We start from the raw sequence: 288358 nt of genomic DNA on the forward strand, positions 1-288358 counted from the left end.
AAGATGGACGTTCTTGTTCTATGCTTGAGCCATAAAGCTAAGACCTCACACTTTGCTAACCTGACATATGGGCTGTTTTCTGGTACACATACCTTGGAACATTATTGATAACTCCTTTTCTTCATATCTTTGGCCTGGAAGCTCACAGGCCAACGATATTGGCATTATTTTTTCCCCTGCAATTTTACCATTATTTAGAGTACAAACACGATATGTTTGTGATTTGTTGATGGGCAGAAATTCATTTCCCAGGTTTCTGATGGCCCTAAATGCTGATAAACGCTGCCATGTGTAACTCCAAGTGCCCAGATCCTGGAAATCTAATTTTCATGCTTCTGGGATTAATGTGTCTTATTGAATTTGATTTTGAGTATTTTGTTTATAAGACAAAGCGATCTTTTGGGGTGAAAACACGTTCAGTAGGCCATAAAACTCACATTCCACACTGACCATTTGCCTGAAGGAAGGGGGGTGGAAATTCACAGAGAGGGAGACGGGCTGCAGAAAGGATTTGGTACTACAGAAACCAATGATGGGAGGAATAGTAGACCAGCTCTGGTTGTATCCCCCGAACAATGGAAAATAATTCATATCTTCCTGACAAATATATAATGTTTTTTTTGTCCAACGTTGTGTGTGAATCCACCCTTCTGGAAATTTGTGAATTTGGAATAACTTGTGAATAACTTCTTAGTAGGGGATAGATTTACTGCGACCTGTTAATTTATATTAAAGTGGTTTTCCAGGAAAAATATTTTGCAACCTATTGTCCGGCGCATAGTTAAAATGAAAAAAAAAAAAGTGGTGTGAAGTGTTACTTACCTTCACTGGGTCCCACTCTGTCTCTCCGTCACAGATCCAGTGATTGTTTACAGTTTGCAGTAATCACGTCATTGCTGCAGCTAATCACTAAGCTCTGCTGCTTGTGCCATCAACAGAGCTATTTATGAGGTTATAGATAATTTATTTTGGTTTGCATTTGCCTCATTGCCCCGATAAAGCCCTTAAGGATGAAACAAATTTTGGGAAGTGCTTTTTCTATTTTAATAGTGCCTTCTTCCCCTTGTCTATAGAGATTACAAAATAGGACACAATCCCTGATGATTAGATAATGGACGTTAGTCCTTTTGCTTTACACTAGTTATATAATTTGAGGCTATTGGAGGTGTGTACCCATATATACAGCACCAAAAGCTTATTGGGTACTTTTAAACAATAAGGAACAGAGTGTAATTTTATTGTACACTTTAGCATATTATTTGCACTTATATTTTAATTTAAAAATTAAAAATTAAGTTTTATTTTGGGCTAGCTGAAGAGCCCGGCGTTGCCTGGGCATAGTAAATATCTGTGGTTAGTTATAGCACCTCATGTCTCTTATTTTCCCATCATGCCTCTCATTTTCTCCCTTACACCTCTCATTTTCTCCCTTACACCTCTCATTTTCCCCCTCATTCCTCTTATTTTCCCCCTCACTCCTCTCATTCCCCCCTAACACTTGTCATTTCGACCTCACATCTGTCATTTTCCGATCACTCCACTATTTTCCTTCACTCCTCTCATTTTGCACTTACACCTTTTCATTTTCACCTCAGTATATACATGTTTGTCATCTCCCTTATATATAGTATACACTTGTATGTCTTCTCTTGTATATAGTATTTACCTGTATGTCATCTCCCCTGTAAATAGTATATACCTGCTGTATGTCATCTCCTCCTGTATATTGTATATACCCATGTGTCATCTCCTCTGTTATATACCTGTATGTCATCTCTTCTGTATATACTATATACCTGTATGTCATCTCCTACTATATATAGTATATACCTGTATGTCATCTCCTGTATATAGTATATACCTGTATGTCATCTCCCCTGTATATAGTATATACCTGCTGTATGTCATCTCCTCTATATACCTATGTCATCTCCTCTTTTATATAGTATATACCTGTATGTCATCTCCTCCTGTATATAGTATGTACCTGTATGTCATCTCCTGTATATAGTATATACCTGTATGTCATCTCCCCTGTATATAGTATATACCTGCTGTATGTCATCTCCTCTATATACCTATGTCATCTCCTCTTTTATATAGTATATACCTGTATGTCATCTCCTCCTGTATATAGTATGTACCTGTAAGTCATCTCCTCCTGTATATAGTATATACCTGTGTATCATCTGCTCCTGTATATAGTATATACCTGTGTGTCATCTCCTCCAGTATATAGTATATACCTGTATGTCATCTCCTCCTGTATATAGTATATACCTGTGTGTCATCTCCACTGTATATAGTATATACCTGTGTGTCATCACCCCTGTATATAGTATGTACCTGTATGTCATCTCCTCCTGTATATAGTATATACATGTGTGTCATGTCCTCCTGTATATAGTATATACCTGTACGTCATCTCCTCCTGTATATAGTATATACCTGTGTGTCATGTCCCCTGTATATAGTATATGTGTGCGTCATCTCCTCCTGTATATAGTATATACCTGTGTGTCATCTCCTCCTGTATATAGTATATACCTGTATGTCATCTCCTCCTGTATATAGTATATACCTGTGTGTCATCTGCTCCTGTATATAGTATATACCTGTGTGTCATCTGCTCCTGTATATAGTATATACCTGTGTGTCATCTCCTCCTGTATATAATATATACTTGTGTGTCATCTCCTCCTGTATATAGTATATACCTGTGTGTCATCTCTCCTGTATATAGTATATACCTGTGTGTAATCTCCTGTACAGTGGGGCAAAAAAGTATTTAGTCAGTCAGCAATAGTGCAAGTTCCACCACTTAAAAAGATGAGAGGCGTCTGTAATTTACATCATAGGTAGACCTCAACTATGGGAGACAAACTGAGAAAAAAAAATCCAGAAAATCACATTGTCTGTTTTTTTAACATTTTATTTGCATATTATGGTGGAAAATAAGTATTTGGTCAGAAACAAAATTTCATCTCAATACTTTGTAATATATCCTTTGTTGGCAATGACAGAGGTCAAACGTTTTCTGTAAGTCTTCACAAGGTTGCCACACACTGTTGTTGGTATGTTGGCCCATTCCTCCATGCAGATCTCCTCTAGAGCAGTGATGTTTTTGGCTTTTCGCTTGGCAACACGGACTTTCAACTCCCTCCAAAGGTTTTCTATAGGGTTGAGATCTGGAGACTGGCTAGGCCACTCCAGGACCTTGAAATGCTTCTTACGAAGCCACTCCTTCGTTGCCCTGGCGGTGTGCTTGGGATCATTGTCATGTTGAAAGACCCAGCCACGTTTCATCTTCAATGCCCTTGCTGATGGAAGGAGGTTTGCACTCAAAATCTCACGATACATGGCCCCATTCATTCTTTCATGTACCCGGATCAGTCGTCCTGGCCCCTTTGCAGAGAAACAGCCCCAAAGCATGATGTTTCCACCACCATGCTTTACAGTAGGTATGGTGTTTGATGGATGCAACTCAGTATTCTTTTTCCTCCAAACACGACAAGTTGTGTTTCTACCAAACAGTTCCAGTTTGGTTTCATCAGACCATAGGACATTCTCCCAAAACTCCTCTGGATCATCCAAATGCTCTCTAGCAAACTTCAGACGGGCCCGGACATGTACTGGCTTAAGCAGTGGGACACATCTGGCACTGCAGGATCTGAGTCCATGGTGGCGTAGTGTGTTACTTATGGTAGGCCTTGTTACATTGGTCCCAGCTCTCTGCAGTTCATTCACTAGGTCCTCCAGCATGATTCTGGGATTTTTGCTCACCGTTCTTGTGATCATTCTGACCCCACGGGGTGGGATTTTGCGTGGAGCCCCAGATCGAGGGAGATTATCAGTGGTCTTGTATGTCTTCCATTTTCTAATTATTGCTCCCACTGTTGATTTCTTCACTTCAAGCTGGTTGGCTATTGCAGATTCAGTCTTCCCAGCCTGGTGCAGGGCTACAATTTTGTTTCTGGTGTCCTTTGACAGCTCTTTGGTCTTCACCATAGTGGAGTTTGGAGTCAGACTGTTTGAGGGTGTGCACAGGTATCTTTTTATACTGATAACAAGTTTAAACAGGTGCCATTACTACAGGTAATGAGTGGAGGAAAGAGGAGACTCTTAAAGAAGAAGTTACAGGTCTGTGAGAGCCAGAAATCTTGATTGTTTGTTTCTGACCAAATACTTATTTTCCACCATAATATGCAAATAAAATGTTAAAAAAACAGACAATGTGATTTTCTGGATTTTTTTTTCTCAGTTTGTCTCCCATAGTTGAGGTCTACCTATGATGTAAATTACAGACGCCTCTCATCTTTTTAAGTGGTGGAACTTGCACTATTGCTGACTGACTAAATACTTTTTTGCCCCACTGTATATAGTATATATCTGTGTGTCATTTCCTCCTGTATTAGACCGCATTCACACATTATTTGGTCAGTATTTTTACCTCAGTATTTGTAAGCTAAATTGGCAGTCAGATAAATCCCCAGCCAACAGGAAGCCCTCCCCCTGGCAGTATATATTAGCTCACACATACACATAATAGACAGGTCATGTGACTGACAGCTGCCGTATTTCCTATATGGTACATTTGTTGCTCTTGTAGTTTGTCTGCTTATTAATCAGATTTTTATTTTTAAAGGATAATACCAGACTTGTGTGTCTTTTAGGGCGAGTTTCATGTGTCAAGTTGTGTGTGTTGAGTTGCATGTGGTGACATGCATGTAGCAACTTTTGTGAGATGAGTTTTGTGTGGCAACATGTGTGTAGCAACTTTTTGTGTGTCGAGTTGCCTGTCACAGGTTAGTGTAGCAAGTTGTGTGCAGCAAGTTTTGCGGATGGCGAGTTTAGCGCGTGGCGAGTTTTATGTGTGGTGCGTTTTGAGTATGTGCAAGTTTTGTGTGAGGCAACTTTTGCATGTGTTGCAACTTTTGTGCATGTGGCAATTTTTCAGCGTGTGCAAGTTTTGCGTGTGGCAAGTTTTCCATGAGGTGAGTTTTGCACGTGTGGCGAGTTTTGCATGAGCCTAGTTTTGCATGTGGCGAGTTTTGCGCGTGGCGAGTTTTGAGCGGCGACTTTTGTGTTTCGACTTTTATGTGGCGAGGTTGGTGTATGTGTGGTGAAATGTGTGCTGAGGGTGGTATATGTGTTCAAGCACGTTGTTTTTTGGGGCGCCTTTTGTGTGTGTGTTCATATCCCCGTGTGTGGTTGGTGAGTATCCCATGTCGGGGCCCCACCTTAGCAACTGTACGGTATATACTCTTTGGCGCCATCGCTCCCACTCTTTAAGTCCCCCTTGTTCACATCTGGCAGCTGTCAATTTGCCTCCAACACTTTTCCTTTCACTTTTTCCCCATTATGTAGATAGGGGCAAAATTGTTTGATGAATTGGAAAGCGCGGGGTTAAAATTTCACCTCACAACATAGCCTATGACGCTCTCGGGGTCCAGACGTGTGACTGTGCAAAATTTTGTTGCTGTAGCTGCGACGCCTCCAACACTTTTCCTTTCACTTTTTCCCCATTATGTAGATAGGGGCAAAATTGTTTGGTGAATTGGAACGCGCAGGGTTAAAATTTCGCCTCACAGCATAGCATATGACGCTCTCAGGGTCCAGACGTGTGACTGCGCAAAATTTTGTGGCTGTAGCTGCGACGGTGCAGATGCCAATCCCGGACATACACACATACATACATACATACACACATACACACATTCAGCTTTATATATTAGATTGGTTAAAATGTGATTTTTTGGCTATTGGATTTAAAAATCGACAAATCCGCTGAGCTTAAAGTTTGGGCGCAGCGATGGTGTGCACTGCAGCCTCTAAACAATCTCTGGAGCAGTGGCAGAAAGGCAGAGCTGGACCTGGGAAGGGTGAGTAAAACTTTTTTTATGTGTGTACTTAACAAAGCGTTGGTTGATAGAGTACAAATCTCTATTACTGATCACAGTAAATCTGCTCCCTACTAAGAAGTTCTTTTATAATGCATATTTTACAATGCATATGCATATTTCCACATGTGTGCATGCATAATTTCTGCAGCATTTGCACAGATGTCCCAATTCTCTCTTTTTAATATTTTAACCAAGCGCTAGCTCATAGGGTGAAAAACGCTATTCCCAGAAAACCCCTTGTCTCTAAACCTAAACTATGCAGTAACCTATTGTATAATATGATCAATTAATAACTTCTCTACAAATAGCATTCATCTTTTTCATATAATATTACAATTATTTGCATTTAAATACATGAAGAAATAAACTGTGTGAAAATTGCACCACAAAATAATGAAAAGAAGTATAAAAAATTCAGTGAGCAGAGATGTAATGAGAGAAGCAGGCATCATCACCCTGGGCCACATATCACACCTGTCTCCCCAGCAGGTCACATTGAGCTATGTATAGGCAGGCAGTGTCTACACTGTGCAGGACTGGATGAGTTGCAGCTTTGGGGGGAGAGCTTGTAGCAGAGAGTGAGGGAGTCTGCTGCTAATCTGATCAGTTGAAGTCCTGATCTCTGGCAGGATGCAGTCAGCTTCTGCTCCTACAGCTGTATTTGATGCCACAGGTAAGCTTCATTTTACCAGTCTTGTAAATTCCCATTATTATGGTGCCAAATCAGCAATCTTCTGCAAAAATGAGTTGGTTGAACAATGTGTTTGAAGATTAGACAGGTGCAGATGTGACTTTTTAGTTTCCAATTCATGTTCAGGTTATCAAGGTTTTTTTTTATATAAGTGAAATGAATGTCCATGTCTATCTATTTTCTGAATTTGTAAAGTATGAAAATATTACACATTCATAACAGCTTAGACAAACAAAAGTCTATAAGATAAATCCAGTCTTCAATACTTGGAAACTATTATTTTGTGTAAATAGAAAAGTTTGTTAATGTTGAAGTGTTAAATATTTTAGGAGGTTTCTGCATTTTATTTGTTATTAAATTAAATATAATGTATGTCTATTGTTAACAATACAAATAAATCTATTGTCTTTATTCATTTTTTGTGTGGTGGCACCATTAGCCTGCCATTTTTCTCTTTGCCTTTTATTCACTCCTTTATCACTGTTGTTTCTCTGAAACTTTCAGCGACCACCCCGAATCAATTTATGTCTGCATACGTTTCCATATAGCACCAATTTATTTTGTAGTATGCCTAACTGGGTTTTATAATGCTACCGGCTTAAGAAATATATAAGATTGTTGTCCGATTGTTTTTCTTTAACCCTGCTGTTCTGTTGGTCAAAAATGACCGACTTTGAACTTCAATATTCTTTAAAATATTCAAGATGCGGCTCTGAAACCCGTGGCCGACCGACCCATCCTCATTTAAGTCAATCAACCACAAGTTTCAGAACCGCATCTTGAACACCCCAAAAAATACTAAAGTTCAAAATAGGTCTCCCCAGACCGAACAGAACAGCAGGGTGTTAACAAAGTAATTCTGACAAACTGATCACTTTCATGTAGAGCAGATATGGAATGTTACAGTTTCAGTAAGCTAATAGGTGCCTTTTGGTATTCTTTATGCTTAAAGAGTAACCATCATTTTCTTTTTTTATCCTTTAAATTAATAATTCACATGAAAATAAACAACTTTATAATATGTCTTATCACAGAAATGTGCTTTCTCCTCCTGGATTGAAATTTCACTCTCAGTTCATAGGTAAAATCTGAACTCAGTGAAGAGAATATTATCATTATTGAGATAGGACATGAGAGATGGTGCTTTTAAAATTCCTTGGAGAGGTGGAAGAGCAGTCATAGACATTCTGCTGCAAGTTCTCCTGAAATGACAGTTACATTTCTCCATAGAACTTCTGAATTCACTGAAGACAGATTTTACCCATATATTGAGAATATTGGGAATGAATGATAAGTCCAGAAGGAGAAAAAAAGCAGATTTCTGCCACGCACGTGGATTGTGGACCCACTGCGCCCTGTCTGGGCTTACCCTTGGAGGGGTGTGGCTAAGCGGCCATCTGGTCTTCGCTAGAGTTCCTGATGGTGGAGTTAAGCTTGAACTGCAGGTGGCTGCCAGATTCCACTCCAAGAGCAGTCCCTGGTAATGTGGCAGCTAACCTCAGGATTGCAGATATAGACTTGGAGTCCAAGGCATTTCTGGATACTGATGCAGTTTCAGGCAATACAGATCCTGGAACACTAGACAGGATGAACACTGGTGCAGGTTCAGACAGTGAGCATCCTGGAGCACTTGACAGGTTGCACACTGGTACTGGTTCAGGTTCCACTGGAGCAGCTGCAGGTTCAGGTACCAAAGGATCGGATGCAGCTACAGCCACAGCGGTTTCAGGTTCAGGTATCGCCAGAGCGGCTTCAGGTTGAGGTAATGCCAGAGCGACTTCAAGCTCCAGTAATGCTGGAGTGGCTTCAGGTACCGTCGGAGTGGCTTCAGGCTCAGGTACCACTGGAGCAGTTTCTGGCTCAGGTAACATGGATAACAGGTACAGGTTGGGTTCAGACTATGCAGGTTTAGCAACAGGTTCAGGTACTCACAAAATAGGTTCAGGGATCGGTGCAGGAATAGGTTCATGGGAACTGACAACTAACTAAAGAGGGGAGCATGCCTTAAATACTAGATATCTCCCAGCTATTGACTGGGAGCAGTGAGTATGTCGACGGTTATTTTTTAAGTTCACATTCATTTTGATTGATTGATCAGGAAGAGTGATGTCCCGAGATTACCACAACAGAGAGGAGTAAGAAGACTGCAGTGTCTGATTTCTTCTATTTCCGCACTGATTAGAAGCATTTCACCTTCATATTATATTGTGCAGGTTTCTTTTAGCAGTGCAGGGGTTAATCTGCTCAGCTGAACTCTCTTAGAAGCTTTCCTGTATTAAGGCTCTCAGCTGTTCACTGTTAGCCCCTCCCATCTCCTATATAATCTGGACCATGGCAAGCACTCATTGCCAGAGCTAGCTTATGCTGCATGGTTGGAGATGGTGGTTGGTGATTGTTGATTGATAAGGCTTTTGGGGATTTATCTGAGGCTGTTGCAAGGTGTTGGATGTGTGCTAACTCACTTCTTCTCCTACTTTGGCTTTATCCCCATCCTCCACTTAGTGGTGTTTACCTCTGTTTTTTTGTGTGAGTATGTTTGTATGATTGGTATTTTCCTTTATCCCTGTTTTTATTACCTTGTTAGTCTGGTTGGTGTATTACGGTACAATACTACTCCCCTCTTCCCTGGGTGGGGAAGCGGTGCAGACATAGGGTGGATTCAGGCAAAAAGGCAAGGTACGTGGCCCCGGCGTCTTCACCATCAGAAGTAATGCAGGGAACAGGGCAAGCTTGGGCGCCCCTAGTGTTAGGGACAGGGAAGGAGTCAATGGTCATAGGATTCATTGCAACAGAGTTGTGACACGTGATTTGACAATTTTAATGGTTTCTCATTGACTTATAATTAAACTAAGGCTACATTCATGTAATTTTTTACATCCGTGAGAAATGGACTTTTTTTTCCAAGTGTCATCTGTAGACCCTCTGTTTTGCATCCCTTTCTTTCTCATCCATTTTTAAAAAGTTAAGAAGGTAACCTGTTTGAACTTTTATTTATTAACTTAAATAATGGATCAGGGAAAAATGGATGAATCATGAATGCAACACTGAAGTACAAAGTATGTTGTACGTCTTTCATCTGTTTTATACTTTAAAGAGAACCTATCATTAGATTCATGCTGCCTGAACCATGGGTAGCATGGATGAAAGCCTGACTGCACGATTGGAGCAAGGTGTGTTTTACCCTGAAACTCTGTGGCGTTTCAGAGAAAATATATTTAAGAAAGCCTGATGTTTTTTCCCCACATTGCTCAAGTCAATTTAAAGGTCTCTCTCAAGTGTGTACTTAGGACTCGGAGGAGATTTGTCAATAAACTGGAGTGGTGCAGGGAGAACCCAACCGGTTGGTCATGCCAGACTAGTCAGGTCTCTCATTATAGTCCCTGGCTTTCTAAATTATGTTATATCTGAAATGCCACAGAATTTCACATTAAGACATACCTGGTGGCTATTGCCAGCTAGGCTCTTATTCATGCTGCCCATGGTTCAGGCAGCATGAATCTAGTGATTGGTCCCCTTTAATGGCTGAATCTGATCTTCAAAATGGATGACAATAGGACATGATCTGAGTCTCAAGGACCAGAAACAAAAATCTGTTTTAAAACCGATATGTGTGTGGATTAATAAACTCTGTGTGTTGCCCAAGAAAAACAGGCAGCATGCGGATGTGTCACATGGATGTGTTATTGTAGCCTTAGGGCAAAAGTGTGGCTCAGTGGTCAAGCATCATTGTAGTACTGGAGGTGTAATATTGAATCTGACCAAAAGGCAATATGTAGAGCCAATTTTTTTTTTATATAATTTTATATTCTTGTTTGGATAGTCTAGTTGGCACTCACACTTGAAAAACATAACGTGTATGGGGGAGGTGATTATATTGTACATTTAAAATCTATTACTATAAAAATGTAAATAACTTTAAATTAAATTTTTATACTCCTGTATAGTGGGGGAAATACTACTTGCTTTTACAGACACAGCCATCTGAACACAGTGATCAGATAGTTTGTAAATTATTTAATGGTCACACAGTGGTGACATTAACACCTCTACTATAATGTTACCTCAACATATCACTTACGCCATGCCTGCAGTTAATGTAGGAGCTGCAAATGGTGATTACTAAAGGTAGGTAATACTGCAATAAAAAAAGGTGGGAAGAAAATAAATCATATTAACCATATTACATTAAAAGTGTATATGAACCCATGAGAATTTTACATATTTCTGAAAATAATTTACCTAAAACAACATAAGATGTTCACACGAGTCATACAAGTAGATATAGAGAACCAAATCAAACAAAAAAGCCAGCAATATTAGACTTTGTCACTTTTTTATTGAGGAAAATGATCCAGTTATCATATGTCTGTGAGTTGCAAAAGTATCTAAACCTTTGCTTTCATTATTTGCATGCAGCAATAAGTGCATCTAAATGTTTCCGTTAATTGTTGATTAGTCCTGCTCATTGACTTAGAGGAATTTTAGCCAATCCCTTCTTACAAAACAGTTTCAACTCTGTTACATTACTGTTTTCTCTAGTCACCTTCCACGACAGCCACTTCCACTTCGGAGGTTGTCTTCCCCGCCCTAATAGGGGACAGGAACACAAGAGATTAACCCCTTCAAGACCCAGCCTATTTTGACCTTAAAGACCTTGCCGTTTTTTGCAATTCTGACCAGTGGCCCTTTATGAGGTAATAACTCAGGAACGCTTCAACGGATCCTAGCGGTTCTGAGATTGTTTTTTCGTGACATATTGGGCTTCATGTTAGTGGTAAATTTAGGTCAATAAATTCTGCATTTATTTGTGATAAACACGGAAATTTGGCGAAAATTTTGAAAATTTCGCAATTTTCACATTTTGAATTTTTATTCTGTTAAACCAGAGAGATATGTGACACAAAATAGTTAATAAATAACATTTCCCACATGTCTACTTTACATCAGCACAATTTTGGAAACAAAATTTTTTTTTGTTAGGAAGTTATAAGGGTTAAAATTCGACCAGCGATTTGTCATTTTTACAACGAAATTTACAAAACCATTTTTTTTAGGGACCACCTCACATTTGAAGTCAGTTTGAGGGGTCTATATGGCTGAAAATACCCAAAAGTGACACCATTCTAAAAACTGCACCCCTCAAGGTACTCAAAACCACATTCAAGAAGTTTATTAACCCTTCAGGTGCTTCACAGAAGCAGAAGCAACATGGAAGGAAAAAATGAACATTTAACTTTTTAGTCACAAAAATTATCTTTTAGCAACAATTTTTTTATTTTCCCAATGGTAAAAGGAGAAACTGAACCACGAAAGTTGTTGTCCAATTTGTCCTGAGTACGCTGATACCTCATATGTGGGGGTAAACCACTGTTTTGGCGCACGGCAGGGCTTGGAAGGGAAGGAGCGCCATTTGACTTTTTGAATCAAAAATTGGCTCCACTCTTTAGCGGACACCATGTCACGTTTGGAGAGCCCCCGTGTGCCTAAAAATTGGAGCTCCCCCACAAGTGACCCCATTTTGGAAACTAGACGCCCCAAGGAACTTATCTAGATGCATAGTGAGCACTTTGAACCCCCAGGTGCTTCACAAATTGATCCGTAAAAATGAAAAAGTACTTTTTTTTCGCAAAAAAATTCTTTTAGCCTCAATTTTTTCATTTTCACATGGGCAACAGGATAAAATGGATCCTAAAATGTGTTGGGCAATTTCTCCTGAGTACACCAATACCTCACATGTGGAGGTAAACCACTGTTTGGGCACATGGTAAGGCTCGGAAGGGAAGGAGCGCCATTTGACTTTTTGAATGAAAAATTATTTCCATCGTTAGCGGACACCATGTCGCGTTTGGATAGCTCCTGTGTGCCTAAACATTGGCGCTCCCCCACAAGTGACCCCATTTTGGAAACTAGACCCCCCAAGGAACTAATTTAGATGCCTAGTGAGCACTTTAAACCCTCAGGTGCTTCACAAATTGATCTGTAAAAATGAAAAAGTAATTTTTTTTCACAAAAAAATTCTTTTCGCCTCAATTTTTTCATTTTCACATGGGCAGTAGGATAAAATGGATCATAAAATTTGTTTGGCAATTTCTCCCGAGTACGCCGATACCTCATATGTGGGGGTAAACCACTGTTTGGGCACTCGGCAGGGCTCGGAAGAGAAGGCGCGCCATTTGACTTTTTGAATGGAAAATTAGCTCCTATTGTTAGCGGACACCATGTCGCGTTTGGAGAGCCCCTGTGTGCCTAAACATTGGAGCTCCCCCACAAGTGACCCCATTTTGGAAACTAGACCCCCCAAGGAACTTATCTAGATGCATATTGAGCACTTTAAACCCCCAGGTGCTTCACAGAAGTTTATAACGCAGAGCCATGAAAATAAAAAATAATTTTTCTTTCCTCAAAAATGATTTTTTAGCCTGGAATTTCCTATTTTGCCAAGGATAATAGGAGAAATTGGACCCCAAATATTGTTGTCCAGTTTGTCCTGAGTACGCTGATACCCCATATGTGGGGGTAAACCACTGTTTGGGCGCACGGCAGGGCTCGGAAGGGATGGCACGCCATTTGGCTTTTTAAATGGAAAATTAGCTCCAATCATTAGCGGACACCATGTCACGTTTGGAGAGCCCCTGTGTGCCTAAACATTGGAGATCCCCCAGAAATGACACCATTTTAGAAACTAGACCCCCAAAGGAACTAATCTAGATGTGTGGTGAGGACTTTGAACCCCCAAGTGCTTCACAGAAGTTTATAACGCAGAGCCATGAAAATAAAAAAAAAAATTATTTTCTCAAAAATGATCTTTTAGCCTGCAATTTTTTATTTTCCCAAGGGTAACAGGAGAAATTTGACCCCAAAAGTTGTTGTCCAGTTTCTCCTGAGTACGCTGATACCCCATATGTGGGGGTAAATCACTGTTTGGGCACATGCCGGGGCTCGGAAGTGAAGTAGTGACGTTTTGAAATGCAGACTTTGATGGAATGCTCTGTGGGCGTCACGTTGCATTTGCAGAGCCCCTGATGTGGCTTAACAGTAGAAACCCCCCACAAGTGACCCCATTTTGGAAACTAGACCCCCAAAGGAACTTATCTAGATGTGTGGTGAGCACTTTGAACCCCCAAGTGCTTCATAGAAGTTTATAATGCAGAGCCGTGAAAATAATAAATACGTTTTCTTTCCTCAAAAATAATTATTTAGCCCAGAATTTTTTAATTTTCCCAAGGGTAACAGGAGAAATTTGACCCCAATATTTGTTGTCCAGTTTCTCCTGAGTACGGTGATACCCCATATGTGGGGGTAAACTACTGTTTGGGCACATGCCGGGGCTTGGAATTGAAGTAGTGACGTTTTGAAATGCAGACTTTGATGGAATGCTCTGCGGGCGTCACGTTGCGTTTGCAGAGCCCCTGATGTGCCTAAACAGTAGAAACCCCCCACAAGTGACCCCATTTTGGAAACTAGACCCTGAAAGGAACTTATCTAGATGTGTGGTGAGCACTTTGAACCCCCAAGTGCTTCATAGAAGTTTATAATGCAGAGCCGTGAAAATAATAAATACGTTTTCTTTCCTCAAAATTAATTATTTAGCCCAGAATTTTTTATTTTCCCAAGGGTTACAGGAGAAATTGGACCCCAAAAGTTGTTGTCCAGTTTCTCCTGAGTACGCCGATACCCCATATGTGGGGGTAAACCACTGTTTGGGCACACGTCGGGGCTCAGAAGGGAAGTAGTGACTTTTGAAATGCAGACTTTGATGGAATGGTCTGCGGGTGTCACGTTGCGTTTGCAGAGCCCCTGGTGTGCCTAAACAGTAGAAACCCCCCACAAGTGACCCCATTTTAGAAACTAGACCCCCCAAGGAACTTATCTAGATATGTGGTGAGCACTTTGAACCCCCAAGTGCTTCACAGACGTTTACAACGCAGAGCCGTGAAAATAAAAAATCATTTTTCTTTCCTCAAAAATTATGTTTTAGCAAGCATTTTTTTAGATTCACAAGGGTAACAGGAGAAATTGGACCCCAGTAATTGTTGCGCAGTTTGTCCTGAGTATGCTGGTACCCCATATGTGGGGGTAAACCACTGTTTGGGCACACGTCAGGGCTCGGAAGTGAGGGAGCACCATTTGACTTTTTGAATACGAGATTGGCTGGAATCAATGGTGGCGCCATGTTGCGTTTGGAGACCCCTGATGTGCCTAAACAGTGGAAACCCCTCAATTCTAACTCCAACACTAACCCCAACACACCCCTAACCCTAATCCCAACTGTAGCCATAATCCTAATCACAACCCTAACCCCAACACACCCGTAACCCCAACACACCCCTAACCCTAACCACAACCCTAATTCCAACCCTAACCCTAAGGCTATGTGCCCACGTTGCGGATTCGTGTGAGATATTTCCGCACCATTTTTGAAAAATCTGCGGGTAAAAGGCACTGTGTTTTACCTGCGGATTTTCCGCGGATTTCCAGTGTTTTTTGTGCGGATTTCACCTGCGGATTCCTATTGAGGAACAGGTGTAAAACGCTGCGGAATCCGCACAAAGAATTGACATGCTGCGGAAAATACAACGCAGCGTTTCCGCGCGGTATTTTCCGCACCATGGGCACAGCGGATTTGGTTTTTCATATGTTTACATGGTACTGTAAACCTGATGGAACTCTGCTGCGAATCCGCAGCCAAATCCGCACCGTGTGCACATAGCCTAATTCTAAAGGTATGTGCACACGCTGCGGAAAACGCTGCGGATCCGCAGCAGTTTCCCATGAGTGTACAGTTCAATGTAAACCTATGGGAAACAAAAATCGCTGTACACATGCTGCGGAAAAACTGCACGGAAACGCAGCGGTTTACATTCCGCAGCATGTCACTTCTTTGTGCGGATTCCGCAGCGGTTTTACAACTGCTCCAATAGAAAATCGCAATTGTAAAACCGCAGTGAAATGCGCAGAAAAAAACGCGGTAAATCCGCCATAAATCCGCAGCGGTTTAGCACTGCGGATTTACCAAATCCGCAGCGGAAAAATCCGCAGAGGACCAGAATACGTGTGCACATTCCTAACCCTAACCCTAGCCCTAACCCTAGCCCTAACCCTACCCCTACCCCTAACCCTAACCCTAACCCTAGCCCTACCCCTAACCCTAACCCTACCCCTAACCCTACCCCTACCCCTACCCCTACCCCTAGCCCTAACCTTAACCCTAACCCTACCCCTAACCCTACCCCTAACCCTACCCCTATTCTAACATTAGTGGAAAAAAAAAAATTTCTTTATTTTTTTATTGTCCCTACCTATGGGGGTGACAAAGGGGGGGGGGGGTCATTTATTATTTTTTTTATTTTGATCACTGAGATAGATTATATCTCAGTGATCAAAATGCACTTTGGAACGAATCTGCCGGCCGGCAGATTCGGCGGGCGCACTGCGCATGCGCCCGCCATTTTGGAAGATGGCGGCGCCCGGGAGAAGACGGACGGGACCACGGCTGGATCGGTAAGTATGATAGGGTGGGGGGGGACCACAGGGGGGGGATCGGAGCACGGGGGGGGAATCGGAGCGCGGGAGGGGTGGAACGGAGCGCGGGGGGCGTGGAACGGAGCACGGGGGGGCTGGAATGGAGCACGGGGGGGTGGAACGGAGCACGGGGGGGTGGATCGGAGTGCAGGGGGGGGTGATTGGAGCACGGGGGGAGCGGACACGAGCACGGGGGGGAGCGGAGCACAGGGCGGAGGGGAGCCGGAGCAGTGTACCGGCCAGATCGGGGGGGTGGGGGGGCGATCGGAGGGGTGGGGTGGGGGCACACTAGTATTTCCAGCCATGGCCGATGATATTTCAGCATCGGCCATGGCTGGATTGTAATATTTCACCCGTTATATTGGGTGAAATATTACAAATCGCTCTGATTGGCAGTTTCACTTTCAACAGCCAATCAGAGCGATCGTAGCCACGAGGGGGTGAAGCCACCCCCCCTGGGCTAAACTACCACTCCCCCTGTCCCTGCAGATCGGGTGAAATGGGAGTTAACCCTTTCACCCGATCTGCAGGGACGCGATCTTTCCATGACGCCGCATAGGCGTCATGGGTCGGAATGGCACCGACTTTCATGACGCCTACGTGGCGTCATGGGTCGGGAAGGGGTTAAATACCCCTCCCCTTCCTGCACCGCCAGTGTTTTCCTGTCCCCTATGGGGCATGAAGAGTTTCTGAAGGGGCTGCCGTGGCCGGCGACGGAGCTCCACTTACCCAGAAGCCGGGCGGCATGAAGGTCGGGTTTCCCTCCTTGATAATGCCGCTCCCGTCTCCTCTCTTCGGAGTGACTCGGGACCTTCCCGCCCCTCCGGCGCTCCCTTTGGGGCCAATGCGGGGCGGTGATGTGCTTGCCGGGGGCCTCCTGCAGCCCCCCGGTTCCCTCCTCCACAGCTGCAGCGCTGGAGGTGGCGCGTCCCGGGCTGGGGCCGGAGAGCCTGATGACTTCCGGGTTAAAGCGCGCCACTTCCGGTTCAACCAGGAAGCGTGCCATGGAGCGCATGCCGGCCGGCAATGGCGTCCAGCAGCAGAATCACGCCATACAAACAGCGGCGGGGGCGTTCTAGGACCTACCCCAATTGGGCCACACGTGGGGGGAGGAGCACTGCACGCTGGACCACCGATCCTTATAAAAAGATCCGGGTAGCAAGGTAAGCTGTCTGACTGTTAGCAACCTGACGGACATGGACAGTGACAGACCCCCTTGCTCTGCATCTGCAGATGCCAGCGTTCCCCCTCCTACCAAAGTAAGTAGCAGGTGTTGGGCCCAGCTATCCCCTATATACATATGTGCTTTTATGTATATATGTATATATAGATATATTCCTCTAAGTGGCTTAGCAAACCCTCTCTCTCTCTCTCTTAGGGAGAAAAGGTTTCCGACCCTAAAAAGTCAAGCCGCAAATGCAAAGTGTGTACGGCCAGACTCCCATCAACATACGGGAAAAAGCTCTGCCAATCCTGTACGGATGAGGTCCTGCGCGCCGAACAACCCTCGCTGTTGGATAGCATTAGATCCCTCATTAAAGATGAGGTCCATTCTTCTATGGCTACCTTCTCTCAGATGTCGGTGCCTCAGCCACCCCCTCCAAAAAAGAGGAAAAAAGCCCCAGTAGAATCCGACCCGGACTCGGGAGAAATCCAGTCCTCAGGTTCAGAGGATAACTGGGAAAACGAAGGCTCCACTTCTACCCCCACCTGTAGATCAGAAAACAAAAAATATTATTTTAGTTCTGAGGACATGAGTGAACTAATCGGTTTAGTAAGAAGCACCATGGGGGTAGAGGATGAAGAAGTTACACTCACAGTACATGATGAGATGTTTGAGGGTCTGAAACCCAAAGACCAAAAAGGGTTCCTGGTGCATAAGAACTTACGAGATCTAATTCTGCATGAATGGGACCTCCCTGAAAAAGGTCTGACTATACCATCGGAACTAAAAAACCGGTACCCATTAGATGGGGATAACTCCTTATGGGAGACCCCGAAAGTAGATGTTCAGGTGTCTAGGGTAACTAAAAAAACTGCCCTCCCCTTTGAGGACTCTTCGCAACTCAAGGATCCGATGGATCGTAAAATAGAGAGTTTATTAAAAAAGTCCTGGGACACCTCCACAAATCTGCTAAAATCTAATATAGCCTCTACTTGCGTAGCCAGATCTCTATTTATCTGGTTACGCAAACTTGAGGATCACTTGACTCAAGGCACCCCAAGAGAGGAGATTTTAGACTCCCTACCCTTACTACAGAAAGCTACAGGGTTCCTAGCCGATGCATCTGCTGAATCGGTTCGAGTAGCCGCGAAAGCTGCCGTTCTCTCTAACTCGTCCAGGAGAGCACTCTGGATAAAATCCTGGGGAGGCGATTTTGTCTCCAAGTCCAAATTATGTAGCATACCCTTTCAGGGTCATAATGTATTTGGACCCGTCCTGGACGATATTTTGGATAAGGCGGCAGATAAAAAGAAATCTCTCCCTGAGCAAAAGACCCCCAAAAAACGCTTTTTTCGTCCCTCCCGTGATCAAACCTCACAGAGAGGAAAAGGCAAAACGGGAAGATGGAGTTATCCTAAGGGAGGCAGGGGAAAAAATATCCTGGCCCCTCAGGCCCAGCAAACCCCAGATAAACAATGACTGTACTCCGGTCGGGGGTCGACTCTCACGATTTTTCACCGAGTGGCAAAACATCTCCACAAATCAGTGGGTCCTTCGTACCATTCAAGAAGGATTAAAAATAGAATTCGTGAGACCACCCCCACATTGCGTAAAGATAACCTCCCTCCAAAACCCAGATCTCCAAAACTCCTTGTTACAAGATCTACAAAAATTAATACAATCAAATGTGATTTCTCAGGTGCCGAAGTTAGAGGAAGGACGTGGTCATTATTCACGCCTTTTTCTAATAACCAAGCCGTCTGGGAAGAACAGAATTATCATAAATTTGAAACCCTTAAACGATTCTGTCCGATACAGGAGATTCAAAATGGAGACAGTCAAATCCGTAATTCCCCTCATCGGTCAGGGTTGGATGATGGCGACTGTGGACCTGAGGGATGCGTATTACCATGTGCCAATCCATCCAGAGCACAGGAAATTCCTCAGGTTCGCAGTCTCCAAGGGTCACCAAATCAAACATTTTCAGTTCAATGTTCTCCCCTTCGGCATCTCTTCGGCCCCTCGGGTTTTCACAAAGATTATGGCGGAAGCGATAATCTTCATCCGTCAGCAGGGAATATGCATAGTCCCGTATCTAGACGACCTGCTTATCATGGCTCCATCTGCTTCCCGTCTGGAAACAGACGTATCAAAGTCCCTAGAGATATTACAAACCCTGGGTTGGATCCCAAATCTGGAGAAATCGGAGGTCCATCCCTCCACAAGAAGAAAATTCCTGGGGGTGCTACTGGACTCGGATGTAAGAACATCTTTTCTACCCAAAGATCATCAAATCAACCTTGTCCGCAAGGTAACCAAATTCAGAGGCCAGCGTGCACCGACCCTCAGAGAATCGATGTCTGTACTAGGGTCCCTGACCGCATGTATACAGTCGGTTTCCTGGGCCCAGGCTCACACACGAACTCTCCAGACTTATGTTCTCCTACATTCCAGGAGACGACAGACTCCATTGAATCAGAAGATTCTTCTCCCTGGCCATGTGAAATCGGCGCTAAAATGGTGGCTAGATTATCAAAATCTCCAGAGAGGGGTCAGCTGGGACCACCTTCCCCTAAAAACACTCCGCTCAGATGCCAGCAAAAGAGGCTGGGGTGCGGTGGTAGAGGGTTTCCACTTTCAGGGACAATGGACATCGAACATCAGCAGCAGCTCCTCGAATCTAAGAGAATTGAAAGCTGTGGAGGAGGCCCTAAAGGCATCATCTGCACTGATCAAAAATCATCACGTTCGTATTTACTCGGACAATATGACCACAGTGGCCTATCTACGACACCAGGGGGGGACAAAGTATGCCTCTCTAAAAGAAGTGGCCGCAAGAATATTTTTCTGGGCAGAGAGGAACCTTCTATCGGTCACAGCAGTACATCTGAGGGGATTGGACAACACTCAGGCGGATTTCCTCAGCAGGAAAGACGTTCATCCGGGAGAGTGGTCCCTAAACCAAGCAGTATTTCAGTCCCTAGCCGAAAAATGGGGTACTCCAGAGGTGGATTTATTCGCCAACAGGCAAAATGCGAAGGTGGAAACATTTTTCTCCCTTCATCACAAAGACAAGGCACAGGGAATAGATGCCTTTTCACACCAGTGGAAATTCAACCTTGCATATGCCTTTCCTCCCATTCCCATGCTGGCGAAAACCCTGCAAAAAATCAGGACAGACGAAGTGACCTCAATCTTGGTTGCCCCATTGTGGCCCGGGAGGAGTTGGTACGGCGCCCTATTAGATATGGCCCTGGAAGGTCCCTGCCTTCTACCTCAAAAGACCGATCTCCTACACCAGGGTCCTCTACTACATCCGGACCTAAACAGACTGAACTTGGCTGCATGGCTACTGAAGCCACAATCTTAAAAGCTAAAGGACTCTCAGATAACGTAATCCAGACCCTTCAAAAAAGCAGAAAGGCAGTAACCAATGCCATCTACACTAAGGTCTGGAAAAAATTTACGTCCTGGTGCTTCCCAGAAGTTCCAGACCCCTTCAATCCTGATATAGCAAGGATCTTACAATTTTTACAGAAGGGCTTGGATATAGGCCTTACCCCTAGCACACTCAAAGTACAAGTATCGGCCCTTAGTAGCTTTTTTGACTCAAATTTAGCCAATCACCGCTGGATCAAGCGATTTATGACAGCCGCATCCAGAATTCGTCCTACACTCCGTACTAGGGTACCCTCCTGGGACCTCAATACTGTACTTAACGCACTAACCCAGGATCCATTCGAACCACTGGATGCCATATCCATAAAAAACTTAACTTTGAAAACAATCTTTCTAGTCGCAATCACTACGGCTAGACGTGTTGGTGAATTACAGGCCCTGTCAATACAGGAACCCTATTTAACGGTCACTGCGGATAGCATTGTACTAAAACTAGACCGGTCCTTTTTACCCAAGGTGGTCTCAAATTTCCACAGAGATCAGGACATTCTACTTCCTTCTTTTTGCCCAAACCCCTCCAACCCTAAAGAACAGGCCTTCCACACCTTGGATGCTCGCAGGGTGGTTCTATTTTACTTACAACAAACTGAAGCCTGGCGAATTGATCAAAATTTATTCATTCAGTTCTCCGGACGAAATAAGGGAAAGAAGGCGGCAAAAAACACCATCGCAAACTGGATCAAACAGTCTATTTGCTTGGCTTATTCATCGCAGGGACTGGATCCACCTGCCTCTCTGAAAGCACACTCTACCCGAGCAATGGCAACATCGTGGGCAGAGAGGGGGAATGCCTCAGCAGAGCAGATATGCAGAGCCGCCACCTGGTCGTCCATCCATACGTTCACCAGACATTACCGGCTAAATTTTAATAGGGATTTAACGTTTGGCAGACGTGTTCTGCAGGCTGTAGTCCCTCCCTAGAGAAATTAGCTGTTGGTACTACTCCGAAGTGGCTGTCGTGGAAGGTGACTAGAGAAAATAGAATTATTCTTACCGTTAATTCGGTTTCTAGGAACCTTCCACGACAGCACTAATTTCCCTCCCTACCTCATATTCTTATTGGATGATTCCTGCACTTTTGTGGTAACTATACATGCTACTGTGTCCAGGAAAACACTGGCGGTGCAGGAAGGGGAGGGGTATTTAACCTCTTGTGTTCCTGTCCCCTATTAGGGCGGGGAAGACAACCTCCGAAGTGGCTGTCGTGGAAGGTTCCTAGAAACCGAATTAACGGTAAGAATAATTCTATTTTTTTTCCATGAATGGCCCACTTCAGGTTCTTCCACAAGATTTCTATAAAATTAAGGGCTTGCTCACACTGGCATGTAATACGGAGGCGTGCAATGCGAGAAAACATAACATTGTACTCTGATCAATGTTATTAAATGAGTCAGTGCTCATCTGCAAGTTTTTTCTCAGCTCGCCTCGCCAATGCAAGTCTATGGGTGCGAAAAAAAAAGTTGCACGACACACGGATCAAGGAAAGGCCGTACTGGGCCCCTGGCCCTCAAGGGAGGCCAGCATGACCAGGTAACGAGGGAATGCAGAGACAATTCGGGGCTAAATATTTGTGGAGTAGGTATTTTTTGAATTTGGAAAGGGAGGCGGGGTCAGGAGGAGACAGGGAGGAGCAAGCGAGGTGGAGCATAGAGAGGGGCATCGCAGAAAATGCCAATTTACCCCATTAACTGCCGCACTCACCTCGCTGGTCCTAGCAGTTACAGAAGCTCCCACCCCCCGTCCCCTTCTTTTTTGATCTTTTGTTTAATCTCACTTGTAGTTAGGGTTTTATGTTTTTTTGGTTTTGGGGGAAGGAATAATTTTGTCATAGCAGTAAAGCGGGGGAGGGAGGTCCTCGAAGTTGGTGGAAAGAGGGGAATGGCGGATTGTAGGGGGGGATCTCTAGTGGTCTTGGACTCCCCCGGAGTGGATTGCGAGTGGATGTGGTAGATCAGCCCGTGGAGGGGCTGATTAAAGATTGCCTTGTGCAGGCATGTACTACGGAGGACAGAGAATGAACTTCAATCCAATATTGCAGCCAGCATGCAGCCAGCGGGTAAGGAAAGGATGAATCAAAAACCCCCAAACCCCGCCTCCATGGCTGAAGATTGTTCCCTCCAAATTCAGGTGACAGTGTCCCTTTAAAATGAACTATAAATTTTGTTGGAAATGTGAGTCAATTATGTATTTGGGGGTTAATTTAACCCCTTCCCGACCCATGACGCCACGTAGGCATCATGAAAGTCGGTGCCAACCCCCCCGTGGCTACGATCGCTCTGATTGGCTGTTGAAAGTGAAACTGCCAATCAGAGCGATTTGTAATATTTCACCTATTAAGACTGGTGAAATATTACAATCCAGCCATGGCCGATGCTGCAATATCATCGGCCATGGCTGGAAACACTGGTCTGCACCCCCCCGCCACCGATCTCCCCCCCCAGTCCTCCGTTCTGTCCTGTACACAGCTCCGCTCCCCTCCATCCTCCAATCCCACCCCCGTGCTCCAATCCACCCCCCCTGCACTCCGATCCACCCCCCCGTGCTCTGATCCACCCCCCCGTGCTCCGATCACCCCTTGCGCTCCTATCCACCCTCCATGCTCCGTTCCACCCCCCCGTGCTCCCCCCACCCCATCATACTTACCGAGCCTCCCGGGGTCCGTCCGTCTTCTCCATGGGCGCCGCCATCTTCCAAAAAGGCGGGCGCATGCGCAGTGCGCCCGCCGAATCTGCCGGCCTGCAGATTCCTTTCAAGTGCATTTTGATCACTGTGATAGGTTTTATCACAGTGATCAAAATACAAAAATACTAAATGACCCCCCCCCCCTTTGTCACCCCCATAGGTAGGGACAATAATAAAAGAAATAATTTTTTTTTTCTTCCACTAAGGTTGGGGTAAGAACTAGGGTTAGGGTTAGGGTTAGGGTTTCGGTATGTGCACACGTATTCTGGTCCTCTGTGGATTTTTCCGCAGCGGTTTAGAACTGCGGATTTACCGTGGTTTTTCTGCGCATTTTGCTGCGGTTTTACAACTGCAGTTTACTATTGGAGCAGTTGTAAAACGGCTGCGGAATCCGCAGAAAGAAGTGACATGCTGCGGAATGTAAACCCCTGCGTTTCCGTGAAGTTTTTCCGCAGCATGTGTACAGCGATTTTTGTTTCCCATAGGTTTACATTGAACTGTAAACTCATGGGAAACTGCTGCGGATCCGCAGCGTTTTCCGCAGTGTGTGCACATACCTTTAGAATTAGGTTATGTGCACACTGTGCGGATTTGGCTACGGATCCGCAGCGGATTGGCCGCTGCGGATTCGCAGCAGTGTTCCATCAGGTTTACAGTACCAAGTAAACCTATGGAAAACCAAATCCACTGTGCCCATGGTGCGGAAAATACCGTGCGGAAAAGCTGCGTTGTATTTTTTGCAGCATGTCAATTCTTTGTGCGGATTCCGCAGTGTTTTACACCTGTTCCTCAATAGGAATCCACAGGTGAAATCCACACATAAAACACTGGAAATCCGCGGTAAATCCGCAGGTAAAACGCAGTGCCTTTTACCCACGGATTTTTCAAAAACGGTACTGAAAAATCTCACACGAATCCACAACGTGGGCACATAGCCTTAGGGTTAGGGTTGGAATTAGGGTTGGGGTTAGGGTTGTGGTTAGGGGTGTGTTGGGGATAGGGTTGTGATTAGGGTTATGGCTACAGTTGGGATTTGGGTTAGGGGTGTGTTGGGGTTAGTGTTGGAGGTAGAATTGAGGGGTTTCCACTGTTTAGGCACATCAGGGGTCTCCAAACGCAACATGGTGCCACCATTGATTCCAGCCAATCTTGTATTCAAAAAGTCAAATGGTGCTCCCTCACTTCCGAGCCCCGACGTGTGTCCAAACAGTGGTCTACCCCCACATATGGGGTACCAGCATACTCAGGACAAACTGCGCAACAATTATTGGGGTCCAATTTCTCCAGTTACCCTTGTGAAAATAAAAAATTGCTTGCTAAAACATCATTTTTGAGGAAAGAAAAATGATTTTTTATTTTCACGGCTCTGCGTTGTAAACGTCTGTGAAGCACTTGGGGGTTCAAAGTGCTCACCACATATCTAGATAAGTTCCTTGGGGGGTCTAGTTTCCAAAATGGGGTCACTTGTGGGGGGTTTCTACTGTTTAGGCACACCAGGGGCTCTGCAAACGCAACATGACGCCCGCAGACCATTCCATCAAAGTCTGCATTTCAAAAGTCACTACTTCCCTTCTGAGCCCCGACGTGTGCCCAAACAGTGGTTTACCCCCACACATGGGGTATCGGCGTACTCAGGAGAAACTGTATAACAAGTTTTGGAGTCCAATTTCTCTTATAACCCTTGGGAAAATAAAAAATTCTGGGCTAAAAAATCATTTTTGAGAAAAGAAATTTGTTTTTTATTTTCATGGCTCTGCGTTATAAACTTCTGTGAAGCACTTGGGGGTTCAAAGTGCTCACCACATATCTAGATTAGTTCCTTTGGGGGTCTAGTTTCCAAAATGGGGTCATTTGTGGGGGATCTGCAATGTTTAGGCACACAGGGGCTCTCCAAACGCGACATGGTGTCCGCTAATGATTGGAGCTAATTTTCCATTTAAAAAGCCAAATGGCGTGCCTTCCTTTCCGAGTCCTGCCGTGCGCCCAAACAATGGTTTACCCCACATATAGGGTATCAGCTTACTCAGGACAAACTGGTCAACAATATTTGGGGTCCAATTTCTCCTATTACCCTTGGCAAAATAGGAAATTCCAGGCTAAAAAATAATTTTTGAGGAAAGAAAAATTATTTTTTATTTTCATGGCTCTGCGTTATAAACTTCTGTGAAGCACCTGGTGGTTAAAAGTGCTCAATATGCATCTAAATAAGTTCTTTGGGGGTCTAGTTTCCAAAATGGGGTCACTTGTGGGGGAGCTCCAATGTTTAGGCACAGAGGGGCTCTCCAAACGTGACATGGTGTCCGCTAACAATTGGAGCTAATTTTCCATTCAAAAAGACAAATGGCGCGCCTTCCCTTCCGAGCCCTGCCGTGTGCCCAAACAGTGGTTTACCCCCACATATGAGGTATCGGCGTACTCGGGAGAAATTGCCCAACAAATTTTATGATCCATTTTATCCTATTGCTCATGTGAAAATGAAAAAAATTGAGGCGAAAAGAAATTTTTTGTGAAAAAACTTTACTTTTTCATTTTTACGGATCAATTTGTGAAGCACCTGGGGGTTTAAAGTGCTCGCTATGCATCTAGATAAGTTCCTTGGGGCGTCTAGTTTGCAAAATGGGGTCACTTGTGGGGGAGCTCCAATTTTTAGGTACACGGGGCTCTCCAAATGCGACATGGTGTCTGCTAAAGAGTGGAGCCAATTTTTCATTCAAAAAGTCAAATGGCGCTCCTTCCCTTCCAAGCCCTGCCATGCGCCCAAACAGTGGTTTACCCCCACATATGAGGTATCAGCGTACTCAGGACAAATTGAACAACAACTTTCGTGGTTCAGTTTCTCCTTTTACCATTAGGAAAATAAAAAAATTATTGCTGAAAGATCATTTTTGTGACTAAAAAGTTAAATGTTCATTTTTTCCTTCCATGTTGCTTCTGCTGCTGTGAAGCACATGAAGGGTTAATAAACTTCTTGAATGTGGTTTTGTGCACCTTGAGGTGTGCAGTTTTTAGAATGGTGTCACTTTTGGGTATTTTCAGCCATATAGACCCCTCAAACTGACTTCAAATGTGAGGTGGTCCCTAAAAAAAATGGTTTTGTAAATTTCGTTGTAAAAATGAGAAATCGCTGGTCAAATTTTAACCCTTATAACTTCCTAGCAAAAAAAAATTTTGTTTCCAAAATTGTGCTAAAGTAGACATGTGGGAAATGTTATTTATTAACTATTTTGTGTCACATAACTCTCTGGTTTAACGGAACAAAAATTCAAAATGTGAAAATTGCGAAATTTTCAAAATTTTCGCCAAATTTCCATTTTTAGCACAAATAAATGCAGAATTTATTGACCTAAATTTACCACTAACATGAAGCCCAATATGTCACGAAAAAACAGTCTCAGAACCGCTAGGATCCGTTGAAGCGTTCCTGAGTTATTACCTCATAAAGGGACACTGGTCAGAATTGCAAAAAACGGCAAGGTCTTTAACCCCTCTGTGACCTTAGACGTACTATCCCGTCGAGGTGCCCTGGGCTTATCTGACCCTGGACGGGATAGTACGTCATAGCCGATCGGCCGCGCTCACGGGGGGAGCGCGGCCGATCACGGCCGGGTGTCAGCTGCTTATCGCAGCTGACTTCCGGCACTATGTGCCAGGAGCGGTCACGGACCGCCCCCGGCACATTAACCCCTGGCACACCGCGATCAAAGATGATCGCGATGTGCCGGCGGTGCAGGGAAGCACCGCGCAGGGAGGGGGCTCCCTGCGCGCTTCCCTGAGACCCCCGGAGCAACGCGATGTGATCGCGTTGCTGCGAGGGTCTCACCTCCCTCCCTGCTCCCTCCAGCCCCGGATCCAAGATGGCCGCGGATCCGGGTCCTGCAGGGAGGGAGGTGGCTTCACAGAGCCTGCTCAGAGCAGGCACTGTGAAGGCTGCAGCGCTGCATGTCAGATCAGTGATCTGACAGAGTGCTGTGCAAACTGTCAGATCACTGATCTGTGATGTCCCCCCCTGGGACAAAGTAAAAAAGTAAAAAAAAAATTTTCCAAATGTGTAAAAAAAATAAAAAAAAATATTCCAAAATAATGAAAAAAAAAAAAAAATATTATTCCCATAAATACATTTCTTCATCTAAATAAAAAAAAAAAAACAATAAAAGTACACATATTTAGTATCGCCGCGTCCGTAACGACCCGACCTATAAAACTGTCCCACTAGTTAACCCCTTCAGTAAACACCGTAAGAAAAAAAAAAAAAAAAACGAGGCAAAAAACAACGCTTTATTATCATACCGCCGAACAAAAAGTGGAATAACACGCGATCAAAAAGACAGATATAAATACCCATGGTACCGCTGAAAGCGTCATATTGTCCCGCAAAAAAAGAGCTGCCATACAGCATCATCAGCAAAAAAATAAAAAAGTTATAGTCCTGAGAATAAAGCGATGCAAAAATAATTATTTTTTCTGTAAAATAGTTTTTATCGTATAAAAGCGCCAAACCATAAAAAAATGATATAAATGAGGTATCGCTGTAATCGCACTGACCCGAAGAATAAAACTGATTTATCAATTTAACCAAACGCGGAACGGTATAAACGCCTCCCCCAATAGAAATTCACGAATAGCTGGCTTTTGGTCATTCTTCCTCACAAAAATCGGAATAAAAAGCGATCAAAAAATGTCACATGCCCAAAAATGTTTTCAATAAAAACGTCAACTCGTCCCGCAAAAAACAAGACCTCACATGACTCTGTGGACCAAAATATGGAAAAATTATAGCTCTCAAAATGTGGTATTGCAAAAAATATTTTTTGCAATAAAAAGGGTCTTTCAGTGTGTGACGGCTGCCAATCATAAAAATCCGCTAAAAAACTCGCTATAAAAGTAAATCAAACCCCCCTTCATCACCCCCTTAGTTAGGGAAAAAAAAAAAAAAATGTATTTATTTCCATTTTCCCATTAGGGCTAGGGTTAGGGCTAGGGTTAGGGCTAGGGCTAGGGTTAGGGCTAGGGTTAGGGCTAGGGTTAGGGCTAGGGTTAGGGTTAGGGCTAGGCTTAGGGCAAGGGTTAGGGCTAGGGCTAGGGTTAGGGCTAGGGTTAGGGCTAGGGTTAGGGTTAGGGTTAGGGCTAGGGTTAGGGCTAGGGTTAGGGCTAGGGTTAGGGCTAGGGTTAGGGTTAGGGTTAGGGTTAGGGTTAGGGCTAGGGTTAGGGCTAGGGTTAGGGCTAGGGTTAGGGTTAGGGTTGGAGCTACAGTTAGGGTTGGGGCTAAAGTTAGGGTTAGGGTTTAGATTACATTTACAGTTGGGAATAGGGTTGGGATTAGGGTTAGGGGTGTGTCAGGGTTAGAGGTGTGGTTAGGGTTACCGTTGGAATTAGGGTTAGGGGTGTGTTTAGATTAGGGTTTCAGTTATAATTGGGGGGTTTCCACTGTTTCGGCACATCAGGGGCTCTCCAAACACGACATGGCGTCCGATCTCAATTCCAGCCAATTCTGCGTTGAAAAAGTAAAACAGTGCTCCTTCCCTTCCGAGCTCTCCTGTGTGCCCAAACAGGAGTTTACCCCAACATATGGGGTATCAGCGTACTCAGGACAAATTGGACAACAACTTTTGTAGACCAATTTCTCCTGTTACCCTTGGGAAAATACAAAACTGGGGGCTAAAAAATAATTTTTGTGGGAAAACAAAAAGATTTTTTATTTTCACGGCTCTGCGTTATAAACTGTAGTGAAACACTTGGGGGTTCAAAGTTCTCACAACACATCTAGATAAGTTCATTGAGGGGTCTAGTTTCCAATATGGGGTCACTTGTGGGGGGTTTCTACTGTTTAGGTACATTAGGGGCTCTGCAAACGCAATGTGACGCCTGCAGACCAATCCATCTAAGTCTGCATTCCAAATGATGCTCCTTCCCTTCCGAGCCCTCCCATGCGCCCAAACGGTGGTTCCCCCCCACATATCGGGTATCAGCGTACTCAGGACAAATTGGACAACAACATTTAGGGTCCAATTTCTCCTGCTAACCTTGGAAAAATACAAAACTGGGGGCTAAAATATAATTTTTGTGGAAAAAAAAATATTTTTTATTTGCATGGCTCTGCGTTATAAACTGTAGTGAAATACTTGGGGGTTCAAAGCTCTCACAACACATCAAGATGAGTTCCTTAGGGGGTCTACTTTCCAAAATGGTGTCACTTGTGGGGGGTTTCTACTGTTTAGGTACATTAGGGGCTCTGCAAACGCAATGTGACGCCTGCAGACCATTCCATCTAAGTCTGCATTCCAAATGGCGCTCCTTCCCTTCCGAGCCCTCCCATGCGCCCAAACGGTGGTTCCCCCCCACATATGGGGTATCAGCGTACTCAGGACAAATTGGACAACAACTTTTGGGGTCCAATTTCTCCTGTTACCCTAGGGAAAATACAAAACTGGGGGCTAAAAAATAATTTTTGTGGGAAAAAAATTTTGTTTTATTTTTATGGCTCTGCATTATAAACTTCTGTGAAGCCCTTGGTGGGTCAAAGTGCTCACCACACATCCAGATAAGTTCCTTAGGGGGTCTACTTTCCAAAATGGTGTCACTTGTGGGGGGTTTCAATGTTTAGGCACATCAGTGGCTCTCCAAACGCAACATGGCGTCCCATCTCAATTCCTGTCAATTTTGCATTGAAAAGTCAAACGGCGCTCCTTCCCTTCCGAGCTCTCCCATGCGCCCAAACAGTGGTTTACTGCCACATATGGGGTATCAGCGTACTCAGGACAAATTGTACAACAACTTTTGAGGTCCAATTTCTTCTCTTACCCTTGGAAAAATAAAAAATTGGGGGCAAAAATATAATTTTTGTGAAAAAATATGATTTTTTATTTTTACGGTTCTGCATTATAAACTTCTGTGAAGCACTTGGTGGGTCAAAGTGCTCACCACACCTCTAGATAAGTTCCTTAGGGGGTCTACTTTCCAAAATGGTGTCACTTGTGGGGGGTTTCAATGTTTAGGCACATCAGTGGCTCTCCAAACGCAACATGGCGTCCCATCTCAATTTCTGTCAATTTTGCATTGAAAAGTCAAACTGCGCTCCTTCCCTTCCGAGCTCTCCCATGCGCCCAAACAGTGGTTTACTGCCACATATGGGGTATCAGCGTACTCAGGACAAATTGGACAACAACTTTCTGGGTCCAATTTCTCCTGTTACCCTTGGTAAAATAAAACAAATTGGAGCTGAAGTAAATTTTTTGTGTAAAAAAGTTAAATGTTCATTTTTATTTAAACATTCCAAAAATTCCTATTAAACACCTGAAGGGTTAATAAACTTCTTGAATGTGGTTTTGAGCACCTTGAGGGGTGCAGTTTTTAGAATGGTGTCACACTTGGGCATTTTCTATCATATAGACCCCTCAAAATGACTTCAAATGAGACGTGGTCCCTAAAAAAAAATGGTGTTGTAAAAATGAGAAATTGCTGGTCAACTTTTAACCCTTATAACTCCCTAACAAAAAAAAAAATTGGTTCCAAAATTATGCTGATGTAAAGGAGACATGTGGGAAATGTTACTTATTAAGTATTTTGTGTGACATATCTCTGTGATTTAATTGCATAAAAATTCAAAGTTTGAAAATTGCGAAATTTTCAAAATTTTCGCCAAATTTCCGTTTTTTTCACAAATAAACGCAGGTACTATCAAATAAATTTTACCACTATCATGAAGTACAATATGTCACGAGAAAACAATGTCAGAATCACCAGGATCCGTTGAAGCGTTTCGGAGTTATAACCTCATAAAGGGACAGTGGTCAGAATTGTAAAAATTGGCCTGGTCATTGACGTGCAAACCACCCTTGGGGGTAAAGGGGTTAAGGTCAAAATAGGCTGGGTCATGAAGGAGTTAACTTCCTCGTACAATATTTTATACTTTGGTAACTGCCCTTCACTGTTCAAAGATCTGAAAACCACTCTATCTCTTGATTGGGGTGAGTGGCAGCGGTGAAGATGTCCCTGCTACCTTGATTGATATACTATTTTGAAACTTTTCCTGTAAAAGTTCCCTTGAGAGAACTTAAAGGGAACCTGTCAGCAGGATTGTGCACAGTAAAGTGTCAGGTCAGCGCTGTTATACTGAATAAAATGATACCTTTGTTAATGAAATCCGTGATATGGTTGTTGTTTAATCTTTATTTGCTGTTTTCTGTTAATTCTGTGCTCCATTGCGGCCTGTGGGGAGGACTTTAAGTGGTGCTCTGCTTACATATTCATCTGTATGGCTTATGACAGGTCGCTGATACCCCTATTTTAAATGCTGTATATCTTATTGTTTGGAGAGAAAAAAATCGGATTGCCAGTAGATGCTACTGCAATGGCACAGCCAGAGTAATATTACATTTTTTTTTCCTCTAGCAAAATAGCGCCGGAGGTTGCGCCTGCACAGTAGCATCTATCGCGTTCTGAATTATGCTACTTCATAGGCGCGGCCATCACTATTTTGAGGGGGAATTTTTTTTTTCACTCAAGCAATTTATGTCACTAAATAAATTGAATGCATGGATATTATAGATCTGATTATGCTACATTGCAGGCGCCACCACCGACGCCGGCATGATGAATGTAATTTTTTTTCTCCAAATAATAAGATATAGATTATGTAATACATGGGGCAGGTCAATCTCAGATATCCGTAAAATAGAATATATGACAGCCTCATTGAATGCTAAAATGGAGCTTTTTGAGACCATATGGGCTCCTTGGGACTACTTTTGGACCCAATATAATGGTTGATTTGTTCAGAACATTCAGGGTATGTGCAGACATTCCGGAATTGGCAGCTGTGACATGTGCGCTGTGTCCAAAGCGCTGCCGACTATTGGACACAGGTAATTACGCATGTGTTCACATTGTACGGTGAAATTTATCTTGCGGAGGCTCTCATCTCTGCAAGATTAATAGACATGCTGCAGTCTGGAAAGACGTGGCACATGTTGGTCTCCGCGGGTGAGCCGCGGGTGTATGTGCACGCATAGTGGGCATGGGATTTCTAGAAATTCCATCCACTATGCTGAAACAGCTGCACGCTGCAAGTACACAACGTCCAAACCACAGCGTTTACTGATTGTGTGCACATACCCCCACAATTCATATTTCAGACCCCCTATGTGTCTTTGTCCTTTGTGTTTAGCTAGCCCTTGTTTCTTGACCCAGATGATATGGTGGCAACTTACTACTAAAGATACCGTCACATTTAGCGATGCTGCAGCAATCTAGACAATGATGCCGATCGCTGCAGCGTTGCTGTGTGGTCGCTGGAGAGCTGTCACACAGACAGCTCTCCAGCGACCAACTATGCGAAGTCCCCTAGTAACCTGGGTAAACATCGGGTTACTAAGCGCAAGGCCGCGCTTAGTAACCTGATTTTTACCCAGGTTACCAGTGTAAATGTAAAAAAAACAAACACTACATACTTACATTCCGGTGTCTGTCCCCCGGCGCTATGCTTTCCTGCACTGACTGTGAGTGCCGGCCGTAAAGCATAGCGGTGACATCACCGCTGTAATCTGCTTTACGGCTGGCTGGCGCTGACAGTGCAGGGAGCAGAACGCCGAGGGACGCGACAGACACCGGATGATATGGTGGCAACTTACTACTAAAGATACCGTCACATTTAGCGATGCTGCAGCAATCTAGACAATGATGTCGATCGCTGCAGCGTCGCTGTGTGGTCGCTGGAGAGCTGTCACACAGACAGCTCTCCAGCGACCAACTATGCGAAGTCCCCTAGTAACCTGGGTAAACATCGGGTTACTAAGCGCAAGGCCGCGCTTAGTAACCCGATGTTTACCCAGGTTACCAGTGTAAATGTAAAAAAAACAAACACTACATACTTACATTCTGGTGTCTGTCCCCCGGCGCTATGCTTTCCTGCACTGACTGTGAGTGCCGGCCGTAAAGCATAGCGGTGACATCACCGCTGTAATCTGCTTTACGGCTGGCCAGCGCTGACAGTGCAGGGAGCAGAACGCCGAGGGACGCGACAGACACCGGAATGTAAGTATGTAGTGTTTAGGTTTTTTTACATTTACACTGGTAACCAGGGTAAACATCAGGTTACTAAGCGCGGCCCTGCGCTTAGTAACCCGATGTTTACCCTGGCTACCAGTGAAGACATCGCTGAATCGGCGTCACACACGCCGATTCAGCGGTGTCTGCGGGAGATCCAGCAACAAAATAAAGTTCTGGACTTTCTGCTCCGACCAACGATGTCACAGAAGGATCCTGATCACTGCTGCCTGTCAAACACAACGATATCGCTATCCAGGATGCTGCAACGTCACGGATCGCTAGCGATATCGTTGTGAAGTTGGTCAGTGTGAAGGTACCTTTATGGTATTATTGGAGTCTCCGCACTGTTCCTATTGATATGATGGATAATGGGCCTATAACACTACATATAATTGAAATGTTTGTATGTTTGTACTCCTTTTAAAAGTGTGAAAGGAGCTACTAGATATAGTTAAGCTCCTTTTATTGTTATGAGGAGGGGATCTGCCATGTCATTTATATAAGAATGTTTTGAAAGCTTATTGTTAGAGTTGAGCGAATTTCTTCCGTTCTCCGCTTATTCGGCAAGCTATAGCGCTTACCGAATAAGCAGCTCTACTTATTGTTTATTACTTACTAAGAATTTTCAATAAAAATTAAAGTAAAAAAAAAAAGACGTGGTTTTCTGTTGTGAATTCTGCTCTTGGGCTCCCTCCGGTGGTTATAAGTGGTAGTGCTGCGGTAGTTGGATTGCAGCATTTATCAGGTGTATCCATTTTTTGTAATTTGGGCGGGGCTATTTAAGTCCTGCTTTATCCTTTAGTCAGTGCCAGTTGTCCATTGTTTTTGGAGGATTCTCATCCATACCTGGTCTCTCCTGTTCTGCTGTTTATTTCAACAAAGATAAGTTCTGGCTTTGTTTTTGCTGTCCACCTGCTGTGGACCTTATAGTTCTGTGTATTTTCATGTTTTGTCTTGTCCAGCTTTGTCTGTGAAGGAATTTTTGCAGCCAAGCTATGTCTCTGGAGATGCAGATATACCCTCCATGTCTTTAGTCAGATGTGGTGATTTGTATTTTCTGTGGTGGATATTTTCTAGTGTTTTAATACTGACCGAATAGTTCTCTGTCCTATTCTTTCTTTTTAGCTAGTATGGCCTCCTATGCTAAATCCTGATTTCATGTCTGCGTATGTTATTTCCCTCTCCTCTCACAGTCAATATTTGTGGGGGGCTGTCTATCCTTTGGGGATTTTCTCTGAGGCAAGATAGTTTTCCCGTTTCTGTCTTTAGGGGAAGTTAGTTCTTAGGCTGTCGAGGGGTCTAGGGAGTGTTAGGTACCCCCCACGGCTACTTCTAGTTGCGCTGCTAAGTTCAGGGTTTGCGGTCAGTACAGGTACCACCTTCTCCAGAGTACGTCTGCTCCTAGGCCACCAGATCATAACAGTTTTCTGGCTGTCTTCATGGTTGACAATAATACAGCACATTTTAATCTCAAACTATTTGTTTCTCTGTTTACACCTTGTTTTGTGCTGTAAACACAGTGCCTGCAATGAGATTGTTCGAATTACAATGATATGTTTTTATCCTGCCTTTCCAGCTCTGTATTTTAACCTACTGCACAGTTCAGTTTCCGGGATCTCAGAACATATGTATTTCATCATGACATTTTAAATCTCACAGAATAATCTAATAATATAATATCAGTCTTCATATTGTATTATTGACTATTTAACATAATTTTCTATGTGTAATATGGAATACTGGAAACAGTATCTGGCATCTGGAATGAAATAAGGAATTGATAATATTGGGCTTACATCTGGATTTCATTGAGTATGGCTGCCCTTTATATTCAGAATTACTGTATATGAATATAGCTGTACTCTGAAGTACTAAAAATAATATCTATTTTTTAATATGTACAAAAACCCAAATATTTTGGAATAATGAGGTTTTCCTTTATTATTTTTGTATTCCTTGTTTAAAAATTATTTTTTTGATATAGAAATTTCTTAACAGTCAAATCTTTTATACTAGTTCCTGTCGTAACTGCAGTCTGTAATGAGCTGCTGCATTTCTGGCTCTGGCGAAAATAACTATTATCTGACTGCAAACTGATGATGATGACTAAATGGTGTACATTGCTAGAAACCCGAATATATAACACATCCCAGAATGTTCTCCTGCAGAAAGTCGACAAATTATAATTGTCTGTACAATTAAATTGTAGGCCATTTTACTAAACGGAAGAGGTCTGCTCTGTGGTTCACCATCTCCCTGCTACTGGTGTCTCTTTTTATATTGACCATTGGCTTGGCTGCAACCACAAGAACAGAAAATATAACTGTTGGCGGTTATTACCCAGGGATAATTGTAAGTATGCTTTTATTCTGTTTGCACTGGCTTAATATGCAATATTGTATTTCATATTTTTTTCTTTATAAAAACTTGTAACAAAATAATATTTTTTTAAATGATTTAAGTACAAGTTTCTATATATCTAAAAGAACCATAAGTAATGATTATATAAATGTATGAAGATCTTGAAAATTGTCAGACTTAAATTTTAATTGGTGAACTGACAGCTGTGTACAAGGGGTAATGCTGCATGGTCAAGTGGGGAAATCTGGCATAGTTGCCACTGCATTCTGTCAGGGCACTGCTGTGATCCTTTTGTTTTTTTCCCTGTGTACATTTTTAAACCCTTGCTCAGGTCTTTCCATGGATTAAAACTTACAACCCGTAGCATGGCAGTCACAAATTTTAGCAGTGAGCTAAAGACTAAAGTCTAATTTTTCTTTCCAGGCATATTGTACTGGTACATAGATATACAACTCTATGTACTAATAAAAGTCAGATCTTTTTTTCCTGCAAAATTACTAAAAATATTAAAATGACAATAATCACTAGTGATCAGCGTATATTCGTTACTCGAGATTTCACAAGCATGCTCGGGTGTCCTCCGAGTATTTTTTAGTGCTTGGAAATTTAGTTTTTAATGCCGCAGCTGAATGATTTACATCTGTTAGCCAGCATAAGTACATGTGGGGGTTGCCTGGTTGCTAGGGATGTAAATAATTCAGCTGCGGTGCTGAAAACTAAGCCACCGAGTACTTACAAATACTCGGAGGACACCCGAGCGTGCTCGGGAAATCTCGAGTAACGAGTATATTCGCTCATCACTATTAGGCCAGTCTCACACGTCCAGATAATTCCGGTACCGAAAAAATTGGTACCAGAGTTATCCGTGTCCGTGAGCTCACGTAGGCCATCCGTGTGGCACACGTGCGGCACACGTGTGCCACCCGTGTGCCGACTGGGTACCACACGGAGCGTGCAGGAGACAGCACTAGAGATAAGCGCTATCCCCTGCATCTGGTGCTGAAGCCGCCATTCATATCTTCTCTCCAGCAGCGTTCGCTGGAAAGAAGATATGAAAAATCCTTTTTTTTGTTTTTTCTTGTTTTAAATAAAGATCCATGTCCCCATCCCCCTCCCACCCCCTGTACGCCCGCCCGCTGGTAATAAAATACTCACCCGGCTCCCTCGCAGCGTCTTGTCCTCGCCGCACCTTCTCCTGTATGAGCGGTCACGTGGTGCCGTCCATTACAGTCATGAATATGCGGCTCCACCCCTATGGGAGGTGGAGCCGCATATTCATGACTGTAATCGGCGGCACCACGTGACCGCTCATACAGGAGAAGCTGGCGCTGAGAGGATGCTGCGAGGGAGCTGGGTGAGTATTTTATTACCAGCGGGCGGGCGCACAGGGGGTGGGAGGGGGATGGGGACATGGATCTTTATTTAAAACAAGAAAAAACAAAAAAAAAGGATTTTTCATATCTTCTTTCCAGCGAACGCTGCTGGAGAGAAGATATGAATGGCGGCTTCAGCACCACGCTGGGGGGACAGCGCTTACTGGAGCGCTGTCTCCTGCACGGCACACGGACTGCAAACGGACAGCATTGACTTTAATGGGTCCGTGTAATCCGTGTGCTCCCACGAACACTGACATGTCTCCGTATTTTGCACACGGACACACGGTCCGTGAAAACACGCTGACATGTGCAGAGACACATTGATTTCAATGTGTCTACGTGAGTCAGTGTCTCCGGTACGTGAGGAAACTGTCACCTCACGTACCGGAGCCACTGATGTGTGAAACCGGCCTTAATCACAATTTTTAAATACATTTTTTAACCTCTTTCTAGCCAAGTGATTATCTGTTTTTGCTTATTTGTCTTTTCATCTACTTCTTCCAAGAGCCATAACTCTTTTACTTTTCTGTCCACATAGCTTTATAAATGCTTTCTTTGTGGCGCGAGTTGTAGCTTTGAATGACACTGTTCATTTTACCGTTCAATCTACTGGAAAATGTGAAAAATATTCCTAGTTTGGTGAAATTGCAAAAAAACCGCAATTCTACAATTGTTTTTTGTGTTTTGTTTTTATGATGTGTTGCAAATAAGATTCTTCAAGTGCATTTATTTTGACGATACCAAACTTTTATAGTTTTCTTTCTATTTAAGTGGTGGAAGCAAATTTGGTAATTTCTATTAAAAAACACTGTAACTTGTGTCACCTCACCATTTTCCAAAACCTATAAGGTTTTAATTTTTACATCAGTGGAGCTGTGTGAGGGCTTGCTGAATTTTTTGCGTATCAGGCTGATGCTTGATATCATTTTGATGTAAATACGACAATTTGTTTGCCCCTTTTTACATCATTTAATGTTGCAACAACTGAAAAACTACTGTTCTGGCATTTTGATTTTTTTTCTCTTTGTGACATTTACTGATAGGGTTAATTGATTTTACACTTTGGTAGATTGGATGTTTACGGATACTTCATGTTTATTTTTAATGGTTTTTATTCCTTTATTTTTAATGGGGAATAGGTTGGTGTTTCATACTTTCATATATTGTTTTCATATTTTTAACTTTTGTTTTTACGTTATTTTTTAGTCCTCTTATGAGATTGAACTTGCTGTCATTCGGTGCCTTATACCATGTATTCATAAGAGAACGTATTATTCAGTATTTCATTGTGTATTTGCATGTTTTATGTGTATTTGATACAATTCCCAAAAAAGTTGGGACACGGTAAAATGTAACTAAAACAAAAATGCAATCATTTTGAAATCTTTTTTTATAGTGATATGTTAATTACAACACAATATAGAACACATATCAGATGTTGAAAGTTTTGACTTTTCCATTCCATCTGAAAAAAAAATTGTTGGTATCTCATTTAGAAATTGATGGGAGAAACATATCTGAAAGATTTTTTGACAGGATTAATAAAATGCTGGAAAAAAAAAGTGGTACTAATGAAAACGTGTTGCTCCCATCAATTTCTAAATGAGGTATTTTTTTTTCAGATGTTAAAGCTCTTTCATGCAAAGAAGAAGTCATATATTAGCACAATCAAGAAATGTTACCGTCTTCTCTGGGCCAAAGCTCATTTATAACGGACTCAGTGAAGATGGAAAACTGTTCTGTGGTCAGATGAATAAAAATGTGAAATTCTTTATGGAAACAACTGACACATTATCTTGCGGCCTCAAGAGGAAGAGATTTCTACTATTGATATAATGTATTAATGTGTTGTGGTAGATCGGCTCACTTGGCTGCACATAGAGGTAGACACAGGAACGCTGTCTCTTTAAATCTTCCCCTGGTTTATTAAAAGTACTGAATAAACCAGTGCAGTGTTAGCAAAACAAACATGGCCTTTCTGACCTAACGGGAAAACAAAAGCTTAACATATGGCACAGTCTGTGTTGCTGCAGGGATCTGCCTTAGGAACAAACAACAAAAGTTCAGCTTTCCTTATGATGGAAACACAGTTCTGCAGTTTGCACCTCTGTCCAGACACTCCCAACACTGAATGAACCAGAAGGTACTTATCCTCTCTGGACTGGAGTTCACCCACTCTACCTAACCCTAAACATACATCACTAAAGCTAACAACTGCAATGATACATATCTCCCCACCAGTACTTTGGCAATGACTTTGTCACTGTGTATATAATGCATTTTCATGTGCTTATTTTACAACTGTATACCAAATGGGAATATGCATGTAAACATATGTTTGTATATGAGGCCTGATGGAAGAATGCCTAATGAGTCTTCACTGTCAGTGTCCATTCTATACAGGAGTGGACATATTATTGGTGCATTCTGTGCAAGTAAGTACTCTTACAGTACTTGACTATGTATAAAATGTATAATCTTTGTTTTCTTTGCATCCTAAAACAGCTTGGCTTTGGATCTTTCTTAGGCGTAATTGGAATTCATCTTGTGGAGAACAGAAAACAAATGGTATGTATAATCTGTTTTCATTATTTATATGGTTAAACCCATTGTGCCTCAAAAGATGAACTCATGTTATCCCAAAATACAATAATTTGCTGTGAAAGTGTTTGATGTATGTATATGTATATATATATATATATATATATATATGTATATATATATATATATATATATATATATATATATATATATATATATATATAATCTAATATACAAAGCTGAATGTGTGTGTGTGTGTATGTATGTCCGGGATTAGCATCTGCACCGTCGCAGCTACAGCCACAAAATTTTGCACAGTCACACATCTGGACCCTGAGAGCGTCATAGGCTATGTTGTGAGGTGAAATTTTAACCCCGTGCTTTCCAATTCACCAAACCATTTTGCCCCTATCTACATAATGGGAAAAAATGAAAGGAAAAGTGTAGGAGGCAAATTGACAGCTGCCAGATGTGAACAAGGGCGATGGCGCCAAAGAGTATATACCGTACAGTTGCTAAGGTGGGGCCTCGACATGGGATACTCACCACACACGGGGATATGAACACACACACAAAATGCGCCACACACTACCACGTGCTTGAACACATATTACCCTCAGCACACATTTCACCACAAATACACCAACCTCGCCACATAAAATTCGAAACACAAAAGTCGCCGTTCAAAACTCGCCATGCGCAGAACTCGCCACATGCAAAAACTAGGCTCTTGCAAAACTCGCCACAAGTGCAAAACTCACCTCATGGAAAACTCGCCACATGCAAAACTTGCACACGCGGAAAAATTGTCACATGCACAAAAGTTGCAACACATGCAAAAGTTGCCTCACACAAAACTTGCACATACTCAAAAGGCACCACGCATTAAACTCGCCACGCGCAAAACTCGCCATGCGCAAAACTTGCTGCACACAACTTGCTACACTAACCTGTCACATGCAACTCGACACACAAAAAGTTGCTACACGCATGTTGCCACACAAAACTCATCTCACAAAAGTCGCTACATGCATGTCGCCACACGCAACTCAACATACACAACTTGACAAACGAAACTCGCCCTAAAACACACACAAGCCTGGTATTATCCTTCAAAAATAAAAATCTGATTAATAAGCAGACAAACTACAACAAATGTACCATATAGGAAATATGGCAGCTGTCAGTCACATGACCTGTCTATTATGTGTATGTGTGAGCTAATATATACTGCCAGGGGGGGGCTTCCTGTTGGCTGGGGATTTATCAGGCTGACAATTTAGCTTACAAATACTGAGGTAAAAATACTGAGCAAATAACGTGTGAACGAGGTCTAATACAGTAGGAGATGACACAGGTATATACTATATACAGGGGAGATGACACACATATATACAGTGGGGCAAAAAAGTATTTAGTCAGTCAGCAATACTGCAAGTTCCACCACTTAAAAAGATGAGAGGCGTCTGTAATTTACATCATAGGTAGACCTCAACTATGGGAGACAAACTGAGAAAAAAAAATCCAGAAAATCACATTGTCTGTTTTTTTAACATTTTATTTGCATATTATGGTGGAAAATAAGTATTTGGTCAGAAACAAAATTTCATCTCAATACTTTGTAATATATCCTTTGTTGGCAATGACAGAGGTCAAACGATTTCTGTAAGTCTTCACAAGGTTGCCACACACTGTTGTTGGTATGTTGGCCCATTCCTCCATGCAGATCTCCTCTAGAGCAGTGATGTTTTTGGCTTTTCGCTTGGCAACACGGACTTTCAACTCCCTCCAAAGGTTTTCTATAGGGTTGAGATCTGGAGACTGGCTAGGCCACTCCAGGACCTTGAAATGCTTCTTACGAAGCCACTCCTTCGTTGCCCTGGCGGTGTGCTTTGGATCATTGTCATGTTGAAAGACCCAGCCACGTTTCATCTTCAATGCCCTTGCTGATGGAAGGAGGTTTGCACTCAAAATCTCACGATACATGGCCCCATTCATTCTTTCATGTACCCGGATCAGTCGTCCTGGCCCCTTTGCAGAGAAACAGCCCCAAAGCATGATGTTTCCACCACCATGCTTTACAGTAGGTATGGTGTTTGATGGATGCAACTCAGTATTCTTTTACCTCCAAACACGACAAGTTGTGTTTCTACCAAACAGTTCCAGTTTGGTTTCATCAGACCATAGGACATTCTCCCAAAACTCCTCTGGATCATCCAAATGCTCTCTAGCAAACTTCAGACGGGCCCGGACATGTACTGGCTTAAGCAGTGGGACACGTCTGGCACTGCAGGATCTGAGTCCATGGTGGCGTAGTGTGTTACTTATGGTAGGCCTTGTTACATTGGTCCCAGCTCTCTGCAGTTCATTCACTAGGTCCCCCCGCGTGGTTCTGGGATTTTTGCTCACCGTTCTTGTGATCATTCTGACCCCACGGGGTGGGATTTTGCGTGGAGCCCCAGATCGAGGGAGATTATCAGTGGTCTTGTATGTCTTCCATTTTCTAATTATTGCTCCCACTGTTGATTTCTTCACTCCAAGCTGATTGGCTATTGCAGATTCAGTCTTCCCAGCCTGGTGCAGGGCTACAATTTTGTTTCTGGTGTCCTTTGACAGCTCTTTGGTCTTCACCATAGTGGAGTTTGGAGTCAGACTGTTTGAGGGTGTGCACAGGTGTCTTTTTATACTGATAACAAGTTTAAACAGGTGCCATTACTACAGGTAATGAGTGGAGGAAAGAGGAGACTCTTAAAGAAGAAGTTACAGGTCTGTGAGAGCCAGAAATCTTGATTGTTTGTTTCTGACCAAATACTTATTTTCCACCATAATATGCAAATAAAATGTTAAAAAAACAGACAATGTGATTTTCTGGAATTTTTTTTCTCAGTTTGTCTCCCATAGTTGAGGTCTACCTATGATGTAAATTACAGACGCCTCTCATCTTTTTAAGTGGTGGAACTTGCACTATTGCTGACTGACTAAATACTTTTTTGCCCCACTGTATACTATATACAGGAGAGATGACACACAGGTATATACTATACAGAGGAGGAGATGACATACAGGTACATATATATACAGGAGGAGATGACATAAAGGTATATACTATATACAGGAGGAGATGACACACAGGTATATACTATATACAGGAGCAGATGACTTACAGGTATATACTATATACAGGAGGAGATAACATACAGGTATATGCTATATATAGAAGATGACATGCAGGTATATACTATATACAGGAGGAGATGACACACAGATATATACTATATACAGGGGAGATGACACACAGGTATATACTATATACAGGAGGAGATGACATACAGGTATATACTATATATAGAAGGAGATGACATTCAGGTATATACTATATATAGGGAAGATGACACACAGCAGGTATATACTATATACAGGGGAGATGACATACAGGTATATACTATATACAGGAGATGACATACAGATGTATACTATATATAAGGGAGATGACAAACATGTATATACTGAGGTGATGAGGTGAAAATGAGAGGTCTGAGGTGAAAATGAAAAGGTGTGAGTGCAAAATGAGAGGAGTGAGGAAAAATAGTGGAGTGATCAGAAAATGACAGATGTGAGGTTGAAATGACAAGTGTTTGGGGGGAATGAGAGGAGTGAGGGAGAAAATGAGAGGTGTGAGGGAGAAAATGAGAGATGTGAGGGGGAAAATGAAACATGTGATTGGGAAAATGAGAGGCGTGATGGGAAAATAAGAGAAGTGAGGTGCTATAACTAACCACAGATATTTACTATGCCCAGGCAACGCCAGGCTCTTCAGCTAGTCTAATATATAATTGCCTAGATTACTACTTCCTGCAATTTGTGCCAACTTCCGTGGCTTTGTCCGGAGCTAATGTCCGGAGCTAATGTCCGGAGCTAATGTCCGGAGATTAATTGCCTAGAATACTACTTCCTGCAATTTGTGCCAATGTCCGGAGCTAATGTCCGGAGCTAATGTCCGGAGCTAATGTCCGGAGCTAATGTCCGGAGATAAGTGACGTCAACAGTGTCCAGTGTCTGATTGTTTGCCGCCTGCTGCGAGCGACCAATCAGAAACGTGCCGTAATGTGACACACACCGCCCGCCATTTTGGTGTGATTTTTGAATTTTTACCTCACAGCAAGTTTCTACTGCGTGGAGGCGGGCCCAGTGACGTTGCTCTTCAAGCTCCTGCCGAATTTCAAGTATATATGGATTCTAGACTCCCGATTCTTTAGAATCGGGCTGCCATCTAGTAATATATAAAGCTGAATGTGTGTGTTTGTACAGTATGTGTGTGTGTATGTATGTCCAGGATTGGCATCTGCACCGTCGCAGCTACAGCCACAAAATTTTGCACAGTCACACGTGTGGACCCCGAGAGCGTCATAGGCTATGTTGTGAGGTAAAATTTTAACCCCGTGCGTTCCAATTCACCAAACAATTTTGCCCCTATCTACATAATGGGGAAAAAAGTGAAAGGAAAAGTGTTGGACGCGTCGCAGCTACAGCCATAAAATTTCGCACAGTCACACGTCTGGACCCTGAGAGCGTCATAGGCTATGTTGTGAGGTGAAATTTTAACCCCGTGCTTTCCAATTCACCAAACCATTTTGCCCCTATCTACATAATGGGAGAAAATGAAAGGAAAAGTGTAGGAGGCAAATTGACAGCTGCCAGATGTGAACAAGGGGGACTTAAAGAATGAGAGCGATGGCGCCAAAGAGTATATACCATACAGTTGATAAGGTGGGGCCCCGACATGGGATACTCACCACACACGGGGATATGAACACACACACAAAATGCGCCACACACTACCACGTGTTTGAACACATATTACCCTCAGCACACATTTCACCACAAATACACCAACCTCGCCACATAAAAGTTGAAACACAAAAGTCGCCGTTCAAAACTCGCCATGCGCAGAACTCGCCACATACAAAAACTAGGCTCTTGCAAAACTCGCCACAAGTGCAAAACTCACCTCATGGAAAACTCGCCACACGCAAAACTTGCACACGCGGAAAAATTGCCACATGCACAAAAGTTGCAACACATGCAAAAGTTGCCTCACACAAAACTTGCACATACTCAAAAGGCACCACGCATAAAACTCGCCACGCGCAAAACTCGCCATGCGCAAAACTTGCTGCACACAACTTGCTACACTAACCTGTCACATGCAACTCGACACACAAAAAGTCGCTACATGCATGTCGCCACACGCAACTCAACACACACAACTTGACAAACGAAACTCGCCCTAAAACACACACAAGTCTGGTATTATCCTTCAAAAATAAAAATCTGATTAATAAGCAGACAAACTACAACAAATGTACCATATAGGAAATACGGCAGCTGTCAGTCACATGACCTGTCTATTATGTGTATGTGTGAGCTAATATATACTGCCAGGGGGGGGCTTCCTGTTGGCTGGGGATTTATCAGGCTGCCAATTTAGCTTACAAATACTGAGGTAAAAATACTGAGCAAATAACGTGTGAACGAGGTCTAATACAGGAGGAGATGACACAGGTATATACTATATACAGGGGAGATGACACACAGATATATACTATATACAGGAGAGATAACACACAGGTATATACTATATAGAGGAGGAGATGACATACAGGTACATATATATACAGGAGGAGATGACATACAGGTATATACTATATACAGGAGGAGATATACTATATACAGGAGCAGATGACCTACAGGTATATACTATATACAGGAGGAGATAACATACAGGTACATGCTATATATAGAAGATGACATGCAGGTATATACTATATACAGGAGGAGATGACACACAAATATGTACTATATACAGGGGAGATGACACACAGGTATATACTATATACAGGAGGAGATGACATACAGGTATATACTATATATAGAAGGAGATGACTCAGGTATATACTATATATAGGGAAGATGACACACAGCAGGTATATACTATATACAGGGGAGATGACATACAGGTATATACTATATACAGGAGATGACATACAGATGTATACTATATATAAGGGAGATGACAAACATGTATATACTGAGGTGATGAGGTGAAAATGAGAGGTCTGAGGTGAAAATGAAAAGGTGTGAGTGCAAAATGAGAGGAGTGAGGAAAAATAGTGGAGTGATCAGAAAATGACAGATGTGAGGTTGAAATGACAAGTGTTAGGGGGGAATGAGAGGAGTGAGGGAGAAAATGAGAGGTGTGAGGGAGAAAATGAAAGATGTGAGGGGGAAAATGAAACATGTGATTGGGAAAATGAGAGGCATGATGGGAAAATAGGAGAAGTGAGGTGCTATAACTAACCCCAGATATTTACTATGCCCAGGCAATGCCGGGCTCTTCAGCTAGTAATATATAAAGCTGAATGTCTGTGTATGTACAGTATGTGTGTGTATGTCTGGGATTGGCATCTGCACCGTCGAAGCTACAGCCACAAAATTTTGCACAGTCACACGTGTGGACCCCGAGAGCGTCATAGGCTATGTTATGAGGCGAAATTTTAACCCCACGCATTCCAATTCACCAAACAATTTTGCCCCTATCTACATAATGGGGAAAAAGTGAAAGGAAAAGTGTAGGAGGCAAATTGACAGCTGCCAGATGTGAACAAGGGGGACTTAAAGAATGAGAGCGATGGCGCCAAAGAGTATATACCATACAGTTGCTAAGGTGGGGCCCTGACATGTGATACTCACCACACACGGGGATATAAACACACACACACAATGCGCCACACACTACCACGTGCTTGAACACATATTACCCTCAGCACACATTTCACCACAAATACACCAACCTCGCCACATAAAAGTCGAAACACAAAAGTCGCCGTTCAAAACTCGCCATGCGCAGAACTCGCCACATGCAAAAACTAGGCTCTTGCAAAACTCGCCACAAGTGCAAAACTCACCTCATGGAAAACTCGCCACACACAAAACTTGCATACGCGGAAAAATTGCCACATGCACAAAAGTTGCAACACATGCAAAAGTTGCCTCACACAAAACTTGCACATACTCAAAAGGAACCACACATAAAACTCGCCATGCGCAAAACTTGCTGCACACAACTTGCTACACTAACCTGTCACATGCAACTCGACACACAAAAAGTTGCTACACGCATGTTGCCACACAAAACTCATCTCACAAAAGTCGCTACATGCATGTCGCCACACGCAACTCAACACACACAACTTGACAAACGAAACTCGCCCTAAAACACACACAAGTCTGGTATTATCCTTCAAAAATAAAAATCTGATTAATAAGCAGACAAACTACAACAAATGTACCATATAGGAAATACGGCAGCTGTCAGTCACATGACCTGTCTATTATGTGTATGTGTGAGCTAATATATACTGCCAGGGGGGGGCTTCCTGTTGGCTGGGGATTTATCAGGCTGCCAATTTAGCTTACAAATACTGAGGTAAAAATACTGAGCAAATAACGTGTGAACGAGGTCTAATACAGGAGGAGATGACACAGGTATATACTATATACAGGGGAGATGACACACAGATATGTACTATATACAGGAGAGATGACACACAGGTATACTGTTAGGGCCAGAAATATTTGGACAGTGACACAAGTTTTGTTATTTTAGCTGTTTACAAAAACATGTTCAGAAATACAATTATATATATAATATGGGCTGAAAGTGCACACTCCCAGCTGCAATATGATAGTTTCCACATCCAAATCGGAGAAAGGGTTTAAGAATCATAGCTCTGTAATGCATAGCGTCCTCTTTTTCAAGGGACCAAAAGTAATTGGACAATGGACTCTAAGGGCTGCAATTAACTCTGAAGGCGTCTCCCTCGTTAACCTGTAATCAATGAAGTAGTTAAAAGGTCAGGGGTGGATTCCAGGTGTGTGGTTTTGCATTTGGAAGCTGTTGCTGTGAGCAGACAACATGCGGTCAAAGGAACTCTCAATTGAGGTGAAGCAGAACATCCTGAGGCTGAAAAAAAGAAAAAATCCATCAGAGAGATAGCAGACATGCTTGGAGTAGCAAAATCAACAGTTGGGTACATTCTGAGAAAAAAGGAATTGACTGGTGAGCTTGGGAACTCAAAAAGGCCTGGGCGTCCACGGATGACAACAGTGGTGGATGATCGCCGCATACTTAATTTGGTGAAGAAGAACCCGTTCACAACATCAACTGAAGTCCAGAACACTCTCAGTGAAGTAGGTGTATCTGTCTCTAAGTCAACAGTAAAGAGAAGACTCCATGACAGTAAATACAAAGGGTTCACATCTAGATGCAAACCATTCATCAATACCAAAAATAGACAGGCCAGAGTTAAATTTGCAGAAAAACACCTCAAGAAGCCAGCTCAGTTCTGGAAAAGTATTCTATGGACAGATGAGACAAAGATCAACCTGTACCAGAATGATGGGAAGAAAAAAGTTTGGAGAAGAAAGGGAACGGCACATGATCCAAGGCACACCACATCCTCTGTAAAACATGGTGGAGGCAACGTGATGGCATGGGCATGCATGGCTTTCAATGGCACTGGGTCACTTGTGTTTATTGATGACATAAGAGCAGACAAGAGTAGCCGGATGAATTCTGAAGTGTACCGGGATATACTTTCAGCCCAGATTCAGCCAAATGCTGCAAAGTTGATTGGACGGCGCTTCATAGTACAGATGGACAATGACCCCAAGCATACAGCCAAAGCTACCCAGGAGTTCATGAGTGCCAAAAAGTGGAACATTCTGCAATGGCCAAGTCAATCTCCAGATCTAAACCCAATTGAGCATGCATTTCACTTGCTCAAATCCAGACTTAAGACGGAAAGACCCACAAACAAGCAAGACCTGAAGGCTGCGGCTGTAAAGGCCTGGCAAAGCATTAAGAAGGAGGAAACCCAGCGTTTGGTGATGTCCATGGGTTCCAGACTTAAGGCAGTGATTGCCTCCAAAGGATTTGCACCAAAATATTGAAAATAAAAAGATTTTGTTTGGGTTATGTTTATTTGTCCAATTACTTTTGACCTCCTAAAATGTGGAGTGTTTGTAAAGAAATGTGTACAATTCCTACATTTTCTATCAGATATTTTTGTTCAACCCTTCAAATTAAACGTTACAATCTGCATTTGAATTCTGTTGTAGAGGTTTCATTTCAAATCCAATGTGGTGGCATGCAGAGCCCAAATCGCGAAAATTGTGTCACTGTACAAATATTTCTGGCCCTAACTGTATACTATATAGAGGAGGAGATGACATACAGGTACATATATATACAGGAGGAGATGACCTACAGGTATATACTATATACAGGAGGAGATGACACACAGGTATATACTATATACAGGAGCAGATGACCTACAGGTATATACTATATACAGGAGGAGATGACATACAGGTATATGCTATATATAGAAGATGACATGCAGGTATATACTATATACAGGAGGAGATGACACACAGATATATACTATATACAGGGGAGATGACACACAGGTATAGACTATATACAGGAGGAGATGACATACAGGTATATACTATATATAGAAGGAGATGACATTCAGGTATATACTACATATAGGGAAGATGACACACAGCAGGTACATACAGGAAATGACATACAGATGTATACTATATATAAGGGAGATGACAAACATGTATATACTGGGGTGATGAGGTGAAAATGAGAGGTGTGAGGTGAAAATGAAAAGGTGTGAGTGCAAAATGAGAGGAGTGAGGAAAAATAGTGGAGTGATCAGAAAATGACAGATGTGAGGTTGAAATGACAAGTGTTAGGGGGGAATGAGAGGAGTGAGGGAGAAAATGAGAGGTGTGAGGGAGAAAATGAGAGATGTGAGGGGGAAAATGAAACATGTGATTGGGAAAATGAGAGGCGTGATGGGAAAATAAGAGAAGTGAGGTGCTATAACTAACCACAGATATTTACTATGCCCAGGCAATGCCGGGCTCTTCAGCTAGTCTACTATATAAAGCTGAATGTGTGTGTGTGTGTGTGTGTATGTGTGTATGTCCGAGATTGGCATCTGCACCGTCGCAGCTACAGCCACAAAATTTTGCACAGTCACACGTCTGGACCCCGAGAGCGTCATAGGCTATGTTGTGAGGCGAAATTTTAACCCCGCGCGTTCCAATTCACCAAACAATTTTGCACCTATCTACATAATGGGGAAAAAAGTGAAAGGAAAAGTGTTGGAAGCGTCGCAGCTACAGCAACAAAATTTTGCACAGTCACACGTCTGGACCCTGAGAGCGTCATAGGCTATGTTGTGAGGTGAAATATTAACCCCGCGCTTTCCAATTCACCAAACAATTTTGCCCCTATCTAAATAATGGGGAAAAAAGTGAAAGGAAAAGTGTTGGAGGCGTCGCAGCTACAGAAACAAAATTTTGCACAGTCACACGTCTGGACCCTGAGAGCGTCATAGGCTACATTGTGAGGTGAAATTTTAACCCCGCGCGTTCCAATTCACCAAACAATTTTGCCCCTATCTACATAATGGGGAAAAAGTGAAAGGAAAAGTGTTGGCAGCGTCGCAGCTACAGCAACAAAATTTTGCACAGTCACACGTCTGGACCCCGAGAGCGTCATAGGCTACGTTGTGAGGTGAAATTTTAACCCCGCGCTTTCCAATTCACCAAACAATTTTGCCCCTATCTACATAATGGTAAAAAAATGAAAGGAAAAGTGTAGGAGGCAAATTGACAGCTGCCAGATGTGAACAAGGGGGACTTAAAGAATGAGAGCGATGGCGCCAAAGAGTATATACCGTACAGTTGCTAAGGTGGGGCCTCGACATGGGATACTCACCACACACGGGGATATGAACACACACAAAATGCGCCACACACTACGTGCTAGAACACATATTACCCTCAGCACACATTTCACCACAAATACACCAACCTCGCCACATAAAAGTCAAAACACAAAAGTCGCCACTCAAAACTCGCCACGCGCAGAACTCGCCACATGCAAAAACTAGGCTCTTGCAAAACTCGCCACAAGTGCAAAATTCTCCTCATGAAAAACTCGCCACACGCAAAACTTGCACACGCGGAAAAATTGCCACATGCACAAAAGTTGCAACACATGCAAAAGTTGCCTCACACAAAACTTGCACATACTCAAAAGGCACCACACATAATACTCGCAACGCGCAAAACTCGCCATGCGCAAAACTTGCTGCACACAACTTGCTACACTAACCTGTCACATGTAACTCGACACACAAAAAGTTGCTACACGCATGTTGCTACACAAAACTCATCCCACAAAAGTCGCTACATGCATGTCGCCACACGCAACTCAACACACACAACTTGACAAACGAAACTCGCCCTAAAACACACACAAGTCTGGTATTATCCTTCAAAAATAAAAATCTGATTAATAAGCAGACAAACTACAACAATTGCACCATATAGGAAATATGGCAGCTGTCAGTCACATGACCTGTCTATTATGTGTATGTGTGAGCTAATATATACTGCCAGGGGGAGGGCTTCCTGTTGGCTGGGGATTTATCAGGCTGCCAATTTAGCTTACAAATACTGAGGTAAAAATACTGAGCAAATAACGTGTGAACGAGGTCTAATACAGGAGGAGATGACACACAGGTATATACTATATACAGGGGAGATGACACACAGATATATACTATATACAGGAGAGATGACACACAGGTATATACTATATAGAGGAGGAGATGACATATAGGTACATATATATACAGGAGGAGATGACATACAGGTATATACTATATACAGGAGGAGATGACATACAGGTATATGCTATATATAGAAGATGACATGCAGGTATATACTATATGCAGGAGGAGATGACACTCAGATATATACTGTATACAGGGGAGATGACACACAGGTATATACTATATACAGGAGGAGATGACATACAGGTATATGCTATATATAGAAGATGACATGCAGGTATATACTATATGCAGGAGGAGATGACACTCAGATATATACTATATACAGGGGAGATGACACACAGGTATATACTATATACAGGAGGAGATGACATACAGGTATATACTATATATAGAAGGAGATGACATTCAGGTATATACTATATATAGGGGAGATGACACACAGCAGGTATATACTATATACAGGGGAGATGACATACAGGTATATACTATATACAGGAGATGACATACAGATGTATACTATATATAAGGGAGATGACAAACATGTATATACTGAGGTGATGAGGTGAAAATGAGAGGTGTGAGGTGAAAATGAAAAGGTGTGAGTGCAAAATGAGAGAAGTGAGGAAAAATAGTGGAGTGATCAGAAAATGACAGATGTGAGGTTGAAATGACAAGTGTTAGGGGGGAATGAGAGGAGTGAGGGAGAAAATGAGAGGTGTGAGGGAGAAAATGAGAGATGTGAGGGGGAAAATGAAAGATGTGATTGGGAAAATGAGAGGCGTGATGGGAAAATAAGAGAAGTGAGGTGCTACAACTAACCACAGATATTTACTATGCCCAGGCAACGCCGGGCTCTTCAGCTAGTAATATATAAAGCTAAATGTGTGTGTATGTACAGTATGTGTGTGTGTGTGTATGTCCGGGATTGGCATCTGCACCGTCGCAGCTACAGCCACAAAATTTTGCACAGTCACACGTGTGGACCCCGAGAGCGTCATAGGCTATGTTGTGAGGCGAAATTTTAACCCCACGCGTTCCAATTCACCAAACAATTTTGCCCCTATCTACATAATGGGGAAAAAGTGAAAGGAAAAGTGTTGGAGGCAAATTGACAGCTGCCAGATGTGAACAAGGGGGACTTAAAGAGTGCGAGCGACCGTACAGTTGCTAAGGTGGAGCCCCGACATGGGATACTCACCACACACGGGGATATGAACACACACACAAAATGCGCCACACACTACCACGTGCTTGAACACATATACCACCCTCAGCACACATTTCACCACACATACACCAACCTCGCCACATAAAAGTCGAAACACAAAAGTCGCCACTCAAAACTCGCCTCGCGTAAAACACGCCACGTGCAAAACTAGGCTCACGCAAAACTCGCCACACGTGCAAAACACACCTCATGGAAAACTCGCCACACGCGGAAAAATTGCCACACGCACAAAAGTTGCAACACATGCAAAAGTTGCCTCACACAAAACTTGCACATACTCAAAAGGCACCACACATAAAACTCGCCAGGCGCAAAACTCGCCATGCGCAAAACTTGCTGCACACAACTTGCTACATTAACCTGTCACATGCAACTTGACACAAAAAGTTGCTACACGCATGTCGCCACACAAAACTCAACACACACAACTTGACACATCAAACTCGCCCTAAAACACACACAAGTCTGGTATTATCCTTCAAAAATAAAAATCTGATTAATAAGCAGGCACAAGAGCAACAACTGTACCATATAGGAAATAGGGCAGCTGTCAGTCACATGACTGTCTATTATGTGTATGTGTGAACTAATATATACTGCCAGGGGGGAGGGCTTCCTGTTGGCTGGGGATTTATCAGGCTGCCAATTTAGCTTACAAATACTGAGGTAAAAATACTGAGCAAATAACGTGTGAACGAGGTCTAATACAGGAGGAGATGACACACAGATATATACTATATACAGGAGGAGATGACACACGGGTATATACTATATAGAGGGGAGATGACACACACATATATACTATATATAGAGGGGATGACACACGTATATACTATATACAGGAGGAGATGACATACAGGTATATACTATATAAAAGAGATGACACATAGGTATATAGAGGAGATGACATACAGCAGGTATATACTATATACAGGGGAGATGACATACAGGTATATACTATATACAGGAGATGACATACAGGTATATACTATATATAGGAGGAGATGACATACAGGTATATAGTATATACAGAAGAGATGACATACAGGTATATACTATATACAGGAGGCGATGACACATAGGTATATACAATATACAGGAGGAGATGACATACAGCAGGTATATACTAATTACAGGGGAGATGACATACAGGTATATACTATATATAGGAGATGACATACAGGTGTATACTATATATAAGCGAGATGACAATCATGTATATACTGAGGGGAAAATGAGAGGTGTGAGGTGAAAATGAGGGGTGTGAGGTGAAAATGAAAAGGTGTGAGTGCAAAATGAGAGGAGTGAGGGAAAATAGTGGAGTGATCGGAAAATGACAGATGTGAGGTCGAAATGACAAGTGTTAGGGGGGAATGAGAGGAGTGAGGGGGAAAATGAGTTGAGTGAGGGGGAAAGTGAGAGGTGTAAAGGAGAAAATGAGAGGCGTGATGGGAAAATAAGAGAAGTGAGGTGCTATAATTAACCACAGATATTTACTATGCCCAGGCAACGCCGGGCTCTTCAGCTAGTATATATATATTTATATATATATATATATATATATATATACATACAGTACATATATATATATATATATGTGTATATATATATATATATGTGTATATATATATATATATATATATATATATATATATATATATAGTGCCTTGCGAAAGTATTAGGCCCTCTGGAACTTTTCAACCTTTTCCCCATTATCATGCTTCAAACATAAAGATACCAAATGTTAATTTTTAGTGAAGAATCAACAACAAGTGGAACACAATTGTGAAGATGAATGAAATGTATTGGTTATTTAAAATTTTTATGGAAATTCAAAAACTGAAAAGTGGGGCGATCCAATATTGTCCTAAATGCCTAATGATGATAAATATAATGTGTAATCAAGTCTCCATATTAATGCACCTGCTCTGTGATAGTCTCAGGGTTCTTTTTGAAGCACAGAGCGCATCATGAAGACCAAGAAACACAACAGACAGGTCCGTGATACTTTTGTGGTGAAGTTTAAAGCCGGATTTGGATACAAAATGATTTCCAAAACTTTAAACATCCCAAGGAGCACTGTGCAAGTGATCATATTGAAATGGAAGGAGTATCATACCACTGAAAATCTACCACGACCCGACCGTCCCTCTAAACTTTCATCTCAAACAAGGAGAAGACTGATCAGAGATGCAGCCAAGAGGCCCATGATCACTCTGGATGAACTGCAGAGATCTTCAGCTGAGGTGGGACAGTCTGTCCATAGGATAACAATCAGTCATACATTGCACAAATCTTGCCTTTATGGAAGAGTGGCAAAAAGAAAGCCATTTCTCAAAGATGAGGAAACAATCTAGTCAGTTTAGTTAGTAGTGTAAGAATGTTTTGTTTTTTTTAAAAAAAAACAAACAGTGAGTGGTGCCAAAATTGAATCCGTAGAGGAGACTTTTGGTCAGCCCAGTGTTTTCAAGAGTGATTTATGTATTTTTTAAGAAAACAATAACCGGTGTGATAGCATGAGGGTTGTTTAGAAACTCATCAGTTTTTTGTCAATGACATTCTGCACTAGATATATTTTTAAGATGGCTTGCATCTTAAGTCTGATGGAGGATGTTGGATCCATCCTAATTTTGATATATGTAGTTGTGTCCATTAGTTGGCGATACACTTAGTCTCTGTTGTCCTTGATGTCTATGACCACAATGGCTCCACCTTTGTCAGCTGGTTTAATGGTTGTGTCAATACAGTATTTGAGTTCCTGTAAAGCTCAAGAGTTCATCCTTTGGAAGATTCATTGCCGTTCCGAATTTAAAAAGGCGATGTTGTATTGAGTAATTGGTTAATTTCTTGGTTAATAAGGTAAATCATCATCTTAGTCGCATGGTAAGTTTTGGGAGGTATAAAATTGTTGGAATGCCTCAGACCCAATTGGTGATAGAGAGTTAAGTAGCAACTAAAGCAGAGACAGATTTATTAACAGAACTAGAAACAGTATTCGGGATAAGGCCAAAATGGATCACCTCTCCCTGTGGTGCTTGCGTCCGGCCTGGCCCATCCACCTGGGCGTTTGCCTAAAAAAGTATAAAAAGGCCCACATGTTTATGAGGCATCAATGCATGAGCTGATAGAGCTATAATGATAGTGCTGGGTTCTGAAGAAATTCCTGAAATTGTAACGGGAAGACGTATCTTGCCAGCGATATACACTATTGTTGATGTAGTCTTCGGTATCTCATTTCCTCCTTTCTGTATTTTTCTTGAACTTTGAAAGGGAGTACATATTTAGCATATGATTAGTCACGCCAAATCTTGTCATGTCACTGCATTGTTACTGTTCATAGTACATAGTTATTAAGGTTGAAGGAAGACTTTAAGTCCATCTAGTTCAACCCATAGCCTAACCTAACATGCCCTAACATGTTGATCCATAGGAAGGCAAAAAAAACCCATGTGGCAAAGAGTAAGCTCCACTTTGGGGAAAAAAATTCCTTCCCGACTCCACATACAGCAATCAGATTAGTTCCCTGGATCAACGCCCTATCAAGGAATCTAGTATATATACCCTGTAACATTATACTTTTCCAGAAAGGTATCCAATCCCCTCTTAAATTTAAGTAATGAATCACTCATTACAACATCATATGGCAGAGAGTTCCATAGTCTCACTGCTCTTACAGTAAAGAACCCGCATCTGTAATTATGCCTAAACCTTCTTTCCTCCAGACGTAGAGGATGCCCCCTTGTACCTGTCTCAGGTCTATGATTAAAAAGGTCATCAGAAAGGTCTTTGTACTGTCCCCTCATATGTTTATACATTAAAATAAGATCACCCCTTAGTCTTCGTTTTTCTAAACTAAGTAGCCCCAAGTGTAATAACCTATCTTGGTATTGCAGACCCCCCAGTCCTTTAATAACCTTGGTCACTCTTCTCTGCACCCGCTCTAGTTCAGCTATGTCTTTCTTGTACACCGGAGACCAGAACTGTGCACAGTATTCTAAGTGTGGTCGAATTAGTGACTTGTATAGAGGTAAAATTATGTTCTCCTCATGTGCATCTATGCCTCTTTTAATGCATCCCATTATTTTATTTGCCTTTGTAGCAGCTGCCTGACACTGGCCACTGAACATGAGTTTGTCATGCACCCATACACACAGGTCTTTTTCATTGACGGTTTTGCCCAGAGTTTTAGAATTAAGCACATAGTTATACATCTTATTACTTCTACCCAAGTGCATGACCTTACATTTATCCCCATTAAAGCTCATTTGCCATTTATCAGCCCAAGCTTCTAGTTTACATAAATCATCCTGTAATATAAAATTGTCCTCCTCTGTATTGATTACCCTGCAGAGTTTAGTGTCATCTGCAAATATTGAAATTCTGCTCTGAATTCCCCCTACAAGGTCATTAATAAATATGTTAAAAAGAAGAGGGCCAAATACTGACCCCTGTGGTACCCCACTGCTAACCGCGACCCAGTCCGAGTCTGTTCCATTAATAACCACCCTTTGTTTCCTATCCCTGAGCCAGCTCTTAACCCACTTACACATATTTTCCCCTATCCCCATTATTCTCATTTTATGTATCAACATTTTGTGTGGCACCGTATCAAAAGCTTTTGAAAAGTCCATATACACTACATCCATTGGGTTCCCTTGGTCCAGTCCGGAACTTACCTCTTCATAGAAGCTGATCAGATTAGTCTGACATGAACGGTCCCTAGTAAACCCGTGCTGATACTGGGTCATGAGGTTATTCCTCTTCAGATACTCCAGTATAGCATCCCTTAGAATGCCCTCCAGGATTTTACCCACAGTAGAGGTTAAGCTTACTGGCCTATAATGTACGAGTTCAGTTTTTGTCCCCTTTTTGAATATTGGCACCACATTTGCTATACGCCAGTCCTGTGGTACAGACCCTGTTATTATGGAGTCTTTAAAGATTAAAAATAATGGTCTATCAATGACTGTACTTAATTCCTGCAGTACTCAGGGGTGTATCCCATCCGGGCCCGGAGATTTGTCAATTTTAGTGATTTTTAGACGCCGACGTACTTCCTGCTGGGTTAAGCAGGTGACATTTCATGGGGAATTTTTATCACTAGTCATTTTGTCTGCCATGGGATTTTCTTGTGTAAATACTGATGAAAAAAAGTCATTTAGCATATTGGCTTTTTCCTCATCCTCATCCACCATTTCACCCAGACTATTTTTAAGGGGGCCAACACTATGATTTTTTAGTTTCTTACTATTTACGTAGTTAAAGAATATTTTGGGATTATTTTTACTCTCTCTGGCAATGAGTCTCTCTGTCTCAATCTTTGCTGCCTTGATTTGCTTTTTACAGAATTTATTTAATTTTCTGTATTTATTTAATGCCTCATCACTACCTACTTCCTTTAATTCACTAAATGCTTTCTTTTTGTCACTTATTGCTCCCCTTACATCTCTATTTAACCATATTGGTTTCCTCCTATTTCTAGTATGTTTATTCTCATACGGTATATACTGTGCACAGGTCCTATCCAGGATGCTAATAAACGTCTCCCATTTTCTTTGTGTATTTTTATGTCTCAGGATATCGTCCCAGTTAATTGCACCAAGATCCTCTCTCATCCGTTGGAAATTTGCCCTCCTGAAGTTTAGTGTCCTTGTAACCCCTCTACTATACATCTTATTAAAGGATACATGAAAACTTATTATTTTGTGATCACTATTCCCCAAGTGACCACCAACCCTTATATTTGATATGCGGTCTGGCCTGATGGTTAATATTAGATCCAGCAGTGCCCCCCTTCTTGTTGGGTCCTGAACCAGTTGTGAAAGGTAATTGTCTCTTATAGTTGTCAAAAACCGATTACCTTTGCTGGAACTGCAGGTTTCTGTTCCCTAATCTATTTCAGGGTAGTTGAAGTCCCCCATAATAATGACTTCTCCTTGAGTCGCAGCTTCATCTATTTGCTTTACGAGGATATTCTCCATTGCTTCCATTATTTTTGGAGATTTATAACAAACCCCTATCAGTAATTTTATTATGTTTTCCCCCTCCCCTTATCTCCACCCACAGGGATTCTACATTTTCATTAGATTCACCTATAATATCACGCAGGATGGGTTTTAAGGATGATTTTACATATAGACACACCCCTTCCCCTCGCCTATCCATTCGGTCATTTCTGAACAGGCTATAGCCCTGCAAGTTAACAGCCCAGTCATGGCTCTCATCCAGCCACGTTTCAGTTATCCCCACCATGTCATAATTATGCTCCAACAACATTAATTCTAATTCGTCTATTTTGTTGGCGAGGCTTCTGGCATTAGTATACATGCACTTGATGTTCCTCTCTGTACCTCTATTCTTTCTTAAATTATTAACTGTTCTAACCCCACCCCCAATGCCACCGTCACCTCCATCTTCCTTATTTGTGCCCAGGTCTCTATCTGCACTATCTTCCCCTCCTATAAAATGAATACCCTCCCCCCCCAATCCCTAATTTAAACACTCCCCCAACCTTCTAGCCATTTTCTCCCCCAACACAGCTGCACCCTCCCCATTGAGGGTAAATTTAAATTTGCATTATTTTTTCTTGTACTATACATGCATCTTCGTCTTTCAACATTAACTGTTTCCTTCAGGACATGCTCTTGATCCGATTCAAGAATTTCTCAACCAAAATCTTATCTCAGGTCTCTTTTACACGTTCCCAAAGTTGGTGCATATTGGTCAACTCACTTGGGCATGTATACAGTTTTTTCTTCAACTCTACCCAAAAGTGTTCAATTGGGTTGAAGTCTAGGGACTGTGGAGGTAAATCCGATGCTAGAGATGGGCGAACTCGAACAGTAAAGTTCGGCATCCGTACCGAACACCTACTGTTTGGGCATGGACACCGAACACCAGGAAGTCCGTGTTACTGTTTGGGTTTGGCCCTCCGACACCGGGTGTTTGTTGCGTTGTCATGTACATGACAGAGCGGCAAACGCTGCTTCTGAACAGCAGTAAAACCATTACTGCCGGTCAGACAGCCGCGGTTCCCACGCTGTCAAATGACAGCTTGAGCCCGCAGCTGTGATCGAAGGTAAAAAGTTTACCTCCAGTCACAGGCGTTGGCTGATGGGACTACAGCTCCCATCAGCCTACGCTTGCTGCCGCTAATAACAGCGAGAGAGGCAGCGGCTGATGGGAGTATTCATCAGGCTGCACTGTAAATAAATAATAGGTGTGGGCTCCCAGTCCCCAGCATTTTTGATAATCAGCCAGGTAAAACTAACAACTGGGGGCTGCAACCCTCAAGGCTGGTTATCAAGAATAGAGGGGTCACCACTACGATTTATTAAAATTAGTTAAATGAATAATTTAATAAGATGGCGTGAGTTCCTCCACCACTTTTGACAACCAGCCAAGCTAATGCAGACAGCTAGGGACTGGTATTCTCAGGCTGGTAAGGGCGAAGGACATTGCCCTCTCAGCTTAAAAGTTACAGCACACAGCCACCCAGAAAAGGTGCATCTATTTTATTATTGTTGTCATCTTTTTTTGCAGGTGACATCAAGCCCACAGATTAGTATTGTAAATAAACAAACAGCCAGATTAAAGTCTTTTATTTGAAATAGACAAAACACACTTTTTTATTTAAAAATAACAAACATGGTTATACTTACCTAATGCCCATTACATTGAATCCCTCATGTCCTGTAATAAAACAAAAATAAAAATCAACAATATCCCTCACCTGTCCATCATTCAGTCCCATGCCGTAATCCATGTCTGGTATAAATAATTTTCAACCTGAATGGTGCCAAGATGCGACCGTCCAGCCTGAGAACCACTGAGAAATCAGCTGCTGTGAGTGCAGAGTCAGTGACTAGCAGTGACATTATCGAGGTTGCCACCGGTCACTGAGGCTGATTTCCCAGTATAGCCCCTGAACTGTGGTGACCGCTCACACAGTGAGAAAAAGCCTCCCGGTAAACTCACTGCTGCACCGTGAGACTTTCTCATTGTGCTAGCCAGCCTTGTTGAAGCTGACAGCTGAGGCGTGCAGCCCCCAACTGTGAGTTTTGCCTGGCTGGTTATCTAAAATACAGGGGAACCCACGTCATTTTTTATAATAATTTATTTATTTTAAGTCTCATGGTGCAGCGCTAAGCTCAGAGAGTTCACCGCAATTCACTGTGAGAAATTTATCACAGTGAACTGCAATGAACTCTGTGAGCTCAGCGCTGCACTGTGAGACTTTCTCACTGTGCTAGCAGGGATCTCACCGAGCTGAGTATAACTGTGTTTGTTATTTTTAAATAAAAAAGTAAAAGTGTGTTTTATTTTATTTCAAATAAAAGACATTATACTTGCTCTGTGTTTATTTACAATATAACTATAGGATTAGTAATAGATAGGCGTCTTATATTACTATCCCATTGGCTTGATGTTACCAAACAATACCAAAGTAACATCAACCCCCAGATATGAACCCCACTTGCCACCACTACAGGGCAAGTGGGAAGAGCCAGGCAAAGCACCTGATTTTGCGCATCTAATAGATGCACATTTTCCAGGCTGCTATTTTTAGGCTAGGGGTGTCAATGTCCATGGCTCCTTACCAGACTGAGAATACCAGCTCCTAGTTGTTTGGCTTTAGCCTTTCTGGTTGTTGAAAGTGTGGAAGACCCCACACCTTTTTTAAATAATTTATTTAAATAATTGAAAAAATTGGAATGGTGACCCCTCTATTCTTGTTAACCAACCTTGCTGAAGATGACAGCTGAGGGCTGTAGGTATTTTTTAATCATTTATGTACAGCTCAGGCGCCAGCTGTTGGCGAAGCAGGCGTAGGCTGATGAGAGCAGTTGCTCCTTCAGCTGACACAAGTGGCCAAGGGTAAATTTTTTATCCGATCACAGCTGCGGGCTCACGCTGTCGTTTGACAACATGGGAACTGCGGCTATCTGACCGGCAGTAATGATTTTACCGCCTATCAGGAGCAGTGTTTGGCATGCTGCCATGCTGTGAATGGGGCTTCGGGTACTATTCTGGTATCTGAACTTTTTTTAACAGTTTGGCTGAACCTGCTGGACCCGAACATCCAGTGGTCCTCTGTTATGAACTGGTGATTCAGAAACACAATGGACCTGGTGGTTAAGAGCACACAAGTGACCTGATAGTTACTAATAACATAGGACAAGCTCTGAGACGTGGGAACTCTGCTGCCCGCAATCCCTAATCCTATCACACCACACTAGAGGTAGCCGTGGAGTGCTCCTGACCAGACCTAGGCGCCTCGGGCACAGCCTGAGAAACTAGCTAGCCCTGAAGATAGAAAAATAAGCCTACCTTGCCTCAGAGAAATTCCCCAAAGGAAAAGGCAGCCCCCCACATATAATGACTGTGAGTAAAGATGAAAATACAAACACAGAGATGAAATAGGTTTTAGCAAAGTGAGGCCCGACTTACTGAATAGACCGAGGATAGGAAAGATAGCTTTGCGGTCAGCACAAAAACCTACAAACAACCACGCAGAGTGCGCAAAAAGACCCTCCGCACCGACTAACAGTACGGAGATGCTTCCTCTGCGTCCCAGAGCTTCCAGCAAGCAAGACAAACCAATATAGCAAGCTGGACAGAAAAAATAGCAAACAAAAGTAACACAAGCAGAACTTAGCTTATGCAGGACAGACAGGCCACAAGAGCGATCCAGGAGAGAGCAAGACCAATACTGGAACATTGACTGGAGGCCAGGAACAAAGAACTAGGTGGAGTTAAATAGAGCAGCATCTAACGACTTAACCTCGTCACCTAAGGAAGGAAACTCAGAAGCCGCAGCCCCACTCACATCCACCAAAGGAAGCTCAAGGACAGAACCAGCCAAAGTACCACTCATGACCACAGGAGGGAGCTTGACCACAGAATTCACAACAGTACCCCCCCCTTGAGGAGGGGTCACCGAACCCTCACCAGAGCCCCCAGGCCGACCAGGATGAGCCAAATGAAAGGCACGAACCAGATCGGCAGCATGAACATCAGAGGCAAAGACCCAGGAATTATCTTCCTGACCATAACCCTTCCACTTAACCAGGTACTGGAGTTTCCGTCTCGAAATACGAGAATCCAAAATCTTCTCCACTATATACTCCAACTCCCCCTCAACCAAAACCGGGGCAGGAGGATCAACGGATGGAACCACAGGTGCCACGTATCTCCGCAACAATGACCTAAGGAATACATTATGGATGGAAAAAGAAGCTGGAAGGGTCAAACGAAAAGACACAGGATTAAGAACCTCAGAAATCCTATACGGACCAATGAAACGAGGCTTAAACTTAGGAGAGGAAACTTTCATAGGAATATAACGAGACGACAACCAAACCAAATCCCCAACACGAAGTCGGGGACCCACACAGCGCCTGCGGTTAGCGAAACGTTGAGCCTTCTCCTGGGACAATGTCAAATTGTCCACTACATGAGTCCAAATCTGCTGCAACCTATCCACCACAGTATCCACACCAGGACAGTCCGAAGACTCAACCTGCCCTGAAGAGAAACGAGGATGGAAACCAGAATTGCAGAAAAACGGCGAAACCAAAGTAGCCGAGCTGGCCCGATTATTAAGGGCGAACTCAGCCAAAGGCAAAAAGGACACCCAATCATCCTGATCAGCAGAAACAAAACATCTCAGATATGTCTCCAAGGTCTGATTGGTTCGTTCAGTTTGGCCATTTGTCTGAGGATGGAAAGCCGAGGAAAAAGACAAATCAATGCCCATCCTAGCACAAAAGGCTCGCCAAAACCTCGAAACAAACTGGGAACCTCTGTCAGAAACGATGTTCTCCGGAATGCCATGTAAACGAACCACATGCTGGAAAAACAATGGCACCAAATCAGAGGAGGAGGGCAATTTAGACAAGGGTACCAAATGGACCATCTTAGAGAAGCGATCACAAACCACCCAAATGACCGACATCTTTTGAGAGATGGGGAGATCCGAAATAAAATCCATAGAGATATGTGTCCAAGGCCTCTTCGGGACCAGCAAGGGCAAAAGCAACCCACTGGCACGAGAACAGCAGGGCTTAGCCCGAGCACAAATCCCACAGGACTGCACAAACGAACGCACATCCCGCGACAGAGACGGCCACCAAAAGGATCTAGCCACCAAATCTCTGGTACCAAAGATTCCAGGATGACCAGCCAACACCGAACAATGAACCTCAGAGATAACTCTACTCGTCCATTTATCAGGGACAAACAGTTTCTCCGTTGGGCAACGGTCAGGTCTATTAGCCTGAAATTTTTGCAGCACCCGCCGCAAATCAGGGGAGATGGCAAACAAAATCACCCCCTCCTTGAGAATACCCGCCGGCTCAGGCAAACCCGGAGAGTCAGGCACAAAACTCCTAGACAGGGCATCCGCCTTCACATTTTTAGAGCCCGGAAGGTACGAAACCACAAAGTCAAAACGGGAGTAAAACAGCGACCAACGAGCCTGTGTAGGATTCAACCGTTTGGCAGACTCGAGATAAGTCAAGTTCTTGTGATCAGTCAAGACCACCACGCGATGCTTGGCTCCTTCAAGCCAATGACGCCACTCCTCGAATGCCCACTTCATGGCCAGCAACTCTCGATTGCCAACATCATAATTACGCTCAGCAGGTGAAAACTTCCTGGAAAAGAAGGCACATGGCTTCATCACCGAGCCATCAGAACTTCTTTGCGACAAAACAGCCCCTGCTCCAATCTCAGAAGCATCAACCTCGACCTGGAATGGGAGCGAAACATCTGGCTGGCACAACACAGGGGCAGAAGAAAAATGACGCTTCAACTCCTGAAAAGCTTCCACAGCAGCAGAAGACCAATTGACCACATCAGCACCCTTCCTAATTAAATCAGTCAACGGTTTAGCAATACTAGAAAAATTATTGATGAAGCGACGATAAAAATTAGCAAAGCCCAGGAACTTTTGCAGACTCTTCAGAGATGTCGGCTGAGTCCAATCATAAATGGCCTGAACTTTGACAGGGTCCATCTCGATAGTAGAAGGGGAAAAAATGAAACCCAAAAATTAAACCTTCTGAACACCAAAGAGACACTTTGACCCCTTCACAAACAAAGAATTCACACGCAGGACCTGGAACACCATTCTAACCTGTTTCACATGCGACTCCCAATCATCCGAGAAGATCAAAATATCATCCAACTATACAATCAGGAATTTATCCAGGTACTCTCGGAAGATGTCATGCATAAAGGACTGAAATACTGATGGAGCATTGGAAAGCCCGAATGGCATAACCAGGTACTCAAAATGGCCCTCGGGCATATTAAATGCTGTTTTCCATTCATCGCCCTGTTTAATACGCACAAGATTATACGCACCACGAAGATCTATCTTGGTGAACCAACTAGCTCCCTTAATCCGAGCAAACAAATCAGACAGCAGCGGCAAGGGGTACTGAAATTTGACTGTGATTTTATTTAGAAGGCGGTAATCAATACAAGGTCTCAACGAACCATCCTTCTTGGCCACAAAAAAGAACCCTGCCCCCAATGGCGACGACGACGACGGGCGAATATGACCCTTCTCCAAGGATTCCTTTACGTAACTCCGCATAGCGGCGTCCTCAGGTACAGACAAATTAAACAGTCAACCTTTAGGAAACTTACTACCAGGAATCAAATCGATAGCACAATCGCAATCCCTATGCGGAGGTAGGGCATTGGACTTGGGCTCATCAAATACATCCCGGTAATCTGACAAGAACTCTGGGACCTCAGAAGGGGTGGATGATGAAATAGACAGAAATGGAACATCACCATGTACCCCCTGACAACCCCAGCTGGACACAGACATAGATTTCCAATTCAATACTGGGTTATGGACTTGTAGCCATGGCAACCCCAACACTACCACATCATGCAGATTCTGCAACACCAAAAAGCGAATATCCTCCTGATGCGCAGGAGCCATGCACATGGTCAGTTGGGTCCAATACTGAGGCTTATTCTTGGCCAAAGGCGTAGCATCAATTCCTCTCAATGGAATAGGATGCTGCAAGGGCTCCAAGAAAAACCCACAGCGCCTAGCAATCTCCAAGTCCATCAAATTCAGGGCAGTGCCTGAATCCACAAATGCCATGACAGAATAGGATGACAAAGAGCAGATCAAAGTAACGGACAAAAGAAATTTCGACTGTACCGTACCAATGGTGGCAGACCTAGTGAAACTCTTAGTGCGCTTAGGACAATCGGAGACAGCATGAGTGGAATCACCACAGTAAAAACACAGCCCATTCCGACGTCTGTGTTCTTGCCGTTCAGCTCTGGTCAAAGTCCTATCACATTGCATAGGCTCAGGTTTATGCTCAGATAATACCGCCAAATGGTGCACAGTTTTACGCTCACGTAAGCGTCGATCGATCTGAATGGCCAAAGACATAGACTCATTCAGACCAGCAGGCATAGGAAATCCCACCATGACATCCTTAAGGGCTTCAGAGAGACCCTTTCTGAAAATTGCCAGCGCACATTCATTCCATTGAGTGAGCACAGACCACTTCCAAAACTTCTGACAATATATCTCTACCTCATCCTGACCCTGACACAGAGCCAGCAAATTTTTCTCTGCCTGATCCACTGAATTAGGTTCATCATAAAGCAATCCGAGCGCCAGAAAAAACGCATCAATATTACATAATGCAGGGTCTCCTGGCGTAAGGGAAAATGCCCAGTCTTGAGGGTCGCCACGTAATAAAGAAATAATGATCTTAACTTGTTGTACTGGGTCACCAGAGGAGCGGGGTTTCAAAGCCAGAAACAGTTTGCAATTATTTTTGAAATTCAGAAACTTGGCTCTATCTCCAGAAAATAACTCAGGAATAGGAATTCTAGGTTCTAACATAGATGTCTGAACCATAATGTCTTGAATTTTTTGCATTCTTGCAGTGAGATGATCCACACAAGAAGACAGACCTTTAATGTCCATCACTACACCTGTGTCCTGAACCACCCAAATGTCTAGGGGAAAAGAAAGACAAAACACAGTGCAGAGAAAAAAAATGGTCTCAGAACTTCTCTTTTCCCTCTATTGAGAAGCATTAGTACTTTGGGCCTCCAGTACTGTTATGAACTGGTGATTCAGAAACACAATGGACCTGGTGGTTAAGAGCACACAAGTGACCTGATAATTACTAATAACATAGGACAAGCTCTGAGACGTGGGAACTCTGCTGACCGCAATCCCTAATCCTATCACACCACACCAGAGGTAGCCGTGGAGCGCTCCTGACCAGACCTAGGCGCCTCGGGCACAGCCTGAGAAACTAGCTAGCCCTGAAGATAGAAAAATAAGCCTACCTTGCCTCAGAGAAATTCCCCAAAGGAAAAGGCAGCCCCCCACATATAATGACTGTGAGTAAAGATGAAAATACAAACACAGAGATGAAATAGGTTTTAGCAAAGTGAGGCCCGACTTACTGAATAGACCGAGGATAGGAAAGATAGCTTTGCGGTCAGCACAAAAACCTACAAACAACCACGCAGAGTGCGCAAAAAGACCCTCCGCACCGACTAACGGTACGGAGGTGCTTCCTCTGCGTCCCAGAGCTTCCAGCAAGCAAGACAAACCAATATAGCAAGCTGGACAGAAAAAATAGCAAACAAAAGTAACACAAGCAGAACTTAGCTTATGCAGGACAGACAGGCCACAAGAGCGATCCAGGAGAGAGCAAGACCAATACTGGAACATTGACTGGAGGCCAGGAACAAAGAACTAGGTGGAGTTAAATAGAGCAGCACCTAACGACTTAACCTCTTCACCTGAGGAAGGAAACTCAGAAGCCGCAGCCCCACTCACATCCACCAAAGGAAGCTCAAGGACAGAACCAGCCGAAGTACCACTCATGACCACAGGAGGGAGCTTGACCACAGAATTCACAACAGTCCTCCCACCTCTACTTCATTTTCATTGAACCATTTCTTCACCAATCTTGACACAATGTTTGGGTTGTTGTCCTGCTGGAACACTATTTCGTCCTTTTCATGCCCATAGTACTTGAGTGTATGAACTAACTTGTCTTGTAAGCATGGCCGGACTGGCTATCTGTCAATTCTGGCAAATGCCAGAAGGGCCTGTCTGGTCGTGGGCCACCTTGTCTGCTACGTTGTTAACACAATTGGTGTTCTCAAGACACTTGTACTGTTAAGAGTTGTGACAGAGCCCAAGGTCGCTGACTCCGTCACTTACCCCAGCAGGCCACGGGTATCATTAGAAATATTGGTCTTGTAATAAATCTTGCTTTCCTCCATCCAGGGTAATATTAGTGATATATTCCCATCTGGTTCATGGGGACGGGGACAACATGGGCCTGTGCGATTTCAAATGCCAGGACTGAATTTCAGCCTCAGTCCGTACTTGCTTTTTGGGTACTCACATATAGCTCAGCATTGAGACCACCATCGATCCTGGTCAAGTATCCAACACCTCTGGCTGTGAAACAACTCCATATCATCAGGCTTCCTCCACCGAACTTAACAGTTCTTTCAATTTCTTGATCCGTTAGCCCCCTTTTTCTTTTGTTTCTTCCAGACCCATTTGTACCCATCAGAGCCTAGTCTATTGACTTTTGTCTCATTTGTCCTATTGACTTTTGTCTCATCTGTCCAAATCACCCGTTTCTAATCTTCTACTGTCCACTTTTTATACTTTCTTGCAAACTCAAGCCCATGCTTCTTATAACACTATTGAGGACGAGGCTTCTTCACCTTTTTTTTGGGCCACAATTCCAAACTTGTGTAACATGCATCACACAGTACTTGCATAGATGTCTGTGGTCTCACTATTAGGAAGCATACCAACCACCTCCACTTGTGTGTGTCACACCAGAACTGAGAGACCTTGTGATGAACTGACTTGTTGACTCCAATATTTTGCCTAGACATCCACCTCTTGGCTTTTGAGTGGATGGATAACTTCATTTTGTATTCTTCCAATTATCATGGCACTCATATGATGCAGTTTGGCAAATTTCTTGGCTGAAAGACCGCTATCGATGACCCGGATGATGCAGTTTGTCTATTCTTGGGATATCTTATTCATGGCTACTCCTCAATTCGAACCAGTGACCTTTCCCTTGAGAATCTACCTAATAACACACTGAGCTATTAAGGAATGTGAGAACAGGTTGTAAAAAGAAGAAAAAGATTTTTCCACCACCAGGAGCAAAGCAGTAGCAATGCATTGACAAGTATCTCCATAATTAATCGTATGCTAAATAGTTAACTTGCAAGTCAATTTTTGTATGAGATAGCCAAGATGATTGTCTATAAAATTATGGTAGTCTTACGATAGAACAATAGTAGATGGTGTGATATGGAGCCTGTGAAAGGCAAAAGTCAGTATCATGCTTACCCTTTTGCTCTTCAGTGTGTGTATACACTGTATATACTCATACTCAGTACCAGTTAAAAGTTTGGGAACACTTGTTCATGCAATGTTTTTTGTTGTTCTTATTGGAATGTGCACAATTTAGATTAAATCTGTAAAAAACAACAGAATACATATGGAAACATAAAGTGAAAAAACGTGCAAAAAAATCAGAATGTGTTAAATCTTAGATTCGTAATCTTTATTTTTATATAGCGCTAACATATTCCGCAGCGCTTTACAGTTTTGCACACGTTATCATCACTATCCCTGATGGGGCTCACAATCTAAATTCCCTATCAGTGTCTTTGGAATGTGAGAGGAAACCGGAGTACCCGGAGGAAACCCACGCAAACATGGGGAGAAGATACAAACTCCTTGCAGATGTTGTCCAAGGTGTGATTAGAACCCAGGACTCCAGCACTGCAAAGCTGCAGTGCTATCCACTGAGCCACCGTGCTGCAGATTCCTGAAATTATCAACCTTTTAGGTTACTTTCACACTAGCGTCGTACAACGCACGATGCAATGCGTCGTGGCGACGTACCGACGCCCACTGTGAAAGCGCAGCACAACGGGGGCAGCGGATGCAGTTTTACAACGCATCCGCTGCCCCATTGTGAGCTCCGGGGAGGAGGGGGCGGAGTTCCGGCCACGCATGCGCGGTCGAAAATGGCGCACACAACGCACCAAAAAACGTTACATGCAATGTTTTTTGGTGCCCACGGTCCGCCACAACACGATGCACGATGGTTGCGACATGTGGCAATGCGTCGCTAATACAAGCCTATGGAGAAAAAACGCATCCTGCAGACAACTTTGCAGGATGCGTTTTTTCTGCAAAACGATGCATTGCGACGTGCGTCGTACGACACTAGTGTGAAAGTAGCCTTATTCTGATGACAGCTGTACAACCCTTCATCGGGTAATCACCTGTAATGACTTTCCAACTGTCTTGAAGGCATTTGCATAGGTTCTGAACATTTTTTGGCTGCTTTGCCTTTAATGTTCAACTCATCCCAAGCTATCACAACTGTGCTGAGCTGATGTGATATGGAGGCCATGTCATTGAAGCAGTACACCATCCATCTCATTCTTGGTCACATATCCCTTACATATTGTATCTTGGAACTGTGTTTTGAGTTATTGTCCTTTTGCAGCACAAATGATTGTCCCGCTAAGTGAAAACCAGATGGGTTGGAATGGCATGTCATTGCAGAATACTGTGGTAGCCATGCTGGGTAAGTGTGCTGTCAACGTTGAATAAATTATCTACCCATGGAGAGAGCATCTACTCACATTTTCTGGGCCTCATAAAAGCAATGTAGTTACAGTGGGTATGGAAAGTATTCAGACAACTTTACATTTTTCACTCTTTGTTTCATTGCAAAAAACACATGAAAGTCTCCCAGACTATGGGAAATAAGATTCTCTGGTCTGATGAGATGAAGATAAACCTTTTTGAAGATAATTCTAAGCAGTATGTGTGGAGAAAACCAGGCACTGCTCATCGCACAATACAATTCCAAAAGTGAAACATGGTGGTGGCAGCATCATGCTATGGGCCTGTTTTTCAGCTGCAGGGACAGGACGACTGGTTGTAATTGAAGGAAACATGAATGCGGCCAAGTACAGCGATATCCTGGATGAAAACCTCTTCCAGAGTGCTCTGGACCTCAGACTTTGTTGAAGGTTCACCTTCCAACAAGACAATGACCCTAAACACATAGCTAAAATAACAAAGGAGTGGATTCAGAACAACTCTGTGACCATTCTTGACTGGCCCAGCCAGAGCCCTGACCTAAACCCAATTGAGTATCTATGGTGAGACCTGAAAATGGCTGTCCACCAATGTTCATCATCCAACCTGACGGAACTGGAGAGGATCTGCAAGGAAGAATGGCAGAGGATCCCCAAATCCAGGTGTGAAAAACTTGTTGCATGATTCTCAAGAAGACTCATGGCTGTACTAGCTCAAAAGGGTGCTTCTACTCAATATCGAGCAAAGGGTCTGAAGACTTATGACCATGTGTTATTTCACTTGTTCTTTTTTATTACATTTGCATAAAATTTTATATTTCTACTTTATTCAGTCAAGATGGGGTGCAGAGTGTACATTAATGTGAAAAAAATGAACTTTTTTGAATTTATCAAATGGTTGCAATGAAACAGAGTGAAAAATTTATTTAAAGGGGTCTGAATACTTTCCATACCCGCTGTATGTATGTACGTGTATATATATATATATATATATATATATATATTATATATATATATATATATACATATATATATATATATATATATATACACACAGTCAATTAACTCACTTCACCTATGTGACGTCACTCACATCACATTATCACATTATCTTACGTCAGCGCGTGCGCCGTGGGAAAATTTTATCTCCCGCTGATGTCAAATAGGTAAAGTGAGCTCATTGGCTGTGAACTCCCAGGACCTGTCTGATGGCACCGCGAGCAGGAGAACTTTCTCACGCTCGCGGTGCTGTTAGACAGGGAATAGGAGTTCACAAGGAGACACAGAGCACACACTTCTCAGTGTCTCTGCTGGATGCAGCAACCATGCAGCATGCCATCTAGATAACTTGCAAAAAGGTGGAACGCAGCAACACTCTGTAGATACCAATATATATGTGAATACAAGACCTATCATAATTGCTGAGTAAACTGTGATAAAAAAAATTACTTACAAAAGTGAAGGTTCTTAGCACATAGATTGGCAAATTCATGTGAGCCCATCAACCGCAACGAGGTGACACTACTTTGATGGGTCCTATCATCTAAAACATGCCTCTCTTGTGCTATAAGTCTACAGTCTGAATGGAAAAATATGCCTCTCCTGCACATGTAGCAGAGCTAGACACATCGTGGGACAAATGGATTATCATCTTCTCTGCGGAAAAGTTAGCATATTGTTGTTTGTCATTTTAACTCTTTTATGGGTGACAATGGCAGCTCTGGAATGGGTGTATGGTTTAATTAAAATTTATTAAAGGGTTCTGTGTCATTCTTTCATTTCAATAACTTTATTCTGGGTGTCTGTGTTTTTCGGTGCCAATTGCAGCCTGCTGTGATTTTACACGCACTTTGAATAGACCTGAGAAAAAAACCCGCTGATGTGAGCTGTCCCATAGATTAATACTGGGCCGGGTGCTATGCAATGTTTTCTCACATAGCACTCAGCCATATTCTACGGTAATGTGATAATATGACTCTGGCCTTAAGGTTCCGTCACATTAAGCGATGCTGCAGCGATATAGACAATGAGCCGATCGCTGCAGCGTCGCTGTTTAGTTCGCTAGGAAACGTCAAACACCGGCAACAGCTGAACGATGCAGGAGCGATCCAGTGACGTACTTATCGTTCTCACTGGTTGTTAGCTCCATGAAAAACCATTGCAGGCATCGTTGCTTTTGCTGTCAAACATGACGAATCACGCCGACCTGACGACCAAATAAAGTTCTGGACTTCTAGCTCCGACCAGCGATGTCACAGCGGGATCCTGATCGCTGCTGCGTGTCAAACACAACGAGATCGCTATCCAGGACGCTGCAACGTCATGGATCGCTGTCGTTCTCGTTGGAAAGTTGCTCAGTGTGAAGGTACCTTTAGAGTCAAAATAATCTGCATATGTTTTTTCAACTTAAAAAAAATCACAGACGCCTTACATTTTTTGTACAGACAGAGCAAGAAACTGCCCTATTTTTATGGACTATCCTGGACTTTCTGGATGGTTGGCAACCCTGATCAACACAAATTTTCCTTGGGATGCTCATGTGGGGATTACCGTATATGTGACAAAACGAGGATTGTTGCTGTTATTCGCCCCTGTTTTTAGTCCACAAGGCTGTTTCTCGGGATTAGGGTAACCAACTTGACTTATGTTTTCTGGACAGTTTATAAAAAAAAAAATCACAGACAGACAATATTTTTTACGGACATATTGGAAAACAATAATAAATCATTATTATCATAAGTGATACATGTCCACAGCCCATAATTCTGATATGGAGACATCAGCTGCATTCACTATAAACTGAAAAATGATGATAATTGCAGTCAAAATGATCTCTATTATGGTAGTTTTTTCAACTTCAAAAAAATCATGCACACCTTACTTTTTTTTTTTTTGAAGGATAGGGCTAAGAAGTGACTGTCATGGAATCTCTGGACAGCTGTAAACCTTGTTTGGGATCCGTGTGGCTCTTTTGATCTATTATCAGTGGATTCTTTCCTTGTAGGAATGTATTCCTCAGTAATAAAATATAGATCTGCTATTGTCACTTTCTGAAAAGATCCGAATGTACCTTAAAGATTGACTGTAGATGATGAATTTTGTGTTTTTTTGGATGAAAGATGTTCTATCTAAGATATGACTGATGTCCTTTATGTTTATGGTAAATTGATGTTTGTATGGTATGTAGTGTATGGTATATGTAGCTTACACAAATAGTTTCTGTCAATGCATGTTTCTTTTAAGACAGGATCTATGAGCTCTATTCTCAGTCAGCACTGAAGTCCAACAAACACTATGTATAAACCCATTTAAATATTAATATAATAGAATAAATATTAATTTAATTAATCTGCTAGATTGTGAATGTTAAAACTCAGTATGCCCAACCTTTGATTCTTCCATGGTAGTATGGCTGCCCATATTCTTTAGATTTTTGTTATATCCCTATGCAATCAACATTTATGTTATATATCGAGGAAGCTTTAATTGCAAGCATATAATAGATAAAAAAATCTATACAATCTATATTATTGTTTCCAGACATGTTTTGTACAGCTAAACATTTGTTCTCAGTTACAAATACAACAATCGTGAATTCAGAGAGCATACAATTTAATAATGCATTGGCAAATAAACAATAATTTCCAGAAATAATACACTAATGTTCTGGGAACAATGGTAAATGAAAGCCATTATAGGTCATATTTCTCTGACATTGTAATTTAGGAAGCAGTGTCTGCAATTGTAATGGATGTTATGGGCTGAAATAGATTATCTTTGTTTTTCCCATTTCACTTAGTTTAAGTTAGATTCCATAAATGAAAAGTGTAATACAATAGATGTAAAAATAAGTATAAGCTGAAAACTAAATTCAGACAGATCATAGGTGGCTGTTGGCTTTAGATGTATGGGAATATACACATATTACTGTGCTAACTGCTAAATTAAAGTAATCATAGACAATACTCTGAAACCATAGACAATACTCTGAAATAGACATTTGGTATCTCAACAAGATGTAAAGTCTTTGTAGACAATGTCAGAGTAGTCAGGGTATACATGAGTCATGCTCAATCATGAGACATTCTCCATCTAGCTCGGACCATGGACTGTCTGGATTCTTCCTTTGGCCTTTTGCAATAAGCATTTAAATTCATCCCAAGTAAAGTTGTTTTTCCAAATTTCAGCAACACATTGCAAAAGAAAAAAAGGGCGTTTCGAATGCTAAGCGTATTTTCTGGCGTATAAGATGACTTTTTAACCCCTAAAAATCTTCTCAAAAGTCGGGGGTCATCTTATACGCTGGACATAGCGTGCCAGCGCATGCGCAGTAATGCTTTTCGGCTTTGCCCGCAGTCGGGCAAATCGTACTGCGTGTGCGCGAGGCAAAATTGCATTGCACACGCGCGAACTATGGAGGACACCTACTCTAATTCACAAAAATATTGCGGACAGCGGGGAAGGATGGGGTGGAGAAAAGAAGACGAAACACTGCCCATCCGACTGGACACAGGGCATTTACATAACCCACCAATTTGAGGTGACAGATTCCCTTTAAAGGAAGAACGCTCTTTGTGCAAAGTTCATACCAGCATGTCTGGCATCAGCAATCAGTAGGGGGCCCTGGTCAGAGCAAATTAGATCACATTCTCTGCCATTTAGACGACAACACACACAATAACTGAAACGGATTGCTACAGTGTGCTCGCTATGGGGACTGATGTATACATAGCAGTTGACATCAATCACTTGCTGACAGAGCAGTTGTGTCATGGTCATGACGGTAATGCAGTAAAAACAGCATCCACTTGAATGCATGTAATTTTTGCATAAAAATACATAGCTTAACAATACGTTTTTGATTACACGTTGTTTAGCAGGATCATTAGCACAGATATTCTGCATCAATTAAATTGATCTTAGTAAAGTTGGGCAAAAACGCACTAAGTGCCTAACCATGTTTCTTTATGTAAAACTGTTGTGTGGTTTTCTGGCCACAAAAAGTGCGTCACAACAACGCTTTCTCACCTTTGGTGCTTTGACATTGCGTTCTGTGTCCCCGTTAGGGCATACTTCCGAAATCCCCCATAAAAAGGGGTCAGGACATGCCCTGACAAAGCCAATAGACTGCAATGGTGACGGCAGAGCAAAAGTGAGGTCTGTCGTGCACTTTTTCGGGAGTGTACACCTCCAGGAGGTGGACACTCAGACCCAGTCTTCTACATCTGAATGTTTGCCTCCTGTAGGCATACTACACTTCTGAAAAAATGCATGAGAGAACTCACTGTTGGCGCATGAGTCCGGACTGTGTTTTGCGGGAGTTTGCAGGCGCATGCCCCGACGAGGACACAGAACTCAATGTGAAACAACCCTTACCCTCAGTCTTCAGTTTTCCAGAGGTGTACTTGAAAATACATTTGAAGAAATATGCCATTTGGATAGATACATAGAATGCGTGTATGTTGGGAATCGCCTTTAATATAGAATCCATTAATCATGTGATGTATTAATCATTTTTTCTTACAAGGTGATACAATGATGTCATTTTCCTTTCTCTGTAGCAATGTGTTCCTCAGCAGCACACACAGGGCTACTATAGTTTAGATTTAGCACAAGTCTATTTATTTCTATGTCTTTTTTTTTGCCATGAAAGCATTATAACTCCTTCTAAATATGTTTTTTGCCCTCCAGCTAGTAGCCTCCATTGTGTTCATCAGTTTCGGAGTGGTGGCAGCATTCTGTTGTGCAATAGTTGACGGGGTTTTTGCCGCTCGACATATTGTAAGTATTTGCACATGTTCCTACTTGAGTTGTTACCTAAAATTACATGTAATATCTATTGTCAATATGAGAGATCTACAGCTTGTCAAAAAGTGATATTGTAGCAACATTGGAAGCACTGTCAGCAAAATGGTGGTTGTTCACACTTAGGCTTCATTCACATGTCTGATTATTACATACGAGTGCTATCCATGGTTTTCACAGATACCATCACAGACAAGAGTGCTCAATAGGGCCATTCACATGCCCATGTTTTTTCACGGACCGAGCGGTCCACGGAAAATTGTGAATCAAAGTCTAATTAAAATAATTGGTTTCTTTTTCTGTAACATAAGAAAATTGGACATGTGAATGAGACCTCATTCAGATGTCCGCGTTTTTTTTTACGTGCAAGACAAACGGACCGAGCCTCATAAGTGATCTCTCATCTCATCAGAGTTTCATTAGATTTTCATCAGTGATTTCCATCAGATTTCCATCAGAGTTTGGTCAGATTTTCATCAGTTTTATTCACATCTGAGGAAAAAAAAGTTTCTCCACCTTCCCCTAACAGTCAGTGAAAAACGGACACCCAAAAAATAACGGGCATGAAAACAGCCTCATAGACTGTCGTAGGTATGGGTGCTATCCCTGAAAAAAAGGCATTGGGCTACAATCAGATGTCTGTTTTTCTCATGTACGAGAAAAATGGACCAATTTTGATCAAAGTGTCATTAGTGTGGTTCGAATGTCATCTGATTTTCTCATAGGTGGAGAAAAGTTACTCCACATCCTCATATGTAACTGGAAATTGGATGTCACTTTTTCATAGACCCATAGATGTGCATTGTTGATTTTGATCTGAGGGTCAGATCAAAATCGGACATATCTCTGCGATTTTCCCCCTTTCGCTTGGTCCATGAAACATCACGGACATGTAAATAGCTCCATAGACTACCACAGGTGAAAACCACGGATAGCATATGTATGCAATAATCAGACGTCTGACTAAGCCCTCATTCTGACTTCCATTTTTTTCACCGCGATTTATCAGTGTTTTCCATAAGAGTTTCACCAGATGTTCATCATCAGTGTCATTAGATTTTCATCAGAGTTTGGTCAGTTTATTCAATTTTTTTCACTGATGAGAAAAAAAAAAGTTTCTACAGCTTTTCCTATCAGTCACTGAAAAATGAACAGGAAGGACATCGGATTACTGTCTGATTTTTTTTCACTGACCCATAGATTTTGATTGTGGCGTTTGATCCGGCACTCAGCTCAATATCGGACATGTCTCTGTAATTTTGCACGAACTACTCGGTCCGCAAAAAATGTCAATGGACATGTGAACAGCTGCATAGACTCCAATTAATTTACACTCTGCACCCCATCTTGACTGGAAAAAAACCCGAAATGTAGTAATTTTTGCAAATTTATTAAAAAAGAAAAACTGAAATATCACATGGTCATAAGTATTCAGACCCTTTGCTCAGACGCTCATGGTAATCTGTCCTGATCAATGTTCGGATCACACAGACACTCGGTTTATCTCTCTGATAACTGTATTGTATTATCACATGTCAAGGACAGATTTTATTTACTCAGAGTAAAGGTTTCTATTGAGTAGATATAAGTAGTGGTCTTGAAAAGCATAGCACAAAGTGCAGAGAGCGTCCATAAGTAAATAGACACTCTGATCTTCAGACATTGTCTTCTAGTTCACAGTATCTGCTTGATACAAATATTATCACATAGCTGTCACAACCCTTAAGGCCCCGTCACACATAGCGACGCTTGAGCGATTCCGACAACGATACAACCTGTCAGGGATCGCTCAAGCGTCGCTATGTGGTCGCTGGTGAGATGTCAAACAGTGAGATCTCACCAACGACGCAGCAGCGATGCGGCGACCTGTAGCGACCTGTAGAACGATGCTATTTCATGATGATTCAATGGGACATCCTGTCAGCGAGGTCGTTGGTAAGGTGTCAAACACAGCGATGTGTGCTACCCAGCGGGACCTCAACGATCAAAAAATGGCCCAGGCCATTCCGACACGACCAGCGATCTCACAGCAGGGGCCTGATCGCTGCTACGTGTCACACATACCGAGATCGTTACTGAGATCGCTGTTGCGTCACAAAACTTGTGACTCAGCAGCGATCTCGCTAGCGATCTCGCTGTGTGTGACGGGGACTTTACTTTCTTCAAAGCCTCCCAGAGAATCATTGAGTTCTGCAACTTGACCTGCGAACGTGTCTCTGTAAATTAAAGGAATTATAAATTTTCATTATGAATAAGCTTCAAATCCAATGTATACTCATCCATTCTATATAATGTATAGGCTGTTTCTTAGATTTTCTTTTCTGTTTATTGAGTTCTGGTAAGAAAACATGCATTCATAGTCACCATTATTATTCATCAGCCATTTAATTGTAGGATTTTCTTAGATCAAAATGTTCTAACAATCAATGTTACGTCAATTTTAATAGAAAATTCAAAAATCAACTTTAAATAGCGGGTTTTCTGGGGTCAGAAGAAAATGAACTGAATGGAGGAAATGGTATAAAAATGAATTAGCCTATATTCACATAATAAACCCGCTGCTGTAATGATGACTCATTTACCCACTGTACCACTGCAGTCAATCACTGGCATGAACACTCTGGCACTATACACCGCTGAGGCCAGTGATTTTGCCAATGTCCATGAAAATTTATATACTATAGTTTAATAGTTTATTCCAGCATTAAAAAAACTAAAAAAAAAACAATATGTTTTTATTACTTTTTCTTCTGTTAGGTAGGATCTTGAATCCCCCAACATAACAGTTTTTATTAGAATATTCACAAATGCAATAATTTCTACACAATTAGATTAGTGACAGATAAATACTTTCTCGTCTTCTTCCAAAAGCCATCACTGTTTTTACTTTTTCCATTGAAATAGCTGCATGAGGGCTTGTTTTTTTTGCAGAACAAATTCTAGTTTTGAATGACATCATTCATTTTAAAGTGATTATAATTTACTGAAAAACAAAAAAAAATCAATTTTTGATGAATTTTGCTTAAAAAACACAACTGCCATTTTTTTTTTAGTTCGTTTTTTGTTATGGAGTTCATTATGCAGTAAAAAATGACCTTCCATTATGGTTCTGCAAATCAGTACAATTATGGTGATACCAAACATATAGAGTTTTTTAAAATTTAGATTATAAAATATAAATTCAGAAATTAAAAAAAAAAACATTGTCGCAATTTTCTAAACCTTGTAAATTATAATTTTTACATAAATCGAGCCATAAATTGTTTTTTTGTGTGGTAAGCTGATGGTTTTATAGATACTATACTTGGTCAGATGCAACGTTTTATTCATTTCTTGATGCATACTTTGGTGGATTTGTGGCAACCAAGTAAACCCAATTATTGTGCTTTAATTTTTATTTATTTTTACGGATTGTACTATACAGGTTAATTAGTTTCATATTTTGATATATTGGACTTTTACAAACCCAGTAAAATCAAATATATTTCATTTTATTTGCTTATTTTTAGTGGTAAACAAGGGGATGATTTAAAGTTTTATATTTTTAAAAAAACATTTTTTGTAGCTTTATCTTTTAGTACTCTTAGGCAACTTGAATCTGCGATCATCTGATTGTTTGTTTTATATACTATTGCAATACCATACTATTTCAGTATATAAATCGCACTGCAATGCATGGACTGGCTGGCGGCTCTCCTGTCCAGAGCGTGACACATTCATATATTTCTATGTAGCGGTCATGCTTTGTTTGGAACAGCTGCGGTCAGTCTGAGCACTGCGGTGCAATCTCAGTCCGATTTATACAGTGGTCAGACTGCGCCCTTGCCGTGATATCTTGGGCTGGCTGGACCCTCAGCCTTTAAAAAAGCCCCCATTCATGTAGGTGAGATACAGACTGAATAAAAAGCACCCACCCCTTTCCCTTTACCTCAGCCGATGTGAAAGAGAAAAGGAGTGCAGATAGGTGCTGACCGGCTGCAGGAACAGTAGGGAGATCTATAAGGTTTGATTCTCCTCAGTCTCTGTGTAGGACAAGGTTTTGTGGTTATTACTCCAGTAAATAAAATCATTGCTTAGAAAAAAAAAATTAGAAACTCATTAATCACCCTCTCCCTTTTTCCCCTTTTGATTTTTACTATTGTAAAAAAAACAACAACAAAGATCTATACATACTGTATTTGGCATTGCTGATTTTAGAACAACTCGAACTATAACTAGTTTGCCATGAGCACTGTAAAAAAAAAAGTCAGAATTTATATTTTTTTGCTCGCTTTGTCAAAAAAAAAAGGGAAAGCAAGCCATAAAAAAGTCATGAGATCCAAAATTTTATAATTCTTAAACTTAAGATAACCCCTTCACAACTGGGTGATTTTCTGTTTTTGCACTTTTCTTTTTTCTCCTCCCCTTCTTCCAAGAGACATAACTGTTTTTTTTCCCATCAAAGTAGCCATGTAAATGCTTGTTTTTTGTGGAACGAGTTGTACTTTTAAATGACCCAGTTCATTTTATCATATGATGTACTTGAAAGAGGGGAAAAAAAGTGCAGAAAATCAGTGAAAAAAAGCACAATTCTGCAATATTCTTTTTTATTTTAAATTTACAGCGTTCTCAGGTGTACAGTCATGACAGACACAGGGGTCTTCAGTAGATCCCAGGCTATAAGGGCAACCCATAAGCGCCCTGCGATCATATCGCAGGTGAAACAATGGACAGTTAGAATGGTGCACCCCTTGCTGGTGTGCTGTAAATGCCGCTGTCAGAAATTGGCAGCAGAATTTAAGAGGTCAACAGCCATGGGAAGAGATTCGCTCCATGCTCAGCTGTTAGAGTCAGAAAATGGCTGAACATCAAAACCATCATCTGCCGGCAGAGATGCGGGCTCAGTTTCTGAGCCCTTATCAAGGCGAGGAAGCCGGCATAGGACGTATGACGTACCAGTAAGGGTTTAAAGTTTGTTCTAGAAAAAAACAAAACAAAATTGATTCTTGTTGATCATTTCTCCTTGAAAAAAATAATAATATGTGATAAAGTCTCTTGTACAAAAAATTAGACCAATAAAAACTACAGTTTTTCAAGCAAACAATAAGTCCCCATAACACTCAACTGACGAAAAAAGAAACAAGTTACAGCTTACAGTATGCAAATTGCCTCTTCAGAGAGGAAGAGGACTTGAACTCTACTGCCACCTATTGGAAGTAGCAATCCTAGCAGTCAATGTCGACCCTTTATCAAGCCTTGTCACATGACTTAGGATAAAAGCCAAACCAGAATCTCAATTTGCAGACCTCATCAGTGCAAAGTCAAAGCCAAACCAGATCTCCACTTTGCACTGACGAGGAGCAGTACTCCGAAACACAGTGTCTGCAAATTGAAATTCTGGTTTGGCTCCATCTCTCTCCTCCTTCCCTCCGGCAGCAGGGGAAGATCCGCCTGTCTAAAGCTTCCCCTCCGGCAGCCCTTTCAGTTCCGACCCGGGATGCAGGTACCCGCGGTCCTGTCTATCTCCTTACATTGACACTCCAGGATCGATGGATGCAGAGAAATGTGATATTGCCAAAGTGAGTGCACAGCAGCCTTATATCCAGTCCCTATGAGACAAGTCTCATGATGCTGAGTGTGTAAAGGAGTGGAGAAGCTGGTCTGCATCGCCCTGAAGATCTTGACTTGTGTTGTGTGTTTCATCTATTTTGTGGCCTACAGCACTCAGACGGCAGATGGGGTTATCTATTAGACCAGCCCATGGTGGGAGGGGTTAAATGAGTCTAGGACTATAGTTCCTAGTTGTTAATTAGTTATTGGAAAGTAATGGAATGAGAAGAAGGTATTGTTGGCAGACCAGCATTGCTGGTGTTGTATGTGAGAAAGAGAGAAGACTTTACTCAGGAAGCAAATTGTGAAGTAACCAAAAGCAAGTTGCAGCAGAAGATATAGCAGGCACGTGGGGTACCTACAGAAAACACTATTTGTGTTAAAGAAAATTAAAGAAAAAAATTATATTTACAAACTTGATTGAAACAATATTTTATTATCTGATGGCACATCCCCTTTAAGTGATTATGCCGCATATAGAAACGAAAAATAAGTATTCACATTTTTGTATGTACATCGCGAGACCGCTAAGTCTTCTGGGTAATTTTGCAATGCATCGCTGGGAAAGGAAGCTGGTGGCAGCCGCGCGCGCGTGCATCGGCGGACGACGGAAGGTGAGTATAGCAGGTTTTTTGTTTTTTTATTATTCTTAACATTAGTTTTTATTTTACTATTGATGCTGCATAGGCAGCATCAATAGTAAAAAGTTGGTCACACAGGGTTAATAGCAGTTTTAACGCAGTGCGTTACCCGCGGCATAACGCGGTCCATTAACGCTGTCATTAACCCTGTGTGAGCGCTGACTGGAGGGGAGTATGGAGCGGGCGCCAGGCACTGACTGAACGGAAGTAGGGAAGGACTAATTCTCGACCGGACTGTGCCCATCGCCTGGCGGCCGCGACCAATCAGCGAGGCGGGATTTCCGTTATGGAAGTTGCAAACAGACAGACAGACGGAAGTGTCCCTTAGACAATTATAAATTTATATATATAGATTATCCTCAAGTCCTCAGTATTGTGAAAATGACAGAAACAAACTGCAGTACTCCATTCTCCACTAGATGGCGAACACCTGTTAAAACTACAGTATATTAGTCTGTAAATGTATTATTACCTTTTGTATATGGATGTAGCAGGGACTGATAATGCCATTTCTTGTGTACTCAATAGTAATTTATTGAATTAGCTAGAGACTGTAAATCCTATATACCTGAACGTTTTAAAATATATTACTATTAAAACTAGCTTTTTAATTTTATGATGTACAGCAGATGATTCTGAAAGAAAAAAGTGCACATTATTATCAGTTCCATCAGATCTTGTTTTCACCAGCCATCAAAGGTATATGCTGGGAGTATTCCCCTATGTAGTCTTCAGAGGAAATAGAAATTTCTCTATCCCCATGATGGCACCACAGAGAGAGGGGTCCGCCCCCAGGGACAGGAAACCTACAGGTGAAAAAGGGCGTACCTCTCTCCCACATCAGTTGGTTTCCTGTCCCTGACGGGGAACCTACAGCACGTACCTGAAGGTTTTTACTTCGTGGGATTCCAGGGGGCTGGTCCGGCCGGTTCCTGACAGGGGGTGCCCTGTCACGGCTGGATCTAGCAGGTTTTCTCCCCCCCTTTTCTCCGGCCCTGAAGCACCACCGCTGGGGTCGGTGGGCCCTATGGGTGAGTGTGAGGGGGGAGGCAGTGAAGAAGGATTGAGCCTGCCTTCCCCACGATACGAAAAAAAAAAAAAAAGGGGGAGGAAGGAGGCAGGTGACGGCGGTCACCGATATAGCCTCCGTACCGCTGACGGTACATGGAGGTAGCGGCGGCTACTCTACCATAAGGTCCCAGGCGCAGAAGCGGCATCTGGAGCGCACATGGGACCGCTGAAATGCCGGTCGCCTAAACCGGGGGTATGGTGCGGGCAGGAGCCGGCAGGTGGAACGATGGAGCGCGCGCGCGGGCGTCCCAGGTTATATCTTCCTCTATGGGGCGCCCATGGTCTGGACCGGAAGTAGTGCGTATGCATGCGCAGATTACCACTTCCGACTGCGGCAATTTTAAAAAGGAGCACTTCCAGGGGGAATGTGTGGATTTAAACCTCCTCTTCACTAAACGCAGTGTGGAGGCCTCTATGAGTGACAAGGAGCAGCAAGATGCACAGGAGAGTGTACAATTGTCTCCTGAGCAACTGCAGGTACAGCAGCACCAGCGTTCACAGCATCAGCACAAGGGAAACACTTCCTCTCAGCAGTGCAGCAGCAGTGGACGCTCAGGGTCACAACGCAGTCGGGTCTCTGAAAAAACTACTCGACCGGTGACGAATCCAGTGGATATAGTCCCCAGGCCAGAGACGTATCTCTTATTCACAGGGGGTGAGTGATTTACGTGAAAGTACTGATGTAATACGGGGTTACTCTTTCTCCTAGGGAAGAAAATGTACAGGCAAATCGAAGCACAAAGTGTGTGCTATATGTTTAGAAGAGCTACCTTCCTCCTGGGAGAAAAAGCTATGTGGCTCTTGCATAGAGAAAACGATTCAGGAGGAATCCCCGGCGTTTGCCTCAGACCTAAAATCAGTAATAAAAAGTCAGGTGGAGAGTGCCCTCAAAGGCATTAAAACTTCAAAGAAAAAACGCAGATCAAGTCATAAGTCCCCTGAATCTAGTGTAGATGAGTCAGAAAGTGAAGCATCTGATTCTAGCGATTCATCAGCTTCCAAGACCTCTTCGCTATCCTCGGAAGGGGGACGCAGTTGCTTCCCTATCGAAGAGACAGACGCGCTGGTAAAAGCCATCAGAACGACTATGGGTCTGGTAGATGAACGCCCTAAAAGAACGGCACAGGATATAATGTTCAGTGGATTGGAACAAAAGAAAAGAAGAGTATTCCCGATAAACGAAAAAATTCACTCTTTGATCAAAAAAGAATGGAAAAAACAGACAAAAAAGTTCTCTTGACTCCCAAGAGAAAATACCCGTTCGATGACCCAGCCTGCTCATCCTGGAGCAAGGCACCAAAATTGGATGTGGCCATAGCAAAGGCCTCTAAGAAATTCGCCCTGCCCTTCGAGGACATGGGTGTTGTGAATTCTGTTGTCGAACTCCCTCCTGTGGTCGTGAATGGTACTTCGGCGAGTTCTGTCCATGGACTCCCTCTGGTGGCTGTGAGTGGAGCTGCTGCTTCTGAGGTTCCTTACACAGGTGACGTGGTTTATCCTTTGGTTGGCTGCTCTATTTAACTCCACTCAGATCGTTACTCTATGCCAGCTGTCAATGTTCCTGCATTGGTTCAGTTCGCTCTTGGATCTTTCTGGTGACCTGTCTACTCCAGCAGAAGCTAAGTTCCTGCTTGTTATTATTTGTTCATTGTTTCCTTGTCCAGTTGGCTATCATGATTTTGTCTTGCTAGCTGGAAGCTCTGGGATGCAGAGTGGCATCTCCGCACCGTTAGTCGGTGCGGAGGTCTTTTTGCACACTCTGCGTGGTCTTTTGTAGTTTTTTGTGCTGACCGCAAAGATACCTTTCCTATCCTCTGTCTGTTTAGTAAGTCTGGCCTCCCTTTGCTGAAACCTGTTTCATTTCTGCGTTTGTGACTTTCATCATTACTCACAGTCAATATATGTGGGGGTCTGCCTTTTCCTTTGGGGAATTTCTCTGAGGCAAGGTAGGCTTTATTTTCTATCTCTAGGGCTAGCTAGCTCTTAGGCTGTGAAGAGGCGTCTAGGGAGAGTCAGGAACGCTCCACGGCTATTTCTAGTTGTTGTGATAGGATTAGGGGTTGCGGTCAGCAGAGCTCCCACATCCCAGAGCTTGTCCTGTTGAGTTTAACTATCAGGTCGTGCCGGGTGCTCTTAACCACCAGGTCCATAACACATGGGTACCCTAAAGGACCCGATGGACAAAAAAGCTGACACTTTCTTAAAAAATTCCTGGGAAGCAGCAGGAGGTGGTCTAAAACCAGCCATCGCGGCCACTTGTATGGCCCACGCCGTAATGGTATGGCTCGAGCACTTGGATTCCCAATTAAAGGAAAAAGTCTCAAGAGAGACGATCCAAAAGTCAGTGTCCGTAATGAAAGGTGCGGCAGCCTTCTTGGCCGACGCATTGGTAGATTCGGCTAGATTAGCAGCCAGGTCGGCCTCCTTCTCAAACGCCGCGAGACGTGCCCTGTGGCTAAAGTGCTGGCCAGGGGACTTGCAAACGAAGACCAAACTATGCTCAATACCTTGCGAAGGCGAATTTCTGTTTGGGTCAACATTGGACGACACCCTTGACAAAGCAGGGGATAAGAAGAAATCTTTTCCTGGGTTCCCCAACCAGTCCTATAGGCGTTCCTTTCAGAACAGATAGTTCATGCGGAGAAGACCCCAAAAGGGAATAAAGATGGATGGGAAGACAGAAGGAACAAAAACAGAGGCTTCTTGTTCAACAAACCCCCCTTTCCTGATACTAAAAAATCACAATGAAGGTACTCCCCGGGTCGGAGGGAGACTAGCCGGGTTTCTTCTAGCCTGGGAAAAAATTTCAAACAGTCTCTGGATATTAGGTATAATACGAGAAGGTCTCAAACTCAAATTCCGTATCCCTCCCGGCAATTCCTTCATGGTAACACCTCAGAAACAGTCGCACGAACAGTCAGCTCTCCAGGAGGAAATTTTGAACTTAATCCAGAAAGGAGTGTTGCAAGAAGTCCCATACCAGGAAAGAGGCACGGGCTTCTACTCTCCCCTCTTCCTCCGCAGGAAACCGGACGGATCGTACAGAGCGATCATAAATCTCAAAAGATTAAACAGTTTCCTTGAGATTCAACATTTCAAAATGGAGACAATAAAATCTTGCGTGAAAATACTCTTTCCCTTGTGTTTCATGACTGTTCTAGACTTACGAGACGCATATTACCATGTGCCCATCCACAGAGATCATCAAAAATATCTCAGACTGGCAGTGAATATCCAGGGGGAAGTAAAACACTACCAATTCCCGGCTCTCCCTTTCGGGATAGCCATCGCACCTCGGGTATTCACGAAAATAATGTCAGAAGTGATGGCCCACATACGGGAACAGAATGTCCTAATAGTTCCCTATCTGGACGATCTCCTCGTGGTAGGGACCTCATTCCAACATTGCAAACAACAGTTGGATTTGGTCATGGCTTCTCTGTCGAGTCTAGGTTGGCTGCTTAACATACCCAAATCCAAAATAGTGCCATCCCAGGTACAGGAGTACTTAGGGATAGTCCTAGACTCGATCACGCAGAAGTGCTACGTTCCTCAGGGGAAGATTCAAAAAATGACACAGGCAGTGTTACAGTTGACGGTATCCCCAGTCACTACTCTGAGAAAAGCAATGTACCTGCTGGGCTCTATGACTGCCTGTATCCCGGCCGTGCAGTGGGCACAATGTCATTCCCGAGACCTACAATGGGAGACTTTAGATTCAAGCATATCTCTGCACGGAAATTTAGACGGGCAATTAAGTATCTCATCAAGCACGATACACTCCCTAGTATGGTGGGCAGACCCAGTGAATTTAACCAAGGGGGTTCCTTGGGCACTACCGAAGGAAAAAATCCTAACGACGGATGCAAGCCCCTGGGGGTGGGAAGCACATATAGACGATCAAGTGGCACAGGGGAATTGGAGCAAAAGTCAAGAGCTAGCTTCTTCAAACATGAAAGAACTGTTAGCGGTAAAATTAGCCCTAACGCACTTTCTAAATCTCCTTCACTCCCATCACGTAAAAGTCTTTTCGGACAACCAAGTAGTGGTTGCATATCTTAACCACCAAGGGGGCACCAGGTGTCGAGCATTGATGGAGGTAACCCAATCCATCTTCCACATAGCAGAACACAGTCTAAAGTCCTTGACAGCTCTCCACTTGAAAGGCTCAGAAAACCAAACTGCAGACTTCTTGAGCAGGACATGCTTAAAGCAGGGGGAGTGGGAGCTAAATCAGTCGGTATTCAGCCAAAAATCGTAAAACTTTGGGGACTGCCAGAAATAGACCTATTCGCGAACAGTCAAAACCACAAAGTAAAAACATTCTGCTCAATCGAGCCCCGGGGGGCCCAGTAGCTCTAGACGCCTTTACAATTCCCTGGAACTATCGCCTCGCCTACGCGTTCCCTCCAATATCTCTCATCCCCTTAGTGCTGAGGAAAATTCAGGAGGAGGGAGCAACAGTGATAGTAACAGCTCCATTCTGGCCCCGCAGAATATGGTTTTCTTGGCTAAGAAAAATGTCCATATCAAGCCCTTGGGTTCTACCAGACACTCCGAAACTTTTATCCCAGGGTCCAGTATTTCACCCCAATGTAAAGAATCTACACATGACAGCCTGGCTTTTGAAAGGAAGCTTCTAAGTGATAAAGGGTTCTCACCCAATCTAGTGTCCACTCTATTACAGAGTAGAAAACTCGTAACCACCAAAATATATGGAAAAGTGTGGAAAAAATTTATGTCGGTATCTGGCGCAGACCCATCCGGGGAGATCCCAATAGAGAAAATTCTTCAGTTCCTACAGAAGGGATTGGAAAAAGGTTTGGCTACAAGTACTCTAAAGGTTCAGGTAGCAGCCTTGGGAGCTTTGTATAATTATGATTTGGCCAGAAATCGCTGGGTCATGAGATTTATTAAAGCCTCAAGTAGGTCCAGGCCTATTCCCCTCCACAATTCTCCTCCATGGGATCTAAACCTTGTTTTAAATGCTCTAACCAAACCTCCCTTTGAGCCCCTGGCAGAAGTTCCCTTAAAGATCTTATCTCTAAAAACCACACTCCTAGTGGCCCTAACCTCGGCTCGTCGTGTCAGCGATATACAAGGGTTATCTGCATGCCCACCCTATACTCGACGACAGAGTCATTCTTAAAACTGACCCGGCTTACCTCCCTAAAATAGTGTCACAATTTCATAGAACGCAAGAGATCTCTTTGCCCTCCTTTTGTCCCAGCCCTAAAAATGAGGGGGAAAAAATACTGCATACCCTAGACGTAAAAAGATGTCTGGTCCAATATCTATCAGCCACTAGGGAGTGCAGGAAGGATAGAGCTCTGTTTGTCTGCTTCCAGGGTCCACGGAAGGGACAAAAAGCATCGAAATCCACGTTAGCGAGATGGATAAGAGACGCCATCGCCCTATCCTACTCATCCTGCGGGACAGCCATCCCGGAAAATATAAAGGCTCATTTGACCAGAGCAGTGGCATTATCCTGGGTGGAAAGATCTGGCGCTTCAATACAAGAGATATGTAGAGCGGCCACTTGGTCTTCCCAGTCTACATTTTTCAAACATTACCGTTTAGACTTGACCTCCTCTGATCCTACCTTTGGGGGAAGGGTTCTAGAGGCAGTGGTCCCTCCCTAAGAGTTACTATCTATGCAAATCTCTCCGTGGTGCCATCACGGGGATAGAGAAAATGGTAGTTACTTACCGATAACGGTATTTCTCTGATCCCATGATGGCACCCGTATATTCCCTCCCTTTTCACACAGGTGTGCACATTGTAATGTATTAGTAATTAGCTTTAGTCACGGTGCCTCTGTTAAGTTAAATTGGTTAAGTTTAATTTGTGCAAATATTGAGTTGCAGCTGAAGTTCTGTATAAGGCTCTGTAATCCAACTGATGTGGGAGAGAGGTACGCCCTTTTTCACCTGTAGGTTTCCTGTCCCTGGGGGCGGACCCCTCTCTCCGTGGTGCCATCATGGGATCAGAGAAATACCGTTATCGGTAAGTAACTACCATTATCTTTGCTATTCTTTACAGTTTATACATATCATGCTGCCGGATGGTTTCCTGGAAAATATGTGAAACATGTTCATAGTATAATATCAGAAAATAGCCTTAGAAATACATAATTTTGCATAAACGTCACTTCATAAACCATTTATATGCAAAGAAAACTGGATAAAAAAACAACAAAAAAAAAGAATTGATTGAAAGCTAGGAGGATCAGCAAGTGAACCATAACTTGGATCTGGAATCAGAACCATAGATCCTTGTGATGATCAATTATCTCCTACTTAAAGGGGTTGTCTGGTCTTAAACCACAAGTCTGCAATCACTCTATGCAGTGAGTGTGCTGTGAGGATTCTCCGGTTCTGACACCAGGAATGGTGATCATGTGATCGTAAGTATATGATATGCATACTCCCAGCCATATTCTGGCTAGACTGTTTCTAGCCTCACTCAATACACTTGCATTGTGCCAAGCGTGTGCATATCACATACTTGTGGTCACATGACTGCTGGTCCCGGCATCGGAGAATCCTCCCAGCATGCAGTGTGGCGACGAGAGGGTTCACAAGTCTGCAATCAGTCTATTTAAGTTAAGACTGATCAACCCCTTCAAGAGGAAACTGGACAGTCTGTTCCACAATTTCTGAGAAATCAGTGTTTGAATTAATACACAAATGAGACTGTGGAACTATTTGTAGATCTGAAGACTCTGTCACTCCAGCTCTATTCACTTCCCTGCTTCGCCCTCTCTTGCTTCACTGATAAGTCTTTTGTATGAAAAGGCGTTCCTCTAATAGATGCACATCAACAAGGGAGATTTACTCTATACTTAGGCCTAGAAAAAACAGCCCCATATATTATAATCAAAAATTTTATTATTAAAAATGCTATATAGATACTATAGATAAATGACAAATGCATAAAAGCAGGATGCTGCTAAGAAGTTTGGGGACAATAATGAAAAATCTAAGAGCAAATTATCAAGTCTAATATGGGCCACACTGAATATCTAGTGGGCATACATACCCTGGGAGGGGAGAAAATCCTTCCCCATGTGTAAACTTGGCTGTCTGACCCTACTATATAGATCAAAAGAACATATGTACTAACTAAGTGGACATATGCAATCTAATAGTATAAGGGTATAAGGACCATCTCCATAATAACACAAATTGTTTGACCAGTTAACAAAATAACATGTATAGAATAGAGCTGGAGTGACGGGAGCTTCAGATCTACAGCCTTATTTGCATATCAATTGAAACAATGATTTTGCGTATATTTGTATCCATTGAACTGTAAAGAGCTAAGGAATATTTTGTTTTTTTTAAGTAAAAGTCATTATATGGTTTTAATTAGTAAAATAAAATCAAGATGAGTCATTCCCTTTAAAATAAAAGCCTGTGTGCTGTTTCCAGAAAGAAGGCGATGTGTTCTCATAGGCTAGCCATTTTTCGGCTCTTAGTCCAACCGAATACTTAGTTTCCTTGGCCAAGGAGAAGGTCACAGTGCTTTGTGTGATAAATGGCTAGTGTTAATCTTGCTGTCTGCGTTCCTGCTGGTCTGTGCTTTTGTTCTGATTGCTTGGTTGGATTATAAAGATTGATATGGTTCTCTGTACATTACAAAATAGCGAAAAGTAATAAGATCAGTGTTAAATTGCTTCACAGTCTCCGCTGGAAGAGATGCCGCTAACACTATAAAACTCATTTTTATTTTCATTGAAAATATAACAAGTATTAGGAATAAGCATCTAATAAATGAATTGCTATGTTAGCTTATAATGAGTGAAATAAAGGCTCGGCACTGGACTCAATGTACTTTTCCATTATAGCATGTGCTGATGTAATGGAGCTTCAAGAAAACTACAGTGTACCTTTTGGTCTGCAGAAATTATAAATGGTTACCTGTAGATTTGGATTTTTGGCTGGGAATTTCCATTTGTATTTGTTGCTTTTGACAGTTTTATTTCTTTTTGGATGAATCTAGATTTATTAAGTAAGACCTACTGAAGAGATTCTGACTTTATGTTGTCTTGGAGGACTTAAATAGCTCCAAATCAGCCTCTGAACTAATACCTAGAGAATGATTTGCTGAAATATTATAGAATCAAAATTTGGGTTATTTGCAATAGAAATCAGAAGTGGATATGGCACATTAGAATGTAGGGTTGAGCGAAACGGATCGGACAAATTCAAAAGTCGCCGACTTTCGGGAAAGAGCGCGTTTCGTGAAACCCGACCCGATCCTAGTGTGGGATCGGCTATGAGGTCGGCGATCTTCGCGCCAAAGTTGCGTTTCGTATGATGCTTTCAGCGCCATTTTTCAGCCAATGAAGGAGGACGCAGAGTGTGGGCAGCGGTATGACATAGGTCTCGGTCCCCACCATCTTAGAGAAGGGCATTACAGTGATTGGCTTGCTTTCTGCGGCATCACAGGGGCTATAAAGGGGCGTACACGCCGACCGCCATCTTACTTCTGCCGATCTTAGCATAGGGAGAGGTTGCTGCAGCTTCATCAGAAGAAGGGATATAGTTAGGGAGGGAAGATTAACCCTGAAACTGCTTTTGCTGTAGCGATTTCCACTGTCCAACACCACCTTTTCTTTGCAGGGACAGTGGAGTTTATATTTTTGTGCATCAGCTCTGTAGCTTATTAGGCTGCCTTATAAGCCTCCCTGATAGCTGCATTGCTGTTTGTACGCCGCTGTGCAAACCAACTGCTTTTTTAAAAGCAAAAATCCTGTTGCTCCTTTCTGCACAGTTATCTTGTTTCTTTGTCCACACTCTTTTGTGTGCAGCAGTCCTTTTTATTGCTGCCATACTTGTCCTGAGATCATTGTAGGGAGATTGAAATTGTATTGTACTACAGCCCTTGAATTTTTTTATATATCTTCCAGCCACATTCTGCCACTTACATTGTGTAGTGTAATACAGTGGGCCTGAGTTTTGTTGCAGTATCCCCCCCTAAAAAAGGGAGATTTAAATTGGCACTAAGTGGATCTACGTCACAGTTCTGTTAGTTTGTCGTACATCTTCCAGCCACGTTCTGCCACTTACATTGTGTAGTGTAATACACTGGGCCTGAGTTTTGTTGCAGTCTCCTCCAAATAAAAGGGAGATTTAAATTGGCACTAAGTGGATCTACGTCACAGTTCTGTAAGTTTGTCGTACATCTTCTAGCCACGTTCTGCCACTTACATTGTGTAGTGTAATACCACTGGGCCTGAGTTTTGTTGCAGTCTTCCCCCCCCAAAAAAAGGGAGATTTAAATTGGCACTAAGTGGATCTACGTCACAGTTCTGTAAGTTTGTCGTACATCTTCCAGCCACGTTCTGCCACTTACATTGTGTAGTGTAATACACTACGCCTGAGTTTTGTTGCAGTCTCCCCCCCACCCCCCAAAAAAAGGGGAGATTTAAATTCTCCACAAGTTTATATACACCTTCTACCTTGTTTCACAGTACCATATAACGGTTGTTATTTTGGTTAGATTATTCCAAAAATGAGGAAGTCTTGTGGAAGAGGCCGTGGGCGGGCGTTGCCAGCTGGTTCTGATGGTGGTGGTGGTATTGGAGCATCTGGTGGTAGTGGGAAAAGCAAAATAGCACCAAAGGCTCGAGGTGTTGAGCCAGTGTCATCGCCTGGCTGCACAAGGCCTCGAAGGCTCCCTTATCTGGGAGTAGGAAAACAGGTTTTAAAGCCGGAGCAGCAGGAAAAAGTTTTGGCTTTCCTTGCTGACTCAGCCTCTAGCTCTTTCGCCTCCTTTGAAATCTAAAAGCAGCGAGTCATCAGTAGATGCTCCCGATCAGGAACAAGTCGCTTCCTTGTGTCCTTCACCCAAACCAAAAGTGAAGGATGCGGCAGGCGAAACTACAGTTTACTCCATGGAGCTCTTTACACATACCGTGCCTGGGTTAGAGAGGGAAATTGTTACAAGTAGGGTTGAGCGACCTTGACCTTTTTAGAGTCGAGCCGTTTTTCGCGAAACCCGACTATCTTAAAAGTCGAGTCGAGTGGAATCGGCCGATTATCGCGAAAAGTCGGGGATCGACCGAAACACGAAACCCAATGCAAGTCAATGGGGGAGCATAGTCGGCAGTGAGTGGAGGCCAGGAAAACACCTACACTGCCCATTTTAATGGCAAAAACATCCATTCTTGTTACAGAAGCTTGTCAATCGTAATTTAGCTTATAATAATTGGAAGGCATTTGAAATTGGGGGTCATTTGGCTAAAGTTGTGGGGGGTAGGGCTGATTCAAGTAATTAGTGGGCCCAGTAAATCTGGACCACGTCACGGCAGTGGAGCAGGGAGAAGTAAGTATTTCAACTTTGCAAGTGCTGTGATCCTGAGCAAGCAGGGGGGGCCCACTTGTTGGCATTGGCACTGGCACAGGGCCCCTCAAAGTACAGCGGTGTGTTTGCACGGCGGGGGCGCCTCCCACCGGCAGCAACACTTTTGCGTACTATGAGAGGCCCTGTGCCAGTGACGTCGCCAACTAGTATTCCTCCCCCCACCTGATGAAGGAACCTGCACTTTCATCTGCACCTTCCTCTTTGTCCCCGTGTAAGGTGGTATGGTATGCGTGAAGAGGAACCTGACTTTCAGCAGGGTCACAATCTTGCTGTGTAGCGTGCACGGGGAATGTTGCGTTATGGGTCAATGTACCAGCAGACTCATCTATCACTGGCTGGGCAATGGGCAGGATGAGGAGGAAACACAGATATAGGCCCAAAGAATAAAGTGGGCTAAATGCAGTTTAAAATTGGTAACACAGGACTAACCAGGGGGCATTGCAGTGGAGGACAACTGGAATGAGAGGCTGACACAGAGAGTAGGCCCAAATCAGTAAGTAGTCGAAATGCAGTTCAAAATTGGCAACAGTAGTAAACAGGCGGCACAGCTTTGTTCAGTGGAGGAGAACAGCAAGGAGTGGCAGACACCGATAGTAGGCCCCAACCCAACTAGTAGGCCAAATGCAGTCTAACATTAACAACTACTTAACGAGAGCCTGAAAATGGAATTTCAGGACAGGAAACCAGGAGAACAGCAAGGAGCGGCAGACACTGTTAGTAGGCCCCAAACCAACTAGTACGCCAAATGCAGTAGTTCCATTTAACAACTATTTAACAAGAGCCTGAAGATAGAAGCTCAGGAAAGGCAACCTGGAGAACACCTTGGAGCGGAGGACACCGTCTCTACAACCCAGACCCAACTTGTAGGCCTAATGCAGTGTAGTTTTCAACAACTACTAAGCGAGAGTAGGAAGATCGAAGCAATGTGGATGAAACCTGGGGAACACCTTGGAGTGGGACACACCGTCTCTACACCCCATACCCAATTTGTAGGCCTAATGCAGTGTAGTTTGCAACAACTAGTAAACGAGAGTAGGAAGATCGAAGCAATGTGGACGAAACCTGGGGAACACCTTGGAGTGTAACACACCGTCTCTCTACACCCCATCCCCAATTTGTAGGCCTAATGCAGTTTAGTTTGCAACAACTACTAAACAAGAGTCGGAAGACCGAAGCAATGGCGAGGAAACCTGGGGAACACCTTGGAGTGGGACACACCGTCTCTACACCCCATACCCAATTTGTAGGCCTAATGCAGTGTAGTTTGCAACAACTACTAAACGAGAGTAGGAAGACCAAAGCAATGGAGCGGAAACCTGGGGCACACCTTGGGGCGGCAGACACCGTTAGTAGGCCCTACCAAAGTAGTAGCCGCAATGCAGTTTTAAAATTCCTAGAGGCTGAAAACAAGACTATTGACGCTCTGCTTTTTTCAAAGGAGGACAGCTGTATTGAGTGGCGCAGACAGACACAGGTAGTAGGCCTTAAACCAAAAATGTGGCTCACTGCAGTTTAAAAAAAGTTACAGGGGTACACAGGCAGCATTGCTCTGGGGAGTGGAGGACAATTTCAATAGTGGACCGCAGACAGACTTTGTACGCCTACTATTAAAAAAAAGGATGCTCTATGCAATTAAAAATAGGTTCCAGGGGTCCACGGGCAGCAGTGGTGTGGTCAGTGGACGAGTATTGGAAGGAGGGACCGCAGACCGGCGTAGTAGGCCTAACATAACAAAATTAGGTTGTAGGCACTTTAAAATTGGTTCCAGGGGTACACGTGCAGCAGTGGTGTGGTCAGCGGAGGACAATTTGAATTAGGGACTGCAGACAGACTTTGTAGGCTGTCCCCTGTGGACCATGCATTCAACACATTAACCCAGTGCGCCGTAATGGACACGTAACTTTTTGTGGACATGCCTACTGGTCCATGCATCTCTTGTCAGGTGCACCTTTCTACTGTTTGATTGCCTGAGTGCTATGACAATGCAGACTTTTTCATGCCGGTGGAGGGCTGGGATGGCTTTTCTCGCAAAAGAAATGTCGACTGGGTAGCTTGAACCGTGGTACAGCGTTGTTCATCTGGGCTTTCTAAATATAAAACAAAGAAAAAAAGGAGGCTCCATGCACTTTCAGCTGGGTTCCAGGGGTACACGGCCAGCATTGGTCTGGTCAGTGGAGAACTATTGGAAGGAAGGACCGCAGACAGGCTTCGAAGGCCTAACATAATAAAATTGGGCTGTAGGCACTTTAACATTGGTTCCAGGGGTACACCGGCAGCAGTGGTCTGGTCAGTGGAGGAGTAGTAGAAAGAACGGACCTCAGACAGGCTTCGAAGGCCTAACATAATAAAATATGGCTGTGGGCACTTTAACATTGGTTCCAGTGGTACACGGGCAGCAGTAGACTGGTAAGTGGAGGCCTAGTGGAAGGAGGGACCGCAGACAGGCTTTGAAGGCCTAACATAAAAAAATTGGGCTGTAGGCACTTTAGAATTGGTTCCAGGGGTGCACGGGCAGCAGTAGACTGGTAAGTGGAGGCCTAGTGGAAGGAGGGACCGCAGACGGGCTTCGAAGGCCTAACATAAAAAAATTGGGCTGTAGGCACTTTTAAATAGCTTCCAGGGGTACACGGGCAGCAGTGGTCTGGTCAGTGGAGGAGTAGTAGAAAGAAGGGACCGCAGACAGGCTTCGAAGGCCTAACATAAACAAATTGGGCTGTAGGCACTTTTAAATAGGTTCCAGGGGTACACGGGCAGCAGTGGTCTGGTCAGTGGAGGAGTAGTAGAAAGAACGGACCGCAGACAGGCTTCGAAGGCCTAACATAATAAAATATGGCTGTAGGCACTTTAGAATTGGTTCCAGGAGTGCACGGGCAGCAGTAGACTGGTCAGTGGAGGCCTAGTGGAAGGAGGGACCGCAGACAGGCTTCGAAGGCCTAACAAAAAAATTGGGCTGTAGACACTTTTAAATAGGTTCCAGGGGTACACGGGCAGCAGTGGTCTGGTCAGTGGAGGAGTAGTAGAAAGAACGGACTGCAGACAGGCTTCGAAGGCCTAACATAATAAAATATGGCTGTAGGCACTTTAGAATTGGTTCCAGGAGTGCACGGGCAGCAGTAGACTGGTCAGTGGAGGCCTAGTGGAAGGAGGGACCGCAGACAGGCTTCGAAGGCCTAACATAAAAAAATTGGGCTGTAGGCACTTTTAAATAGGTTCCAGGGGTACACGGGCAGCAGTGGTCTGGTCAGTGGAGGAGTAGTAGAAAGAACGGACCACAGACAGGCTTCGAAGGCCTAACATAATAAAATATGGCTGTAGGCACTTTAGAATTGGTTCCAGGGGTACACGGGCAGCAGTAGACAGGTCAGTGGAGGCCTAGTGGAAGGAAGGACTGCAGACAGGCTTCGAAGGCCTAACATAATAAAATTGGGCTGTAGGCACTTTGAATTCTCTTGCAGGGGTACACAGGCAGTGGGCACCATTGGTGTTGTCAGCGGCGGCCGATTGTAATGAGTGTCTGCCAGTTAGTAGTCCCAAAAAATCAATACATGCATTACAACAAAAAGAAAAACCAAAAGGGTGCAATCATTAGGTACAGGGTTGGGCTCCTCTGCGTAGTTTCAGACCTAGTAATTTTGCACAAAGTATTTACTTGGGTAAATATAGGACACTGCCCCTGACTATGTTAAGTACCATCATACATGTCAACACAATGGTATTGTCAGTGGCAGTAATTTACGGATGTCAGCGCATAGACTAAACATAGGTGTAACTGTGAGAGATAATTGTGCAAGTGGTAGAGCAATGTTTGAGCTGGGGGTGGGTGAACTCTCTTGTGGCCGGCGGTACATGCCCAGGGCCCCTCATGTTACAACAGTGTGTCTGACGTTGGGTGCGCACCACCACCGCCAGAGACACTTTATTGTACTATGAGGGACCCAGTGGCAGTGCCGTAGACCAAAAGCGGGCACACCCACCTCTTCAGACAAACACCACTCTCACGGGTGCTTGCGCCAAGTGACGATACCACGGCCCCGTGTGGGGAGTTTGGCCATTTAGGGAGGTGTAAACATGTCGTATGCTGGACAATCAGCTGCTGCAAATTACGAGATTGGTTAAGTCATTCAGAGTAGTCCACAGGCAATACCTTTTCATAGAAAAGCTAGGTGTCGGCCGGGCAAGGTGGGGCAAAAGAATTCGAAATCCAGTTGTGGTTCATTTTAATGAAGGTTAGATCATCAACATTTTGGGTGGCCAGACGAGTCCTTTTTTCGGTTAATATTGAACCTGCAGCACTGAATACTCTTTCTGATAGGACACTAGCTGCCGGGCAAGCAAGCTCCTGCAATGCATATTCTGCCAATTCTGGCCAGGTGTCTAATTTGGATGCCCAGTAATCAAATGGGAATGACGGTTGAGGTAGAACATCGATAAGTGAAGAAAAATAGTTAGTAACCATACTGGACAAATGTTGTCTCCTGTCACTTTGAATTGATGCAGCAGTACCTGTCCTGTCTGCGGTCATAGCAAAATCACTCCACAACCTGGTCAGAAAACCCCTCTGTCCAACGCCACTTCGGATTTCTGCACCTCTAACACTTCTGTTCTGCTGCCCCCTGCTGCTCGTGTGAGAACGATCACGGGCGCTGTGTGCTGGGAATGCCTGAAGCAAACGGTCAACAAGAGTTGATTGTTTGGTTGCTAATATTAGTTCCAAGTTCTCATGTGGCATAATATTTTGCAATTTGCCTTTATAGCGAGGATCAAGGAGGCAGGCCAACCAGTAATCATCATCGTTCATCATTTTAGTAATGCGTGTGTCCCTTTTGAGGATACGTAAGGCATAATCCGCCATGTGGGCCAAAGTTCCAGTTGTCAAATCTGCGGTTGGGCTGGGTTGAGGGGCAGTTTCAGGCAAATCTACGTCACTTGTGTCCCTCAGAAAACCAGAACCCGGCCTTGCCACGCCACCAATTTCCAGTGGCCCCGGAAAAGCTTCCTCATTAAAAATATACTCATCCCCATCATCCTCCTCGTCCTCCTCCTCTTCGCCCGCTACCTCGTCCTGTACACTGCCCTGACCAGACAATGGCTGACTGTCATCAAGGCTTTCCTGTTCCTCTGCTGCAGACGCCTGATTTTTTATGTGCGTCAAACTTTGCATCAGCAGACGCATTAGGGGGATGCTCATGCTTATTATGGCATTGTCTGCACTAACCAGCCGTGTGCATTCCTCAAAACACTGAAGGACTTGACACATGTCTTGTATCTTCGACCACTGCACACCTGACAACTCCATGTCTGCCATCCTACTGCCTGCCCGTGTATGTGTATCCTCCCACAAAAACATAACAGCCCGCCTCTGTTCACACAGTCTCTGAAGCATGTGCAGTGTTGAGTTCCACCTTGTTGCAACGTCTATGATTAGGCGATGCTGGGGAAGGTTCAAAGACCGCTGATAGGTCTGCATACGGCTGGAGTGTACGGGCGAACGGCGGATATGTGAGCAAAGTCCGCGCACTTTGAGGAGCAGGTCGGATAACCCCGGATAAGTTTTCAGGAAGCACTGCACCACCAGGTTTAAGGTGTGAGCCAGGCAAGGAATGTGTTTCAGTTGGGAAAGGGAGATGGCAGCCATGAAATTCCTTCCGTTATCACTCACTACCTTGCCTGCCTCAAGATCTACTGTGCCCAGCCACGACTGCGTTTCTTTCTGCAAGAACTCGGACAGAACTTCCGCGGTGTGTCTGTTGTCGCCCAAACACTTCATAGCCAATACAGCCTGCTGACGCTTGCCAGTAGCTGCCCCATAATGGGACAACTGGTGTGCAACAGTGGCAGCTGCAGATGGAGTGATTGGGCGACTGCGATCTGTGGACGAGCTCTCGCTTCTGCAGGAGGACGAGGAGGAGGGGGTGCGAACACCTACAGCCAACTGTTTCCTAGACCGTGGGCTAGGCAGAACTGTCCCGAAATTGCTGTCCCCTGTGGACCCTGCATCCACCACATTCACCCAGTGTGCAGTGATGGACACGTAACGTCCCTGGCCATGCCTACTGGTCCATGCATCTGTTGTCAGGTGCACCTTTGTACTCACAGATTGCCTGAGTGCATGGACGATGCGCTCTTTAACATGCTGGTGGAGGGCTGGGATGGCTTTTCTCGAAAAGAAGTGTCGACTGGGTAGCTCGTAGCGTGGTACAGCGTAGTCCATCAGGGCTTTGAAAGCTTCACTTTCAACTAACCGGTAGGGCATCATCTCTAACGAGATTAGTCTAGCTATGTGGGCGTTCAAACCCTGTGTACGCAGATGCGAGGATAAGTACTTCCTTTTTCTAACCAGAGTCTCATGTAGGGTGAGCTGGACTGGAGAGCTGGAGATTGTGGAACTAGCGGGTGTGCCGGTGGACATGGCAGACTGAGAGACGGTTGGAGACGGTATTGTTTCCGCCTGTGCCCTAGATGCAGTATTTCCTACTACGAAACTGGTGATTCCCTGACCCTGACTGCTTTGGCCTGGCAAAGAAACCTGCACAGATACTGCAGGTGGTGCGGAAAATGGTGGCCTTACAGTGACGGCAGGGATGTAGCGTTGGTGACTAGCTTCATTGGCCGAGGGTGCTACAACCTTAAGGGACGTTTGGTAGTTAGTCCAGGCTTGCAAATGCATGGTGGTTAAATGTCTATGCATGCAACTTGTATTCAGACTTTACAGATTCTGACCTCTGCTTAAGGTAGTTGAACATTTTTGACAGATGACTTTGTGCGGATCAATTGGATGTTGTTTAAAAAAATGCCAGACTGCACTCTTTCGAGCCTCGGATCCCTTTTCAGGCATTGCAGACTGAGCTTTAACCGGATGGACACGCTGTCCTCCAAAAGTTTTTGGCTTTGCCACGCGTTTTGTCCCATCTACGGGCCCGGCAGATGGAACCTGTTGCGATGTTGATGCCTGCTGCGGCCCCTCCTCCTCCGCTTCAGAACTACTGCCGCCTGCACCCTGTTCCCCCAATGGCTGCCAATCGGGGTCAACAACTGGGTCATCTATAACCTCCTCTTCTAGCTTGTGCGCAACTTCGTCTGTGTCACCGTGTAAGTCAGTGGTAGAGCGTTCGTGACGGGGCAACATAGTCTCATCAGGGTCTGATTCTGGATCTGTACCCTGCGAGGGCAATGTTGTGGTCTGAGTCAAAGGAATAGCATAGTAGTCTGGCTGTGGCTGTGCATCAGTGCACTCCATGTCAGATTCAACTTGTAATGGGCATGGCATGTTAACTGCTTCACTTTCTAAGCCAGGGACGGTATGTGTAAAGAGCTCCATGGAGTAACCCGTTGTGTCGCCTGCTGCATCCTTCTCTGTTGTTGTTTTTGCTGAAGAGGACAATGAAGCGACTTGTCCCTGACCGTGAACATCCACTAACGACGCGCTGCTTTTACATTTACCAGTTTCAAAAGAGGAGGCAAAAGAGCTAGAGGCTGAGTCAGCAAGGTAAGCCAAAACTTGCTCTTGCTGCTCCGGCTTTAAAAGCGGTTTTCCTACTCCCAGAAAAGGGAGCGTTCGAGGCCTTCTGTAGCCAGACGATGAACCTGGCTCCACAGCTCCAGGCTTAGGTGCAATATTTTTTTCCCACGACCACCTGATGCTCCACTACCACTACCATCATTACCAGCTGACAATGAACGCCCACGGCCACGACCTCTTCCACCAGACTTCCTCATTGTTTTAAAAACGTAACCAAAGTAACGGTATTTGTTGCTGTCAAACAACTTACACGGTGAGCTATAACTTCAGTATGATTTAGATATCCCTTTACAGGTGGGTGAGACCGCAAGGAAAATCAGGCACAATGTTACACACTCTGTTTTCGGTGGCACCAAATGAGAGAGATGCCACACACGCAGGACTGTCACTCAAGCACAAATGTCAATATTGATCTCCCACTGATTTCTTTTTGATTTTTTCAGGGAGAATTTAGAAACACAATAATAAAAAAAAAAAGAGGCTTTCTATGGCCCACTATTTGAGAGAGAGAGATGGCACACCCAGGAGTCAAGACTGGCACACAAGCAGAAAGGGCAATATTAATCTCCCACTGATTTCTTTTTGATTTTTTTCAGGGAGAATTTAGAAACACAATAAAACAAAAAAAAATAGGCTTTCTATGGCCCACTATTTGAGAGAGAGAGATGGCACACCCAGGAGTCAAGACTGACACACAAGCAGAAAGGGCAATATTAATCTCCCACTGATTTTTTTTTTTTTTTTTTTTTTTTCAGGGAGACTTTAGAAACAAAATATAATAAAATGATTTTTTCAGGAAGAATTTAGAAACCAAATAAAATAAAATGATTTTTTAAGGGAGAATTTAGAAACCAAATTAAAAAAAAATAGCCTTTCTATGGCCCAGTGCCCACTATTTGAAAGAGAGAGATGGCACACCCAGGAGTCAAGACTGGCACACAAGCAGAAAGGGCAATATTAATCTCCCACTGATTTTTTTTTTTTTCAGGGAGACTTTAGAAACAAAATAAAACAAAAAAAAAAAATAGGCTTTCTATGGCCCACTATTTGAGAGAGAGAGATGGCACACCCAGGAGTCAAGACTGGCACACAAGCAGAAAGGGCAATATTAATCTCCCACTGATTTTTTTTTTTTTTTTTTTTTTTCAGGGAGACTTTAGAAATGAAATAAAATGATTTTTTCAGGAAGAATTTAGAAACCAAATAAAATAAAATGATTTTTTAAGGGAGAATTTAGAAACCAAATAAAAAAAAAAAATAGGCTTTCTATGGCCCAGTGCCCACTATTTGAAAGAGAGAGATGGCACACCCAGGAGTCAAGACTGGCACACAAGCAGAAAGGGCAATATTAATCTCCCACTGATTTTTTTTTTTTTCAGGGAGACTTTAGAAACAAAATAAAACAAAAAAAAAAAATAGGCTTTCTATGGCCCACTATTTGAGAGAGAGAGATGGCACACCCAGGAGTCAAGACTGGCACACAAGCAGAAAGGGCAATATTAATCTCCCACTGATTTTTTTTTTTTTTTTTTTTTTTTCAGGGAGACTTTAGAAATGAAATAAAATGATTTTTTCAGGAAGAATTTAGAAACCAAATAAAAAAAAAAATAGGCTTTCTATGGCCCAGTGCCCACTATTTGAAAGAGAGAGATGGCACACCCAGGAGTCAGGAGTGGCACACAAGCAGAAAGGGCAATATTAATCTCCCACTGATTTCTTTTTGATTTTTTCAGGGAGAATTTAGAAACACAATAAAAAAAGAAAAAATAGGCTTTCTATGGCCCAGTGCCCACTATTTGAAAGACAGAGCTGGCACACCCAGGAGTCAGGAGTGGCACACAAGCAGAAAGGGCAATATTCATCTCCCACTGATTTCTTTTTGATTTTTTCAGGGAGAATTTAGAAACACAATAAAAAAAAAAATAGGCTTTCTATGGCCCAGTGCCCACTATTTGAAAGACAGAGATGGCACACCCAGGAGTCAGGAGTGGCACACAAGCAGAAAGGGCAATATTAATCTCCCACTGATTTCTTTTTGATTTTTTCAGGGAGAATTTAGAAACACAATAAAAAAAATAGGCTTTCTATGGCCCAGTGCCCACTATTTGAAAGACAGAGATGGCACACCCAGGAGTCAAGAGTGGCACACAAGCAGAAAGGGCAATATTAATCTCCCACTGATTTTTTGTTATTTTTTCTGGGAGTATTTAGAAACCCAATAAAAAAAAAAATTAATAGGCTTTCTATGGCCCACTATTTGAGAGAGAGATGGCACACTCAGGACTGGCACAGAAGCCCAAAGGCCAATATTAATCTCCCACTGTATTTTTTTTATCAGGGAGAACTTATAAACCCCACAAAAAAAACAGAAAAATGAAAAGGCTTTCTATGGCCCACTATGTGAGAGAGATGGCACACACAGGGATGGCACTCTAGCAGAAATGCCAATCTTAATCTCCCACAAAAAAAAAAAAAAAACAGGGACTGTCCTACAATTACTATCTCCCTGCAGTAATCTCAGCCAGGTATGGCAGGCAGCAATAAGGAGTGGACTGATGCACAAATGAAATAAAAAGTGTGGACAAACAAACAAGATAGCTGTGCAGAAAGGAAAGAACAACAGGATTTGTGCTTTGAAAAAAGCAGTTGGTTTGCACAGTGGCGTACACACAGCAGTGCAGCTATCAGGGAGCCTTCTAGGGCAGCCCAATGAGCTACAGCGCTGAGGAAAAAAAATGTAGCTTCCACTGTCCCTACAAACAAAAGGTGGTGTTGGACAGTGGAAATCGCTTCAGCACAAGCGGTTTGGTGGTTAATGGACCCTGCCTAACGCTATCCCTGCTTCTGACGAAGCGGCAGCAACCTCTCCCTAGGCTCAGATTAGCAGCAGTAAGATGGCGGTCAGCGGGAACGCCCCTTTATAGCCCCTGTGACGCCGCAGACAGCAATCCAATCACTGCAATGCCCTTCTCTAAGATGGTGGGGACCAGGACCTATGTCATCACGCTGCCCACACTCTGCGTCCACCTTCATTGGCTGAGAAATGGCGCTTTTCGCGTCATTGAAACACGACTTTGGCGCGAAAGTCGCGTACCACATGGCCGACCCCACACAGGGGTCGGATCGGGTTTCATGAAACCCGACTTTGCCAAAAGTCGGCGACTTTTAAAAATGAACGATCCGTTTCGCTCAACCCTAGTTACAAGCCCATTACAAGATGAATCGGACATGGAGTGCACTGATGCACAGCCACAGCTAGATTATTATGTTGTTCCATTGACTCAGATCACTACATTGCCCTTGCAGTGTACTGAGCCAGAATCTGACCCTGATGAGACTATGGTGCCCCGTCACGAACGCAATAGCACCTTACACGGTGACACAGAGGAAGGTGCACATGAAATTGAAGAGGAGGTGATAGATGACCCAGTTGTTGATCCGCAACAGCCATCTACATCGCAACAGCTTTCATCTGGCAGGCCCGTATCTGGCCAAAAATGTTTGTCAAAACCAAAAACAGTTTTAGGACAGCGTGGCCATCCGGTGAAAGTAGCACAGCGTGCAATGCCTGAAAAGGTAATCCATAGTAGGAAGAGTGCAGTGTGGGCATTTTTTAAAAAGATCCGAATGATCAGTGCAAAGTTATCTGTAAGAAGTGCTCAAAGACCTTTAGCAGAGGGAAAAATCTCCTAAATTTAAATACAACAAGCCTGGACTAACTACCAAACGTCCAGTACCGTTGGTGCACCTGCTCAGAATGAAGGTAGTCAGCAATGCTACATTGCTTCCCTCACAGTAAGCTCACCGGTTAGGACACCACCAGCAGCAAATGTGGAGGTATCGTCGCAAGGCGAAAGCAGTCAGGGAATCACAAGGTTCTTGGTAGGAAACACTGTAGGTAGGCCAACATCAAGAATACCATCACCAACCCTCTCTCAATCTGCCATGTCCACCACCACCCCCACTAGTTCCACCATATGCAGCTCTCCAGTCCAGCTCACCCTACAAGAGACTCTCGTTAGGAAAAGAAAGTGCTCATCCCAGAGGCGTAGCTAGAGCTTTTGCCGCCCGGGGCTGTTCCCGAGTTTGGCGCCCCCCCGGCTCAATACACACAAAGGTTACCAAAAATAGTCAGGCCAACACGCACAGAAACAAAACTCCTTATTGTTTAACTGGCGACATGCACGCTGTTTAACTGGCGAAGCCGGCGACATGCACGCTGGGACTGACGTCAGCTGCCAGCCTCAGATTGGCTGGCGGCTGTTAACTATTGACGTGCCGACGCGGGCCCGCACGTCAATAGCGTTAAAGGGAACCGGTCACCCCATTTTTTCAAGATGAGATAAAAATAGCGTTAAATAGGGGCAGAGCTGTGCTTTACATTAGTGTATTTTTTGTGCCTTTATTCCCCACCTATGCTGTCGAAATACCTTTGTAGAGTCGCCGTTTTGGGCTGTCACTCATGCTGGTCTGGTCATATGGGGGTGCTGACATTGCTGTTTCTCCCCCAGATCTTGCTCATCTTTCCGTTGGTGGCGTAGTGGTTTGCGCATGCCCAACAGCCGAATCCACTGCGCAGCTGAAGAAAAAGAGCGCGATCTGCGCTATACAACGGATTATCGCTGGCGGCGGCCATCTTCTGGAGGCTGCACGTGCGCAGATTGTAGTGCTCGGCTTCCCAGGGCTTCAGGAAAATGGCCTTGGGATGCCGCGCGTGCGCAGATGGAGATCGCGGCGGCCATTTTCCTGAAGCCGAGATGAGAACTCACTGACTCATCCTGTCATCTGCGTACACAGGGTTTGAACACCCACATTGCTAGACTAATCTCGTTAGAGATGATGCCCTACTGGTTGGTTGAAAGCGAAGCTTTCAAAGCCCTGATGACCTACGCAGTACCACGCTATGACCTACCCAGTTGACACTTCTTTGCGAGAAAAGCCATCCAGCCCAGCCCTCCACCAGCATGTCAAAGACCGCATTGTCCATGGAAAGAAAGGTGCACCTCACAACAGATGCATGGACCAGTAGGCATGGCCAGGGACGTTACGTGTCCATCATGGCGCACTGGGTTAATGTGGTGGATGCAGGGTCCACAGGGGACGGCCATACTGGGACAGTTCTGCCTAGCCCACGATCTAGGAAACAGTTGGCTGTAGGCGTTCGCCACCCCTCTTCCTCCTCCTCCAGAAGTGAAAGCTCGTCCACAGAGCGCAGTCACACAACCACTCCATCCGCAGCTGCCAGTGTTGCACACGAGGTGTCCCATTATGGAACAGCTAGTGGTAAGCGTCAGCAGGCTGTGCTACAAATGAAGTGCTTGGGCGACATGCAGCCTCAATAGTAAAAAGATCTAATGTTAAAAATAATAAGAAAAAAAAAATCGTTATATACTCACCGTCTGTCGACACTCCGGTGACCGGTCCATGCATTGCGGTCTCGCGAAATGATGACGTGGCGGTCTCGCGAGACCACTATGTCATCATCTCGCAAGATCTCAATACACCGTGCGACCAATCAGCGACATTGCCGCGGGATTTAAATCCCGCTTCGCTGATTGATAGCACCCAGCCGGCGCGCACGACCAATCAGCGACATTGGCGTGGGATTTAAATCCCGCTTCGCTGATTGGTCTCGCCTAGCCGACCTTGGCGTGGGATTTAAATTCTGCTTCGCTGATTGGTAGCGTCCAGCCGGCGCGCGCGACCAATCAGCGACATTGGCGCGGGATTTAAATCCTGCTTCGCTGATTGGTCTCGCCTAGCCGGCGCGACCAATCAGCGACATTGGCACAGGATTTAAATCTCGCTTTGCTGATTGCTCGCTCCCAGCCGGCGTGACCAATCAGCGACATTGGCGCGGGATGTAAATCCCACTTTGCTGATTGGTTGCGCCCAGCCGACATTGGCGTGGGATTTAAATCCCGCTTCGCTGATTCGTAGCGCCCAGCTGGCACGACCAATCAGCGACATTGCCGCGGGATTTAAATCCCACTTCGCTGATTGGTAGCGCCCAGCTGACATTGGCATGGGATTTAAATCCCGCTTCGCTGATTCGTAGCGCCCAGCTGGCGTGACCAATCAGCGACATTGCCGCGGTGTTTAAATCCCACTTTGCTGATTGCTCGCTCCCAGCCGGCGCGACCAATCAGCGACATTGCCGCGGGATTTAAATTCCGCTTTGCTGATTGGTCTCACCCAGCCGACATTGGCGTGGGATTAAAATCCCGCTTCACTGATTCATAGCGCACAGCTGGCGCGACCAATCAGCGACATTGCCGCGGGGTTTAAATCCCCCTTCGCTGATTGCTCGCTCCCAGCCGGCGTGACCAATCAGCGACATTGGTGCGGGATTTAAATCCCACTTCGCTGATTGGTAGTGCCTAGCCGACCTTGGCATGGGATTTAAATCCCACTTCGCTGATTGATAGCGCCCAGCCGACATTAGCGTGGGATTTAAATCCCGCTTCGCTGATTCGTAGCACCCAGCTGGCGCGACCAATCAGCAACATTGCCGCGGGGTTTAAATCCCACTTTGCTGATTGCTCGCTCCCAGCTGGCGCGACCAATCAGCGACATTGGTACGGGATTTAAATCCCGCTTCGCTGATTGCTTGCTCCCAGCTGGCGCGACCAATCAGCGACATTGGCGCGGGATTTAAATCCCACTTCGCTGATTAGTAGCGCCCAGCTGACATTAGCATGGGATTTAAATCCCGCTTCGCTGATTCGTAGCGCCCAGCTGGCGCGACCAATCAGCGACATTGCCGTGGGGTTTAAATCCCGCTCTGCTGATTGCTCGCTCCCAGCCGGCGCGACCAATCAGCGCCATTGCCGCGGGATTTAAATCCCGCTTCGCTGATTGCTCGCTCCCAGCCAGCGTGACCAATCAGCGACATTGGCGCGGGATTTAAATCCCGCTTTGCGCATTGGTCTCACCCAGCCGACATTGGCGTGGGATTTAAATCCCGCTTCGCTGATTGCTCGCTCCCAGCCAGCGCAACCAATCAGTGACATTGGCGCGGGATTTAAATCCCGCTTCCCTGATTGGTCACACCGGCTGGGCACGACCAATCAGCGACATTGGCACGGGATTTAAATCCCGCTTTGCTGATTGGTCTCGCCCAGCCGACATTGGCGTGGGATTTAAATCCCGCTTCGCTGATTCGTAGCGCCCAGCCGGCACGACCAATCAGCGACATTGGCGCAGGATTTAAATCCCACTTCGCTGATTGGTAGCGCCCAGCCGACATTAGCGTGGGATTTAAATCCCGCTTCGCTGATTCGTAGCACCCAGCTGGCGCTACCAATCAGCAACATTGGTACAGGATTTAAATCCCACTTCGCTGATTGCTCGCTCCCAGCTAGCGCGACCAATCAGCGACATTGGCGTGGGATTTAAATCCCACTTCGCTGATTAGTAGCACCCAGCTGACATTGGCATGGGATTTAAATCCCGCTTCGCTGATTCGTAGCGCTCAGCTGGCGCAACCAATCAGCGACATTGCCGTGGGGTTTAAATCCCGCTTTGCCGATTGCTCGCTCCCAGCCGGCGCGACCAATCAGCGCCATTGCCGCGGGATTTAAATCCCGCTTCCCTGATTGGTCGTGCCCAGCCGGCGCGACCAATCAGCGACATTGGCACGGGATTTAAATCCCACTTTGCTGATTGGTCTCGCCCAGCCGACATTGGCGTGGGATTTAAATCCCGCTTCGCTGATTCGTAGCGCCCAGCTGGCGCGACCAATCAGCGACATTGCATCAGCGACATTGCCACAGGGTTTAAATCCCGCTTCTCTGATTGGTCTCGCCCAGCCGACATTGGATGGGATTTAAATCCTGCTTCGCTGATTCGTAGCGCCCAGCTGGCGCGACCAATCAGCGACATTGCCGCGGGGTTTAAATCCCGCTTTGCTGATTGCTCGCTTCCAGCCAGCGCAACCAATCAGCGACATTGGCACAGGATTTAAATCCTGCTTCGCTGATTGCTTGCACCCAGACGGCGCGCCCAATCAGCGACATTGGCGTGGGATTTAAATCCCGCTTCGCAGATTGGTCGCCCCCAGCCGGCGCGCGTGACCAATCAGCGACATTGCCGCGGGATTTAAATCCCACTTCGCTGATTGGTAGCGCCCAGTTGGTGCACGTGACCAATCGGCGACATTGGTGCAGGATTTAAATCCCGCTTCGCTGATAGGTCGCGCCTAGCCGACATTGGCGTGGGATTTAAATCCTGCTTCGCTGATTGGTAGTGCCCAGCCGGCGCGACCAATTAGCGACATTGGCGTGGGATTTAAATCCTGCTTTGTTGATTGGTCTCGCCCAGCCAACATTGGCGTGGGATTTAAATCCCGCTTTGCTGATTGGTAGCGCCCAGCCGGCGCGACCAATCAGCGACATTGCAGCAGGGTTTAAATCCCGCTTCACTGATTGCTCGCTCCCAGCCGGCGTGACCAATCAGCGACATTGGTGCGGGATTTAAATCCCGCTTCCCTGATTGGTTGCGCCAGCTGGGCACGACCAATCAGCGACATTGCCGCGGGATTTAAATCCCGCTTCACTGATTGGTCGTGCGCACCGGCTGGGCGTGACCAATCAGCGACATTGCCGCGGGATTTAAATCCCGCTTCGCTGATTGGTAGCGCCCAGCCGGCGCACGTGACCAATCAGCGACATTGCTGCGGGACTTTTTACTATTGAGGCTGCCTATGCAGCCTCAATAGTAAACAGATGCAATGTTTAAAATAATAAAAAAACAAAAAACCTGCTATTCTCACCTTCCGTAGTCCGACGATGCGCTCGCACCAGCCGCCATCTGCCGTTCCCAGAGATGTATTGCGACATTACCCAGAAGACTTAGCGGTCTCGCGAGACTGCTAAGTCATCTGGGTAATTTCGTAATGCACCCTGGGAACGGAAGATGGCGGCAGCCACGCTTCTCGGCACAGCTTCACTGGATCTCAGGGGGTGAGTATACAACTATTTGTTATTTTAATTTGTTTTTTTTAACAGGGATATGGTGCCCACACTGCTAAATACTGCGTTATACACCGCGTGGCTGCTAAATACTACATGGGCAGTGTTATATACTCCATGGGCTGTGTGATATACTGCGTGGGCTGTGCTATATACTACGTGCCCTGTGTTATATACTGCGTGGCCTGTGGTATATACTATGTCGCCTGTGTTATATACTGCGTGGGCGGTGTTATATACTGCGTGGGTTGTGTTATATAGTACGTGGGCTGTGTTATATAGTACGTGGGCTGTTATATACTGCGTGGGCTGTGCTATATACTATGTGGGCTGTGATACAGTAAATACTCCGTGGGCTGTGTGATATACTGCGTGGGCTGTGTTATATACTACGTGGCCTGTGTTATATACTGCGTTGCTGCTATATACTGTGTGGGCTGTTATATAGTATGTGGGCTGTGTTATATACTGTGTGGGCTGTTATATAGTATGTGGGCTGTGTTATATACTCCGTGGGCTGTGTGATATACTGCGTGGCCTGTGTTATATACTGTGTGGCTGCTATATACTGCGTGGGCTGTGTTATATAGTACATGGCCTGTGTTATATAATGTTTGGGCTGTGTTATATACTGCGTGGCCTGTACTGTGTGGCCTGTATTAACGCATCGGGTATCCTACAATATGTATGTATGTATGTATATAGCAGCCACATAGTATATAGCACAGGCCACGTAATATTTGCTATATACTACGTGGCTTGTGCTATATACTATGTGGCTGCTATATACATACATACATATTCTAGAATACCCGATGCGTTAGAATCGGGCCACCATCTAGTGATTATATAAACTAGGTGCTATGACTATAATACTCAACACATTTTTATTTTTTCAAGATCCTCTTTTGTATTATCAGAAGTCTATTGCATCTATTGATAGAAGTGTTCTTTCAAAATGATCATAATGTGGGAAAAAAAGAAACCGTGATAGTTGACAACATTGATGGTTTCTTTGAAGGAAATTGAAAACTTGAGAGTCCAGTGGTAGGCTAACATTCTCAAAGTTTATTGAAATAGTGAATAAAAGTAACGTGTGTAAGCTATCTGAGAACATCACTTTACTGTCAATGCTTCCATTCACTGTTTGTTGATTCGAATAGTTATATTTCACAATTCTGGGTCCAGATCCCTTCTGATTCATTACTACCAGTTAAAAAAATTGTTATAAAATCTAGAACATTCAAGATGTTTGATCTAGGTATTTGATTGGCTTTTTTTTTTTAAAGGAACCAAGACCTTTGTACTCTGGAAGATGCAAATTCTATGCAAGTGGATCAGGACTTGCTTATGATGCGCAACAGACAGAAGTAAGATCATATTTAAAACTGTTATAATAAACTTGCATTCCTAGTAATATCTCTAGTTTTCTTGAATTGCTTATGGTGGTGAAGTGGAACACTAAGGGGATTATGGGTTAATACTAAATATCAAAGGTTACAATCCTAGTGATTTAGGTTAGTAAAGGCAAGGAGAACAAACTGCAGGTGAAGACAGGCCACTGCCTAGAGCCTCATGTATCTATAAGGCTATGTGCCCACGTTGCGGATTCGTGTACAGATTTTTCCACGCAGATTTTGAAAAATCCACAGGTAAAATGCACTGTGTTTTACCTGTGGATTTCCAACGGTTTTTGTGCTGATTTCACCTGCATTTTTACACCTGCGGATTCCTATTGAGGAGCAGGTGTAAAACGCTGCAGAATCGGCACAAAGAATGGATATGCTGCAGAAAATAAACCACAGCTTTTCCGCACTGTATTTTCCGCATCATGTGCAGTGCGGATTTTGTTTTCCATGGGTTTACATACTACTGTAAACCGGATGGAAAACTGCTGCGAATCTGCAGCGTCCAATCCGCTGCGGATCCACAGGCAAATCCGCAACGTGTGCCCATAGCCTAAAGGTGAAGGGGAACAAAAAAGAATTTCACCTTTTCTTTCATGCCTTCTAAGCACTATAAAAGCAGTTATTTCAGATGTGCGTCTGTACTGGCGCTTCCTCTGCAATAAAGAACAGAGCCCATCACTTTACATAGCTTTATCCAGGTTATTAGGTGCTTTCCCAGAGTGACATGGGAAGGGTCCAGCCTATGACCAGTGAAGAGCATGGTTGTAGGCTGTGGACCATGTGGGCAGATCTTTATTTGGTGCTTTGTTGTCATATTCATACTTATGGGTGTAAATGACAGGTCACTGAACCTACGGTGACCTGCTTGCTATTTTAAATACTGCACTTGCGCAGTTCATATGGTAACCTTTGTAAAAAAAAAAAAAAATTAACTAAAACAAAATGACATTGGTGGCCGCACATGTGCAGTAGCTTCTATTGCTTGCCGATGACGGCGCTTGCGCAGTAGCATCTATCGGGAAGTGATAGATGCTACTGTGCATGCGCCGCCAGTGCCATTTTGCTGTACTTTTTTTTTTTTAACCAAAGACCACAATATGAACTGTGGAAGCGCAATATTCAAAATAGAAGGCAAGTCAGTGAAGGTTCAGTGACCTGTCATTTAAGGATGAATATGAGAACAGAGCACCAAATAAATGCTTTTTTAAATAGTCCATAATTCTGGGCTAATAACATATTCACTTCTATCATTGTGTGGCTGATTCTCACAAGTAGCAATGTTCATGCAATTGAATGGGCACCCTAAACATCTGTGCTACAAACCAGCTACTCTGATTGTCAAAGCTCATGCTTGTGTAGTGTAGCACGGGGTGGTAGCCGCGGACGAGGCACTCGTCTTCTCCTGTTATGCTTTGGCATGCTACATGAGTGGGTCCTGGCTGGGTGTTCATGCTGTGAGGGCCTTGCGCCCGTGCAGACTGCCGGTATTCCATCGTGTTGGCCAACCAGGACAATAGGTTTCCGTGTTCAATAAAGGAGCCTTCCGTTTTAAAACCGTCTTTACTGAACGGTAACTTTGTAAGGGTCATCTACAAGGGGTAGCGGGTACAAAGTCTTATAGACATTTCTTTACAGGAAAGATATATATCTTGGCACCGTGTTAGCCAGTAGATAGAAAAATATTTAGAATTGAGAGTCCTCAGTGGTTGATACCTTTTCATGGATAACTGAAAAGATGGTAACAAATTGCAAGCTTTCGAGACTACATACATCTCTTCATCAGGCAAAGACTAAAACAAATTCTGAAGAATCACATATTTATGCACAACATAGTATAGAAAAATAAAAAAGAGGGGAAAGAAAAAACCATGGATAAGCCAGGTGACATGAAGCAGAATTACCATGGCTGATAAACAGTTAAGGTACCTTCACACATAACGATATCGTTAAGGATATCGTTGCAACGTCACGCTTTTTGTGACGTAGCAATGATCCCGCTAATGATGTCATTATGTGTGACAGCGACCAACGATCATGCCCCTGCTGGGAGATCGTTGGTCGTGGGGAATGATCAGGACCTTTTTTTGGTCGCTGATCACCCGCTGTCATCACTGGATCGGCATGTGTGACGCCGATCCAGCGATGTGTTCACTTGTAACCAGAGTAAATATCGAGTTACTAAGCGCAGGGCCGTGCTTAGTAACCCGATATTTACCCTGGTTACCATTGTAAAAGTAAAAACCGCTGTGCTCTGCTTTACGGCCGGCACTGACAGTCAGTGGAGGGAAGCTCTCGGCAGCAGCACGTGCATTAGCAGCGCTCCTGCCGAAAGCAGTTTTAACCCTGTGGACGCCGGGGGACGTGACAGACATCAGAATGTGAGTATGTATTGTTTTTTTTTTTTACTTTTACAATGGTAACCAGGGTAAATATCGGGTTACTAAGCGCGGCCCTGCACTTAGTAACCCAATGTTTACCCTGGTTACCCGGCAGACAAGATACCAACTTGTTTAGTTCCTTGTAATAGTCCTGTGTAGGATCCGACTCCAATTTTTTGTAGTAGCGTGTGTCCATAAGTTGTCTGATTGCTTCCCTCATATAGTCTGATGTGTTCATCATCATGACTATTGCACCTCCCTTGTCAGCAGGTTTGATGATGATTTCTTTGTTGGTTTTCTGAGACTGTATGGCCTTTCTCTCCTGGGCACTGATGTTGGATGCATGTCTCTTGTTAGTATCTATGATGGTAGATTTTATCAAATGTCTGAAGGAGTCTATATAGATATCCAAATGAGGGTTGCATCCAGGTGGAGGTGTCCAGTCTGACCTCTTCTTTGTTGTTAGGATCCCTTTTCCTTCAGTCCAGGTGGGTTCTGAATCTTCTGTATCATTGAAATATTCCCTCAGACGCAGTCTCCTGAAAAAATGTTCCATATCACTGCAGAGTTCAGTTTTATCCAGGGCCTTAGTAGGACAAAATGAGAGTCCTCTGGAAAGCACAGCCAGTTCCACTTTGTTGGGTTTATAGTCTGAGAGATTAATGACAGTTATTTGTGCCTGGAATGGAGTGGTTGTCCAAGTTGTCAGGTTTTGGCTTTGTTTTGTATCTGTTTGCATAGAGTCCTGAATTGAGGCGCAATCTGTGCAGTTTCTTTTCCTTGTTATGAATTAGATGGGTCCGTAGTTTGTTATAATATTGTTGTAATTTTTGCTCTGTGTCTTCTGTTAGTGATTTCCTAAGGGTTTCAAATTGCCCTTGGACTTTACTCTTTATGCTGTAGAAGACATGCAAAAGATGATTCCTTAATCTCTCAGAAGTCATGTGACACAGGTTCTGTGCATAATGGGTATTGTAGTTATGAAGAATTGGGTTTGTAATCCAGAGTCCTTTGGGAATTAGATTCTCCTTTTTGCTTTTAGATAGGAAAAAAATGTCGCTGTCCATTTGTGCACGTTTCTTCAGAAGTGGTTTTAGTTCCATAAAGAAGCGGTACATTCTGGTATCCTCCATTTTGATACAGGAAATAAATATATCTTGGTACCGTGTTAGCCAGTAGATAGAAAAATATTTAGAATTGAGAGTCCTCGGTGGTTGATACCTAAACAGTTACGTCCATAAATATTGGGCCAGCTCTTAGATAAGGATTGTTTTATTGTCCTGTGATTAGGGTCCCTGTTGTGATGACCCCTCATAGTCTGGGGGTCTGTATGTGGGGAAGACAGGGCAGAAACTGAGAACAAGGATGAACTCTCACCGCCATACAGTAAGAGAAAAAAGAATGGATATACCTGTGGCAATACATTTCTGTCTCCCAAATCATAACATTATGGACATGAAATTACTTGTGCTTAAAGGTAACTTCAAATCGCAGAAAGACAGAAGAGTTTGGGAATATAAACTGATGATGACCTTTGACACTCTCACTGACGGAATGAATGTGTCGCATGGATTTATGTCTTTTTACATCAACTAAGGAACTTGCCCCTCAGACTATGAGGGGTCATCACAACAGAGACCCTAATCACAGGACAATAAAACAATCCTTATCTAAGAGCTGGCCCAATATTTATGGACGTAACTGTTTATCACCCATGGTAATTCTGCTTCATGTCACCTGGCTTATCCATGGTTTTTTCTTTCCCCTCTTTTTTATTTTTCTATACTATGTTGTGCATAAATATGTGATTCTTCAGAATTTGTTTTAGTCTTTGCCTGATGAAGAGACGTATGTAGTTTCGAAAGCTTGCAATTTGTTACCATCTTTTCAGTTAGCCATTAAAAGGTATCAACCACTGAGGACTCTCAATTCTAGACATTTCTTTCACATTGTAAATAATTTTCACATACACCTTATCCTTCCACTGTAGTCTACCTCCAGGGCCAGTAAAGCACACTGTTTTGCCCTACTTCATCATAGTCTAACTTGTCACCATTTTCCTGTTCAGCAAGGCTATCTACCTGTTAAGCGGTCCTGCGCTCCATTTCTTCCACTACTGGCACCCTGATCTACCGCTTGAGACCCTCACTAATTCCACAAACTCAGTCCTGTTTAGGTCCGTTGCTTTAACATAGTAACATAGTTAGCAAGGCCAAAAAAAGACATTTGTCCATCCAGTTCAGCCTATATTCTGTCAGGATAAATCCCCAGATCTATGTCCTTCTAAAGAACCTAATAACTAGTGTTGAGCGATACTGTCCGATACTTGAAAGTATCGGTATCGGATAGTATCGGCCGATACCCGAAAAATATCGGATATCGCCGATACCGATATCCGATACCAATACAAGTCAATGGGACATCAAGTATCGGAAGGTATTCTCATGGTTCCCAGGGTCTGAAGGAGAGGAAACTCTCCTTCAGGCCCTGGGATCCATAGGGATGTGTAAAATAAAGAATTAAAATAAAAAATATTGATATATTTACCTCTCCGGCGGCCCCTGAACTCAGCGCGGGTAACCGGCAGGCTTCTTTGTTCAAAATCAGCACTTTTAGGACCTGAGAATCACGTCCCGGCTTCTGATTGGTCGCGGGCCGCCCATGTGACCGCCACGCGACCAATCACAAGCCGCGACGTCACCGCAAGCTATTAGCGCGCTCATTTTTGAAAAATGAGCGCGTTAATGACTTTCAAAGACGTAGCGGCTTGTGATTGGTCGCGTGGCCGCGACCAATCACAAGCCGCGACGTCACCGCAAGCTATTAACGCGCTCATTTTTAAAAATGAGCGCGTTAATGGCTTTCAAAGACGTAGCGGCTTGTGATTGGTCGCGTGGCCGCCGGAGAGGTAAATATATCAATATTTTTTATTTTAATTCTTTATTTTACACATCTCTATGTATCCGATACCGATACCCGATACCACAAAAGTATCGGATCTCGGTATCGGAATTCCGATACCGCAAGTATCGGCCGATACCCGATACTTGCGGTATCGGAATGCTCAACACTACTAATAACTGTAAGATACAATATTGCTAAGCTCCAGGAAGACATCCAGGCCTCTCTTGAACCCCTCGACTGAGTTCGCCATCACCACCTCCTCACGCAAGGAATGCCAGATTCTCACTGCCCTAACAGTAAAGAATCCTCTTCTATGTTGGTGGAGAAACATTCTCCCCACCAGACACTGAGAATGCCCCCTTGTGACCGTCACCTTCATTGGTATAAACAGATCCTCTGAGAGATATTTGAATTGTCCCCTTATATACTTATACATGGCTATTAGATCGCCCCTTAGTCAACTTTTTCTAGACTAAATAATCCTAATTTTGCTAATCTCTCTGGATATTGTAGTTCCCCCATCCCCTTTATTAATTTTGTTGCCCTCCTTTGTACTCGCTCTAGTTCCATTATATCCTTCCTGAGCATCGGTGCCCAAAACTGTACACTGTACTCCATGTGCGGTCTAACCAGAGATTTGTACAGAGGCAGTATAATGCTCTCATCATGTATATCCAGACCTCTTTTAATGCACCTCATGATCCTGTTGGCACTGGCTGCTCCAGGTAAGTTTATCATTAACTAGGATCCCCAAGTCCTTCTCCATGTCAGATTTACCCAGTGGTTTCCCGTTCAGTGTGTAATGGTGATATTGATTCCTTCTTCCCATATGTATAACCTTACATTTATCATTGTTAAACCGCATCTGCCACCTTTCGGCCCAAGTTTTCATCTTATCCAGATCCATCTGTAGCAGAATACTATCTTCTCTTGTATTGACTGCTTTGCATAGTTTTATATCATCTGCAAATATAAATATTTTACTGTGTAAAACCTTCTACCAGATTGTTAATAAATATGTTGAAGAGAATAGGTCCCAACACCGATCCCTGCGGTACCCCACCAGTCACAGCGACCTAGTTAGAGAATATACCATTTATAACCACCCTCTGCTTTCTATCACTAAGCCAGTTACTTACCCATTTACACACATTTTCCCCTTGACCAGCATTCTCATTTTGTGTACCAACCTCTTGTGTGGCACGGTATAAAACGCTTTGGAAAAATCAAGATATACCACATCCAATGACTCACCTTGGTCCAGTGTATAGCTTACCTCTCCATAAAAACTGATTAGATTGGTTTGACAGGAGCGATCTCATAAACCCATGCTGATATGGAGTTAAACAGTTATTCTCATCGAGATAATCCAGAATAACATCCCTCAGAAACCCGTCAAATATTTTACCAACAATAGAGGTTAGACTTCCTGGCCTATAATTTCCAGGTTCACTTTTAGAGCACTTTTGAATATTGGTACTACATTTGCTATGCTCCAGACCTGTGGAACAGACCCCGTCGATATAGAATCCCTAAATATAAGTAAGGTGGAAGTTCTCCCTATCTCTTCTGTCACTCTAATGTCATGATACTCCCTTGTCCCTTAGTCTCCTCTGCTGTACTTCACCCACAACGGCTGCACTGCTCACAAACACTTCCTACTTGAACTCGAACTTGTCCCTATCTGCCTAATTACATGAAGTGGTGTGTTCCCCTAATGCTAAGCACCTCCGACTATGGGCTAGTCCCGAACATTATAATAATAATAATAATAATAATAATTTTATTTATATAGCGCCAACATATTCCGCAGCGCTTTACAAATTATAGAGGGGACTTGTACAGACAATAGACATTACAGCATAACAGAAATACAGTTCAAAACAGATACCAGGAGGAGTGAGGGCCCTGCTCGCAAGCTTACAAACTATGGGGAAAAGGGGAGACACGAGAGGTGGATGGTAACAATTGCTTTAGTTATTCGGACCAGCTATAGTGTAAGGCTCAGGTGTTCATGTAAAGCTGCATGAACCAGTTACCTGCCTAAGTATGTAGCAGTACAGACACAGAGGGCTAATACTGCATAAAGTGTATGAGAACATGATGCGAGGAACCTTTTTTTTTTTTTTTTTTTTTATTATAAATAGGCCACACAGGGATCGTTAGGTTAATGCATTGAGGCGGTAGGCCAGTCTGAACAAATGAGTTTTTAGGGCACGCTTAAAACTGTGGGGATTGGGGATTAATCGTATTAACCTAGGTAGTGCATTCCAAAGAATCGGCGCAGCACGTGTAAAGTCTTGGAGACGGGAGTGGGAGGTTCTGATTATTGAGGATGCTAACCTGAGGTCATTAGCGGAGCGGAGGGCACGGGTAGGGTGGTAGACTGATACCAGGGAGGAGATGTAGGGTGGTGCTGAGCCATGGAGTGCTTTGTGGATGAGGGTAGTAGTTTTGTACTGGATTCTGGAGTGGATGGGTAGCCAGTGTAATGACTGGCACAGGGTAGAGGCATCGGTGTAACGGTTGGTGAGGAATATGATCCTGGCTGCAGCATTCAGGACAGATTGGAGCGGGGAGAGTTTTGCAAGAGGAAGACCGATTAGTAGAGAGTTACAATAGTCCAGACGAGAATGAATAAGTGAAACAGTCAGAGTTTTTGCAGAGTCGAAATTAAGAAAAGGGCGAATTCTAGAAATGTTTTTGAGATGCAGGTAAGATTAACTCTACCCTAATGTCATCATTACCTAACTACAGTCACCTATCCTACCTAGCTTGCAAAGTGAAAGTAAAGTGATGGTGCTCCAGTTACACACACAGTGAACAGAAACTTTTTTTTTTATAATTTTTTAAACAGTGCATTTTTGGCAATATAACACTATGGCTAGAGACTGGAACCCATGTACTATTAAAAAGTAGAAAATTGTAGTTGTTGCAATATATACAATAATAAGCATCATTCCAACAGCCGGAGATGGGATTAATTCCGGCTCTGCTCCAGCCATCTCCTACAAGTGATTCACAGGTCTCTCCTTTATGCTGTCTGCAGTTTGAGTAGCACGAATCACCTGAAAGGTTTCCTTTGAGGTAATTGTATAGTTGTAGGGTCTTCGTATGTTGCTATTTTGTTGAGAATAGTCATCTAACTATAGTTTTAATTTCTGTCCATTACAGGTCACCTGCTCTACTGGAAGTAGCCGATGTCAACTAAGAATTCGGACTCACACATGCTATTGCTGTGACCTCTATGACTGTGACAAGTATGAAATCTTTTTTTTTTGGCTAAAAATAACAAGGTTATGCTGAAAAGTAAATTTTGAGAGATGATCCATAAAATGCCTTACATGGTTATTCAAAGGAAATCTGCATTAGTTTTCATATTGACATGAGTGTGAAAGTCACAGTAATAAGAACAATAAACTAGAGATGATCAGCTTATTGTCAGGTGCTGCTCATGGACATTGCGTCAAACCTCAGGAATGTGCAAATCCTTTGCCGAAACGTGTTGTTTTACAACCCTTTTATTAATAAATTCCATAATTATATTCACCTCCACTTTTTTGTCAAAAGCAGCGCCCAACATTAGGCTGATTATCCTTAGCTTATTGATCCTATTTCACAGAGACAAGCGTTCTTAGCCATATGGAGCAGAAGCCCACATCCACTGGGAGGTGTTTGATATCCCAGCCATGCTCATCATAGAGTTTTGCCTATTTAATGCACAACTGTTGAAGGTTAGTAAGCTTATTGTTTTGTATTTTAATATAAACTGAAAATAGTGCCCCAGGGAGCGCCCCTCTCTTCTTTTTGCCTTCAGCCACAGTAATAAGTGACTGTCAATTATACAGTTTCTGTGCAAGAACCTCAGTTGGTAAGTAAATCTGCATGCTGACCCATGGCAGTTCAAACTCCAAATTAGTGGCAAAACCCCAAAGGTCAGCCTCCAATTTCTTTCATGGATTTAACTGCTAGCACAATTTTTTCCACTGTGTGAATGTCCTCTAACAATAGGTTTTCAGGAGCAGGTGTGTTAACTATTGAGCAAGCCAGGATACTTTCACCTCAAATTAATGTTATCCAGAAACAAGATTTAAATTATAGTATTGCAGGAATAGAATGAAGAAATCTGTTTTCCCCTCTATCAATTTTTGAAACCTTTTAAGCCTTTTTTCCTATATGTACATATTTTGGACCTTTCCTAGAAGTCCTATTGCAGGTCACGATGGGATATCTTCTTTATCTGTCTTAGAATAAAAAAAAGTAATAATCAATCATTAATTATGCAAAACAACATTATAACAGCTGATGCTCACAACATTGTACAAGGTGCAAGGAGAGAGAGAATTTCATTGCAGTGAATTTGAACTGTGGTGAACTTGTCTCTGCACCATAAGTCTTTTTCACACTGTGCTAGCGGGGATCTCACAGAGGTCACTGCAGTATGGTTCTGCTGGGAATACAGCCTCAATGACCAGCAGTAAAGTCAATGATGTCACCGCTAGTCACTGCAGCTCATTCCTCAGTGGTTCTCAGCCTGGACGGTCGCATCTTGGCACCGTCCAAGTTGAATACTATTTGTCCCCCAGACATGGGATTCAGTGGAATTAGGCGTTAGATTAGGCATTAGAGGAGTTAACTGTTTTTGTTATTTTTAAATTAAAAAAGTAAAAAACTTAGTTTTGTTTTATTTCAAATAAAAGACTTTATTCTGGCTGTGTCTCTGTTTACCATATAACTGTAGGATTGGTAAAGGATAGGTGTCTTATAGATGCCTCCCCATTAGTAATCCGTGGGCTTGAAGTCACATGACAATACAAAGGTGACATCAACCCCACAAATATGAACCTCACTTGCCACCGCTACAGGGCAAGTAGCAACAGCAGGCAAAGCGCCAGAATTGGCGCATCTAATAGATGTGCCTTTCCTGGGTGGCTGTGGGCTGCTATTTTTAGGCTGGGGGCATTATTCATGGCCCCTTACCAGCCTGAGAATACCAGCCCCAAGCTGTCTGCTTTAGCTTGGCTGGTTGTCACACAGTCTTTTAAAAATTATTTATTTTAATAATTCAAATATACAGTGTGGGTACCCCACTATTCTTGAGTTTTGCCTGGCTGGTTATCAAAAATACAGGGAATCCACACCGTTTTATTACATTTATTTACAGTGCAGGAGCTGGCTGATGAATATTCCCATCTGCCACTCCTGCTCTAACTGTTATTAGCAGCTGTAGGTGTCGGCTGATGGGAACAGTAGTCCCATAAGCCGACACCAATGACCGGAGGTAAACTTTATACTTCTGATCACAGCTGAGCGCCCACACTGTCTTTTGACAGCATGGAAACCGCGGAAGTCTGACCGGTGGTGATGATTTTACAGAAGCGGTGTTTGCCGCACTGTCATGCACATGACAGCATGGCAAACACTGGATGTTCTGGCTCCCCATTCAAGTGAATGGGGTCTGGGCTTGGGTTCAGGTCCGGGGACTGTTCTGGTACCCGATCCCGAGCTAACTATTCGATCGAACCTGTTGTACCCAAACATCCAGGTATCTGCCATCTCTAGTGTACAGTGCATGTGTGACGTATGCTCTAAACTTGTATGATGTGGGCATAGTGTTTACCACACAATGATGTGAGTGTGCATTGTGCTTGTATGACGTATGCTGTGTTTGTGTGACGTGTGAATTGTGCTTGGGTGGTATCTTCACCGTTCTTACGTGCCTTTTTGTATTTTTTGTGACATTTTTGCAGTGTTTGTATGATGTGTGGACTGTACTTGTCTGACGTGCACTGTGCTTATCTGACATCTGCTCTTTTTTGTATGACTTAAGGTACCGTCACACTAAGCGATGCTGCAGCGATACCGACAACGATCCGGATCGCTGCAGCGTCGCTGTTTGGTCGCTGGAGAGCTGTCACACAGACAGCTCTCCAGCGACCAACGATCCCGAGGTCCCCGGGTAACCAGGGTAAACATCGGGTTACTAAGCGCAGGGCCGCGCTTAGTAACCTGATGTTTACCCTGGTTACCATCGTTAAAGTAAAAAAAACAAACGCTTCATACTTACCTACCGCTGTCTGTCCTCGGCGCTCTGCTTCTCTGCTCTGGCTGTGAGCGCCGGACAGCCGGAAAGCAGAGCGGTGACGTCACCGCTCTGCTTTCCGGCCGCTGTGCTCCCAGCGAAGACATGGGAGATCCAGCGATGAAACAAAGTTCTGGACTTTCTTCCCTGACCAGCGATATCACAGCAGGATCCTGATCGCTGCTGCCTGTCACACTGGACGATATCGCTAGCCAGGACGCTGCAACGTCACGGATCGCTAGCGATATCGTCTAGTGTGACGGTACCTTTAGGCATATCACTTGTGCATAGTGTGTGTGTAACATATGCGCTCCGTTTGTGTGACGTGGACATAATGTTTGTGTAATGTGCACTAAAATTGTATGATGTATGCATTGTGCTTGTGTGAAGGGTGGGGTGTACTATGCTTATGTAACGTTTGCTTAGTGTGTCATGTGCATAATGCTTGTATGGTGTCTGCTGTGTAATGTGTGCTGCTTTTGTGTGACATGTGCATAGTGCTGTAATGGTGTGATAAATGTAAAATTCTAGGTATTTGAATTACTTGTTCATTGTCAAATTCTGTCTATGTATTGCTTTACAGAGTTTATACTGCAGGGAGGTGCGTGATATTGGACAGGGACTACACAATGACATTGACACATTTCATGTGGCTAAACATGACATTGTGCTGCTTTTAACCCCTTCATGACCGGGGGATTTTTCGTTTTTCCGTGTTCGTTTTTCGCTCCCCTCCTTCCCAGAGCCATAACTTTTTTATTTTTCTGTCAATTTGGCCATGTGAGGGCTTATTTTTTGCGGGACGAGTTGTACTTTTGAACGACATCATTGGTTTTAGCATGTCGTGTACTAGAAAACGGGAAAAAAATTCCAAGTGCGGTGAAATTTCAAAAAAAGTGCAATCCCACATTGGTTTTTTGTTTGGCTTTTTTGCTAGGTTCACTAAATGCTAATTAAACTAATGCTAATGCCATTATTCTCCAGGTCATTACGAGTTCATAGACACCAAACATGACTAGGTTATTTTTTATCTAAGTGGTGAAAAAAAATTCCAAACTTTGCTAAAAAAAAAAAAAAAAAATATTGCGCCATTTTCCGATACTCGTAGCGTCTCCATTTTTCATCATCTGGGGTCGGTTGAGGGCTTATTTTTTGCGTGCCGAGATGACGTTTTTAATGATAGCATTTCGGTGCAGATACGTTCTTTTGATCGCCCGTTATTGCATTTTAATGCAATGTCGCGGCGACCAAAAAAACGTAATTCTGGCGTTTCGAATTTTTTTCCCGCTACGCTGTTTAGCGATCAGGTTAATACTTTTTTTTAATTGATAGATCGGGCGATTCTGAGCGCGGCGATACCAAATATGCGTAGATTTGATATTTTTTTTATTGATTTATTTTGATTGGGGCGAAAGGGGGGTGATTTAAACTTTTATGTTTTTTTTATTTTTTTCACATTTTTTTAAACTTTTTTAAAAAACTTTTGCCATGCTTCAATAGCCTCCATGAGAGGCTAGAAGCAGGCATAGCACGATCGGCTCTGCTACATAGCAGCGATCTGCTGATCGCTGCTATGTAGCAGAATTGCACGTGTGCTGTGAGCGCCGACCACAGGGTGGCGCTCACAGCGACGGGCAATCAGTAACCATAAAGGTCTCAAGGACCTCTATGGTTACCATTCACAAGCATCGCCGACCCCCGATCATGTGACGGGGGTCGGCGATGACGTCATTTCCGGCCGCCCGGCCGGAAGCGGTAGTTAAATGCCGCTGTCTGCGTTTGACAGCGGCATTTAACTAGTTAATAGGTGCGGGCAGATCACGATTCTGCCCGCGCCTATTACGGGCACATGTCAGCTGTTCAAAACAGCTGACATGTCCCGGCTTTGGTGCGGGCTCACCGCGGAGCCCTGCATCAAAGCAGGGGAGCCGGCATCGGACGGTATAGTACGTCCGATGCCGGTAAGGGGTTAAGGTACCGTTACACTAAATGACTTACCAACGATCACGACCAGTGATACGACCTGGCCGTGATCGTTGATAATTCGTTGTGTGGTCGCTGGGGAGCTGTCACACAGACAGCTCTCTCCAGCGACCAATGATCAGGGGAAAAACTTCGGCATCGTTGAAACTGTCTTCAGAATCAGAATGTGAGTATGTACTGTTTTTTTTTTTTTACAATGGTAACCAGGGTAAATATTGGGTTACTAAGCACGGCCCTGCGCTTAGTAACCCGATATTTACCCTGGTTACACGTGAACACATCGCTGGATCGGCGTCACACACGCCGATCCAGCGATGACAGCGGGTGATCAGCGACCAAAAAAAGGTCCTGGTCATTCCCCAACGACCAACGATCTCCCAGCATGGGCCTGATCGTTGGTCGCTGTCACAGATAACGAGATCGTTAGCGGGATCGTTGCTACGTCACAAAAAGCGTGACGTTGCAACGATATCGTTATCGAAATCGTAATGTGTGAAGGTACCTTTAGAATGCGCCCAATGTGGTCACATGACAATGACATACAAGCAGAAAAAAAATACTGTAATAACTTAGGTTGCAAAAAATCAAAGTATTTCATTTATTTATAGTACAGTGCGTTGTAGCAGCACAATGCAATCTTAAGGCTATGTTCACACTTTGCAGATTCCACTGCGGATTTTTCCGCAGCAGAATTACAAAATCCGCAGTGAAAACCCGTTGCGGTTTTTACTGCGGATTTATCGCAGTTTTAACTGCGGTTTCTTCTGCGGATTTTCATCTGCAGTTTTCTATTGGAGCAGGTGAAAATCCGCAGAAAAGAAGTGACATGCTGCGGAATGTAATCCGCAGCGTTTCCGCGCGTTTTTTTCCGCAGCATGTGCACTGCGTTTTTTGTTTCCCATAGGTTTACATTGTTCTGTAAACTCATGGGAAACTGCTGCGGATCCACAGCGGTGAATATAGGCTGAGACATACGACGTGTTGTGGCCAAAATCATCGTGTGGTCTAAGCTGCCACTTAAAAAAACACGGTATTTTTCCAAGGTATGTTTTCATGGCATTTTTGCAGTGATTTTATTTATGCCAAAGTGATGCAGCTAGACATTTTTTATTGGACTTCCCAGATTTAAGGGGGTATTCCCACAAACAAATTCCATTTTAATCAATAGATCTTGGAATAATAATAAGCTCCACACTTAGAGGTGTTGAAAAATGTTACAGTGCCGAGATAATCTTATAAATGTACCCCTGCTGTGTACTGTGTAATGGCTCTATCCAACCATGCAGAACTGCTCCAGTTCATCGTCTGATCATACCCCATCTCCTGGGCAAGGGAGGAAGCAAAAGAGATTATACAGACATTACAGCCCGAGATCAAAGCCGATTCTGTGAAATAAAACATGTTTTTAAACAGGCAGAGAAATGTTTTACCTCACAGAAAGCAGCAGATGCGATCCCTTGCTGTAATGTCTGTATACTCTGTTGCTTCCTCCCCTGCCCAGGAGCTGTGCTATGCGCAGACCATGTTCCTGTAAGGTCAGACACGGCCATTACACAGTACATAGCAGGGGCACATTTATAAGATTATCTCAGCGTAGGAATATTTTTTTTTTAAACATCCAATTGTGGAGTTTATTTTTATTGGATGATCTATTGATTAAAATGTGCTTTGTTTGAGGGACATATGGGTGCACTAAAAACTATTTGTGTTTTGTGACTATGCAAACATAATAAAGACAATTATACTCATGCATTCATGCTGCAGCACTGGTTCTCCTCAGCTGTCCTGGAGGTTTTTTTTTTTAAACTTCAGCAGTTGCACCATGACAACTGCATGTGACCTATCATTGAACTCAGTGGTTTTATTCTATCTCATCAAGACTGTTGCTTCCAGTGCTCTGCAGCAGGGCTGCCATCAGGTCACTACTGCCCTTACTTCTGTATGGGGCCCGGTGAGCAAAAGGAAAGAGGGGGGCCGGACTCTTGTGCTTCTCCTCATCTGGCCCCAAGGTGTAATAAGGTGCTGTGCGCCACACACCTCAGTGCTGGGAGCTTTCCTGGAGCTCCACGGCTGTCTAACCTGAACGACTGCGCAGCTCCAGCTCCCTGGCCATTGCCAGGACACCAGACGCAGAGCTACTCCTGCAGGGGATCATTAGTGAGGTATGCAAGAAAAACATTTTTCTTTATAAAACAAATTAATGGGTGAGGGGAGGAGGAGGACTGCAAATTATGAATTGAGGGTGGGCGACTGCAAATGATGAATTGAGCTTGGGAGATGGGAGACTGCAATTGAATTGAAGGTGGGGTTAGGGAGTGCAAATTATGAATTGAAGGTGGGGGGTGGGGAGAGCAAATGATGACATGTACTGGGGGACAGCATTAAGACTGGGGGATGAGGGACAGTAAATGATGATGAATTGAGGGTGGGGCACAACAAATGATCATAAATTAGGGGTGGGGCAGCAAATGATACATTGAGGGTGGGGAGAGTATATGATGTGTTGGAAGTGAGGGAGAGCAATTGATAATAAATTGAGGTTGGGTCTGGGAGAGAGAAGGCAAGACATGATGAATTGGGGAGGAAGCGGCATGCAAATATAATTGAAGATGCAGAAGTGTAACTGTTATTGAATTGAGGAAAAGAGTACAGGTACTAATTAATCACTATGCGGGTAGTAATATGTGGTCTGGTTATGGTGTGATGATATTTGTCCATGGTATGTTGTAGTATTAATGGTCATTTTAAAAAATCTGTGACTCTTTCCCTTAAAGAAAAATAAAGATATACCGTACCTAAAAAGAGTATTGGATATTTTAAGAATTTTTTAGTAGTTTAGAGTAGAGTAGAGCCCATCCAAAAGAGTCTACCTTATGGTGGTGGTGGCTTAAAAAAATCTTTTGGTCAAAACAAAAGCTGATGGCTATTTATGGGATATGGTGTTCGATGCGTACTGTTAATGTGTGATTGGTGAGGATATGGTGCAGAAATGGAGTTACAGTAAATTAAGAGTGGGCAGTGGTTCTGTGGAATGTTTGAGGGGTGGCGGCAGAGCTGGGGTGGAGCCTGGATGGTGCCTCATGGGGGCTCAAAATATTTGCCATTATGGGGCTCTGAAATTCCTAGTGGCAGGCCAACAGGGGAGGGTGAAAATTGTTAATGATTAATCCTGGACAACCTGTTTAAAATAGTAATGAGAGGCATGACAAAGGAATGGAAAATTAACTGAAGCTTGTTTGCATGCTGCTATTTTACTTTAATCAGAGGGGATAGAGATTGTGAATACATTGTACTGTGCCTTGAAAAATTATTCATACCCCATGAACTTTTCCACATTTTTCATGTTAGACACACAAACTTAAATGTATTTTATTGATATTTTATGTGATACACCAACACAAAGTAGCAAGTATTTGTGAAGTGTAAAGGAAATGATACTGTAATAAACTTAGTGCTAAGTGCAGTGGAGATCAGTATCATGGGTCAGAACAGAGACCGAGAGACAATAGGTTAAAGGTACCTTCACACTGAACAACTTAACAATGATATCGCTAGCGATCCGTGACGTTGCAGCGTCCTGGATAGCGATATCGTTGTGTTTGACACGCAGCAGCGATCTGGATCCTGCTGTGACATCGTTGGTCGGAGCAGAAAGGCCAGAACTTTATTTAGTCGCTGGATCTCCCGCAGACATCGCTGAATCGGCGTGTGTGACGCCGATTCAGCGATGTCTTCACTGGTAACCAGGGTAAACATTGGGTTACTAAGCGCAGGGCCGCGCTTAGTAACCCGATGTTTACCCTGGTTACAATTCTAAATGTAAAAAAAAACAAACAGTACATACTTACATTCCGGTGTCTGTCCCCTCGCCGTCAGCTTCCCGCACTGACTTTGAGCACTGGCCGGCCGTAAAGCACAGCGGTGACGTCACCGCTCTGCTTTACGGCCGGCCGGCGCTCACCGTCAGTGCGTGAAGCTGAGGCCGGGGGACAGACACCGGAATGTAAGTATGTACTGTTTGTTTGTTTTTTTACATTTACAATGGTAACCAGGGTAAACATCGGGTTACTAAGCGCGGCCCTACGCTTAGTAACCCGATGTTTACCCTGATTACCAGGGGACTTTGGCATCGTTGGTTGCTGTGACCACACAGTGACGAAACAGCGATGCTGCAGCGATCGGCATCGTTGCCTATATCGCTGCAGCGTCGCTTAATGTGACGGTACCTTAAGAGTTCAAGAATATTTATAATGATATGCAGGTAAACAGCTATGACACAGCAGGTTAGTACCAGACAGAGCTGGATAGGCAGTAAGCACGTGTACAGACCGTGGAAGTCCAAGGATGTCAGGTCCAGAGACCAGACCAGGCCTCCTAGCAGGGAGCAGTCCAGCGGCAGGGACAAGTGCAGAGCAGATCCAGGGAAACAAGTCTTTGCAATGAAGAGATGTAGAACCGGAGACAGACGGGGTATCCCAAAGTAACAAAGAAACCAGCAAGATAGCAGTTCTTCCAGCTTGATCACAAGTCAGGAACAAGATACTCAAGCAATAAGTACATATACAGGGCTCCTTTAAATACACCACAGACAGGAACAAGGAAAATCTAACAGGAAACAAGATGGCCCCTGTGAGGCCAATGACTCCATCTTGGGTAAGGGCAAAAGTAACTGAACTGAGGGCAAACAGCAAACAGAAACAGATATACAGTCCAAGTCCTTACAGATACATTGGTTTTCTATTTATTTTAAAATATAAATCTGAAAATGTGATGTGTATTTTTTATTCAGCTCCCTGTAGTCAGATACCCCTACATTAAATTTTGAGTGACCAAATGCCTCAAAAAGTCACATAATTATTAAATTGTGTGTAACTTACTGTCAGTATAACTACTGCTGTTCTGTGAAGGCATGTGATGCTTGTTTGAGAATATTAGCGATCAAACAGCACCAAGGAACACATCAGACAGGTCAGGGATAAAGTTGTGGAAAAGAGTAGGGCAGGGATGGGGGCAGGGTACAAAAAATATAGCCCAAGCTGTGAACATCTCACAGTGCACTGTTTATTCTATCATATAAAAATGGAATGCAACTCTACCAAGACATGGCTGTCAACCTAAACTGACATGCCAAGCAAGGAGAGCATTAATTAGAGATCCACAGCTCAGGTGGAAGAATCTGTCCACAGAACAATGATTAGTCGTATATGCCTCAAATCTAGCCTTTATGGAAGAGGGGTAAGAAGAAAGCTATTTTTGAAAGAAGGCCATAAGTTTGCATATTGCAATAAGCCATTCAGGGGGCATGGCATGTAGAAGAATGTGCTTTGGTCAGATGAGACCAAAGTGGAACTTTTTGTATTAAATGCAAAGCACTATATGTGGCAGAAAACTAACACTGCACATCACCTTGAAAACAGCATCATCCCCACCTTCAAACATGGTGGTGGCATCATGATTTTCGGAACCCTTTTCTTCAGCAGGGACAGGGAAGCTGGTCAGAGTTGGTGTGAAGATGGATATAGGGCAATCATGAAGGAAAATCTATTAGAGGTTGCAAAATATATTATCCTCTAGATGTGTAAACCCCAAATGACTTGCAGCAACAGTTGTCATACAAATTATTGACTCAGGGAAGCTTAATACAAATCCACTTCACAATTTTCAGGTTTATATTTTTAAAATAATTAGAAAAACGTGTCATTTCCTTTAGACTTCACAAATACTTTCTTTTTTGCCTTAGTATATCATATAAAATACATTTACGTGTGTGGGTGTAACATGAAAAAATAAAGTTGAAAAGTTCATGAGGAGTGAATAGATTGTCACGGCGTTGTGTGCAAAGGCTGCTTTTTTTTTTTTTAACCAGTTTCGCCAATCCTCTGTTTTTATGCCCGTTGCATCCCCAATAAAACCAGCATAACTCTGCATATGCACTAGAAGGCGTTAAAGGCAGTATTCGAATGCTCTCTGACCCATGAGTTAGGAAAGTCAAGAGAAAGGCAAGAGTATGGCACCTTTCATTTCAAACTATATAAGCATACCTCCTAACTTTTACAGAACAGGAAGAGGGACAAATTATGCGTCGCTCATAGTGTGTCGCTGCAAATTCTGACCACATCCCAAGCTGCACCTCAAGGCACACCCATTTACCATTTACTGCTACGCTGGCAGGAAGAGAGGTCAGAGGGGGTGGTGATTATTTCTACAAGCCGGTTGAATGTCTGGCTTGTAGAACAATGTCATACAAATGTCTCCTGAACGTTTGTGTAGACATTGTTTAAGGCCTTAAAATTTGTATGTGACCTCTAATTTTGCTTGTACAACAGAATGAATCATTGTGGGTAACCCTTCACATATGGACCAGACAACAGAGACAATGTCATGAAGAGTCCATCATGAGGGAACGTTACACAGGTCATACTCCCGTGATTACGTTGTGTTTATGGCTTAATGTATGGTAGTCAGACATCTCTAGCCTCAACTCCAAGTTGAGTAAAAGCTTTGCTTTACATTGAGTTAGTTATGGAGTCAATGTTATGGCCATTTCTCAAAAGTATCACGGATGCCAGTTTTGAACATAATAATGACAAGCTACATGTTGCCTGTGCTACTGTGAGCAGCCTTTGGGGTCTAAATGTATTACCATGGCCTGTAGTGACTCTACATGGTTGTCACCCATTGAGCATATCAAGTATCACATTGGTCAGCAATTGTAAAATAGAGCTGCCAGCCGTGGATCTTAAAGATTTGTGCTCCCAAGTTAATTTAGTGTGGCAGAATATTCCTCAGACAACTATCTTAATTTCCTCATTGATAGCATACCAAGGCAAAAGTGTTAAAGCACATCCTAGTAGCTGAACACCCAGATTCTGAGCAGAATCAGCCCATGTTCCTCTTGAACATAGTGGGTCAGAGATATTGAAGATTCTCCTATCTCTCTTAAAGCACATCCTACTTGTTGAACATCCAGCTTCTGATGAGAGTCGAACCACATTAATCCTGAACATACTGTATATGCAGAGGTGCCACATGACCATGTTTTTCCATAGTCATCAAACATAACTGCATTGATGTTGGGTTTGATGTTTCAGCCTTTGACAAAAGAGTGATTGAGCAAACAACTATTTCATAATCTCACCTAATTCATGCTTATGAAATCCAATTTATGTTGTAGGACATCCCAAAAAAAAATTAAAATTTACTTACCCAAAGTTTTAAGTTCCTGGAGTTCATAGACAGCACAGCTTTCCTGCCCTTTAATATACTTTTCCTATTGCTGCAGATAAACATATAGCATAAGGTCTAAGTAGCAGGTCAAATGATTAAACCCATTATTTGCTGCCTATGGGTTCTAGGAAGGGAACATTTGGATAAGTAAATTTTAACCTATGTCATGCCATGTTTTTGTTACACAGTTTGAGGCATACATTTTTAATGCATATGCACGGAAAAGTTCCCTGTTAGGAAAAGATGCAGTATACATCTGGACAGCTGCTTAACCAGTGTAGTCATAACAGTCGCTGCTGCGATCAGGCCCAGTGGTTCCTCGGACGCACATCCAGTTGAAGTGTATTGCGGCGCACAGACATCGCGTCTTCGTACCACAACACACGCTGCCAGCCAATCAGAGGCCAGCAGCTGACTTAGGCGTGCACGTGCTGGGGCACATGTCAGTGATGTCACACTCTCCAGGCATACGCCGAAATCAGTTATCGGCTTCACAAGAGGGTGCGCGCAAAGGAAAGGTGATTTATTTTTATTTTTTTAAACTGTGGTCATACTAGTACATGGATGACCATGGGGTGCATTATACGTTATGAATGACTATGGAGTGCATTATACTTTATGAATGACTATGGGGTGCATTATAGTTTATGGATGACTGTGGGAGTGGATTATACTTTATGGATGACTATGGGCTGTGAATTATACTATATGGTTGACAATGGGATGAATTATACTATATGTAGGACTATGGGGCATACATTATTCTTTTTCTAGAAAGGCCCATGACTTCTATGTACATCCCTAGTGAGTATAATGATTTTTTCTATACATTAAAAAACTGTGGCAAAACGGGGGACATATACCAAGATGAGCAATATATACTAGGATGGGACCCAGGATAAGTGATGTATAGCAAAAAAAATACAATTTTAAGTGTGATAGTGTTGCAATTTTTTAAAACTATTTATGTTGTGAATTTGTGTCTTTTAACCCATTAACAATCGCCAACACGCCTTTTAACTGCGGCAGTTGAGTACTAATTCCTTGGTATAGCTTTTTAACGGCGCTGAGAAATAAGGGTGTAGCTCAGAATATCTTTGGGGGGGCTCGGCTAACGGGGGTAGCGTAGACTCTGGAAAACATGAACAGGGCCAGATTTTACAGTCCCCTGTCACATGATTGCTGTTTTTCAATGAATAATGGCAATCACAAGAAAAAAAAAGTCTGATTTAGCATATCAGAGAATAGAGAAATGGAGTCCCCCGAGCCCACCGATGCCTTCGCCAACCCTCTGTGTCATCTTCCTGGAAAAAAATGGGTGCATGCGCAGTGCACTCGCCAAGATATGCCATCCGGTACCAGGCAACAATAGGGAATTTTTGCTATTGGTTCCTTTTGATCATCAAGACCCTATGACAGTGATCAAAAAAAAAAAAAGCTGGTAAATCAAATCACCCTTTGTCACCCCCTTAGTTAAAAAAAAATTATAAATTAAAGTTTTTTTTAATTTTTTCCATTCTTCACAGATAGGGTTGGTGTTTGTGTTGTGGTTAGGGTTATGTTAGGGTTGGAGTTAAGGTTAGGGTTGGAGTTTAGAATTGTGGTTTTTCAAAAGTTAAAAGAAAAAAATGATGACGACATGATGGCTAGTGTTTAGCGCAAGTCCTCGCTAATCGAGTTTGCATAGGGTGCTCTGGTATGCACAGAGCATAGCAGATCCCCACATTTTTGGGGGTGTCTAACAGCCGCAAAACATGTGGGGCAGAGACTCGAGTATTTAATTGAAGCACCAGTGACATTTGGTGCATACCTGAGCATCCGAAGTAGTGAGCACTTCAACAGTAATGGCGACATATTCAATATGACAATCTAATGTTATCAAAATTTGTGTCGTAGCTGTGGATTCAATGCTCACTATACCCCTGGATACAATCCTTGAGGGGTGTGGTTTCCAACATGTGGTCACTTGTGGGGGTTTCCACTATCTAGACACATCAGGGGCTCTCCAAACACAACTTGTCGTCTGCTCTAGATTCCAGTCAATTTGGCATTCAAAAAGTCAACCAGTGCTCCTTCCCTTCCAAGCTCTGCTATACGCCCAAACAGTGGATTTCCCCCACATGTGGGGTATTGGTGTACTGAGGAAAAATTGCACAAGTTTTGTAGTCCATTTTTGTAATGTTACCTTTGTGAAAAATGTTAATTTTTTTCCTTCCACATTGCTTCAGTTCTTGTGAAGCAACTGAAGGGTTAATAAACTTTTTGAATGTAGTTTTGAACACCTTGAGGGGGTGCAGATTTTATAATGGTGTCACTTTTGGGTATTTTCTGTCATATTGATCCCTCAAAGTTAATTCAAATATGATGTAGTGTTCCTAAAAAAAGGGTTTTATAAATTTTGCTGGAAAAAATGAGAAATTTCTGATCAACTTAACTTCCTAACAAAAAAAATTCATGTTCTCAAAATTGCGCTGATGTAAATAAAGTAGACATGTGGGAAATGTTATTTATGAACTACGGTATTTTGTGCCACATAACTCTGATTTAAGGGCACAAAAATTAAAAAAGTTTGAAAATTGCAACATTTTCAAACTCTCTGCAAAATTTCCTTTTCATAAATAAATGCAAATCATATCAAATAAATTTTTACCACTATCATGAAGTACAATATGTCACAAAAACAGTGTCAGAATCAGTGGGATACCTTGAAGAGATCCAGAGTTATTACCATATAAAATGACACAGGTCGGAATTGTAAATTTTGCCCCGGTCATCAAGGTCAAAATTGGCTCGGTTACTAAGGGGTTAAACACTTAAGGGTACCATCACACTATACGATTTACCAACGATCACGACCAGCTATACGACCTGGCCGTGATCGTTGGTAAGTCGTTGTGTGGTCACTGGAGAGCTGTCACACAGACAGCTCTCCAGCGACCAACGATGCCGAAGTCCCCGGGTAACCAGGGTAAACATCGGGTTACTAAGTGCAGGGCCGCGCTTAGTAACCCGATGTTTACCCTGGTTACCAGCGTAAAAAAAAACAAACAGTACATACTTACCTTCCGGTGTCTGTCCCTTGCCGTCTGCTTTGCTTCCCGCACTGACTGACTGCCGGCCTGCCGTAAAGTGAAAGCAGAGCACAGCGCGCTGTGCTCTGCTTTCACTTTACGGCCGGCAGTCAGTCAGTGAGGGAAGCAGACGGCAAGGGACCTGACGGACACCGGAATGTAAGTATGTACTGTTTGTTTGTTTTTTACATTTACAATGGTAACCAGGATAAACATCGGGTTACTAAGTGCAGCCCTGCGCTTAGTAACCCGATGTTTACCCTGGTTACAAGCGAACGCATCGCTGGATCGGTGTTACACACACCGATCCAGCGATGGCAGCGGGAGATCCAGCGACGAAAGAATGTTCCAAACGATCTGCTACGACGTACGATTCTCAGCAGGGTCCCTGATCGCTGCTGCGTGTCAGACACAGCGATATCGTATGGATATCGCTGGAACGTCACGAATCGTACCGTCATAGCGATCAAAATGGCACTGTGTGACGGTACCCTAAGGGTATGTGTCCACGTTCAGGATTGCATCAGGATTTGGTCAGGATTTTTCATCAGTATTTGTAAGCCAAAACCAGGAGTGGGTGATAAATGCAGGAGTGGTGCACATGTTTCTATTATACTTTTCCTCTAATTGTTCCACTCCTGGTTTTGGCTTACAAATACTGATGAAAAATCCTGACCAAATCCTGATGCAATCCTGAACGTGGACACATACCCTTAGTGTCAAAGTGACCTAGGAAAAACATTGTCCACATTGAATTCTCTTAGCAAATTCAGATACATAAATTTTACATTACTTTCACTATTCTGGCAGAAATTTTTTGAGTTTCTGACAAATTTGTTCTAGGCAGTGCAATGTGATAAAATAATAAAAGAATGTGCTACTATGACATGCTATCTACCTTATGTAACTGGCCTCCCTGGTAGACCACTCCGACCAGTAATTGGCTTCAGTGACACTAGCATGATAAACAGCATATCATCACTGCAATCATGGAAATAGTGACCGGAGAGAAAAGCCAAAGCAGCTCAGTTGGAGCGGCATGTGGTTTTATCACATTGCCCCCATGAGCAAAATAGTCAGGAACCTTGTAAAAGTAATAGTTTAAGAAAAATGTAAGTATAAATGTATATAGACTAGATCATAAATGCACTCGCATAAAATCAGATTGTTCTAACAGCTTTATGCAACTTGGAATTAAATTGTTCCCTTTACCAAACTTTCTTTATTTTGGCAGTTCAGATGAAGCCACCAGCTATTATGAATTTGTAGGTGTGAACAGCTGCCAAGATGTTGTTCATTTATATCGGCTGCTGTGGACATGCACCATCCTTAATATTCTGGGCCTGTTCCTTGGCATTGTCACTGCGGCCATCATTGGAGCATTTAAAGACGTGGTAGGTTTTCTATTTTTTGCCATCATACAGGTATTTTATATATTTGAAAATCTGAATTCCAGTAGCAGATAAATATTTTTTTAAAATGTAAAAAAAAAGAAAAAAAAACTGGGAGAAAATGCTTTAGCACATATAGGACTTAAAAGGGGTTAATCGGCCATGACAGTTTGAATGTGAGCAGCTGGGTGTGGTGCACTTTGTAAATTGAGACCTGATTGACTCACACGTGTGTATGGAGGTGTGCAGACTGTCATGGGTTTACCACGACAGAGAGGGTCCAGAAGACCGTGCTGTCTGATTTCTCCTACTCCTGCTCTGATTAGAAGCACTTCTTTATACTAAATGGTGCAGGTCTCTGTTAGCAGTGCAAACTGTTCGGGTTGGATGATCTCAGCTGCTTTTATTGGTCACTCCTCTCTTCTATACATACTCGCCTCTGGAAATCTTTATTGCCAGTGTTAGTCCGGTGTCACACTTGCGTGTGCAATGCGAGAGGCTCGCGCAATTCCTGGCACTGCTGCCAGCACTCAGGACCGGAGTATGCGGCTGCATGTATTTCTATGCAACTGAATGCTCTGGTCCGAACTGCTGGTTGCAGTGCCAGGAATTGATGCGAGACTCTTGCGTGAGTTTCAAGCATTGCAAATGCAAGTGTGACACCAGCCTTAGTCTTAAACTGCATGGTGTGGAGTGGAGGTGTTGGTTGTTGGTAGAGGCGTTTGGAGTGTTGATATGTGACTGTTACTTGGTGTTTCAGCTGTGTGCAAAATCCTCATCCTCTCCTATTAAATTATCCTTTCTTTTATCCATGTTGTTCTTCTCTGTTGTCTTTGAGTACATATTTGTATGTTTGGCCTTCCGGGCAGTATAGTTCTGAGCTGCCACAGTTTAGTCTGTTGTTAGGGCTATTCCAGTCTACAAAAGGTACCACTAGGGACTGCGGGGTCAGAATCTCTAGTCTGTAAAGGAACCGGCTGGGTCAGTTGCAGTTTTTAATGTTTTACCTATTTTCTCATGGGAGTTGCTACACAGTCATAACACATTGATTGTTGTCGAGACTATGTGAGCAAGACCATGAAGAGGCCTTCACAAGATCCATTTTTTCAACATGACTTTGCCAGGCTGCATTTTTCTCAAGCTACGGAGATCATTCTCAATGGCCTAAATGTACTACAGTGGCTTATCTTGGCTTGTCTCCCACTAAGCACTTCTGGGATGTCATTGGTCGGCATTTACAAATAGAGATGCCAGCAGGTGATCTTGATGAATTGTGTGCTAAAGTGCATTCAGTGTGGCAGAACATTCCATAGCCAACCATTAATAACCTTATTGATAGCATGCCAAGGGCTAAGTGCGTGTACAGTATTTTTGTACATGGTGCTCATAGAATCTGAATAAAGATGTTTTGAAAATTTGGTTTCCTTTTTTTCATCATTTGCATATCATATCAACCCTATGATTTCAATAAATCCACAACTTTTCCATGGTGTTGGAATTTCAATGTTCACCCTCGAAAGAAGCTCAGGGCAAAACGCGCATAGGGGTGAGGGTGAGGGGAGATCATAAGAGCCACCAGAATATCAAGGAATCACCTGCTACATTACAAAGCTAAAGAAGAAAATAACCGGGTACCTCTAGTGGTTACCTACAATCCAAATCTGGAGGTGCTAAGGGGAGCTACACGGAAATTACAACCTTTACTGCAAAAAGATGCCCGCTTACAATCCATTTTTCCAGACCCCCCACTACTGTGTTTTAGGCAGCCCCCAAATCTAAGAAGCATCATTGTCAAGAGCTCCCTGTCTTCTCCAACAGCTGCAGGCACCTTTCCTAGCAACCAGAAAAAATGTAAAGCCTGTCCATTTATAATAACCACGGACAAGATAAAGATCCCCAACTCACATCAGGACTACAAGATACCAGGTACTTTCAGCTGCATCACTTCTAATGTGGTGTACCTAATTATTTGTACTAAATGTCCAACTGGGGGTCTGTATGTGGGGGAGACAGGGCAAAAGCTTAGAACAAGAATGAATTCTCACCGCCACACAATAAGAGAAAAAAGAATGGATCTACCTGTGGCAATACATTTTTGTCTCCCAAATCATAACATTATGGACATGAAATTACTTGTGTTAAAAGGTAGCTTCAAATCTCAGAGAGACAGAAGAGTCTGGGAATATAAACTGATGACAACCTTTGACAGTCTCAGTACAGAAATGAATGTGTTGCATGGATTTATGTCTTTTTACATTAACTAAGGAACTTGCGCCTCAGACTATGAGGGGTCATCACAACAGAACCAGACCCCAATCAGAGGACAATAAATATTCCTTATCTAAGAACTGGCCCAATATTTATGGACATAACTGTTTATCACTCATGGTAACTCTGCTTCATGTCACCTGTCTTATCCATGTTTTTTTTTCTGTGCTATGTTGTGCATAAATATGTGATTCTTCAGAATTTGTTTTAGTCTTTGCCCGATGAAGAGACCTGTGCAGTCTCGAAAGCTTGCAATTTGTTACCATCTTTTAAGTTAGCCATTAAAAGGTATCAACCACTGAGGACTCTCAATTCTAAATATTTTTCTTACTAGGCATAAGTCATTTTGACCTGTGTAAGAGGATAATTTACCAATAGTAGTGATTAGCGCAAGTGCTCGTTACTTGAGTTTAGTTTGCCTAATTTGCCTAGGATGCTTAGGTATGCACCGAGTATTGCAGTTGCTTCAGTGTCACTACGCACCTGCATGTTTCGTGGCTATTAGACAGCCACAAAACTTGTGGGGTGTGTCTGACATACACTGGCAATCTCTGCATTTTTTTTGTGGCTGTCTAACATCCGTGAAACCTCAGGGTGCAGGGACACGAACATATCACTCGAGCATCCTCGATATTCGGTGCATACCTGAGCACCCTAGGCAAATTAGGCAAACTAAACTTGAGTAACGAGCACTTGCACTCATTAGGAGATTATTGGGTGTATTTTTTAACTTATCTTTTCTGGCCATTTATTTTGGGACAACCTAATCATGCAACATCTGTTATACTTGGTGCATTTCATTTTGGCGCCTATTTTGAAAAAATGATTTGAACAAGCAAAGCACAGAAAACTTTTGTATCAAATATAACACCACAAGACAAGCTGAAAGTAAAAATGAAGCAACAACCATAGAGAAGTTATTTGAAGAGGGCAAAATTTGTAATACACCAAAAAGTGACCATTACAGTTTCCTTCAATTTCTCCTTCACAACTCCTGATGTGATCACGTTGCTGCGAGGGTCTCCTACCTCCCTCCCTGCTCCAGGCCCGGATCCAAGATGGCTGCGGCATCCGGGTCCTGCAGGGAGGGAGTTGGCTTCACAGAGCCTGCTCAGAGCAGGCACTGTGAAGCCTGCAGTGCTCTGAGACAGATCGGTGATCTGACAGAGTGCTGTGCAAACTGTCAGATCACCGATCTGTGATATCCCCCCGGGACAAAGTAAAAAAGTTTAAAAAATTTTTTCCAAATGTGTAAAAAAAAAATAAAAAAAAATATTCCTAAATAATGGAAAAAAAATATTATTCCCATAAATATATTTCTTTATCTAAATAAAAAAAACAATAAAAGTACACATTTTTAGTATCGCCGCATCCGTAACGACCCCACCTATAAAACTGGCCTACTAGTTAACCCCTTCAGTAAACACCGTAAGGAAAAAAAAAAACGAGGCAAAAAACGCTTTATTATCATACCGCTGAACAAAAAGTGGAATAACACGCGATCAAAAAGACAGATGTAAATAACCATGGTACCGCTGAAAATGTCATCTTGTCCCGCAAAAAACGAGCCACCATACAGCATCATCAGCAAAAAAATAAAAAAGTTATAGTCCTGAGAATAAAGCGATGCAAAAATAATTATTTTTTCTATAAAATAGTTTTTATCGTATAAAAGCGCCAAAACATAAAAAAAGATATAAATGAGGTGTCGCTGTAATCGTACTGACCTGAAGAATAAAACTGCTTTATCAATTTAACCAAACGCGAAACGATATAAACGCCTCCCCCAAAAGAATTTCATGAATAGCTGGTTTTTGGTCATTCTGCCTCACAAAAATCGGAATAAATAGCGATCAAAAAATGTCACGTGCCCGAAAATGTTACCAATAAAAACATCAACTCATCCCGCCAAAAACAAGACCTCACATGACTCTGTGGACCAAAATGTGGAAAAATTATAGCTCTCAAAATGTGGTAACGCAAAAAATATTTTTTGCAATAAAAAGCGTCTTTCAGTGTGTGACGGCTGCCAATCATAAAAATCCGCTAAAAACCCGCTATAAAAGTAAATCAAACCCCCCTTCATCACCCCCTTAGTTAGGGAAAAATTAAAAAATGTATTTATTTCCATTTTCCCATTAGGGCTAGGGTTAGGGTTAGGGCTAGGGCTTGGATTAGGGTTGGGGCTAGGGTTAAGGCTACAGTTAGGGTTGGGGCTAAAGTTAGGGTTAGGGTTGGGGCTAAAGTTACGGTTAGGGTTTAGATTACATTTACAGTTGGGATTAGGGTTAGGGTTGTGTCAGGGTTAGAGGTGTGGTTAGGGTTACTGTTGGGATTAGGGTTAGGGGTGTGTTTGGATTAGGGTTTCAGTTATAATTGGGGGTTTCCACTGTTTAGGCACATCAGGGGCTCTCCAAACGCAACATGGCGTCCGATCTCAATTCCAGCCAATTCTGCGTTGAAAAAGTAAAACAGTGCTTCTTCCCTTCCGAGCTCTCCCGTGTGCCCAAACAGGGGTTTACCCCAACATATGGGGTATCAGCGTACTCAGGACAAATAGTACAACAACTTTTGGGGTCCGATTTCTGCTGTTACCCTTGGGAAAATACAAAACTGGGGGCTAAAAAATAATTTTTGTGGGAAAAAAAAAATTTTTTATTTTCACAGCTCTGCGTTATAAACTGTAGTGAAACACTTGGGGGTTCAAAGCTCTCACAACACATCTAGATGAGTTCCTTAGGGGGTCTAGTTTCCAAAATGGTGTCACTTGGGGGTTTCTACTGCTTAGGTACATTAGGGGCTCTGCAAATGCAATGTGACACCTGCAGACCATTCCATCTAAGTCTGCATTCCAAATGGAGCTCCTTCCCTTCCGAGCCCTCCCATGCGCCCAAACAGTGGTTCCCCCCACATATGGGGTATCAGCGCACTCAAGACAAATTGGACAACAAATTTTGGGGTCCAATTTATCCTGTTACCCTTGGGAAAATACAAAACTGGGGGCTAACAAATAATTTTTGTGGGAAAAAATTTTTGTTTTATTTTTACGGCTCTGCATTATAAACTTCTGTGAAGCCCTTGGTGGGTCAAAGCGCTCACCACACATCTAGATAAGTTCCTTAGGGGGTCTACTTTCCAAAATGGTGTCAATTGTGGGGAGTTTCTACTGTTTAGGTACATTAGGTGCTCTGCAAACGCAATGTGACACCTACAGACCATTCTATCTAAGTCTGCATTCCAAATGGCGCTCCTTCCCTTCCGAGCCCTCCCATGCGCCCAAACAGTGGTTCACCCCACATATGGTGTATCATCGCACTCAGGACAAATTGGGCAACAAATTTTGGGGTCCAATTTCTCCTGTTACCCTCGGGAAAATACAAAATTGGGGGCGAAAAGATAATTTTTGTGAAAAAATATGATTTTTTATTTTTACGGTTCTGCATTATAAACTTCTGTGAAGCACTTGGTGGGTCAAAGTGGTCATCACCCTCTAGATAAGTTCCTTAGGGGGTCTACTTTCCAAAATGGTGTCACTTGTGGGGGGTTTCAATGTTTAGGCACTTCAGGGGCTCTCTAAATGCAACATGGCGTCCCATCTCAATTCCTGTCAATTTTGCATTGAAAAGTCAAACGGCGCTCCTTCGCTTCCGAGCTCTGTCATGTACCCAAACAGTGGTTTACCTCCACATATAGGGTATCGGCGTACTCAGGACAAATTGTCCAACAAAGCTTGGGGTCCATTTTCTCCTGTTACCCTTGGTAAAATAAAACAAATTGGAGCTGAAGTAAATTTTTTGTGAAAAAAAGTTAAATGTTCATTTTTATTTAAACATTCCAAAAATTCCTGTGAAACACCTGAAGGGTTAATAAAGTTCTTGAATGTGGTTTTGAGCACCTTGAGGGGTGCAGTTTTTAGAATGGTGTCACACTTGGCTATTTTCTATCATATAGACCCCTCAAAATTACTTCAAATGAGATGTGGTCCCTAAAATAAAATGGGGTTGGAAAAATGAGAAATTGCTGGTCAACTTTTAACCCTTATAACTCCCTAACAAAAAAAATGTTGGTTCCAAAATTGTGCTGATGTAAAGTAGACATGTGGGAAATGTTACTTATTAAGTATTTTGTGTGACATATCTCTGTGATTTAATTGCATAAAAATTCAAAGTTGGAAAATTGCAAAATTTTCAAAATTTTCGCCAAATTTCCATTTTTTTCACAAATAAACGCAGGTAATATCAAAGAAATGTTACCAGTGTCATGAAGTACAATATGTCATGAGAAAACAATGTCAGAATCACCGGGATCCGTTGAAGCGGTCCAGAGTTATAACCTCATAAAGGGACAGTGGTCAGAATTGTAAAAATTGGCCCGGTCCATAACGTGCAAACCACCCTTGGGGGTAAAGGGGTTAAAATAGTGATAAAAGTGTCCTGTCAGGGATAAAACTTCCTCATTCTTCCGATCGGTGCAGTTTCTAATGGTCGGACCTAAGCGATCACCTATCCTGTGGAGCCCATGGATGGGTGATAACTTGTTTTAACCAAGAACCCCATTAATGTAAACTACCGTAATTATACATCCCATCCCTCATAAAGGGACAGTGGTGTTATGATACGGTGGTCTAGGAGCAACATGGAACGACCTCTGAAGGAAGTGGTAACTGTACTGACCGCAGTCCCTAAGCTCAACACAACACTAGAAGTAGCCGTGGGATGCTCCTAACTCTCCCTAGGCACCTCATCACAGCCTAAGAGCTAACTGCCTCTAAAGATAGAAGCAGGAAAACTATCTTGCCTCAGAGAAAATCCCCAAAGGATAGATTAGCCCCCCACAAATAATGACTGTGAGTGGAGAGGGAAAAGACATACACAGAATGAAACCAGGATGAGCACAGGAGGCCAGTCTAGCTAAATAGATAGGACAGGATGGAATACTGTGCGGTCAGTATAAAACACTACAAAAAATCCACGCAGAGTTTACAAAAAATCTCCACACCTGACTAAAGGTGTGGAGGGTAAATCTGCTTCCCAGAGCTTCCAGCAAGACAGAATTAATTCATACTGATAAGCTGGACAAACATAGAAAGCACAGAACGGATAAGTCCACAATCTATGGACAGAACAGAGCAAGCAAAAACTTAGCTTTGCTGAACTGGTCAGGATAACAGGGAAATCCAAAGAGATGTGAATCCAACCAGGAACCATTTACAAGTGGCACTGGCTGAAGGAAAGAGCCAGGCATAAATAGCCGAGCAGAAAAGACGATCATTGGAAGCAGCTGATGACAGCTAAATCCAAGGAGCAGCCATACCACTAGAAACCACAAGAGGGAGCCCAAGAGCAGAACTCACAAAAGTGCCACTTACAACCACCGGAGGGAGCCCAAGAGCGGAATTCACAACAGTACCCCCCCTGGAGGAGGGGTCACCGAACCCTCACCAGAGCCCCCAGGCCGATCAGGACGAGCCAAGTGAAAAGTACGAACCAAATCGGTAGCATGGACATCGGAGGCAACAACCCAAGAATTATCCTCCTGGCCATAACCCTTCCACTTGACAAGATACTGAAGCCTCTGCCTCGAAAAACGAGAATCCAAAATCTTCTCAACCTCATATTCCAACTCTCCCTCAACCATCACCGGGGCAGGAGGGTCAACCGAGGGAACAATGGGCACCACATATCTCCGCAACAAAGATCTATGGAAAACATTATGAATGGCAAAAGAGGCTGGAAGAGCCAAACGAAAAGACACCGGATTGATAATTTCAGAAATCTTATAAGGACCAATAAACCGAGGCTTAAACTTAGGGGAAGAAATCTTCATAGGAACATGACGAGAAGACAACCAAACCAAATCCCCCACACGAAGCCGGGGACCAACACACCGACGGCGGTTAGCAAAACGTTGAGCCCTTTCCTGAGACAACGTCAAATTGTTCACCACGAGTCCAAATCTGCTGCAGCCTGTCCACCACAGAATCCACACCAGGACAATCAGAAGGCTCGACCTGCCCAGAAGAAAAACGAGGATGAAAACCAAAATTACAAAAGAAAGGTGAAACCAAAGTAGCTGAACTAGCCCGATTATTAAGGGCAAACTCGGCCAACGGCAAGAAAGACACACAATCATCCTGATCAGCAGACACAAAGCATCTCAAATAGGTCTCCAAGGTCTGATTAGTTCACTCAGTTTGGCCATTAGTCTGAGGATGAAACGCCGAAGAAAAAGACAAATCAATGCCCATCCTAGCACAAAAGGCCCGCCAAAATCTAGAGACAAACTGAGAACCTCTGTCAGACACAATATTCTCCGGAATGCCATGCAAACGAACCACATGCTGAAAAAACAATGGAACCAGATCTGTGGAGTAGAGTTGAGCGACCTTGACCTTTTTAGAGTCGAGCCGGGTTTCGCGAAACCCGACTATCTCAAAAGTCGGGTCGAGTGAAATCGGCCGATTATGACGTAAAGTCGGGATCAACCGAAACACGAAACCCAATGCAAGTCAATGGGGCAGCATAGTCGGCAGTGAGTGGGGGCCAGGAAAACACCTAGAGTGCCCATTTTAATGTCAAAACCATCCATTCTTCTTAATGAAGCTTGTCAAGCGTAATTTACCTTATAATAATTGGAAGGCATTTGAAATTGGGGGTCATTTGGCTAAAGTTGTGTGGGGTAGGGCTGGTTCAAGTAATTAGTGGGCCCAGGAAATCTGGACCACGTCACGGCAGTGGAGCAGGGAGAGGTAAGTATTTCAACTTTGCAAGTGCTGTGATCCTGAGCAAGCAGGGGGGGCCCACTTGTTGGCATTGGCACTGGCACAGGGCCCCTCAAAGTACAGCGGTGTGTTTGCACGGCGGGGGCGCCTCCCACCGGCAGCAACACTTTTGCGTACTATGAGAGGCCCTGTGCCAGTGACGTCGCCAACTAGTATTCCTCCCCCCACCTGATGAAGGAACCTGCACTTTCATCTGCACCTTCCTCTTTGTCCCCGTGTAAGGTGGTATGGTATGCGGGAAGAGCAACCTGACTTTCAGCAGGGTCACAATGTTGTTGTGTAGCATGCACGGGGAATGTTGCGTTATGGGTCAATGTACCAGCAGACTCATCTATCACTGGCTGGGCAATGGGCACGATGAAGTGGAAACACAGATATAGGCCCAAAGAATAAAGTGGGCTAAATGCAGTTCAAAATTGGTAACACAGGAATAACCAGGGGGCATTGCAGTGGAGGACAACTGGAATGAGAGGCTGACACAGAGAGTAGGGCCAAATCAGTAAGTAGTCGAAATGCAGTTCAAAATTGGCAACCGTAGTAAACAGGCGGCACAGCTTTGTTCAGTGGAGGAGAACAGCAAGGAGTGGCAGACACCGATAGTAGGCCCCAACCCAACTAGTAGGCCAAATGCAGTCTAACATTAACAACTACTTAACGAGAGCCTGAAAATGGAATTTCAGGACAGGAAACCAGGAGAACAGCAAAGAGTGGCAGACACCGATAGTAGGCCCCAAACCAACTAGTACGCCAAATGCAGTTGTTCCATTTAACCACAATTTAATGAGAGCCTGAAGATAGAAGCTCAGGAAAGGCAACCTGGGGAACACCTTGGAGTGTAACACACCATCTCTCTCCACCCCATACCCATTTTGTAGGCCTAATGCAGTGTACTTTTCTACAACTACTAAACGAGAGTCGGAAGACCGAAGCTCAGGAAAGGCAACCTGGGGAACACCTTGGAGTGTAACAAACCCTCTCTCTACACCCCATACCCAATTTGAAGGCCTAATGCAGTGTAGTTTCCAAGAACTACTAAACGAGAGCCGGAAGATCGAAGCTCAGGAAAGGCAACCTGGGGAACACCTTGGAGTGTAACACACCCTCTCTCTACACCCCATACCCAATTTGAAGGCCTAATGCAGCGTAGTTTCCAACAACTACTAAACGAGAGCCGGAAGATCGAAGCTCAGGAAAGGCAACCTGGGGAACACCTTGGAGTGTAACAAACCCTCTCTCTACACCCCATACCCAATTTGTAGGCCTAATGCAGCGTAGTTTCCGACAACTACTAAACGAGAGCATGAAGATCGAAGCTCAGGAAAGGCAACCTGGGGAACACCTTGGAGTGTAACACACCCTCTCTCTACACCCCATACCCAATTTGAAGGCCTAATGCAGTGTAGTTTCCAAGAACTACTAAACGAGAGCCGGAAGATCGAAGCTCAGGAAAGGCAACCTGGGGAACACCTTGGAGTAGAACACACCATCTCTCTACACCCCATACCCAATTTGAAGGCCTAATGCAGCGTAGTTTCCAACAACTACTAAACGAGAGCCGGAAGATCGAAGCTCAGGAAAGGCAACCTGGGGAACACCTTGGAGTGTAACACAACGTCTCTCTACACCACGGAAGGGCTGATTCTTAGGAAGGAAGGCTGTTGGAAATAAGAATTGCGCGTCCGAGGGTGATTATATTCTTATTAGGTATATACTCACCCTCGGACGCGCCCTGCTTCTTTATTTGGAATGAATGTTTATTTGCAATGTGGTGTTGACTTTCTCTATTATTTTGGTAATTAATGATTTTATTATTTTCATTGTTTTGCATCTTCTCGGCAATAATATAAAGAAGACGCGACAGGACAACACTCGGTGGATGCCATATCTGTGTTTTCAATTTAAAAAACCTTTCAGTTAACTACTTGCAGGAGAAAGTAATTGTAGCTGGTGGCCATTTTTAGTACTGTACCAGATTTTAGTTGTGTATTTGTTTTTAATGTTAAAATGTCTGCATTTGATATCTCTCCAGTATTTTCTTTTTTATAAGCAAAATACTTATTTTTATATTTTCTGATGTTGGTTCCAGGGGTACACGGGCAGCAGTGGTGTGGTCAGTGGAGGCCTAGTGGAAGGAGTGACCGCAGACAGGCATCGAAGGCCTAAAATAATAACACATGGCTGTAGGCAATTTTAAATTGGTTCCAGGGGTACACGGGCAGCAGTGGTGTGGTCAGTGGAGGCCTAGTGGAAGGAGTGACCACAGACAGGCATCGAAGGCCTAAAATAATAACACATGGCTGTAGGCAATTTTAAATTGGTTCCAGGGGTACACGGGCAGCAGTGCCCTGGTCAGTGTAGTAGTAGTTGAAAGAATGGACCGCAGACAGGCATCGAAGGCCTAAAATAAAAAAATTGGGCTGGCTGTAGGCAATTTTAAATTGGTTCCAGGGGTACATGGGCAGCAGTGGTGTGGTCAGTGGAGGCCTAGTGGAAGGAGTGACCACAGACAGGCATCGAAGGCCTAAAATAATAACACATGGCTGTAGGCAATTTTAAATTGGTTCCAGGGGTACACGGGCAGCAGTGCCCTGGTCAGTGTAGTAGTAGTTGAAAGAATGGACCGCAGACAGGCATTGAAGGCCTAAAATAAAAAAATTGGGCTGGCTGTAGGCAATTTTAAATTGGTTCCAGGGGTACACGGGCAGCAGTGGTGTGGTCAGTGGAGGCCTAGTGGAAGGAGTGACCGCAGACAGGCATCGAAGGCGTAAAATAATAACACATGGCTGTAGGCAATTTTAAATTGGTTCCAGGGGTACACGGGCAGCAGTGCCCTGGTCAGTGTAGTAGTAGTTGAAAGAATGGACCGCAGACAGGCATCGAAGGCCTAAAATAAAAAAATTGGGCTGGCTGTAGGCAATTTTAAATTGGTTCCAGGGGTACACGGGCAGCAGTGGTGTGGTCAGTGGAGGCCTAGTGGAAGGAGTGACCGCAGACAGGCATCGAAGGCCTAAAATAATAACACATGGCTGTAGGCAATTTTAAATTGGTTCCAGGGGTACACGGGCAGCAGTGCCCTGGTCAGTGTAGTAGTAGTTGAAAGAATGGACCGCAGACAGGCATCGAAGGCCTAAAATAATAACACATGGCTGTAGGCAATTTTAAATTGGTTCCAGGGGTACACGGGCAGCAGTGGTGTGGTCAGTGGAGGCCTAGTGGAAGGAGTGACCGCAGACAGGCATCGAAGGCGTAAAATAATAACACATGGCTGTAGGCAATTTTAAATTGGTTCCAGGGGTACACGGGCAGCAGTGCCCTGGTCAGTGTAGTAGTAGTTGAAAGAATGGACCGCAGACAGGCATCGAAGGCCTAAAATAATAACACATGGCTGTAGGCAATTTTAAATTGGTTCCAGGGGTACACGGGCAGCAGTGCCCTGGTCAGTGTAGTAGTAGTTGAAAGAATGGACCGCAGACAGGCATCGAAGGCCTAAAATAATAACACATGGCTGTAGGCAATTTTAAATTGGTTCCAGGGGTACACGGGCAGCAGTGCCCTGGTCAGTGTAGTAGTAGTTGAAAGAATGGACCGCAGATAGGCATCGAAGGCCTAAAATAATAACACATGGCTGTAGGCAATTTTAAATTGGTTCCAGGGGTACACGGGCAGCAGTGGTGTGGTCAGTGGAGGCCTAGTGGAAGGAGTGACCGCAGACAGGCATCGAAGGCGTAAAATAATAACACATGGCTGTAGGCAATTTTAAATTGGTTCCAGGGGTACACGGGCAGCAGTGCCCTGGTCAGTGTAGTAGTAGTTGAAAGAATGGACCGCAGACAGGCATCGAAGGCCTAAAATAATAACACATGGCTGTAGGCAATTTTAAATTGGTTCCAGGGGTACACGGGCAGCAGTGCCCTGGTCAGTGTAGTAGTAGTTGAAAGAATGGACCGCAGACAGGCATCGAAGGCCTAAAATAAAAAAATTGGGCTGGCTGTAGGCAATTTTAAATTGGTTCCAGGGGTACACGGGCAGCAGTGGTGTGGTCAGTGGAGGCCTAGTGGAAGGAGTGACCGCAGACAGGCATCGAAGGCCTCAAATAATAACACATGGCTGTAGGCAATTTTAAATTGGTTCCAGGGGTACACGGGCAGCAGTGGTGTGGTCAGTGGAGGCCTAGTGGAAGGAGTGACCGCAGACAGGCATCGAAGGCCTAAAATAATAACACATGGCTGTAGGCAATTTTAAATTGGTTCCAGGGGTACACGGGCAGCAGTGGTGTGGTCAGTAGAGGCCTAGTGGAAGGAGTGACCGCAGACATGCATCGAATGCCTAAAATAATAACACATGGCTGTAGGCAATTTTAAATGGGTTCCAGGGGTACACGGGCAGCAGTGGTGTGGTCAGTGGAGGCCTAGTGGAAGGAGTGACCACAGACAGGCATCGAAGGCCTAACATAACAAAAATGTCAATACAATGGTATTGTCAGTGGCAGGCATTGAAGGATGTCAGCGCATAGACTAAACATTGGTGGAGCTGTGAGATAATTTTGCAAGTGGTAGAGCACTGTTTGAGCTGGGGTGGGGGGAAACTGTCTTGTGGCCGGCGGTACAGGCCCAGGGCCCCTCATACTACAATGGTGTGTCTGACGTTGGGTGCGCACCACAACCGCCAGAGACACTTTATTGTACTAGGAGGGACCCAGTGGCAGTGCCGTCGACCAAAAGCGGGCTCACCCACCTCTTCAGACAAACTGCACTCTCACGGGTGCTGTCGCCAAGTGTCGATACCACGGCCCCGTGTGGGGAGTTTGGCCATTTAGTGAGGTGTAAACATGTCGTATGCTGGACAATCAGGTGCTGAAAATTACGAGATTGGAAAAGGCATTCAGAATAGTCCACAGGCAAGACCTTTTCATAGGAAAGCTAGGTGTCAGCCGGGCAAGGTGGGGCAAAAGATTTTGAAATCCAGTTGTGGTTCATTTTAATGAAGGTTAGATCATCTACATTTTGGGTAGCCAGACGAGTCCTTTTTTCTGTTAGTATTGAACCTGCAGCACTGAATACTCTTTCTGATAGGACACTAGCTGCCGGGCAAGCAAGCTCCTGCAATGCATATTCTGCCAATTCTGGCCAGGTGTCTAATTTTGATGCCCAGTAATCAAATGGGAATGACGGTTGAGGGAGAACATCGATAAGGGATGAAAAATAGTTTGTAACCATACTGGACAAATGTTGTCTCCTGTCACTTTGAATTGATGCTGCAGTACCTGTCCTGTCTGCGGTCATAGCAAAATCACTCCACAACCTGGTCAGAAAACCCCTCTGGCCAACGCCACTTCTGATTTCTGCCCCTTTAACTCCTCTGGTCTGCTGGCCCCTGCAGCTCGTGTGAGAACGATCACGGGCGCTGTGTGCAGGGAATGCCAGAAGCAAACGGTCAACAAGAGTTGATTGTTTGGTTGCTAATATTAGTTCCAAGTTCTCATGTGGCATTATATTTTGCAATTTGCCTTTATAGCGAGGATCAAGGAGGCAGGCCAACCAGTAATCGTCATCATTCATCATTTTAGTTATGCGTGTGTCCCTTTTGAGGATACGTAAGGCATAATCCGCCATGTGGGCCAAAGTTCCAGTTCTCAAATCTGCGGTTGTGCTTGGTTGAGGGGCAGTTTCAGGCAAATCAACGTCACTTGTGTCCCTCAAAAAACCAGAACCCGGCCTTGCCGCGCCACCAATTTCCAGTGGCCCCGGAAAAGCTTCCTCATTAAAAATATAATCATCCCCATCATCCTCCTCGTCCTCCTCCTCCTCTTCGCCCGCTACCTCGTCCTGTACACTGCCTTGGCCAGACAATGGCTGACTGTCATCAAGGCTTTCCTCTTCCTCAGCTGCAGACGCCTGATCCTTTATGTGCGTCAAACTTTGCATCAGCAGACGCATTAGGGGAATGCTCATGCTTATTATGGCGTTGTCTGCACTAACCAGCCGTGTGCATTCCTCAAAACACTGAAGGACTTGACACATGTCTTGAATCTTCGACCACTGCACACCTGACAACTCCATGTCTGCCATCCTACTGCCTGCCCCTGTATGTGTATCCTCCCACAAAAACATAACAGCCCGCCTCTGTTCACACAGTCTCTGAAGCATGTGCAGTGTTGAGTTCCACCTTGTTGCAACATCTATGATTAGGCGATGCTGGGGAAGGTTCAAAGAACGCTGATAGGTCTGCATACGGCTGGAGTGTACGGGCGAACGGCGGATATGTGAGCAAAGTCCACGCACTTTGAGGAGCAGGTCGGATAACCCCGGATAACTTTTCAGGAAGCACTGCACCACCAGGTTTAAGGTGTGAGCCAGGCAAGGAATGTGTTTCAGTTGGGAAAGGGAGATGGCAGCCATGAAATTCCTTCCGTTATCACTCACTACCTTGCCTGCCTCAAGATCTACAGTGCCCAGCCACGACTGCGTTTCTTTCTGCAAGAACTCGGACAGAACTTCCGCGGTGTGTCTGTTGTCGCCCAAACACTTCATAGCCAATACAGCCTGCTGATGTTTGCCAGTAGGTGCCCCATAATGGGAGACCTGGTGTGCAACAGTGGCAGCTGCGGATGGAGTGGTTGTGCGACTGCGGTCTGTGGACGAGCTCTCGCTTCTGCAGGAGGACGAAGAGGAGGAGGAGGGGGTGCGAACGGCTCCAGCCAATTGTTTCCTAGACCGTGGGCTAGGCAGAACTGTCCCAAACTTGCTGTCCCCTGTGGACCCTGCATCCACCACATTTACCCAGTGTGCCGTGATGGACACGTAACGTCCCTGGCCATGCCTACTGGTCCATGCATCTGTTGTCAGGTGCACCTTTGTGCTCACAGATTGCCTGAGTGCATGGACGATGCGCTCTTTAACATGCTGGTGGAGGGCTGGGATGGCTTTTCTGGAAAAAAAGTGTCGACTGGGTAGCTCGTAGCGTGGTACAGCGTAGTCCATCAGGGCTTTGAAAGCTTCGCTTTCAACTAACCGGTAGGGCATCATCTCTAACGAGATTAGTCTAGCTATGTGTGCGTTCAAACCCTGTGTACGCGGATGCGAGGCTAAGTACTTCCTTTTTCTAACCATAGTCTCATGTAGGGTGAGCTGGACTGGAGAGCTGGAGATCGTGGAACTAGCGGGGGTGCCGGTGGACATGGCAGACTGAGAGACGGTGGGAGATGGTATTGTTGCCACCGGTGCCCTAGATGCAGTGTTTCCTACTACGAAACTGGTGATTCCCTGACCCTGACGGCTTTGGCCTGGCAAAGAAACCTGCACAGATACTGCAGGTGGTGCGGAAAATGGTGGCCCTACACTGCCGGAAGGGATGTTGCGTTGCTGACTAGCTTCATTGGCCGAGGGTGCTACAACCTTAAGGGACGTTTGGTAGTTAGTCCAGGCTTGCAAATGCATGGTGGTTAAATGTCTATGCATGCAACTTGTATTGAGACTTTTCAGATTCTGTCCTCTGCTTAAGGTAGTTGAACATTTTTGACAGATGACTTTGCGCTGATCAATTGGATGTTGTTTAAAAAAATGCCAGACTGCAATCTTTCTAGCATCGGATACCTTTTCAGGCATTGCAGACTGAGCTTTAACCGGATGGCCACGCTGTCCTCCAACAGGTTTTAGCTTTGCCATGCGTTTTGGGCAAGATACGGGCCCGGCAGATGGAACCTGTTGCGATGTTGATGCCTGCTGCGGCCCCTCCTCCTCCGCTTCAGAACTGCTGCCGCCTGCACCCTGTTCCCCCAATGGCTGCCAATCGGGGTCAAGAACTGGGTCATCTATTACCTCTTCTTGTAGCTCGTGTGCAACTTCGTCTGTGTCACCGTGTCGGTCGGTGGTATAGCGTTCGTGATGGGGCAACATAGTCTCATCAGGGTCTGATTCTTGATCAGCACCCTGCGAGGGCAATGTTGTGGTCTGAGTCAAAGGACCAGGATAGTAGTCTGGCTGTGGCTGTGCATCAGTGCACTTCATGTCAGATTCAACTTGTAATGGGCATGGACTGTTAACTGCTTCACTTTCTAAGCCAGGGACGGTATGTGTAAAGAGCTCCATGGAGTAACCCGTTGTGTCGCCTGCTGCATTCTTCTCTGTTGTTGTTTTTGCTGAAGAGGACAAGGAAGCGACTTGTCCCTGACTGTGAACATCCACTAACGACGCGCTGCTTTGACATTTACCAGTTTCACAAGAGGAGGCAAAAGAGCTAGAGGCTGAGTCAGCAAGATAAGCCAAAACTTGCTCTTGCTGCTCCGGCTTTAAAAGCGGTTTTCCTACTCCCAGAAAAGGGAGCGTTCGAGGCCTTGTGTAGCCAGACGACGAACCTGGCTCCACAGCTCCAGACTTAGGTGCAATATTTTTTTTCCCACGACCAGCTGATGCTCCACCACTACCACTACCCTCATTACCAGCTGACAATGAACGCCCCCGGCCACGACCTCTTCCACCAGACTTCCTCATTGTTTTAAAAACGTTACCAAACGAACGGTATTTGTTGCTGTCACACAACTTACACGGTGAGCTATAACTTCAGTATGATTTAGCTACCCCTTTACAGGTGGGTGAGACCACAACGAAAATCAGCCACAATGTTACACACTCTGTTGTTGTTGGCAACAAATGAGATGGCACACACGCAGGACTGTCACTGAAGCGCAAATGTAAATATTTATCTCCCACTGATTTGTGTTTGTTTTTTTTAAAAGGGAGACTTCAGAAAAAAAAAAATTTAAAAAAAAATTATTTTTTACAGAAGAATTTATAAAACAAATAAAATGAAATGATTGTTTCAGGGAGAATTTAGGAAAAAAAAAAAAAAAAAAAGGCTCTGTAGGGCCCACTGAGTGAGAGAGGACGCACACAGGAGTCAGGAGTGGCACACAAGCCCAGTAGTCAATATTAATCTCCCACCGATTGATTTAGTTATTTTTTTTTGGTAGATTTTGGAACCCAAATCAAGCAAAAAAATTAATAGGCTTTCTATGGCCCACAATTGGGGAGAGAGAGAGAGATGGCACACCCAGGAGTCAAGACTGGCACACAAGCAGAAGGGGTAATATGAATCTTCCACAGATTTTTTTTTTTTTTTTTTTTTCAGGGAGACTTGAGAGAAAAAAAAATACAAAAAAAATGATTTTTTTCAGGAATAATTTAGAAACCAAAGAAAATAAAATGATTGTTTCAGGGAGAATTTAGAAAACAAATAAAACAAAAAATAGGCTTTCTAGGGCCCACTGAGTGACAGATGACGCACACAGGAGTCAGGAGTGGCACACAAGCCCAGAGGCCAATATTAATCTCCCACTGATTGATTTAGTGATTTTTTTTGGTAGATTTTGGAACCCAAATCAAGCAAAAAAATTAATAGGCTTTCTATGGCCCACAATTGGGGAGAGAGAGAGAGAGATGGCACACCCAGGAGTCAAGACTGGCACACAAGCAGAAGGGGCAATATGAATCTCCCACAGATTTTTTTTTTTTTTTTCAGGGAGACTTGAGAGAAAAAAAAATACAAAAAAAATGATTTTTTTCAGGAATAATTTAGAAACCAAAGAAAATAAAATGATTGTTTCAGGGAGAATTTAGAAAACAAATAAAACAAAAAATAGGCTTTCTAGGGCCCACTGAGTGACAGATGACGCACACAGGAGTCATGAGTGGCACACAAGCCCAGAGGCCAATATTAATCTCCCACTGATTGATTTAGTGATTTTTTTTGGTAGATTTTGGAACCCAAATCAAGCAAAAAAATTAATAGGCTTTCTATGGCCCACAATTGGGGAGAGAGAGAGAGATGGCACACCCAGGAGTCAAGACTGGCACACAAGCAGAAGGGGCAATATGAATCTCCCACAGATTTTTTTTTTTTTTTTTTTTTTCAGGGAGACTTGAGAGAAAAAAAAATACAAAAAAAATGATTTTTTTCAGGAATAATTTAGAAACCAAAGAAAATAAAATGATTGTTTCAGGGAGAATTTAGAAAACAAATAAAACAAAAAATAGGCTTTCTAGGGCCCACTGAGTGACAGATGACGCACACAGGAGTCAGGAGTGGCACACAAGCCCAGAGGCCAATATTAATCTCCCACTGATTGATTTAGTGATTTTTTTTGGTAGATTTTGGAACCCAAATCAAGCAAAAAAATTAATAGGCTTTCTATGGCCCACAATTGGGGAGAGAGAGAGAGATGGCACACCCAGGAGTCAAGACTGGCACACAAGCAGAAGGGGCAATATGAATCTCCCACAGATTTTTTTTTTTTTTTTCAGGGAGACTTGAGAGAAAAAAAAATACAAAAAAAATGATTTTTTTCAGGAATAATTTAGAAACCAAAGAAAATAAAATGATTGTTTCAGGGAGAATTTAGAAAACAAATAAAACAAAAAATAGGCTTTCTAGGGCCCACTGAGTGACAGATGACGCACACAGGAGTCAGGAGTGGCACACAAGCCCAGAGGCCAATATTAATCTCCCACCGATTGATTTAGTGATTTTTTTTGGTAGATTTTGGAACCCAAATCAAGCAAAAAAATTAATAGGCTTTCTATGGCCCACAATTGCGGAGAGAGAGAGAGATGGCACACCCAGGAGTCAAGACTGGCACACAAGCAGAAGGGGCAATATGAATCTCCCACAGATTTTTTTTTTTTTTTTTTTCAGGGAGACTTGAGAGAAAAAAAAATACAAAAAAAATGATTTTTTTCAGGAATAATTTAGAAACCAAAGAAAATAAAATGATTGTTTCAGGGAGAATTTAGAAAACAAATAAAACAAAAAATAGGCTTTCTAGGGCCCACTGAGTGACAGATGACGCACACAGGAGTCAGGAGTGGCACACAAGCCCAGAGGCCAATATTAATCTCCCACTGATTGATTTAGTGATTTTTTTTGGTAGATTTTGGAACCCAAATCAAGCAAAAAAATTAATAGGCTTTCTATGGCCCACAATTGGGGAGAGAGAGAGAGATGGCACACCCAGGAGTCAAGACTGGCACACAAGCAGAAGGGGCAATATGAATCTCCCACAGATTTTTTTTTTTTTCTTTTTTTTTTTTCAGGGAGACTTGAGAGAAAAAAAAAATACAATAAAAATGATTTTTTTCAGGAATAATTTAGAAACCAAAGAAAATAAAATGATTGTTTCAGGGAGAATTTAGAAAACAAATAAAACAAAAAATAGGCTTTCTAGGGCCCACTGAGTGACAGATGACGCACACAGGAGTCAGGAGTGGCACACAAGCCCAGAGGCCAATATTAATCTCCCACTGATTGATTTAGTGATTTTTTTTTGGTAGATTTTGGAACCCAAATCAAGCAAAAAAATTAATAGGCTTTCTATGGCCCACAATTGGGGAGAGAGAGAGAGATGGCACACCCAGGAGTCAAGACTGGCACACAAGCAGAAGGGGCAATATGAATCTCCCACAGATTTTTTTTTTTTTTTTTTCAGGGAGACTTGAGAGAAAAAAAAATACAAAAAAAATGATTTTTTTCAGGAATAATTTAGAAACCAAAGAAAATAAAATGATTGTTTCAGGGAGAATTTAGAAAACAAATAAAACAAAAAATAGGCTTTCTAGGGCCCACTGAGTGACAGATGACGCACACAGGAGTCAGGAGTGGCACACAAGCCCAGAGGCCAATATTAATCTCCCACTGATTGATTTAGTGATTTTTTTTGGTAGATTTTGGAACCAAAATCAAGCAAAAAAATTAATAGGCTTTCTATGGCCCACAATTGGGGAGAGAGAGAGAGATGGCACACCCAGGAGTCAAGACTGGCACACAAGCAGAAGGGGCAATATGAATCTCCCACAGATTTTTTTTTTTTTTTTCAGGGAGACTTGAGAGAAAAAAAAATACAAAAAAAATGATTTTTTTCAGGAATAATTTAGAAACCAAAGAAAATAAAATGATTGTTTCAGGGAGAATTTAGAAAACAAATAAAACAAAAAATAGGCTTTCTAGGGCCCACTGAGTGACAGATGACGCACACAGGAGTCAGGAGTGGCACACAAGCCCAGAGGCCAATATTAATCTCCCACCGATTGATTTAGTGATTTTTTTTGGTAGATTTTGGAACCCAAATCAAGCAAAAAAATTAATAGGCTTTCTATGGCCCACAATTGGGGAGAGAGAGAGAGATGGCACACCCAGGAGTCAAGACTGGCACACAAGCAGAAGGGGCAATATGAATCTCCCACAGATTTTTTTTTTTTTTTTTTCAGGGAGACTTGAGAGAAAAAAAAATACAAAAAAAATGATTTTTTTCAGGAATAATTTAGAAACCAAAGAAAATAAAATGATTGTTTCAGGGAGAATTTAGAAAACAAATAAAACAAAAAATAGGCTTTCTAGGGCCCACTGAGTGACAGATGACGCACACAGGAGTCAGGAGTGGCGCACAAGCCCAGAGGCCAATATTAATCTCCCACTGATTGATTTAGTGATTTTTTTTTGTAGATTTTGGAACCCAAATCAAGCAAAAAAATTAATAGGCTTTCTATGGCCCACAATTGGGGAGAGAGAGAGAGATGGCACACCCAGGAGTCAAGACTGGCACACAAGCAGAAGGGGCAATATGAATCTCCCACAGATTTTTTTTTTTTTTTTTTTTTTTCAGGGAGACTTGAGAGAAAAAAAAATACAAAAAAAATGTTTTTTTTCAGGAATAATTTAGAAACCAAAGAAAATAAAATGATTGTTTCAGGGAGAATTTAGAAAACAAATAAAACAAAAAATAGGCTTTCTAGGGCCCACTGAGTGACAGATGACGCACACAGGAGTCAGGAGTGGCACACAAGCCCAGAGGCCAATATTAATCTCCCACCGATTGATTTAGTGATTTTTTTTGTTAGATTTTGGAACCCAAATCAAGCAAAAAAATTAATAGGCTTTCTATGGCCCACAATTGGGGAGAGAGAGAGAGATGGCACACCCAGGAGTCAAGACTGGCACACAAACAGAAGGGGCAATATGAATCTCCCACAGATTTTTTTTTTTTTTTTCAGGGAGACTTGAGAGAAAAAAAAATACAAAAAAAATGATTTTTTTCAGGAATAATTTAGAAACCAAAGAAAATAAAATGATTGTTTCAGGGAGAATTTAGAAAACAAATAAAACAAAAAATAGGCTTTCTAGGGCCCACTGAGTGACAGATGACGCACACAGGAGTCAGGAGTGGCACACAAGCCCAGAGGCCAATATTAATCTCCCACTGATTGATTTAGTGATTTTTTTTGGTAGATTTTGGAACCCAAATCAAGCAAAAAAATTAATAGGCTTTCTATGGCCCACTATTTGTGAGAGAGATGGCACGCTCAGGACTGGCACACAAGCCCAGAGGCCAATATTAATCTCCCATTTTTTTTTTTCCAGGGAAAATTTATAAACCCAATAAAAAAAATAATAATAAATAGGCTTTCTATGGCCCACTATCTGAGAGAGAGAGATGGCACGCTTAGGACTGGCACACAAGCCCAAAGGCCAATATTAATCTCCCACTGATTGATTGATTGATTTTTTCAGGTAGAATTATGAACCCAAATCAAGCAAAAAAATAAATAGGCTTTCTATGGCCCACTATTTGTGAGAGAGATGGCACGCTCAGGACTGGCACACAAGCCCAGAGGCCAATATTAATCTCCCACTTTTTTTTTTTCCAGGGAAAATTTATAAACCCAATAAAATAATAAAAAAATAGGCTTTCTATGGCCCACTATCTGAGAGAGAGAGAGATGGCACGCTTAGGACTGGCACACAAGCCCAAAGGCCAATATTAATCTCCCACTGATTGATTTATTGATTTTTTCAGGTAGAATTTAGAACCCAAATCAAGCAAAAAAATTAATAGGCTTTCTATGGCCCACTGAGTGAGAGATGGCACACACAGGAGTAAGGAGTGGCACACAAGCCCTGAGGCCAATATTTTTCTCCCACTGATTGATGTTGTGATTTTTTCTGGTAGATTTTGGAACCCAAATCAAGCAAAAAAATAAATAGGCTTTCTATGGCCCACTGAGTGAGAGATGACACAGACAGAAATGGCACTCTAGCAGAAATGTCAATCTTAATCTCCCACAAAAAAAAAAAAAAAAAAAAAAAGGAACTGTCCTTCAATTACTATCTCCCTGCAGTAATCTCAGCCAGGTATGGCAGGCAGCAATAAGGAGTGGACTGATGCACAAATTAAATAAAAAGTGTGGACAAACAAACAAGATAGCTGTGCAGAAAGGAAGGAACAAGAGGATTTGTGCTTTGAAAAAAGCAGTTGGTTTGCACAGCGGCGTACACACAGCAATGCAGCTATCAGGGAGCCTTCTAGGGCAGCCCAATGAGCTACAGCGCTGAGGAAAAAAAAAAAAAAAGGAGCTTCCACTGTCCCTGCACACCGAAGGTGGTGTTGGGCAGTGGAAATCGCTACAGCACAAGCGGTTTTGTGGTTAATGGACCCTGCCTAACGCTATCCCTGCTTCTGACGAAGCGGCAGCAACCTCTCCCTAAGCTCAGATCAGCAGCAGTAACATGGTGGTCGGCGGGAACTCCCCTTTATAGCCCCTGTGACGCCGCAGACAGCAAGCCAATCACTGCAATGCCCTTCTCTAAGATGGTGGGGACCAGGACCTATGTCATCACGCTGCCCACACTCTGCGTTTACCTTCATTGGCTGAGAAATGGCGCTTTTCGCGTCATTGAAACGCGACTTTGGCGCGAAAGTCGCGTACCGCATGGCCGACCACGCACAGGGGTCGGATCGGGTTTCATGAAACTCGACTTCGCCAAAAGTCGGCGACTTTTGAAAATGTTCGACCCTAAGGCAACTTAGGCAAAGGTACCAGATGGACCATTTTAGAGAACCGGTCACAAACAACCCAGATAACAGACATCTTCTGGGAAACAGGAAGATCCAAAATAAAATCCATGGAAATATGCGTCCAGGGCCTCTCAGGGACCGGCAAAGGCAAAAGCAACCCACTAGCGCGGGAACAGCAAGGCTTGGCTCGGGCGCAAGTCCCACAGGACTGCACAAAAGCACGAACATCGCGCGACAAGGAAGGCCACCAAAAAGACCTAGCAACCAAATCTCTGGTACCAAAAATCCCAGGATGACCGGCCAACACTGAACAATGAACCTCAGAAATCACTTTAGTAGTCCATCTATCAGGAACAAACAGTTTCCCCACAGGACAGCGGTCAGGCCTATCAGCCTGAAATTCCTGAAGCACCCGCCGCAAATCAGGGGAGATGGCAGAAAGAATCACCCCTTCCTTAAGAATGCCAACCGGCTCAAGGACTCCAGGAGAATCAGGCGAAAAACTCCTAGAGAGGGCATCAGTCTTAACATTCTTAAATCCCTGAAGATACGAGACCACAAAATCAAAACGGGAGAAAAACAGGGACCATCGAGCCTGTCTAGGATTCAGCCGCTTGGCCGACTCGAGGTAAATCAGATTCTTATGATCGGTCAGGACCACAACGCGGTGCTTAGCTCCCTCAAGCCAATGTCGCCACTCCTCAAACGCCCACTTCATAGCCAACAACTCCCGATTGCTGACATCATAATTGCGTTCCACAGGCGAAAACTTTCTGGAAAAAAAAGCACACGGTTTCATCAAAGAACCATCAGAATCCCTCTGAGACAAAACGGCCCCTGCCCCAATCTCAGAAGCGTCGACCTCAACCTGAAAAGGAAGAGAAACATCCGGCTGACGCAACACAGGGGCAGAAGTAAATCGGCGTTTAAGCTCCTAAAAGGCCTCAACAGCCTCTGAGGACCAATTCGTCTCATCAGCGCCTTTCTTTGTCAAATCAGTAAGGGGCTTAACCACACTGGAAAAGTTGGCAATGAAACGGCGATAGAAATTAGCAAAGCCCAAAAATTTTTGAAGGCCCTTCACAGATGTGGGTTGGATCCAATCATGAATAGCTTGGACCTTAACAGGATCCATTTCTATAGATGAGGGAGAAAAAATAAAACCCAAAAAAGAGACCTTCTGAACTCCGAATAGGCACTTAGACCCCTTCACAAACAAAGCATTATCACGAAGGAACACCATCCTGACCTGCTTCACATGAGACTCCCAATCGGAAAAAATCAAAATATCATCCAAATATACGACCATGAATTTATCAAGATAATTGCGGAAAATATCATGCATGAAAGACTGGAACACAGATGGAGCATTAGAGAGCCTGTTATGTTTGCTAATGACAGGTGTTATGAAGGCAATCCAGAAACACAGTGTGCTTAGCGATCAGAGCGCACACAGTGATCTGACAAATACCCAAAAATACAAGAACGAGCTCTGAGACGTGGAAACTCTGTAGACTGCACACCTGATCCTATCCTAAACACAACTAAAAGCGGCTGTGGATTGCGCCTAACAACTACCTAGGCAACTCGGCACAGCCTAAGAAACTAGCTAGCCTGAAGATAGAAAAATAGGCCTGACTTGCCCCAGAGAAATTCCCCAAAGGAAAAGGCAGCCCCCCACATATAATGACTGTGAGTAAGATGAAAAGACAAAACGTAGGGATGAAATAGATTCAGCAAAGTGGGGCCCGATATTCTAGGACTGAGCGAGGACAGTAAAGCGAACTTTGCAGTCTACAAAAAACCCTAAAGCAAAACCACGCAAAGGGGGCAAAAAAAACCCACCGTGCCGAACTAACGGCACGGCGGTACACCCTTTGCATCTCAGAGCTTCCAGCAAAACAAAAGACAAGCTGGACAGAAAAAAAGCAACAAAAAAGCAAAAAGCACTTAGCTATACAGAGCAGCAGGTCACAGGAACAATCAGGAGAAGCTCAGATCCAACACTGAAACATTGACAAGGAGCAAGGATAGCAGCATCAGGCGGAGTTAAGTAATGAAGCAGTTAACGAGCTCACCAGAACACCTGAGGGAGGAAGCTCAGAAGCTGCAGTACCACTTGTGACCACAGGAGTGAATTCAGCCACAGAATTCACAACAGTACCCCCCCCTTGAGCAGGGGTCACCGAACCCTCACCAGAGCCCCCAGGCCGACCAGGATGAGCCGCATGAAAGGCACGAACAAGATCGGAAGCATGAACATCAGAGGCAAAAACCCAGGAATTATCTTCCTGAGCATAACCCTTCCATTTAACCAGATACTGGAGTTTCCGTCTAGAAACACGAGAATCCAAAATTTTCTCCACAATATACTCCAATTCCCCCTCCACCAAAACCGGGGCAGGAGGCTCAACAGATGGAACCATAGGTGCCACGTATCTCCGCAACAACGACCTCTGGAATACATTATGTATGGAAAAGGAGTCTGGGAGGGTCAAACGAAAAGACACAGGATTGAGAACCTCAGAAATCCTATACGGACCAATAAAACGAGGTTTAAATTTAGGAGAGGAAACCTTCATAGGAATATGACGAGAAGATAACCAAACCAGATCCCCAACACGAAGTCGGGGACCCACACGGCGTCTGCGATTAGCGAAAAGTTGAGCTTTCTCCTGGGACAAGATCAAATTGTCCACTACCTGAGTCCAGATCTGCTGCAACCTATCCACCACAGAATCCACACCAGGACAGTCCGAAGACTCAACCTGTCCTGAAGAGAAACGAGGATGGAACCCAGAATTGCAAAAAAATGGAGAAACCAAGGTAGCCGAGCTGGCCCGATTATTAAGGGCGAACTCAGCCAACGGCAAAAAGGACACCCAATCATCCTGGTCTGCAGAAACAAAACATCTCAGATATGTTTCCAAGGTCTGATTGGTTCGTTCGGTCTGGCCATTAGTCTGAGGATGGAAAGCCGAGGAAAAGGATAGGTCAATGCCCATCCTACCACAAAAGGCTCGCCAAAACCTTGAAACAAACTGGGAACCTCTGTCAGAAACAATATTCTCAGGAATGCCATGCAACCGAACCACATGCTGAAAGAACAAAGGTACCAAATCAGAGGAGGAAGGCAATTTAGCCAAGGGCACCAGATGGACCATTTTAGAAAAGCGATCACAGACCACCCAAATGACTGACATCTTTTGAGAAACGGGAAGGTCAGAAATGAAATCCATCGAAATATGTGTCCAAGGCCTCTTTGGGACCGGCAAGGGCAAAAGCAACCCACTGGCACGAGAACAGCAGGGCTTAGCCCTAGCACAAATCCCACAGGACTGCACAAAAGTACGTACATCCCGTGACAGAGATTGCCACCAGAAGGATCTAGCCACTAACTCTCTGGTACCAAAGATTCCAGGATGACCAGCCAACACCGAACAATGAAGTTCAGAGATAACTTTAGTAGTCCACCTATCAGGGACGAACAGTTTCTCTGCTGGACAACGATCAGGTTTATTCGCCTGAAATTTTTGCAGCACCCGCCGCAAATCAGGGGAGATGGCAGACACAATGACTCCTTCCTTGAGGATACCCGCTGGCTCAGATAAACCCGGAGAGTCGGGCACAAAACTCCTAGACAGAGCATCCGACTTCACATTTTTAGAGCCCGGAAGGTACGAAATCACAAAGTCGAAGCGGGCAAAAAATAACGACCAACGGGCCTGTCTAGGATTCAAGCGCTTGGCAGACTCGAGATAAGTCAAGTTCTTATGATCAGTCAATACCACCACGCGATGCTTAGCTCCTTCAAGCCAATGACGCCACTCCTCGAATGCCCACTTCATGGCCAGCAACTCTCGATTGCCCACATCATAATTACGCTCAGCGGGCGAAAACTTCCTGGAAAAGAAAGCACATGGTTTCATCACTGAGCAATCAGAACCTCTCTGTGACAAAACCGCCCCTGCTCCAATCTCAGAAGCAACAACCTCGACCTGGAACGGAAGAGAAACATCTGGCTGACACAACACAGGGGCAGAACAAAAACGACGCTTCAACTCCTGAAAAGCTTCCACAGCAGCAGAAGACCAATTAACCAAATCAGCACCCTTCTTGGTCAAATCGGTCAATGGTTTGGCAATGCTAGAAAAATTACAGATGAAGCGACGATAAAAATTAGCAAAGCCCAGGAACTTTTGCAGACTTTTCAGAGATGTCGGCTGAATCCAATCCTGGATGGCTTGGACCTTAACTGGATCCATCTCGATAGTAGAAGGGGTAAAGATGAACCCCAAAAATGAAACTTTCTGCACACCGAAGAGACACTTTGATCCCTTCACAAACAAAGAGTTAGCACGCAGGACCTGAAAAACCATTCTGACCTGCTTCACATGAGACTCCCAATCATCTGAGAAGATCAAAATGTCATCCAAGTAAACAATCAGGAATTTATCCAGATACTCACGGAAGATGTCATGCATAAAAGACTGAAACACAGATGGAGCATTGGCAAGTCCGAACGGCATCACTAGATACTCAAAATGACCCTCGGGCGTATTGAATGCAGTTTTCCATTCATCTCCTTGCCTGATTCTCACCAGATTATACGCACCACGAAGATCTATCTTAGTGAACCAACTAGCCCCCTTAATCCGAGCAAACAAGTCAGATAATAATGGCAAGGGATACTGAAATTTAACAGTGATCTTATTAAGAAGGCGGTAATCAATACACGGTCTCAGCGAACCATCCTTCTTGGCTACAAAGAAGAACCCTGCTCCCAGTGGTGATGACGATGGGCGAATATGTCCCTTCTCCAGGGATTCCTTCACATAACTGCGCATAGCGGCGTGTTCGGGCACGGATAAATTAAATAATCGACCTTTAGGGAATTTACTACCAGGAATCAAATTGATAGCACAATCACAATCCCTATGCGGAGGTAGAGCATCGGACTTGGGCTCTTCAAATACATCCTGATAATCAGACAAGAACTCTGGGACCTCAGAAGGGGTGGATGACGAAATCGACAAAAATGGAACATCACCATGTACCCCCTGACAACCCCAGCTGGATACCGACATGGAATTCCAATCCAATACTGGATTATGGGTTTGTAGCCATGGCAACCCCAACACGACCACATCATGCAGATTATGCAACACCAGAAAGCGAATAACTTCCTGATGTGCAGGAGCCATGCACATGGTCAGCTGGGCCCAGTATTGAGGTTTATTCTTGGCCAAAGGTGTAGCATCAATTCCTCTCAATGGAATAGGACACCGCAAAGGCTCCAAGAAAAACCCACAACGTTTAGCATAATCCAAATCCATCAGATTCAGGGCAGCGCCCGAATCCACAAACGCCATGACAGAAAACGACGACAAAGAGCATATCAAGGTAATGGACAGAAGGAATTTGGACTGTACAGTACCAATGATGGCAGACCTAGCGGACCGCCTAGTGCGCTTAGGACAATCAGAAATAGCATGAGTGGAATCACCACAGTAGAAACACAGACCATTCAGACGTCTGTATTCCTGCCGTTCAACTCTAGTCATAGTCCTATCGCACTGCATAGGCTCAGGTTTAACCTCAGGCAGTACCGCCAAATGGTGCACAGATTTACGCTCGCGCAAGCGTCGACCGATCTGAATGGCCAAAGACAAAGACTCATTCAAACCAGCAGGCATAGGAAATCCCACCATGACATCCTTAAGAGCCTCAGAGAGACCCTTTCTGAACAAAGCTGCCAGCGCAGATTCATTCCACTGAGTGAGTACTGACCATTTCCTAAATTTCTGACAATATACTTCTATATCATCCTGACCCTGGCACAAAGCCAGCAAATTTTTCTCAGCCTGATCCACTGAATTAGGCTCATCGTACAGCAATCTGAGCGCCAGGAAAAACGCATCGACACTACTCAATGCAGGGTCTCCTGGCGCAAGAGAAAATGCCCAGTCTTGAGGGTCGCCGCGCAAAAAAGAAATAATAATCAAAACCTGTTGAATAGGATTACCAGAAGAATGAGGTTTCAAGGCCAGAAATAGCTTACAATTATTTTTGAAACTTAGAAACTTAGTTCTATCTCCAAAAAACAAATCAGGAATAGGAATTCTTGGTTCTAACATAGATTTCTGATCAATAGTATCTTGAATTTTTTGTACATTTATAACGAGATTATCCATTGAAGAGCACAGACCCTGAATATCCATGTCCACACCTGTGTCCAGAATCACCCAAATGTCTAGGGGAAAAAAAAAAGTGAACACAGAGCAGAAAAAAAAAAAAATGATGTCAGAACTTTTTCTTTCCCTCTATTGAGAATCATTAGTCAGGCTCCTTGTACTGTTATGTTTGCTAATGACAGGTGTTATGAAGGCAATCCAGAAACACAGTGTGCTTAGCGATCAGAGCGCACACAGTGATCTGACAAATACCCAAAAATACAAGAACGAGCTCTGAGACGTGGAAACTCTGTAGACTGCACACCTGATCCTATCCTAAACACAACTAAAAGCGGCTGTGGATTGCGCCTAACAACTACCTAGGCAACTCGGCACAGCCTAAGAAACTAGCTAGCCTGAAGATAGAAAAATAGGCCTGACTTGCCCCAGAGAAATTCCCCAAAGGAAAAGGCAGCCCCCCACATATAATGACTGTGAGTAAGATGAAAAGACAAAACGTAGGGATGAAATAGATTCAGCAAAGTGGGGCCCGATATTCTAGGACAGAGCGAGGACAGTAAAGCGAACTTTGCAGTCTACAAAAAACCCTAAAGCAAAACCACGCAAAGGGGGCAAAAAAAACCCACCGTGCCGAACTAACGGCACGGCGGTACACCCTTTGCATCTCAGAGCTTCCAGCAAAACAAAAGACAAGCTGGACAGAAAAAAAGCAACAAAAAAGCAAAAAGCACTTAGCTATACAGAGCAGCAGGTCACAGGAACAATCAGGAGAAGCTCAGATCCAACACTGAAACATTGACAAGGAGCAAGGATAGCAGCATCAGGCGGAGTTAAGTAATGAAGCAGTTAACGAGCTCACCAGAACACCTGAGGGAGGAAGCTCAGAAGCTGCAGTACCACTTGTGACCACAGGAGTGAATTCAGCCACAGAATTCACAACAAGAGCCCAAATGGCATCACAAGGTATTCAAAATGGCCTTCGGGCGTATTAAATGCAGTTTTCCATTCGTCACCCTGTTTAATACGAACAAGATTATATGCCCCTCGGAGGTCAATCTTAGTAAACCAACTAGCCCCCTTAATCTGAGCAAACAAATCAGTAAGCAAAGGCAAGGGGTATTGGAATTTGACCGTGATCTTATTAAGAAGACGATAATCATTACAGGGTCTCAAGGAGCCATCCTTCTTAGCAACAAAAAAGAAACCCGCTCCCAATGGTGACGAAGAGGGCCGAATATGCTCCTTCTCCAAAGACTCCTTAACATAACTCCGCATGGCGGCATGCTCTGGCACAGACAGATTGAAAAGTCGGCCCTTAGGGAACTTGCAACCAGGAATCAAGTTAATAGCACAATCACAGTCCCTGTGCGGAGGAAGGGAACTGGACTTGGGCTCATCAAATACATCCTGGAAATCCGACAAAAACTCAGGGACCTCAGAAGAGGGGGAAGAGGAAATTGACATCAAAGGAATGTCACTATGAACCCCTTGACAACCCCAACTAGTCACCGACATAGTTTTCCAATCCAGCACCGGATTATGTTCCTGTAACCATGGAAAACCCAGTACAACAACATCATGCAGGTTATGCAACACCAGAAAGAGGCAATCTTCCTGATGTGCAGGAGCCATGTACATAGCCATCTGCGTCCAGTACTGAGGTTTATCCTTGGCCAAGGGTGTAGCATCAATACCCCTCAAAGGAATAGGGCTCTGCAAAGGCTGCAAGAAAAAACCACAGCGCCTGGTGAATTCTAAGTCCATTAAGTTCAGGGCAGCGCCTGAATCCACAAATGCCATGACAGAAAAGGACGACAATGAGCAAATCGGGGTCACAGATAAGAGAAATTTAGGCTGTATAGTACTAATGGTAACAGACCTAGCGACTCTCTTAGTACGCTTAGGGCAATCAGAGATAACATGAGCAGAATCACCACAGTAAAAACACAGCCTATTCTGACGTCTGAAATCCTACCGTTCTGTTCTAGTCAAAATCCTATCACATTGCTTAGGTTCAGGACTCTGCTCAGAGGACACTGCCATATGGTGCACAGCTTTGCGCTCGCGCAGACGCCGATCAATCTGAATGGCTAGAGACATAGATTCGCTCAAACCGGCAGGCGTAGGAAAGCCCACCATAACATCTTTAAGGGCTTCAGAAAGACATTTTCTGAAAATAGCAGCCATAGCCTCCTCATTCCATTTAGTGAGCACAGACCATTTTCTAAATTTCTGGCAGTATAATTCTGCCGCTTCCTGACCTTGACACAAGGCCAACAGGGTTTTTTCAGCATGATCCACAGAATCACAGAATTAGGTTCGTCATACAATAATCTGAGCGCTTGAAAAAATGCGTCTACATTCAATAATGCCGGATCCCTTGTTTCAAGAGAAAAAGCCCAGTCTTGAGGGTCACCACCAGCAAGGATATGATGATTTTTACTTGCTGAATGGGATCACCAGAAGAACGAGGTTTCAAAGCAAAAAATAATTTGCAGTTATTTTTAAAGTTCAAAAACGTGGATCTGTCCCCAAAAAACAAATCAGGAGTAGGAATTCTAGGCTCTAAAGCCGGAGTCTGGACAACATAGTCCTGGATACTCTGTACTCTTGCAGCAAGTTGATCCACACGAGAAAACAACATCCATGCCAAAGCATATATCCTGAACCACCCAGATATCAAGAGGAAAAAAAAGACAAACCAGAGCACAGAAAAAAAAATGGTTCAGAACTTTCTTTTCCTTCTTTTGAGATGCATTTAATTCATTTTTGGCCACTTGTACTGTTATGATACGGTGGTCTAGGAGCAACATGGAACGAGCTCTGAAGGAAGTGGTAACTGTACTGACCGCAGTCCCTAAGCTAAACACAACACTAGAAGTAGCCGTGGGATGCTCCTAACTCTCCCTAGGCACCTCATCACAGCCTGAGAACTAACTACCCCTAAAGATAGAAGCAGGAAAACTATCTTGCCTCAGAGAAAATCCCCAAAGGATAGATTAGCCCCCCACAAATAATGACTGAGTGGAGAGGGAAAAAACATACACAGAATGAAACCAGGATAAGCACAGGAGGCCAGTCTAGCTAAATAGATAGAACAGGATGGAATACTGTGCGGTTAGTATAGAACACTACAAAAAATCCACGCAGAGTTTACAAAAAATCTCCACACCTGACTAAAGGTGTGGAGGGTAAATCTGCTTCCCAGAGCTTCCAGCAAGACAGAATTAATTCATACTGATAAGCTGGACAAACGTAGAAAGCACAGAACGGATAAGTCCACAATCTATGGACAGAACAGAGCAAGCAAAAACTTAGCTTTGCTGAACTGGTCAGGATAACAGGGAAATCCAAAGAGATGAAATCCAAAGAGATGTGAATCCAACCAGGAACCATTTACAAGTGGCACTGGCTGAAGGAAAGAGCCAGGCTTAAATAGCCGAGCAGAAAAGACGATCAGTGGAAGCAGCTGATGACAGCTAAATCCAAGGAGCAGCCATACCACTAGAAACCACAAGAGGGAGCCCAAGAGCAGAACTTACAAAAGTGCCACTTACAACCACCGGAGGGAGCCCAAGAGCGGAATTCACAACACAATGGTCAGAATTGTAAAAATTGGCCCGGTCCATAACGTGCAAACCACCCTTGGGTGTAAAGGGGTTAACATGTTGGTATTAAGATGGTTTAAAAAGGAGTCTAGTTGCGACGTGGAGCCCTGCCATATGAAGAAAATATCGTCAATATAGCGTAACCACAAGATAATGGAGCTGTGACTGGGTGTGTCAATGACCGTATTCCTCTCCCACAGCCCCAGGAACAAATTAGCATATGAGGGCGCACAAGACACCCCCATTGCCCTGGAGCTGTAGGAAAGGGCGGTCCTTGAAAATCACTACATGTGACTAACCATGTACCCTCTGGATTGCCTCTACAGTATGCAATTGCCCTGATGAATCCTGGCATGGAAACTGCATTTTTAGGAATTTTTAGTGTCACTACTACAGTGACAGCTGTGGACTGCACTTGTAAGGTGGAGAGTTTGGGGAACTTAGGGAGAGACAGTATCTGGTCTGAGGAACATATAGGGCGCATTCATGCTGCTGGATGTCTCCACTGTCAATACTGGTACCAACACATCCCATCAATGGGGTCAACCTAAAATGCTGCGAATTAGATTTTTTGGATTGACACATTTTTCTTTCCACTGAAGACATCAATCTGCATTTTTTTTTTATAAATAGCACCAAATGATATCTGAACCACTGGTTGATATTTCATTTGTGGTATTTGAACTATATAATTAGTGCAGTGAATGGATTGATTTGCCTCTTGACACCAGTCAGTTCTTTCTGTACCATTGTTGGATGTCCATTCTCTCTTCATTATTTCTTATGCGGCAGATACAAGAGGTTTGAACGCTTTCATCCTTAACATTGCAATGGACTATCCTCATACAGATATCTAGCATCCGCATACGTATTGGTGTTGATACTAACGATAACACTTTTTGGATCAATGGGCCTGTGTCCAGGGTGTTACTGGATACCTCCATGCAGATCAAATAATTTGTTTATCATTATTTGTATTTGTTTGTGGCATCTTTTAATATCCATTAAAGTTACATTTTAACACTTCTCACTTACTGCTGTATTCTGAATATCGATATTGTGAGTTGTAATACATATCCGCAGATCTAGCTGCAATATTGCGGTTTTGATTTGTCAGACACAAATGCCACAACACTACTTTATACATTGTCCTAGAAGACACACATTTACATCAATGAAGGTGCAATACGAGACAAAATATGGATGGGAAATAACACTGTCTAGAAATAAAGGCTTTAGAATTTTGCACAGCAAACCTTAAAAGTGATCTGAAAAATATCAGGATTTTGGCCTGAATTCATCAGTTTTTAAACGGCTCAATTTTTTTTATTATGGTTAATGCAAAACCGCCAAAACGTGTAAACTTTGTGCAGACTACTAGCCAACTCCACCAACTTTTTGACAACTGATTGTTCCCAAGAAATTCATCACAAAAGTGGCATAAATTCCACCAGAAATATTTTACAGTGACTGAATGGAGTAAATTTTTTGCAGTGCCAAATTCATTTAGAGACCCACGCCTCTTAATTAATGTGATGTATCTTACTTAAGCACACTCATCAAGATTGGTGTGCAAAATGCCAGTATTCATGAGTTGAGGCTTTTGATTTACATATTTATTCAGATAAAAAATGATAAACTGTATTACAATGCACTCTTTATATTTAACATGTAAAATAGTATTCCTTTATTCATACATTCCCTTTAAAGGGACTCTGTCACCTGAATTTGGAAGGAACAATCTTCAGCCATAGGGGCGGGGTTTTCGGGTGTTTGATTCACCCTTTCCTTACCCGCTGGCTGCAATATTGGATTGAAGTTCATTCTCTGTCCTCCATAGTACACGCCTGCGCAAGACAAGATTGCCTTGTGTAGGCATGTACTATGGAGGACAGAGAATGAACTTCAATCCAATATTGCAGCCAGCGGGTAAGGAAAGGGTGAATCAAACACCCGAAAACCCCGCCTCCATGGCTGAAGATTGTTCCCTCCAAATTCAGGTGACAGAGTCCCTTTAAGTAGTCACCAACATCTCCACCTCAGTCTAATAATTTCTATTTTGTCTTCCAGGCCCCAGTTTCACAACACAACTTTAACTCTCCTCCACCACAGATTCTCTACAACCCAGCTCAACAGATACTGACCTACACTGGGTTTTGCTCTCCTACATCCTCGCTGCCTTCCTATGCATCATACCCACTACCTCTGCAGGTAATTGCCATAAATGACTACCGGCCATTGGTGTTTGGAATTATTTGGTGTAAAGATTTTTTGTTATTGCAGTGCAGTATCATTATGTTAAAGTAATTTTCTACAGATGTACATGGCTCTATGTGATTATAGAAAACTATGCCCTACAGTGCTCGTACTTGAGTAATAAATCAGAACCTTTAAAGGATTTCAAAAGGGTTTCCATTTAATTCATTTTAAAGTGTCTATTTCGACCTTCAAAATTATTAACCTATTCATAGGATAAGCCATCAGTATTAAATGGATGAGGGTCCTGCTTTCACCAATTTTAATGAACAGGACGTGGCTTTAATGAGCTTTGTCCCTGATAAGCATTGAAGGGGACACAGCACTCGTCACATAGCACTTGAATGTGAAGGCTAGGTTCACATTGCGTTAGGGCAATCCGTTTAGCGCATATGCTAGCGGATTGCGCTAACACAATGTCACAAAAGGGATCGCTTTTGGCGATCCCGCTAGCGCAGATACCCGATCTGCGCTAGCGAGGGATTTACCTCGGACGATGCAAGCAGCGTCCGCGGTCCGTCCGAAACTAACGGGACATCGCTAGCGCGTGCCAAAAATGGCATGCGCTAGAGATCCATTAGCACATTGCCGTCAATGGGTGCGCTAACGGATCCGTTGCATGGCGTTAATTGCGACAATTTCGCCATGTAATGGAGTCCACTAGCGTTAACCCATTAACGCAATGTGAACATAGCCTAAGGATTAGTGATGACTGAGCAAATGTGCTCAGATAACGTGTTATCAGTACATGCTCGAGTGTTATCTGAATATATCTCGGGCATGCACGAATAATATGTTCGAGTCCCTGAGGCTGCATTATTTGCGGCTGTTAGACAGCCTCAACACATACGGGGATTGAATGTTTGCTAGGTCATCCCTGCATATGTTGCGGCTGTCGAACAGTCGCAAAACATGCAGCTGTAGGACCTTGAACATACCATCTGAGCACGCCTGAGATAAATACGGATAATACCCGAGCATGCTTGGTGAACACGTTATCCGAGCACATTTGCTCATCACTACTAAGGATCCCTTCAAACAGTTGATGGATAGGAGTGAAGATGGACTCCCACCAATTCAATTTTCAACTAATGGATTAATTTGAATTAGAATGGGGAAGACATCATTACATACAGTACAGACCAAAAGTTTGGACACACCTCATTTAAATTTTTTTTTGTATTTTCATGACTATGAAAATTGTAAATTCACACTGAAGGCATCAAAACTATGAATTAACACATGTGGAATTATATACTTAACAAAAAAGTGTGAAACAACTGAAAATATGTCTTATATTCTAGGTTCTTCAAAGTAGCCACCTTTTGCTTTGATGACTGCTTTGCACACTCTTGGCATTCTCTTGATGAGCTTCAAGAGGTAGTCACCGGAAATAGTTTCACTTCACAGGTGTGCCCTGTCAGGTTTAATAAGTGGGATTTCTTGCCTTATAAATGGGCCATCAGTTGTGTTGGGCAGAAGTCTGGTGGATAAACAGCTGATAGTCCTACTGAATAGACTGTTAGAATTTGTATTATGACAAGAAACAAGCAGCTAAGTAAAAAAAAACGAGTGGCCATCATTACTTTAAGAAATGAAGGTCAGTCTGTCCGAAAAATTGGGAAAACTATGAAAGCATCCCCAAGTGCATTGGCAAAAACCATCAAGCGCTACAAAGAAACTGGCTCACATGAGGACCGCCCCAGGAAAGGAAGACCAAGAGTCACCTCTGCTTCTGAGGATAAGTTTATCCGAGTCACCAGCATCAGAAATCGCAGGTTAACAGCAGCTCAGATTAGAGACCAGGTCAATGCTACACGGAGTTCTAGCAGCAGACACATCTCTACAACAACTGTTAAGAGGAGACTTTGTGCAGCAGGCCTTCATGGTAAAATAGCTGCTAGGAAACCACTGCTAAGGACAGGCAACAAGCAGAAGAGACTTGTTTGGGCTATAGAACACAAGGAATGGACGCTAGCCCAGTGGAAATCTGTGCTTTGGTCTGATGAGTCCAAATTTGAGATCTTTGGTTCCAACCACCGTGTCTTTGTGCAATGCAGAAAAGGTGAACGGATGGACTCTACATGCCTGGTTCCCACCATGAAGCATAGAGGAGGAGGTGTTATGGTGTGGGGGTGCTTTGCTGGTGACACTGTTGAGGATTTATTCAAAATTGAAGGCATACTGAACCAGCATGGCTACCACAGCATCTTGCAGCGGCATGCTATTCCATCCGGTTTGTGTTTAGTTGGACCATCATTTATTTTTCAACAGGTCAATGACCCCAAACACACCACCAGCCTGTGTAAGGGCTATTTGACCAAGAAGGAGAGTGATGGGGTGCTACGCCAGATGACCTGGCCTCCACAGTCACCAGACCTGAACCCAATCAAGATTGTTTGGGGTGAGCTGGACCGCAGAGTGAAGGCAAAAGGGCCAACAAGTGCTAAGCATCTCTGGGAACTCCTTCAAGATTGTTGGAAGACCATTCCCGGTGACTACCTCTTGATGCTCATCAAGAGAATGTCAAGAGTGTGCAACGCTGTCATCAAAGCAAAAGGTGGCTACTTTGAAGAACCTAGAATATATACTTACAAGAAGTTAGAATATAAGACATATTTTCAGTTGTTTCCCACTTTTTTGTTAAGTATATAATTCCACATGCGTTAATTCATAGTTTTGATGCCTTCAGTGTGAATGTACAATTTTCATAGTCCTTAAAATACAGAAAAATCTTTAAATGAGAAGTGTCCAAAAGAAAGAAAAATGAAAGCGCACTCACCGGTGGTGAACTTCAGCGATTTATTAACACATAGTTACGTGATGCAGGGAGGGTAGTGAACGCATACAGGACGACAGCTGTTTCGTGCTATGCAGCACTTCGACAGGTCCTGCATCACGTAACTATGTGTTAATAAATCGCTGAAGTTCACCACCGGTGAGTGCGCTTTCATTTTTCTTTCTTTTGGACACTTCTATATGAACTGTTTTTTCTTGGAAGCGGCACCCAGGTGGAATGCCCATGGCGATTGATGTTTTATTTTGACAAAAGGCATATACGGTACATTGCATATACCCCTGAGTCACAAGGGTCTAACTAATTACGGCAGTGCGGGTGTCATATCTCTTCAGTTTGGATTTATCTTTAAATGAGAAGGTGTGTCCAAACTTTTGGTCTGTGCTGTACAAGTTCAAGGAGGGCTTGAATGCCTTTCTTCAAACATATACCACTGCAGGTTATGTATTTTGTGATTGGACTTTAATACAGGGAACTAGTCGGTTTGAAAGATATGGGTTAATAAGATTCTGTGTCATTGTGTTTTTGCCTTCCTCTACATTAATATGTTAGAATGATGATAGGGGTCTTCTTTCTACCTTAACCCCTTTCTGACATATGACGTACTATCCCGTCGAGGTTGGGTGGGCCCGTATGACCACCGACAGGATAGTACGTCATCCGCGATCGGCCGCACTCACGGGGGGAGCGCGGCCGAGTGTCAGCTGCCTATCGCAGCTGATATCCGGCACTATGTGCCAGGAGCGGTCACGGATCATTGCGGATGATCGCGGCGTGCCGGCGGTATAGGGAAGCATCGCACAGGAAGGGGGCTCCCTGCTGGCTTCCCTGAGACCCCCGCAGCAACGCGATGTGATCGCGTTGCTGCGAGGGTCTCTTACCTCTCCTCCCTGCAGCAGGCCCGGATCCAAAATGGCCGCGGCATCCGGGTCCTGCAGGGAGGGAGGTGGCTTACCAAGTGCCTGCTCTTGGGAAGCCTGCAGTGCTGTAAGTCAGATCGCTGATCTGACAAGAGTGCTGTGCAAACTGTCAGATCAGCTGTCCTCAATGTCCCCCCCTGGGACAAAGTAAAAAAAAAAAAATTTCCACATGTGTAAAAAAGAAAATTAAAAAAAAAAAAAACCTAAATAAAGAAAAAAAAATATTATTCCGATAAATACATTTCTTTATCTAAATTAAAAAAAAACAATAAAAGTACACATATTTAGTATCGCCGCGTCCATAACGACCCAACCTATAAAACTGTCCCACTAGTTAACCCCTTCAGTAAACACCCTAAGAAAAAAAAAAACGAGGCAAAAAACGCTTTATTATCATACCGCCGAACAAAAAGTGGAATAACACGCGATCAAAAAGACAAATATAAATTACCATGGTACCGCTGAAAACGTCATCTTGTCCCGCAAAAAACGAGCTGCCATACAGCATCATCAGCAAATAAATAAAAAAGTTATAGTCCTGAGAATAAAGCGATGCCAAAATAATTATTTTTTCTATAATATAGTTTTTATCGTATAAAAGCGCCAAAACATAAAAAAATTATATAAATGAGATATCGCTGTAATCGTACTGACCCGAAGAATAAAACTGCTTTATCAATTTTACCAAGCACGGAACGGTATAAACGCCTCCCCCAAAAAGAAATTCATGAATAGCTGGTTTTTGATCATTCTGCCTCACAAAAATCGGAATAAATAGCGATCAAAAAATGTCACGTGCCCGAAAATGTTACCAATAAAAACATCAACTTGTCCCGCAAAAAACAAGACCTCACATGACTCTGTGGACCAAAATATGGAAAAATTATAGCTCTCAAAATGTGGTAACGCAAAAAATATTTTTTGCAATAAAAAGCGTTTTTCAGTGTGTGATGGCTGCCAATCATAAAAATCCGCTAAATAACTCACTATAAAAGTAAATCAAACCCCCCTTTATCACCCCCTTAGTTAGGGAAAAATTAAAAAATTAATCTATTAATCTATTTATTTCCATTTTCCCATTAGGGTTAGGGTTACGGCTATGGTTAGGGCTAGGGCTAGGGTTAGGGTTGGGGCTAGGGTTAAGGCTACAGTTAGGGTTGGGGCTAAAGTTAGGGTTAGGGTTTGGATTACATTTATGGTTGGGATTAGGGTTAGGGGTGTGTCTGGGTTAGAGGTGTGGTTAGGGTTACCGTTGGGATTAGGGTTAGGGGTGTGTTTGGATTAGGGTTTCAGTTATAATTGGGGGGTTTCCACTGTTTAGGCACATCAGGGGCTCTCCAAAAGCAACATGGCGTCCGATCTCAATTCCAGCCAATTCTGCGTTGAAAAAGTAAAACAGTGCTCCTTCCCTTCCGAGCCCTCCCATGCGCCCAAACGGTGGTTCCCCCCACATATGGGTTATCAGCATACTCAGGACAAATAGGACAACAACTGTTGGGGTCCAATTTCTGCTGTTACCCTTGGGAAAATACAAAACTGCGGGCTAAAAAATAATTTTTTGGGGAAAATTTTTTTTTACATTTTTTTACGGCTCTGCGTTATAAACTGTAGTGAAACACTTGGGGGTTCAAAGTTCTCACAACACATCTAGATAAGTTGCTTGGGGGGTCTAGTTTCCAATATGGGGTCACTTTTGGGGGGTTTCTACTGTTTAGGTACATTAGGGGCTCTGCAAACGCAATGTGACGCCTGCAGACCAATCCATCTAAGTCTGCATTCCAAATAATGCTCCTTCCCTTCCGAGCTCTGCTATGCGCTCAAACCGTGGTTCCCCCCACATATCAGGTATCAGTGTACTCAGGACAAATTGGACAACAACATTTAGGGTCCAATTTCTCCTGTTACCCTTGGAAAAATACAAAACTGGGGGCTAAAAAATAATTTTTGTGGAAAAATTTTTTTTTATTTGCACGGCTCTGCGTTATAAACTGTAGTGAAACACTTGGGGGTTCAAAGCTCTCACAACACATCTAGATGAGTTCCTTAGGGGGTCTACTTTCCAAAATAGTGTCACTTGTGGGGGGTTTCTACTGTTTAGGTACATTAGGGGCTCTGGAAACGCAATGTGACGCCTGCAGACCATTACATCTAAGTCTGCATTCCAAATGGCGCTCCTTCCCTTCCAAGCTCTCCCATGCGCCCAACGGTGGTCCCCCCCCCCACATATGGGGTATCAGCGTTCTCAGGACAAATTGGACAATAACTTTTGGGGTCCAATTTCTCCTGTTACCCTTGGGAAAATACAAAACCGGGGGCTAAAAAATAATTTTTGTGGGAAAAAATTTTATTTTTATTTTTATGGCTCTGCATTATAAACTTCTGTGAAGCCCTTGGTGGGTCAAAGTGCTCACCACTAGGGTTGAGCGAAACGGGTCAGCCAGATTCAGAAGTCACCGACTTTTGGCAAAGTCGGGTTTCATGAAACCCGACCCCTGTGTGGGGTCGGCCATGAGGTCGGCGATCTTCTGATCTGGAATCGGAATTCCGATACCGAGTTCCGATATGTTTAAGATATCGGGAATCGGTATCGGAATTCATATTTAAGTGTAAAATAAAGAATAAAAATAAAAAAATATTGATATACTCACCCTCGGACGCGCCCTGGTTCTCACCGGCAGCCTTCCTTCCTAAGAATGAGCGCCTGAAGGGCCTTCGATGACGTTGCGGCTTGTGATTGGTCACGTGAGCGGTCACATGGGCGGTCACGTGACCAATCACACGCCGCGACGTCATCTAAGGTCCTTCAGCCGCTAATTCTTAGGAAGGAAGCGTCCGAGGGCGCGTCCGAGGGTGAGTATATTCCTAATAGGTATATACTCACCCTCAGACGCGCCCTGGTTCTAACCCGCAGCCTTCCTTCCTAAGAATCAGCGCCTGAAGGACCTTAGATGATGTCGCGGCTTGTGATTGGTCGCGTGACGCCCATGTGACCGCTCACGCGACCAATCACAAGCCGCGACGTCATCGAAGGTCCTTCAGGCGCTCATTCTTAGGAAGGAAGGCTGCCGGTGAGAACCAGGGCGCGTCCGAGGGTAAGTATATCAATATTTTTTTTTATTATTCTTTATTTTACACTTAAATATGGATCCCAGGGCCTGAAGGAGAGGAAACTCTCCTTCAGGCCCTGGGAACCATTAGAAACCCAATGCAGTGCATTGGGTTTCGTGTTTCGGCCGACCCCGACTTTTCTATAGGATCGGCTGATTTCACTCGACCCGACTTTTGAAAAAGTCGGGTTTCGTGAAACCCGACCCGATCCTATAAAAAGAAAAGTCGCTCAACCCTACTCACCACACATCTAGATAAGTTCCTTAGGGGGTCTACTTTCCAAAATGGTGTCACTTGTGGGGGGTTTCAATTTTTAGGCACATCAGTGGCTCTCCAAACGCAACATGGCGTCCCATCAATTCCTGTCAATTTTGCATTGAAAAGTCAAACGGCGCTCCTTCCTTTCCGAGCTCTCCCATGCGCCCAAACAGTGGTTTACCCCCACATATGGGGTATCAGTATACTCAGGACAAATTGTACAACTTTTGGGGTCCAATTTCTTCTCTTACCCTTGAGAAAATAAAACATTGGGGCAAAAAGATAATTTTTGTGAAAAAATATGATTTTTTATTTTTACGGTTCTGCATTATAAACTTCTGTGAAGCACTTGGTGGGTCAAAGTGCTCACCACCCTCTAGATAAGTTCCTTAGGGGGTCTACTTTCCAAAATGGTGTCACTTGTGGGGGGTTTCAATGTTTAGGCACATCAGTGGCTCTCCAAATGCAACATGGCGTCCCATCTCAATTCCTGTCAATTTTGCATTGAAAAGTCAAATGGCGCTCCTTCGCTTTTGAACTCTGTCATGCGCCCCAACAGTGGTTTACCCCCACATACGGGGTATCGGCGTACTCAGGACAAATTGTACAACAACTTTTGACGTCCATTTTCTCCTGTTACCCTTGGTAAAATAAAACAAATTGGAGCTAAAGTAAATTTTTTTGTGAAAAAAAGTTAAATGTTCATTTTTATTTAAACATTCCAAAAATTCCTGTGAAACACCTGAAGGGTTAATAAACTTTTTGAATGTGGTTCTGAGCACCTTGAGGGGTGCAGTTTTTAGAATGGTGTCGCACTTGGGTATTTTCTATCATATAGACCCCTCAAAATGACTTCAAATGTGATGTGGCCCCTACAAAAAAAATGGTGTTGTAAAAATGAGAAATTGCTGGTCAGCTTTTAACCCTTATAACTCCCTAACAAAAAAAATGTTGGTTCCAAAATTGTGCTGATGTAAAGTAGACATGTGGGAAATGTTACTTATTAAGTATTGTGTGTGACATATCTCTGTGATTTAATTGCATAAAAATTCAAAGGTGGAAAATTGCGTAATTTTCAAAATTTTCGCCAAATTTCTGTTTTTTTCACAAATAAACGCAGGTAATATCAAAGAAATTTTACCACTGTCATGAAGTACAATATGTCACGAGAAAACAGTGTCAGAATCACTGGGATCCGTTGAAGCGTTCCAGAGTTATAACCTCATAAAGGGACAGTGGTCAGAAGTGTAAAAATTGGCCCGGTCATTAACGTGCAAACCACCCTTGGGGCTTAAGGGGTTAAAGGTAATTTGTCAACAGGTTTTTGATACCCCATATGAGAGCAGTATAATGTAGGAGAAGAGACCCTGATGCCAACAATGTGTCACTTACTGGGTTGCTTGCTGTCATTTTGATAAAATCCATGTTTTATTTGCTGCAGATCTAGTCTTTCTCTGAATTCTGAGCTCTGTATAACCCCGCTTCCAACACTGATTGGCAGAATTCTCTCCATCCAGTGGTTGTATTAGGGTTATACAAAGCTCATGAATATGCCTGACTACCTGGCAGCAGGTTTACTAGTCCTCTAGTGATAATCTCTTGCTGATTAAACACTTATTTAATAAAAACTACACTAAGCAGCCCAGTAAGTGGATACAACTATGGAATTAAGGTTTCTGTCTCTGCATTATGCTCAGCTCAGATTATGTGACTAAAACCTGGTGACAGACTCTCTAACACAGTGTTCCCCAAGTCCAGTCATCAAGAGCCACCAACAGGTCATATTTTAAGGATTTCCTTAGTATTGCACAGGTGATAATTGCATCACCTGGACATGCAAGCGTTCAATGACCTGGGCAATACTAAGGAAATCCTCAAAACATGACCTGTTGGTGGCTCTTCAGGACCGGAGTTGGGGAACACTGCTCTAACATCTTTAGGATGTGGCCAATTTCCATTTTTGCGTTTTCATTTCTTCTTTCCTTTTTCAGAGCCATAACTTGCTATTTTTCTGTCCACATAGACATTTGAGGGCTTGCTATTTGCGGGTGGAACGAGTTGTACTTTTGTATGCCACAATTCCTTTTACCACATCGTGTACTGGAAAATAGGGAAAAAAAAATTCCAAGCGAGGAGAAATTTTGAAAAGACAAAAACAATGCAATTCTGACATTATGCAGCATTACCTCAGTATTGCTGCATATAGTGAAAATCACAGTCTCCTTTGAAACCCAGCCACAGGCTGGGTTGCAAAGGAGCTCTGTATTGACAAGCATGGAGGTATTCAACAGACCCTCTGCTACCACAACCACCCATCACAGGTTAACAATCAAGGGTAGAACAAAGCTGACTCTTAAGACAGACAACGATCGCACTGCAGTGCACAGACTGGCCGGCGGCTCTCCTGAGCAGAGCATGGTAGCTGCATAGAAATACATGCGGTCACGCTCGGGTCAGGAGAGCTGCCGGCCAGTCCAAGCATTGTGACAAAATTGTATGCGGTCACGCTCGGGTCAGGAGAGCTGCCGGCCAATCCAAGCATTGTGACACAATTGTATGCGGTCACGCTCGGGTCAGGAGAGCTGCCGGCCAGTCCAAGCATTGTGATGCAATTGTCGTCCGATTAACATGGCCACTTGACTGCACCCTAACACTACAATTGTTAGAGGCAAGTCATCACCTGCCAAGTATGGGGTGGCTCCATGAGCCTGCTCCATACACCTGCTTCCGACTTGTGCTGTACATGTATGGTGCATGTCATGAAGAGGTTAAAACTAGGAAACTACATCTCTAACATTATTATTCTTATATAGCCATCAGGATCCTATCCAGCTGCTTCCTCTGCAGATATTTCCTTATCAGACGATATCCAGAATCCATCCAACTCGATGAACGGACTTTCTCCTAATCCACATTCTCAGTACGCATCCACAATTCTGCTACCAGGGGAGAAACCACCGCCTTATGTTCCTTGATGCATGGACCATCCGCACATTCACTGGCAGGAAAACAAGACTTGCAAGGGCTTTCTGCACAACTAATGAAACCTCACATTCCTTCCAACTAAATATTTACTTAACCAGAAAAAGTGTTCACACCAGTCATGAGATTAGTGACTGAATAGTCTAGACGAGACAGAGATCTGCATCAGTATATTTTACTATGTGTTACTTGTTGGAGTGTGACTTTTCAGCTCTTTCTCCAGTATTTAACTGTTCTTGCACTAATCAGATACTACGTATACACTCCAGAAGTTATGAAAATGGATACAAACAGAATAAAATACATTATTTCACACCATGTTATCGTAATTCACGTATCCTCTTTTTGTTTATACCTCTTATGTCACTTCTATAAATGTGAGCAAATAAAATGTTAGCTTTCAACTTAATATTGTCCTGTAGTCTTTGCTTAAAAGTGATACAGTATAATGATAAGGAGTGTCAAAATAGTAGAAGTAGCAGATTTGTCTTTCAAAGGCTGTGGCCCCAATTCCAAGGGCCCAATGCATCAAGCCCAGTGTTATTCATGCCATTCTTGATGAGGAGATGTGCTAGAGTCAGATGCTTCTGATTCATGAAGAGGTGTATGCCTCTTCATGTATCTGGAGCCTCTGACGAGTGGTGTGCCTCCATGTGATACCGCAGAAATCTCACTCCAATACGAAACTGGAGTGAGAATTCTGGGGAAGGGAATACTATAGCTCATCATGAATTATGGGAGCTGTGGTTTCACGCCCCTGCCCCGCATCTGTCCCAAATTGGCCGGAGCTGGGAGAAGCGTAAGTGATGAAGGCAAAAGTAGCAAAATGTTGGTGGAACTTAGAATTCCGCCTAAATATTGCAACTAGGGTTGAGCGAAACGTATCGGTCATTTTCATAAGTCGCCGACTTTTGGCAAAGTCGGGTTTCATGAAACCTGACCCGATCCCTGTGTGGGGTCGGCCACGCGGTCGGCGACCTTCGCGCCAAAGTCGCGTGTCATATGACGTGTTCAGCGCCATTTCTCAGCCAATGGAGGACGCAGAGTGTGGGCAGCGTGATGACATAGTTCTCGGTCCCCACCATTTTAGAGAAGGGCATGGCAGTGATTGGCTTGCTTTCTGCGGCGTCACAGGGGCTATAAAGGGGCGTGCACGCCGACCGCCATCTTACTGCTGCTGATCTGAGCATAGGGAGAGGTTGCTGCCGCTTCGTCAGAAGCAGGGATAGCGTTAGGCAGGGAATATAAACCCCCATACTTACATAGTTATTAAGGTTGAAGGAAGACTATAAGTCCATCTAGTTCAACCCACAGCCTAACCTAACATGCCCTAACAATGTTGATCCAGAGGAAGGCAAAAAAAAAACATGTGGCAAAGAGTAAGCTCCACATTGGGGAATGCATATGGCGGGTTAGTGCAGACAACGCCATAATAAGCATGAGCATCCCCCTAATGCGTCTGCTGATGCAAAGTTTGACGCACATAAAGGAGCAGACGTCTGCAGCCGAGGACGAGGGAAGCCTTGATGACAGTAAGCAATTGTCTGGTCAGGGAAGTCTACTGGATGAGGTGGCGGGCGAAGAGGAGGAGGACGAGGAGGATGATGGGGATGAGTATTTTTTGGATGAGGAAGCTTCTCAGGGGGCAATAGAAACTGGTGGCGTTGCAAGGCCAGGTTCAGGGTTTTTGAGGGAGGCAAGTGACGTTGATTTGCCCGAAAGTGCTCCTCAACCCAGCACAAGCAGTGAAACCCAGCACAAGCAGTGAATTGACAACTGGAACATTGGCCCACATGGCGGATTATGCCTTGCGTATCCTAAAAAGGGACCCCCGCATTATAAAAATGATGACCGATGCACGATTACTGGTTGGCCTACCTCCTGGATCCACGGGGAAACTGCAAAATATCATGCCACATGAGAACCTTGAACAAATATTGGCAACCAAACAAGCAACTCTTGTTGACCGTTTGATTCAGGCATTCCCAGCACACAGCGCCGGTGATGGTTCTCACACGAGCTACAGGGGGCAACAGGGCAGAGGTGTTAGAGGTGCACAAATCAGAAGTGGCGTTGGACAGAGGGGTTTTCTGACCAGGTTGTGGAGTGATTTCGCAATGACCGCAGACAGGACAGGTACTGCAGCATCAATTCAAAGTGACAGGAGACAACATTTGTCTAGTATGGTTACTATTTTTCCTTCCCTATCGATGTTCTCCCTCACCCGTCTGTTGTGAATTCCGCTCTTGGGCTCCCTCCGGTGGTTGTAAGTGGCACTTTTGTGAGTTCTTCTCTTGGGCTCCCTCCGGTGGTTTTAAGTGGTATGGCTGCTCCTTAGATTTAGCAGTCTGCAGCTGCTTCCACTGATTGTCTTTCTGCTCGGCTATTTATGCCTGGCTCTTCCCTTCAGCCAGTGCCACTTGTCAATGGTTCCTGGTTGGATTCACATCTCTCTTGGATTTCCCTGTTATCCTGACCAGTTCAGCAAAGTTAAGTCCTTGCTTGCTCTTTTCTGTCCACAGGTTGTGGACTTATTCGTTCTGTGCTTTCTATGTTTTGTCCAGCTTGTCAGTATGGATTAATTCAGTTAAGCTGGAAGCTCTGGGAAGCAGATTTACCCTCCACACCTTTAGTCTGGTGTGGAGATTTTTGTAAACTCTGTGTGGATTTTTTGTAGTTTTTAATACTGACCGCACAGTATTCTATCCTGTCCTATCTATCTAGCTAGACTGGCCTCCTGTGCTACATCCTGGTTTCATTCTGTGTATGTCTTTTCCCTCTCCACTCACAGTCATTACTTGTGGAGGGCTATCTATCCTTTGGGGATTTTCTCTGAGGCAAGATAGTTTTCCTGTTTCTATCTTTAATGGTATAGTCTCTAACTGGGTCGCTGTGACCAGTGGGGTACCGCAGGGGTCAGTATTGGGACCTGTTCTCTTCAACATATTCATTAATGATCTGGTAGAAGGTTTACACAGTAAAATATCGATATTTGCAGATGATACAAAACTATGTAAAGCAGTTAATACAAGAGAAGATAGTATTCTGCTACAGATGGATCTGGATAAGTTGGAAACTTGGGCTGAAAGGTGGCAGATGAGGTTTAACAATGATAAATGTAAGGTTATACACATGGGAAGAGGGAATCAATGTCACCATTACACACTGAATGGGAAACCACTGGGTAAATCTGACAGGGAGAAGGACTTGGGGATCCTAGTTAATGATAAACTTACCTGGAGCAGCCAGTGCCAGGCAGCAGCTGCCAAGGCAAACAGGATCATGGGGTGCATTAAAAGAGGTCTGGATACACATGATGAGAGCATTATACTGCCTCTGTACAAATCCCTAGTTAGACCGCACATGGAGTACTGTGTCCAGTTTTGGGCACCGGTGCTCAGGAAGGATATAATGGAACTAGAGAGAGTACAAAGGAGGGCAACAAAATTAATAAAGGGGATGGGAGAACTACAATACCCAGATAGATTAGCGAAATTAGGATTATTTAGTCTAGAAAAAAGACGACTGAGGGGTGATCTAATAACCATGTATAAGTATATAAGGGGACTATACAAATATCTCGCTGAGGATCTGTTTATACCAAGGAAGGTGACGGGCACAAGGGGGCATTCTTTGCGTCTGGAGGAGAGAAGGTTTTTCCACCAACATAGAAGAGGATTCTTTACTGTTAGGGCAGTGAGAATCTGGAATTGCTTGCCTGAGGAGGTGGTGATGGCGAACTCAGTCGAGGGGTTCAAGAGAGGCCTGGATGTCTTCCTGGAGCAGAACAATATTGTATCATACAATTATTAGGTTCTGTAGAAGGACGTAGATCTGGGGATTTATTATGATGGAATATAGGCTGAACTGGATGGACAAATGTCTTTTTTCGGCCTTACTAACTATGTTACTATGTTACTATGTAAGTGGCCAAAAATGAATTAAATGCATCTCAAAAGAAGGAAAAAAAAATTCTCAGCCATTTTTTTTTTCTGTGCTCTGTTTTGTCTTTTTTTTCCTCTTGATCTCTGGGTGGTTCAGGATTTATGCTCTGGCATGGATGTTCAGGGTTTGTTTTCTCGTGTGGATCAACTTGCTGCAAGAGTACAGAGTATCCAAGATTATGTTGTCCAGACTCCGGCCTTGGAGCCTAGAATTCCTACTCCTGATTTGTTTTTTGGGGACAGATCCAAGTTTTTGAACTTTAAAAATAACTGCAAATTGTTTTTTGCTTTGAAACCCCGTTCTTCTGGTGATCCCATTTAGCAAGTTAAAATCATCATATCCTTGCTGCGTGGTGACCCTCAGGACTGGGCATTCTCCCTTGAATCAGGGGATCCGGAATTGCTGAATGTAGACGCATTTTTTCAAGCGCTCGGATTATTGTATGACGAACCTAATTCTGTGCATCATGCAGGAAAAACTCTGTTGGTCCTGTGTCAAGGTCAGGAAGCGGCAGAATTATACTGCCAGAAATTTAGAAAATGGTCTGTGCTCACTAAATGGAATGAGGATGCTCTGGCTGCTATTTTCAGAAAATAGCCCTTAAAGAGGTTATGGTGGGCTTTCCTACGCCTGCAGGTTTGAGCGAATCTATGTCTCTAGCCATTCAGATTGATCGGCGTCTGCGCGAGCGCAAAGCTGTGCACCATATGGCAGTGTCCTCTGAGCAGAGTCCTGAACCTAAGCAATGTGATAGGATTTTGACTAGAACAGAACGGCAGGAATTCAGACGTCAGAATAGGCTGTGTTTTTACTGTGGTGATTATGCTCATGTTATTTCTGATTGCCCTAAGCGTACTAGGAGGGTCGCTAGCTCTGTTACCATCAGTACTATACAGCCTAAATTTCTTTTATCTGTGACCCTGATTTGCTCATTGTCGTCCTTTTCTGTCATGGCATTTGTGGATTCAGGCGCTGCCCTGAACTTAATGGACTTGGAATTCGCCAGGCGCTGTGGTTTTTCCTTGCAGCCTTTGCAGAGCCCTATTCCTTTGAGGGACATTGATGCTACCGCATTGGCCAAGGATAAACCTCAGTACTGGACGCAGATGACCATGTAGATGGCTCCAGCACATCAGGAAGATTGCCGTTTTCTGTTGTTGCATAACCTGCATGATGTTGTTGTACTGGGTTTTCCATGGTTACAGGAACATAATCCGGTGCTGGATTGGAAAACTATGTCTGTGACTAGTTGGGGTTGTCAAGGGGTACATAGTGACGTTCCTTTGATGTTAATTTCCTCTTCCCCCTCTTCTGAGGTCCCTGAGTTTTTGTCGGATTTCCAAGATGTATTTGATGAGCCCAAGTCCAGTTCCCTTCCTCCACATAGGGACTGTGATTGTGCTATTAACTTGATTCCTGGTTGTAAGTTCGCTAAGGGCCGACTTTTCAATCTGTCTGTGCCAGAGCATGCCGCCATGCGGAGCTATGTTAAGGAATCTTTGGAGAAGGGGCATATTCGTCCGTCTTCGTCACCATTGGGAGCGGGTTTCTTTTTTGTTGCTAAGAAGGATGGCTCCTTGAGACCCTGTATAGATTATCGTCTTCTTAATAAGATCACGGTCAAATTCCAATACCCCTTGCCTTTGCTTTCTGATTTGTTTGCTCAGATTAAGGGGGCTAGTTGGTTTACTAAGATTGACCTCCGAGGGGCATATAATCTTGTTCGTATTAAACAGGGTGACGAATGGAAAACTGCATTTAATACACCCGAAGGCCATTTTGAATACCTCGTGATGCCATTCGGGCTCTCTAATGCTCCATCTGTGTTCCAATCTTTCATGCATGATATTTTCCGCAATTATCTTGATAAATTCATTGTTGTATATTTGGATGATATTTTGATTTTTTCCAATGATTGGGAGTCTCATGTGAAGCAGGTCAGGATGGTATTCCAGATCCTTCGTGATAATGCTTTATTTGTGAAGGGGTCTAAGTGCCTATTCGGAGTTCAGAAGGTCTCTTTTTTGGGTTTTATTTTTTCTCCCTCGTCTATGGAAATGGATCCTGTTAAGGTCCAAGCTATTCATGACTGGATTCAACCCACATCTGTGAAGAGCCTTCAAAAATTTTTGGGCTTTGCTAATTTCTATCGCCGTTTCATTGCCAACTTTTCCAGTGTGGTTAAGCCCCTTACTGATTTGACGAAGAAAGGCGCTGATGTGACGAATTGGTCCTCTGCGGCTGTTGAGGCCTTTCGGGAGCTTAAACGCCGATTTACTTCTGCCCCTGTGTTGCGTCAGCCGGATGGTTCTCTTCCTTTTCAGGTTGAGGTTGACGCTTCTGAGATTGGGGCAGGGGCCGTTTTGTCTCAGAAGGAATAGAAGAAAGGCGTTCCAGCTCCTTTAAAAATTTCAAAAACGTTATTTCTCCATTAAAATGCAAAACAGCAATCCTTGCCTCAGTGCGAAAATGTGAGTGCAGAGTACATGCGATGCGTTTCGATCTAAATGATCTTACTCAATGCATTGAGTAAGATCATTTAGATCGAAACGCGTCGCATGTACTCTGCACTCACATTTTCGCACTGAGGCAAGGATTGCTGCACTCACATTTTCGCACTGAGGCAAGGATTGCTGTTTTGCATATTAATGGAGAAATAACGTTTTTGAAATTTTTAAAGGAGCTGGAACGCCTTTCTTCTATTCCTTCTGCTAGTCACTCATCCTGGTCCGAGATGAAGTTCCGTGCACCTGCGTGGATCGGTGAGCTGGCTGTGGGTATTTAGTCTTTTTATTTAGCATATTGCCGTTTTGTCTCAGAGGGATTCTGATGGTTCTTTGATGAAACCGTGTGCTTTTTTTTCCAGAAAGTTTTCGCCTGCGGAACGCAATTATGATGTCGGCAATCGGGAGTTGTTGGCTATGAAGTGGGCGTTTGAGGAGTGGCGACATTGGCTTGAGGGAGCTAAGCACCGCGTTGTGGTCTTGACTGATCATAAGAATCTGATTTACCTCGAGTCGGCCAAGCGGCTGAATCCTAGACAGGCTCGATGGTCCCTGTTTTTCTCCTGTTTTGATTTTGTGGTCTCGTATCTTCCGGGATCTAAGAATGTTAAGGCTGATGCCCTCTCTAGGAGTTTTTTGCCTGATTCTCCTGGAGTCCTTGAGCCGGTTGGCATTCTTAAGGAAGGGGTGATTCTTTCTGCCATCTCCCCTGATTTGCGGCGGGTGCTTTGGGAATTTCAGGCTGATAGGCCTGACCGCTGTCCAGTGGGGAAGCTGTTTGTTCCTGATAGATGGACAAGTAAGGTAATTTCTGAGGTTCAGTGTTGGCTGGTCATCCTGGGATTTTTGGTACCAGAGATTTGGTTGCTAGGTCCTTTTGGTGGCCTTCCTTGTCGCGCGATGTGCGTTCTTTTGTGCAGTCCTGTGGGACTTGAGCCCGGGCCAAGCCTTGCTGTTCCCGCGCTAGTGGGTTGCTTTTGCCTTTGCCGGTCCCTGAGAGGCCCTGGACGCATATTTCCATGGATTTTATTTTGGATCTTCCTGTTTCCCAGAAGATGTCTGTTATCTGGGTTGTCTGTGACCGGTTCTCTAAAATGGTCCATCTGGTACCTTTGCCTAAGTTGCCTTCCTCCTCAGATTTGGTTCCATTGTTTTTTCAACATGTGGTTCATTTGCATGGCATTCCGGAGAATATTGTGTCTGACAGAGGTTCTCAGTTTGTCTCTAGGTTTTGGCGGGCCTTTTGTGCTAGGATGGGCATTGATTTGTCTTTTTCTTCGGCGTTTCATCCTCAGACTAATGGCCAAACTGAGCGAACTAATCAGACCTTGGAGACCTATTTGAGATGCTTTGTGTCTGCTGATCAGGATGATTGGGTGGCTTTCTTGCCGTTGGCCGAGTTTGCCCTTAATAATCGGGCTAGTTCGGCTACTTTGGTTTCACCTTTCTTTTGTAATTTTGGTTTTCATCCTCGTTTTTCTTCGGGGCAGGTTGATCCTTCTGATTGTCCTGGTGTGGATTCTGTGGTGGACAGGCTGCAGCAGATTTGGACTCATGTGGTGGACAATTTGACGTTGTCTCAGGAAAGGGCTCAATGTTTTGCTAACCGCCGTCGGTGTGTTGGTCCCCGGCTTCGTGTGGGGGATTTGGTTTGGTTGTCTTCTCGTCATGTTCCTATGAAGGTTTCTTCCCCTAAGTTTAAGCCTCGGTTTATTGGTCCTTATAAGATTTCTGAAATTATCAATCCGGTGTCTTTTCGTTTGGCTCTTCCAGCCTCTTTTGCCATTCATAATGTTTTCCATAGATCTTTGTTGCGGAGATATGTGGTGCCCGTTGTTCCCTCGGTTGATCCTCCTGCCCCGGTGTTGGTTGAGGGAGAGTTGGAATATGAGGTTGAGAAAATTTTGGATTCTCATTTTTCGAGGCGGAGGCTTCAGTATCTTGTCAAGTGGAAGGGTTATGGCCAGGAGGATAATTCTTGGGTTGTTGCCTCCGATGTCCATGCCGCCGACCTGGTTCGTGCTTTTCACTTGGCTCGTCCTGATCGGCCTGGGGGCTCTGGTGAGGGTCCGGTGACCCCTCCTCAAGTGGGGGGTACTGTTATGAATTCCGCTCTTGGGCTCCCTCCGGTGGTTGTAAGTGGCACTTTTGTGAGTTCTTCTCTTGGGCTCCCTCCGGTGGTTTTAAGTGGTATGGCTGCTCCTTGGATTTAGCAGTCTGCAGCTGCTTCCACTGATTGTCTTTCTGCTCGGCTATTTATGCCTGGCTCTTCCCTTCAGCCAGTGCCACTTGTCAATGGTTCCTGGTTGGATTCACATCTCTCTTGGATTTCCCTGTTATCCTGACCAGTTCAGCAAAGCTAAGTTTTTGCTTGCCCTTTTTTTTGTCCACAGGTTGTGGACTTATTCGTTCTGTGCTTTCTATGTTTTGTCCAGCTTGTCAGTATGGATTAATTCAGTTAAGCTGGAAGCTCTGGGAAGCAGATTTACCCTCCACACCTTTAGTCTGGTGTGGAGATTTTTGTAAACTCTGTGTGGATTTTTTGTAGTTTTTAATACTGACCGCACAGTATTCTATCCTGTCCTATCTATCTAGCTAGACTGGCCTCCTGTGCTACATCCTGGTTTCATTCTGTGTATGTCTTTTCCCTCTCCACTCACAGTCATTACTTGTGGGGGGCTATCATTTGGGGATTTTCTCTGAGGCAAGATAGTTTTCCTGTTTCTATCTTTAGGGGTAGTTAGTTCTCAGGCTGTGACGAGGTGCCTAGGGAGTGACAGGAGCATCCCACGGCTACTTCTAGTGTGTTGAGCTTAGGGACTGCGGTCAGTACAGGTACCACCTCCTTCAGAGCTCGTCCCATGTTGCTCCTAAACCACCAGTTCATAACACCCGTCATTCCCATTTGATTACTGGGCATCCAAACTAGACACCTGGCCAGCAGCTAGTGTGCTATCAGAAAGAGTATTCAGTGCTGCTGGTTCAATACTGACCGAAAAAAGGACTCGTCCGGCTACCCAAAATGTTGATGATCCAACCTTCATTAAAATGAACCATTCATGGATTTCTAATTATTTTGCCCCACCTTTCCAGGCTGACACCTAGCTTTCCTGTAAAAAGGTCTTGCTTTTGGACTTGTCTTACTGACTGTTCCAATCTCTTAATTTGCAGCTGCTGTATGTCCAGCATACGGCATGTTTACACCTCCCTAAATGGGCTGACTCCCCAACGGGGCCATGGTCTCGCCACTTTGCGCAAGCACCCGTGAGAGTGCCGATGGTCTGAAGAGGTGGATGTGCCCACTTTTGGTCCACGGCACTGGCACTGGGTCCCTCATAGTACAATGAAGTGTCTCTGGAGGTGGTGGCGCGCACCCAACGTCAGACACACCATTGTAACATGAGGGGCCCTGGGCCAGTACCGCCGGGCACGAGAGAGTGTCCCCCCCAGCAGCTCAAACTGTGCTCTACCACTTGCAAAATTATCTCTCACAGCTCCACCGCTGTTTAGACTATGCGGTGAAATCCTTCAATGCCTGGCACTGACAATACCAATTTGTTGACATGTATGATGCTAGTTAAAGTATTCAGTGGCCCTGTCCTACATTTACACCAGTAAATACTTTGCGCCAAATAACAATGTCTGAAAGTCAGCAGAGGAGCCCACCCCTGTACCTAAGTATGCCACCCTTTTTTTTTTAGTTTTGTTTTTTTGCGATACATTAACATCTAGGTATTATTTTGGAGTACTAACTGTGTCAGACACTCCTTCCAATTGTCCTCCGCTGACCACACCAATGCTGCCTGTGTACCCCTGGAACCTAATTAAAAGTGCATAGAGCCTACTTTTTTATTTTAGGCCTACTAAGTCTTGTCTGCGGTCCCTCCTTCCAATAGTCCTCCGCTGACCACACCAATGCTGCCTGTGTACCCCTGGAACCTAATTAAAAGTGCATAGAGCCTACTTTTTGTCTGTCTGCAGTCCCTCCTTCCAATTGTCCTCCACTGACCACACCAATGCTGCCTGTGTACCCCTGGAACCTAATTAAAAGTGCATAGGGCATACTTTTTTTATTTTAGGCCTACTAAGTCTGTCTGCGGTCCCTCCTTCCAATTGTCCTACACTGACCACACCAATGCTGACCGTGTACCCATGTAACCTTTTTTAAACCTGCATCGAGCCAACTTTGTGGTATAAGGCCTACTAGCAGTGTCTGGCTGCGCCACTCAATACAGCTGTCCTAAAAAAAATGACCTGCAATTGTCGAAATTTTAAAACTGCAGTGGGGCTACTAGTTTGGTTGGGGCCTACTAACAGTGTCTGCTGCTCCAAGGTGTTCTCCTGGTTGCCTTTCCTGACCTATCTTCAGGCTCTTGTTAAATAGTTGTGAAATGGAACAAATGCAGTGGGGCTACTAGTTTGATTGGGGCATACTAACAGTGTCTGCCGCTCCAAGGTGTTCTCCTGGTTGCCTTTACTGAGCTTCTATCTTCAGGCTCTTGTTAAATAGTTGTTAAATGAAACAAATGCAGTGGGGCTACTCGTTTGGTTGGGGCATACTAACAGTGTATGCCGCTCCAAGGTGTTCTCCTGGTTGCCTTTACTGAGCTTCTATCTTCAGGCTCTTGTTAAATAGTTGTTAAATGGAACAAATGCGGTGGGGCTACTAGTTTGGTTGGGACCTACTAACGGTGTCTGCCACTCCAAGGTGTTCTCCTGGTTTCCTGTCCTGAGCTTCCATCTTCAGGCTCTCATTAAGTAGTTGTTAATATAACACTGCATTTGGCCTACTAGTTTGGTTGGGGCCTACTAACGGTGTTTGCCGCTCCAAGGTGTTCTCCTGGTTTCCTGTCCTGAGCTTCCATCTTCAGGCACTCATTAAGTAGTTGTTAATATAACACTGCATTTGGCCTACTAGCTTGGTTGGGGCCTACTAACGGTGTCTGCCGCTCTTTGCTGTTCTCCTGGTTTCCTGTCCTGAGCTTCGATCTTCAGGCTCTCATTAAGTAGTTTTTAATATAACACTGGATTTGGCCTACTAGTTTGGTTGGGGCCTACTAACGGTGTCTGCCGCTCCTTGCTGTTCTCCTCCACTGAACAAAGCAGTGCCGCCTGTTTACTACTGTTACCAATTTTGAACTGCATTTAGACTACCTACTGATTTGGGCCTACTCACTGTGTCAGCCTCTCATTACAGTTGTCCTCCACTGAACAAAGCAATGCCGCCTGGTTAGTCCTGTTACCAATTTTGAAATGCATTTAGCCCACTTTATTATTTGGGCCCATATCTGTGTTTCCTCCTCATCCTGCCCATTGCCCAGCCAGTGCTAGATGAGTCTGCTGGTACATTGACCCAGACCGCTACATTCCCCGTGCATGCTACACAGCCAGATTCTGACCCTGCTGAAAGAGGTTCCCCTTCCCGCATACTATACCACCTTACACGGTGACAAAGAGGAAGGTGCAGATAGAAGTGCAGGTTCCTTCATCAGGTGGGGGGGAATACTCATTGGCGACATCACTGGCACAGGGCCTCTCATAGTACGCAAAAGTGTCGCTGCCGGTGGGAGGCGCCCCCGCCGTGCAAACACACCGCCGTACTTTGAGGGGCCCTGTGCCAGTGCCAATGCGAACGAGTGGGCCACCCCTGCTTGCTCAGGATCACAGCACTTGCAAAGTTGAAATACTTACCTCTCACTGCTCCACTGCCGTGACGTAGTCCACGTTTCCTGGGCCCACTAAATACTTGACCCAGCCATACCCCCCACAACTTTATCCAAATGACCCCCAATGTCCAATGCCTAACTATTATTATTATCCAAGGACGTCCACCCATTTCTTCTGATACATGTTGGCACCAATGACACGGCAAGGAAGGACCTACCGACAATCTGCAAGGACTTTGAAGAGTTGGGGAAGAAAGTAAAGGAACTGGATGCACAGGTAGTTTTTTCTTCTATCCTTCCAGTAGATGGGCATGGCACCAGGAGATGGAACAGGATCCTTGATGCAAACAACTGGCTAAGACGATGGTGCAGACAACAAGGATTCGGATTCCTGGACCACGGTGTGAATTACTTGTACGATGGACTCCTCGCCAGAGACGGACTACACCTCAACAAACCTGGGAAACACACATTCGCCAGAAGACTCGCTACACTCATCAGGAGGGCGTTAAACTAGAAGAAGAGGGGACGGGAAGAAAAACATTAGACTCGAACAAAGACGACCCAGGAAAACATACTCAGAAGGGAGGTAAGAACATTTCTAAAACAATCCACAGTGAGGAGATTGGAACAAAACAAAATCCTCTAAACTGCATGCTCGCAAACGCCAGAAGCCTGACAAACAAGATGGAAGAACTAGAAGCAGAAATATCTACAGGTAACTTTGACATAGTGGGAATAACCGAGACATGGTTAGATGAAAGCTATGACTGGGCAGTTAACTTACAGGGTTACAGTCTGTTTAGAAAGGATCGTAAAAATCGGAGAGGAGGAGGGGTTTGTCTCTATGTAAAGTCTTGTCTAAAGTCCACCTTAAGGGAGGATATTAGCGAAGGGAATGAGGATGTCGAGTCCATATGGGTTGAAATTCATGGAGGGAAAAATGGTAACAAAATTCTCATTGGGGTCTGTTACAAACCTCCAAATATAACAGAAACCATGGAAAGTCTACTTCTAAAGCAGATAGATGAAGCTGCAACCCATAATGAGGTCCTGGTTATGGGGGACTTTAACTACCCGGATATTAACTGGGAAACAGAAACCTGTGAAACCCATAAAGGCAACAGGTTTCTGCTAATAACCAAGAAAAATTATCTTTCACAATTGGTGCAGAATCCAACCAGAGGAGCAGCACTTTTAGACCTAATACTATCTAATAGACCTGACAGAATAACAAATCTGCAGGTGGTTGGGCATTTAGGAAATAGCGACCACAATATTGTGCAGTTTCACCTGTCTTTCACTAGGGGGACTTGTCAGGGAGTCACAAAAACATTGAACTTTAGGAAGGCAAAGTTTGAACAGCTTAGAGATGCCCTTAATCTGGTAGACTGGGACAAAATCCTCAGAAATGAGAATACAGATAATAAATGGGAAATGTTTAAGAACATCCTAAATAGGCAGTGTAAGCGGTTTATACCTTGTGGGAATAAAAGGACTAGAAATAGGAAAAACCCAATGTGGCTAAACAAAGAAGTAAGGCAGGCAATTAACAGTAAAAAGAAAGCATTTGCACTACTAAAGCAGGATGGCACCACTGAAGCTCTAAAAAACTATAGGGAGAAAAATACTTTATCTAAAAAACTAATTAAAGCTGCCAAAAAGGAAACAGAGAAGCACATTGCTAAGGAGAGTAAAACTAATCCCAAACTGTTCTTCAACTATATCAATAGTAAAAGAATAAAAACTGAAAATGTAGGCCCCTTAAAAAATAGTGAGGAAAGAATGGTTGTAGATGACGAGGAAAAAGCTAACATATTAAACACCTTCTTCTCCACGGTATTCACAGTGGAAAATGAAATGCTAGGTGAAATCCCAAGAAACAATGAAAACCCTATATTAAGAGTCACCAATCTAACCCAAGAAGAGGTGCGAAACCGGCTAAATAAGATTAAAATAGATAAATCTCCAGGTCCGGATGGCATACACCCACGAGTACTAAGAGAACTAAGTAATGTAATAGATAAACCATTATTTCTTATTTTTAGTGACTCTATAGCAACAGGGTCTGTTCCGCAGGACTGGCGCATAGCAAATGTGGTGCCAATATTCAAAAAGGGCTCTAAAAGTGAACCTGGAAATTATAGGCCAGTAAGTCTAACCTCTATTGTTGGTAAAATATTTGAAGGGTTTCTGAGGGATGTTATTCTGGATTATCTCAATGAGAATAACTGTTTAACTCCATATCAGCATGGGTTTATGAGAAATCGCTCCTGTCAAACCAATCTAATCAGTTTTTATGAAGAGGTAAGCTATAGACTGGACCACGGTGAGTCATTGGACGTGGTATATCTCGATTTTTCCAAAGCGTTTGATACCGTGCCGCACAAGAGGTTGGTACACAAAATGAGAATGCTTGGTCTGGGGGAAAATGTGTGTAAATGGGTTAGTAACTGGCTTAGTGATAGAATGCAGAGGGTGGTTATAAATGGTATAGTCTCTAACTGGGTCGCTGTGACCAGTGGGGTACCGCAGGGGTCAGTATTGGGACCTGTTCTCTTCAACATATTCATTAATGATCTGGTAGAAGGTTTACACAGTAAAATATCGATATTTGCAGATGATACAAAACTATGTAAAGCAGTTAATACAAGAGAAGATAGTATTCTGCTACAGATGGATCTGGATAAGTTGGAAACTTGGGCTGAAAGGTGGCAGATGAGGTTTAACAATGATAAATGTAAGGTTATACACATGGGAAGAGGGAATCAATATCACCATTACACACTGAACGGGAAACCACTGGGTAAATCTGACAGGGAGAAGGACTTGGGGATCCTAGTTAATGATAAACTTACCTGGAGCAGCCAGTGCCAGGCAGCAGCTGCCAAGGCAAACAGGATCATGGGGTGCATTAAAAGAGGTCTGGATACACATGATGAGAGCATTATACTGCCTCTGTACAAATCCCTAGTTAGACCGCACATGGAGTACTGTGTCCAGTTTTGGGCACCGGTGCTCAGGAAGGATATAATGGAACTAGAGAGAGTACAAAGGAGGGCAACAAAATTAATAAAGGGGATGGGAGAACTACAATACCCAGATAGATTAGCGAAATTAGGATTATTTAGTCTAGAAAAAAGACGACTGAGGGGCGATCTAATAACCATGTATAAGTATATAAGGGGACAATACAAATATCTCGCTGAGGATCTGTTTATACCAAGGAAGGTGACGGGCACAAGGGGGCATTCTTTGCGTCTGGAGGAGAGAAGGTTTTTCCACCAACATAGAAGAGGATTCTTTACTGTTAGGGCAGTGAGAATCTGGAATTGCTTGCCTGAGGAGGTGGTGATGGCGAACTCAGTCGAGGGGTTCAAGAGAGGCCTGGATGTCTTCCTGGAGCAGAACAATATTGTATCATACAATTATTAGGTTCTGTAGAAGGACGTAGATCTGGGGATTTATTATGATGGAATATAGGCTGAACTGGATGGACAAATGTCTTTTTTCGGCCTTACTAACTATGTTACTATGTTACTATGTTACTATAAGGTAAATTAAGATTGACAAGCTTCAGTACCAAGAATGGATGTTTTTGCCATTAAAATGGGCACTGTAGGTGTTTTCCTGGCCTCCACTCACTGCCGACTATGCTCCCCCATTGACTTGCATTGGGTTTCGTGTTTTGGTCGATCCCTGACTTTTCGCGATAATCGGCCGATTTCAATCGACTCGACTTTTGAGATAGGCAGGTTTCGTGAAACCCGACTCGACCCTAAAAAAACTTAAAAGTCGCTCAACCCTAATTGCAACTTTTCAAAACTTTTACGCTAGAATTCTGGTGTGAATGCTTCGATGAATCATTGCTTAAAGTGCTTTAATCAGAAATCTGACATAAAACATTTTTATAAGTAGTAAAATGTTTGCGTAACCGGAGGTTGGGCAAACATGTAGCAACCTTTGGTGTTTTCAAGCCAGTTTTGTCTATCTCTGGGCATTTTGGCAGAGTTGGGTCAGTACGAGGGCGGAAAGGGGGTGTGACACCACAGCTCATCAACTTCATGACAAGTTGTTGCGTGCCTTACATTTGAAATCTTACTCCAGTCCCTGAATGCCGGATTCATTAAAGGGAACCTGTCACCTGAATTCGGCGGGCCCTTTTTTCGGTCCGATGGGCAGTGTTTTCGCGTCTTATTTACCCCTTCCTTTCCCGCTGGCCGCAATATTGTCTGGAAGTTGATTCGCTTTCCTCCGTAGAACACGCGTGCGCAAAGCAATCTTGCCTTGCGCGCATTAGTGCGCATGCGCCAGCGTGCTATGTCCCGGAAGTATTTCGCTGTGTTCCGGGACATCGTGCACCGGCGCATGCGCACTAATACTTTTTGGCTTTGCCCGCAGTTGGGCAAAGCATACTGCGCATGCGCAAGGCAAGATTGCTTTGCGCACACGTGTTCTACGGAGGAAAGCGAATCAACTTCCAGACAATATGGCGGCCAGCGGGAAAGGAAAGGGTGAATAAGAGACCCGAAAACACAGCCCATCGGACCGCCAAATTCAGGTGAAAGGTTCCCTTTAAGAGGCGTGATTCTTAATGAATCAGGACGGTATAGCCCCAATATGCCTGCTCATCAAGACTAGCATTGATCACCGGTCATGATGAGTCATGGTCTGTATTTTTTAGCAAAACTTTTAAACTGAACATCCTCTTGTCTAGAACTGTGGGTCAGATTTTCACGAACACATTTCTGAGCACCTCAATAGTGGTCCAAGGAGGTCATCATTTTTTTTTTTTTTTTTTTTTGTAAGAGAAAAGTAGTCTAGTTCCATGTTACTGACTTGTCCATTTAACCATTTAAATAACGTTCACTGGTCAAGATATATAAAATTAATAACAAAAAAGTGTGAAGCAACTGAAAATATGTCTTATATTCTAGGTTCTTCAAAGTAGCCACCTTTTGCTTTGATGACTGCTTTGCACACTCTTGGCATTCTCTTGATGAATTTCAAGAGGTAGTCACCGCGAATGGTCTTCCAACAATCTTGAGGAGTTCCCAGAGATGCTTAGCACTTGTTGGCCCTTTTAGCTTTCACTCTGCAGTCCAGCTCACCCCAGCTTCTACAGTACTGTCCACCTGCCAATGACAGGCTAAGAGAGCACACATTAAAGGGAACCTGTCACCCCGAAAATCGCGGATGAGGTAATCCCACCGGCATCAGGGGCTTATCTGCAGCATTCTGTAATGCTGTAGATAAGCCCCCGATGTTACCTGAAAAGGGAGAAAAAGACGTTAGATTATACTCACCCAGGGGCGGTCCCGCTGCAGGTCAGGTCGGATGGGCGTCTCCGGTCCGCTGCGGCGCCTCCCATCTTCTTTCAATGACGTCCTCTTCTGATCTTCAGCCACGGCTCCGGCGCAGGCGTACTTTGCTCTGCTTTGTTGAGGGCAGACAAAGTACTGCAGTGCGCAGACGCCGGGCCTCTGACCTTTCCGGCGCCTGCGCACTGCAGTACTATCCTCTGCCCTCAAGAGGGCAGAGCAAAGTACGCCTGCGCAAGAGCTGTGGCTGAAGATCAGAAGAGGACGTCATGGAAAGAAGATAGGAGGCGCCGCAGCGGACCGGAGACGCCCATCCGACCTGACCAGCAGCGGGACCGCCCCTGGGTGAGTATAAACTAACGTCTTTTTCTCCCTTTTCAGGTTACATCGGAGGCTTATCTACAGCATTACAGAATGCTGCAGATAAGCACCTGATGCCGGTGGGCTTACCTCACCCTGGATTTTCGGGGTGACAGGTTCCCTTTAAGGTCTGTAATCAAGAGGATGATGGATAGTCACAAGCCATTAAAAAAACAAAAGCTTAAATTGTTGTGCCAGAAGCAGTGTGAAAGATTGGTGAAAAGCATGCCAAGACGCATGAAAGCTGTGACTAAAAATCATGGTTATTCCACAAAATATTGATTTTTGAACTCTTCCTGAGTTAAAACATTAGTTTTGTTGTTTCTAAATGATTATGAACTTGTTTTCTTTGCATTATTTGAGGTCTGAAAGCACTGGCTTTTTTTAACCATTTATCTTTTTTAGAAAAAAAAACAACAAAATTTATTGCTTGGAAATTCAGAGACATGTTGTCAGAAGTTTATAGTCTATAGAATAAATGAATATTTTACTCAAAAAATATATCCATAAAGAGAATAAAGAGAAAAAAAACAGACAAACTGAACATTTCGCAGTGGTCTCTTAATTTTTGCCAGCGCGCGCTATATTATATATTATAGCTTGAAAAAGGTGTGGCGTGGCATTGTTTAGGATGTAATATCCTTTTTCAAGCTATAATATAATATTCAGGCAATAAAGTCCACTTATTTTCTTCAGTTTTTTGTGCTGCTTTTCTTTTTTTGATTCTACTATTGGAGACCAATGGATTACTGGTTGGGAGAGCTGTACACAACATGCGAGGCAATATTGGATACTGTTCCAATTATATATATATATATATACACACATATACATACATACATACATACACATACTTTTCAAGATGGGTGGTGACCATGGTGGCCATTTTTGATCCAACTTTTTTTCAATGGGAAGAGGGTCATTCAACTGGCCCATTACGACCATTCCGCTTTCCAGGAAGCTGTTCATGTAGGAATGCACGGACCTGACACCCATAATGTGGTGGTGCGCCAGCTTGGGTGTCAGGTCCGAGCATTCCCACTTGAACAGTTTCCTGGAAAGTGGATTGATCGTTGTGGGCCAGTTGAATGGCCACCAATGTCTCGCCATTTGAGCAGTATACATATACATTTATATGTGCTGTATACTACGTCGCTGTACAATATACTACGTGGCTCTGTGCTGTATACTACGTAGCTGGGCAATATACTACGTGGCTGGGCAATATACTACGTGGCTGGGCAATATACTACGTGGCTGGGCAATATACTACGTGGCTGGGCAATATACTACGTGGCTGGGCAATATACTACGTGACTGGGCAATATACTACGTCGCTGGGCAATATACTACGTCGCTGGGAAATATACTACATGGCTGGGCAATACACTACGTCGCTGGGCAACGTCACTGAGCAATATACTACGTGGCTGGGCAATATACTACATGGCTGGGCAATATACTACGTCGCTGGGCAACGTCACTGAGCAATATACTACGTGGCTGGGCAATATACTACGTGGCTGGGCAATATACTACGTGGCTGGGCAATATACTACGTGGCTGGGCAATATACTACGTGGCTGGGCAATATACTACATGGCTGGGCAACGTCACTGAGCAATATACTACGTGGCTGGGCAATATACTACGTGGCTGGGCAATATACTACGTGGCTGGGCAATATACTACGTGGCTGGGCAATATACTACGTGGACATGCATATTCTAGGAAACCCGATGCGTTAGAATCGGGCCACCGTCTAGTGTGTATATATATATATATATATATATATATATAGATATATATATAGATATATACATACACACAGTACAGACCAAAAGTTTGGACACCTTCTCATTTAAAGATTTTTCTGTATTTTCATGACTATGAAAATTGTAAATTCACACTGAAGGCATTAAAACTATGAATTAACACGAGGAATTATATACTTAACAAAAAAGTGTGAAACAACTGAAATTATCTATATATATAATTGCCTAAGGGTTTTTCCGTCTGTCTGTCTGTCTGTCCTGGAAATCCCGGCTCTCTGATTGGTCGAGGCCGCCAGGCCTCGACCAATCAGCAACGGGCACAGCGACGATGATGTCATAAAGGACGTAGAAATCCCGCATCTGATTGGTCGAGGCCGCCAGGCCTCGACCAATCAGCAACGGGCACAGCGACGATGATGTCATAAAGGACGTAGAAATCCCGCATCTGATTGGTCGAGGCCGCCAGGCCTCGACCAATCAGCAACGGGCACAGCGACGATGATGTCATAAAGGACGTAGACATCTCACGTTTCTGATTCAGCGACGGGCACAGTATCGACGTAGATGTCATAATGGTTGCCATGGCGACGATGATGTCATAAAGGTTGCCTCGACCAATCAGCGACGGGCACAGTCTGCCGCGAATTCTGGAATCATCATTGTCCATATACTACGGGGACATGCATATTCTAGAATACCCGATGCGTTAGAATCGGGCCACAATCTAGTGTCTTATATTCTAGGTTCTTCAAAGTAGCCACCTTTTGCTTTGTTGACTGCTTTGCAAACTCTTGCCATTCTCTTGATGAGATTCAAGAGGTAGTCACCGGGAATGGTTTTCACTTTCCAGGTGTGCCCTGTCAGGTTTAATAAGTGGGATTTCTTGCCTTATAAATGGGTTGGGACCATCAGTTGTGTTGAGCAGAAGTCTGGTGGATACACAGCTGATATTCCTACTGAATAGACCGTTAGAATTTGTATTATGGCAAGAAAAAAGCAGCTAAGTAAAGAAAAACGAGTGGCCATCATTACTTTAAGAAATGAAGGTGAATCAGTCTGAAAAATTGGGAAAACTTTGAAAGTGTCCCCAAGTGCAGTTGCAAAAACCATCAAGCGCTACAAAGAAACTGGCTCACATGAGGACTGCCCTAGGAAAGGAAGACCAAGAGTCACCTCTGCTTCTGAGGATAAGTTTATCCGAGTCACCAGCCTCAGAAATCGCAGGTTAACAGCAGCTCAGATTAGAGACCAGGTCAATGCCATACAGAGTTCTAGCAGCAGACACATCTCTACAACAACTGTTAAGAGGAGACTTTGTGCAGCAGGCCTTCATGGTAAAATAGCTGCTAGGAAACCACTGCTAAGGACAGGCAACAAGCAGAAGAGACTTGTTTGGGCTAAAGAACACAAGGAATGGACATTAGACCAGTGGAAATCTGTTCTTTGGTCTGATGAGTCCAAATTTGAGATCTTTGGTTCCAACCACCGTGTCTTTGTGCGATGCAGAAAAGGTGAACGGATGGACTCTACATGCCTGGTTCCCACCGTGAAGCATTGAGGAGGTGTGATGTGTGTGGGTGCTTTGCTGGTGACACTGTTGGGGATTTATTCAAAATTGAAGGCATACTGAACCAGCATGGCTACCAGAGCATCTTACAGCGGCATGCTATTCCATCCGGTTTGCGCTTAGTTGGACCATCATTTATTTTTCAACAGGACAATGATCTGAAACACACCTCCAGGCTGTGTAAGGGCTATTTGACCAAGAAGGAGAGTGATGGGGTGCTACGCTAGATGAACTGGCCTCCACAGTCACTAGACCTGAACCCAATCGAGATGGTTTGGGGTGAGCTGGACCGCAGAGTGAAGGCAAAAGGGCCAACAAGTGCTAAGCATCTCTGGGAACTCCTTCAAGATTGTTGGAAGACCATTCCCGGTGACTACCTCTTAAAGCTCATCAAGAGAATGCCAAGAATGTGCAAAGCAGTCATCAAAGCAAACGGTGACTACTTTGAAGAACCTAGGATATAAGACAAATTTTCAGTTGTTTCACACTTTTTTGTTAAGCATAATTCCACATGTGTTAATTCATAGTTTTAATGCCTTCAGTGTGAATGTACAATTTTCATATTCATGAAAATACAGAAAAAATCTTTAAATGAGAAGGTGTGTCCAAACTTTTGGTCTGTACTGTATATATATATATATATATATATATATATATATATATATATATATATATATATATATATATATATATATATATATATATATATATATATATACACATATACATACATACACACACATATATAAATTCAAAAAAGGAAAAGCAGCTTTTCCTTTTTTGAATTTATTATTGGTGACCATCGGACTGCTGGTCGGAAGAGCTTTGCATGTCTTGTAAGGTAGTACATACACATACATTTACACACACTCATATATATATATATATACACACACATATATATATACAGTATATATATACATACAGTATATATATATACAGTATATAAGTGCGGCTGCGTTGCCCTGCCTGAGTGCGGCTGCGTTGCCCTGCCTGAGTGCGGCTGCGTTGCCCTGCCTGAGTGTGGCTGCGTTGCCCTGCCTGAGTGCGGCTGCGTTGCCCTGCCTGAGTGCGGCTATATAAGATACAGCACCCTTGAAGCCAGCACAGCGGTGACATCATCGAAGGTCCTGGAGCTGCAGAGTACGGAGCTGCAGAGCACGGAGTCCCCATGGCCGGTATATTGGGAGGGATACAGGGGTGTGAGGAGCCCCCATGACCGGTATGTTGCGGGTATGCAGGGGAGCACGGAGCCCCCATAGCCGGTATATTGGAGGAGGATAAGGAAGTTGTTGTGCGGGTCCCCGGTTGCGTCACTCTGTCTGTGGGGTTCCGGCTGCGCAGGTGCATCGCGCTTGCGCAATCTATAAAGGCTTCGGACAGAGTGACGCTCCCACCGTTATATTATAGATATACCGTATTTTTCACTTTGTAAGACGCACTTTATTTCCCCCAAATTTGGGGGGGAAATGGAGGGGGGGGTGTCTTACAAAGCGGATATACCGCTTATGGTTACAGGCTGGGATGAGGGGGTGGTTGCCGCAGTTGTCTACCGCTGCTGCCGTGGTTGTCCGCTGACGCCCAGGATGATGCTGGAGTCTCCGGTGCTCTGGGGGGGCTCTGGCGACATTTTGTGAAAGGCCAGAGCCCCCCTGCAGTTGGTCTAAGCTTTCCTGTGTGACGGACTTCGGGAAAATGGCCGCCGGAATCTCGGGAGATGAGATTTCAGCGCTGAGATCACAAAATGTCGGCAGAGCCCCCCACAGCACCGGAGACACCCCAACAGCACCGGAGACCCCCTGCAGAAGAAGACACCTGCACACCCCCTCATCTCAGTCTGCAGCAACGCTTCACTCCTGTCTCCAGCAGCGACCCTGGGACCCTGATCCACTGCAACCACAACCCCCGGTAAGCAATAAGACGCATGGATTATAAGAAGCACCACCAATTTATTTAAAAGTTTTTACCTATTTTTCTCCTCAAAATTTGGGGTGCGTCTTATAATCCGGAGAGTCTTACACGTACACACACATATTATGTACACACACATAATATATACACACACATATCTATATATATAATTGTCTAAGGGTTTTTCCGTCTGTCTGTCTGTCTGTCCTGGAAATCCCGGCTCTCTGATTGGTCGAGGCCGCCAGGCCTCGACCAATCAGCAACGGGCACAGCGACGATGATGTCATAATGGTTGCCATGGCGACGATGATGTCATAAAGGTTGCCTCGGCCAATCAGCGAAGGACACAGTCTGCCGCGAATTCTGGAATCATCATTGTCCATATACTACGGGGACATGCATAATCTAGAATACCCGATGCATTAGAATCGGGCCACAATCTAGTATACATATAAACACATATATACACACATACATATATATACAGTGGGGCAAAAAAGTATTTAGTCAGTCAACAATAGTGCAAGTTCCACCACTTAAAAAGATGAGAGGCGTCTGTAATTTACATCATAGGTAGACCTCAACTATGGGAGACAAACTGAGAAAAAAATCCAGAAAATCACATTGTCTGTTTTTTTAACATTTTATTTGCATATTATGGTGGAAAATAAGTATTTGGTCAGAAACAAAATTTCATCTCAATACTTTGTAATATATCCTTTGTTGGCAATGACAGAGGTCAAACGTTTTCTGTAAGTCTTCACAAGGTTGCCACACACTGTTGTTGGTATCTTGGCCCATTCCTCCATGCAGATCTCCTCTAGAGCAGTGATGTTTTTGGCTTTTCGCTTGGCAACACGGACTTTCAACTCCCTCCAAAGATTTTCTATAGGGTTGAGATCTGGAGACTGGCTAGGCCACTCCAGGACCTTGAAATGCTTCTTACGAAGCCACTCCTTCGTTGCCCTGGTGGTGTGCTTTGGATCATTGTCATGTTGAAAGACCCAGCCACGATTCATCTTCAATGCCCTTGCTGATGGAAGGAGGTTTGCACTCAAAATCTCACAATACATGGCCCCATTCATTCTTTCATGTACCCGGATCAGTCGTCCTGGCCCCTTTGCAGAGAAACAGCCCCAAAGCATGATGTTTCCACCACCATACTTTACAGTAGGTATGGTGTTTGATGGATGCAACTCAGTACTCTTTTTCCTCCAAACACGACAAGTTGTGTTTCTACCAAACAGTTCCAGTTTGGTTTCATCAGACCATAGGACATTCTCCCAAAACTCCTCTGGATCATCCAAATGCTCTCTAGCAAACTTCAGACGGGCCCGGACATGTACTGGCTTAAGCAGTGGGACACGTCTGGCACTGCAAGATCTGAGTCCATGGTGGCGTAGTGTGTTACTTATGGTAGGCCTTGTTACATTGGTCCCAGCTCTCTGCAGTTCATTCACTAGGTCCCCCCTGCGTGGTTCTGGGATTTTTGCTCACCGTTCTTGTGATCATTCTGACCCCATGGGGTGGGATTTTGCGTGGAGCCCCAGATCGAGGGAGATTATCAGTGGTCTTGTATGTCTTCCATTTTCTAATTATTGCTCCCACTGTTGATTTCTTCACTCCAAGCTGGTTGGCTATTGCAGATTCAGTCTTCCCAGCCTGGTGCAGGGCTACAATTTTGTTTCTGGTGTCCTTTGACAGCTCTTTGGTCTTCACCATAGTGGAGTTTGGAGTCAGACTGTTTGAGGGTGTGCACAGGTGTCTTTTTATACTGATAACAAGTTTAAACAGGTGCCATTACTACAGGTAATGAGTGGAGGAAAGATGAGACTCTTAAAGAAGAAGTTACAGGTCTGTGAGAGCCAGAAATCTTGATTGTTTGTTTCTGACCAAATACTTATTTTCCACCATAATATGCAAAAAAAATGATAAAAAAAACAGACAATGTGATTTTCTGGATTTTTTTTTCTCAGTTTGTCTCCCATAGTTGAGGTCTACCTATGATGTAAATTACAGACGCCTCTCATCTTTTTAAGTGGTGGAACTTGCACTATTGCTGACTGACTAAATACTTTTTTGCCCCACTGTATATATATATATATATATATATATATATATATATATATATATATATATATATATATATATATATATATATATATATATATATATATACACACATACACACATATATATCTATATATATAATTGCCTAAGGGTTTTTCCGTCTGTCTGTCTGTCTGTCCTGGAAATCCCGGCCCTCTGATTGGTCGAGGCCGCCAGGCCTCGACCAATCAGCGACGAGCACAGCGACGATGATGTCATAAAGGACGTAGACTTCCTGCATCTCTGATTGGTCGAGGCCGCCAGGCCTCGACCAATCAGCAACGCGCACAGCGACGATGATGTCATAATGGTTGCCATGGCGACAATGATGTCATAAAGGTTGCCTCGACCAATCAGCGACGGGCACAGCGACGATGATGTCATAATGGTTGCCATGGTGACGATGATGTCATAAAGGTTGCCTCGACCAATCAGCGACGATGATGTCATAAAGGACGTAGACTTCCTGCATCTCTGATTGGTCGAGGCCGCCAGGCCTCGACCAATCAGCAACGGGCACAGCGACGATGATGTCATAATGGTTGCCATGGCGACAATGATGTCATAAAGGTTGCCTCGACCAATCAGCGACGGGCACAGCGACGATGATGTCATAATGGTTGCCATGGTGACGATGATGTCATAAAGGTTGCCTCGACCAATCAGCGACGGGCACAGAAAAACCCTTAGACAATTATATATATAGATATACACATACATATATATACACATACACACACACACACATATATATATATATATATATATATATAAATAATTGTCTAAGGGTTTTTCCGTCTGTCTGTCTTTCTGTCTGTCTGTCCTGGAAATCCCGCGTCCCTGATTGGTCGATGCCGCCAGGCCTCGACCAATCAGCGACGGGCACAGCATCGACGTAGAAATCCCGCGGCCTCGACCAATCAGCAACGGGCACAGTGACGATGATGTCATAAAGGACGTAGACATCTCACGTTTCTGATTCAGCGACGGGCACAGTATCGACGTAGATGTCATAATGGTTGCCATGGCGACGATGTCAAAGGTTGCCTCGACCAATCGGCGACGGGCACAGTCTGCCGCGAATTCGCCTCGACCAATCAGCGACGTGAACAGTATCGACGTACATGTCATAATGGTTGCCATGGCGACGATGATGTCATAAAGGTTGCCTCGACCAATCAGCGACGGGCACAGTCTGCCGCGAATTCTGGAATCGTCATTGTCCATATACTACGGGGACATGCATATTCTAGAATACCCGATGCGTTAGAATCGGGCCACAATCTAGTGTATATATAATATATATATATATATATATATATATATATATATATATATACGTCAAACAGAAAAGCTATCACAGCCACATTTCATGGACTTAATCCATTTACAGTAAAGAAGTGAGCACATCTGAAAAAAGGTAATATCCTAGATTTCAACCTGGGCATGCAGCCCTGTCTAGATTAATGTATTAGGGACTTGTGACATCAGGGGCATATATAAAAGACGCTAAATATAACACATTATTTTCAGCGACACTGCGCTTACTTATGGAATTCTCATTTTCCTTCGTTGCACACATACACAGAGTGCCAAGTAAAATTAATTTTCCCAGTTGGGTTTATTCCTACATTTTAAAGGAAGAGGTTTAGGCAAACTAAAAAGATTTTAAATTATTTTTAATATTTTTTTATTTTAACTTGTAAATTGGTAATAAAAAAGCAATGATTGCTATTAAAAATATAATACATTTCCAGTTTTGGATCTCTTTTCCACATTACCACAGTTCTCCATTGATAATAAACCTCAATGAGGAACTGTCCACACAGGTTTTTGGTAATTAACATTAGTTTTCTGAAATATTTACAATATATTACAATCCTTATCCAACAAAAAGAGCTTCTCAACCTTCGACACAATGTAAAAATCAGTAGGTTCTACATAATTTCAGTGTTTTACGAAACTATACACACAATACTGCAGAATAATTTATACATGTATAAAAAAAAAAAGATACTTGGTTAAAAAAAAAAAGTGTGCTGTATCTATTTGAGAGACTTAATCAGTGGACAAGAATGGGATGTAATATCATTATGTTTCTGCAGTGCATTGTCCAAGTCCAGGGTCTCTTCTTGAACAGTTATAGTCATGCAGCCTTGGTAGAATGCAGTAACCGGGGTACGAGTGACCTCCACATCTAAGGTAAAAGAAAGGAATAAAAGCATGACAACATCAAAATCTCAAAGTGAATCTTATTAGATACACCTGCAGATGACAGTATAGTTTCTTTACCATCAGATTCACATTTACCTGGCAATCCTCCTATATATGTTTTCACTCCCTGATATATGTGGTCATTTAAGGTGGAAAGAATAATCTGTAGTTCTGTGTCAAACAATTCCACTTGTCCAAGGATCCCATCAAACGAAAGCTGTATATGGTCTCTGCTGGCAGATATTTCCACCATGTGCTCTTTATCACAGACATTTACTTCTAGTCTACAAACCACAGTGTTTTTTACAGACAGGATGATGAACTGCATATAAAGAGAAAGATAAAATGATAAAACAGCTGTTAATTGTGTCCGCAAATATGTCCCCAGCTCACATTGTATTTGCACATCCTGTTAGGCCGGTTTCACACGTCAGTGGCTCCGGTACGTGAGGTGACAGTTTCCTCACGTACCGGAGCCACTGACACACGTAGACACATTAAAATCAATGTATCTGTGCAGATGTCATTGATTTTTTGCGCACAGTGTCACAGTGTGCCAAACACGAAGACATGTCAGTGTTCGTGGGAGCGCACGGATTACACGTACCCATTAAAGTCAATGGGTCCGTGTAAAACACATACCGCACACAGACGTTTGCTGTAGAGAAGATATGAATAATCGTGTTTAAAATAAAGATCCACCTTCTACTGTATGAGCGGTCACGTGGGGCCGCCCATGACAATCATGAATATGCGGCTCCACCTCCCATAGGGGTGGAGCCGCATATTCATTACTGTAAATGAGCGGCCCCACGTGACCGCTCATACAGTAGAAGGTGCGACCAGGACAGGAAGCAACGCCAGCCAGCGAGGGAGCCGGGTGAGTATTTTAAGAACAGCGGGGGGGCGCACAGGTGGTGGGAGGGGGGTGGGGTCATGGATCTTTATTTTAAACACGATTATTCATATCTTCTCTACAGCAAACGCTGCTGCAGGGAAGATATGAATCGCGGCTTCAGCACCAGATGCAGGGGACAGTGCTAAACTTTAGCACTGTCTCCTGCACGGTGCGTGTGGTACCCAGTGGGCACACGGGTGGCACACGTGTGCCACACTGATGTGCCACAGAAACACGGTCACGGATAATTCCGGTACCGGAATTATCTGGACGTGTGAGACTGCCCTTTTCTATGGTGTTTTATTTTCCCTAGATTTAAAAAAAAAAAAAATTAACAGCATTCAATAAAATTCCTATCCAATGAAACAACCAGATTCCATTTTTAAAGGGGTAATTTTGCCCTGCTCAATTCTGCATTGAGGGGGCAGTTGACACGTGTTTATATTGATTTAGAGGCTGGTATTATGCACCTGTCCCATTAAATAAAATAGTCTGCATACACAGTAACTGATGTATTTGACATGACCTGTCAAGTGTCCATCACCAGTATGGAAGTAAGAGGCACAGGATAACCCCAATAAACAAAAAATAAACAGAAAACTGCATTGTATATCTTTCCTGTTGCATCAGGGTTTGTTTTTTTTTTTTTTTTTTTACACATTCACTAAAACCCTTTGACCCACCCGTACCCCACAAAAATACTTTAACCTGGATGAAAAACATGGTGTGAACATTGCCTAACCTAGGTAGACAGGCACATCTGGTGTACTACAGCAGAATGGCCAGCTGCAGCTGTTGATGGCTAGTTATGTGACAATCGGAGGAACATGAAGTTGCTAGTTTCAGTGCTGGTCCAGAGTGATAAATCTCGATGGAAATGAATCACCTAATTACTCTATGGTTGGAATGAAAATTTAAGTACCAATCCTAAATGCATGTCATTCTTAATAGTAAAGTGTAAAAAAATAAATTGTTATCTGTAACAAACAAGCTATGTATTGTTAAATGGAAATGTTTATTAATTATTGGAAATCTATGTCCAGCGGACAAGAATACATCAGAATCAAAAGGAATTCATTACTAAACGTGGAAAGCTATTACCACTCATGTATTATATTTGTTGGAAACAAATCATCTGGAGTGAAACTGTTACACAAGTCGGAGCCAGGCAGTACAATGGAGCTGGTTTTGGGTGTTCCGTCACGACTGTTCGTTTCCCCAGTCAGCCTTGCTTTGGTAATACACTCTTATATTTCATTCCATATCTTCAGCACATGGTTTCTAAGAATGTAGCTTATGCGGTTTCTGTTAATAGTTATATTATGTACAGGTGCACAAAGCCTCAATAAACTGCCTATTACCAAATATAAAGGAAATCCAGTGAAATGTAAAACACTAGATGATGATCTGGCAAGTATTTCACAAAGATCAAAGCTTTACTAAACAGCTGAACACTTAGAGTGCATCAATCGGTATAGTAAAAGGACTGGTCTCACAAAGACTACAAACTGGATCCCATCGGACACTAGTTCTCCTATTGAGTGATACTTTAAGGATAAGCTCATATTGCATTTTTGGCTCCATCGGAGGATTACATCTGAAGCCTTGGAAAATGGGATCGGACGTATACCCTGGCAGGGCCATTGATTTTAAGGATAAAGACAGCAGTATCTGCCTGTATAATGCGTGCTCAAAGACGCAGTCAACTGCGTCTCAGAACCCACCTCAAATACAGCACACAAAACGGCTCTGTCTGCATCATTACAATTAATGGACCAGTCAGTGCAAATGTCCGGATCCCGTTTTCCATGGCATAAGACATGCGGCCCGACAGAGCCACTGGCAGTAGCCTAAAATGCAATATGAATATAGCCTTAAAATATCACTCAACAGGAGTACCAGTGTCTGATCAGGCAGTATAGTTTGTAGTCTTTATGAGACAAGTTGTTCTATTATACGGACTCTACACTTTCATGTACTTAGTCAAGCTTTGATCTTTTGACATCCAGTTTCCAGGGCTTCAGACTTAAACCCTGATGGAGCCACTGACCGTAGGCGAAGACACAATATGACTATAACCTAAAGCATATTCTACATCTAGAACTGCCACGAACAGTGATGGGAGATGGAACAGATGGATCCATCTCTCTTCTCATCAATACACCAGATTCAATAGCAAGAGACGACTTATCACTTTAAAAAGGGGTGATTGGTCAACTAGAAATAATTAGTAACCATGCTTATAAAATAACTAATTGTAAAAATGAGTCTTTGATGTAAGCACATGTCAATGTCTGTATGACTTACATAAGCAGCTCTTACCTGGCGTTTCACTTTTACAGTGGAATGATAATCGACCAGTGCTAGTGAAAGAGGGACTTCCTTATCGTCTGACACAAGAGCAAAGAGCACTCCAGTATCTGTTGCAGGATTGATCTCTGCACTGACCTCTATACTCCAGTTTGCCTCATATTGCATTTCATTGGACAAATGCACTACAAGAAATTAGGAAAATGTCACGAGAGATTGAAACATTTATTTTTTTTTATTTATTTATTTGTACAGATAATGTTCTGACTTCAGTCATTGGGGGGAGCTGTATCAAGCTAAATTCTGTAGCAAGTGCCAAAAAACAGTTTTTAATAACTTGTACCATGTTTATTGTTTTAGACGCTTTCTGTGCCATGTTTGACACATGATCTTGACCTCGTTTGAAAAGGGCATCACGTGCCATGCAGCGCAACACTATTTGCCAAAATTGTGGAACACATTTCTGGAACCCAGTAGGCCAAATAATAGGTGGCATAAACATAAACTTGACCAGATTCATCAAACAGCATGAACCACTGGGATAAATCTTGCACATGTTGAAAAAAAAAATTGAAATTGTCTAGTCTAAAGTTTCATGGTCTAAGAATTAGACAGTATTGACAAATACGGTATATCCCATTTTACCAGATACCGAAAACATACTGAATGAATGTCTATGAGGGAGAAATCCACACAGACATGAAAACACAATCCTAGTAGATTTTGCTTTTTTTAAATCTGAAACTAAAGTAAAATATAATTAGATGTCAGTGGGCTCCGATATCCACAGGATAAGTAAGTGGTAATTGCTAGTGCCAGCACAAGAGACCTATTTCCCTTATTTTCTCCCAGCCATAAGGCCATAATCAGGAGGAGTTGGAGAATTGACTAGAATGCTGGACTTATATGTCTCTGGGTAGTATAGCATTCCAGTGTTGTAAGGCAATTGTGCTAGTCCCGGTAATAATGCTTAGTTCCTAATTTACAGAGTTTTTTTTAAACTAATTTAGTCTAAAAATGTCAAATTCAAATCACTCAATTCATCTGCAAATAAAATCCACAGATCACTACAGAAATATGTAGCCATGCCATTAACATTTTTTTTCAGAAAATATGGATTGTGAATTGGTAATAAACTTTTTCATTATACATTAAAATTTCAAATTAACTTTAAAATTAAAAAGGATCCACATAGTGGGGTTATAAAAACAGGGTATTACAATAAATAATTCATTATGTTTAGTGGGAGGCACACAAGCTTATTAAGAATATAATGGTACATAGGAGAGTGCTAGAAAAATACTAACAGACATAAATAAAGTAATAACTGATAGGCAACGCCTTTCTCCTTGCAAAGATATAAGAATGTGAATACCCATCAAATAAAGATGATAACTATAATAAAGTATCAGCTTACCTTTCATGTCGGTATACAGTCATGGCCACAATTTTTGAGAATGACACCAAAATTATATTTTCACATGATCTGCTGCCCTCTGGTTTTTATTAGTGTTTGTCTGATGTTTATATCACATACAGAAATATAATTGCAATCATATTATGAGTACCAATAGGTTATATTGACAGAATGAGTTAATGCAGCAAGTCAATATTTGCAGTGTTGACTCTTCTTCAAGACCTCTGCAATTCTCCCTGGCATGCTCTCAATCAACTTCTGGACCAAATCCTGACTGATAGCAGTCCATTCTTGCATAACCAATGCTTGCATTTTGCCAGAATTTGTTGGTTATTGTTTGTCCACCCGTCTCTTGATGATTGACCACAAGTTCTCAATGGGATTAAGATCTGGGGAGTTTCCAGGCCATGGACCCAAAATCTCTATGTTTTGTTCCATGAGCCATTTAGTTATCACCTTTCCTTTATGGCAAGGTTCTCCATCATGCTGGAAAAGGCATTGTTGGGCGCCAAACTGCTCTTGGACGGTTGGGAGAAGTTGCTCTTGGAGGACATTCTGGTACCATTCTTTATTCATGGCTGTGTTTTTAGGCAAGACTGTGAGTGAGCCGATTCCCTTGGCTGAGAAGCAACCCCACACATGAATGGTTTCAGGATGCTTTACAGTTGGCATGAGACAAGACTGGTGATAGCGCTCACCTCTTCTTCTCCGAATAAGCTGTTTTCCAGATGTCCCAAACAATCGAAAAGGGCATTCATCAGAGAAAATGACTTTGCCCCAGTCCTCAGCAGTCCACTCCCTGTACCTTTTGCAGAATATCAGTCGGTCCCTGATGTTTTTCCGGAGAGAAGTGGCTTCTTTGCTGCCCTCCTTGAAACCAGGCCTTGCTCAAAGAGTCTCCGCCTCACAGTGCGTGCAGAAGCACTCACACCAGCCTGCTGCCATTCCTGAGCAAGCTCGGCACTGCTGTTAGTCCGATCCCGCAGCTGAAACAGTTTTAAGATACGGTCCTGGCGCTTGCTGGTCTTTCTTGGGTGCCCTGGAGCCTTTTTGACAACAATGGAAGCTCTCTCCTTGAAGTTCTTGATGATGCGATAGATTGATAACCATGGTTAACTGAAGAGAAACAATGATACCAAGCACCAGCCTCCTTTTAAAGTGTCCAGTGATGTCATTCTTACTTAATCATGACTGATTGATCGCCAGCCCTGTCCTCATCAACACCCACACCTGTGTTAATGGATCAATCACTAAAACGATGTTAGCTGCTCCTTTTAAGGCAGGAATGCAATGATGTTGAAATGTGTTTTGGGGGTTAAAGTTCATTTTCTGGGCAAATATTGACTTTGCAAGTACAGTAATTGCTGTTAAGCTGATCACTCTGACATTCAGGAGTATATGCAAATTGCCATTAGAAAAAATGAAGCAGTAGACTTTGGAAAAATTAATATTTGTCTCATTCTCAAAATTTTTGCCAATGACTGTACAATCCAATGCCACAAAGTGTTTCGTGTTTCCTTTGTCAGGTGATGAATGAGTTGTTTCGTCACCTGAGGAAGGAAAGATGAAACATGTTGTGGCACAGGGTTATATACCCACATAAAGGGTAATCTGTTACTTTATTGAAGTTCTCTTTATTTGATGGGTATTCACATTAGATCTATATAGGAAGTAAGTGGTTACCCATTAGTTGTTACAAGTCCATTACTATTTTCGTGCTCTCCATCATATCATTGTGTACAATTATATCTTTAATTTGTAGCATAACACACCTCATGCTTTTTAAGTGCATGGTTTATGTGAATATCCTCATTACATAGATCTGGTTTACCTTACTTACAATAGTCAATGGCAAAAAGAGCAAATCCTCTTCCCGGATAAAAAGATCCTCTTCCAGCAACCAGAAAACACTGCATTTTCTCGGACTTTTGCACAGTCTCCTGTATAGACGTCTCTTCACCATTCAGCCAGTTCCAGCTCCTCATACAGCCATCCATGCGAGTGTTCATCTGAGAGCAGAAACAGGTTAAAGGTAACACATTTTTGTGTGAGTTAAAACAGCTGACCTCTTTCTTAATATTCTTAAGGGGAGCACTTACTGGTTGAATGAGGTCATGACTTTTAAAGGGAATGCCTCCTACTGTTAGATTTAGTTGGTATAACCCTTTGTCAAATGTAAAAAGGTCACCAGCTACCGCTATTTTCATGACTGCGTCTTTATTGACTTTTATTACCAAATTCCGATCAAGTTCTTCAACAGAAATCTGCGGATAAAAAAACAGCACATTTAATGCAGAAAGTTCAAGTATTTTTAAAGCTTAGATATGCTCTTTTGACAAATTCAGAGCGTACCATAAACTCAAGGTAATCACTCGTTACTTATTTTGCAGTACTGTAAAAAAGCACCACCATTTGCATCAGTCTCTGTCCCAAATGGAGCTTACAATCTAAATTCCCCAACTCGAAGAAACTAGGGAAAATTTGATAGAATGCCATTATCCTATCAGCATGAGGAGTGTACCAGGACAAAACCCATGCAGACAAGGGAAAAAAAAAAATCAAATTTCATGCTGATGCTTGAACTCAAACCGAGGAACCCAGTGTCACAAGACAACAGTGCTAACCACTGAGCTGTGCTAACAGACATATATATGTACGCTGGCTCCAAATCCTCTCCTCTACATCTCTCAACCTCATACATTTCTATAGAATGGCTATTGGATGTGCAAACTAGCCCTGGAGCCATTCTACAGTACTGTCGACCTGCCAATCACAAGCTAAGAGAGCACACATTCAGGTCTGTAATCAAGACGATGATGGATAGTCACAAGCCATCAAAGTGAGAGCTGCTTAAATTGTTGCACCAGAAGCAGTGTGAAAGACTGGTGGAAAGCATGCCAAGACGCAAAATATTGATTTTTGAACTATTCCTGAGTTAAAACATTAGTTTTGCTGTTTCTAAATGATTATGAACTTGTTTTCTTTGCATTATTTGAGGTCTGAAAGCACTGGCTTTTTTTTAACCATTTCTCCTTTTTAGAAAAAAAACCCACAAAGTTTATTGCTTGGAAATTCGGAGACATGTTGTCAGAAGTTTATAGTCTATAGAATAAATGAACAATTTACATTTTACTCAAAAATATATCTATAAAGAGAAAAATCAGACAAACTGAACATTTTGCAGTGGTTTCTTAATTTTTACCAGAGCGCTATAGCGCTCTCTCTCTCTCTATATATACATATACAGGTCCTTCTCAAAAAATTAGCATATAGTGTTAAATTTCATTATTTACCATAATGTAATGATTACAATTAAACTTTCATATATTATAGATTCATTATCCACCAACTGAAATTTGTCAGGTCTTTTATTGTTTTAATACTGATGATTTTGGCATACAACTCCTCATAACCCAAAAAACCTGTCTCAATAAATTAGCATATCAAGAAAAGGTTCTCTAAACGACCTATTACCCTAATCTTCTGAATCAACTAATTAACTCTAAACACATGCAAAAGATACCTGAGGCTTTTATAAACTCCCTGCCTGGTTCATTACTCAAAACCCCCATCATGGGTAAGACTAGCGACCTGACAAATGTCAAGAAGGCCATCATTGACACCCTCAAGCAAGAGGGTAAGACCCAGAAAGAAATTTCTCAACAAATAGGCTGTTCCCAGAGTGCTGTATCAAGGCACCTCAATGGTAAGTCTGTTGGAAGGAAACAATGTGGCAGAAAACGCTGTACAACGAGAAGAGGAGACCGGACCCTGAGGAAGATTGTGGAGAAGGACCGATTCCAGACCTTGGGGAACCTGAGGAAGCAGTGGACTGAGTCTGGTGTGGAAACATCCAGAGCCACCGTGCACAGGCGTGTGCAGGAAATGGGCTACAGGTGCCGCATTCCCCAGGTAAAGCCACTTTTGAACCATAAACAGCGGCAGAGGCGCCTGACCTGGGCTACAGAGAAGCAGCACTGGACTGTTGCTAAGTGGTCCCAAGTACTTTTTTCTGATGAAAGCAAATTTTGCATGTCATTCGGAAATCAAGGTGCCAGAGTCTGGAGGAAGACTGGGGAGAAGGAAATGCCAAAATGCCTGAAGTCCAGTGTCAAGTACCCACAGTCAGTGATGGTGTGGGGTGCCATGTCAGCTGCTGGTGTTGGTCCACTGTGTTTCATCAAGGGCAGGGTCAATGCAGCTAGCTATCAGGAGATTTTGGAGCACTTCATGCTTCCATCGGCTGAAATGCTTTATGGAGATGAAGATTTCATTTTACAGCACGACCTGGCTCCTGCTCACAGTGCCAAAACCACTGGTAAATGGTTTACTGACCATGGTATTACTGTGCTCAATTGGCCTGTCAACTCTCCTGACCTGAACCCCATAGAGAATCTGTGGGATATTGTGAAGAGAAAGTTGAGAGACGCAAGACCCAACACTCTGGATGAGCTTAAGGCCGCTATTGAAGCATCCTGGGCCTCCATAACATCTCAGCAGTGTCACAGGCTGATTGCCTCCATGCCACGCCGCATTGAAGCAGTCATTTCTGCCAAAGGATTCCCGACCAAGTATTGAGTGCATAACTGAACATTATTATTTGATGGTTTTTTTTGTTTGTTATTAAAAAACACTTTTATTTGATTGGATGGGTGAAATATGCTAATTTATTGAGACAGGTTTTTTGGGTTATCAGGAGTTGTATGCCAAAATCATCAGTATTAAAACAATAAAAGACCTGACAAATTTCAGTTGGTGGATAATGAATCTATAATATATGAAAGTTTAATTGTAATCATTACATTATGGTAAATAATGAAATTTAACACTATATGCTAATTTTTTGAGAAGGACCTGTATATACAAACATATATACACACACAGGGTGGGCCATTTATGTGGATACACCTAAATAAAATGTGAATGATTGGTAATATCAACTTCCTGTTTGTGGCACATTAGTATATGGGAGGGGGAAAACTTTTCAAGATGGGTGGTGACCATGGTGGCCATTTTGGATCTAACGTTTTTTCAATGGGAAGAGGGTCATTCAACTGGCTCACTACCACCAATCCACTTTCCAGGAAACTGTTCATGTAGGAATGCACGGACCTGACACCCATACTGTGGTGGTGCATCAGCTTGCGTGTCAGGTCCGAGCATTCCTACATGAACAGTTTCCTGGAAAGTGGATCGATCGTCATGGGCCAGTTGAATGGCCACCAAGGTGTCCCGATTTGAGATATATATATATACATACATATATATACATACATATATACACATATATATGTGTATGTATGTATGTATGTATGTATGTATGTATGTATGTATGTATGTATGTATGTATGTATGTATATATATATATATATATATATATATATATATATATATATATATATATATATATATATATATGAAAAACAGCACACAAAAAATAGAAAAAAGTGGGCTTTAATGCCTGGACGGTGTGGCAACGTTTCGGATTTCCAATCCTTTTTCAAGCTTGAAAAAGGATTGGAAATCCGAAACGTTGCCACGCCGTGTCCAGGCATTAAAGCCCACTTTTTTCTATTTTTTGTGTGCTGTTTTTCTTTTTTTCTTATATCATTGGAACCACTTGGATACTGGTTTGGAAAGCTTTGCACCGCAAGTTTGGTAATATGATGCTGTTCTAATTTTTTTCTTTATATATATATATATACATACATACATATACAAACAGTACAGGCCAAAAGTTTGGAGACACCTTCTCATTTAAAGATTTTTCCGTATTTTCATGACTATGAAAATTGTACATTCACACTGAAGGCATCAAAACTAAGAATTAACACATGTGGAATTATATACTTAAAAAAGTGTGAAACAACTGAAATTATGTCTTATATTCTAGGGTCTTCAAAGTAGCCACCTTTTGCTTTGATGACTGCTTTGCACACTCTTGGCATTCTCTTGATGAGCTTCAAGAAGTAGTCACTGGGAATGGTTTTCACTTCACAGGTGTGCCCTATCAGGTTTAATAAGTGTGATTTCTTGCCTTATAAATAGTGTTGGGACAATCAGTTGTGTTGTGCAGAAGTCTGGTGGATACACAGCTGATATTCTAACAGTCTATTCAGTAGGACTTTGTATTATGGCAAGAAAAAAGCAGATAAGTGAAGAAAAACGAGTGGCCTTCATTACTTTAAGAAATGAAGGTCAGTCAGTCCGAAAAATTGAGAAAACTTTGAAAGTGTCCCCAAGTGCAGTTGCAAAAACCATCAAGTGCTATAAAGAAACTGGCTCACATTAGGACAGCCCCGGGAAAGGAAGACCAAGAGTCACCTCTGCTTCTGAGGATAAGTTTAGACGAGTCACCAGCGTCAGAAATCGCAGGTTAACAGCAGCTCAGATTAGAGACCAGGTCAATGCCACACAGAGTTCTAGCAGCAGACACATCTCTACAACAACTGTTAAGAGGAGACTTTGTTCAGCAGGCCTTCATGGTAAAATAGCTGCTAGGAAACCACTGCTAAGGACAGGCAACAAGCAGAAGAGACTTGTTTGGGCTAAAGAACACAAGGAATGGATATTAGACCAGTGGAAATCTATGCTTTGGTCTGATGAGTCCAAATTTGAGATCTTTGGTTCCAACCACCGTGTCTTTGTGCGACGCAGCAGGCCTTCATGGTAAAATAGCTGCTAGGAAACCACTGCTAAGGACAGGCAACAAGCAGAAGAGACTTGTTTGGGCTATAGAACACAAGGAATGGATGTTAGCCCAGTGGAAATCTGTGCTTTGGTCTGATGAGTCCAAATTTGAGATCTTTGGTTCCAACCACCGTGTCTTTGTGCAATGCAGAAAAGGTGAACGGATGGACTCTACATGCCTGGCTCCCACCGTGAAGCATGGAGGAGGAGGTGTGATGATGTGGGAGTGCTTTGCTGGTGACACTGTTGGGGATTTATTCAAAATTGAAGGCATACTGAACCAGCATGGCTACCACAGCATCTTGCAGCAGCATGCTATTCCATCCGGTTTGCATTTAGTTGGACCATCATTTATTTTTCAACAGGACAATGACCCCAAACACACCTCCAGGCTGTGTAAGGGCTATTTGACCAAGAAGGAGAGTGATGGGGTGCAACGCCAGATGACCACCCAAGCAAAAGGTGGCTACTTTGAAGAACCTAGAATATAAGACATATTTTCAGTTGTTTCACACTTTTTTATTAAGTATATAATTCCACATGTGTTAATTCATAGTCTTGATGCCTTCAGTGTGAATGTACAATTTTCATAGTTCTGAAACTACAGAAAAAGCTTTAAATACGAAGGTGTGTCCAAACTTTTGGTCTGTATTGTATATGTATACATGTATATGTATATATATATATATATATATATATATATATATATATATATATACACACACATATACACACACACATACATCATACATATACACACACACACATATACACAGTACAGACCGAAAGTTTGGACACCTCATTTAAAGATGCATTTTCATGACTATGAAAATTGTACATTCACACTGAAGGCATCAAGACTATGAATTAACACATGTGGAATTATATACTTAACTGAAAGCCTGGAGATGTGTTTATCTCTAGTCAGTGGTGTCAGCTGATGGTGCATTTTCTCTTGTTACCTTGTGAAATTGCAAAATAAAAAAGTTGTATTTTTGTGAAAAAAGTAAAATGCTATTTTTTTTCCTTCCATATTCCATTAATTCCTGTGGAGCACCTGAATAGTTAATAAACTTCTTGAATGTGGTTTTGAGCACATTCAGGGGTGCAGTTTTTAGAATGGTGATGCTTTGCGGTATTTTCTGTCATACAGGCCCCCAAAGTCACTACAAATGTGATGTGGACCCTAAAAAAATTGTTTTGTAAATTTTGTTTGAAAAATGAGAAATCGCTGATCAACTATTATCCCTTCTAACTTCCTATCAAAATTGTGTTTCAAATATGATGCAGATGTAAAGCAGACGTGTGGGAAATGTTATTAACCCCTTCATGACACAGCCTATTTTGACCTTAATGACCTGGCTGTTTTTTGCAATTCTGACCAGTGTCCCTTTATGAGGTAATAACTCAGAAACGGTTCAATGGATCCTAGCAGTTCTGAGATTATTTTTCGCGACATATTGGGCTTCATGTTAGTGGTAAATTTAGGTCAATAATTTTTGCGTTTATTTGTGAAAAAAATGGAAATTTGGCTAAAATTTGGAAAATTTAGCAATTTTCAAATTTTGAATTTTTATTCCGTTAACCCCTTTACCCCCAAGGGTGGTTTGCACGTTAATGACCAGGCCAATTTTTACAATTCTGACCACTGTCCCTTTATAACTCTGGAACGCTTCAACCGATCCCGGTGATTCTGACACTCTTTTCTCGTGACATATTGTACTTCGTGATAGTGGTAAAATTTCTTTGATATTACCTGCGTTTATTTATGAAAAAAATAGAAATTTGGCGAAAATTTTGCAATTTTCCAACTTTGAATTTTTATGCAATTATGGTAAATCAGTGAGATATGTCACACAAAATACTTAAGTAACATTTCCCACATGCCTACTTTACATCAGCACAATTTTGGAACCAAATTTTTTTTTTGTTAGGGAGTTATAAGGGTTAAAAGTTGACCAGCAATTTCTCATTATTACAACACCATTTTTTTGTAGTGACATCTCATTTGAAGTCATTTTGAGGGGTCTATATAATAGAAAATAACCAAGTGTGACATCATTCTAAAAACTGCACCCCTCAAGGTGCTCAAAACCACATTCAAGAAGTTTATTAACCCTTCAGGAGTTTCACAGGAATTTTTAGAATGTTTAAATAAAAATGAACATTTAACTTTTTTTCACAAAAAAAATAATTCAGCTCCAATTTGTTTTATTTTACCAAGGGTAACAGGAGAGAATGGACTGCAAAGGTTGTTGTACAATTTGTCCTGAGTACGCTGATACCCCACATGTGGTAGTAAACCACTGTTTGGGTGCATGGCAGAGCTCGGAAGCTCAGGAGCGCCATTTGACTTTTCAATGCAAAATTGACTGGAAATGAGATGGGACGCTATGTTGCGTTTGGAGAGCCCCTGATGTGCCTAAACATTGAAACCCCCCACAAGTGACACCATTTTGTAAAGTAGACTCCCTAAGGAACTTATCTAGATGTGTGGTGAGCACTTTGACCCACCAAGTGCTTTACAGAAGTTTATAATGCAGAGCCGTAAAAATAAAAAATCATTTTTTCACAAAAATGATCTTTTCGCCCCCAATTTTTTATTTTCCCATGGGTAAGAGAAGAAATAGGATGCCAAACTTTGTTGTAAAATTTGTCCCGAGTACGCTGATACCCAATATGTGGGGGTAAACCACTGTTTGGGCGCATGGCAGAGCTCGGAAGGGAAGGAGCGCCATTTGACTTTTCAATGCAAAATTGACTGGAATTGAGATGGGACGCCATGTTGCGTTTGGAGAGTCACTGATGTGCCTAAACATTGAAACCCCCCACAAGTGACACCATTTTGGAAAGTAGACCCCCTAAGGAACTCATCTAGGTGTGTTGTGAAAGCTTTGAACCCCCAACTGTTTCACTACAGTTTATAACGCAGAGCAGTGAAAATAAAAAATATTTTTTTCTTCCCACAAAAATTATTTTTTAGCCCCCAGTTTTGTATTTTCCCAAGGGTAACAGGAGAAATTGGACCCCAAAAGTTGTTGTCCAATGTGTCCTGAGTACGCTGATACCCCATATGTTGGGGTAAACCCCTGTGTGGGCACACGGGAGAGCTCGGAAGGGAAGGAGCACTGTTTTACTTTTTCAACACAGAATTAGCTGGAATTGAGATCGGACTCCATGTCGCGTTTGGAGAGCCCCTGATGTGCCTAAACAGTGGAAACCCCCCCAATTATAACTGAAACCCTAATCCAAACACACCCCTAACCTCAACGGTAACCCTAAACACACCCCTAACCCTAATCCCAACCGTAAATGTAATCCAAACCCTAACCCTAACTTTAGCCCCAACCCTAACTGTAGCCTTAACCCTAACCTTAGCCCTAACCCTAATGGAAAAATGGAAATACATTTTTTAAAATTTTTAAATTTTTCTCTAACTAAGGGGGTGATGAAGGGGGGTTTTATTTACTTTTATAGCGGGTTATTTAGCGGATTTTTATGATTGGCAGCAGTCACACACTGAAAGACGCTTCTTATTGCAAATAATATTTTTTGCGTCTCCACATTTTGAGACCTATAATTTTTCCATATTTTGGTCCACAGAGTCATGTGAGGTCTTGTTTTTTGCGGGACGAGTTGACGTTTTTATTGGTAACATTTTCGGGCACGTGACAATTTTTGATCGCTTTTTATTCTGATTTTTGTGAGGCAGAATGACCAAAAACCAGCTATTCATGAATTTCTTTTGGGGGAGGCGTTTATACTGTTCCGCATTTGGTAAAATTGATAAAGCAGTTTTATTCTTTGGGTAAGTACGATTACAGCAATACCTCATTTATATCATTTTTTTTATATTTTGACGCTTTTATACGATAAAAACTATTTTATAGAAAAAATAATTATTTTTGCATCGCTTTATTCTGAGGACTATAACTTTTTTATTTTTTTGCTGATGATGCTGTGTGGCGGCTTTTTTTTGTGGGACAAGATGACATTTTCAGCGGTACCATGGTTATTTATTTCGGTCTTTTTGATTGCGTGTTATTCCACTTTTTGTTTGGCGGTATGATAATAAAGCGTTGTTTTTTGCCTTTTTTTTTTTTTTTTTTTTTTACACTGCGTTCAATGAAGGGGCTAACTAGCGGGACAGTTTTATAGGTGGGGTCGTTACGGACGAGGCGATACTAAATATGTGTACTTTTATTGTTTTGTTTTTATTTAGGTAAAGAAATGTATTTATAGGAACAAGTTTGTTTTTTTTTGGGGGGGGGGGGAATTTTTTAAAAATTTTTTTTACACATGTGAATATTTTTTTTACACTATAATATTGCCCCGGGGGGCATCATGTTATAGTGTAAGATCGCTGATCTGACACTTTCCTGTGCAGTGTGTCAGATCAGCGATCTGACATGCACAGCTGCAGGCTTCACAGTGCCTGCTCTGAGCAGGCGCTGTGAAGCCACCTCCCTCCCTGCAGGACCCGGATGCCACGGCCATCATGGATTTGGGCCTGCAAGGAGAAGGAGGAGGTAAGAGACCCTCGCAGCAACGCGATCACATCGCGTTGCTGTGGGGGTCTCAGGGAAGCCCGCATGGAGCCCCCTCCCTGTGCGATGCTTCCCTATACCGCCGACACACCGTGATCATGTTTGATCGCGGTGTGCCGGGGGTTAATGTGCCGAAAGCGGTCCGTGACCGCTCCTGGCACATTGTGCCGGATGTCAGCTGCGATAGCCAGCTGACACCCGGCCCCGATCGCTATGACATACTATCCCGTCGGTGGTCATACGGGCCCACCCCACCTCGACGGGATACTACGTCATATGTCAGAAAGGGGTTAAACGAGTTATGTGACACAAAATAGTTAATAAATAACATTACCCACATGTCTACTTTACATCAGCACAATTTTGGAAACAAAATATTTTTTTGCTAGGAAGTTATAAGGGTTAAAATTTGACCAGCTATTTCTCATTTTTACAACGAAATTTACAAAACCATTTTTTTTTAGGGACCACCTCACATTTGAAGTCAGTTTGAGGGGTCTATATGGCTGAAAATACCCAAAAGTGACACCATTCTAAAAACTGCACCCCTCAAGGTACTCAAAACCATATTCAAGAAGTTTATTAACCCTTCAGGTGCTTCATAGCAGCAGAAGCAACATGGAAGGAAAAAATGAACATTTAATTTTTTAGTCACAAAAATGATCTTTTAGCAACAATTTTTTTATTTTTCCAAGGGTAAAAAAAGAAACTGGACCCCAAAAGTTATTGTACAATTTGTCCTGAGTATGCCTATACCCCATATGTGGGGGGAACCACTGTTTGGGCGCACCACAGGGCTCGGAAGGGAAGGAACGCCATTTGACTTTTTCAATGAAAAATTGGCTCCAATCTTTACCGGACACCATGTCGCGTTTGTAGAGCCCCTGTGTGCCTAAACTTTGGAGCTCCCCCACATGTGACCCCATTTTGGAAACTAGACCCCCAAGGAACCTGTCTAGATGCATAGTGAGCACTTTGAACCCCCAGGTGCTTCACAAATTGATCCGTAAAAATGAAAAAGTACTTTTTTTTTTTCACAAAAAATTTCTTTTAGCCTCAATTTTTTCATTTTCACATGGGCAACAAGATAAAATGGATCCTAAAATGTGTTGGGCAATTTCTCCTGAGTACACCGATACCTCATATGTGGTCACAAACCACTGTTTGTGCACATGGCAAGGTTCGGAAGGGAAGGAGCGCCATTTGACTTTTGAATGAAAAATTAGCTCCAATCGTTAGCGGACACCATGTCGCATTTGGAGAGCCCCTGTGGGCCTAAACATTGGAGCTCCCCCTCCCCCACATGTGACCCTATTTTGGAAACTAGACCCCCCAGGAAACTTATCTAGATGCATAGTGAACACTTTGATCCCCAGGTGCTTCACAAATTGATCCGTAAAAATGACAAAAGTACTTTTTTTTTTTTTTCACAAAAATTTTCTTTTAGCCTCAATTTGTTCATTTCCACATGGGCACCAGGATAAAATGGATCCTAAAATTTATTGAGCAATTTCTCTTGAGTACACTGACACCTCACATGTGGGGGTAAACCACTGTTTGGGCACACGGCAGGGCTCGGAAGGGAAGGAGCGCCATTTGACTTTTTGAATGAAAAATTTGCTCCAATCGTTAGCAGACACTACAGTCATGGACAAAAATTTTGAGAATGAGACAAATATTAATTTTTCCAAAGTCTACTGCTTCATTTTTTCTAATGGCAATTTGCATATACTCCTGAATGTCAGAGTGATCAGCTTAACAGCAATTACTGTACTTGCAAAGTCAATATTTGCCCAGAAAATGAACTTTAACCCCCAAAACACATTTCAACATCATTGCAGTCCTGCCTTAAAAGGAGCAGCTAACATCATTTTAGTGATTGATCCATTAACACAGGTGTGGGTGTTGATGAGGACAGGGCTGGCGATCAGTCAGTCATGATTAAGTAAGAATAACATCACTGGACACTTTAAAAGGAGGCTGGTGCTTGGTATCATTGTTTATCTTCAGTTAACCATTGTTATCTCTAAAGAAACACATGCAGCCATCATTGCACTGCACAAAAATGGCCTAACAGGAAAGAGTATCGCAGCTACAAAGATTGCACCTCAGTCAACAATCTATCGCATCATCAAGAACTTCAAGGAGAGGGCTTCCATTGTTGTCAAAAAGTCTCCAGGGCGCCCAAGAAAGACCAGCAAGCGCCAGGACCGTATCTTAAAACTGTTTCAGCTGCGGGATCGGACTACCAGCAGTGCCGAGCTTGCTCAGGAATGGCAGCAGGCTGGTGTGAGTGCTTCTGCACGCACTGTGAGGCGGAGACTCTTTGAGCAAGGCCTGGTTTCAAGGAGGGCAGCAAAGAAGCCACTTCTCTCCGGAAAAAACATCAGAGACCGACTTATATTCTGCAAAAGGTACAGGGAGTGGACTGCTGAGGACTGGGGCAAAGTCATTTTCTCTGATGAATGCCCTTTTCGATTGTTTGGGACATGTGGAAAACAGCTTATTCGGAGAAGAAAAGGTGAGCGCTGCCACCAGTCTTGTCTCATGCCAACTGTAAAGCATCCTGAAACCATTCATGTGTGGGGTTGCTTCTCAGCCAAGGGAATAGGTTCACTCACAGTCTTGCCTAAAAACACAGCCATGAATAAAGAATGGTACCAGAATGTCCTCCAAGAGCAACTTCTCCCAACCGTCCAAGAGCAGTTTGGCGCCCAATAATGCCTTTTCCAGCATGATGGAGCACCTTGCCATAAAGCAAAGGTGATAACTAAATGGCTCATGGAACAAAACAGAGATTTTGGGTCCATGGCCTGGAAACTCCCCAGATCTTAATCCTATTGAGAACTTGTGGTCAATCATCAAGAGATGGGTGGACAAACAAAAAACAACAAATTCTGGCAAAATGCAAGCATTGATTATGCAAGAGTGGACTGCTATCAGTCAGGATTTGGTCCAGAAGTTGATTGAGAGCATGCCAGGGAGAATTGCAGAGGTCTTGAAGAAGAAGGGTCAACACTGCAAATATTGACTTGCTGCATTAACTCATTCTAACTGTCAATATAACCTATTGGTACTCATAATATGATTGCAATTATATTTCTGTATGTGATATAAACATCAGAAAAGCACTAATAAAAACCAGAGTGCAGCAGATCATGTGAAAATATAATTTTGGTGTCATTCTCAAAAATTTTGGCCATGACTGTATGTTGCATTTGGAGAGCCCCTGCGTGCCTAAACATTGGAGCTCTCCCACATGTGACCCCATTTTGGAAACTAGACCTCCCATGGAACCAATCTAGATGTGTGGTGACCACTTTAAACCCCCAAGTGCTTCACAGACGTTTATAACGCAGAGACGTGAAAATAAAAAATAATTTTTCATTCCTCAAAAATTATGTTTTAGCAAGCAATGTTTTATTTTCACAAGGGTAACAGGAGAAATTGGACCCCAATAAATGTTGCCCAGCTTGTCCGGAGTATGCTGGTACCCCATATGTGGGGGTAAACCACTGTTTGGGTGCACGTTGGGGCTTGGAAGGGAGGGAGCACCATTTGACTTTTTGAACGCAAGATTGGCTGGAATCAATGGTGGCACCATGTTGCGTTTGGAGACCCCTGATGTGCCTAAACAGTGGAAACCCCTCAATTCTAACTTCAACACTAATCCCAACACACCCTAACCCTAATCCCAACTCTAGCCATAACCCTAATCACAACCCTACCCCAACACACCCCTAACCACAACCCTAACCCCAACACACCCCTAACCCTAATCCCAACCCTAACCCTAACCCCAACACACCCCTAACCCTAACCACAAGCCTAATCTTAACTCTATTTCCAACCCTAAGGCTATGTGCACAAGTTGCGGAGTCGTGTGAGATTTTTCCGCACCATTTTTGAAAAATCCGCAGGTAAAAGGCACTGCGTTTTACCTGCGGATTTACCGCAGATTTCACCTGCGGATTCCTATTGAGGAACAGGTGTAAAACGCTGCGGAATCCACACAAAGAATTGACATGCTGTGGAAAATATAACAGCGTTTCTGCGCGGTATTTTCCGCACCATGGGCACAGCGGATTTGGTTTTCTATAGGTTTACATGTACTGTAAACCTGATGGAAAACTGCTACGAAACCGCAGCGGTCAATACGCTGCGGATCCGCACCCAAATCTGCACCATGTGCACATAGCCTAATTCTAACCCTAGCCCTAACCCTAGTTCTAACCCTAGTGGAAAAATAAAAGTAAATATATTTTCTTTATTTTATTATTTTCCCTACCTATGGGGGTGATAAATGGGGATTCATTTACAATTTTTTTATTTTGATCACTGTGATCGGTTTTATCACAGTGATCAAAATGTACCTAGAACAAATCTGCCGGCCGACAGATGTGGCGGGCGCACTGTGCATGCGCCCGCCATTTTGGAAGATGGCAACGCCCATGGAGAAGACGGAAGGACACCAGGAGGCTCTGTAAGTATGAGGGGGTGGATCGGAGCACGGGGGAGCGGACAGGAGAATGGAGGGGAGAGGGCCACAGTACGGGACAGAATGGAGGACTGGGGAGGAGATCGGTGGCGGCCGCGGGGGGTAGATCAGAGTTTCCAGCCATGGCCAATGATATTGCAGCATCGCCATGGCTGGATTGTAATATTTCACCACTTTTCATAGGTGAAATATTACAAATTGCTCTGATTGGCTGTTGAAAGTGAAGCAGCCAATTAGAGCGATTGTAGTCACGGGGAGGGGGGGGGGGCAAAGCCGCCCCCCTGGGCTGAAGTACCACTCTCCCTGTCCCTGCAGATCGGGTGACATTGGAGTTAACCCTTTCACCCGATCTGCAGGGACGCGATCCCTCCATGACGCCCCGCATAGGCGTCACAGGTCGGATTGGCACCGACTCATGGCATCTACGTGGCATCACAGGTCGGAAAGGGGTTAACTATTTTGTGTGCTATAACTCTCTGGTTTAAGGACATAAGAATTCAATTTTGAAAATCGAAAAATTGTCAAAAGTTTTGCCAAATTTCCAAAATTTTCACAAATAAACATGAATCAAATAGAACACATTTTACCATCATCATGAAGAAGTACAATATGTCAGAATCAGTGGGAACCATTGGAGCATTCCAGAGTTATTACCACATAAAGTGACATTGGTCAGAACTGTAAAATTTGGCCTGGTCATGAAGATGAAAACAGGCTTGGGGGTGAACGGCTCAAGGTCGGTTTTTGTTTCTCCTATCACAACGATAGTCCAGCAATGTAAAAATCCCAGAAAACTCCTTTAATAATTTATTTTTTAACAATTATCAAAATGCAAAGTGATTTTACAAAAGAGAAATCTGAAACAAAATCTGAATTCAATGTGACTACTCTTTGCCTTCAAAACAACATCAATTCTTGTATGTACACTTGCTCACAGTATTAAAAGAAACTCGGGCGAGAAGGTTGTTACAAACATTTTGGAGAACTAACCACATGGATGTACGCCTGCACAAATCCTTCATTGTCTTCATGTTACCCCAGACAAATTTGATGATGCTGAGATCACGGTTCTGTGGGGGCCATATCATCTTTTCCAGGACTCATTCTTCTTTATGTTGACAATAGTTTTTATTGATATTGGCTGCATGTTTGGGGTAGTTTTCCTGCTACAGAATAAATTTCGAGCCAATAAGATGCCTCCCTGATGGTGTTGCATAATGGATAAGCATCTCAGTATTTATCAGTATTGAGGACACTATTAATCTTGACCAATTCCCCAACTCTATTTGCTGAAATGCAGCCCCAAACTAGCAAAGAACCTTCATCACGCTTCACTTTTGCATACAGACACTCATTAATGTACCGCACACCAGCCTTTCAGAGAATAAACTGCCTTCCATTACAGTCAAAAATTTCTAATTTTGACTCCTCAGAACTGAGCACGTGCTGCCATTTTCTACATCCCAGGTTCCACTGCTTTATTTCCATGCGTAAGGTATGGGTGTTTGGCTGCAATTCTTCAATGAAGACCACTTCTGGCCAGACTTCCCAGAACAGCATACGAGTGAAGCTGGATCCTACTGGCTACTGCCGGACATCTTCCGGTATTGAAAAGAAATAAGCATGATGTGACTTTCATATGCTGCAGTAAGTTTCCACAGCCAATCATTGTGTCTCCAGTCTGAAGTGTTGCTTCTTCAAAAAAGCTTAAAACAGCACATCATGAAACCCCTTTCTGCCTTTAAATCTTTGCCTGGTAGAAGCCTAGCCATGATGTATGACCTTTGACATGAATGTTTTTTTTTTTACAATTTCACTATTGTAGCAGAGCTTGTCTGTTCATCACTGTTCCTCACCCAGCTGTTTATGTTTCAGTTAATGACTGTGTTGCTATCTACATATGAAAATGATGATCATTAGCACCTGGTTGGTAGAATTGGCTACTCCTACACCTGAATGATTCAACAAAATCCTTGACTTTGTGCAAGTGTACCAAGAAGAGTTTAAGTGGTTTTGAAGGCAAAGAGTGGTCACACCAAATATTCATTACATTTAGATTTCTCTTTTGTTCATTCACTTTGCATTTTGTTAATTAATAAAAATTAACTATTGACAATTCTATTTTTTTAAAGTATTCTTATTTTGAAGCATTTTTTCCACATCTGTTTAAAACTTTTTTACATAGCTTTAGATTTGTTGTAATAAATAAATAAATAAATAAATCAGTACAACTTGGGTGGTCCTACTCTGTGATTGACATGTAGCTCTGAATGCACAATCATACAGGAAAGTCTGACCACCACTGAGTAGGACTGCACACTGGACTCAAAACAAATACACCAAGGTTCCAAATGAATACAATAGAAGTTTTAGTGCAATTTATATATTAGACAAAGATAACACAACTTTTAAATGAAGGTCTTTATTATTAAGGGGAAAAGAAATACCTATGTATGTAGTAATTGACCCCCACCCTTAGAAAAAAAATTAACTGTGGTTTATCACATCTTTGAGAAGCGGAGTTAAAATTCCCTAGCCACACCTGTTCTCAATCAAGAAATCACTTAAATCGGACCTGTCTGACAAAGTGAAGTAGACATCAAGTTCCAAAAAAAGCTAGATAACATGCTGCAATCAAAATAAATTCTGGAACAAAGGAGAGACAAAGTAATTGAGATCTATCAGTTTGGAAAAGGTTATCAATCCATTAGGGCTTTTGGACTCCAGGGAACTACAGTGAGAGCCATTATCCACAAATGGCAAAAACATGGAACAGTGGTGAACCTTTCCAGGAGAGGCTGGATGACCAAAAAGGTGCTGCAACAACTCATCCAAGAGGTCACAAAAGACCCCACAACAACATACAAAAAACTGCAGGCCTCACTTAAGGTCAGTGTTCATGACTCCACCACAAGAAAGAGACTGGGCAAAAATGGCCTGCATGGCAGAGTTCCATGACGAAAATCACTGCTGAGCAATAAGAACATAAAGGTTCGCCTCAGTTTTTCCAGGAAACATATTGATGATCCCAAAGACTTTTGGGAGAATACTCTGTGGATTGACGAGACACAAAAGTTCAACTTTTTTGAAGATTCATAGAAGTAACATCTTTCCAGAAAAGTGACATCATACCAACAGTAAAATATGGTGATGTGAGAAGGTGTGGGGCTGTTTTGCTGCTTCAAGACCTGGAAGACTTGCTGTGGTAAATGGAACCACAAATTCTGCCGTGTACCAAAAAATCCTGAAGGATCATGTCCGGCCATCTCTTCATGACCTGAAGTTGAAGCGCACTTAGGTTTGCAGCAGGACAATGATCCAAAACGCACCAGTAAGTCCACCTTTGAATGGCTTAAGAAAAATAAAATTAAGACATTAGACTGGTCTAGTCAAAGTACTAGCCTTAATCCGATTGAGAGGCTGTGACATGACCTTAAAAAGGTGGTTCATGCTCGGAAACCTTCCAATGTGGCTGAATTACAACAATTCTGCAAAGATGAGTTGGACAAAATTCCTCCAGAGCATGGTCTCAAAGACTCATTGTCAGTCGCAAACGCAAACGCTTTACTGCAGTTGTTGCTGCCAAGGGTGGCCCTACCAGTTATTAGGTTTTGGACTTCTTTTTCCTTTAATAATCAAGGCTTTCATTTAAAAACCTGCATTTTGTGTTTACTGTGCTATCTTTATCCAATATTTAAATGTGATTTGGTGATCTGAAACTTTTAAGTTTGACAAACATGCAAGAATAGGAAATCAGGAAGGGGGAAACCCTTTTTTACACAACTGTATTTATATAGTCACCAAAACTCATTTTTTCCCCAATTCTGTTCAAACTAGATGATGCTCTGCTACTTCATGATGGCATGGAAATCTTCATTAAACTTTATATGATCTTGGCTGGCGGGAAATGTTAACTTAGTGGTTGATTTTGTAACTCAGACTAGATATATGTAATGCAGTAGGCAAACAGACGACTAGACATGATCCCATGCTTTGGAAATTTTAGCACTTCAAATTTTATCCTACTGTTTTCTATATTCAAACTAAAAGTATTACAAACATAAATGTCAAAGACTACATTTAGAGGTGATCACTCAGCAAGAAGAAAAAAGGCAGAAAGCAAAAGACATACATAGTCCGTACATATAACAGTCAAGCGGACTGAAGGAATGGAAGTGCAATATCAAAAGCAGCCCATAGACGAGAATGTTGCTGTATGAGATTTTCATGCAGAAATCACTAACTGTTTTCACACCTCCAGCAGGAGATACTGAGCATGCAAATGCTAACGTTTTTGCTTATATAAGACATAGACATGACATAATTCTATTCTAAAGAAGCTCCCCTCCCATCAAACTTTCTATCCTTATAATATATTGCAATCATCATATTATATAGTACTGTGCACTTGTAATTGCTCATTTTGCCCTTTTACACAGTTAATGATTTTCTCTGCTCTATGTAGAAATAGGAAGTCGCTTTTTTGGTGCATAATTCATCCCCCTCTTCAACTCTTGACCCACCTACTCTGCTTCTCCCCCTGCCAGGGACTTTTGCAGTGATGACTCATGCAGGGGGAAAAAAAAGAGACTTCCTGTTTCTACATAGAGCTTAGAAGGATTCAGCTAGTCAGTATTTAATCATGTGATGTCAGACTTAATGGAAAAGAGAATAATTAACTGGATAGAAGGACAAAATGAGCAATTGTAAGTACACAGTGCTATATAATATGATGACTCCAATATATTAATAGGATAACAATTTTGATGGAAGTGCTTTTTTAACAAAACCAGGACTGGAGGGGAATCAAAGTCGTGGAAACCATGTAAAATCAGTTTCATATTAGATATTTAAGGAAGTTATCTGACTCTTAAAAATTATGTGCAGATGGTTTACACGCAGTAAAATTTCTCTTACTTATGCATTGTCTGTAGCCAAGATAACTGTAGATTAGTTTCACATGCAATCACATCACCTGCTTGTGTGATGTTCTGTACATTGAACACTCCTTTCTCTCCTCTCTCTGATGTACAGCACACACAACCCAGCTTTTATCATCACAGCTCCCTGGCTCACCCCTACGTCTTCCGCTACGTGCCCATGATCAGGGAACGCTGCGTTCCACATTAGAAGCACAGTGGATTGGATTTATAGCAATCCTATGCCCATTATGCTTCTGTTTACCGCTTCGTAAATTCTCCCGCGGTGTGGGTTTACGAGCAGAATGCCAATTTCAGTAGTCTTCAGCAGGTGAGTCTGCATGTACTGACAAACAAGTGCAGTAATTAGAAGGAAGCGTTTTGGACGCAGCTAAAATACGCTGTATCCAAAACGTTGCTATTTCTGATCGTGGGGACATAGCCTGGTCGGGGAAGAAAGTCCAGAACTTTATTTCGTCGCTGGACTCCCCGTAGACATCGCTGAATCGGCGTGTGTGACACCGATTCAGCGATGTCTTCGCTGGTAACCAGGGTAAACATCGGGTTACTAAGCGCAGGGCCGCGCTTAGTAACCCGATGTTTACCGTGGTTACCATCGTTAAAGTAAAAAAAACAACCGCTACATACTTACCTACCGCTGTCTGTCCCCGGCGCTGTGCTTCTCTGGTCTGGCTGTGAGCACAGCGGCCGAAAAGCAGAGCGGTGACGTCACCGCTCTGCTTTCCGGCTGCCCGGCACTCACAGCCAGACCAGAGAAGCAGAGCGCCGAGGACAGACAGCGGTAGGTAAGTATGTAGCGGTTGTTTTTTTACTTTTAGGATGGTAACCAGGGTAAACATTGGGTTACTAAGCGCGGCCCTGCGCTTAGTAACCCGATGTTTACCCTGGTTACCGGGGACCTCGGGATCGTTGGTCGCTGGAGAGCTGTCTGTGTGACAGCTCTCCAGCGACCAAACAGCGACGCTGCAGCGATCCGGATCGTTGTCGGTATCGCTGCAGCGTCGCTTAGTGTGACGGTACCTTTAGTCTCTGAAATGATTCTGTTTCTCATGCTGGTTAGCAGGTTGTGCAGTGAGCAATAAAATAATAGGTTAATGTCTAACTGAAGATTTGTTTTAGGTGTTAAGACAAGAAGTCATTACTGCACTACCTCGCATTGTGCAATAGAGGCATTGTCTACAAGAGATGATATATCTCATTGGAACTATAGTTGATGGTAATCTCATCCACTGCTCTATCAGTATCAAAACTAAAACAGTACAGAGCTAGGCAAGAGAATGACCATAAAAAATAATAACTTCTTGCTTTGCCCTTTGGGGGGCATCATAAGGTGAGCATTCAGCAAAACAGGCTTTTTTTTTTTTTTTTAAATGTGAAAAATGTCTTTAGGAAAGAGTTGGACATTGTAGCGCATTAATCCATTTAATAGTGTGGCATTGGGATCGAAAAGGAAACGGATTAAGATTTTGAATAATTTAAAGGAGGCGCAGCACACCAGGGTCCAGTTGGTTGAAATCAATAATAAGTTTGTTTTTAAAATCACAATCAAAACGATGCATTTATGTGCTCATGGGTCTATTTTTTCAAGCAAATAGAAATTTATGTTTTGAGATGTTAAAAATGGTGTGCCTCCTATGAAGTATCTTAAAGGGGTTCGCCACTTTACCAAATGTGTTGGGGACATGATCTTGTGGCACTTACTATTATATAGTATCACCCTTTTTACTGCAACTTTCATCAGACTGCACAGATATCCTATTTATAAAATGGCTCCTGTTGAAGGAGAATGTGATGAGATTAGCCCATCAGCCACCTCCAATAGAAAAACCGCTTGTTAGCCGTTTTTGAATTGGACTAGGCTAGGCCATTACTATATAATATCAAGCATGCTCCAACACATCTGTGAAGATGAACTGGCCAACGCCATTAATTAAACGGTGTCAAATTTTTCTTGAGAGCCAATTGCAAAAATGATCTTTAACCCCAATTGCATATTTGGCCAGGGACACACAGCCGTCGATCCTTTCATGTGAGAGAATCAGGACGATTTATGCTAATGACACTTGGCTCAATCTCTGTCAGAGTTTAGTCCGAGTGTTATCTTACTGTGATCCAATTTTCTCACATGAGAGAATCTCAGCACAGGTGCAGAGAAAATGGAGAACCTAATTTCTCCATCTTGTCCATGCGCATACATCAGACTGCACTTGGACAACATCCGAGTGCAGTCCAATGTTACACATGCACCCATAGAATTGTATGGGTGCGCGTGGTCAGATTATCGGATGCACCAACATACATTGTTTTCTTATGCCGAATCGACAACAGAAAAAAAATTGCTGATTTGCGTTGCCCCATAGTATAGAGTTCTATGCCAATGTGAGTGAGCAATTTAAGTACAAAAAAAAAATTCAACAAAAAATGGACAATTACTTTAACCCATCATAACAAATGATGCACATTTACATCAAATGTGTCCCTGACTTTGATGCGGGCTTGATTTGAACTAAGAACACTTCGTTATGCTGAGCCACATTCAACATTTTCATGGGTTTCCATTAAATACTAACCTCACACTATTTGATTGACCCCCTAAGCAAAGCTGGCAATCGCAAAATAAGGGTCCTGTATACTGGTGGTAAATAGCCAAACATACAGTGGGTATGGAAAGTATTTACATTTTTCACTCTTTGCTTCATTGCAGCCACTTGGTAAATTCAAGAAAGTTTATTTTTTTACATTAATGTACACTCTGCACCCCATCGAGACTGAAAAAAAAAAACAAATGAAGAAATTTTGGCATATTTATTAAAAAAGAAAAACCGAAATATCACATGGTCATAAGTATTTTGAATTTATCAAATGGCTGCAATGAAAAAAGGGAAAAATGTAAAGGGGTCTGAATACTTTCCATACCCACTGTACTTACCTATATACAGTGCAGTAGCTTTGTGCCTAGACCTTTGTGCCAGACCCTATAGGGGTGAGCGCTCTACCTAACGTCTGTACTGTTCATCTCTAATCTAACATGCTAACTCAATGTAGCACCTATTTATATTTCCTATTATTCATAAACAACTTTTTTTGATAAGTAATAACCTACGTGTCATATTAGCACAAACAGGCTATGAGATTTCATCATACCTACCCATTCTATACAGTGTTCATGTCTGTGAGATACTTACTGTTTGCCAAACACCATGGTTTATTATTGGTCCACTGCTTGTCACTCGTCCTATTCCATTATATTTCAGTTGAAGCTCAAGCTTTCCATTTCGAAGACCAAGAACTATCCATGAGCTGCCCTGATGGCCACCAGCAAAGAAAAGGACACCTTCAGGATCAAATGTACGAAAGTCGAACTCTGCCACAAGTCTAATATTTTCCAAGATATAAAACAAACAAATCAAAAATTGACTTTTCAAGTCTCTGAAAGACAGTATAACAAAATATACCGTACGTCATTAAACTGATGTGACAGCTAAAACACTAAACCCCTTTACGAGCTATGACGTATAGGTATGTCCAAGGTCATCTACCCCCCTTTGATGTGGGCTCCGGCACTGAGCCCGCGTCTTTCCTGACACATGACAGCTGATTTGATCAGCTGTCATGTGCCTCTAAACAGCCGCAGGTGGAATCGTGATCCACCCGCGGCTGGTAACATGCTAAATGCAACTGTCAATCTCTGGCCAGGCTGAAGCCCTGATCTGTGTAGCACAAGAGATAGGATGATCGCAGCTTCAAGTCTCTTAAGGGGACTATTGAAGCAAGTAAAAAAAAAATGCTTTTAAAAATATTTTAAAAAAAATTAAAAAAGTTCAGATCACCCTTCTTTTTCCTCAATCAAAAAAACAATTAAAAAGAAATGAAAAATTCACATATTTGTTTATCTCTGCATTCAGAAACACCTGATCTATCAAAATATAAACTAAATTAATCTGATGGGTAACTGGAGTAGCAAGAAAAAAATCAAAACGCCAGAATTGAGTTTTTTTGTTCGCCGCATCATTTCAATAAAATGGATTAACAGGCATCAAAACATTGTATCTACCCCAAAATGATCTCAATAAAAATGTCACCTCGGCGCATAAAAAATGGACTCCGATCACGAAAAATGGAGAAGCTACAAGTCTTGGAAAATGGTGCCTTTTTTTCTAACGAAATTTTGAATTTTTCTTCCTACTTAAATAAAAAAGAACCTAAACATGTTTGGTATCTGCAAACTCGTCATGACCTGGAGAATCAGAATGTCAGGGCAATTTTAGAACTTAGTGAACATGGTTAAAAAAAAATAAAAATGTGGAATTGCACTTTTTTTTGCAATTTTACCGCACTTGGAATTTCTTTCCCGCTTTCCAGTTCATTATATGGTAAAATCAATGGTGTTGTACAAAAGCGCAACTCGTTCAACAAAAAACAAGCACTCACATGGCCATATTAGCATAAAACTAAAAAGGTAATGGCTCTGAGAAGGGTAGCGAAAAATGAAAACTCAAAACGTAAAATCCCAAGTTTTTTAAGGGGTTAAAATGGTGAAGACAGATAATTTCATGAAAAAAAAGTGTAGAAAAACAGAAAAAGTGAAAAATAAAACCTAGACCCAATAGGCATGAAGGGCCTGGAAAAGGTTTGATATTTTGTAAGACGAATTTTAAAATTTTGATGGGAAGAAAAGGAAACCAGTATACGGAATCTTGCAGTCCTGTTTATCTGTATGAAGCACCACCATTGGTCTTATGTGGGAACCTGTTAGAGCGATAAAAGTGATCTTTGTGGTCTACTTGTTCGTTCGTTCATTCATTCGTTTCTGTAAACACAGTGTGAAGAACAAGACAGAACATAAGTGGAGTATTTTCACCACTTTAAATTAACCCCACAATGTCTGTCTGCTATTTCATCCTTCTTCTCCACTAGATTTCTAAAACTTAATATCGACAAAACAGAATTCATTATCTTTCCCCCATCTCACCTGACTCCCCCAACAGACCTATCCATTAAATTAAATGGCTGCCCACTCTCCCCAGTCCCACAAGCTCGCTGCCTCGGTGTAATCCTTGACACTAATCTCACCTTCAAACCACATATCCAAGCCCTTTCAACTTCCTGACGACTTCAACTCAAAAATATTTCCCGGATCTATACATTTCTCAACCAAGAATCTGCAAAAACCCTAGTCCATGCCCTCATCATCTCCTGCCTTGACTACTGCAACCTCCTGCTCTGTGGCCTCCCCTCTAACACTCTCGCACTCCTCCAATCTATTCTAAACTCTGCTGCCCGACTAATCCACCTGTCCCCCCGCTATTCTCCAGCCTCTCCCCTCTGTCAAACCCTGCACCGGCTCCCTATTACCCAAAGACTCCAGTTCAAAACCCTAACCATGGCATACAAAGTCATCCATAATCTCTGTCCTCCATACATCTGTGACCTCGTCTCCCGGTACTTACCTGCACGCAACCTCCAATCCTCACAAGATCTTCTCTACTCCCATCTTATCTCCTCTTCCACAATCGCATACAAGATTTCTCCCACACATCCCCCATACTCTGGAACTCTCTACCCCAACATATCAGACTCTGGCCTACCGTGGAAACCTTCAAAAGGAACTTGAAGACCTACCTCTTCCGACAAGCCTATAACCTGCAGTAACCACCAACAGACCAAACCGCTGCACAACCAGCTCTACCCTCGCCTACTGTATTCCCCCCATCCCATTACACAGTAGGGGAACATCTATAAGATTATCTCAGCACAGGAACATTTTTTTTTTTAAATACATCCAATTGTGGAGTTTATTTTTAGTTCAAGATCTGTTGATTAAAATATACTTTGTTCGTGGCATAGCCCCTTTAAGCAATTTAGCTGCACAAAATCTGTTGACATAAATAGCTACATGTAGAAACATGGATCTACACTTTACAAACAGTGCTATTTTGAAATGTTATTGCTTATCTTTATACAAACAGAACAATCGGAGCTATAAGCGGTCAAGTTCGGAATTAAAAAGAAACCTGTTCAATGTCAATGCAAGCTGTGTGTCAATGAGGAGTGAGAAACCATAAAAATCACCAAAGACATTCTCAGTGTAAAGAAATACTAAAGAGAAAGACATGGGGACTGTTTCCATCACCAAGGCCAAAATGTAAAACTCTACAGCCAACTTTAAGTCAGTTTTAAGTCAGAGTAGCGTTGTGCCAAGTATTCCTTTCTCCCTAATGGAGAAAGCTGAAAATGTCAAGAAATGTTTTCATAAAGAAAATCTAGACAAGGCTGAAGGCCAGGTGTACACAAGCCATAGAAAAAGGATAGTATTCATAAGGTAGTACTTGTAAAAAGTAATAATTACTAAGATTTATAGAAACAAAGGTGTACCGAAAAAAGAGGCAACGAGCTCACCAAGGATTTAGGCATCCTGAAGTATGGAACTCAAGAGACCACTTGCAGTAAAGTACAAAAAAGAAGAAAAAGTTCAAGCTTCATCAATTTGCAAAGTTCATTCCAATTTAAAAGGATTCCATGTTCACGATAGACACAACGCGTTTCAAACACAGAAACTGTTTTCTTTATCAGAGCTCTGATAAAGAACAGTTTGTGTGTTCGAAATGCGTTCTTGATCATGGAATCCTTTTAAATTGGAATAAACTTTGCATATTGATGAAGCTGGAACCTTTTCTTTTTCATATAGAAACAAAGGCAACTAACCAAAGTATTCAGTGATCCATTTCCTGTTCTCATCTTATATCCATAGTAATATAGTAATCTCCTCACCTGGTGGGCTGCTTTCTTTTAAACCGAAGCTTGATCACTGGTGTCCCACTGAACATCCTGCCAAGGTACAAAGACTTCATGCTCTTTTCCATTGCAAAAGATACACAAGGCATTATGTCCTGTAGGCAACAAAGTGAAAAAAATATATAACAGAAATATGTAATTAGAGCATTACGAATATGTCTAATGCTTAACAAAATGCACATCATAAAAAGTACCTCGCAGGTGCTCATGTCATGTGATAATTTTACTCCTCCTCGCCCATCACAGTGACATGAATAGCTTCCAGGAGTATTGACACAAGACTGTTCACAACGCTTCTCTTCACATTCATTTATATCTGTGTTGTGAAAGAAAAAGTTCTATGTTAAATAGGTTAGTTTTATCTGCTACTGTACATAGTAGAGGGAACAACATGAGTTTTCCAGACACACAGACTAATAAAAAAAGTGTAAAGCCGATCACAAATGAAGAAACTTAACGAGAATCTGTTACCAGGTTTTTGCTACCCCATCTGACAGCAGCATGATGTAGGGACAAAGAACCCGATTCCAGCAGTGCATCACTTTAGTTTGATAAAATTACTGTTTTCTCTACTGAAGATCTAGCAGTGATCTGAATGCGGAGCCATTTATAACCTCACCCACACCACTGATTAGCAACTTCCTGAACACAGAAAGCTGCAAATCAGTGCTGGGTTAAACAAAGCAGGATGACTAGACAGCACGAGGCAACTAGTCCTCTAGTGAAAACGTCCTGCTGATAAAACACTAATTTTATTGAAACAACACCACACAGCTTACCAAGTGACATATCACTAGAATCAGGCTCTCCGCCTCTACATCATACTGCTACCAGATGGTGTAGCAAAAACTTGCTGACAGATTCCCTTTAATAATTTAGTTGATAAAAAATACTGCTCTGTTCATTGGCTGTCACGTGATGATGTGACCACTAGTTCCTTTCTGTGCTTTGAATGGCTCAGCCAGCAGTTCTGTGATGAGCTCTGAAAGTTAATTCCAATAAATGTGTGGCATGTTTAGAGTGACTGGGAATGTGTATAAAGATGTTGGAAGGGTTGAAGGGCACCAAGAGCCCCTTACATGTTTCACACAGAACAAGTAATCTTACCAAATGACATTGGCCAGAGGGGATGGTGCTTGGTGTTCCAGAGTGCTAGATTACACTATAATACATCATAATACTAATTGCTGCCATGCAGTACATGGAGTCTATATGTTGCCAGTGTCAGCACTTGTCACATTATTGATTGCAGGAGAGTGTCAAAATAGCACTTAATAAGTGAAGTGGGAGGAATGTTAGGAAGGTGGAACTGCAGCAATTTATCCATCTTGAGACTGTAAAGGAGTCTCAGAATGATGCTTTGCAGGTGGAGTGGGCAGCCACAGAGGATAGCCGTGAGGACTACATTTCTGAAGCTTGAGAAATGTAGTCCAAATGCACACAAAGCTGGCGGGAAGTTGAGAATATAATAATATAATATAATAAAAAACAAGTGTAGCTGCAGGTTAGCTAAAAATAATTAAATAAAAGGTGTCAGAGAAGACTCATTACAGAGACAGCCAGATGAGTTTTTATTTTTTTGTGCACAAAAAAAAACTTTAATTATGGAGCTGTGTATTATGAATCAACTGAGGTAAAACACAACTACCTCCACTGGGGTCACATCGGATTTCATCAAAATAATTTAATCATCAACAGAATTACACAGATTCATTAAAACTCATTGAGATCTATCAAACACCATTTGGCCCCATCATATGATAAATCCAGCACATTGTTATTCCAGCCTTTTTTGGTTATTATATATTCAGTGCAACCATACATTCAGTTTTCTTTACAAACAATATTGATAATCTATAATAACCTAATCATTGTATGTACCATCAGAATGTTTGCTCTTTGTGTCATGGTTGTTAACTGCATCAATTATATCCTTGATGGTCTGCATGTATGTATTGTTATTAAAACCAGTTTTTTTCAAACATTCTTTGTCAAAATATTACACAAAGGACCACCCCAATGCATTTTTTTATTGTCCCCTCTATTATCAATTAATGTGTGTGTACTAAAGTACAACCTGCCTTTTGACTTTCCCATAGACGGTACAGTCTTCTCCTTCAGTTCAATACTATTAGGAGAGCCTAGTCCGAAGTCTCATACACTTACATTGATAATGTGACCTTCAGTAAACACAGTAGTTGGAGCCGGCAGGTCACAACTGCAGGTACACAATGTAGTAGAAGACCATAGAGATGTTGGAAATGGCAGAAGATAGCGACAGATATTTGAATACACTCAATCATAATTGGTAACAAAGATGCCAATAAAGAAGCGCTGTGCTGATACTGTTAATTTACTGTATATGAGCTGCTAGGTCCAAGACAAATCAGCTCTTGTAGCAAACTCACATGGATGACATGTATACATTAGTCTGTTACAAATGTGCGGATAAAATGTACAGCTTTAGTTTTACTCCTTTTAACCTAATGTAAGCATACCTTGGCAACTTTTAGTTGATTCGTCGTACATGAAGCCCTCTTCACAAAGACAAGTGTAAGTACTTGGCATATTTTTGCATATTGCTGTTCCACATATGTCCGGTGTCATTCTACATTCATCAATATCTACAAGAAATGTCATCAGTTAATAAAAATGTTTTAACCCCTTAGTGACAGAGCCAATTTGGTACTTAATGACCAGGCCAATTTTTACAATTCTGACCACTGTCACTTTATGAGATTATAACTCTGGAACACTTCAACGGATCCCGCTGATTCTGAGATTGTTTTTTCGTGACATATTGCACTTCATGTTAGTGGTAACATTTCTTCGATATTACTTGCGTTTATTTATTAAAAAAACGGAAATATGGCGAAAATTTTGAAAATTTTGCAATTTTCAAACTTTGAATTTTTATGCCCTTACATCAGAGAGATATGTCACACAAAATGGTCAATAAATAACATTTCCCATATGTCTACTTTACATCAGCACAATTTTGAAAAAAAAAAAAAAAAATTATTAGGGAGTTATAAGGGTTAAAATTTGACCAGCAATTTCTTATTTTTACAGCAAAATTTACAAAACCATTTTTTTTAGGGACCACCTCACATTTGAAGTCAGTTTGAGGGGTCTATGTAGCAGAAAATGCCCAAAATTGACATCATTCTAAAAACTGCACCCCTCAAGGTGCGCAAAACCACATTCAAGAAGTTTATTAACCCTTCAGTTGCTGCACAGGAACTGAAGCAATGTGGAAGGAAAAAATGAACATTTTACTTTTTTTCACAAATATTTTACTTCAGAATCAATTTTTTTTATTTTCACATGTGTAAAAAAAGAAAATGAACCACATCATTTGTTGTGCAATTTGTCCGGAGAATGCCGATACCCCATATGTGGGGAGGGACCACTATTTGGGTGCACAGTAGAGCTCAGGAGGGAAGGAGCGCCATTTGGCTTTTTCAACATAGAATTCCCTGGAATTGAGATCGGACACCATGTCGCGTTTGGAGAGCCCCTGATGTGCCTAAACAGTGGAAACCCCCCACAAGTGACACCATTTTGGAAACTAGACCCCCTAAGGAACTTATCTAGGTGTGTGGTCAACACTTTGAACCCCCAAGTGCTTCACACAAGTTTATAACGTAGAGCCGAAAAAATTAAAAATCATTTTTTTTTTCACAAAAATGATCTTTTCACCCCCAATTTTTTATTTTCCCAAGGGTAGCAAGACAAAATAGACCCCAAAAGTTGTTGTGCAATTTGTCCTGAGTATGTCGATACCCCGTATGTGGGGGTAAACCTCTGTTTGGGTGCACAGTAGAGCTCAGAAGGGAAGGAGCGCCATTTGACTTTTTCAACATAGAATTCTCTGGAATTGAGATCGGACACCATGTCGCGTTTGGAGAGCCCCTGATGTGCCTAAACAGTGGAAACCCCCCACAAGTGACACCATTTTGGAAACTAGACCCCCTAAGGAACTTATCTAGGTGTGTGGTCAACACTTTGAACCCCCAAGTGCTTCACACAAGTTTATAACGTAGAGCCGAAAAAATTAAAAATCATTTTTTTTTTCACAAAAATGATCTTTTCACCCCCAATTTTTTATTTTCCCAAGGGTAGCAAGACAAAATAGACCCCAAAAGTTGTTGTGCAATTTGTCCTGAGTATGTCGATACCCCGTATGTGGGGGTAAACCTCTGTTTGGGTGCACAGTAGAGCTCAGAAGGGAAGGAGCGCCATTTGACTTTTTCAACATAGAATTCTCTGGAATTGAGATCGGACACCATGTCGCGTTTGGAGAGCCCCTGATGTGCCTAAACAGTGGAAACCCCCCACAAGTGACACCATTTTGGAAACTAGACCCCCTAAGGAACTTATCTAGGTGTGTGGTCAACACTTTGAACCCCCAAGTGCTTCACACAAGTTTATAACGTAGAGCCGAAAAAATTAAAAATCATTTTTTTTTCACAAATATGATCTTTTCACCCCCAATTTTTTATTTTCCCAAGGGTAGCAAGACAAAATAGACCCCAAAAGTTGTTGTGCAATTTGTCCTGAGTATGTCGATACCCCGTATGTGGGGGTAAACCTCTGTTTGGGCGCACTGCGGAGCTTGGAAGGGAAGGCGCGACGTTTGACTTTTTAATCTCTTAATTGTGAGAGCGGACGTCATTTTGGGTTTGTAGATGTGCCTAACAGCAGAAACCCCCCACAACTGACCCCGTTTTGGAAACTACACCCCTCAAAGATTTTAATCAGGGGTATATTGAGCAATTTGAACCCACATGTATGACACAGAGTTTGATAACATTAGGTTGTCATATTGAAAAAATTCATTTTTTTCCACGAGAATCTTGTTTTAGACCTGAATGTCTCGATTTTTCAGAAATAACATCAAAAAGTGGACCCCACAATTCGTTACCCACTTTATTATGAGTGCAGCAATATCCCATATGTAGTAAAAAAGTTCTGTTTGGACAAATGGCAGGGCTTGGACAGAAAGGGGCACAATGTGACAAATTTGGCTTTATTTGAAATTGAAGATCCAGGACCCATTCAAAGCTTCTAGAGACATTGAGCAAAAAAGAAAATCCTTCCAGGAATTATTACTCACAGAGGGAGGCATGCTCCTAAAACACAATGGCTGACTATAAAATTGGTCTTGCTAACAAAACAGTTGTCCCGCATTTGCGTATATTGTAGCAGGAAGAATAAACTGTACTGGAATGAAGGGCAAAATGTGTAGGAAAATGCAGCCAACTATGTGGCAAAGCGGAGTTTGTTCCAAAGATGAAAGAACACCATCAGGGCTAGAATGGCAGACACTTTCAGAGACTGGTCGTACAACGTCCTTTTAGCTCCATCAATCCCTATATGAGAGACGAATGTGCCAATAGACGTGGTACACCATAGCAAGCTCCCACCTGCCAAGGTCAGAACCGCTATATGCACAAAACAACCAGTTCTCTATAGAAAGTATTGTCTGGTACCAGAGGTTCGGCAAGAACCATAAAGTAAAGCCCATAGTGTATAAGTACGGAACTTCCTCATTTTTTAGAAATCCTACAATAAAATGATCATGCCCGTATCATCAACATAAATATAAGTAATATAAATGGAAGCCAAAGTTTTGTGTAGCAAGACAGTTATAAAAACAGTCAAAGTTAGATAAATGGTCAAAAATGTTTGAGTAATAAAGTCCTAGAATTCATTTTCAGATAATCTCACTTTTCAAGATCATTTCTGGGGTCCACATTCTAACGCTTATTGACATAGGTACGTGGACGAGAATTTGTTGGAATAGTAGTTTGGTATGGGATTGATCGAGTCGTAGAATTTTCAGATGACCTGACTTTGCAAGAACATTTGTGGGGTCCACACTCTAGAGCGTACAGACGTGGGTACGTGGATGAGAATTTGTTGGGATAGTAGTTTGGTATGGGATTGATCAAATTCTAGAATTAATTGTGAAATGGGGTAAAATGGGATCTACTAATTAAAATATTTATCAATTGTTCCAAATTGTACTACTGGGGCCACTAAGCAGAAAATAAAAATGATTGAAAAAAAAACAAACTAATAATTGTAGGTGGTGTGGTAGGTCTCAAAACAGGGGGAGATACAAAGGCCTGGCTGGGATGGGCATGTGGGGCAATAAAATCGGGAATCACTCCGCCTGCCATGCCTTCTGCAAACTCGGCACCTTTTTTGAGGATACCTTTGGGTGGGAGTGACAGGGACAGGGTGAGGAAAATGGCGTTCTGACAGTCTCCGGGAATCCTCAGAGTCGAAGGCTTCCCCCGGTGCCATGGACTCAAATATGAGGCTCTCTACTACTTTTTCCTGAAAGTGCAGGAAAGTTAGTGGTCCTTGAGATTTTTTGTATAGGACAAAACTGTTGTAGGTGGCAGTCTGAATTAGATAGATTCCCACCTTTTTATACCACGCCCTGGTCTTCCTCTTGACCAGGTATGGTTGCAGAACCTGGTCTGACAGGTCTACGCCACCCATATGTCTATTATATTCTGTGACGCAGACAGGTTTTTCTTTGTCCCTGGTGGCACCCCTCTCTCTGACCGTCACAGTGGTGTCCGTATGCAGTGTGGAAAGCATATAGACGTCCTTCCTGTCTTTCCACTTCACTGCAAGTAGTTGGTCGCTTGCAAGTGAAAATGACGCCCCCCTCTCCAAACGTCTGGACACCAACTGTGACGGAAACCCCACTCTGTTTTTCCTCACTGTCCCACAGGCCCCTGTACTTGCAGCATGGAGGGATTTGTATAGGGGGATACTCGTGTAATAATTATCTGTGTACACGTGGTACCCTTGATTGAGAAAGGGCGTCATTAGCTCCCAGACAATTTTGCCTGGGATACCAATTGTCTGGGGGCAGTTTGGGGGGTTTATTTGGCGGTCCCTACCTTCGTAAATTAGGAAGGTGGACGTGTACCCTGATGAGCTCTCGCAAGCTTTATATAATTTTACGCCGTATTTGGCTCTCTTGGAGGGAATAAATTGGCGGAATGAAAGACGGCCCTTGTAGCTCATCAAGGACTCGTCGACTGCCATATTTTGCTCTGGGGTATAGGAATTTAGAAAGGAAGTTTTTAGGAGGGAAATTAGGGGTCTTAATTTATTTAGCCGATCGTAGTTGGGGTCAGTTCTTGGGAGAGCTTGGGCATTGTCACTGAAGTGGAGGAATCTCATCAGGGCTTCGTAACGGGCTCGGGACATGATGGCTGCAAATACAGGGGTGCAGTGGACAGCTTTTGTTGCCCAGTAAGAGCGGAGAGTGGGTTTTTTTACTATACCCATATTCAGGGTGAGGCCTAAGAATTTTTTAATTTCGGGGACATTTGTGGGGATCCAGGAACGGGAATGAAAGGCAGTGGGTTTTTGGGAAATATATTGCCGGGCATATAGGTTACTTTGGTGGACGATTAATTGCAGGACTTCGGGGCTAATGAAAATTTCAAAAAAATCAATGGGGGTAAAATTGGCGACATCTACTTTTATTCCAGGGACTGCAGAAAAAGGGGGAATTTGAGGGGAAAATGAGGTGTCATTATACCACAGCGGTGGGGGGACTGCGGTACTTGGTCCTGCCTCTGAAGCTTCAGCAGTGACAACCGACTCCGCTACCACCGGGCTGGGGGATCCCGTGGAGGAAGAGTCGTCATCACTGTCTGAAAACTGCTCAACTTCAGGGGCAGAATCTGTTTAGCTGCCGGAGCTGCAGGAGCAAAGCAGGCTGTAAGCTTGCTCCGCGCTAAAAGTTCTGCGAGCCATTTTATCTAATTCCTCCCCTAACCCTAACAAAAAAATTTTAAAAAAATTATACTTTTTTTTATTTTTTATAATCCTCTGCTGGTGATGCAGGGATTACGGAGAACGGGGGTGGGTAAATGGGATGCTGGCGGAGGCAGATATGTTTTTTGTCACTGACAGGGCAGCACTTGAACTGTAGTCTCTCTCTCTTCTCTCCTAGAACAACTACAAGGAGAGAAGAGAAAGGTACAGCCCAAGTGCTGCCATGTTTATCAAATATTAGGGGTTTTGATCACTGTAATTGGACATATTACAGTAATCAAAACCCAGCAGCCAATGAGAAAATGCTCATAGGTTGCTGGGTCTCTGCTGGCAGATCATGGCAGGCGCACTGCGCATGCGCCCGCCATTTTCTTCCAGCAGAGAAGAAGAAGGGGGGCCAGGAGCAGTGGGCTGGGGACCGGGGACCACTACTGAGGACCGGGGACCACTACTGAGGACCGGGGACAGGAGCAGGCGGTATGGTGGGGGGCTCGGGGGCTCTATTTCTCTCCCCTCTGATGTGCGATCACATCATAGGGGAGAGAAATGCAAAGCATTTTTTTTTTTTTTTACAAACTATTTGCAGCGATCGCAATCCCGGGGGTCTGTAAAGACCCCCGGGATTGCGATCGCTCCAGGGGGTCTGCGATCGCTCCAGGGGGTCTGTAAAAACAGACCCCAATACACCGGGGGAAGCTAGGCTTTGGCGGGCGCATCTGCACATGCGCCTGCCATTTTGGAGCCCGGGCAGGAAGGAGGAGGGTCGGGGACCGGGGGGGCACCTTCTCGGGTACATAAGGTACCGTGGGGGGCTCGGGGGACCCTATTTCTCTCCCCTCTAATGTCCGATCACATTAGAGGGGAGAGAAACACAATACTAATCGCGTTTTTTTTTTTTTTTTTTTGCGATCGCCGGTAAACGGTTAATTACCGGCGATCGCAAAAGCGGGGTCGGTGAAAACCGACCCGAATCATGTTCTCTGGGGTCTCGGCTACCCCCGGCAGCCGAGACCCCGGAGAAAATCGGCCTCTGGGGGGCGCTATGTACTTTTTCCACAGCGCCGTTAATTAACGGCGCTGTGGCTTAAGTACCCTTAGCGGCCGCCGTTAAAAGGCGTATCGGCGGTCGCTAAGGGGTTAAAGCTGAAACTTTGGAAGCAGCTTCCGGTATAAAAAAAAACAAGTATCGCTGGTCGTGGTCGCCACTATGGGCAAGTGGCACACAGCACAGCTATACGAGTTATTGCACAGGCTATTGACTACCTAGATCTATTTTAATTTTTTTGTTGTTAATAATTAATATTGCGATTTAATCTGAGAGCAGCATAATATAGGACATGAGAGCCTGATTACAGAGTTGTAAAATCGATTAAAGGTCCATCAAAACACCAAACTGAAAATAAAGAAGACCTCTTACAAAAATAATACTTGAAAAATATAACAAAGCTTAATTTCAGATAAGACACTTCCATAAAAAAAACAAACATAAAATTAAGGAACATTATGAAAGCAAGGAACAAGAAGTCGAATATCCAGTGGAGATGTATCAGGGGCTATAGTACTTTAATCAGTATTTTCTACCAAAGTACACATTCAATGGTATGTTGGTTCATACTTCATGCAGGTACTGCAAATATCCAAAAACATCAATTGCACTTGACCACACAAAAGAATAAAGTGTTGGAGTATTCTTATAAAGTGGCCGATGCAGAAAATGTAAATACCTAAGGAAGGTTAATGGTATCTCAAAATAACAAGGAGTGGTGTTATAATATTCTCATTGGTATTATCATCATCATTATTTGGGCAAATCATTTATACGACTGTTGGACAAGGTTCAATAGACAACAACAATAGTTATACAGTGACATGTAAACGTTTGGGCAACCTTGGTCAAAATTACTGCTATTTTAAATAGTTAAGCAAGTTGAAGATGAAATTATCTCTAAAAGGCCTGAAGTTAAAGGGAACCTGTCAGCAGGATTGTGCACAGTAACCTACAGTGTCAGGTTGGCGCGGTTATACTGATTAAAACTGATACCTTGGTTGATGAAATCCGTCTTGTGGCTGTTGTTTAACCCCTTAACCCTCAAGGGTGGTTTACAATTTTTACAATTCTGACCACTGTCCCTTTATGAGGTTATAACTCTGGAACGCTTCAACAGATCCTGATGATTCTGACACGGTTTTCTCGTGACATATTGTACTTCATGATAGTGGTAAAATCTCTTTGATATGACTTGCGTTTATTTGTGAAAAAAACGGAAATTTGTCGAAAATTTTGAAAAATTTCGCAATTTTCCAACTTTGAATTTTTATGCCCTTAAATCACAGAGATATGTCACACAAAATACTTAAGTAACATTTTTCACAAGTCTACTTTACATCAGCACAATTGTGGAACCCAAATTTTTTTTTTGCTAGGGAGTTATAAGGGTTAAAAGTTGACCAGCAATACCAGCAATTTCTCATTTTTAAAGACACCATTTTTTTTAGGGACTACATCACATTTGAAGTCACTTTGAGGGGTCTATATGATAGAAAATACCCAAGTGTGGCACCATTCTAAAAACTGCACCCCTCAAGGTGCGCAAAACCACATTCAAGAAGTTTATTAACTCTTCAGGTATTTCACAGGAATTTTTGGAATGTTTAAAAAAAATGAACATTTAACTTTTTTCACAAAAAAATAATTTCAGCTCCAATTTGTTTTATTTTACCAAGGGTAACAGGAGAAATTGGACCCCAAAAGTTGTTGTGCAATTTGTCCTGAGTACGCCGATACCCCATATGTGGGGGTAAACCACTGTTTGGGTGCATGGCAGAGCTCGGAAGGGAAGGAGCGCCGCTTGACTTTTCAATGCAAAATTGACTGGAATTGAGATGGGACGCCATGTTGCGTTTGGAGAGCCCCTGATGTGCCTAAACATTGAAACCCCCCACAAGTGACACCATTTTGGAAAGTAGACCCCTACAGGACGTATCTAGGTGTGAGGCGAGAACTTTGAACCCCCAAGTGTTTTACCAAACGCGGAACGGTATAAACTCCTCCCCCAAAAGAAATTCATGAATAGCTGGTTTTTGGTCATTCTGCCTCACAAAAATCGGAATAAAAAGCGATCAAAAAATGTCACGTGCCCAAAAATATTACCAATAAAATCAACTCGTCCCACAAAAAACAAGACCTCACATGACTCTGTGGACCCAAATATGGAAAAATTATAGCTCTCAAAATGTGGTAACGCAAAAAATATTCTTTGCAATAAGAAGCGTCTTTCAGTGTGTGACGGCTGCCAATCATAAAAATCCGCTAAATAACCCGCTATAAAAGTAAATCAAACCCCCCTTCATCACCCCCTTAGTTAGGGAAAAATGTATTTATTTCCATTTTCCCATTAGGGTTAGGGCTTGGGTTAGGGCTAGGGTTAGGGCTAAGGTTAGGGCTGGGGCTAACGTTAGGGTTAGGGTTGGGGCTAAAGTTAGGGTTAGGGTTAGGGTTTGGAGTACATTTACGGTTGGGATTAGGGTTAGGGGTGTGTTTAGGGTTACCGTTGAGATTAGGGTTAGGGGTGTGTTTGGATTAGGCTTTCAGTTATAATTGGGGGGTTTCCACTGTTTAGGCACATCAGGGGCTCTCCAAAAGCGACATGGTGTCCGATCTCAATTCCAGCTAATTCTGTGTTGAAAAAGTAAAACCGTGCTCCTTCCCTTCCGAGCTCTCCCGTGTGCCCACACAGGGGTTTACCCCAAGATATGGGGTATCAATGTACTCAGGACACATTGGACAACAACTTTTGGGGTCCAATTTCTCCTGTTACCCTTGGTAAAATGCAAAACTGGGGGCTAAAAAATAATTTTTGTGGAAAAAAAAGATTTTTTATTTTCACGGCTCTGCGTTATAAACTGTAGTGAAACACTTGGGGGTTCTAAGCTTTCACAACACACCTAGATGAGTTCCTTAGTGTTTGGAATAGGGTTTCAGTTATAATTGGGGGGTTTCCACTGTTTAGGCACATCAGGGGCTCTCCAAACGCGACATGGCGTCCGATCTCAATTCCAGCCAATTCTGCGTTGAAAAAGTAAAACAGTGCTCCTTCCCTTTCGAGCTCTCCTGTGTGCCCAAACAGGGGTTTACCCCAACATATTGGGTATCAGCGTATTCAGGACAAATTGGACAACAACTTTTGGGGTCCAATTTTTCCTGTTACCCTTGGTAAAATAAAACAAATTGGAGCTGAAGTAAATTTTTTGTGAAAAAAAAGTTATATGTTCATTTTGATTTAAACATTCCAAAACTTCCTGTGAAACACCTGAAGGGTTAATAAACTTCTTGGATGTGGTTTTGAGCACCTTGAGGGGTGCAGTTTTTAGAATGTCGTCACACTTGGGTATTTTCTCTCATATAGACCCCTCAAAATGACTTCAAATGAGATGTGGTCCCTAAAAAAAATGGTGCTGTAAAAATGAGAAATTGCTGGTCAACTTTTAACCCTTATAACTCCCTAACAAAAAAAAAAATTTGGTTCCAAAATTGTGCTGATGTAAAGTAGACATGTGGGAAATGTTACTTATTAAGTATGTGATATATCTCTGTGATATAATTGCATAAAAATTCAAATTTGGAAAATTGCGAAATTTTCAAAATTTTCGCCAAATTTCCGGTTTTTTTACAAATAAATTTTTTACTTAATTACATCAGGGTTTTCGTTTACTTTTTTCTCTTGTAGCTTACAAATAAACGCAGGTAATATCAAAGAAATTTTACCAATATCATGAAGTACAATATGTCACAAGAAAACAATGTGAGAATCACCGGGATCTGTTGAAGCGCTCCAGAGTTATAACCTCATAAAGGGACAGTGGTCAGAATTGTAAAAATTGGCCTGGTTATTAACGTGCAAACCACCCTTGGGGGTAAAGGGGTTAAGGGTAGGTTAATTTTTAACATTGAGAGATAGAATATCAAAAATAAAATCCAGAAAATCACATTGTATAAATTATATAAATTTATTTGCATTTTGCAGTGAGAAATAAGTATTTGATCCCTCTGGCAAACAAGATTTTTTGTCGTTGATGATGAGGTTTGCGCACATGTCAGGAGGAATTTTGGTCCACTCCTCTTTGCAGATCATCTCTAAGGCTGGTATCACATTTGCAGACGAGGGCTTTGCGGAGGGCTGCGTAGTTCCTCCATGAAGCCCCGCCTCTTTCTTCAGCTCCGCCTATGTCAGCATGCGTCCTGCGTACACTATCTTTAACATTGGATACACAGGCCATGCGGACGTATGCGGATGCCTCCGTATGTGTCAATTTGATGCTGCGCCGACCTGCGTCAAACGTAACATGTTGCATTTTGTTGTGATTGGTGCAGCGTTAAAATGACGCATGTGGAGGCATCCGCAAACATCTGCAGCCATTGTCCCGGAGTCCACCGCATAGTAAACCATGTAAGTGCAGGGGCTCTGGGCTTTCACAAAATGTTGGCAGAGCCCCAGCGCCACTGAACACCGGCAGCGGCGCACATCCGAACACCCCCTCATCCATCCTGTGGCCTGCAGCAACGCTCCACTCTTGCCTCCTCGTGCAGCGACCCTGGAACCCTTCTTCACAGCAGCCAACACTCTTTGAACGCAATAAGATGCTTGGATTATAAGAAGCACCATTTTATTAATAAAAAAAAAATTCCCTATTTTTCTCTTCAAAATTTGGGGTGCATCTTATAATCCGGTGTGTCTTACAATCCGCAAAATATGGTAATTTCAATTTCAGCCACGTGCACACGTTCATTAATTCGGTCAGTATTTTAAATCAGTATTTGAAAGCCAAAATTAGAAGTGGAACAGCTCGAGTAAAAGTGTAATGGAAACAAATCACCACTTCTGCATTTTTTTACCCACTCTTGAGTTTGGCTAAGAAATACGGAGGCAAAAAATTCGCCAAATACTGAACGTGTAAACATGGCCTAAGTATTTCGGTAAGGTAAAGGTACCGTCACATTTAGCGACGCTGCAGCGATATAGACAACGATGCCGATCACTGCAGCGTCGCTGTTTAGGTCGCTAGGAGACGTCAAACACAGCAACAGCAGAACGATACAGGAGCGATCCTGTGACGTACTTATTGTTCTCGCTGGTCGCTGGCTCCATGTAAAAACATCGCAGGCATCGTTGCTTTTGCTGTCAAACATGACGAATCACGCCGACCTGACGACCAAATAAAGTTCCAGACTTCTAGCTACGACCAGCGATGTCACAGCGGGATCCTGATCGCTGCTGCGTGTCAAACACAACGAGATCGCTATCCAGGACGCTGCAACGTCACGGATCGTTGTCGTTCTCGTTGGAAAGTTGCTCAGTGTGAAGGTACCTTAAGAATTCCAGGGATATATGTTGACTGTGGATGCTTCTTTGGTAATCCACTAAAAGAAAAGTAAATAGTTTTGCTGGTAAGCAGCTGGAGGATTTAAAGACATTGGCCTACTTCCGAGGAATCATACGGGTGCTCTAGTGGTAGGAGACTATGAAAATATACATGTCCAGTCTTGTTTTACATTGCAGCTCAATGCAGGAATGTTGTGTGCTAAAATCGCAGAGCTTCAATGCACAAGCCAGCCCACTACTGAAAAGAATACTTTCTGGTTAATACAACTGGGTGATCTTAATATTACAAGTCATTTTTACAACCACAAAAAGAAAATAGCATTGCTGGCATTGAACCGCATCCTTTTAAAGGAAACTTGTCACATTGTAAATTCAGTCCAATCCGTAGACAGCATGGAACAGAGAAAACGAATCTGAGCAGAATGACAAAGCTGGTTGGAAAAGATTCAGCATAAGGCTGGCGTCACACTGCCATATATTCTCTCATACGAGAGAATTGGGCCAATAATGCTAATGGAACTCGGCTCAAACTCTGTCAGAGACTGAGCCAAGTGTCATCTTACTGTGATCTCATTTTCTCACGTGAGAGAATAAGCACATAATTTCTCCATCTTCTCTATTGTCTCTGTGCGCAGTAATCAGACTGCACTCAGATGACATCTAAGTGCAATGCAGTCTGATGTTTCACACGTATCAATAGATGTGTGTTCACTTGCAGCATGAGAAAATAATCACAGAACTGCACTATACCGTAGTATAACATTATGCCAAGTGCTCTCCGATAAAACATCCCAACCACTTGTTCGATGCATACGCTCATGTAAATGTACACCAACCTTGCATGGAAACCAACAATTGCTTCTTATTTGAGTTTGCCTAGGGTGTTTGGGTATGCACAGAGTAGCGTGAAGGTGCTATATTTGCGTCTATCGACCGTCACAAAACATGCGAGTATTGCCTGACAAACCCCCACCTTGCTCAGTGCATAACCCAGGACCCTAGGCAAACTTGAGTAACGTGCACTTGTGCTCATCACTAATTGAAAGCTATCTCTGCATGCACTGTCATACAGGGAAGACTGTCAATCACTGAGAAGACCACCCATTGAACTCGTGCATACAAAACAGGAATTTTAATGAATAAAATGCAAGTTTTACTGAAACTTTTCAACAAAAATGTACCATATATCAATCTTACCAGTTCCTGCTGCTCTATAACATCATGACTGCAGATCAGATACCACTGAGAGCATGACAAGCTCTCTTTATTGTTCTTAAGAATATTCAGCTTTCAATTACCGTATATACTCGAGTACAAGCCGTCCCGAGTATAAGCCGACCCCCTAATTTTGCCACAAACACTGGGAAAACTTAATGACTCGAGTATAAGCCTAGGGAGGAAAATGCAGCAGCTACTGGTAAATTTCAAAAATAAAAATAGATACCAATAAAAGTAAAATTAATTGAGACATCAGTAGGTTAAATGCTTTTGAATATCCATATTGAATCAGGAGCCCCATATAATGCTCCAGTTTATGATGGCCCCATAAGATGCTCCATATTAAAATATGCCCCTGCACAAATAATGCTGCACAAATGTTGATTATGGCCCCATAAGATGTTCCATACATATAATTGCCCAAAAAAGTGGGCTGAAAAACTCGGCTTATACTCGAGTATATACGGTAATCACCTTCTTTGCACAATTTTTCTGGAGTAAAAATGGTTCCACTATTACAATATAATCTATACGCTCATTCATTATTTAATCTGTGTATTTTTTCAGTTAACGTTGATGTGGATGTGGTTTCATCATCTCATCATTTGAGACTTTTTGAAATGTCACAAAATATTTGAGCAATTGTACTCTAGCAATTCTCACATTTTATTTTAGAGCAGTTGAACACTATCGTTCAACCTTCTCCAGGACCATGCAGATTATTGCTCTAAAAAGGTAAAAAAAAAGATAAAGATACCATTTTTTATTCTGCACAAAATTTATCAATGCACACTTCCACTTTTGTAGAATTTGGTAAAAAAAAAATGGCAACAAACTCCACACAACAAGAAGAGTCACTGACAAACAAGGCAAATGATGAATCAATCTGCAGTGTGGACAAATATGTATGACTAGCAGACAAAATGGTGGAGATTTACTAAAACAAATATGCAATCAAAGCGATTTGGAATGCTAAATTTATTAAAGTCTGCAGCCAGTTTATCCTCTTGCCAACCTTGGAAATACCAAGTACTTTATGGTTGGTAAGTACTTCCCGACCTTGGACGTACTGGGTATCTCATGACTAAAATGTGGCACTGCAGCCACAAATTGGCTTAAACACTGATTTCCAGCCTATGTCCTGCCTGTAACAGCACCGATCATAGACTGGAACCAAGCAATGGGAGTGTCAATGTAAGGGGTGACAGAGACTGGTATATGCCCCCACCCCTTTAATCACGTCCCAGTTGAAGCTGGTACTAAATGATGTATGTTCAATGTGTATACACTTACTGTTGTGTTTTGTAACACTATTATGTTCTTCATGCTACCAGTTGCATATTGTAAATAGGGAAGGTGCAGTACGTTATCTAGGACACTAGATAGGGACACCCTAGCACACAATTTAGTGTACATTTGTAGTGGGATAGGAATAGAAGCTTGGCATAGTAAATAGTTAACATAGGAGGGGCCAGCTGTGGTTAAGACAGGAGCATTTCCTGAAAGTGTCCACTTAGGAAGCAACACTGTTTGACAATTTCACATGCTGTTGTGCAAATAGAATAGACAACAGTTGGGAATTATTGGCAATTATCAAGACAGACTCAATAAAGGAGTGGTTCTGCAGGTGGGGACCACAGACCACATCTCAGTACCAATGCTTTCTGGCTGATGTTTTGGTCACTTTTGAATGTTGGTTGTGCTTTGACACTCGTGGTAGCATGATATGGACTCTACAGACCACACAAGTGGCTCAGGTAGTGCAGCTCATCCAGGATGGCAAATCAATGCAAGCTGTGGCAAGAAGGTTTGCTGTGTGTCAGTGTAGTGTCCAGAGGCTGGAGACGCTACCAGGAGACAGGCCAGTACACCAGGAGACATGGAGGGGGCGGTAGGAGGGCAACAACCCAGCAGAAGGACCCCTACCTCAGCCTTTGTGCAAGGAGGAGCACTGCCAGAGACCTGCAAAATGACCTCCAGCAGGCCACAAATGTGCATGTGTCTGAGGATTGTCCGAGTTCCCGACGTACACAGATGGGGGTTGTGCTCATAGCCCAACACCGTGCAGGATGCTTGGCATTTGCCACAGAACACCAGGATTGGCAAATTGCCACTGGCGCCCTGTGCTCTTCACAGATGAAAGCAGGTTCACACTGAGCACATGTGACAGAGTCTGAAAACGCCATGGAGAGCGATCTGCTGCCTGCAACATCCTTCAGTATGACCGGTTTGGCAGTGGGTCAGTAATGGTGTGGGGTGGCATTTCTTTGGAGGGCCGCACAGCCCTACATGTGCTTGCCAGAGGTAGCTTGACTGCCATTAGGTACCGAGATGAGATCCTCAGACCCCTTGTGAGACCATATGCTGGTGCAGTTGGCCCTGGGTTCCTCCTAATGCAGGACAATGCCAGACCTCATGTGGCTGGAGTGTGTCAGCAGTTCCTGCAAGATGAAGGTGTGGCACCCCTAGGGGTATTTGCCACAAAAATAGTTACGGACACTAAACACAAATACTAAAATAGCAAAACTGCACTACCACCTCCGGCCAGAAGGGGGAGCTCCAGAGACTCCCCTTAATCCATTCTGGTCTGAGAGAAGAAATGGCAGTTGGGCTAAGGAGCTGAAAGTGAGAGGTCATACAGTTGAATCTCTAACAGCCCTGTGACTTTTTCCAGGCCAAAATCACCAGCCTGAGGAGAAGAGGGATAGAGAAAAAGGACATTGTGAGAACCGGGTAGCATTAATCACTACCCAGAACAGGCGCAAAGACGGATACCGGATCCGTGGCTGTATTCATTATATATAATACAGCAACCGGAAAAAACGTGAGGTGATATCAGCTTCACTAGGGCCGGACACAGCAACAGACACAGAGTTCAGTGGTACTCCCGGAGGGGGTAAACCGATAAAAGGACTCGGGTTGCCCGTCGAACCAGGACCCGGAGGGGACAGATTGGGCCGGCAGCCAGTTCACATACAGCAGCAGGGCCACACAGAAATTGCGTACAATAAGAGGCGAAGACTCCGGCAGGGTCAAAGTAACTCAGAGTTCCCATACAGACTCCGGTGACAGGACTGGTTGTAAATCCTTTTATGTTAAAGTAAACTGGTTAAACGTTTCAGTGCCTCAGTCTTTCATTTGGACAATAGCCATCTATCCAGGATCGAGATCGTCACCGCTGGGAGAACCTGCTGCTGATCAAGTAAGTGCCTGTTCCCTCACGATACCCCTTACACTGTGCATTGCCTGAGGCCACAGCACCGGGTCAAGCCACCCGTGACATCCCCCTCAAGAGACAGACCCCATTGGTCCGGTGCTGGGTATCCCGGTCTCCTGGGCGTCACAATTGGCGTCACGAACAGGATCTAGCCAGCCCGTATACCGGGTATTGTGTGCCGTGATTGGAGCCCAAAACTGTGAAAACTTGGATGAAAAATCTTGAAAATTGACTTTATTAAAGAAAAATCCATTCCCCATTGAAAACTATTGAAAGTGACTTTTCCCCATTGGTTATAATGGAGTAAAGATGGCCGCCATCCCCTGAGGTAATCACTTCATAACCGTTAGGCACGAGACTGTTAATTGAGCTACGCCATCACCTGAGCCCCAGTCTAACTGAAAAACTTCAGAATCCGCCATTACAGAGCGCGGTGGGTGGGAGCAGCAGGGGGCGTGTCATTGTGGGCGGCACAAAGCTGAGCGCTCTGACATCAGAGCAAGGGGAAAATCGATCCTGCTGCACAGCAGAACGAATCTACACTATCCCGACGGAAGCGGAGGACTGGAAGGGTCCGGATTAACTAAGGGGGCACAGTATGTCGCAGCACAGAGACGCCGCAGCACCCGGCGACGCTAATGCAGCTGAAAGACAGAGTGTCGATAGAGAGTCCGGTAGCGCAGCGGTGCAAGGAGTGGCGCCCATCATGCCGGTGCTGATGCCATATACCCCGGGTGGCCCATGGCTTCCAATGTATGAAGGTGAGCCTAATACCCTTGACGATTTCAGAGAAAAGATGCTGGCCCATTTTGACATGTTCCCCGTGGGTGAAGTTCAGCGTGTTAGTCTCCTGATGATGCAGTTAAGTGGCCATGCTAAGCGAGAAGTCACAGCATGGGCAGCTGATCTAAAAGGCACTGTTGAACGCATATTTGCTGGATTAAAAGCTACATTTGAAACCACTGCCAGCAGCAAAGCTAAAGTACGATTCTTTAATTGCAAACAAAAAGTTAATGAGGGCGTGAGAGACTTTGCCTTAAACCTGCAGGAAGCCCTTAAATCACTTACACTGGCTGAACCCATTTTTAACACCGGAGCGGATAAACTGCTAAGAGATCAATTTATTGAGGGACTCTACACCCCTTCTCACCGGGGGCATGTGAGCATGCTTGTTTTTAAGAACCCTGAATTGACATTTGCCCAATTAAAGGAGAGCGTTATATGTCTCCAGCTGGCAGAGGCACCTCGGGATCAGGAGCCTGCGCAACTCATGGCAGAGGCTCCTCAACAACATGGAGTACCAGTGACATCAGCTATGTCCGGGGCCATTGCTAAGCCCCTGGGGCCCAGTACTAATGAGGCTCTTCAACAAAAGCTTGACTCTTTAGCTGATGTTGTTGCTTCAATGGCTAAAACCATGCAGGAGATGAGAGGACCCAAGATGGAGTTGTCAAACCGTAGAGAAGGTGTTCCATGGATGAGACCCCGGAGATACCCGACATGGAGAGGACGACCCCGCGACCGCTACCAACCGGATGGACAGCCCATTTGCCGCCGTTGCCAGCAGCCAGGCCACTTTGCACGAGATTGTGATTTAAACGGGAATCCCCTGAGAATGCGGGCCGCTTCGCAGGAATGAACTTTCAAGGCCCAACACCCTGGCACGACAGGTACATCGGAGGACGAGTGCCGGTACGACTTTTGAACTGTGGAGAGGAAGAGGTCACTTTGCCAAGGTATGCTACAATGGCAAAGCTATATACTGTTGACAACAATGCCATCACAACCATTGAGCCCTTAGAACCAACCTGTCAGGTGGAAGGCAATGGCTCAGATGGAGAAATGGAGGATTGGTGCCAACAGCTACACGTGGGCATAAATTCAACACCTACCCATCAAAAACAAGGGGTGTATAGGCTAGTGACGGAATATGAACAAGTCTTCAGTAAACACCCATTGGACTTCGGACGGATAGAAGGGGTAGAACACACAATCCCCACAGGTGACTATCCCCCAATAAAAGAAAGATATAGACCCATACCGCCCGCTCACTATCAATGTGCAAAAGATATGCTGAGGGAAATAAAACAGGCCGGGGTAATAAGAGACAGCTGTAGCCCCTGGGCGGCCCCTCTAGTGATTGTCAAAAAAAAAAGATGGAACTATGAGAATGTGCGTAGACTACCGGCAGATTAATAACATCACCCATAAAGATGCCTACCCCTTGCCTAGGATAGAAGAGTCCTTGACTGCTTTGAAATCTGCTAATTATTTTTCCACCTTAGACTTAACAAGCGGGTATTGGCAAGTCCCTGTGGCTGAGAGAGATAAGGAAAAGACGGCATTCACCACACCAATGTGTCTAAGTGAATTTAATCGCATGCCGTTCGGATTCTGCAATGCATCCGGTACCTTCCAGCGGCTGATGGAATGCTGCCTCGGACACAAGAACTTCGAGACCGTCCTCCTGTACCTAGATGATGTGATCGTCTACTCAAAGACTTACGAACAACACTTAAAAGACTTGGCAGAAGTGTTCGAAGCCTTATCCAGGTATGGCATGAAAATCAAGCCATCCAAATGTCACCTTCTCAAGCCAAAGGTACAGTACCTGGGACACATCGTGAGTTCAGAGGGAGTAGCACCGGATCCCGAGAAAATAACCGCCATAAGGGATTGGCCGAGACCTACCAGCGCAAAAGAAGTGAGGCAATTCCTGGGATTGGTGGGTTACTATCGCAGATTTATAAAAGGATTTACCAAGTTGGCAGCACCCTTGCAAGACGCCTTGGTAGGGCAGACGAAGAAACCTTCAAACCGAAACCCTCCTTTTCAGTGGAACGACGAAAGGGAAGACTCCTTTGAACAACTAAAGAAGGCACTAACCTGAGAAGAGGTTCTGGCATACCCAGATTACCATCAACCTTTCATCCTCTACACCGATGCCAGTAATGTGGGACTAGGAGCGGTGCTGTCACAAAAGCAAGAAGGTTGGGAGAAAGTAATCGCCTTTGCAAGTAGAAAGCTCCGGCCTACTGAAAGAAATCCAGAAAATGATAGCTCCTTCAAATTGGACCTACTGGCAGTAGTTTGGGCTGTGATGGAACGTTTCAAACACTATCTGGCCGCTGCAGAATTTATTGTCTATACTGACAACAATCCGTTGACCCACCTGGACACAGCCAAATTAGGTGCGTTAGAACAGCGATGGATAGCCCGGTTATCTAATTACAACTTCAAGATTAAGTATCGAGCAGGTCGCAAGAATGGAAATGCCGATGCCCTATCCCGGATGCCACACTTGAGAGATGTAGAAGAAGAAACGGGGGAGCTTGAAGAAATTGAACTACCAGCCTTCCATCATCCCAAGGCAAAACATCATCAGTCAAGTACCTATCAGAAACAACAAGAGGTGAATTTTAATCCGTTAGCACACCATAGATGGGCTGACACCCAAGACAGCAATCCGGCTGTGAAGTTGGTGAAGGAACTGTTAACTGAGCAAAGTGCATATCCCGATGAGGATGCCCCAGAAGAGACGCATCAACTCTGGAAAGAGAGAGGCAAAATGTTCCTGTATCAAGGGAAGCTCTGTAGAAGGTACACCAATCCGAAAACACATGAATTGGTTTGGCAGATTATCGTGCCTAAACAAGATGTGAAGATGGTCCTCGAAGCTTACCATAATGGTGCTGGTCACTTCAGTTGGAAAAAGTTAGAAGTACTTCTAAGAGAAAGATTTTATTGGGTCGGGATGAGAAAATCAATCGAACAGTGGTGCAGAAATTGTGGCCCGTGCAACCTCAGAAGAAACGATCAAAAGAACCAAAGAGCACCACTGCAGCCCATAATCACCAAACGACCACTTGAACTTGTAGCCATAGACCACGTGAAGTTAATACCAAGCCGGTCCGGCTATGTCTATGCCTTGACCATCGTGGACCATTATTCACGCTTCTTGGTAGTAGTACCCGTAAAAGATCTGACAGCAAAAACAGCAGCCAAAGCGTTCCAAACGTACTTTTGTAGACCCCATGGATATCCGGAACAGGTTCTCACCGACCAAGGTACAGCCTTTGAATCAGAGATCTTCAGAGAATTCTGTAATATGTATGGTTGCAAAAAGATCCGGACGACGGCCTATCATCCACAAACAAACGGCTTATGCGAGAAGATGAACCATATTGTAATAGACCTACTAAAGACTTTACCTGAGACAGAAAGGAATCAATGGCCAGAGAAATTGCCTGACTTGGTGGATCTGTATAATCATGTCCCGGTGAGCTCCACCAACTGCACCCCAGCTTACCTTATGCGTGCAAGACCCGGCCAATTACCAATCGATCTAGAAATGGGAATTCTGAAACCAGACGCAGAAGTTCAAGACTCCAATTGGGATATCATACGGCAAAAGCAGTATCGCCAAGTGCAAGAGAGTGTGGAAAGAAGCCTTCAGCAAACTAGAGAAAGACAAGAGCGAACTTTCAACCAGAATGCCCTAGCGACCCCATTAAGACCGGGTGACCAAGTGCTCAAGAGAAATCGTCGAACCAATAAACTAGACAATTAGTGGGAAGCCATACCCTACACAGTTTTACCAACAAGAATGGATAATCCTAAAATGTGTCTCATTAGCAAAAACGGAGGCTTAACATCTGTACTAGTGTCAAGAGACAATCTTAAATTATGTCCGGAAGCATTGAAAGAGCCAGAAGTTGTCCAGCCAGAACCAGAAGTTATTCAACCCATGCAGGTCCAACCAGTAAAGGAAAAAGAAGAGGAAATGTATCACACCTGTATAGGAGACTTTCCCAAAACCCTACTAACATACCATGGTGCAGTAGTGGTTCCCATGGTGGCCTTTTACCCAACACCGAACCCAATACCAGAAGTCCCAAGACAGGAAGAGGCTGACCCCGTACTACGGGAGGTTCCAGGCCAGGAAGAACAGATTCCTGATCAGAGTAATCCCATTCACGGTGGACTTGCCAACTCCATAGTCGTGGAATTATCTTTAGCAGAGCGGGCAGATACTACATCCGCAGTAGACAGTAGTACACCACATGGAGAGATACCGTTATTACGAAGATCACAGCGTAGTACCCAGGGTCAATTACCGGCCAGGTATGCAGATTACCAACTATAAAGCTCATAATGTGAATTGTATATATGTTATGCCGTATATAGTTAAACAGAAAATGTAGTATAGTCATTGTTATCAGTCTGCAACGTTTAAGCCCAGTACCTACAGAGACTTGTCTGTATGAACTTCTTGCATATTCTTGAACTTGTTATCAGCCCGGAGGCACTAAATCAAAGCTCCGGAAAGACTGCTTTTTGAACTTTGCTTTTTACTCTTTTTGAACTTTCTTTAGACTTTATATTGAGTACCTTCAAGGGTAGAACTGTATTAATGGACGCTATTTGAAGTGACTTTTTACAGAACTCTATTTTTGTTTCCTTGAGTGGTTTTTGTAACTTTTCATTTTTAAGACTCTGTACATATTGTTATTTCAAAATGTTATCGTCCCACAGTCCCGGAGTACTGTTCTTAACTAAGGGGGAATGTGGCACCCCTAGGGGTATTTGCCACAAAAATAGTTACTGACACTAAACACAAATACTAAAATAGCAAAACTGCACTACCACCTCCGGCCAGAAGGGGAGCTCCAGAGACTCCCCTTAATCCATTCTGGTCTGAGAGAAGAAATGGCAGTTAGGCTAAGGAGCTGAAAGTGAGAGGTCATACAGTTGAATCTCTAACAGCCCTGTGACTTTTTCCAGGCCAAAATCACCAGCCTGAGGAGAAGAGGGATAGAGAAAAAGGACATTGTGAGAACCGGGTAGCATTAATCACTACCCAGAACAGGCGCAAAGACGGATACCGGATCCGTGGCTGTATTCATTATATATAATACAGCAACTGGAAAAAACGTGAGGTGATATCAGCTTCACTAGGGCCGGACGCAGCAACAGACACAGAGTTCAGTGGTACTCCCGGAGGGGGTAAACCGATAAAAGGACTCGGGTTGCCCGTCGAACCAGGACCCGGAGGGGACAGATTGGGCCGGCAGCCAGTTCACATACAGCAGCAGGGCCACACAAAAATTGCGTACAATAAGAGGCGAAGACCCCGGCAGGGTCAAAGTAACTCAGAGTTCCCATACAGACGCCGGTGACAGGACTGGCTGTAAATCCTTTTATGTTAAAGTAAACTAGTTAAACATTTCAGTGCCTCAGTCTTTCATTTGGACAATAGCCATCTATCCAGGATCGAGATCGTCACCGCTGGGAGAACCTGCTGCTGATCAAGTAAGTGCCTGTTCCCTCACGATACCCCTTACACTGTGCATTGCCTGAGGCCACAGCACCGGGTCAAGTCAACCGTGACATCCCCCTCAAGAGACAGACCCCATTGGTCCGGTGCTGGGTATCCCGGTCTCCTGGGCGTCACAATGGCATTGAAGCTATGGACTGGCCCGCCAGTTCCCCAGACCTGAATCCGATTGAACACATTTGGGACATCATGTCTCGCACCATCCACCAACGTCACGTTGCACCACAGACTGTCCAGCAGTTGGCAGATGCTCTAGTCCAGGTCTTGGAGGAGATCCCTCAGGAGACCATCCGCCGCCTCAGCAGGAGCATGCCGAGGCATTGTAGGGAGGTTATACAGGCACGTGGAGGACATACACACTACTAAGCATCATTTCCTTGTCTTGAGGCATTTCGACTGATGTTGGATCAGCCTGTAACTTCATTTTCCACTTTGATTTTGAGCATCATTCCAACTCCAGACCTCCGTGGGATATTAGTTGTGATTTACGTTGATCATTTTTATGTTTTATTGTTCTCAACACATTCCACTATGTAATGAATAAAGATTTACAACTGGAATATTTCATTCAGTGATATCTAGGATGTGGGATTTTAGCGTTACCTTCAGCAAGTGGAATGTAATAGATAAAACAGTCTGCTCTAAGTGAAAATTACACCAGTAGAGTAGTTGAACAAGATGATCTCATTAATTTTTCTGAAGTCCATTGGAAACCTTGGTTTGATAAATTCTCAATCACTGGAATATAATTCCTAGCTGCTGTATTGAGCAAAATCAACAAGACGCTAAATTCTGAAATTAAAAGGGAGTCTATCACACCAAAAACTCAAATAAAACCACTTATACATTCACAAAGGGGAAATATAAAAAAGCCATCACTCCCAACAAGTCTTCCCAGACTCTGAGCATGGAAAGTGCAGTGCGGCAGGAGAAAGCAATCAAATAGGTAATCCAGCTCAGACGGTTTCATAAAAACTTTTAAATTTTATTGCAAAATGTTGGATAGAGAGAATAATTCGATCGCTGGCAAGAATACACAGGATATGATTAAAGAGAAAGAATCAAAAAAATTACAACAGGACTCCAATCAAATTATGTTTGTAACCCAATACAGCCCACAGTTTATGGAGATTATGAAATATACTCTAATATTATATCACAATATGTTGAAAAATATATTAATCTATTTATATAATTGCCTTGTAATGTTTTCATTTCCTGCTCTGTCCAGATGTCACCGTATCCCAGAATTCCAAGCGGAGGAAGTTCACCGACCGCCATATTGGGACACCCAAGTGATGGGCGTCTCAATATGGAAACTGCTGCTGCTACTAACTTATTGCGCGGTACCACCAGCAGAACACAGTCGCATCACACACACAGACACACTATACGCAATAAGCACCACACACTCCCGCAGCCTCTTGCGCGGTACCACAAGTGAAACACCGTCGCAAACACGCCGCCACCGGGATCAGCCGAATAATTCACTGACTGCCACCATCTTTGTACAGGAGGAGTGCATGCACAGTTTTAATGTGACCACCGCTATCTGTCAGCACAAAGATTGCGGCGGTCTGATTTACTGCGCCTGCGCACATTACGCGCAGGTGCAGTGAATCATTCGGCTGATCCCGACAGCAGATGTGCGTCTACAGGCATAAGAAGCCGTTACATTACAGGGGTTTTCCCATGAACTAAAGTTAATTTTAAAGATTGACTGTGTCTGACCGTGTATAGAGCATACCACATCTCCTGGGCAGGGGAGGAAGCAAAAGGCAATACTGACATTACAGCAGTGGATTCATTTTGTGAGGTAAAATATTTCACTGACTGTTTTTAAAAAATATTTTACCTCACAAAATGTATCCTCTGTGATCTCCTGCTGTAATGTCAGTATTGTCTTTTGCTTCCTCCCCTGCCGAGGAGCTGTGGTATGTTCAGTACATGGTCAGACACAGACAATTTTTAAAATGAACTTTTGTGCGTGGGAAAACCCCTTTAAAAAGCTAATATCAACACCAACACGGCTCCCTCTAAAAAGTATGCCAATGACAATAAAAGGAAAGCAGCAAAGGCACAACGTCGAAGACAACAAAGCACAAATGAGACTCTTGAAGAGCAACAGCATCGCTGGGACAAAAACAATGCATATAAGCGTAGTGGTCAAGCACATGAGTCCTCTGATGCAAAAGTCATTAGATTATCACAGGATGCCATTAGGCAACAACAGCACCACATACCTGCCCCCATTGTGGCATTACTGCCCTCCATCTAGTTCATTCTATAAGATTCTCCGCTAAAAGAGCACCATCTTTAGGTTTTGTTTCCAAGTCTATATAGTAACAACACAGCACAGGAGAAAACTTGGCTGCATTCAGTTCGTTTTTATAAATGTGGACACCGCACATGCACATGTTGCGATCATGTAGAGAGTGCCAGGGAATTTAGTTCTATGGTAACCAACACATCCTATAAAATAAAGTCATTTATAAATTGTAATAGCACATATGTAGTATATACAATATCTTGCTTAATGTGTAAGGTTCAATATGTGGGATGTACAACTAACCATCTAAAAGTTAGGATGCCATCTATCCGATGCAGCCTGTAATAAGATGGTAAGGTGCTTGGCGGCTTCAAAGCATTTTTCTTTGCATCACAATGGGAATACCACAATGTGTAGAGTTATTGGAATAGAGAGTTTTCAAACCTTTTAGAGGAGGAAACCATCATAGAAAACTTTTGAATCGTGATGGATTTATGTGTTACAAACAAGAGTTCCTTCAGGAATATAAAGCACGATTTGACTTATGTATGAGCTTTGTATTAATGCACCGTTAACTATGATATAATCTATAGCAGCCTGTCTGAATTATGATCAATCAGTCTACATTTTCGCTCTTTTTCATTTTTTGTTATATATTTTTTGTTATCTTTGATGTTTATTCGATAATCGATACCTCTGGACAGAAAAGGAATGTAATATGTGATTGTTTCAACACAATCACATGACTGGGATAGGATGTGGTATATAAGGGTGTACTTTGTACAAAACTGCATGCAAGGACTAAGAACCGCAAGGATCGCACACTATTCTTCCCATATGGAGGTTGTGATTTTTATGCTATTTGGATTATTAATCTTAAAAGGAATTTTAAAACTTTTTATGGGACTGTCTGAGCTGGATTACCTATTTAATTGATTCACATAGGGGACTCTGCCATGGTAAATATCCGACATGCAAAACCAATCTCACTACTTTACATTAAAAAAAGTTTTATTACATACGAGTGGTCTTTGGTGTAAGCTTGGTGTGACCAAGGACTCCGTTCACTCTTCTGTCCCTTCAATTAGCATCCTCAGCACTTCTCTTTAGCTTGATTAACAGTACACATTAGCCCAGTGTGAGCTGTCTGAATTGAATACCTGGCCTTGTGCATCCACACTGACATCGCAGGAACCAAGCGACAACAAGCAAACCGTGACAGCATGGCTGTTTTTTATTCTTGTCAGTATCGGCCGCTCACTGCTCTGTTATACTGTGAGTAGTAAGCAGCTGCTGCAGAAAGGAGAGAGGGATGAGAGAATACCCACAATAATATTGAGCGTGCAATGTCTGGACTTCTGACGTGGCAATGCGGACACTGGGCCAGGGGATGCAATTCGGGAAGTGTTCACTTTGGGTAAGTAGGCAGTGTCAGTCAAGCTCAGTGGAAGTGTATCTAGGTGGTTATTTGAAGGAGTGGCCTCTCTATTTAACCCCTTAAGCCCCAAGGGTGGTTTGCATGTTAAATGACCGGGCAAATTTTTACAATTCTTACCACTGTCCCTTTATGAGGTTCTAACTCTGGAACGCTTCAACGGATCTTGGCGATTCTGACATTGCTTTCTCATGACATATTGTACTCTATGATAGTGGTAACATTTCTTAGATATAACGTGCGTTTATTTGTGAAAAAAACAGAAATTTGGTGAAAATTTTGAAATTTTCCAACTTTGAATTTTTATGCCCTTAAATCACAGAGATATGTTGCACAAAATAATTAATAAGTAACATTTCCCACATGTCTACTTTACATCAGCACAATTTTGGAACCTTTTTTTTGGTTAGGGAGTTATAAGGGTTAAAAGTTGACCAGCAATTTCTCATTTTTACAACACCAATATTTTTTAGGGACCACATCACATTTGAAGTCATTTTGAGGGGTCTATATGATAGAAAATAACCAAGTGTGACATCATTCTGAAAACTGCACCCCTCAAGGTGCTCAAAACCATATTCAAGAAGTTTATTAACCCTTCAGGTGTTTTACAGGAATTTTTGGAATGTTTAAAAAAAATGAACATTTAACTTTTTTTCACAAAAAAATTATTTCAGCTCCAATTTGTTTTATTTTACCAAGGGTAAAAGGAGAAAATGGACTCCAAAAGTTGTTGTACAATTTGTTCTGAGTACGCCGATACCCCATATGTGGGGGTAAAACACTGTTTGGGTGCATGGCAGAGCTCGGAAGGGAAGGAGCGCCGCTTGACTTTTCAATGCAAAATTGACTGGAATTGAGATAGGACGCCATGTTGCGTTTGGAGAGCCCCTGATGTGCCTAAACATTGAAACCCCCAACAAGTGACACCATTTTGGAAAGTGGACCTCCTAAGGAACTTATCTAGATGTGTGGTGAGCACTTTGACCCACCAAGTGCTTCACAGAAGTTTATAATGCAGAGCCGTAAAAATAAAAAATCATATTTTTTCACAAATATGATCTTTACACCCCCAATTTTTTATTTTCCCAAGGGTAGGAGAAAAAATTGGACCCCAAAAGTTGTTGTGCCATTTGTTCTGAGTACGCCGATACCCCATATGTGGGGGTAAACCACTGTTTGGGCGCATGGCATAGCTCGGAAGGGAAGGAGCGCTGATTGACTTTTCAATGCAAAATTGACTGGAATTGAGATGGGACGCCATGTTGCGTTTGGAGAGCCCCTGATGTGCCTAAACATTGAAACCCCCCACAATTGACACCATTTTGGAAAGTAGACCCCCTAAGGAACTTATCTAGATGTGTTTTGACAGCTTTGAACCCCTTTAAGTGTTTCACCACAGTTTATAACGCAGAGCCATGAAAATAAAAAAATAAAAATTTTCACAAAAATTTTTAGCCCTCAGTTTTGTATTTTCCCAAGGGTAACCGGAGAAATTGGACCCCAAAAGTTGTTGTCCAATTTGTCCTGAGTACGCTGATACCCCATATGTGGGGGGGAACCACCGTTTGGGCGCATGGCAGATCTCGGAATGGAAGGAGCGCCATTTGGAATGCAGACTTAGATGGATTGGTCTGCAGGCGTCACGTTGCATTTGCAGAGCCCATGATGCACCTAAAGAGTAGAACCCCCCCCACAAGTGACCCCATATTGGAAACTACACCGCCCAAGGAACTTATCTAGATGTGTTGTGAGAACTTTGAAGCCCTAAGTGTTTCACTACAGTTTATAACAGAGTCGTGAAAATACATTTTTTTCCTACAAAAATGTTTTTTTAGCCCCCTGTTTTGTATTTTTCCAAGAGTAACAGGAGAAATTGGACCCCAATAAATGATGTACAATTTGTCCTGAGTATGCTGATACCCCATATGTTGGGGTAAACCCCTGTTTTGGAGCACGGGAGAGATCGGAAGGGTAGGAGCACTGTTTTACTTTTTCAACAAAGAATTGGCTGGAATTGTGATCGAACGCCATGTCGCGTTTGGAGAGCCCTGATGTGCCTAAACAGTGGAAACCCCCAATTCTAACTGAAACCCTATCCCAAACACACCCCTAACCCTAATCCCAACCATAACCCTAACCACACCCCTAACCCTAATCCCAACCGTAAATGTAATCCAAACCCTAACTTTAGCCCCAGCCCTAACTTTAGCCCCAACCCTAACTTTAGCCCCAGCCCTAACTGTAGCCCCAACCCTAACTGTAGCCCTAACCCTAACTGTAGCCCTAACCCTAACCCTAGCCCTAGCCCTAACCCTAACTTTAGCCCCAGCCCTAACTGTAGCCCTAACCCTAGCCCCAACCCTAACCCCAACCCTAGCCCTAACCCTAGCCCCAACCCTAGCCCTAACTTTAGCCCCAGCCCTAACTGTAGCCCCAACCCTAAATGTAGCCCCAACCCTAACTGTAGCCCTAACCCTAACTGTAGCCCTAACCCTAACTGTAGCCCTAACCCTAGCCCCAACCCTAACCCCAACCCTAGCCCTACCCCTAACCCTAGCCCTACCCCTAACCCTAGCCCTACCCCTAACCATAGCCCTAACCATAGCCCTAACCATAGCCCTAACCATAGCCCTAACCATAGCCCTAACCATAGCCCTAACCATAGCCCCAACCCTAACCCTAATGGGAAAATGGAAATAAATAAATTTTTTCAATTTCTTTATGTTTCCCTAACTAAGGAGGTGATGAAAGGGGGTTTGAATTACTTTTATAGCGGGTTTTTTAGCGGATTTTTATGATTGGCAGCCGTCACACACTAAAAGACGCTTTTTATTGCAAAAAAACATTTTTTGCCTTACCACATTTTGAGACCTATAATTTTTCCGTATTTTAGGCCACATAGTCATGTGAGGTCTTGTTTTTTGCGGGACGAGTTGATGTTTTTATTGGTAACATTTTTGGGCACGTGACATTTTTTGATCGCTTTTTATTCCGATTTTTGTGAGGCAGAATGACCAAAAACCAGCTATTCATGAATTTCTTTTTGGGGGGGCGGGCCGTTTATACCGTTCCACGTTTGGTAAAATGGATAAAGCAGTTTTGTTCTTCGGGTCAGTACGAGTACAGTGATACCTCATTTAGATTATTTTTTTATGTTTTGGCGCTTTTATACAATAAAAACTATTTTATAGAAAAGATAATTATTTTTGCATCGCTTTATTCTGAGGAGTATAACTTTTTTTATTTTTTTGCTGATGATGCTGTATGGCGGCTCGTTTTTGCGGGACAAGATGTCGTTTTCAGCGGTACCATGTTTTTTATATCTGTTTTTTTGGATCGCATGTTATTCCACTTTTTGTTTGGCGGTATGATAATATAGCGTTGTTTTTTGCCTTTTTTTTATTTTTTTTACGGTGTTCACTGAAGGGGTTAACTAGTGGGCCAGTTTTATAGGTCGGGTCGTTACGGACGCGGCGATACTAAATATGTGTACTTTTAATGTTTTTATTTTATTTAGATAAAGAAATGTATTTATGGAAACAATATTTTTTTTCTCCATTTAGGTTTTTTTTTTTTTTTTTTTTTACACATTTAAAAAAATTTTCTTTTAACTTTTTAACTTCGTCCCAGCGGGGACATCACTGTATAGTGACAGATCGCTGATCTGACACTTTGCGGAGCACTGTGTCAGATCAGTGATCTGACGTGGACTGCTCCAGGCTTACCAGCGCCTGCTCTGATCAGGCACTTGGTAAGCCACCTCCCTGCAGGACCCGGAAGTAGCCCCACGGCCATTTTGGATCCGGGGCCTGCAGGGAGGAGACGCTCAGTACAAGGTGAGCACATCGCCTTGTACCGATCATCTCAGGGATGCCCGCAGGGAGCCCCCTCCCTGCGCGATGCTTCCCTGTACCGCCAGAACACTGCGATCATGTTTTATCACAGTGTGTCGGGGGTTAATGTGCCGGGAGCGGTCTGTGACCGCTCCTGGCACATAGTGCCGGATGTCAGCTGCGATAGTCAGCTGACACCCGGCTGCGATCGGCCACGCTTCCCCCGTGAGCGCGGCCGATCGCATATGATGTACTATCCTGTCACTGGGAATTAAGTCCTAGGTCACCTTGACGGGATAGTACGTCATATGGGATTAAGGGGTTAAAGAGGTTGTCGACTACTTTTACATTGATGCCCTATCCTTGGGACAGGGAATCAATGTCTGATCCGTCAGGGTCCGATTAGCTGTTCTCGGTGCCAGCGGTGGTTGCCACTGGCCAGACGTACTTACTTGTAGTGGTTGAGGCTTATTACTGCACATCCACCGCCTATTAAATTGAATTGAATAGGAAGTGGAAGTGTAGTATCCCACAGCGGCCAATACATTTAGACGGCCAAGCTCCGCAAATAAGTACTTCTGGCCAGCAGCCGCTGCTGACCCCGATAACAGCTGATTGGCATGAATGCCCTACTTCAGGGAGAGCAAAGGGCGCCTGTGCAAGCTGGCGATATCCTTGCGCAAGCACAAGATTTCGCTCAGAAATGTTCACAGGTCAGCTATATTTTAGTGGTAAAAACAATTTTTCATTCTTGTATTCCATTTTATGTTAATTCCTGAAAAGCACGTGAAGGATTAATACACTACCTGATAACAGTTTTAAATATCTTGAGAGGTGAACTTTTTAAAATGGTATCACGTTTGGGGGTTTTCCAATAGATAGGTCCCCTAAAGTTCACTTGAATACTGAATAGGTCCCTAAAAAAAATAAGTTTTCCAAATTTCCTTGGTAAAAAAAAAAATTCAAAGATTGCTGCCAAATTTTTTCAACATTTTAACATCTTAAAGTCCAATGAGAATAGACAAATGGTGCTGATGTAAAAGTTACGGTAAAAGTTATTTATTACCTAACTATTTTGTGTGGTAGGACTATCTTGATTGTATAAACATTCAAAACTTGAAAATGGCTACTTTATTTTTGTGAAATGTCAGATATTTTTAATAATAAACGCAAAATGTATAAGACATAAATTTACCACTATCATGAAGTAAAATATGTCACAAAGTTTCAGAATCGCTGAAATATGTTGAAACATTCCAGAGTTATTACTCCATAAAGTGACAAGTGAAATTTGAGGGCAAAAACTATATAGCTTTGTCATTAAGGGGTTAAATCACTCAGCAATCCCAGCATGTACTGATTCAAATAAGAAATTTGTAACTACTCAATGAACTTCTACAGCCAGCTATTTCTTGTAGTGAGCGATGTCTATAGTCCTAGCCTAACACTTCTTTAACCTAGTGATCAATCTGACTTCAGGAATGAGTATATTTTTACCCCTCCTTCCTCCACAAAACTAGAATCAAATTAAAAAAACTCATGTGGTAAGTAAGACTTGCCTGCACAAGTTCTGTTGTCCTTAAGAAGGAAATAGCCACTTCGGCAAAAACAGTGATAGGTCCCTGGTTTATTGGCACAATAGTGGGAGCATCCTCCATTCTTGTCAGCACATTCATCTATATCTGGAGACATAACATGAAGAAATTTTACTTATAAATATATGATATAAATATGAATGTATAACTACTTAGCACAGTGGTCACAATAATGTAGTCATAAAACTGTCCAAAGGAAGAACCACATGACTGCCATGCAGAATGGAACAGAATAACAAGTTCATAATAAACTTTGATTTAACCACTGTGAACTACTTTTATCTTTATTCAAATCTTTTCTACATGCTGCAAAAAAAATGTGCAAGAAACGTTCGTAAAATTGACGAAAACTGCATTACAAATGTGTCCTAGTATATTTGTGTCCAAATGAATAATGAGCGAACGTGCTCAGGTGATAACCGAGTGTCTTCGGTGTGCTCAAAAAATATGTCCGCGTCCCCGTGGCTCTTCGACAGTGAAGTATTTTTTCTTCACTTATGGCCTTTTAACATGCCAAAAAAGCCAATCAACAGACAAATAAGTTAAGTGGCCATTTGTAGGGTGAAAAGATTGTTTGGATGACTTCAGAGATCATCGCTCTATGTAAATAGGACCTGTGCTACCAACATCCACGACAGCCTATGTGCACCGAACGTTCCGTACACATCTGAAGAGCATTCTGTCTGTATGTATGTACAGACTTTGATCACCAATCAGCAAATATTTACTCATTCACCATCGGTTATTTAATTCCTCAAAATTGTCAAATGTAAATGTACCCTTAGGTGTATTTGCTCTAAAATCAAGAAATATATATCTAAAAAAGCCATATATATGTTTTTGGAAGAAGGTATTCAATTCAGTTACACTATGGATAGTAAAAGATTCTGTATCAAATGTCAAAAACTTTAAAAACTTTAAATGCAAATTGCCTCTTCAGAGAGAAAGAGGACTTGAGCTCTATATGGCGCCACCTGTTGGAAGTAGCGATCCTACAAGTCACAATCAACCCTTTAACAAGTCTTGCAATATGACTTGGGATAAAATCCAAATCTGAATCTCAATTTGCAAACACTTTTGCAAAAACTTTAAAGAATGTAAATTAGTGCAGTAATTATTGTGAATACTGTGTGATGAGGAGCATGAGCAACATTCCTTGCTTATAATATTTCCAATTAGCAAGGAAATAAAAATAAAATATTGCAATAATGTAGTATTTAAGTGTCACTCTTTATATTAACTCATAAGTGTTGTGCATGACCCCTGCTTTTTACTCACTTAATACAGATATTATGAGTCTATTGCTTTACTGCAGTGGAAAAACACTCAACATCTGATATTAAAGTACATTGTGGTATCTGACATCAGCAAAGTTACATTCAACCTATGTTTGTGTATGGACATCTTAAATTTAATCTTAAAATACCAATGCCACATGTTTTCCCCATCCATCCTTTCTTGCAGCTGCAGTAGAAGTCTCCAAGCAAATCCAAGCACATATCGAAACCAAGTACATGACACGGTTTTGAAGAACACTGATCCCGTAAATCTAAAAGAAAAGGAGAGGGTAATACAAATTTACACATTTAGCAAGACATAAGTAAAAAGAACATAGTTAGTTAGAGTAGATTAATCAGGGTTACTTTTGGTGGCTTCATCTACATCCACTAGCCTTCTAGAATATGGTTTGTCATCTGATTAACAACTAAGGAAGCAAAGATTTCAGATGTAATCTCAGACACTGACAGTTGATAACATTTTAGTAAATATATATATATATATATATATATATATATATATATATATATATATATATATATATATATATATATACACATACACACACATATATATACTAGCTATTGAACCCGTTCTATGCCCGGGTGGCGAGCATTTATATTGGTATATGGTCTCCATCCTGGTATGTGTTGCTTCCATCCTGCGCCCTAATCTTGTCATGTGCTGCTACCATCTTGCGCCCCCATCCTGTCATGTGCAGCCCCATCCTGTGCCCCAATGCTGTCATGTGCTGCTCCCATCTTGAGCCCCCATTCTGTCATGTACTGCTCCCATCCTACGCCCCAGTTCTGTCATGTGCTGCTCCTATCCTGCGCCCCCATTCTGACATGTGCTGCACCCATCCTGCGCCTCCATTCTATCATTTGCTGCTCCCCCATCCTGTCATGCGCTGCTCCCATCCTGTGCCCCCATTCTGACATGTGCTGCACCCATCCTGCGCCTCCATTCTGTCATTTGCTGCTCCCATCTTGCGCCCCCATCCTGTCATGTGCTGCTCCCATCCTGCGCCCCCGTTCTGTCATGTACTGCTTCCATCCTGCACCCCCGTTCTGTCATGTGCTGCTGCCATCCTGCGCCCCCGTTCTGTCATGTGCTGCTGCCATCCTGCGCCCCGTTCTGTCATGTGCTGCCCTATTCTGTCATGTGCTACTTCCATCCTGCGCCACCGTTCTGTAATTTGCTGCTCCCATCCATATGCCCCATACGCTGCTCCATAAAGGTTGATGGCCCCCATAAGATGTTCGATAGTATATGCCCCATATGCTGCTCCATAAATGTTGATGGCCCCCATAAGATGCTCCATAGTATATGCCCCGTATGCTGCTCCATAAATGTTGATGGCCCCCATAAGATGCTCCATAGTATATGCCCCGTATGCTGCTCCATAAATGTTGATGGCCCCCATAAGATGCTCCATAGTATATGCCCCGTATGCTGCTCCATAAATGTTGATGGCCCCCATAAGATGCTCCATAGTATATGCCCCGTATACTGCTCCATAAAGGTTTATGGCTCCCATACGATGCTCCATAGTATATGTCCCGTCTGCTGCTCCATTATGGTTGATGGCCCCCATAAGATGCTCCATAGTATATGCCCCGTCTGCTGCTCCATTATGGTTGATGGCCCCCATAAGATGCTCCATAGTATTATATGCCCCGTATGCTGCTGCGATATATATATATATATAAAAAAAATAACATACTCACCTATCGTCGCTGGGCGCCGAGTGCTGGGGGGCCTGAGCAGGCAGGGACACCGGCGCGCTGTGGGGGTCAGGTGCCGGAGTCGCCGCTAGCTCAGGCCCCCGACATTTGCTATAGTCACCTGGCCCTGATCCAGTGCTGCCTGGCGCTCCATCTTCCGGGTCCTCTGGCTGTGACTGTTCAGTCAGAGGGCGGCACGCATTAAGCGCATCATCGCGCCCTCTGAACTGAACATCACAGGCAGAGGATGTAGAAGACAGAGCGGCACCCAGCGGTGGAACGGGGACAGGTGGCTATAGCATACTCACCCTCCCGGCACGTCCCTGCTTCTCCATCGGAGATCGCGGTGTGCGTTCAGTGCTTACGCATACCGCGATCTCCTGGGCTGCGTCACTCTGTGGGGTCCAGACTGCGCCGGCGCTTGCGCAGTCTATAAAGGCTTCGGACAGAGTGACGCTCCCAGCGTTATATTATAATTGTATATATATATATATATATATATATATATATATATATATATATATATATATATATATATATATATATATATATATATATACACACACGATGAAGGCCCGACACATCGGGAGGGCAGTAATGTCACGATGGGGGCAGGCCTTGGGGGGGAGAGATTCTTAACGCTGCATGTGCTCACCTACCTGTCCACTCTTTCCCCATTTACTGACTTCTCCCATCTGTGCTCCCAATGGCATCCTGTGATCATCTAATGACTTTTGCATCAGGGGACTCACGTGCTTGACACCTACACTTATATGCATTGTTTTTGTCCCAGCGATGCTTCAAAAGTCTCATTTACCCGTTGCTGTCTTTGACATTGTGCCTTTGCGGCTTTCCTTTCATTGTCATTGGCGTACTTTTAAGGAGGAGCCGTGTTGGCGTTGATTTTACTTTTTAATTGGATTTTCCCACGAACAAAAGTTAATTTTAAAAATTGTCTGTGTCTGACCGTGTACAGAACATACAGCTCCTGGGCAGGGGAGGAAGCAAAAGACAATACTGACATTGCAGCAGGAGATCGCACAGGATACATTTTGTGAGGTAAAATATTGTTTAAAGACAGTCAGTGAAATATATTACCTGACAAAATTAATCCTCTGTGATCCCTTGCTGTAATGTCAGTATTGTCTTTTGCTTACTCCCCTGCAAAAGGAGATGTGGTATGCTCTGTACACGGTCAGACAGACAATTTTTTAAAATAACCTTTCGTTCGTGGGAAAACCCCTTTAACCCCCGGAGCTTTTTTCGGTTTTGCATTTTCATGTTTCGCGCCCCTCCTTCCCGGAGCCATAACTTTTTTATTTTTCTGTCAATATGGCCATGGGAGGGCTTATTTTTTGTGGGATGAGTTGAACTTTTGAATGACATCATTGGTTTTACCATGTCATGTAATGGAAAATGGGAAAAAAATGCCAAGTGCGGTGAAATTGCGAAAAAAGGGCAATCCCACGTTTTTTTGTTTGGCTTTTTTGCTAGATTCACTAAATGCTAAAACTGACCTTCCATTATGATTCTCCAGGTCATTATGAGTTCTTAGACACCAAACATGTCTATATTTTTTTTTTATATCTAAGTGAAAGAAAATTCCAAACTTTGCTTAAAAAAAAAAAAAAAAAAAAAATTGCGCAATTTTCCAATACCCGTAGCGTCTCCATTTTTCATGATCTGGGGTCGGGTTGGGCTTATTTTTTGCATGCCGAGCTGATGTTTTAATGATACCCTCATGGTGCAGATACGATCTTTTGATCACCCATTATTGCATTTTAATGCAATGTCGCGGCGACCAAAGAAAGTAATCCTGGCGTTTTTAATTTTTTTTTTTTATCGCTATGCCATTTAGTAATCAGGTAAAAAAAATTTTTTTTTAAATTGATAGATCGGGCGATTCTGAAAGCGGAGATACCAAATATGTGTAGGTTTGATTTTTTTTTTGTTTTATTTTGAATGGGGCAAAAGGGGGGTGATTTCAACTTTTTTTTTTTTTTTTACTTTTGCCATGGTTCAATAACCTTTATGGGAGGCCAGAAGTAGGCACAACTCGATTGCCTCTGCTACATAGAGGCGATACTCAGATCGCCTCTATGTAGGAGAATTACAGCATTGCTATGAGCGCCGACCACAGGGTGGTGCTCATAGCAATCCGGCATCAACAACCATAGAGGTCTGCAGGAGACCTCTGGTTGTTATGCCTATGCACCAATGACCCACGATCATGTGACGGGGGTTAGGCTGAGTTCACATTGCGTTCCTGGCGTCCGTTAGACGGACTACGTTACACCGCAGCATAACGCGGTGTAACGTAGTCCAGTAACGCCGCCATTGAATGCAATGTCTGACGCATCGATAGCGCACGCCGACAATGGGCGTGTGCTAGTCATGTGCCGTCATTGAGTGACAGACCCTGAGACGCGGGCTGCAGCGTTTCCGGGTCCGTCACCGCTAGCGCAGATAGAGCTAGCAGATGCTCTATCTGCATTAGCATGCCGCCATAACGGCACTTACATTAACAGCAGCCCGTTGATGTATGTGTTTAACGGGCTGCTATTAACGCAATGTGAACCCAGCCTTACCGATGCACACATTTTCGGCCGGATGGCAGGAAGCGCTTGCTAAATGCTGCTGTCAGAGTTTGACAGCAGCATTTAACTAGGTAATAGGTGAGGACAGATCGTGATTTCACCCGTGCCTATTGCAGGCACATCAGCTGTCCAAATAGCTGACATGTCCTGGCTTTGATGCGGAATTTACGCAGGCGCAGTAAATCAGACCCCTGCCATCTCTGCGCTCCTCCTGTACAAAGATGGCGGCAGTCAGTGAATCGTTCGGCTGATCCTGTCGGCAGTGTGTTCGCGATGGTGTTCTGCTGTTGGTACCGCGCAAGAGGCTGCCTATGGCGTATACAGTGTGTGTGTGTGTGTGTGTGTGTGTGTGTGTGTGTGTGTGTGTGGTGCATACAGTGTGTTTGTGTGTGACGGTGTTCCGCTGGTGGTACCGCGCAAGAGGCTGGTAGCACCAGCAGTTTCCATATTGAGACACCCATCGCTTTGGTGTCTCAATATGGCGGTTGGTGAACTTTCGCCCCTTGGAATTCTGGGATCCGGAGACATCTTGACAGAACAGGATGTGAAGACATTACAAGGTAAGTATATATTAGGATATACACAGTGGTGGTAATAAGTATTTGATCCCTTGCCGATTTTGTAAGTTTGCCCAAGACATGAACAGTCTATAATTTTAAGGGTAGGTTAATTTTAACATGGAGACAAAGAATATCAAGAATAAAACCCAGAAAATCACATTGTATAAATTATATAAATTTATTTGCATTTTGCAGTGAGAAATAAGTGTTTGATCCCTCTGGCAAACCAGACTTAATACTTGGTGGTAAAACCCTTGTTGGCAATCACAGCAGTCAGACGCTTGTTTTTTTGTAGTTGATGATGAGGTTTGCGCACATGTCAGCAGAAATTTGGGTCCACTCCTCTTTGCAGATCATTTAAATCATTAATATTTTGAGGCTGTCTGTTATGAAATGTAATTCAGTACCGCAATGGACAAAGGGGTCAGTGCACATACAGTGACCTGGCAATAACCCAAAAAATAAGAACGAGCTCTGAGACGTGGGAACTCTGTTGACCGCAAACCCTAATCCTCTCCAACACAACTAGAGGCAGCCGTGGATTGCGCCTATCGCTGCCTATGCAACTCGGCACGGCCTGAGAAACTAGCTAACCTGATGATAGAAAATAAGCCTACCTTGCCTCAGAGAAATACCCCAAAGGAAAAGGCAGCCCCCACATATAATGACTGTGAGTTAAGATGAAAAGACAAACGTAGAGATGAAATAGATTAAGCAAAGTGAGGCCCAGCTTTCTGAACAGAGCGAGGATAGAAAAGGCAACTTTGCGGTCAACACAAAACCCTGCAAAATCCACGCAAAGGGGGCAAAAAGACCCTCCGTACCGAACTAACGGCACGGAGGTACACCCTCTGCGTCCCAGAGCTTCCAGCTAGCAGAAAAAACAAATTGACAAGCTGGAATAGAAAAAACAGCAAACAAATAGCAAAGAGGAACTTAGCTATGCAGATAAGCAGGCCACAGGAACACTCCAGGAGGAAACAGGTCCAACACTAGAACATTGACTGGAAGCCAGGATCAAAGCACTAGGTGGAGTTAAATAGGGTAGCACCTAACGACTTCCCCATATCACCTGAGGAAGGAAACTCAGAAGCCGCAGTACCACTTTCCTCCACAAACGGAAGCTCACAGAGAGAATCAGCCGAAGTACCACTTGTGACCACAAGAGGCATCTCTGCCACAGAATTCACAACAGCTGTCACTTGGCAACTCAGGGCTTCAACTACCTCCATAAGTTTTCTATGGGATGAAGGTCTGGAGACTGGCTAGGCTACTCCATGACCTTAATGTGCTTCTTTTTGAGCAACTCCTTTGTTGCCTTGGCTGTATGTTTTGGGTCATTGCCTTGCTGGAAGACCCAGCCATGACCTATTTTTAAATGTGCTGGCGGCGTGAAGGAGGTTGTCACTCAGGATTTTACGGTACATGGCTCCATCCATTCTCCCATTGATGCGGTGAAGTAGTCCTGTGCCGTTAGCAGAGAAACATCCCCAAAATATAATGTTTCCATCTCCATGCTTGACAGTGGGGACAGTGTTCTTTGAGTTATAGGCAGCATTTCTCTTCCTCCAAACACAGCGAGTTGAGTTAATGCCAAAGACCTCACAGACTTCATCTGCCTAGGGCCAGGACAAGATACTTTGGTGCCCTAGGCAGATGAAGACTATGGTGCCCTCAGCCCTTACCCCAGTATTCTTGCCCCAAAGCAAAGAAATGGGTTGTAAGCCAAAACCCGAAGTGGAACAATCGGAGGAAACGTATAATAGAAACAATGTCATCACTTTGTATTTCTCACCCACGCCTGGTTTTTGCTTATAAATACTGAACAAATAATGAAAGTGTGAATGTGGCCTTAAGCAAAGAAGTAGATCATAATGACATTTATCCATTGCAAAGGGGCTTCACTCAGCAAATGTACTTCTCACATGAATCAATGCAGTTTTGAAAAAGTTTGTAAGTGTCTGTGAAACTGCAATTTTATCAGCAAAAGCTGCGTAGACATTTACAATCCTTTTAAAAGTGATTAACTTGCAGTAATGTAATGCCACAAGTTTGCATGCCTTGTAGCTGTATTAACCCCTTAATGGCAAATGACTTACTACTCTACGGCAGTTCGCGATAATCAACCATCCACTGCCTAACAATTGTGGTTAGAGCAGACCTCTGCACGCGGCTCTTGACCTGTATATGCCGTTGATCTTACAGCGTGTGTTCTAACCACTCATCGGCACACCTACGACGCAATTGCTGGATGCCAATTTATTGCCATGATGGCCAGGAGTCTTCTGAAGACTGAAGAGTTTTACTACACACAACTATACTGTGGCATTGATGTATATAGCACAAGTGATAAGACAATTGCAGGTTGAACTAAGGCTGGTTTCACACTTGCGTTTTGATCTGCAGCGTTTTAAACGCAAAAGCATTTAACGCATTTGGTACAAAAACGCGTTCAAACGATGCGTTTTTTAGGCGCATGAGTTTTTGCATGTTTTAACGCAAACGCGGCGTTTTGACGCGTTTACAAGCGTTTATTCCTGCGTTTGTGTTTTTGAAACGCATGATGAGAAGTGTGTGACAGCTGGAAATCATCAAAATCAACTAGAAAACCCACTATAAACAGAAATACCTAGGGTTAGGGTCCGTGTTAGGATCCCTTAGTGTTAGGGTCCGTGTTAGGGTCCCTTAGTGTTAGGGTCCGTGTTAGGATCCCTTAGTGTTAGGGTCCGTGTTAGGATCCCTTAGTGTTAGGGTCCGTGTTAGGATCCCTTAGTGTTAGGGTCCGTGTTAGGATCCCTTAGTGTTAGGCCGGGGACACACACAACGTATAAAAAAAGGTCCGTTTTTGACGGACGAGAATCGCACAAATTTTACCAAAACAGTGATCTGTGTGCAGTGCGAGGATGCGATTTTCTCGCATCAAATGATCCATTTGACATCCGAGTGACATCCGTATGGCATCCGTATGGCGAGATTTTCTCGCAGGCTTGCAAAATGGACATATAACGGTTTTTCCACTTGAAAAAATTTAAATCATCACCAAGAACATTATTTAATGGCCCTAAACACAGGTGCCACCCACCAATCTATGCAGTAGAGTCCCTGCTTGTGTTGGTGCACTTCGGATTGATGAGCAACATGTCTGATCGACTGACTTTCAACACCACAGTGCGTGTGCTTTTCAACTGGGTACTTTCCCAACGTTTTGGCCAGCCATACCCAGTTATTGTAGATCCAAGGAGGCGGAGACGGATGTGGGTACATCCACTTATCAAGCAATGTATCACTAAAGGCCATTTCAGCCGTCTGTATGCTGCTCTGACGACTAATCCGGACAAGTTCTTCAACTATTGTCGGATGAGGATTCAAACCTTTGACATTTTGTTGGAGATTTTTCGTCCAGGGATCACGAAGAAGGACACCAGGATGCGCAAATCTATTTCAGCTGAGGAGCGCCTTATCCTTACCTTGCGGTATGCCTTAATACTAATTGACCCAATCTGTTACACATTTTTTGGTCGATCCCCCTTATTCAAATTAGATACTTAAATGGTTAAGTAACTTCAACATCATTTGTCCTTCTTTTCTTACATTAAATTTTTGCAAAGATCAAAGCCATAGCATGTCCTTAATGTTTTTTTTGTTTGTTTTTTTTTTAGGGTTTTATTGCCCCATATAACCCTGTATTGTGTTAATTTTATATTTGAAAACAATATTCTTTTGTCTTTTAGCTTCCTTGCCACTGGCCTATCATATACGGCCCTGCATTTAGAGTTTTTATTGGACAAATCTACAATTTCTGGGATTGTGCGGGATACATGCACGGAAATCTGGAGAAGACTCCATCAAGAGGTGATGCCTGAACCCAAAATTGCAGACTGGTTACGTATTGCTCAAGGATTTTAGGACACATGCCAGTTTCCGCACTGTATTGGGGCTCTTGACGGAAAGCACATCCGTGTGCGTAAGCCGCCAGGTTCAGGGACCCAATTCTATAATTATAAACAGTTTTTCTCTGTAGTGCTGTTGGCCCTACTCGACAGCAACTACAGGTTTATAATTGTAGATATTGGGGCATATGGGAGAACTGAAGACTCTAGAGTCTTCAGTTCTTCCATTATGGGTCGGCGGCTGTGCAACAATGAATTGGATCTCCCACCCCCAAGTCACATACTAGGGGCTAATTTGGATGCGGTCCCTTACATGATGGTAGCAGATGAGGCCTTTCAATTATCAAGGAACGTCATGAGACCCTATCCACGGAGAGGCCTGGACTACCGGCGCAGAATCTTTAATTGGCGTCTTTCCCGTGCCCGCCGTCTGGTCGAGTGTTCATTCGGCATTCTCAGTGCAAAATGGCGGGTCCTTCAGTCTGCAATCCAACTGAGTGAAGGCAATGTAAATGGCGTGATTAAAGCATGTGTTGTCCTTCACAACTTTACAAGAGACCATGATTGCCCATCATCTGCTGCAGATGACATTGATTATGCAAATACTGTCTTGGCCACTACACGTGTTCGTCCTTCACGTCGTCAGCCCTCTGGCCTAAAAGTTCGTGATGTTTTAACCAATTTTTTTGTGTCACCAGAGGGATCTACAGTTTGGCAAGACAATGCTGTTTTGCCTTAATTTTGATTTAGATTCTAAGTTAATAAATCACATAATTTGCTTCAGAAATTGGTGTAATATGTATCTGATGATGAAAAGATGTAAGTGTGTAAAGTTGACAAATCATGTATGTAGCTGGACCAATACATAAGACTCTGTTTTCAGAACAAATTTTTACTGCTCAGCGCATATATATATATGTATTCAAAAAACATATTTCCATTCTCATATGTAATTTGAGCAAAATAAACAACACAGCTTTACATGCCAAGATCACAAAAAACTTAGGCCAACAAAAAGCCCAGATGACAGCCAAAATATAACATCAAAAACATTACAGGTTATGGTAGGTTGGGGGTGGTGATGGTGATGGATGGTGATGGCGGGTGTCCAGCATGTGCGGAACTTGGCCTGGGTGGTTGACCAACCACTCTGTCTACCTGTGTTAGTGCAGATATAAATTGAGGGTGTTGCTGCAAGTTGCGATCATGTGTATGAGCTAACACTTGATGTGGAGGGTAGAAGGGCATCAAGTCCTGGGTACTGGATTGACCCATTTGGTCAGAACCCCCAATATGGCCATGTCGAGAAGACATGTTGGGACCAGCCTCCAAACATGTGTCTGTTCAAGTGGTCAGATTGGGGATGTGCTGCAAAATCATAAATACCCCTGTTTTGTGCTTGTTGTGTGCTTTGTGCAGGCTGTTGTTGGGGAGCTATAGGTTGCGGGGGTGGTGCTGACACAGTTTGTGATTGGTCCTGTGGAAGGTCTTGCACCGCCAGAAGGTTTGTAGATGACATTTGCCACCGTTCAAGATAATTAAAAATATTAGTGGGGTTGTTTGGGGGTGTTGCCGCATCTAGCAAAATTTGGATGCAACCTCTGGTCCGCAGCCTGAGCGAGCGTGGAATGGGCCGTAAATAGCGGGCAAGACTGCGGAAGTAAGCTTCCTCCCCATCGTCATTGGCAGCTCGGGACAAATAGTCCAACACCCCGGTATCAACTTGCCTCCCGGTGCCAATGTTCAAAGCCACCCTTCTGCGACGACCACGGTTTGGTCTGGTAGTAGGCTGTGGTGATGTATCCAGAGCCAATGTTGGACTGCTGCTCTGGGCTCCTTCATCAACCTCAGGATTTGCCTCCTGTGAAGCGGAAGACGCTGCTGCTGGTTGTGGTGGTGGTGGTGGGTGGTTGCTGCCTGTTGCTTGCCCAGATGG

General features: G+C 43.2%; 2 protein-coding genes across 3 annotated transcripts in view; one reads left to right on the forward strand and one right to left on the reverse strand.

Annotated features, from left to right (window-relative positions):
* The first annotated feature begins 6491 nt into the window (after nt 1–6491).
* On the forward strand, nt 6492–183208 carry TMEM255B (transmembrane protein 255B). The gene is made up of 9 exons (XM_069760180.1): nt 6492–6576; nt 35676–35818; nt 39709–39771; nt 76066–76155; nt 111632–111712; nt 120208–120293; nt 136631–136790; nt 172551–172691; nt 182633–183208. Exons 1-9 carry the CDS (start codon nt 6534–6536, stop codon nt 182792–182794), a joined length of 969 nt encoding a protein of 322 aa, XP_069616281.1. The 5' UTR covers nt 6492–6533; the 3' UTR covers nt 182795–183208.
* Nucleotides 183209–209621: 26413 nt separating this feature from the next.
* GAS6 (growth arrest specific 6) overlaps nt 209622–288358 on the reverse strand; it is a 192801-nt gene continuing 114064 nt past the window's right edge. For both annotated transcript variants that reach the window (XM_069757529.1, XM_069757530.1), the window contains exons 6-16: nt 277797–277919; nt 276335–276457; nt 244767–244892; nt 242463–242584; nt 242245–242363; nt 238659–238848; nt 216898–217062; nt 216639–216807; nt 213394–213566; nt 210270–210495; nt 209622–210156 (exon numbers count right to left, since the gene is read on the reverse strand). In XM_069757529.1, the coding sequence (XP_069613630.1) occupies nt 210005–210156; nt 210270–210495; nt 213394–213566; nt 216639–216807; nt 216898–217062; nt 238659–238848; nt 242245–242363; nt 242463–242584; nt 244767–244892; nt 276335–276457; nt 277797–277919 (1688 nt within the window). In that variant the 3' untranslated portion in view covers nt 209622–210004. The remainder of the gene's footprint in view (nt 210157–210269; nt 210496–213393; nt 213567–216638; nt 216808–216897; nt 217063–238658; nt 238849–242244; nt 242364–242462; nt 242585–244766; nt 244893–276334; nt 276458–277796; nt 277920–288358) is intronic.

Source organism: Ranitomeya imitator, chromosome 3 (assembly GCF_032444005.1).
Source record: "Ranitomeya imitator isolate aRanImi1 chromosome 3, aRanImi1.pri, whole genome shotgun sequence".
Classification (NCBI taxonomy): Eukaryota; Metazoa; Chordata; class Amphibia; order Anura; family Dendrobatidae; genus Ranitomeya; species Ranitomeya imitator.

What these genes read in the sequence shown, in the direction of transcription:
- TMEM255B (XM_069760180.1), top strand. Translation starts at nt 6,534, where the DNA reads ATGCAGTCAGCTTCTGCTCCTACAGCTGTATTTGATGCCACAG. An exon ending in GACCTCTATGACTGTGACAA is followed by an intron (nt 120,294 to 136,630) that starts GTATGAAATCTT and finishes TTATTTTGGCAG; the next exon opens with TTCAGATGAAGCCACCAGCT. An exon ending in CATACCCACTACCTCTGCAG is followed by an intron (nt 172,692 to 182,632) that starts GTAATTGCCATA and finishes ATTCTTATATAG; the next exon opens with CCATCAGGATCCTATCCAGC.